Below are 288,358 nucleotides of genomic sequence, written 5' to 3'. Positions count from 1 at the left end.
ATTTGTATGCCTTAATTTCCCAATTTATTAAATGAAAATAATTAAGTTACCTACTTGATATATTTTATAGGCTTCATTCCTTCAATGTTCAAAGGGCTCTAAGATCTTAGGAGAGTAGACTGATATAGAAGTACAAAACATATTCTTTTTGATTACCATCTTATTGATCAAAATTTCTCACATATTTAGAAATTCTCCCTGAATTGAAGTGACTTTTCAAAACTACATAGCAGTGTTTGACTACATGTGAAAAATAACCTGATGACCTTTTTTCCAATTAAGCTGAAGAGGTGGGAAATTTATTCAGAATGCCGGATTACTATTCTTACTTTAAAAAAATTTGTAAGGCTCTGTAAGATAATAAAAAATGCAAAAACCCAGAGTATAAATTCTTCTCATCTCAAATCTCTTTGGGCTTCTGATCTGGCTACCACCGGAGACAGAAAAATGTAAAATTTCAGTTCTTGGAGAAATAACCTATTAAAAAAAAAATCTGTGTGAGGTACATAAAAAGGCATTTACCAAGGAATGTATGCAATCAACCTTCCAATAAAGAAAGATATGTTTTCAAAACCTAACTGCATCAATGGCATTAGCAAAACCTTCCAACAATTTGTACATGACAATATCATGACGTGGACACTTTTAATTTAATTTCATTCTATAATGCAAGACCTTCTGATACTGGCATAATGAGTGACTGATACTTGTAAAGTAAAAATGCAGTCCATTTAATAAAAGAATATACCTTTCATCTTGTCCACTGGCTAGTCCATAGAAGATAAGAATCTACTACTGCTCCTGATGGTGTTTTTGGTACTGAGAAACCCAGTCCTTGTGAGCTTAATCAGATTAAATGCAACAGGCTTGATATTGATCTGATATACAGTCACACTAATGTGACATACAGCAGTTTTATTCATTATTCAAAAATTTGGTTTTACCCAATACGTTAAAAGAATTTTGTTAACAGTACAGGTCTTTATTAATCTTTAAATGATTTAATTGTTATGATTTAACTAAACTGGACATGGATCAGAAAAAAGACATTTTGAACTGTTGTGTTAATTTTGCCTTTGTTGAATCAGAGTTCACATATGATAATCCATTTTACTTAAACCAGAAGAGGGGAAAATTTAATCTTAAATTTGCCTAATTCTATAATCATTACACCTGTTTCATACAGCTGTAACTACTACTTATTTCAATATGTTTATGTCTATTTTATATCAGTGTAACAGAGAATGAAACAAGGCTCAAGTATTTTCATTTGACTCTTCTTAAACTTCCTTATTCACACAGCTAAACTGTATGTAATCAGTATGTACAAAACAAGTAAAAGTTTATGCTCCAGCAGTGCCCTTAAAAATTCAAGCATTCAAGCACTAAGTGCCAGGCAGAGCTGCACGAACCTAACTGTAGAAGATTAAAGCACTTCAGTTGTGCTGCTTCTATGTTAACTGCTAGGTGTTGCTCAGAAAATGTTAAGTGAAGACCAAGTTTTCCCTAGGCATTTATAATGAAGAGTACTAAATCTATGCAGGAATTCACTATGATTTTCTAGATAACCCAGCTGAAGATCAGAAATTTCACAGAAGATAAAATATAACATAGTCTTTTATACATTAATAAATCACAGTAGCATTCACAGAAGTATTCACAGGAGTATTGGAAGTTCTTGGCTCCTTATGACGAATTTACAGACTTTAAAATATTTCTCAAAAAGTATACGGAAATCTCTATACGGAGAAAGATTTTAGTATGTGTTGCTTATACAGACTCATCCCACCATCGTGAGCTCACCTCCTGAACCAGAACTGTTCTGAATTACTCTCACCTGAAGTCAACAACCAGAAGAAACACTGACTACAGCAATTGCTCAAAGGTATTTACATTGATTGTAGTGTCTTTCAAGGGGGACACCTGAAGTTGCAATCTACATTCCCTACTCTGGTGGGTCTTTCAATAGGCTCACTGGAAGAAGAGAGTCAGTCATCAAGAAGAGTCAGCTATCTTCATGAAGAGGTTACTGTCTGTGCACAGTAAAAGGGGAACAGCTGATTCACGTACCATGCTAGCCACTTTCCTTCACTGTTGGTATAACATTCAGGGTCTTCCATAATCTCTGTCTGTGATGACAAGGATCACCATTTCCTGGGATCCTAACAGCCTGCATTATCTGAGCAACCAGTTGGGGAATTTTCTGACTTAACAAGTAACAAAGACTGAGTAGCTAGAACTAACACATCTCATTAAAACTTATAGGCTTTAAACAGTTTTTTATTAAAAAGAGAAGTTCAAATAAAACCTTATCTTGTTTGTTTCCAACACTTTTATTAGGCTAGAGCATGCTCAGGCTTCCAGGAAACCCCGAAGGTATGGACGACCCAGTTTTATTTAGTGCTCTGACAGAGAGGGAGGAGCTCAGAAACCCTGCAACCATTGGTTCCAAAGCTTCCAGATTTATTCACTCTTCCTAGGGCTTCCAGCCTCCCAGTTCCCTTCATCCTGCTTGGACTCCAAGCAGAGCATCCAAGTTGTGCACTGCAGCTGAGGCAGGTGTCTTGAAGCTGAGCTCTCTGCCTCAATTTCAACTTTTTGAAGACTGTTTTTAACAAAATATTTGTATTTATCTTAAAACAATTAGGAATAGACCCTTCTACTTTTTAACCTTTGTTTCTGACATAAAGAATTTTCATTGCACACACAAGTTTCCCACAAGGCAGGTATTTCTCTTTTCAACCAGCTCTGCTCCCAGTTATTTCATGTATTTAGCATTATGATACGCTGGTAAGACAGAAAAGCACAACTATCCTCATGTTACAGGGAAGGAACAGGCACCAGGCTTGTTAACTGGTAAAGAGGACTTCAAACAAGATACACCATCACAAGATGGTGATAATACCTTGCAGTTAAGTAAGGCAGGGCCAGGTGGTAAGTAGGTGAGACAAGGTGACAGGAGAAAGAGAGCCCTTGGGAAGGATAAAAGAGATGTAAAGGGGCCACCTCAAACGCCCATACACAAACACATGCAGCCAGAGAAACATGAGCAGCTAGAGCTCTGCATCTGGATACAGAGCTATGGCATCACTGGAGTCACTGAGACATGAGACCAGTCATACCAGCAGAGTTCTGGGATGGATGGATGGATGGATGGATGGATGGATGGATGGATGGATGGATGGATGGATGGATGGATGGATGGAAGGATGGATGGACAGATGGGACAGACAAAGGCTCTCAAAGGGAATATTAAATCATTGCCCAGGCACTCAGGGAAGATGCCAGGAAAGCCAAAGCTCAGCTAGAGTTGAAACTTGCAAAGGACATGGGGGACAACAAGAGCTTCTACTGGTACATTAGCATTAAAAGAATAAACAAATGTGGGCCTGCTGCTGCATGGGGTGGGTGATTTAGTGACAGTGGGAACACATAAGGCTGAGGTACTCAATGCTTTCTTCACCTCAGTCTTCACCAGTAAGGTCTCCAGGGCTGTTGTGCCTAGAGAGGGGAGAAAAGGAGAACTATCTTCTCCTTGGAAGAGGACTGAGGCAAGTATCCCTTGAGAAATCTTTACTCCTTCAATGTTATCAGATCACACATGCCCTATGAAGTGAGGCTGAGCTTCTTTAGCCTGGAGAAGAGTTTGGGGAACACCTAATAGCAGCCTTCCAGTGCCTACAAGGAAGGTTCCAGCTGAATATAAGCAGGGGGAAAAAATCACTAGGAGGACAATTAAATATTGGAACAAATGGTCCAGAGACACTGGAGAACTTCTGTCCTTGGAAATTTTCAAGACCTGACACAACAAAGCCCTGAACAATATGGGCTGGATTCCTTATTGACCTGCTTTGAGCAGCAGGCCAGACTAGAGGTCTTCCAAGGTCTCTTCCAACCTGGACAGCTCTATGAATTATCACAGACAGTTTGAGTTGCCTGAGATCCAACAGGAATGGTGGGAAAAGAAATGGGCTCAGAATTTGCCAAGACATCTGCTCACCTTTTTCCCTTCCTGATGCATCTCCTCTCTCACCAGCTCAAAATAACATAATGTTTTTAGAGACAACATGTATATCATTGCATCCAGGAATATCCTTTAATTCCCAGGTCTGAATCTGGAACCATATCACCTCCTGACTGCACGTGGAGCTCTCATATCACCTTTATGAGTCTGGAACTTCATAGCCATCCTCCTTGCCCTAGCCTTGCACACTCTACTAAATAATCTCAAGTACATCTCTTGGAAAGCTGGTATGCTAGAAGAGATGCTAAACTGGACAACCAGCAGCCAGAGCACCACTGTACCACAGTGTGACTCACGACATAAATTAGGATACAACTCCCCTGTTGATTTCCTGATCTAGTGGAACTCCTGAGAACCTCCCCATAGCCGTGACTCATAGGAGGGGTGGGGAAGATTACTCCAGCACTGTTTGCATAAACAAGGATGACTGACCATTTCTTCTACATATATATTATCATTGTTGTCTTCTGGATCATCTATTTTCAATCTTTAATTTCACTCCCACCCTTTTCCATTGCTCCATGCTAGTTAGTTGACCCTCACTGTCCTCTGAATATTTCCCTTTAGGAGGAAAAGTTTTGACTCTTTAGTATTTCAGCATCAAATAGAACATTGTTTCCTGAGCTACACACTCAGACATTCCCTCCTCAAATTTCCAGTGTTGCATTTTCATTCTCTCTGTAAAAGAGACCTTTGGGAATAACAAATATTGCACAATGTTTATCAGTTAATTGTTATTTAAACCTTAAAAGACTTCTAAATTTAAATATTTTAATTGGAATCAAGTTATTATGAAATGGCAGATATTCGTGACAGTATAAGTTAGGTGAATGGATAATACATAAACACTAATAAATAAAAAGTGACGTAGAAATAAATCCTCTTAACAGGAATATGGATTAATTTCCACTACTATGATCAGTTTATGAAAGAGAGAAAACATTTCTATGTAAACCATAGAAGGAGGTATCTGCAGAGAAAAATTACATCAGATACCTTCTGCCTCCCCAGCAAGAAGAAAGAAACTCCTGCCAGAAGCAGCAAAGTGGGTGCTTTAGATAGAAAGACAAAATGAATGACAAAATGAAAACGTAAGGAAGGGTCTGGTTAAATATAGTAAAATTTTCAGAGACTGTGGAAAGGCTCACATTTCATTTGACACCAAGGATCATTCACCTCACTGGGTTCACTGGACCACAGATTTCCCCAGATATCTGTGGAATGATTACTACTTGCTACCCGATAAGCTAAATGCTGGATTTTTTAATTTTTTGCTAAAGTTTATCTCATTTTCATGTTTAAAAAGTAACACTGCCAGAGATCTCATTGTTGTTTCATCCCAACTTCAGTGTTGTTTTGACCCAAAAATCATACTTCTAAATTTTAGCAATCTAAAATCTCACTCCTGTTTCCACTAACTTTGAGATCTCAGGATCAAATTTACAGAGAGAGAAATACCAAAGACACCTTGCTAATGATTCCAGAGGAAAGACTAGCTATAAACAAGTGTGGATTTCAGAGATGTGTTTTAATTATTTGGTTTATTTCTTGAGAGCATTGAGGAAGATATGAGACTATAGGCAGGAACTGAATTCAGGGAGCTTGGCAAACCAGGAGGAGAAGAGAAGCTGGCAAGAAAACACTGAGTGCAGGGGGCCATGCTGTAATTCAATTCAGTGCAATTTATCAGATTGACAAACTTTCCAAATGTCACCAAAGTGAAAGGGTAAAGCCAGATCCTACAGGTATCTGTTGGGTAGGTGCAATCCAAATCAAATAGCTCAAACTGGGATCCCACATTGATTCCTGATGCAGCACAAGCTGTTACGTAGTATGCCTGCCATCTCTCTTCTTACCAGGCTCAGGCAGCTTTTCCTTCCCTTCTCAGCACCTCTTGTAGTGCCTCATAATTTGAGATAATATGGTTTTTCAATTTATGCATCAGTCTGATCTGTATTGAAATTGATGCATAAAGTTCATCCCTGTCTCCTCTTCTCCTGCCACAGTAGGCTCCAATCTTCAGTTTTCATTTCATGCTTAATATCAAAGCACTAAATTAAAATCAGGACAAAGGTAAGTAAAGTAGAATTCAATAGAAAAAAAATACCTAAACCCAAATGTACCACTCATAGAAAACTCTGTATGATTAGTAGGCGCCTATTTGTTTAGCCCAAAGACCTTCTTGGTTCCTATCAGTTTGCTTCTGTACATGACTACAGCCTGACTGCTTTGGTGCCTACCTCTCTTCAGCCCAGCAGCATCCACAGACAATATCCCTCTGCTTACATCCAGAGAGCGTTTCTAGGCCATGCTTCATGCACACTAATGGGATTAGGCTCTTCGCAAAATGTAGCTGCAATCTTTTTCCATGTGAAGAGTGAGAGCAGAAAACTGCCCACGCATTTAAACAGCAGCACCGCAGAGAGGGGCCATGCGGACGCTCCCAGCCTGTGCCCTCCACCACAGCTCCCTGACCAGCTGGCAACGTGAGCCTAGGCTGAGTGCCAGCCTACTGAGGGTTGTGTACTCTGGAGAGAATTGGAGATGGATTGGGTCTGAAAGAGAGCAGAAGAGACCTACATCTCATCTACACTGTAAGGATTGTGGAGCACTGCTCTAGGAGGGTGTCTGCTGCTCCAGTGACTCTGCATTTCCCATCAATCATTCCACAGAGATCTTGGGAAGCACAGCGCCCTGCACATATGGTGCAAGACCACTTAAAAAAACCACACAACACTTCTTTTTAAGAGATCTTTTCTGTTTGAGACATCAAAAAGAAAGATCTCCAGCTCTACAAATGAGTGTACACACATGCTATTTCATCACTTCTGCAATTATTCACCAAACGTGCCAATTTTAATCCTGCTCAAGTCAATAAACTGCTAAAATCCTAAATTTAAGCACCTGAGGTAGTTTTTGCTGGTTATGTGCTTGGGTTAATATTCTAAATTCAACTCTTTTCCCTTCATCATTGCCTTAAGAAGCCACAAAGTACAAACATAAATATAGATTTCCATGAGGATTTCCCTGGTTTCAAAGGTGTTCTCCTAGACAATTCTATTTCCACCTCTGCACAGGAGAAGCACAAGCCACAGCACAGTCAAGCAGCAGTTTGCATGCACCAGCACTGAGTGAGCAGAAATGATCCTGCATCTATGTGCTGGATTTTTTCACCTACAGCTAGGATGACTTAGCAGAACAACAGTCCTGCATCCTATGCAGCATCACAGCTCCAGACACAGTTACAAATACCCTTGCTGACTGACTGAAAAGACCTTAATTTGTGTCCTAGTCAAACTCTGATCTGTGATGAACTGTTATGAAAATGGGCAATGCTTGGTGCTCTGTCCTGATCCCTTTATAATCTAAATATTCACACTCCTCCGGAACAGCAGGAGCAAGGTCTTTGCCTGATAAACCTCCCAGTTCCCTTTTAGAAAGGGTGCAAAGTTAAAAATCACACGTTTCTATAAACTTATAGTGCGACAAATTTTGTAACCTTGTGATATTTTTTGCCAGAAAACTGTCTGTTCAGTACAGCTTGCCCTCCATACCATTCTTTCAAAGAGCATAAATAAATTATTCCTTTTTTTCTCTCTTTAAAGAAACAGTATACAAGATCCTGAGGGTACTAAAGTCAGCGGCAGCTCAGAGTGCTCACTGGAGAAGCACTGCATATTACAGGATCAAGCCTAAGTAGCAAGTGTCCGAGCGTGTTAACACAACCCCAGAGAAAAGACAGTTCAAGGCTGAAGTTCATGTGAGGACACTGGTTGATGTCATAAACTGTGAAACTGTAACTGATGAGTTGTAACAAAATGCTGAGTGTCTGCCTCTCTACTGCTTTTTACAAATGTGTTGATTTACCTTGTTTTGCTTCAGGTATTCTCCTGCAAAACCAGCATGAATATTACAGAAACTGGGCAGTCACTAAATATGTATAATCTTTCATGTTGTCTACACAGTGAAAGCAGAAATTCTGAGCAGTCAGTGTTTCTAGGGGTTTCCAGGTTTTTTCTTTTCTTCCCGGGGAGGTAGAAATCAAAAAGAAGAGAAATATAACCTTCAGCTTGCTAGAGTGAACATAGAGACCTGGATCATTAGAAAGTCATTTCTCTCTTTCCAAACTGGACGACTATCATTTGGTTCTCAGACATAACTGTGGCGGCATGGTTGAACTTTGCATGTTCTGCTCACTCAGTGGTATAGAGGTGTTGTCGACCTTGTATTTTTACCTAGACACACAACTCACATCTGTCTCTCATATCTGAATACATACTGTGTATTCTGAAATACACAACGAAGATCAATCAGTTTAGCTTCAGATCTCTCATACCTTCACCGTACAAAGCTCAATCATGCCCCGCAGACACTGCAGTTGCTGTTGTTACTGTGTTAGTGCAGAGGCTCTGGTTTGAATCAGTCCTCACCACGTCAGGTGAGAAACACAGAACTAGAAATGCTCTCAGCTCCAGAGGACTCACTATTTATTGTTTTGCTTTGGAGCCGTAAAAACTGATCAAATTACAAATGTTATTCTAGACAAACAGCAGTAAAATCTTCACACTACATCATAACGTTGCAAATTCTCCACTGGCCAAACACTGCTGAAGAAACTATTTAGAAGTACTTATGAATCCTGAAATATATTTATTGAAAATATTTCACTCTTCTTCCTGTAAAAGCCAGATGCATTCATTATGATGAGCTCTATTTGCCCAAGCTGAACCTCAGGGCACTGTAATGAAGTAGAGGCAATTTGGTTTCAGAGGCAAAGAAAATAATTTGTGCTTACTTGATTTAAAAGAAAAAAAACCCCAGCTGTTTAGATGTTTGAGAACCTTGACATGTGGGCAAAGCACAGGTGATCCAGTCTAATATTCATGTCAGCTCCTTTCTTGCACTGTGTCCCATACTCCACAGCCATCATTTAACTGGCTGTAGAGGGTTATTTCGGTTGCACATTAATTGTGCCATGGACACACTCTGTATAGCTCAGAGGTTATTAATACAAAGTTTATTGGCTCAGGTGCAGCGCTGCACAAACAAGATTAAACCGCTTTCGGTGTCAGTTCAGATCTGGAAGCAGTTCAACCATTTTTATATGATCTAGAGCACGAAACATAAGCTCTACTGACCCAAGCCAGCTCCATTCACTGTAAATCTGGACCACAGTACAAAACCAGGAAAACTCAGAAGTGCAACACCAGCACCTTTAACTTCATGGACCTATGTTAGATTCAGCAAGCTCCCACTCAGGAAGGTCTTTCTTGATCCAAGCTGGTGCTAGACAGATGCACTCAAATATCCATGCACAACACTTGCCATCCAGCTCATGAGGAATCTTAAGCATTGAGAAAATTCAGAGCAGATCCACCTGAGTGGCTCTTTGTGGAGGGAGCCTCAGGACGCTGCCAAAGCTGGTAAATTGTGCTGGATCCACAGTGACTATGCAGAACCAGTCAGGCATCTCTGTAACACAGGAAACTTCAGGGTGTCCTGTGGCATCCAACCACCTGTGTGACAGCATTTTCAAGTTATCCTAACATCACATTACTCTGAACAATGAAGCGATTGAACTTTTATCTAAAACCTCAGTATTGGTTATGCAATACGTGCCAAGAAATAAAAATTTACGTGTTGTGATACAAAGCCATAACCATAATCTGAAATTCACCTCTTCCAAAAATCAAGGCAAGAAGTTTCACAGCATGTCTGAAAGGTAGTAATCCAACTCCCAGCAGAAATACATGCATTGACTTCCAAAGGTAAGACCTAATGGTGAGATACAGTTCTTAAGAAGGTATAAAGAAAAACTGACTTGCTGTGACTCACACTCAGAAGCACAAAACCTGACAAACATTTGAAAATTAGCTGTGCTGAGTTGAGAATCTTGCTGACCCAAGTCCTGCAGTCATATAAACACCTCTTAGTAGCTGGATTTCAAAAAAGAGATGCTATGCCATGGACTGAACAGGAACTTCAGTAGACAGACCATCAAGCAGTATTTCAACAGAATATATATATATACACACACATGCACAGACAAAAGATCTAAATATAAGATTACATATAATCTAGTATGACTGCTCGCCAGAAGAATCTGCCACCTCCTGTAAACAGAATCTTGCACTGGATTTAACCTTGTCCTATATAATGCATAGATAAAGCAATTCCTCTTATTTTTCATACATACTAGAGTCAGTTATTTACACAGCACATAAGTTTTATGGAGAGACTTCTATACAAGCCTTTGGATAAACTACAAGGCAGAAATACTAGGCTTGCTTCATTCACTGAATATGATTTAAAACAATGTGTCAGGATTTTTTTGTTCACTTCTATGCAAAACAATCTACCTTGTGATTGGGATACTATTTAACAGGACTATTGATGGATACTGTTTAGCAATGAGAATTAAATTCTTGAGCCCACTAAAATCTACTTAGCTGATCTTAACCAATTACGCACTGATTAACTCTGGAGGTCTGGTCAGGTATCCAAGGTGAAAGAATGCTACAACAACACAGAGGGAACATTGATGTGCTGCAGAATGGTGTAGGATGGGAAGCTTTAGGAAGGCTAAAAGGAGATTTAGGAGACTTAGCCTTGAAAAAAGTCTACAGGCTCCACTCTGTTTTCCTCATAGCTCCACAGAGAAGAATTGTATGCACTGAGGTGGAGAGTGACAGATGTCCAATAAACTCCAGCAATACCAGCCTGACTGTCAGGCACTGAGGGACTTGTTGCCAATCATTATAAGCTTAAACAGCGCCATAAGTACTAGCTGCACCAAACCTAGAGCACAAAGGAGTAGAGCTAAAATTCTGTTCTTTTGCCAGCATATTTGAACAGAAAAACAACAGTATTAAGAGATAATGTTGATATTTAATCTATCAGTATGCCTTGGAATTATCACCAAGATAAAGGGAGCACAAGGGATTGGTTTGGACTCAGAATTATTGACCAAAAGAACCAGAAACTCTTTAGGGGGAAAAATTCACGCTCTGTGCATAACCATGCTGTGTGCAGAAATTTTAGTCACATAGATCTTCTATGTATCTGTGATGGGACTCTCACAGCTAGATGAAATAAATATCAAGTTTTGCAACAGTGATTGAATGAACAGATGTAATGCAATATCCATCTCAATTTGGCTGTCCTTGTATACCTCCTAGGACATCAGCCTGAGAACATATTTGCAGGATAGCTTTCCTCCAAATACAGCAGCAGACTACATTACAGACTTTATATACATAAAATGCTGACTGGACATTTCTGCTATGCAGAGTATCATTTATTATCCGAAATCCCTGGGGAAGGAAACATGGCCCTGGATTAATATGAAATTATTAAACCTCCCATTAGAGCTTTGTTTATCAAAAATATCTAAAATAAGTACCTCTAAAAATCTGTCATATGCCAAAAGAAAATGTTAGAAGAAAATTACTGAAGAACCCTGACTCTTATCAGTAGGCTAAATGGTGTCAGAAACAATTTAGCTGAATGCGTGTCCTAGTTTCAGCTGGGATAGAGTTAATTTTCTTTCTGGTAGCTGGTATAGTGCTGTGTTTTGGATTTAGTGTGGGAATAATGCTGATAACACACTGATGTTTTAGTTGTTGCTAAGTAGCGCTTACCCTAAGTTAAGAATTTTTCAGTTTCCCATGGTCTGCCTGTGAGCAGGTGCACAAGAAGCTGGGAGGGACCACGGCCAGGACAGCAATTGCTGCTCGGGAACTGTCTGTGTATGGACCAGAAGGTGGTGAGCAATTGCATTGTGTTTGTTTTTTTCTTCTGTTTTCTTTCTCTTTTTGTTATATCTCTTTTCATTACAATTATTATTATTTATTATTATTATTGCTATTATATTCTGTTATTAAAGTGTTCTTATCTCAACCCATGAGTCTTACTTTTTTTCCCCAATTCTCCTCCCCATCCCACTGCAGCAGCAGTGAGGAGTGAGCGAGCGGCTGCGTGGTGCTTAGTCGCTGGCTGGGCCTAAACCACAACAACACGCATTTAAGTTGAAGAACATAATTTCTTGGTATGGTGTCATCTGAAGAGAGAAGTTAAGCCCCACATACATTACAAATGCTGGTTTCAATAAGTGAGATGAACAGTCCAAAGACGGTTTTGCAGAGAACAGATGACAAATACAGAACAGGAATCGAGTGTTTGAGGTTCCTTGGATTATTTCTCTTTTGCTGTTGTAACTACACTCCCATCATCTACTGCTGCAAGAGTTGTATTTAATTTTTTCCAAACTTAAAATCCTTTCTCTTCACCAGCAAACTGTGATTTAATATAGTTCTGTTTAACATAATACCATTTTCTATTAATACTCTGAAGTGTCCTAACTTTACAATATTTCATTGTAGATACAGCTTTAGATATGTTCACATGAGCTAAATTAAACCATTATTCAAGTTCTGGCATGTCACAAGATACAAGAAAGAGCCAGGAGAAGGAGGAAGATGCTGACCAAAATTCTGACTGAGCAAATGATCATTAATTATTCTATTGAAGGCTTGAAGATATATCAGCAGAATTCTGTAGTGAGAAACATAATTTTTAAAAAAAGTCTTCAGTATTTCTCCAACTTTTCTAATTTCTTGCAACAGTTAAAAGACTGATCTGATCAAATTAATTATCTGCCTTATGTCAAAATAGACTTTCCAAACAAAAATTAAGATTTGCCCTTTGCGGCAGAGAAATTTCACCATGAAAAATACACAGATAATGGATGTGACACAGATAAAGAATGTGGTAAGGGGCAAAAATCTGATGTAAACGACATCACAGAAGGAAGTTTTGGGAGAAGACAAGGGAGATTTGGATATGAAGATTACTTCAAATCATCCCATAATCATGTTGTCACATTGATGGAACACTCCACAAAAGGAATCCTCAGAAGGAGTTAAGGAGGAGTCAAGTCTGGACAACTTCAAAAAAATCATTTTCTATTTAAGGAGGATGTGGAAAAAGAACAGTTTTCTAGATTGGCATGTAAATAGGACTTTAAGAAGTTTTGCCAATGAAAGAGAGCAGACCAAGTTGGCTATGCAGCAACAAACAAGACAAAGAGGTAAGAAGAGGGAAAACTACAGAGAGCCCTGAGAAAGAAAATGGAAATGTCAACTTTTTTTTGCTATGAAGGGGAAGAAGTAGTAAGAAGATAACTTTGTGTCTGTGTGATGGAAGCGGAAAATCTAAGACAGGTTAGTTGCAAGTCCATGGTGGATAATAGCAATAACAGCAATTACCATTGCTACTCCCAGATTTTGTTGGAAAAGAGCACATAGACAAGCTGGCAGAGGGAAGTGTACAGCAAACTCCTGATATACATGTTCTCTTCATGTTTCCAACTGCTTCACTGACTTTTTCCTGCTCCCTGGGAATCCTTTCCCTCCTGAGAAAACTAATGAAAGTAGTTTCATATAGCTTGATTATTGTTAGTAGATGTCAGTATTTACTTTTTTTTTTTTTTAAACAGTAAGTAAATAGTTTAATAGTAAGCACTCACAATTAAAAAAAAAAAAAGACCTGGTGCTTCTCTCACATGAAATGGCATAAAGCAAGAGCATGCTGAAGTCAGCAGGGGCACACAAGCGTAATCAAAAGGAGAATGTAGCTCACAGTGCAATTACGGATCAACCAGAACATATGTGGAATCAGGTCCAAAATATCTGGATCCCATTTCTGATCTTATTGTTTGCAATTTTCTTGGATATTTACATTTCTATGAAAATCTGTCTGGTGAAAACCATCTTTTCTGAATCATAATCATCTTAAAGTTATACAATTTTGGGGTTGGATTTGTAGATCATCAAATGTCAACCTAAGTGTTAATTCACCGATGGTTTTACAGAAAAGGCTAATTAAGCAGCTTTTTTAATGCTGTACTGATCAGTAGTATGGTCAATATTTAATGTTATTATTTATCCATACACCTAACTAGCAGAGAGCAAGAAGACCATCTTCTCATCATGAAAGAGCCATGATTGTGCCAGAAACCATATTTGCTACCTTGCTCGCAGCACAACTCAAATTATAGCTAAATATGATTCAAAAACATCAAGTATTGACACAGAAGTCCAATTACAATTATAATGAGTATAAAAGCTTTTGAAAAGCATATATATCTTTACATGTCATTTCAGATCAACACCCACTTAAAAGAGGGCTAGGAAGTATTGTGCTATAGAAAAGTATCTTATTCTTCCACTGGAGCAACTGGTTCTGAACAGTAGAGGTAGAGACAGAGATTTAGATGCCAGGGAGTCCCTTCCCACACAGCAATTCCAGCACCTTGAGAACAGGAGGCCTGACTGGAGCGGCAGGTCCTACACTTCGCCGTTGGGTCATCATTCTCCTTATGGCTACTGCAGCTTTTTCAAGTACCCACATGTGTCTTCTACTTCCCCCAAGGTCTCCACCTTGTTACTCCATCTCCTTCCCCCAGCATACGTGCTCCTCTCCTTTCTCCTCCTCACCATGCACACCCAAGGGCCCTGACTCAAGCTTAGATACTGTGTAATCAATAGCTGCTGCACTTGTGCTCTCCCGGCACGAGTGTGGTGGCAGGCAGGCCGTTAGCCGTGTCTGTGTCGCTCCTGAGGGGCTTGTCCTCCGAACCACCTCGTCCTCACGGGCTCGCTCCTCCTCAGAGGAGCTCCCCCTTCACCCCAGGGGCGGGCGAGACTAGGCTGCCCACCCGCCGAGCAGCCGCCCCGCACAGCCAGCCCTGCCCTCACTTCAGCAGTTGCTCGCCATCAGTGCGCCTGCCGGCACCTTCCCCCGAGGCAGCTCCCACAGCCCCGCCGGCGGCGGACATGGCCCGCTGCGGCACAGGGCCCCGGGCTCCTCACGGCCTGGGGAGGCGGGCGGAGGGCGGGAAGCCGGCCCTCCCTCACGGCCGCCGTGCTCCCGGCAGAGGAGCTGACCCTGGGCACTGCACCTCGGGGTTCGTCTGGCCAGGGCCGCCCCCCCGCCCGGCGGGGGCCGAGGCCACCACCCGCCTCTTCCCGTAACCGCCGCCCGGAGGCGGTGGCCACAGAGAATCGAAACCGGGTGGCCCCCCGCGCATGCGCACAGCGCTCCCGCCCCTCCAGCGGCCGCCGGAGGCCTCGCCCGCTCTGCCTGGCCTGCCGCCGCGCTGTTGGCCAATAGCAGCAGAGCGCGCACCGGCCGCGCGGTGACGTCCCGCGGGCGGCCCCGCCTCTCCCGCCCTCCCCCCGGAATCCAATGAAAGAGAACGTGCAGCACGGGGCTATGCCCCGCCTCCCGTGATGCCACGGCCCGCTCCTCCCTTCCCCTGCACCGGCCGGCCGGCGGGACCAATCAGAGCCTGCCTGGCGCCCTGGCCCCGCCCCGCCCGCGCAGTGACCTCACGGCACCTCTTTCGGCGGCGGAGACGAGCAGCCAATCAGCGGCGCAGGAAGCCGCGCGAGGTCCCCGCCCCCCGGCCGTAATCCCCTTGTCCCCGCCCCGGCCCCGTTCCCCCTTTCTCCTCTCTCCCCCCGCACCGAGCGCCTGGCGGCGGCGGCGCATCCCAGTCCTGTCCGTGCGGGCGGCGACGCCTCCTCGGGCTCGGCGACATGGAGTGCGCTGCGGCGGGGGCCGAGTTCAACATCCTCCTCGCCACCGACTCCTACAAGGTGGGCGCGAGCACGGCGGGCGGGAGGGGGGGGTCACCTCTGCGAGCGCCCTAGCGCCGCCGCACCGGACCCGCCGGGCCTGGCGCCGGGGCGCTCCACGCCGCGGGGCGCCGGCACAGACCGTCCCCGCCGGCTCCCTTCCCCTGCCCTCCTGGCCGGGGCTCGGAGGCCCCCCCCCCCCCCCCCCCCCACACACACACCCCGTCACGCCGCGGCGTGAGAGGGTGCCCGGCCTCGGGGCGGCGCGAGGGGGGCGCCGCGGAGGCCCGGCCGGGGGCTGCCTCCCGCCGCCCCGCGCCGCGGAGGGGGCGGCCGAGCCCGCTCCCCCGCGGGGTGCCCGGGGCCGCGCTGCCGGGGACGCGCCGCTGGCGGCTAGGCGAGAAAAGAAAGTGAAAGCGGGTGGGGTGTGCGCCGCCGTCCAGCCGCCCGGCAGGCGCGGAGCGGGGCGGGCAGGGCGCGAGGGGCGGCCATGGCGGGGGCCCCCTGCCGCCGCCGAGCATCCTCTGGCCTTGCCGGCGACGGGAGCGGGCGCACATGTTGCCTCGGTAGGAGGGTGGAAAGAGAGCAGCGCAGTTACTCTTTTTTTCCGTGTCTCCTTTCTCCCACTTCGCTCAACTCGGGCGGTGAAACTGTGCCGGTTGCTGTCTGCCCACAGTTTCGGACCTGGTTGTGATGCAGAGCGCTCTAAGGAACCGGCTGACTCAAAATACGCATTTTGTAGTCCCTTGCTTCGTTTCTGGTCCTTGCGGTGTCAAATTTGCTAGGCAAGGTGTTTGTCCCGAGTAGGGAATCACACCTCCCAATCCTCCCTTCGTTCCCTGAAATTACTTGACAATAGTGTTGCTTGATAGCAATGGCCAAGTACAGGCGCGCTGTCCGCACTCCGATCTGGTGATTTCTGACCCAGAAGCTCTTGACATGCTTCACAATGTGAGTATGTCCAGGCCCAAGTCCTACTTCTGCGCAGCGTTGCATTAACATAAGCATACGGCTTCTAGACACTGGGCAGAGCCAGAGTGTGACTCCCCGAGTCTGCTCGTACAGCTGTGTCCTGTGTCTCCTAGACTGAAAAACTTTTTTCCTTCAGAAGCTGCGTTGCAATGTCGAAGAGATTGTTGGTGCCCTAAACAAAGCTACAGGAATAGTCCTGTTTGTCATTATAAAGCATTTATTATGTTATAGCTCTTTAAAGATTTGACCTCTGGGACAGGTTTCTGGGGGGAGGGCACTTCCAGATAGAACAGTTGAAAAAAAGCAAATATGATGTTGTGGCCAGGTCTTGTTACTGGCTAACTACCAAAGTACAAGCCTCAGTACGTGCTCCGATTGCTGACTTGTGCTGTTATACCTTTCCTAGCTCTTCTGTGATGATATTATTATATGATATTACATAAAGATGCTCTTTTTATAAAGAAATTCTTAACATTTATTGTTGCTGTTTGTGGGAAAGTGTGTTGGCAGACTGGAATACGCTGATAATCTTAGAGCAGCTCAGTCAGAGCATCCTAACGCTGCTATTGAGGGCTCGCAAAACTGCTTTCATTAAGGGCTTAATCTAGATACAGCGCTCTTTAAGAACTATGTTTAAGTGTTCGTTATCAAACTTACTCAAATATGGAAGATCTGCTTTTCCTCCATGTCTGAGACTAATCACATCAAATACTGTAGGCCTGGGTTTAAACGGTATCTATTTTAAATCTAATTTGCACATTACTTTTTCTAAATTCATCGGATCTGCTCTAGGATTAGTGGTAGTGAGGAGTGCTGGAGTGACAGGTGACCAGTTTGCTTCTGTTCTGTTTGCTGTTTCATAGGAAAGATGATTTAGTAACATTCCAGAAGTGGTAGAAATCTTAGAGGTCAAATAAAGACCTGTGTTGTGGTTTTTTTTTCTCCAGTTTAAAACTGAATTTAGATGAGATTTTTTTTTTTTTTTTTTTGTGGCAGCCAGGAGCATTTGGTATTATATTAAAACCAGTTGAAATGTCTGCTTTGCTTTTTTAGGACTATTCAATTTGTCTCTCTTCCTGTATGCTTTTTTTCTGAATCTTAGGAACTCCAACATCTTTGAGCAATACTTAAACAAGTAGTTTCTTTTATCTTGTTAGGTAATATGAGCAAACATCACTTATCTTCTCCCTGGATGATACTGTCATTTCCTAATCAGTGAAACGCACTCAGTGAGAGCGCTTTCAGTAACAATTGCACTAAAATATCTGGTAGTTTGCAACATTTAAGCTTTCTACAGGAGTTACCAAACACTCTTACTAGCAATTAAACATGAGAATTGATTTTGTGTGGTTTTCTTTTTTTTGATATTTCTGCTGTATCCACAACTGTAGCATCTGTTTGTGTGCAGTACCACATGTAACATGCAGACTCTGAGGAAAAACATATATCAGTTCAGAAGCTTACTTGGTGATCCTATTGCAGTAGATGCCAATCCATACAAACTAATGTCGGTGATGAAAGTCATGTGGAAATAAACAGCTCGGGGGGGGAAAAAGAAAAAAAGTGGAGACCATCCTAAACAGTACAACTCTAGCTTAGGCAGCTGTCCATGAGTAAAAAGTTCTGGTGTCTCAGGGTCATATCTGTCACAACTCATTAGTTTGAGTGTTAGCTCCAGTGTTCCAGTTCTCTGTTGCTACAGTTCAAAATTTGGGGTGGAGAGGAAGTTGGTTAATGGTTTAGGGCCTATAAAAATGCAGAAACAAAGTAATTTGGTAGGCAAAGAGTTGTCTGTTGACAGTTAATCTACCCTCCCCTCTCTCTAAACTATTTTCCTGTCTGTGTGTTCATCATAAAACGTTTCCTCTTACGTCATAGAAGGTTATCAAATATTGAGTTTCAAAAATCTTAAAAGCTGTTTTTGAAAAACAGCTGAGCATCATGCTAATTTCTAGTATACTTGATTATTTCTAGATAGAAATAGTTCCGAGTGGGTGAATTTCAGAGACTTGCTACACACTGAAGCCAGGACTGAGCTTCCATTATGAGCTGGGGCTTACTGGATTGTACAAGTGCTCCAGGATTTTGAGGCCGGGCTTCAAATTGTCCACTTTATCTCTAACCCCCATACCAAGATACATGTTTTTACATCAGTTAGGCTTTTTTCTTCCTGTATACTTTGTTGCATATTCTTAAGCTTCGCCAAATCCCCCAACAGTATAATTCCTCCTGTGTGTTGGGTATTATATGCCATCCCCTCAGAGTCTGGGCATGGGCATATGGTGTGGTGTGCATGCATTTTGCTGATAAATAACAGCTGGGTTTTAATTCTTTGGATAATAAGACTTTCAAGAGATTCATCAATGCAGTGTTACGTGGGGAACATCTTTGTGTGAATGCCCAGTATAGCAATGCTTTTAATAATAAAGTTTTCCGCTAATGACACAGTATTACTGAAAAAGGGAAGCGTTTGAAGTCAAAGTCTTTGTTGCTAGAAAGCTGCGAGGGAATGTCAGCAGGCTCCATGAAGCTCGGTGTTCATACTGCATGATGTCTTACTCTTGTGTCTGTACCAAGAAGTCACAGCAGTCTTGCCCCTCTGCGATAGTGAGGGCTCTGTTCACTCATTGCGCTTCCCAAGCGAAAGGGTCCATGCCCTTCAGTTTCTCGTTCATCTGATGTTGACACACCACTCCATTTTCTTTTTCTTTGATTCCCAATGCTCTGTTTATCCCATGTTTGTTTAGCACAGGCAAGAAATGTTCGAGGGTACGTGTAGTCTGAAACTGTATTGAGAGGATCAGCTTAGCAGAGCTGTGTTGTTCAGTCAGGAGATACCAGTGACTGGCGTATACCAGGCTTGGGTTGGATGGACCATGAGCTACAAGTGGGGAAAGGCCATCAAAACGAGGACTGAACCTTGTTTGCTAAAGTAATAATAGCTTATTTTGCTTTTACCAATGAAATGTATTATTGCTGCTTGGAATGTTTCGTAATTAAGCTGATAGCTGTAATAAGCTGCCATGAAATTACCCCATAGGAGAAGCTGACTTGCTATCTGGACTGTTTCAGAATTCAGTTCTTTCTGGACGTTTCAAGGAAGCCTAAAAGATATGTTCTAACTCTGTATGTCTTACATGTTGAATTTTAAGTATTTGTCACTTTGAATGACTTTCACTCTGCATGGATGTAGGAGAACGCTTACTTCTGAAGCACTTCACATGAGTGTGTGTTTATTCCAGGCTCTGACAGCCTGTATATCCTTTATTTAGAAGGCTAGAGGTATGCAAGGAAGAGTCATGAGTACTCTTTAGCTTATTGGTTTTGACTAGTACTTAATGACTGCACAATATTGTTTTCAGCAGCCCATATATGGTTTTTTTTTTAATGAAAATTTTGTGGGGGGAATGTGAATGTGTTCTCTTTCTTCCTGTAATTCTGTCAGTGGAAAAGCATTGGAAACTTCTGGCTTGACACTCCTCATAAGAAGCAATCTTTGCTCTACCTAGGGTTGTTATCTTCCAAGTTTTGATTTGCAGTCACACAGCTCTGTTACAAACCCCAAGTCATCACTGCTCTGAAGGAATATTGCAACTGTACAAAATTCAGTCAATTTTTAAATTAATGGAAAGTAACCCCTTCCAGAATCATTGCAACTTTCATTGTTGAAAAGGTAAATGTTTTTCTCTTTCCATTAAGGAACAGGAAATTTGTAGCAGTATGTGAAGTAGTACAGCTGACTATTCACAAATGTGTAAACAGTAAACATAAGGCGTTTTGTCATCTTTTTATGATAATCTTGGATGCAAAACACATGGAAATTTTTAGTGGTAAAGGAATCTGCTGTAAAGCGTTATCTTTTTTTTAAGCATTGTATTTTTCTGAGGAATTTAGAATATGTTCAGTTCTAGTGTTTATACCTGACCTTGTTTTTTAAATGAATGTGGACATGGTCACTCACAGCATCTCTGCTGATAATGTGCAGCTTCCATGGGAATTCAGTTGCTTGCATGTGCTCTCCTTGGTTTTCTTAGTACTGACTGATCTCTTAATTATTTTTTTTTTTTTGCTCACCTCTGGTCCTCTTATTTTTCAACACACGTATAAGAGATGATGGATGAACTAGAATACAGAGACATTAAAAGTGGTACAAGATCAGTCATAACCTGCATTAGCTTATCCCTCTCCTCTCGTAAGAGCATATATCTCCCAATATTCTCACTTTAGTTCTGAAATGTTATCTTAATCTGTATTTGCTTCACTTACACATTTTTAGTAAGGGGTCTGGAGTCTCTCTAAGGCTACTTTCCTGTGGTAATTTAAAACTTCTGTATAACCAAAATAATAAGATTGCACTTAACCCTTATATTTTTATTACTTGCTTCAAGTGTCTTGTGCTTTACCTGCTATTGCTGGATGCCCTTTTTGTTGAGTTAAAGATTGTTTCTTCTGATGTTCTGTCTTTTGTTCAAATATGCTTATTTAGCCACACCGACTTCTGGGTTGGTTTTCATTTCCACTTTTGTTTGTAGTGTACATTCCTTTTGTGATTGCTTTAGAAGCTACAAAAGCATCCTTGTTGAATATAACTGTTAGTTACAGTTGTGGTGTTTTGGGGGTTTTTTTGGTCACTGAAGGGGGGGCAGCACTACCTTATGACTGCTCTTAGTTATGTCACATCCCAGTGAGGTATATCTGATAAAGCATTCCCTTTGTTCCCAGGTACTGGTTCGTCTCCTTAGTGTTGTTAACAATGTTGTTTTCCATACACGTTTTTGGCAAGCTTTGCTTTTAACTGCTCCATTGGCTAAACCTCATAAAGGTTTAGGTAAAGCAGTCTTTCAAATCACAGCCTCTTTCCACAATGCTTTCAAATAATACTTAATAGCATAACTAATGGGTATCTTATAGGTGCTTTGCAGAAGTCTCCCCAGTGTAAATGCCAGAAGCACCACTGCAGTAAAACTATCTAACTCAGTAAGTTGTATATGGGGGTGAGGATCCCTCAAATACATTTCTTCTAGCATCAACAAGCCATTCTGACACTGCACCCCTCAACCATAGCTCTCATCTTTACTTGTAACATAAACCAGGCTACAGTCAATTTTCACCAACACTGGAAAGGATGTGGCTCACTTCAGTGTACGAGCAAGGCTTGCAGTACGGGGACCAACCCATACCTTGGGCCCTCGTTACCTGCTGCAGACCTGAGGTGCCCTAGCCGAGTGGCCCAGCTACTAGCTTCCAGGACCACCCTGCTTCTGGCTTATCTTCCACCTATCCCTCTGATTCTTCATGTTTGTGGCTGTACACTGCCATGGGTTCAGTAGCTGGGTTGCTCTGTACCCATTTTGCACTAATTTTTCCGAATAACTGTCTTAGTTGAACTGGTATCATCTTATCACTTGTGGAGTTACAGTACAGGCAAGATCCTGCTGGCTAGACATTTGGCGTTTTGTTTTCTTCACAGTAGGCAGGGCTTAGAAGCATCTTCCTGAGGGCTCATGTTAGCACCCATCTGACCTAGGTGAGCACCAAGAATAAATCACCGATGGAGAATTTGGTCACGCCCTCTCTACACATCAAACCTGGTTTTCTCATGTTTGCAAATGGTTGAGTTATATAGACTTAAATAACCTTTTGAAGTAATTTCATTGTAATCTCTTGCCCAGAAAAGCTTGTAGATTATAAGTTTATTTGGCTTTTATGCCAAAGGTTTTCTTATCTAGCCTATTAAAATGCAGCCTTTACCTCAGTCATCCTCGTTTTGTGATGAATACCTGTTAATTACTTTTTCTTAAAATTTAACTCTTAATGTTTGGGGTGATTTTTTTGGATGGCTGATTTAAATGCAATTTGGGCTTCGTGGTTTTTCTCAAATGGCTGACTTGATTTAGTTAAGTAGATGTAGTCCTTGTGGAGGTATTCTTTGTTCAGAATACGCCTCTATTTGGATTAAATTTAATAAGGAGCTATCACAACTGGAATAAAAGCGCTATATTTCAGTCATAGTACATAACCTTGTTGTAGGTGCTTGTTCCAAGGCTGTTTGTCATACTTTTTGTAGACAAAACCTAAAAAACCACAGCCTTTGAACTAAATATCAAAAGGCCTTTGAAGATATTTTGGGGTTTTGTTTTCTTGTAAGGGTGTCTTAATCCCAGTAGGGGCTTTTGTTTGGTTTTTGGTTTGTTTTCCTTTTCTGTAGTGACTTTATAGTCATTCCTACTTATCAAGAGCTCATCTGTACAAGTCCTGCTTCTGTCATTCCCTAACTGAAAGCATACATTTATCAATACTGTCTTGATCTGTAAGTCACATAAAATACATTTCATATGTTGTACATTGTCACTGGTTGTTCTTTCTGCTCTTCTTTTGAATACAGGAAGATGCAAAACTTATCTGACAACAAGGAAAGTTCAAGCATTTTTTTGAAGCATAGTTTTCATTGTCCAAGTGCCTTTTGGTGTTGTGTTGGGTTTTTTTTGGTTGGTTGGTTTTTCAGTGGCATTCTTTGTGTCTTCTGTGAACTGTTCCCATTCCCTAGAGCTTGATCCTTTTTCAGACTGTTTTTTACCACCAAGCATTTCACTAAACACCAAACCTCCTGACCATCACTATGGTGGATGGGTATAATTTCCCTATATCCTGGTAGTCCAGAAATGCCAGCTAATGGTCAGAGCTGCCATGATGTTTTGTGGGCAGATGCTCCTGCTACATATGGTGCTCTGCCTGAGGGCTTGGAAGCAAAACAGGTGACCACGTAAGAGAACAGGGGATGTAGGTCTTGTGCTAAACTTCTCACATACTTGTACAGCATGTCTGGAGTAAGTAGTGCTTGGAAAGTGGGATATTTTAAGATTGTGATTGTGTCTTTAAATACTGAGTAGTCTGTGAGAATCCTTGTGGACACCCAAAGGTTGTTTCAGCTTTATAGATTAATAGTGTTGTGGAATTTCAAAAGAAGCACAATTTATTTAAAATTAGGTGTAAATTTTGCGTAGACGTAAATATCTTGTCAGGGTTCTGTATTTTTCACTGTTTAAATAGATTGTAATGTGTGAAGAATATAATTGAATCTTACACATACAACTTGTAAAATTAGTTCATTATCTCTTTCAAGTACTTGAAAAAATTTAATTGATAAAATGACATTTCTATCATATACAAAATTTCTATTTAGATTTGAATCCCTAGAACTATTTTCTGGACATTAGCTGGTATATATCTTCAGGTTAAGATCTATCCTAATGTCAGAAAAATTAGCTAAACCTGTGATTTAATGTTTGAGGAACTTGAGCGGGGTTTTTTAGGTTGAAACTACCAGCAAGGTAGTCTGGAGGAGCTGTTTCCCCAGGTATGCTACATAAAGGATAAATCAGCCTGATTTCAGCCCTCAGGTTCTGATTTGCAGCCAGAGCACCATGTGTTTGTGATCATGCTTCAAAGCAGAGCTAGAATGGGAAGTCCCTGAAAACCCCTGTATTTAAACACAACAGGAAAAAGTGGCACCAACTCAATGTGTGCACTGTATACCTTAAGCTATTCTGGGCCTGTAACCCATTTGATAGAAAGAAGCATTTTAGCTGGAGGCAATGTCTTTGAACTGTAAAAGTCAAATTTTTTTAAGTGATGGTAGCCGAAGATCATGCAAATTTTCATTATAAATATAGGTGTTGACTTTAGCAACCTGCCCATAGTTAGTAAGTTGGATAATTAAGGAAACCTGAGTAGGCAGTCTCATGCACATATAGTTTTCTTTGTTTTGCTTGAACTGTTATGGTGAGAACAAGAGTGTTACATTGGTCTGCTCTAGAGCTTGTCACAAGGAATTCAGATACTGCTTCGGGGAATTGTTCTTGGGACGTCTGTGATGTGCACTTGAAGCTGGTGGGCTCTGTGTTGAGCATTTACTCTGAAATCATGAAGCTGTAGTATGCCAATAGGATGAAGAATGGAAATAAAGTTAAACAGAGTTCCCAGGTGATACAATCAAATCATGAAGAAGCACCAACTTAAAGTCCAGTCATTAAAAAAAGAGCAAAATTTTGTATACAGTTGCTGGAACTTAAGTAGTGATAGTGCAAAGCAAAGAGTTTCTACTCTGTGCCTTGCAGTGAAGGGAGTTGTGTGTGTGTTCATATTCCCATTAGTTAGAAAAGACATGTCAAACAGAGCGTGTTTTTGACTACTTCACAGTAAGGGAGGGGAGATTAGGGCTTGTGTGTGTTTTGGTTTCTTGGGGTTCTTTTTCCTTTAAACATGATGATATCCTGAAGAGAGTTTGCTGTGAGCTGACAGTATGATTTACTTTTTTTGGAAGTTCTGCATAGAACTAGGAAAGGACATGTTATAATTTGTGGTGAGACATTTCTTAATAGCTAGAACTAAATCTAAAAGCCAGGTTTTGTCTTTGGGTCTAACATTGCTACTCTTAAGCATTCTGCTTTTGAGTGGCTGTGGAATTGGAACAGAATACGTTTGTGCTCCATTAAATGCCTGTGTTGCAGAACTTTGATGAAGTAAAGGCAGAAAATTTGCAACGACAAGCTTGGGTTTTATTTGATTGGCCTTGAAAACTTCATACAAGTAAAGGTAATGGAAAGATCTGAAAACTGACCTTTTCGTTATTTGAATGTTTCCTTGCAGCATTGGAAACACAACCTTAACAGTGTTTTGCTGGTACAGGAGAACCAAAAAATTCAGTTGGGCGGTCTAGTTCATTGTCCAAACCGAGTGAAATGCTGAATATAAATGGCATTTGAGAGGAAAAAGAAACCTGTATTTTTAAAATCCTTTAATATACAGTTTTAGCAATGCAGGTAAGGGATTAAATTTTTTATTTTAAATGTGTCAGAGGTACATTTAAAAAAACAGGACAATAAGGAAGAAGTGGTAAAACAATCCCTTTTCCAGTTCCTTGTGATAACAGAAACAAAAATATTTAAGGTGATTTGGAGTAAGAAATAACAGCAAGAAACTTACAATGAACTCGTGCTTTAACCTATAAATTGTGTTTTTGAGAAAAATTCAGACATCACTTTCACACCTTTTTGAGTTTTGTTCTGATGCGTAATGGTGCTTTACTTGGTTGTAGGAACAGTTTTTTGTTATGTAATGTATAGATTTTTTTCACAGACTTTTTGTCATAATTTAAGAAAACTTTTGATAGCTTCATCTCTGGGAATGCCTTAAAGCTGATTTATGTATCCTGTAATTTAAACATTGATAGTATGAAATTTATGTCATTGTGTATTCTTTTTGTTTAATTCGGAATTAAGGATTTTGCATGGAGTTTGCTTTTTAGACAGTAGGAGATAAAATTTTGCAGGTTTAAGTTATTTAGAGTGCACTTATTTCAAATGAAACATTACTCAAAGTAAATTTCTGGGTAGATTTAATATCAATAGCTAAGAAAAGCTGTTATGGTTGAATCCAGCATAACATTGTATGTTCACATGACCAGTTTCCATGTAATACACACTTACAGGCTGCAACTTTTCATGCTTCCTTTATATGCTGAATGCGAACTTTTTCAAAGATTGGAAAAAACTCCATCAAGCATTGTGGGGAGGTACAAACCTCAGGTAGATTTTTAACAGCATTACTGACAGTAACAGGTTTGTAAGCTGGCTTTTGTGTAACCAGGGCTTGAGAAACCCACTCATGGTGAATGAAATGCTTGGGTAAATGCCATTGTCAATGCCTTCTTGAGTCTGCATGACTTTGAACTATGTGATTATAGCCTTAAAAACTTCAATCAGATACAAGCAGGTACCTCCACTTTGATAGCAGCAGACAACTTTGTGCTTCCTGTAGCTATTAGGCTTGGCCAAAGTGCGGGAGAGCTACAACTGACCCGGCATGTTGGTGCACAGTGCTGCTAAAAATCCTAGCCATGTATTTCCCGGTTAATAAAAGCAAAGTCATGAGGGGAATGGAAGAGCTGACCATGAAGATTACTCTAGGGAGAAAGGCTTGACACAGAAGCAAATAATAAGATAGGGAAGACAGTCTTTTCAACTGAAAATTGAAGGCAACTCAAAAAGGGGAAATCCCCTAAATACCTTGTAGAATGTGAATGGATAAATAATAATAGTCCAGAAGGGTTGGGAGTTACTCTAAGCTTTAATGTACAAATATGATTTCTCTTGTGCTTTGTAGTGATGTTTTGAGCTCTTACTGAAGTTTTTCTTAATGTAGGTTACACACTACAAGCAATATCCACCTAATACAAGCAAAGTATATTCCTACTTCGAATGTCGTGAAAAGAAGACTGAAAATTCCAAATTAAGGAAAGTGAAATACGAGGAAACTGTTTTTTATGGTTTGCAGTACATTCTGAATAAATACTTAAAAGGTAACTGTCTCAAATTCCAGTAAAACTTTACCTGTAAATAAATACCTTAGTTTTTGTCAAGACTGGAGTCTTAGAGTTGAAACAATTACAGGTTATCTTGGTACTGTGTAGGTAGTGACATGCATAAGATCTTATTTGTGTGATTCTGAAAATGAGATGTCCAACCTCATAAAATGGTATTGACTTCTTAATTCAGACACCTCTCTGCTATGTTTATGCCAGTGCTTTTTTAAAAATGAAGAGGTGTTCATATCCCAACTTCAGTGGGCTAAATTAAAATTAATGGAAACAGAGCAAGGCTGTGCATAGAATCACAAGAAGCTAGAAGATTCAAGGAAGAATACATTTCACATTTTGAACATAAACTTTAGTGTGTATTTGCTGGTTTATTTACTGTGTAAAACCAATAGTGGTTTTAATTTCCCTTAAATTTTGATTGTCACTCAGCTTAGATCGTTGAATATGGCAGCTACATGTGAAAATTTTTTCAATATCAACAATTTTAAGAGTAACAGCTGAAAATTCCTTGGTGCTGTTTAATATTTTGTTTACTTTTTGCATTATATGTAAATATCACCTGTTCTGACCTGAATATAAGTTGCTTGCTTGTTGCTTTGGAAGGAAGACTTTAGTCATATGGCTGATGTATCTTTGTCATGATCCCTAATCTATAAATATCTCTGCCAATTCCATCAAAGATTGGAATTCCATTATAATCAAAACACTTGATAATCTTGTTTCTTTTCTCTTTAGCAGTCTGAGGATTGTTCTCTAATGTTTCCAGTAGGTGATTGGTCCTACAGCAGTAGCAATGCTTATTCAAATAATGTGGTTAGTCTGTCAGTTCCTATCACAAGGTGGTCAATCAAAGACTGGTTGTAAGGCATCTCCATGGGGATTCTCCCTGGAGCAGTGTAGTTTAACCCTTGTGCAGTCTGGTTATGTCTTGTTGCATGTGCTAACTTGCACAATCATCGTCTTGATCATCCTTATCTATATAATAAATGAAAGTAAAATTTGGTTTTAACATAGCTAGTATACTGCATTTGACATGTTCTCCATGTCTTTGTTGAAGGCAAAGTGACTTTTCAGTGTCTGAACCTTTTTGTTATTTATTTTATAACTGATGAATATCTTCAAGTTTCTAAGCTTTCATCTGTTTCTGAAACCACAGGTAAAGTGGTGACCAAAGAGAAAATCAAGGAAGCCAAAGAAGTATATAGGGAGCATTTTCAAGATGATGTCTTCAACGAAAAGGGATGGAACTACATTCTGGAGGTAAAAAATGATGAAAATAGTGTGAGATCATCATGAAGAATTCATAAATCAACTGTAGGAATAAATACAGCAGTCTCTCCTTTTAACCGTGATAGTAAAGACTGGATAAATTTAGCTTTTTATGTTTAGTGTACAGGGAGTAGCAGCTGTCAAAGAATAATCATATAATTGTAATTCCTTAGAGAAAAGTAATTTTCATCCTTTCAGATGCCAAATACAGCTTTGCAGGTAATAAGGATTTATGGCTGCCGTCAGCCAGCTAGTATAAGTGGGGGCTTGTTGGCAAGTCTCCATATGTAATATATTGCTTAGTGGTTGCTTGCATCATTTACATTGCTTTCTGCAACTAATCACAACCATTTTTATTCTAATGCAGAAAGCATTACAACTTCTTGCATGTGTAAATTGTTCCAGAAAATACATGGTTTGTTCAATTGTTTTCTAAATTTTTCAGAGATACTTAAGTTGAACTTTACTATGAAATACAAAGCTTGAGCACTTCTGACACAAATCCTTCCAAATTCCTTCTATAATTATCCTCCTTCCCTTTTTTGAAAAGGTGTCAGTCTTCAAATAATTGCAAACATCTCTTCTCTGTAAAAACAGCAGGTTCGAACTAATAGCATTCATCAGAGCTGCTCTAATCTCTGCAGATTAATTAAATGCTAAGTTCCGTTCTGGGTTCTAGTGAATGGATATTTTTGGTATGTGAAAACACAATTTTTTAGTTCTTTGCATTTATTTTTCCCTGGATATCCCAACTGTATATATTTTATGGTGGCATCTGTTTGTGAATATATTTGGATGTCATCTTGCAACCAGGGTGGACCATAAGATGTGCAAGAGGAAAGTGAATTTCAACTAAATGTTGCAAATGGCAGCAAGGTTAATAAAACCACTGTTTTCTAAGGGGGAGTTAGAGAGGTTTGTCGAGGACTTGTACCCATTCCAAATAACTACAGATTGGAATTCAATCCATAGTTGTTGTGAACTGCTCTCATCTGTATTTAAAGTAATCTTGATCCCTCTTTGGCTAAATGGAATTGATACACTTTTAATGCTGCATGTCTGTCCACACTGAGTTTTAACACGGTTTAACTAATTCTGTTCAACTTTTAGTCAAAAGAAGCCTTTCTGCATACCCCTGTATACATTGTTTATTCCTTTGTTAGATTTTCTTGTTAAAATTGTGCACATATATAAACAAGTATGATTTCCACTTCTTGATCTTAAATGCTGATGGCTCTCAAACTGTAAGTGTATGTACCCTTTGGGTCTTTGTATGCCCTTATATGCACGCAGACATCCCGCTTCTGCTCGTTGAATTCCTGTATATATTCACATACCTACTGATGTTTGCTCTCTGCCTCTGTTACCTAAAGTCTAGGGTTAGGTAAAGTGGAGGAAACAATGGCTGTACGAGTGAAGCGCCACAATGATTTTGAAACATACACGCATGAATTTGTACTGAGAATAAATACTGATAGGGTGAATGGGTGGAAGAAAGGAATGGACTGCCTGGCTAATGAGAGGGTGGTGTAAAGGCTGGAAGTTGACAGGAATTGATGATGAATGAAAGAGATGTAAGCCCTGAACAGTACAAGTTGATTCTACCTGAAAATTTTGAAAAGGACTATAATATAGTGCTATGGCATGACCATATGGCTTTTTTCTGTGGACAAAATCAACACATATAGCAACTTTGAAATCTGGTTTTTTTTTTTCACTTAACTGTACTTCTGTCTTTTGAATCATTAATAAATTATTTTGAGCCTTTTTGAAGGCTTTGTCCTTTGTTAATCCAAACCAGACATCTCCAAGTCTGACAATTAAACCCTGTGTGGTATAAACACAATTTGCTTCAGCATATTACAGTTTTGAAGAAACTTAAAATGTAATGTTGAAGAGACTTCTGATTCATTTTGAGCACTGGAGAATATGTTTGGATGCTACTTATGAATCTGTGTAATTTCTCTGAATTGATGCAATTTTTGTTGCCTTTAAAGAATATCTCATGAAGCTTTCTGTTAAAAAATATTAATATGCAAAACATTTTAAGTATTACCGGTTTAGCTTGCAGAGCTCTTTGAGAAAGTTACAATTACTCTTTTTAGAGTTGCTATTTGCAACTTACTCTTTCAAAAGGCGTATTTCACACAATGTTTAGTCTTTCAGGGCTGAAAGACTGAATTTGACAAAAGCATGACACTTAAAGATTAGATTTCATGTTTAGTGAATAATTGAGATGATAAAATATTCTTTAAAATAGATATTAAATTGATCCTGCTCTAATAAATTAACAAAGCACACGTCTATACTAAGCACTGAAGAAAACTAAGTAGCAAATATTTCTTGTTCTGTGGGTACAACTTACATATTTTTATAGAATATTTAACCCTTCCTGACTCAATTTGCACAAGGAATACTGGCAACTGATAACCATCATTTGGTTTCATAATGAGACTGTTTTCTAGGTTACAGGATTTTCCTTCTGTTTTGATAAAATGTGGACTTTATTTATTTGGGCTGGTGGGTATGCAAACAAACCAAATTATTTTTAGGTTTGAAAGAAATTAAGAAGAAAGCTTTATCAATAAACTCATAGCCTGACTTTATATCCATTGCAGTCAAATAAGAGGTAGGTCTTAATCTTTCCTGTTGTCTAACAATACTACTGTTTCTTACACAGAAATACGATGGCCATCTTCCTATAGAAATAAAGGCTGTTCCTGAGGGCTCTGTAATTCCCAGAGGAAATGTTCTTTTCACAGTAGAAAACACGGATCCAGAGTGCTACTGGCTCACAAATTGGATTGAGGTCAGTTTTGGAAAGTTAACATGTTTTTTTCTAAGCAAATACTAATGCACTTAAATTAAAGGCTGAATTCTGTATTGTTTAAGGGGAATCTCTGTCAGCTTTCATTTTCTACTTTAAGTAAGCCTGGATTCTTTTTTTTTTTTAGTGCTTTTTACACAGACCTTTTCCCCCTACCTGGCAAGAGATTGTAATAATTCTACAGGAAATTCACAACAGTGCTTTTATCTACAAGGAAAGGAGGATGGGGGAATCGTGTGTCTGTAGCTTGGGAGTAATAACTCCTGAGATGGTCAATACCTGCCTACCTTATAAAGGTATTATAAAGGCTAATTACTATAGCCCTAAAGCAAACTGTTGGAGGCATCAGTACTTTCTGAATGGGTGATAAAAATAAATAGACCTTTTTGTGCCTGATTAAATGCCAAGTAGGGACTTTTAAGTTCTAAGCAAACATACACCTAATAATGTGATGGGTTTTGTTTTAGACTATTCTTGTGCAGTCATGGTATCCAATCACAGTGGCTACAAACTCTAGAGAGCAGAAAAAGATCTTGGCCAAATATTTGCTAGAGACTTCTGGCAGCTTAGAAGGACTGGAGTATAAACTGCATGACTTTGGCTACAGAGGAGTTTCTTCACAAGAGGTACTACTTGTCTAATAATTTGAGAAGTCTAATTGTTCTTAACTACTAAGGATTATAGCATGTATCTGTTAACAATTGTGTCCCTGTTCAGCAGTGAAATTGTGAATGCACAGAGCACAGTGTTTGGACTTGTGGAGGGGAAGATCTAGGGTTGAGGGCTGGGTATGTGTCTGAACTGTGAGCACTAGACTGGGAGAACTTTTTTCTATATGGAAGCTGTCTTTTTGTGTAAATGCATGAGGAGGGTATTGGTAAAATGGGAACTGAGTCAGAGTTTTGCTGTTACAAACTAGTGCTAGGCGGTGACTGGATTTAGGCTTCTATATTTGGCGTGACAACTGAAAGCTGCATCTTTTTCAGACTGCAGGAATAGGAGCTTCAGCTCATTTGGTGAACTTCAAAGGAACAGACACTGTAGCGGGAATTGCATTAATTAAAAAGTACTATGGTACAAAAGATCCAGTTCCAGGATACTCTGTTCCAGCTGCAGAACACAGGTAAGATACTGGGCTACTAAAGCCTTTTGAAAAATAGCTTAACAAAATATAATTTTTTTTCTTATCCATCTTCATATCCAGAAATATTAAGTTGTTTCACTTACACAGTATTAGCTGTGACTGAGCCATCTGTTGAGACTGAAGTTGAATACTGATGCCTCTGAATGTTCCAGGGGTACAACAGTAGCATGGTTGTTCATAACTATAAATATGTTTTAAACTATAACCTTCTTATCAGTGTCTAAGTAAATTTGGATGATTCTTTTTAAAAAGAACTTGAAGGCTTACAGGTTGAAGTAGATCTTTAGTAGAACTTGAAATTTTGTTTTAAACATAAAATCATAAAATTAAAACCATGTAAGTTGCAATTCTGGACTCTCCCAGATCATGTTCTGCCTCCAGAAGAGGCAGTTGCTCTAAAGCTTCTCATCACCATACCTAATTCAGTCAATGGTAAGTTCTTGATCTCTCACTAAGAATTGTGAATGAATTTTTGAGAGTAAGGAACTGACCTCAAACAGACATTTGAGATGAAGAGCTCTGATTTTTTTTTTTTTTATCCAAATCCTGTACAAGGTCAGGAGTGAATGCAAATCCTTGGATTTCGTTTGCATGTCTGCATACTGAAATGAGCAGAATATAAAGGAATGAATGGTTGTTTTGAGTACAAAATCTAGTGCTGTTAAATAGTGAATATTTTCACTTAGGGTTGCAAGACAGATAATGGAAAGGCTTACCTGAATAGCCATCATAGGGTAGTGATTGTCTTTAAAGGAACACTACTTCATACAACTTTCTGGACCATTGCTGTAGTGCAGTTCTAGAATTCCTGCTTGATCAGTAGAAATGACAAATTTTGTCCGAAACATCTTCTTAGCTTAGCTTAATACTACAGTTAAATCCAAAAATGATGGCCCAAGCAACTATAAAATTCTTTGTGATGAAAGCAAACACATGAAGTCAGAGAATAAGCATCTGTTGCACAGCATATTGAAGTGGTGATATGAGAGAAGACAGCTTAAACTGTCCTAGTTAAAGTTTGCATTGCCAAATGCAGACTGCAGTCACGCTTTCCAAGTTAATAGACAAAAAGGGTCTCTTGCAAGAGACCCAAATTTGTCTGGAATTGTTCTGCTGTTCCACAATCTTCAGTGTGAGTTGTGTTGTGAGTGTGGTGCTTGCCTCTGACATGCCACTGGGGTTGTTCCTCAGACTGCCCCAATCTCTTTGAAACAAATTTTGTTTTGTCTCGTCACTACTGTGATCTGGGGCTTGTCCACACAGTAGTTAATGCTAGCATTTTTTTGGTAAAAATTCAATGCCGACTAGCTCTTACTGAGCATCTGTACTTTGCATGAGAGCATTTTTAGGTTTTCACACACAAGTTACTAAAGTCAGTTATGTCAGCTGGTCTGGGAGAGCCACATACAGAGCAGCTACTGCAGATCAGCTGGCATTCAGTAACTTATTACCTCTCTTAGCAACTGTTTTATGTGCTTGCCTGTACCCTTGTACCAAGGGTAATGCCCTGAGGTTCCTCTAGAAGAATGTTTGTATGAGTGAGCAAATGGTTTTATATCACTATTAAAAAAGAAAATAATGGTGTTTTCTTCTAAGATTTTTCTAACATATGCTGCTAGTTCTCAGCTTCCCATTTTGTAGTCTGAAGTTGCCAGAGTAGATGTTCTGTTCTTGCATCTGTAGTTCCCTGTCTGAATTTCAGATTTAAAAGAGAAACTTTCACAACCATTTAAAAAAAATAAATCACATTTACATGTGGAAGAAGTATGTGTCAAGTGTTGGTCTGACTTGCCAAAGATAAATCCAGGGTGCTGTTTGTTTAGTATAGAGTATATTTACTATTCATGCAACACAGAGCTGATAAGCACATAGTTTATGCTGTCTTGTAATCATATTGCCTATTGTTACCTTGAACTGTTGCTGATAGGAAATACAGAATGTGTGATTTAACATATAAATGCTGCTCTAATATGGATTTTTCAATTGACTTTACAGTACCATAACAGCTTGGGGGAAAGATCATGAAAAAGATGCTTTTGAACACATAGTGACACAGTTTTCTTCAGTGCCTGTATCTGTGGTTAGTGACAGCTATGACATTTACAACGCTTGTGAAAAAATATGGGGTGATGACTTAAGGCATATAATTGAAGCACGAAGTCCAGAGGCACCACTTATTATTAGACCAGATTCTGGGAATCCCCTTGACACTGTTTTAAAGGTAATCCTTTCTTGAAGTCATTTGTATATAAGACTGGGAAGGGCAATTGTTTGTTTTGTAATGACCAGCTAACAAACGTAGGAAACGTAATGCTCTGACTTGGTATGCATAGTATATAGTTGATGCTAGATAATTTGGACCTATGAAAAACATAAATGCTTACCTCCTTTCAGTATAGATAGGGAAACTCTTTTGCAGTCTGAAGAGTTTAATCTTTTTCATCAAACCCATTCTTGCATACCATTCTTGAAGCTTTTACAACAGTTACCAGTTTTGCTGGTCTAGTGATGCTGGAATGATTCTATGAAGAGAAACTTTAATCACTTAACAAATAAAGTGGGAAACAACTTGAGTATTAATAAATGCCAGGCCAGTAAGACTTGTTACCACCAGGTTCAGGTATCTTGGCATCCTGTATTAAGGTAACTCACTATTTTATGCTACAAATGCAAGTTTAGCACTCTTCTCCCTTTTGTAAGACATGCATTTAAGTCAGTAGCACACAACCTCCAAGTTGAAAAATGATTCTTGCCTCGTAGCTCTTTAGAGAGCATAATGATTGTTGCAGTTCTATAATAAAAGCTGTTGATACCTCTGAATTTGAGTAGCTGTCAGCACTGTTTTAATAAGAAAGCAGGGGAGATTTTAGTTATGTTGGTACTCTATCAAATTAATCCATACAGCTTTAACACTTTTTTTTTCCTTTGGGACGAGTGACATATCACAGATAGGAACTTTGAATAATCTTTATCAGAGCTGATAAGAAAAACTCCTAACTGAAGTGTTTCATTTTAATTATTGGTGGCTAACGAAATTGCAGAAAACTGAAAGCCTCATCCACCATGTTTTAAGTGAGCTCAAAAGAAGAGCAGAATCTTCAGTTGACACATTTAATAGTAAAAACTTGCAGCAACCAAAGAGAAAGGAGAGAAGCATGGTTCTGATTAGCTCTTGGGTACAAGTTTATGAAGGCCATATGGTCTGTGACTGCTTTAATTTAATGGCTTCCACCACAATGGCTGGCATGCTTTTTGTTTGTGTGCCTATGTGGATAGATTTAGAGCAAGATATGTGGGTATATTTATGGATTTTTCTTTTTTCGAGAGAAAGAGATCATAAATATGGAAATTGTGTTTCTTTATTGGAATGGCGGGTTATTTTTATTTTGAACTGTCTCCCTTCTCTTCGATAGGTCTTGGAGATCTTAGGGAAGAAGTTTCCCATTACAGAGAACTCAAAAGGCTACAAGTTGCTGCCACCGTATCTCAGAGTTATTCAAGGGGATGGTGTGGATATCAACACATTGCAAGAGGTAGGAGATCCTGTTCATGTGTCAGGGTGACACTGGCAATGTTGATATTTAATCTGGACTCTGTTATGACTAGTCAGATGTTGCAGCAGAGGCTGCTGACCCCGCCCTGCCCTTCATTCCAGACACTGGCAGCAATATCCTAATGTGTAAAACAAATTCATTAAAACTCCACAGGGAATTAAGATGCATTAAAAAAAAAACAAACCCAAAAAAACCTAAAAGGCATTTCCTAATCCCCCTGTTGTAACCCTTCTCCTCCCACTGTCTCTCCTTTTGTTTGCTTTCATCCTGCTTGTCAAGTCAATTCAGATCAAAATGTGGCAGTGTTTGGTCCTTTCATTGATATCGAAGGCACACTGCATGACTGCTGTGCTATAGCAATAGCGGTAATTAACTGGTTTGGCTCATAGCTATGTACCATCTGACGTGTGCTTGCGCTCAAATATTGAAGGTGTAGTTTTGAAGGAGACTTTTTAAAAACAAGGGTAAGGGAGGCGAGTTCATTGGTTGGGCAACTAGTGGAATAAGGATTGTTGAAAGTCAGAAGATATGTATAACAGATTAGACTGTAGTCTGAGTCAAAAGTGCAATTTCATCAAGACAAAAAATGGTTATTTAGTAGATGCTTCATGCTTGAAACTAGTTCTAAATTCACCACTATTGATGGAGGTACTAGGTAATATAATGTGGTTACAAAGATACAGGCTGCAGTAGCTACAGGTGATGAGGGGCATGTAAAAGGAGGAGGACTTGGCTTCATCAGGTTTGTCCTGAATCGATTCATCTTCAGCTGTATTAGAGTTCAAAAACAGAAATAAGTTGGATAAATTTAAGATTAATTTTACTTGGTTTTATTGATGCTTATCTTAGCTTTCTAGACTGACATATCCTTAGATTCTTAAGCGTTGACTTTTGCTGCTTCTCAAAATTAAGAGTGAGACAGACATCAGGCTTGTTTTTTAGTTAGTCTGAAACTATCTGCATATCTAATGTGGGCACATAATGTGAACCTGAACGACAGAACTCAAATTTGTTACTCTGATCCTTAGAGAGCAGTTAATATTGAGATAGTTCCCTGATACGGCAGTTGTGGTGCAGTCATGCACTACAGTTTTGTGCCTCCTCCAATAGCCTTTAAAGCAAACTTTATTTTCCTTTATTTTTTTGTCCCATGTGTCTTTTTGAGAATATACAACTGTGCTAATGTGCTAAATAGAAGACAAGCTTGAGAGGTTAATAGCTGGAAAGAAAGTCTTACAATTAGTACTAGGCAAAGAGACTCTCTCTGTTTTTGTTTGGTTTTAAATAAACTTCTGCTTGTTCTCAACAACCATTTAACAGGACAGATGACTGTTAGGCAAAGTGTGTTGTGGTTGAGATTTTCATGAGTCATGACAGAAAAAAATGGGACTTAATTCTTTCTTGTAAGGAACTCAGAGGTTGCTTTTCTGTAAGTTATACTGGACAAAATTCAAGGATGCTTGGATAGCATCAATTGTAATCAAAATATTAAAACTACTATTTAAAATGTTTACATTAGAGGAAAAAAATGCACTGCTCTCTAAGTTCTAAAGAGAGCAGGAAAATAATTCCAGCAGCTAATAGGAGAGGATAAGACTCAGAAGGAGCAATTCTTTGTTCAAATGATCTGCCTGTTTACATGTTTTCCTCATCAAACTGTAACTGATTGAGAGGTCTATCTGTAATATGTAGTAGAATAGAGTTGAAGATGCAGTTCCACAAGACATACAGAGCAGACATAACTCACTGCTGCCTTCTCATCTCTTCCTGACTCTGTAACATGTTGCACACCTCATGTCAGCTTTGGTCATTGAACTGCTGGTCATTAAACTAATTTAGCCCTCGTATGTAGGAGCAAAATAACTCAAGCAAAAGTGATAAATTTTGTGGTTTAGTGAATTAAATTGGCCTAAAAAAGGGGCTAGTACTCACCAGCACAATACAAGAGAGAAAATAAACTCTTGTTTTAATCTGGGAGAAGCAGGCAAGAAGGAAAGAGAGTTCTCATTTGAAAGCAGCAAGTTATGTTGGAGCAAAAAGACCGTGATCTTGCAGCCTAATTTTAGTCATTTAAATTTCATGGATCTCTTTATCCTCTTATGTCAGCAAAACCAAGGTTACCATGCTGACTTCTGGAAGACTGGGTAATAGTTTGCCATTTAAAAAAACAAAACAAAACAGAAAAAAACCCACCTCAAAACCAACCCAACTCTGAAGTATAACATCCTTTTCAAGAAGTTTACATGAACAGATATGAACATATTGTTGTGGCCATCTTCCCCCCCCCCCCCCCCCCCCCCCCCCCTTACAGCCTATGCAAGTCATTATTCTAACTACTCCTTATCAGGCTTAGATTCTAAGCATGATTTATTGTTACAGATCAGATGAAAGGTAATGGGTACAATAGGAAAATCTAGAATGAGTAATGACCAATCAGTCTCACTTAACTATCCAAACTAGCTGAAACAACAATATAGAAAACAACTCAAGAGTATAAACTGGATTTTAAAATTCTTTGTTTTAATAGGGGATGCTGGTAGAACAGGTAAGGAAACTTTTCTGACTTTCTTCTAGCATTTTCACTTTTTAAAATCATTCCAATCTGCTAACTCCACAATATATTACACTTTCAAAGGATTTTCTTTGAACATTCAATTTCCAGATGTCTTTAAATTTTATACAAAGAAAATCCTCTAATCTGGAGTCACAGTTGGCATTAATCATGCTCATAATGGTCAGAAGAAGCTGGTCAGAACCTTGATACCTGAACTGTTCTCCCTGTATAGGTTTGAAAGTGTGAGACAAGAAATTCTTCTGTATCATTTTCCTTTGGGGGAGGCTTCAGTTGTTTCAGGTCTCCTACTTTTCTTCCCTATTACTGCTGTTGTTTGCCATCTCTTCCCCATACCTAAGGAAGCTGTTATCTGGGCCTCTGCTGCCTGTCACTGGTAGAGTCAGAGCTGTCTTTCAACTTAGTCTTGATTTCCCTTCCGCTCCACACCAGCCAAAGATCAGTCTGAGTAAGGAAATCCCTTGGGAGAGAGTAGAAAGGTGGAAGCCAGTTCTTTACCCAAGGTAAGTGAGTTGTGCCTGTGGCACAGGATGAACAAACCATCAGTAAATGAGAGCAGGAACACTAGCTGGAATGGGGTTCACATTTCTCCTCACCCAGGAAAGAAGGTTAAGCAGCCTTGGCCCAGCTATGCTATACTTGTACTAGCATGTGTTAACCTACAAGTGTCAGTGAACATGAAGTCTGTGCATTATGTGCCGTGGTAGGATGTTGTGTATACCAGGTAGTTTGCGTTACACCTTGCGGGCATGTTCAGGTGAGTTCAATGTCAGACCTGATCTATAAAACTGGATAAGGAAAGGAGTAGAATACATTGGCTCAGGCTTAGCCAACAGTTCACATGGCTTCAGGCTTGGTCAGCATCTGAACAGAACTTGATCAGAGTCCAAGTGGAGTTTATCTATATTTACCTTTTCAAAAGACAGTGTAGATAAGCAGAGTCCATATGCAGGCCCAGTTAAGTCTGTTTTTTTACAGTACTATTTGGCCTTATGCTTAAGGAAAGGGTATACAAAATCTGTTTTCTTACCCCTCTTTTGTCATCTTTCAGTTATTTCTGAGATGCTTAAGGGATAATTTAATTAATTTCAATTGTTTATCCTCCCTGAGTATCCCTTTTAACTGCTTCCAGGAGAACCTAATCACCTGAAAATATGGATTCCTTTTGTGCATGGTCACTGTCTGAAAGAGTTTGGTGACTACTGCTAAAATAGACTGGATTGTCACATATCAAGGGTCTATTTGTTTAGGATACAAAGCTTCTGAAGGGTTCCTTTAAGTGAAAGTCATGGTGGTAGGGCCTGAGATTAATTTTGCTTGGCTTCTTGGATGAGTAAGCTGGTACCATTAAAATGATGGGAACTCAGTGATGAGCGCTCTACTGGGGAAATCTCCGCTAAAAACGTAGCGGGAAGGTGTTCAGAGCATATCCTCAAAAGGTTACAGCTCTGCAGTCCACCTCTCCTGTTGGCTGACCTCTGGCAGGCATTTAGACTGAGTATCTGTGAGAAGACGGTCTGCATGTGACTAAATGGATAAACAAAATACTAGTATGCTCTTTTGTTTACACTAGCTACCTGTTTGCCACTGTCTGAAGTTGGAATTGTCTCTTTTCCTTTTTATTTCCTTATGAATGAACTAATTTTGCCTTAACTATCCCTTAAAAAAAAAAGTTGCTTGACATCAGTAGCTTCTGAAACAGTCCTGTTCAGTGTTACTCTGACATTTCTTTTTGATTAGGAAGCTGAGACTGCACAAAAGATGACCAGATTTCTGATGATGTTGATTTTTGAAACAGCACTGTTCCCCATAGATTTTTGTCCTTCCATTCTGCTTCTCACATTCCTTTTTTACTGGTTGGATGGGATTTTGCTATTTCACCCATCCTGAAGTTTTCTCACCCTCTTTTGTTAGTAAAATGGTTAGGAGAGAAGTGTTCAAACACTCTTATTGGGGCTATAACTGTAATTTCAGGCTGTCATAAGCGTAACAGGTCAGGGGAACAAATCTTGGCTGTTTATGAGCATGACTAAACTAGCACCCATTACTCCAGGCTAGAGGATGTCATGTTTGTCTGGATAGAATGAGGCTTGGGGGAAATGATATAGTAAGTTTTAACTTGACTGTTGATAGCAGTGCAGTTAACATTGATCTGTACCTGCTTGAGAAGGTGGCAAAGCAAACTTTTTGAGCAGCTTTATGTATTTCCATTTCCCATCTTCAAAATTGCTAATCTAATTCTAGTCAATGTGATTTTTCAGGATAACTGCTCTGTTGAAGTTGCTGGTCAAAGTGGGTAATAACTTCTTGGAGTTGATGAGCAAGATGACTGCTTTGTTTCAGGATACACGCTATGCTTTGAGATCTTCCCATAATTCTGAGAAATCAGAAGGCTCTAAAATGCTCTCATGAAGTCTTTTAGTTTCTTTAGAGCTCTGATTGTCTGGGCATTGCATTACTGTGCTACCCTAGTTTGGAAAATATATATGCTGGCATGATAGTAGTTTTACAGCAAAACCTTTCTATAATTATGCCATGCTGAAATTACAAATAAAAATACAAACAGCGTGCCAAGTATTGACAGAATTGTTATGTATATCTCCTGGAAACTGAATGTTAGTTGGTTTAATTGTCTGTAAAAGCATCTTGTTTAAGTAGTATAATATTTTTATGGAAAAAATGGCATGGCCGAAACGTATGCTCCATCATAATTTTCTTTTTCTTACTAGATTGTGGAGGGAATGAAGAAGAATAAATGGAGTATTGAGAATATTGCCTTTGGATCTGGTGGAGCTCTGTTGCAGAAACTAACCAGAGATCTCTTAAACTGTTCCTTCAAATGTAGTTACGTGGTGACCAACGGTCTCGGGGTATGTCTTTGTACAAATTCTACCATTATGGTTTCAATAGAAGCCCACTTGAAAACCTGTTTGCCATTTCCTATTACATTACCACCATCTGCATTAGGTACACAAGCCGCACAGAGCCCATTCCTTATAAAAGAATACTCTTTTCATTTTAGGTAAATGTCTTCAAGGACCCAGTTGCTGATCCAAACAAAAGATCAAAGAAAGGACGACTGTCATTGCATAGGACACCTGCTGGAGACTATGTGACACTTGAAGAAGGCAAGGGAGATCTTGAAGAATATGGACAGGTATGAATTTCCAAAATGTATTACATCATTCTTCATGCAAAACTAGACTGAGGGAAAAAGCAGGTTATAACAACTTCAGAATTTATTTTTGATTGTCTTTTTGTTCAGTTCCCATCTTACTACCTCAGAAGTGTCCCCAGTGCCAAATTCAGTAACAACAGACTGTTAGAATGCCAGTAGAATGTTCAGGCTTTACAATTGGAAATCTTTCTCTTTTGTTTGTCTTCAGAAACAAAAGAACATTGCCACTCTTTCCCAAAGCTGATGTCTTAATGTTGTGGAATATATGCTAGCCAAGTAGTATGGGCTATATTGCACAATTTGAGTAGTGACCTGAGTTGGAGGTGGGAGAGGGACAGACATAACTAAAATTTGTTTCTGCTTCCCTCTTGAGACTTTTTTTTTTAAGTAGTTCCTTCAGGTGTTAATGCTCTGTACATGGAGTAGTTGATCAGTTTTCAAAGGTGTAAATTTAAACAAGGAATTCAGTTTCCCTGTTAATTCTTTACAATTGCAAAATTAAACGCTGTTTCAGTAAAATAAGCACAAGCTTTATGCCAATCTCAGGCTTTCAGTTTGGTATCTCTTACATTTTCAGTGTGCAAGCAATGAAATATTTAACTGTGTGTTGAGTCTCTTGCTGAATTAAGAGGACTGAATATAAGTTAGCAAACTGCACTTCAGCCTTTAGAAGCTGGAAGTTTCTTGAGTTTTCTGGTATACAGAAGCACGTTTCTGTGCTACTAGGCAGGAGGGGTGCCTCTAGGCATGCTGTTTTATGCAACAGTAAGCATACAACTGAGATCTCTCTGAGAAATTTCAAGACAGAAAACAGTTATATACACTGTAAATGATGTGCTCTGAATGCAAAGATCTAAGAAAAAAAAAGCTTTCAAAGTTATATATACACATATTCATGTGTATAGGTTTGTGATGAACATTAATTCATATGTATATATCTATATGTAGAGAAGGAGAGACCTAATGGTGAGAAATCTCTTCAGAACAAACCACAGGATTTTGGCTCTGAAATTAGGCAACATATAGTTCCTTCATTTTTGACAGGTGAAATAATTCATTAAAAAAATTTCTGTCCTGGGATATTAGAGAGGATTATTTGTGCAGTATAGGTTCCGGAGCTCCTTGGGAAATGACCTGGAAATGTAGTGTTTTGTGGGCCCATTTCCGTGAAGCTACAGGTAATAGGTCATCAAGGATAGTGACTGCCCAACGTTGCTTTTGTGCTGACTTTTCTGTACAAAGCTGTGCTTGCTGCTCTTTCAGTGTGCTCTTTGCAAGCACTTCTTGATACACTGTTTTAGAAAATATATGTGCAAAGGGGACTGTGAAGAAAGATTTTTTTTTTTTTCATAGTTGCTCTAGAAGAAGTAAAGATTTTATTTAAACCTCTAATTGAGTTGTATTAAATCGGTTGAGCGTCGCCTTTCTTACTAGCTGCTCTAGCAGGGTATATTTAGCATGTGTGTATTTGGCTTTGACCAGATGTGGACAGGTCGCTTTAGGGACTACTCAGCACAAAGCTTCTGTCTGTGCACAGGATGGCCTAAATACTTTCTTCTGTCTAACCATTCGTGAAGGCACCAGTAGAAGCTGTAAAGATTTAGTATCTTGACAGTCTAAAGCTCTAGCCCTACCAGGCTTGTCTTGGGTGCTTGCTATTGAGTTTGTGTAACCTATGTTTGTTCATTTGCCAAATCAATCTTGCTAAAACAGTGGTGTTTCTTGCAGGATCTCCTTCATACAGTATTTAAGAATGGAAAGGTAACAAAGTCATATTCATTTGATGAAGTAAGACAAAATGCCAGGCTGAAGAACAGTGAACTAGAAATGACGTCTCACTAAATTTCATTCCATGTCTGTGTATGTGTGTGTGTAACAAGTACGTACTGCATAGCTACTGGGTTTATTGTACAGATTTGTGTGTTTGTGTTTTATGACATTGTAGCCAAATTATTTGTTGGTTTATGGACATACTGCCCTATCTTTTGCCAGTCTTTAGAAAAGATGAAATCAGGAAATGGTACTTACATTGTAAAACATATTTAATGCTAAAGTGTGCTTTTTAGGGCCCTTTGCCAGTAGTGATTCAATCTGGTATTGATCTTTTCACAAATGAGACAGAGCTGAGAAACTTTTTTATATATAACAGAATATCACAAAATGGATTTACATAAAATTATCATAATTGCTTTATGTTTATATTTAACTTGTATTTTTGTACAAACAAGATTGTGTAAAATATATTTAAAGTTTCAATAATTAAGTCTTTCCAACTTTTCATGATTTTTATGAGCACAGACTTTCAAGAAAATATTTGTGGGGGGGAAATCCATTGCCTTTTGTCCATTAATCAGCAAATAAAACATGGCCTTAAAGTTTGTTGTGACATTGTACCATTTGATGACTAAATCAGGACTCGTATCTCCTTAAGATCCCATAAAATTGCTGACCTCACCATTTCTTGTAGTTGTCTGTATTAGCAAATCTGCATTAAAGAAAATTACTGTTCTTACTAGAAGGTTTAGGTACTACAGACCTTGCTGGCACAGTAAGGTATGTAAATGAAATGCCAAATTTGAAAGGATTCTCTACTGCAACTTAACTTGCCAAGTCTATCCCACTTGGCATAAGCACCTCAATATTTTAAGAGTAAAGTTTTTAAGAGATCTCCTCTTCCAATATAGAATATATGTGTAAAATACTGAGATATGGAAGCGGTGTATTTTAAAGTAATTACACTTCTGGGTTTATTTTTCATATACTGTAAGTGACATGACTTTAAAGCAAAATACTGGATTGGGTAGTGCACTTTTTTACTTTTTTGTATTTTTTTCATTGATTTGCCTTTTGTCAGACTGGATGTTAAATTGTAAAAATGTTTAACTATTTTTGTTAACAACTTTAATAAAACTTTATGCTAGCCAAACTCCTACATGAATGGCAGACCTGTTTCCCCTTCTCGCCCTGTCTCATAGGGGTGAGGAGGGGCTTTTATTTTGCAGAGGGTAACTGTAAAACAATATGTTTGAGAGATACTTTGGAACTGTCTGCACTTGATTGTATTTGCTCTCTGCATATGCTTGATTTGAGTATCTGCTGGAAAACAAAACTGTTGAGGATTTTATTTGAGAAGCTATGTAGTAACCTCTGAAATGTTTTAGTACTGTAGGATGGCTCTCACTAGAAAAGTACCTCCCTTAAAAAACAACAGCAAAAGCAAGTGACTCCTATGTTATGCTGGTGATAAACTATCAGCCAATGACTTAATGTACTAATGTAATTAATGCTTCTAATTAGTAAATGATGTTACAGAAAAATGTTTGGGGTCCTCTAAAATAATTTAAGCTTACAAAATTTTATAAAAAATGCTTTTAAAGGAAGATTGAAAAGCCATACTACATTGTTCTTATTCTCTCGCCAAAAAGGGCCACATTAAAGCACCCGTGATATTTCCGGGGTTTGTGGTTAAGACGTTTATGCCCAGTCTCAATAGTTCTTGTTAATAAAAACTTGTTTTCCACTTGTAGTGTATGTAATTATACATTTAAGTGATGTATTGTTTCTGAAATAGTGCTTTAGTAAGACTCTAAATGCTGACCTTTCACACTGAGGAACTGCCTTCCCTTTGCTATACTGATATTGTTTGTATTTGGCCAGGAAAGATTTTAAATCTGGACCTAGGATCAGTAGCAGGTAAATAGTACAGAGCCTTTTTCACTCCTCCACATGTGTACTAGGGAATTTTATGGTGTATGGTTTAAAAAACAATAAAGTAAATGCTGCTTTCATTCTGTACCAATAAAAATTTTGATAACTATTGACTACCCATAACTGATATTTTTGTACTTGAGAACTGAGGATATACTGTGGAAGCACTGTTTTCTTGTGTACCATGAAATACATCAGTAATTGTTCAGTATTGTCTAAAACTTTTAGCTTATTAGTTGGACACTTGAAGCAAATTGTCTACTCGTGCATGTCACTTTCAGAAAGTTGTCATGTTGCTCATTTTATTAAATGTTAATATATTTACAAGGAGGAAAAAAAAAAAAGAAAAACACCTGGTGCTATTCAGACCTGAATACATGTGTGTCTGTGTTTAGCGGTTTGATGTTCTGGGCATCAAGGAGTTGACAGAAATTACTGCAGTGCTTGAACCATACAATATCCTAATTCTTCCACATGGAAGCAAACAGCATGTTTAAGTTTGCTTTAAATTACTAGACTTGTAGTCATTGATATATTTTAACCCCATTTCATAATATAATACAGTATTTGTATGTAAAAATAGGAATTGGGAGTTTTGTGTTTAATACTCTTATTTGTAACCATATTTAGCATAAGAAATGGATTTTTATAAGACTATTTTTTTTCTTCAGCTGCATGGTTATGAAAAGATGATTTTTTTGGTACTTTGAAAGGTCTGAGGAGAGAACAGAAGAGTACTTAGCTGTTTGGTTTGCCAAAATCAAAACAAAGCTTAAAACAGTTTTTTCTTATAGGTTTTTACATTCCTTCTTAACCTGTTTAGTGAAGAATAAATATTCCTCACTTAAATCCTCTGTTAAAGTAATTTTAATGTACTTAGCATCAAATACCAGTATGTAATACACACGGAAATAAAGTTTAGTTCTGGCAGTGAAAATAATAGCCATTTGACTGTGTCTTAAAGTTGTGATGTTGGGCATCAGATTTCATTCCTGTGCTCTTTGTTGCCAAACACGGACCTGCACATAGCTGTGCTGTCATTGCAGTCCTCTGTAGGAGAGCTGCTTGGTTGGCTTGCATACAGTTTGTGGTTAAGTGATTGAATTTAGTCAGCTCAGTTCTAAAGAAAAGGAAAACTGGGTTCTATTTTTTGCTTTATTTCCCTCTTTTGGGGGTGGGGGTGGGATGGGTGAGCATACCTGTTTGTGCTTAAAAATTGAAGCACTTGTAATAAAATTTGGTATAATGAATTATCCCCTTTTTATATTTTGAATAATCCTTTCTCAAATAACGATTAATTATTTAAATTTTACCTCTGAAGCCACTAAAAATGCTTGTTTAAAAGCAAATTAACCAAAGATGTTGCAGCCTTCAGTTCACCTCAGTATCTGTCAAAAAATAATGTCAGCTCTTCAACACAGAGAATGTCTCATGTCCCTTTGGACAGGATTTTCATAATTAAAAGAAATTACACTTTTGACTTGTACATAACTTTAAATTACAAAGGATACCTTACAAACACAGATGCTGTTAGTATGGGTGTATAAAGCACCTAGTGTAAAGATAATTTATCATCATTTGTTGCTGGTCCCTTCAAGTCATACTGTAATGTAAAAAGGGGCTTCTGTAGCCTATAATAATGGCCTTTTAGCATTTAGAATTTAAAGTCTCTGTTACATTATCTTTACAGAGAACATGCACAGCCTAAGTGGTAGGCAGGCTTTTACATGCTGGTAAAAACCTCCAGTTACACCACTCCAGCTTTTCTTACTCTAATCAGACTTTGTGCAAGTTAAGTGATTACCAACAGCAAGTGTGCAGTGGTAGCCTCCCAGGTCATCATGCAAAGGAGTCTGCAGAGAAATTCCAGGCCTCTGACTGTGCAGGAGAAGGCAAAGGACTCAAAAATGTGTCTCTTCCTATGTCCTCCAATTCTGTTGTAATAAATAAAATAGTATCTGTGCTGAGCTGCTCAACGCAGTTGTTATCCATGGATGTTACATTAATTTTTTCCCCTCTGTTTTACTGGTAGCACAGCTGACCTTGTTAATGATTTTAAAACACCCTTCGCAGTTACCTGGAGATGTTTGGCTTTAATTTATGGTAAAGGATGAAAAGCACTTAGCAATAGAGCATTTCCAAAAAGTATTTTCCTGTGGCACAGTATTTTGTTGAAAGTTACCCTGATTTCTGCTGTAACATAATTCAGAGGATATGGGAGTGAAGTCCGCAGGATTCTTCTCAAGTAACATATTTCATTATGTATAATTTCCTTACTAATCTTTATCTGAGCTTTTCTAACTGCTTTTTGAATAGAATTTCTAGAATTCTCAATTTATGGCTGAGGTTTCCTGGAATCAGAATTACAGTCCAATCTCCTGGCTGGAGCAGAGAGGTCTCTTAAGGATGGATAGGGAGCCATCAGGCCTCCAGCATGTTTTTACTTCCATCTTATACAACTCTTCTGAGTAGAAGGGCAAGTTTATTGTTTGTTTATCTTTGAGCCAAAAAAATCAGAAAGTTTGGGTTGTATGACTCCTTTTTTTCTAGCAATCTATATTGTATCTAAATCAATTCAAGCTGTTTCTCAATCACTAGATATATTTACATAAGCATACACTAATTTATCAATATATGTCACTATTTACATTTTCTTATGCTTCATTGATTAATATTGGCCTATGAGAACTGAGGATCTGATTCTTGGTAGTTGTTCCAATGCTTGTGTCAAGTAAACATATTGTACGTAGCCAGGCAATTATAAATTTTTGAAAATGGCTTCAGAATTTTCTATAATTACAGTACTTAAGAAATTCAAGTGGGTAGATAAAGAATGCATGGAGGGATCTGAGGGCTGGACATTTTTATTTCTTTGTCACTAGGTTATTAGTGTAGCTATTTAAAGGTTTCACTTCAGCTCTTTTAAACAAAAGGAGATGAGGAAACTTATTTTATTATGGCCGAGTATTCATATCACCAAAATATTAATAAAAGTAATACACAGGGCAGATGAGTTGTATGGGTTCTAAACCTTATAACTTCTGAAGTAAAGTGAAGACCATCAGTCTCAAACTTCATTCCCTTTCCCACAAAAAGGAGAAGAAAAAAGCTGTTTTCTCAAGGGTGTTTGGGATGCAGTTTCCTCAGCTTTCTGACTGTAAAGAACAAGGCTGGCATGCTCTTCCCTTTCAAGGAAGTTTTTCCTGTTCCAAAAGATGCCACCATATTTTAAACGTAAGGAGTTGTGTCTGGTTGTTGGATATGTCAGAAAGATGACATAGCCCAGCAATTTTAAGAAGATAATCTCTGGGCAAAATGGCTTTGGGTAGAGATATGTCTGTAAGTCACAGAAAGGTCAGAACATGACAACTAATCTCTGTTGAGGGTGCCTCCCTGTGATTTCTGTCTCAGCTGAGCAGGTTCAAGTCTGTCCTATAATCTGCTGTGAAAACATTGAGACCATTCAACCAAAACAGTGTTGCCGTGTCCCTATGATAACAAAGCAGTGTTCTGTTAATGTGCCCCAGTCCAACCTTAATCCATTTTTCAAGGCTTGTAGATACTTGTTAAGCCAAATGCCAGTGACAAACTTCATTAAAGCTACTGTTCTTCCCACAGACTGCTTTTTGCAGCCTCACCTCCAGCACTGTTGCTTGAAGACCATTATTTGCTTTTATTGCAACTATAAATCTCCAGAAGATAAAAAGGGAGGTTTCACCTCGGTACAAGGTTTTGCAATCTTAAAGCCTTCATACAAAAGCAGATAGATTCACACACTAAAACCAAAACGGAAAGCTGTCCCTTTGCTGCCTTTCATGTCCTCAGTTGCGACCATGAAAATGTAAATAGATATGTGAGAATCTGACAAAACTAAGAATTTGTTCTCCTAAAAGACTAGTTTCCTTATGAAAGCCATACACTGAAACATACACTTAATAATCTTTATCGTAATTAATAAAACATAGCTGAATATTCAAACACTTTAACATGGTTTCTGCAAGTGCTTCTTGACTCACCAGTCTCAGCCAGATTCCACACGGTTTACACACAGTTAATCCCATCAGAGAGGCTGCACTGGCACACAGAATAGCAAGACAAAGTACTCAAGTATATAGAGACCACAATGCTGGGTCTTGTGTCTGCTGGGAAAGTCCAGCGCTATATGAAATAGCCCATGTTTTTGGTGGGTTTGGTAAGCCTAATTCAGCTCCAGCTCTGCTTATAGCTGTGGAGACTACTCCCATGGCTGTATTTTTGTAAGAAAGCATGTAGATGTTTAATCCCTGGTCTGTCTTTCACAGCCCATACTGGATTAGGCAAGACCTGGAAAGAGTTTCATTAGTTTCTTCCCTGTTACAATAGGATCCTGCCCAAAGGCATTTTGAGACAAGAACCCATATGGTTATTGAATATGCAGTATGCTGTAAACCAGCCGGAGAAGAGGGAGTGACTTTGCAGGTTGTGATATGACTGTAAATAATAATTCCTTCCCAAATCAATTGATTAGACATAAATGCTGTCACTGAGATGGTTGTTACAACACTGCAGTAAAGGCAAGGGTATCGAGATGCATGTTGGCTAAGGCTGCTTCTGGTACTTTTCCAACTCTCATTATCCACTACTCTTTAAACACATGGAATTTGGAACATACCACTCTCACCAAGCAGCCATGTGTAATTTTCCTACAATGGGGTAAAGCTCTGTGTTACAGTCTCTGTTCTTGCCTAACATTTGAGTTGCCTGGGTTTCTGTTTGTTTGTTTGTTTTTAGTGCTACTGAGATTTGTACTGACATTTTTATGAAGCTAATTTTTATAATGTCAGGATTTTGTATTTAAGTGATAGTAGAAGAATCATAACACATCACTTTATGCATGAAGTTAAGATTATTTTTTCCTGTACACCTCAGTTTATGTTTATGCTGAATTTCATCTCCCATTTTAATTAGCAGTCACTGTGTTTCATAAGGTCCTTTTGCAATTCTTCACAATCAGCTCCCATCTTTGTTACCCTGAGTAACTCATCACCTCCAGCAAACTGTCACCTACTCACTCATCCTTCTCTAGATTGTTTAATAACGTGGAGCTGCATGAGTTCCAGCACAGATCACTAAGTGGAGTTTCACACTCTCTGAGAAAGCTGAGTATTTTTCCTCCTCTGTTTAATATCCTTTGATCAATGTTGTATCCATGTAAGAACCTCCCCTCATGTCTCAAAATTTCTTAGCTTCCTTCAAGACTTGATTAGAAACTTTGTTGAATGCCTTTTTGAAATTGAAGCAGGCTATATTAAAAGGGTCTCCCTTATCCACACACCCATTGACTCCTTCAAAGGGCTTCAAAGAAAGTGACTTTCTCTTGCACATGTCATGTGGAGTCTTCCCCAGGAGCTTAAATTCATTCCTTCCACTGTAATTTCAAAGTTAAGTTTGTCCACCTTCAGCATCCAACCCCTTGGTCTTTCTGTGCCTTTGTCTGCAAGATCAAAAGTCTTTTGAAAATTTGGAAAATCTGACTCCAGACAACTCAGGGAATTTGTGAAACTTTCTTGTTCTCTTGCTGTCTTTCCCATGTTGCAATACAGTTCTCAGTGGCAAACGGCACAATGCTGACAAGATTCTACAGTCTTATTCCTGTGTTGACAGTCACAAAAAAACCCCAAATTACCAGCTAGACATTAGGACGAATCTGTTCTTCAGGTTTGAATTAAAGAGGGACAGTTACCAAGTAACAGAGCAACTTGTGGGAGACTTGTCACCTGGTGATGCTTCTCAGGGACTTGCATGAACAGGGAAGATGGACATTATAAAAGAGACAGCCTCACCAGCCACTGCAGAAGAAATTTGATGTGGACTAGAAGCAGAGAGAACCTAGTTTTCACAGTGCTCATCCTTGGACTCCAAAAAAGTTCTTGTATCCAACAAGGGACTCTCGACTAAACCAGACTCCAGAGTAGTTCTGAGTAGAGACATTTGTTTTAGAACTGCATGCAAGGCTCTGTGGACATGTCTCATGTCCTGAAAAAATACATAACCTGGTCATCTCTATACTGGAGATAAGGGTGTATTGAAACTACTGAGGTGCCTCTGGCATATTTGCTGGGCATGAAGTGAGCACTGGCAGTTGATATTTTACATATACTGACTGTACAGGGATCACATGCATCTAAGTATATGTACATCTATATATTACACAAAGATGCAAATCTATCTATATATGAATAGACAGATGTATATAAATGGGTATATATTCTATCTGTAGAAGGAAATGTCCATAAAGTCTGAAGACGTTCTTTCATGGGCTGTGATCTTTCACAAACTGTATACAAGGATCCTTGCCCTATTTCTTCCTGACAGCTTAATTTTATATGTGAAAGGGTTGTGTAAGCAGCATTTTCAGCCACCACCTGACTGGCAGCTTACGATGAAATGATCATCTATGATTACTCCTAAATCTGTCTCTGAACTAATTCTTGCCAAGACAGTCTGTGTGTCTGTCTCTGGTGTTGTGTAAGTTGGTATTTAGCTACCTGTCAGTGGGTGTCATGGGACTGTGACCAGGCCAGTCAGGTTAACGTAACAGTAACCTGCCTTTGTCCCTCTTTATTACACTTCAATTTACATGTCTTCCACAGACTTTATTAGCAGAAGTTTTATGTTATTGTTTAGTTCACCGATGAACAAACTGAATTGTGTCAAGAAGACCTCAGCTCTTTGGCATTGCTGCTAAACATGCTTACTGGTGACCACCAATGATCAATATTTTGAGATCCGCAAAAGAACCAGTTTTTAACCATGTAGTTAATTACCTGGCAATTACATATTGCACAAGTTTTTAAAACCAAACACAATGCTGTACTAATGCCTTGGAGGAATTAACATTGCATTATGATGGTTTTCTTTATTCAACAGACCTGCAATCGTATCAATAAAAAGACACCAGCCCTATTTAACTCCCTTTGTTACTACTAGCCAGTAAAGTGCTCTGAACTGAAAGGTTAAGGATGATCTTCTCCTCCACTTGGGATCTCCTTCTCCCTTTAGCTTTGAGCAGGAAGCTCTGCCAGCCAAATCCTGGTTTCCACTGCAATTCCTGACAAAAGGAAATACCTTTAGGTAAGGCATGTGCTGGGAATATTTGGCTGGAGAAAACACAGCCCCAGAGGAGAAGTGGGACCTGTGTGTTAGCTAGGTAAAGTCATAGGAGAAATGGGGACCATCACCCTGGGGACCGTCCTGCCCAGCACAGCCCAGACCTGGCAGTTCATCTGTCCCTGGGTAAATGTCTGTGTTGGATCAAACTTGCTGAGCCCCAGGACCAGGGCTCCAGCTGAGCTGCAAAGGGGCTCCTGGGCCCTGGGCTGGGGGCGAGGCGGGGGTCCCAGGTTAGGCAGGTCAGCATGGTTGGAGGCACTCGGTGCCTGGACAGAACCAGCAGATTATCATGCAGCTTGCAGCTGTGTTTCTGTGAAATTAAAACACACGTACTTTGGTGATAAAGAAGGCAGAAGATATCTGTGGTGGACCTAAATCTAGTTGATGATATGTCCCCAACACGCTGCTCCAGCAACATTTAAAAGCTTCTGAAATGAACATAAATGTAGTATTCACTCATGTTTATGTGCCAAAAGTCACCACAAAGCAGTGAGCGATGCTGGTGAGGTAGGAAAAGACAGTAAAGCAACATTTTTAAGGGAGAGCACAACTTCTTGAGATACTCATGGTCCAGGGCAAGCCAATGACACCCGCTTTCCAGTGGGAAGGGCAGCCAGGCCCCAGCCCCTGTTATGCCAGTGGTAGTCATACACACAAGAGGGCCCAGGCAGTTTTCTGTCAGCAGTGATTTCCTGAAGATAATGCACACATGGCCATAGAAAAATGAGTCTGGGGGTCTGCTTGCCTTTCAAGGAAAGGTGGCAATGCCATCATCCAAGCTTAGGAATTCTGTTTGAAGGGGATGCAAGGCTCTGGGGTGTTGGGATGCTGTGGGCACAGAGGTGGGATAGCCACTGTCAGTAATGGGACCACCTAGAAGGCAAGGTGGTATGATGCGTCTGACCAACACTGGGCTTTCCTGCAGAACAGGTCTCCACAAGGGTCTGGAGAGGAAAGTCCCAGTCTTTCTCAAGCTTGCAGGTGCCAGGTAATTGCATCAAGAGCAGGTCTTCTGTGAAGGGAGGAGCTCAAAGACTGAACAGCTTCAGCCAGGATTTGACAACCCACAGTGGCTCAATAGACCTCTCTGGGAGATGAACCTATGCATTTTTAGAGCAGTTCAGACGTAAATATGTGCTGTATTTTGGGATTATCTATAGTGCAACAGAGATAATGCATGATAATACACCTCCCAGAGCCTGCCCTGGTTGCCTCCCTGGGTTCCTCCCGCCCTGCTTGCTTGATGGGAGCCAGGAGTTTTCATCTTCCAGAAGTACTTACACACCCACTGCAGCTTCAACATGCAGTTCCCTGGGGGCTGTGAGATCCCCCATGGGGTAGCAGGGTGGTCTGTCTGGTGTGGTTTCCATCTGTGCAGGACAGTCACTGACATGGGGCAACCTCATGGTCTCCTTTCTCCTCCTCTACCCTCTGGTGGAGCTGCCACACTGTTCTCCCAGCCTCCTGGTGCAGTGGCCCTGGGCAGCAGCATCCAAATCTAGGGCCAGAGAGGCCACTGTGGCGTTAATGTTTCCAGAGTGAACGTATGGCTGATGGCAGGATGAAATCTAAACTGCTGAGTTAGATACAACCCAGGTTTACATCAGAGAAGTGTAATGTCAAGAAGAAGGTAGGGAGTAACCAGCCAGCAAACCAACTGAGGATGAAGAGGAAACTCCCCTCAAATGCCCAGCATACCCCAGGGGAAAAAAAAAAGGATTTTGTACAAAGCGCATTTTTCTTGTACACATTGCTCCTGCTCAGTTAGGTGTGAGCAGGGATGGACAATCATCCTTTAGCTTGCAAGGTGCTTCCTGCCAGGCTAAGCTGTCCATGTGATGTGTATTTGTGTTTCAAAACTGAGTTCCAGGTCAGCCTAGCTGCAAGCTAGGGGAGAGCAAAGTTGTACAGACCAAGGGAGTCTGTAGGGAAACGGCTGCGCTGAGGATGCCAGATCCCACTGTCTGCATCTAAGAAAAGCCAGAGGGACAGACACTGCTGTGGGCATCCTGTTAAGCACAGGCGAGGACTGTATAGCTTTCACTTGTGACCTTTCAGCTTCCAAAATCTTGGCTGTAACTTGCTAAAATACACTTTGCCTTTACTGTCACACTTAACCAAGCAGAGTTGGGGGGGTAAGGAGCTGTCCTGGAGCCTGCTGAGCACGTTTTGAGCATTCTGCTTCCCTGGAGATGCCAAGCTGAAGCCAAGCGGCATGACCACGCCATCCTGGGCCCTGCAGCGAGTCCTCTCCATCAGAAGTTGCTGCACAGATGCTGCTCTCAGGAGGGACTTCTCAGTCCCCACAGCCCAGCAGCCCCTGGAACAACTGCCCTCCCAGCTCCAGTTAAGTCCTGAAGGTGAGTGAGCAAGCCTCAGGTCAAAACTATGTCAGGTCTTCAGGCAGCATCAGGCTTCTGGACAAAACCACTGCACCCACCTTGTGCCTGTATAGGGATTGTTTCCCCTGGGGAGACATCAGCCATCTCAGGATGGGATGTGATGTTTTCCTCTCCTGTTGGTGCAGACTCAGGACAGAGCACCTCTGGGTGATGGGCAGGTGTTGGCAGAGCCAATGGCCCACCAGTGATGCATTGTACTCCTGCGTCATTCATTGGCACTTCCTTCTGAATAAGCTCCTCTCTAATGGGCTTGGTGTCAGCTCAGTGCTGGTCAGGAAAGGGCAGCAGGCAACACCAGAAAGGAAAAATGATTTTGAAAGTGGAAGAATCCAGGATTCTCTGATGCCTTCCTCTGCCGGGTGAATAACAAACCACCCGGCCACAGCGTTTGTAACTAGACTCTTCTCCATATTTTTAGCAACTGATCTATGAGATCATTTTGCTATTTTCAGTTGTTTGTGACTTGGGACTTTTCTGCTGGGAACATGCTGAGTGGGAAGGAGCACATACTCTGAGTTTCCAGTGAGGGGCTGAACAGACCCTACATACCCAGTAAATGATACTCATTTTCTGAGCAGTTTACCTCCCCGGAGCATCAGCAACCCAGGGAATCAACAACTGTTTTGGAAATGCCCTCCAGGTTCCTCTAAGATGCAGGAGAATAAGCATGTACCCAGGAAAAGTCCAGACACTCTGCAGTAAACTGACCTGATCACTTCTGTCAGCAGGCAGAGTCCATCTGTAAACCTGAATGTCACCTCCTGTGCCCCCTTTGCAAGCAAGAAATATAATTCCCACACATGCCTTTTGGTGACTCAGTAGTTTCAGAGTGAAGTGTCTCACAGCAGATCATATATTCTGTGTACCCTACACCATTCCCAGCGCTAACACAGTGCTGGCTGCACACAATTACATCTGACAGCTGGGCACCATTAGCAGGCCCTGCCCTCCGAAAGGGGCAGCTCTGGCCTGCTTCTCTCCTGCTTGCCCTGCTGTGTTACACACAATCTGCTTTACATCATCTCTTATCTCAAAGAGACCCTGACCCTGAGTGCTGCTGTTCATTCATAAATGAATAAGGGTGCAATAATTAATTGACTAAGCCATAAGCCACAGATATAACTTTACATCAAGCCTGAAAAACTACCTGAAGGATTCTCCTAATGCCACCCATGCTGTGCTAAAACTGTGGCTTCCTTCATCTACATCAGAACTTTAACAACCATTAAACAGAGACAACCTTTTGCAACCAGGGCAAGGCTCAGAAGAAACGAGTGACTTGGGCTTTCTGTAAGTGGCATGGTCCCAGCAGCATAGGGGCTGGGGTGCAGGGCTGCCAGCCGCAGCACAGCACACTCCTGCCTGGTGTGTTAGGCACAGCCTTAGCCACTTGCTCCTGTGGTTAACAACTCCCCCTCCAAATTTGTTTCACATTGTAGATGTGATTTCTTGGTAGCAGCATCCTCCTGGCATCACATCACCAGCCCAAGTCCTCTGTGATGTCACTTTTTCTCTATGTATGGCTATGTATGAACATGCGTCAGCCACTTCCCATCCTCTTTTTGACAGGATAAATAACCTCACACTGCAAAGGGCTTTATAACAAGGGGCTTATCGTCATTCCCCAGCAAACCTGCACCACATCAACAACCCTCCAAAAGCCCCTGCAGCAACTGCCACCTGGATGCCAGCAGTGCCACCCTCCCCTCGGCTCAGTGTCCCCCCACAGCCAGGCTGGTGTCTCATGGCAGGACACTAGGACTTGGCTCACACCCCAGTACTCCTGCACCCACGTGCTGGGTGGGCAAGTGCTGCTGACCTTTAAGACCTTGGCAGAACAGCAGGATTTCCAACCAGGATGAAATTCAGGCTCTGGAAACCCAAGGGTAAATCTGGGGACAGGAGAGCTTGATTTCTTCTGATCAGACCCTCAAGTTAAAGGTAAGCTTTGGGCTTTTTGCACATTGAGAGCCTTGGCAGGGCTCCACCGAGCGAAGCACAGCCAGTGACTGAAGCACAGCCACCCATCTGGCAACCCTGCATGGAGCCGTGGGACACTGGAGCTCCTTGCAGCCTGACAGACGACGACAACCTCTGCAAGCCAACAGGCACGAGATGTCTCAGCCTTGGGACTTCAGCATTTCCACAGCTTCAGGTTCACCAGCTCAGCTGCAGAAGTTTTAAGCTACTGAATTACTTTTTCTATGGTGCTTCAAATGTATAAAGTGCTTATAGAAGTGCAAAATGGTACTTTTATTACTAAAAGAGGACTGTTTATTTATTCTTATTTCCTTTCAAGTTAGAGGAGGAGAGTGGAAGAAAATATGAACTTGCTTTCTCCAAGAAAACAAACTGACCTTTGAGTGTTATGAAAGCCTTTATACAATAATTTGGGCAAAGAGAACTGGAATTTCTCCTGTGAAGCATATTTTTCCTTTAAAAATGCCAGTTTGCTAAAACAAGAACAGTTTGCAGAAAGGCTTCGTTTCAATCTGCCCATTTGATAGCTGGTTTGAAAAGTTTTGAAACTGCTGAAATGATGAGTTTGTTAGCATAACTCTTCAAATATGAAGTTTATCTATAGTTGGAGTTAAAAAATAGAATTAGAATTCTAAAAATAGAAAAAAAATAATAATAAAAAATAGAATTGAAGTAAAAATTAACTATTTTTGCATTTTTTAAAACCAAAAGGTTTAAACTGACCTGATCCAAAACACATTGTGATCATCAGTTCACAACAGCTTTGAAATTTGGATTTCTGGGGATTGGAAAATTCATCCCATCCCAGGAGGAGACTGGTAAGCAACCCTGTCAGGAAAGCTGCAGGTGGGGACCAGGGACGTGAGGCTTCATGCCTGTACTCTAGAATAAACTGCCAACCTTGTACAGTGTCATCACTTTCTTTACAGGTATCTCTTCCGAAATGGGCTCAAATAACTCCGTGACCTGTGGCTGTGACCATGGTGCAAAACATGAACTCCGCGTTTGGACAGGCTAACATGAAGCCATTACCTGGTCTGAAGACCTCCACACAAAATAAATATATCTAGTACCCTGGTGCAAAAATAATGTCAGTTAGAAATCAGGAAGCCCCTTCTGCCTCATGACTATTTTCTCCCAGCAGCTCAGAGGTGGGACACAGCCACCGTATGGTTTGCCTGAGCCTGTATTCAGCATGGGGAGGGCTGGGGCAATGTTGGGTTGCCCTGATTTGTACTTGTTTTACTGATCTGCTCCTATTTGATGGGTTTGTTTTCAGTTTTCAGAATAGCACATGTTCAAAGCAACAGGCGAAGCATTTCTGGCGCTCTCGCTCTTCACCAAAGGCAGTGTTAAGACATCTAATGAAAAAAGAACAAACATTAAGCTAAAGACACGTCTGTCTTACTAACCAATACTAACTAACCTTAGAAGGCTTATTACTTTTTGCTGCTGCTTTTCAACCAAAAATGAAGTAGTCTGGGCTAGAACTACTGTTTAGAGCAAGATAAAAGTCCAGTCAAGATCCTGCCCTCTGTTAAAGGTACTTTTGTCCGGGAAATATACTGGGAATAACTGGTGGGTGGGGGAAACCAAAGGAAATAAGTAAAAAGAGGTGAGTAAACTTTCTCTTTTTTTCCTTTTTTTTTTTTTCTCCCCTGCTTTCCGCACCAGAGAAAGCACACAAAACCAGTTACATTCATTCTAATTTTGGAAAAAGTGGGGTTTCTAAGGCCAAAACAAAAAAGAAAGACTTCATCCTGGAATAACACTCTCCAGAGTCTGCACTAGCAAGGTACTAATGCACTTCGTGGCGGGGTGAAATGATGCTGCCTTTGGCCTTTAGCCCCGTGGCACACCAAAGGCATGAAACTATGGCTCATCACAGATATCTTTTATTGTGGCTTAGGGCCAAAAAGGCAACAATAATGGCTTATATTTGCACAGCATGTTTCATAATCCACTGGGGTCACAACCAAGCAGGTTGTGTGCAGCTGTGCCCTTCTCATTCAAATTCCTAAGTACAAAATTAATGTGCTGGTTTGTGGTTGTTAGAGAAGACACTAAGTGGCCTGTCTTTCCTCCTTGTTGCTTGATAATGCATCCTGCTGCAAGTCCTTCTAAAAGCTGCTGCTGTTAATTTTTATCCTCCTAGAACTGAAATATTTTAATCCCAGGCAGTGTATAATCAGTGCAAACCTGCCCTTGCTCATGTCCCCAGCTGGAGCAAGAGATGTATCCGCTTGAAACCCAGAAAGACAAAACCATTCCCTCTCTCATTTGATCATCTCCAAACTGCTCTCTCTGGCAGCTGGGCATGAGGCTCCTTCATCTGGAATTAATGTCTGCTCTTCAAAAAAATCACCCATCACTTTTCTTTTTTCCATCCTTGCTGCTTAGCCTAACACTTTCCTGAATAGCCAGGAATAAAGTGGCATTGTGGGGTTTTTGAAGTTCACAGAGCTATGTGTGATTAACAATAGCCAAGAATCAAAAGCATTATGCTTAAACACATCTAATAAATATAATGGAGAGAGAGAGAAGTCTGAAGGCTTTTCTACATCTGAAACAGATAATTCAAGGGTCACAAAAAATTCACTGCCATAAAAAATGTAAGTCCCTGGAGTTTTTGGAGTAAATCCAGCCCAAATCCAAAGAGCGTCAACCAAGGATACCTTTAATAAATGTTTAATTATTCAACCATTGGATCATGCGGTTCCTAATTCTCTTCCAACAGGCATTTTGCCTGGTAATTAGTTTATCTATGCACTGAGCTGACACCAAAGCCCAGTGTCCTCCTGCTGGGTGATACCACTGGTGGATGTTTGTCGACGGTCTCCATAGCCCCTGCTACAGCCACTCTGGCTTGGCGCCCAGAGATTAGGTCAGAGAGTCACCCAAAACCACGGTGCCCAAACAGCCAGATCAGGCGGGTAGCTGTACCTGTGTCCAGGGCTTGAGGGGTGTCTGGGGATCCAACATCCCCCACAGCGGGAGAAGAGGGATGTGTCCTCCCACCAAGACCTGGGGTGATGCAGCGGCTTCCCTCATCACATGGGATTTCGTTGGTGATGGGGAGTGTGTCTCCCAGCTCCTGCTGGCACTGTCCTTGGGAGTCGCAGGGGCAGGATTCAGCTGGGCTGTTGGAGGCTTATCCTCACCATCCAGAAGCCACAAAGCTCCCAAGGCAGCCAGTGGGGTGGTGGGAGGGGTGAAACGCAGACCGTGGGCACCCCAGCTTGGGCCTGGGGGTCTCCCAGCCATCTGCAGCATGCTGGCAGGAGCCTAGAGGAGCAGAGCAGCCTGAATAATGTCATTTTGCAGCCCAAAATAATGTCATTGAAGCCAAGTCAATGTCACCTTGCATTCTACATGTTTATGTGTTGTCCTGCCCACATCTGCTGTGAAAGAAATAATAACAGTTGTACACACGGCTGATGTGGTGCCTTCAGGCTTAGGTTTCACTGTGCTAGGTGGAAGCCCAGCCCAGCTCCTGCCCAGCAGCCACCACAGCACTCAGCCTGGGAGATGAGCCTGAGCTCAGCTCTGCAGAGCATCACCTGACTCCTGAGATGTCTAGAGCAGTCCTACATCAAGCCTGCACTATAGCCCCATTACAAATAACAATAGTATGAAATTGTATTTTATTTAACTCGGTTTTGTTTTCTATAAAAACAAAGATGATAAGAAAGTTTATTTCAGCAATCAAACTGGGGGAATCCATTAAATAACTATCTGGATCCAGCTTTCTGAAATCCTCTGTTGTTAGATGAACTGGTTTCTTTTGAGGACTACCTTTATTTTGACTATTTATTTAGAATATTTATTTTGACAACCAAACTAGTATAAAAAATTCTGCCTTGACTCCAGACCCAACCTATCAGCTTTGAGGCTGATCTGCTTTAGGTTTCTGAGACTGGAAACCGGTGCTGGGCTTGCAGAAGGCACTCAGCTGCAGCCCCGTGGCACAGACACTGTGTATCACACCTAGCTTTGCCTCTTGACTGTAATCCTGCCTGAGCAGGGGCTGTGCCCCTTCCCTGCCTGTTTGATTTTTTGGAGCATTTACTCTTGGTAGGTCTATGAGGCCTTCTACAGAGAAATATTTCAAAACCTCCACTAATCATAAAAGAAATCAGGTAGAAACCCACATAGGAACCCTCTAGGTAGGATCTAGAAATGCATCTTGCCAAGAGTCAGAGCTGACATCTCCTGGGGTAAAAGACTGGGTTTGTCCTCCTCAAAGGACAACAAAATATGAGGATGTCCCCCCCAGTGCAATCCTGAGTCTCTGCTGCACCCCTGCCTTCATGCTCAGAGGTGTGTTTGCTCTCAATGTCTGGCATTGATACCTGGAGGCTGGGACCTGCTGGAGTAATCCCATGTGCACAACACATGTAATGTCTTTTGACATAAGGGCGACAACTAAATGCCTTCACTGCTGGGTTGAGCAGTGTGCTGAGCTAGGTTGCTTGTCTGACTTGGCACAATGGGATAGGATTGTGCACTGTGGGAGAAGCCGTTATTGATCAGTCTCAGCAGTTTTAGCTCCAGCTTTGGTTATGTGAAGGGCCATCTCATTCTGTGAGCACTTTCCTCACATCCCATTATGGTCCAAGCAGGTTTCTTACCTGCCTCCTCACTCCTGCGCTGGGGCACTTGTGGGCAGAAGGGTAGTGGATGCTATCTCCCTCCCTCTGTGTTCCCAGGCTGGGTAACCAGTCCCCAGGTGACAACCTGCTGGCAGGGACAGTGCTATCACCATCCCACCATGGGGTTCTCCCGGAGAGCATGCAGCAGCATGTGCTGCAAGTGCTCTTGACTGCAAGTGCTCAAGACAGTCCCTGCATTGTGCATGTCACCACGTCATTCATCACCATTGCTTCAGTGTGACCGCTGGTCTCTCACTGACCACGGGTTTTTTTAATGGAAGTAGATGGACTTTAAAGCCCCAGAGGAGTGATTACAGGCAGGGGAAGGTCAATGTGTGGCTCAGTTGTGCTGGGCAACTTCATACTCCTGAGTCTAAGCTGAATTTGATAGCAGGTAGTTAGAAATGTGTGGATGTGCCTCTGCTCCAGGAGACACATGTCCACCAACCCAGGTAGTCGCTGGCTATGACCTACCCTCTCTGCAAGGGGATGCAAGCAAATTCTCCATAGCTGGACTGAGCAGTGGGATGCACACTTGTGGAGGGCACAGTCACAGGGAAGGATTTCATGATGCCCTCAGGAAACCACCAGGACAAGTCCAGGGGTTGTGACAGCCTCCTGGAAAACTAGCCAGCACAGGTTGCTGACTGGGAGGGATTCAAGGAAAGAAGGAGATACCTTACAGACAAACAGGAAAAAATAGGATTTTTTTTCAATGAAAGACCTACTTTTTAAACAAGAATAGGAAACCCTGGAGGAGGTGGGGATGCTGCTGCTGCTTCACACTTTGCTTCCATGAGCAAGGCAGGGAACTGCAAAGCAGTTGCCAATCAAACTCTGGGGAGTGTGAGTCCAAGGTATGTGGCAGCTACGGAGGCACCATCTCAGCCCCAAGGCTTTGCCTCCTGGGCCTGAAAACACACAGGGTGGCTGTGCCTGACTGTAGTCTGATATAAATCACTATAAATCAAACATAGGTCCTGTCGAGTCAGTAGATGCACATTACTGCTCTCCGTACCTCATTGCTCAGTCTCTCATATATCATTTCACAAGGAATCCCCAACTCTTTGGTGCAGATCTCCTTTTCCACACATTTTCAAGGTTAATAACCTGAGTCTGTTAATATGTCAACAAAGTTGAAACATTTGCAGTTAAAACATACAGCTCTGGTTGATAATGACAACTGAAAATGTTACTAGAGCAAAATGTAACATCTGGAAACAAAACAGCTGGGGATGCACACAAGGCTATTGAGCTGGTTTGATGTGAGCATTGATTTTCCTCTACAGTCAGTTGCTGCCACACAGCTTCATAAATACTCCCTGCTCCCACTTTGTTCAAAAGTTAAAAATGGCCTGCAGGGCTGGAGAAAGGGTTGATGAACAAATAGCTCTTTTTGTCTTTTATTTTACCGGCAACACAGGGAGAACAAATTACGAGGGAAAAAAGAAACAAACAAACACGTATCTGCCAAGATGAGGTTCATCCTTTTTGCCAGTGGGCTGAGCAGAGAGTGCAGCGTCTTTCTCAGAGGAATCACAACTGCAGTGAAAATTACAACTGACCCAACCCTGGTGCCACGAAATCCTAAGTTTTCCCATGTGAAATGACCAGAGAGGATTTTTTAGTCACTGAAGACTATTAGCCTCTTCCCCAAAGGCAGCACAGGAGTTAAGAGTGCAAGCAGCTGTCCTCAAGTGACAGGACTATAAAACTCTGTCTCAAGGGCAGTGGAAATAAAAGTGCTTTGAGTGCTATTGGAAAATCCCTCCTTGTTTCTTACTGGGTTCAGCCAAACAGAATTAAATCACTGTTTTTTCCTTACTCAGGGCTGTGCATCTTGTAGATAAAGAAAGATAAATGTACAGCTATCCACCTCTGACAGCTTGCGTGGTTGATGCTCTGTGCACTGGGGCTGTAGAAAACCACCTTCTAGAGTGAGGCAACGACTCATCCATACAGGAATCAGGCCCTATTTTTGTTGAACTTACTTACTTTTTTTCTTTCAACTAGGGAAGATCCAACATCAACATTGCTGTCATAGCAGCTGCACAAGGAAATAAGTGATTTCCTGTCTGAGCGTGTTCCATCATTCAGCATTTTATTTCTGTGCTAAACCACAACGAGGCATGTCACCCCACCCTGTGCTGGGGCACTCTACCCCATCCCCTGCCACCAGAAAGGCACTGGGAAAACATCATGGAGGCAAAATGTGCCAAAAAATACCCACTTAGTACTTGTGCCAAACGCCTTCCACCAGAAACGTGCTGCCAAGGCAGCATTTTCTGGACTTTTGGAGTAGCTGAGTGCTCTTGCAGCATATGCTTCTTCCTCACAGAGCTGTCAATCTAAATAGGGACAAGAAATCCAATCCTTGGCACAACCTTCAGTCCGAACTTGCTCCAGAACCCAGAAGATAATGAAACCCTCTATCTGGCTGTGCAAATAATGGAGAAAAAAATCCAAACATTGGCAAGCCTCTTACTGCCTTTCATTTCCTTAGTAATAATTCTTACAGAGCACATAACAGCATCCTAAAAGAAGTAGGTTCTGCTTGGGTGTGGTGCTGCTGATGTCCATGAGAGGGCTATCGGCAAGGCCATTTGGGTGTTTTACCCTAACACGGAAATACAGAACACACACTGCCAGATGACTGCGAAGTTCATAGGCACCCCCTGTTCCCTGCACAAGCTCTGGCTCAAACCAGTGTGCCCTTGCACTGGCTGGAGCAGGAGGCAGCGGCTGGGTGCAATGTGCCCTCCTCTGCCCAAAACAGCTCTTGCAGCAACAAAGTCATTAATGACTTTGCAGCAGTATCGGACAGTTCTGGGGGCTCTGCTGCCTCCAGCCCTGGCTCCCCACAGGCTCCTGGACAATCTTCTGCATTGCCAGCATGTCTGAGATGAGTCCCATGTGGAGAACTGATTTTCTTAATAGGGCATTTGAAATAAACCACATTTTATTCACACAGAGCTGAAAGATTTTGTTGGATCCAAAATGTCATGTTCTGTGTCTGATCAGGTTTGAATCTATTCTTGTTATTAAATAAGGCAAATTTCAGTATAAAACATGGTTTCAAAATGAAAAAACTACAGCATTTTAACTGAAAACATGTAAAAATTAAATCATTTCTATACATATATATTTTATATATAACATATTGATAAAAATATTTATTTGTTTTTCTTCTCTGTATATAGCATACCATTACCTTCATCTAAAAGATACTTTCTGAATTAGATACAATTTTTGGTCAACACAAGAGAGGTTTGGGGGAATACACCATCTATCAGAAAGGGAAAAGAAAAAAAAAGACGACTCAAACCACAAACATTTTTCTAGTTCTGAGATTTTGCTTCCATTCACTTTTGCAGTTACCAGTAGAGCTGTTGGCTCTTCTGAATGCACCTTGAGTGAAATCCAATCCAGTCTTGAGGTCAACATGAATGTCAGCATTGCCTAGATGGAGAGGTCCTACTTGAGAGGTACATGATCTATAGACTTGTGCTGGTTGATTGCTCAGGGCTGAATGTGACCTTTAGATTGCTCCTTCAGCTCATCTGAGACTTTGTACATTATCTTTGGGACATTAAGCACGGCAGGATGAGCTCTCCAGGGAAATTCTGCAGTGTTGCCAGCACTCTGGTGGCTGGTCCCGTGGGACACAATGTACTTCTTCTATCTCCAGCTTCTGGAGTCATATGATTATGTGAGTAGCTCAGCTTTCACGACAATGAAGAGTAGGTTTCTAGCCATTGAGACTGCATAGAAAAGCTGGCAAATGTCACCTCCTAAAGGCAAAAGATCAGAAGACAAATGAAAAGGAATCTCAGCTGTATCAAGAGCCTGATTTTTAAGCTAACTGCATGGTTTTTGAGGACCAATTATTAACTTTTGAATACTCAGAATAAGAAATAATATCATTAAATTTTTGAAGAGAGAAAAAATTGCTTCTTGCTTTTTCCTTCTTCCCTCCTTGCCCTTCTCCCTTCTTTTCTAAGGCCTATTGCTTACGCTCCTTGATGCTTCTCAATCCAGAGGTGCCATTGGAGGAGGATGCTGTTAGCCAGTCAGATGGAGTGTGAGTACTGGGAATTTTCCAGGGTTACAAAATGTTTTCCTTGCATCTGCCAAAGCTAACGGCAGCAGTCACTGAACACGTGCCACTGGAAAATCACAAGAGGGCTGGCTGCCAAGTATGCAGAGCTCTTTGGACAGAGGCATGTCGGGGTCTTGTGAGTGTGAAAGGACATTGCCGTGTCTGAGCCGGTAAGGCAGCGCTCCAGGCTGGCCTTGGGCATGTGACAGCCCACAACTGCATTCCCAGCCAGGAGGGCTGGGGCTGAGCCAAGCGCTGCCTGCAGATCTGTACTGCGAGCTGTTGGGCTTCACGGCGAAGCAAGCCTTGTGCGAGGACTGTCCGCTTGCCGTCAGAAGAGCACATTTATTTTTAATGGAACAGTTTAAGTGGAAGTAAAGTGGTCAGCATGGAATAAACAATCTCAGCTAATGGCTTGCTGACATTCAATCACAGTTCAGCAGGGACATCTCCAGCACCCCTTGAATCTTGTGCCAAGCCATTAAACCCCTCTCACTTGGCAATGGGCATTTGCCAAAAAGAGAATAAAAAGAAAGCTACAGAGGAATTGGTCTACTGTGAGCACGTGAAGAGGAGTGTCACCAGTGTGGTGTGGGGAATTTTAAATTTATACTGCCCACATATGTCCATACTAGATCAGACCTGGAGTCTGTCTGACACTAGAGTCTGCTCTCTGACAATGCCCAAAACCAGGGGAAAGATACCTAAAACTATGGAAGTGTTTCTCCCAGCCTCAGATGAGTTGTGACACATGGGATTTGGTGAGAGAGTCCATTCACCAGCGGCATTGTATCAAAAAAGGAGACTTTTGTACAACTTGGTGAATCCCATGGCTGTCATAATGTCACATCCAGAGAAAAGCTGGTGGGAAAGGATGAATCCATGTAACTTAGAGAGACCATAATTTTTCATAGAATCATAGAATGGTTTGGGTTTGAGGGGACCTTTAAAGGTCATCTAGTCCAACTACCCTGCCATGGGCAGAGACATCTTTCACTAGATCAGGTTGCTCAAAACCCTATTCAACCTGCCCTTGAACACTGGGTAACCTGTTCCAGTGTTTCACCACTCTCATCATAAAAATTTCTTCCTTATATCTAATTTTGGTAGTATCTGTCCAGGTGAGAACCTCATCTTATGTGTACAGAGAGGATTGGAGTATTCCCACAGCAACACACTCCTCCATATATGACTGCTCTCATTTGGGTTGATTTCTACCTTCATGCTTTTGCACTGAAGCCAAATTCTTCAATTAAAGCTATCTGTTTCCATGGGAGATGCTCAATAGCATCCGTTTTTCAGGATATGACTTCCAGGGAGTTATTCTTGATTTATATCAACTTAATGAAAAAATCGAATGAAGCTCCATCTTACAGAAGGTTTCGTCAAAACACTTTGGCCCTAAATTCTGCCTTCCATTAACAATACGCATTTTAATCAGATGCTTGAAATTTATAGCTTAATGTAGATTATGTATGCATATATTATGTGCCAAGCCTATATATACCTGTTTGAGGGAGCTTCAAAAAAAACCCCAAACCCTCTCTCTTGGATGTTAACAGGAAAGCATGGAAAAGGTAGAATTTTTAGACACTATGTACTGCCCAGAATTTGGTGCATGCTCAGTGCAGAAGGGATGAAGGGAGGAAATAACAGTGGATTTATGCCTTTACAGAACCAGCCAAGCTGGTACAGTCTCGCAGTTTGCTGCCCATGGCCCTCAGAGGTTGTTCCAGCTTTATGTTTCACTAAATACGCACCACCGAAATGCTGCCTGGGGCTGACAGAATACCAGCAAGACTGATTAAACCAACTACTGGAAAAATCCCCAGGAAGCTAGTCAAAACATAGCATTTCCAGCGCTGAAACACGAGCTGTATTAGTTCCCAGAACCAACTCCTGGGTTTGGTTGTTTTAAATTATACGTTCATACACACACGCGCGCACAGCAGCCCATGACCGTGAGATGACAGCACAACAGTTATCTCTTACAACATGGCAGAGCCGGAGGCTTTAAAGTGCTGTACACAGGTAAGGCTTACTGGCTGTGCTCTACTGACATGCACGTATTTGCTGAAAGACACATTGCAATGTCAGTAGCATCAGTATGTATAAATGACCCCAGAGTGGCCACATAATTAGGTCACCTAGACTTTCTTTCTAAGCTTTCTGTTCTTCAAAATTTTCTCCAAGTAATGTGCTCATTTGTGAATATGATGAATGGCTCATGAAATGGCTTGTACAGCAGGATGCTTACAATAAAATGGGTTTGGAGCAGGCAAGGCAGCATTATTATTCCCCTGCCTGTCTGGCTTCTTGCCAGCCTCCTGCTGCCTTCTATCTCCCATCACAGGAGGCTGCAAAAATTCCCCCGGGATGGATTAACATGAGAGAGATCCTGTGAAAAACGGAGGCGGTATGAAGGAGGAAGGTGACGGCTGAAGGGAGAAATCAGACTTGCAAGGACTGACACAAGCAGTTAAGCGCCTGGAGAGGTGGGAGAGCAATGAGAGTCACTGCAACAGGGAACGAGAAGGAAATCCCAGGCAACTTCTCTCTCTACGGGTGCTCCAAGGCCTCCCACAAAAATGCTGCCTCTATATAAGAAAATTCAAGAGTGACAAGGACAGCCACCTGCCCTGGAGCGCTGTCAGTAAGCAAACTGGTGAAGCACTCTGGGGCAGGAATGGACACATGGACATGCTCCCAAATAATTCCCAGGCACGGTTCAGGAGTGAGGATGGTCCAGAGATGGTTCCCAACAGGTCATACAGCCACCATGGTTTGGAGGCTGAGGCTTTATGAGCGGAGAGTCAGATAACAAACACCATGTCCGCTGGCCTCCATGTCCAGGAAGGTCCCCAGACACATTTCATTTACTGCAGCTGAAGCATCTTGGGAAACTAAGGTTTTCTTCTGTGTTTTATGGTTCATTTTATACTGCATTTATACTATCACTCACCACATTGATAGGGCTCTGGAAAGATAAGATGACTTTTTAAAAATTAAACTGGATAAATACTTAAAGCAAATCTTAAACCTGATTTTTAAAAAACTTTCTGTGAGGGCCAGTTTTTTACAGCCCAAGTATTTGAAGGTCTGGACTTGTCAGGTAGCCTATAGATCCTTTTCTTCTGGTTGCTCTGTGATATTGCTTTCCTAGGATAATTTGGCAACATTGCAACATCTTCTTTCTCAACTGGTATCCTCATTTGCTCCATTTTCTGCCAAAAATTGTGCTGCTGTTGAAGCCTGCAGTGTGACTGGCAGGCATTGGCAGTGGCCAGATTTATTCCCTAACTCTGGATGCAGCAAGAAAAGGCCAGGGGTCACTGCACCTACTCGGTTTATTTCTGCTAAATGTCAAGTGCTGAAGTGGTCTTGGAGGAAAGATGTTAAACATGTAGCTACCAAATTACAGTGTCAAGAGTATAGTTTGCTTTTTCTATGTGAAGTTGGACATGGGCAAACTCTTAGCTTGCGCCAAAAAGAGAGCCCACCCTTGCATTTGGAAGGCTATGAACTCCTGGACTAAGGATTTATGAACTATTTTCTTTCACTCAGTAGCATTTGCATTTAATGAAATTAAGAAAGGCTCTTTTATTTACATAGTCTGCTTGAGTCTTGTTTGGTTTGTGCTTTGTTTTCTAGAAAATTTAATCTGGCCAGATAATAACTGAATTAACTACATAGCAACACTTTAATTTTATTATGCCCTCTATTTCAGTTTTTGCTTTACTTCCTATTGCTGTTTGCATTTTATTTAATCCATATGTATTTTTGTAATTTGTGATCTAAAAGATAACAATCTACTCAGTGCATTTTATTGCTTCCAAATTCTTAACAGATTCTTTAAGAATGTCTATTGTGTCTCATTTGGCAGACAAATGATACCTGCTTGACCATCTGTATTTGTGTACAGTTATTCCACCCAAGTACACAAGACTTCCTTTCTCACCATTTAGAATGAGAAATATTTGTACTGTTGAATAGATTAATTTTTATTTTGTGGCCTGATGTCCATGACCTGGATTTAAGTTATAAACCAGTCATGTGTCAGGGCTCATTATCCACTGATTGCATAAGCTATTGTTACCAGGATAAATTTAGAATTCATCTGAAAATCACAATTAATCATTTGACCAGCTCTACAAATAAGGTCAGCCAACATTTACTGTCTCTAAGTTCACGTATATTTAAGTTTGCTGCCAGAATATCTTCTGAGTTTTAGCTGCCTTGATTTGTGTTATAATCAGAAATACCTCATTTCAGATTCGAATTACTTCGTATAGTTAGCTCACTAACTCAACGGTGTTGGCATGTCTTTTAAAGACTAGCACATTCTAAATATGTGCATAGACAATAAAGTAGCGAGATCTGAAATACTTACTATTTATATCCTTCCGTTGTTTTCTCAAAAACCAGTATTTTATATTTAGATATTGTTTTCAAGGTGATTAAGCTGACTCCTAAAATATTTTTCCTAAAATGCTTTTGTTTTTTCAAGTCCAATAATACTTCAGGACTATTTCCATCTGGTAGTAATAGTCCTGTTTATTCTGGAACATCTTGGTTTATATTATGCCTCTGTGTCACAAAATCTATTGAAATCATGCAAAACACCGATCTCTCTGCCAAAGTCAATAAAATTACTAACTGTTGAAGAAAACAAACAACAGAACTTCATAATGATGTCATTAACACATCCTTTGTCAACAGTTGGGAAATCTGGAACCTTCAAGAAAATAAAGATGAAAAAAAAAGTAATGTATTCAGCTTAGTTGTATAATTAATTATACATAAACTTCTAATGAGACTTGGTTAGAAATGCAAACAATTTTTATAGCAGCATTAGCTGCACAGCAGCATAGCAGCAGTAGTTCAGCATGCAGAGTGGATGCTGCATTTTATCCGTCCATCAGATAAATGGACACATTTTAAAGCTTCTTTAGTTCTGAGAGTCGGTATGCTACAACAGGCCCTTTGCAACTGGCATATAGATCTGGACTGATCTTGAATCCACTTCAGGTGTCTGATTCAGTATATCTGGGAGCTCCCAAGGGATTTTGTCCTGCCCTGCATTTTCTTCTTGAGCCAAATTCTCCTGCTCTTTGTGTTCAGAACACTTCTGGGATGTTGCCCTGAACTACCTCTTGCTTTGTGCCAGCACAAGCTTTTGTGCATCCATTTGCTACCAAAAAAAAAGAACCTATTCATGGGTTTATTTTTTGTCCTGATCAGTTCAAATGTATGACAGTACAAACTTCTGCAGAGAACAGTGAAGCCATGGATAGAGTATGTTTGTCTAACTGTCAGTGCCAACCAAGCAGCACATACAGCACTAGAAAACACAGCAGTAGGCTGAAGTGCAATGGACTGATATTGCCTGAAAGTGGAATGATATGGTCAAAACTGAACTTACTATGTTAGTTCTCAGAGATTGCTGTCAGAAAATGAAGGGAGGAGCAAGGGAAGGGATTTTCTGATTTCTAGATTCATCAAAAAGTAAATCAATAATAGCACTGAAAAGGTGTGCTTTGCCATAAGGTGCAGATCACATCTAGCAGTAAATGCTAGGCTTTAGTGATACTAATGTATATTCAGGGATGCTACTGATAACCCACATCAAGCTTAAGTGGTCTGGCTGCAGCAGAGAATATGTTCTACCACCTTTTCTCCATGTTTTCCACTTTAAATCAGCATCTATGGCATTTCTAATGTCTTCCCTACACCCAAGAAATTATGTTGGGTTTCACAGATAACAAAAATGAATAATAATTTATTAATTTAATAATAATCCCCTATCCTGAAAATGGGTGGTTTCCACAGTGTGCACTACCACAGCACACCACTAGATGGCACAACAGGATTCTGTCTGCACAGCTCTGCAGCCACTCATCAATACCAGCTAAAATCCTTCCAGTAAGGAACTAAATTAATTCTGGCTGAAGATTCATAAGTCTACAGTGTAATTTAGAAATTTTATTCCAAATGCATACATCATATTCTTTGTCCTTTACAGTTAATTGTTATGTTCCAGAACTCTGTCTTCAGTGATGACTTTCCAAGGTGTATTTACAGAACAAGACACATACCAGCATACTGTACAGGGTAGGTCCCACAGCTACCTAGTTAACACCTACAAAGTGATGAGCTATGAAAATTAAGCCACGGGATTCTTTTGTAGATTGTGATCCCCCGTGGAAATCACACTGCCTGGGATGCAAGAGCAGCTATGAGAAACTTCTGCTCTGAAGCATCCTCCAGAGGAGCAACTGCCTCTCTGGGAAGGGCTGCCTTCCCTCTTGCCCTGTGGAAATGTACACAGAAAGGTGGGGAGTAGGGGACACATCTGCCTGCCCTTCAGTGGTTTCCACAGGGATCAAGGAGAATAACAAGAATTTTTACACATGCAGCAGTAGAAAATGAAACTTCAAGGCAGCAAGGCTACAAATAAGCAACATAATAGTTCAGTAGTAACTAAGCTGCCATGAGTAAATTAAATAAAGGCAGTGTAAAACGTCTATAATTTATTTTAAAAATTTTGAAACAGTGTCTCAGAAAATCTGACTTGTATCAACCACAGACCTTAAAACCTGCTTGGATGTGGTAGATGAATGGCACATGCAGTGATATGTCTCAAGGATTTTTAGCAAAGGACAACGTTAAACAGTGATTCTCAAAGTCTTGGAAACAAGGCAAAGGGGTGCCACGGAATTCACGCAGAAGGAACAATGTGACTTAATGTTGTTATTAGAATCAAAAGAGAAATAAACGGAATAATAAATATCCTAACAGGACTAGAGAGGAAAGATTTAAAACATCGGAGTGCACAACCAAATGATGCAAAGATACTAGAAAACAGACAGCTAACAGAATGAAGAGAAAACTGCAGCCTATTACATCACGAGAAACTACCTGTAGACAACTATTAGGCAGGTGAGATTTATTTAATATTGGAGGAAGAAAACACTTTCCCCACCTGGAATTTCCAAAGTTACAGCAGACCTGCTGAATATACAGTATTGTAGACAGAGCAGTCCCGTGCAATGGTGTTTCCCCTGCCAGATAAGCATTAACTTAATCATCGACTCTTGCTTTATCTATAAACACAGAGCTCAAGACTTCCCTGAATTAATACTTGTTTGGACTGCATAAAGGATTAGGATGGAAAAAGAACATCATGACTCATCAAGTTTTTTTCCACTGCTATCACAAGCAACAATATTGCGAATATTCTGAACTCCCTCTTAAAACAATTTCCAGCATTTGCCTTCTGTTGGAAGACATTTCCAGAATCTCATACTTACACTTTATATTCATCATAAATTATATCCTTTGATTATATGCAGTAATTCCTGTGATAAAACTGTCTTTTAGTATAAAACTCTGCCTTCCCTGTGTCTATTCCCTCGTGTACTTCCCGCCAGCAGTAACACCTTCAGTTACCCTTCATTTTGCTAAGCTAAACCACCCAAGTTCTTTCAGTCTAAGAAAATGAGCTCTCCATGACCCTTAATCATCCAGGTAGTTTGAGTTAATCTTCCACAAGCATTAGTAAATGAGACGGCTACATAACGCTCCTGAGGAAGCTCACTCACTCCTCGCACAGAGGCACCAGCGCTTTGCTGTCTCTGTTGGAGACATCTCCCTGGGGCAGCCAGGAATCCCTCTGGTCTCTCCCACAGCCTCATCAGACACCATGAGACCAGATATATAAACTCCTCAGTTTTGTCCTCCTTTTTATTTTTCAAAGAATGGGACTCAGTATACTGAGAAATTATTTTTATTTTTTCACTAATAATATTGATTTTCAGTTTAAGAGCTATCAGTTACCTAGTTTCTAATTAAATCAGTATTCCACACTAGTTTTATATCCTTCTAGAGCCATCAAGTACCATGCAAAATACCTTGCAGAACTTGAAAGTACATTACAGCGACAACTGTTATTGGCCCAGTCTTTTGATCATCACTGATTAAGCATCAGCTAATCAGTAAAAATTAACTCCCGAATGACCATGTAACTTGACATAAACTATATTGTTCTAATTTAATTCTCTGTCAAGAGGGTTCTGCATCAATTACCCCATCATTTTTCCTTAAATGGATAGGCCTATATTGCCACAACATCAGATATCTGGATCTCGACCAGTGCTTCAAAGATGACCAGCAATCACTATCATATTAAGAGAGTTCCTTTATCAGCCCTGTCCAAACTGGGGTTGCTGGGTGTTGACAACTGATATAAAAGCTTTAGCAGATGTGACTCAACACTCCCCTGAGCCCTGCTGGAGTGGAAAGGATTTATTACACAATTAGCATATTAATACTTTGCTGCTTTTTCCCAAATACAGAACATGATATTGGCCATTCCTGCCTTTTTTTTTTCTTTTTTAGTTGATTTCCATCATTCCTGTCTACTCACTTTTGTATAATCTCTTTTCTTCCTCCTGTGTTTAAAAAAATGCATTGCTGTTTTCTGCAAGGCTGTAGACCATATACTGGTCCCTTGGTCCATTTGTCTTCTTATCACTTTTCTTCAATAGACTGCCTTCTAATTTATATTCATTATTACCAATTTCTCCTTTCTCCCATTTGTTATATAATTTTTATACTTCTGTCACTTACTCTCTAAGCCAAACTAATTTTCCAAGCAAAATAACTCTCTTTTTCTGTAGTGGGCTTTTTCAATGCTCCTAAACAGTATACAGTCTACCTGCCTAAATTCTTCCTTGCAGAGATTTGATTCAGAATTGGTTTCAGCTTATGAAATTAGCTCTGTGGAAGTACTATCTATATTTAAAGTGTTTGATATCACTTTGGAATGCAATCCACTAGCAAAAGTGTTCCAAAATACTTTTAACTCCAGTGGAGAGATAAGTTATATGGAGTGAAAAATTAAGAGCCTTTTCCAATTTTGAATTAATGAGCCCACAGCTAGAACACTGAATGTAGTTCAGAGTACATCCATACCAGACATCTGACACCTGAAAAGACTTGGGGGAGAAAAAAAATATCAATCAGGGCTGAGAGCATTTTTAAAGAATGCTTTAAATAAGGAAATGCTTTTAACTAACTGACAAGTGGAAAAGGAGATAAATCAAACAAGTGCCTATATGTATTTTTAGGGAGATACATTGCTTATAGGGTTTAAGTAGAAGATGGGGAAGAAGGAAGACAGAAAAAAAAATAAAATTGAGATATATTGAATGGGGGGCAGGGAGTCACTTTGTTCATTTAGACTGAACCAAAACTTTATATGCCACAGTTTTTTCTTGGGCATGGAGGATATGGAGATCACACACAGAATCACACACAGAATCATTCAGGTTAGAAAAGACCCTTGGGACCATCGAGTCCAACCATCAGCAACCAAGTTCTCCCCTACACCATATCCCCCAACATCTCATCTAAACGGCCCTTGAAGACATTCAGGGATGGTGACTCCACCACCTTCCTGGGCAGCCTATTCCACTGTCTGACCACTCTTTCTGTGAAAAATTTTTTCCTGATGTCCAGTCTGAACCTCCCCTGTTGCAGTTTAAAGCCATTCCCTCTTGTTCTATCTCTAATTACCTGTGAGAAGAGACCAGCACCAACCTCTCTACAATGTCCTTTCAGGTAGTTGTAGAGAGTGATGAGGTCTCCCCTCAGCCTTCTCCTCCTCAAACTGAACAGTCCCAGCTCCTTCAATCGCTCCTCATAGGATTTATTCTCCAATCCCTTCACTGGCTTTGTTGCCTTCCTCTGCGCTCGCTCCAGCACCTCAATATCTCTCTCCTATTGAGGTGCCCAAAACTGGACACAATACTCAAGGTGTGGCCTCACCAGTGCAGAGTACAGGGGGACTATCACCTCCCTACTTCTGCTGGTCACACTATTTCTAATACAAGCCAGGATGCTGTTGGCTTTCTTGGCCACCCCGGCACACTGCTGGCTCATGTTCAGCTGTTTGTCAATTAGAATCCCCAGATCCTTCTCTTCCACACAGCTCTCCAGCCACACCTCCCCAAGCCTGTAGCGATGCATGGGGTTGTTGTGGCCCAAGTGCAGGACCTGGCACTTGGCCTTGTTGAAGCTCATCCCATTAACGTTGGCCACCGATCCAATCTATCCAAGTCTCTCTGTAGAGCCTCCCTATCCTCATGCAGATCGACACTCCTGCTTAACTTGGTGTCATATGTGAATTTACTGATGATACACTCTATGTCCTTATCAAGATCATCAATAAAGATGTTGAACAGAAATGGTCCCAACACCGAGCCCTGATCATCCAATAGTTGGGTCATCTTGTCATAGAAGGAGATCAGGTTTGTCAGGCAGGACCTGCCTTTCATAAACCCATGCTGACTAGGCCTGATCCCCTGGTTGTCCATTATATGACTTGTAATGGTACTCAAGATGACCTGCTCCATGACCTTCCCTGGTACCGAGGTCAGACTGGCAGGTCTATAGTTTCCCAGATCCTCCTTTCTGCCTCTCTTGTAGATGGGTGTTATATTTGCTACCCTCCAGTCCAATGGGACCTCCCCAGTTAGCCATGACTTCAGGTAAATCATGGAAAGCGCCTTGGCGAGCACATCTGCCAACTCTTTCAGCACCCTTGGGTGTAACCCATCCGGTCCCACAGACTTGTGTGCATCCAAGTGGTGTAGCAGGCCTCTGACCACTTCCTCTTTAATTGTGCTGACCTCATTCTGCTTCCCCTCTCCATCTCCTAGCTGATGAGGCTGGGGGTTCCAGGGAACAGCCAGTTCCACTGCTAAAGACTGAGGCAAAGCAGGTGTTGAGCACCTCAGCCTTTTCCTCATCCTTTGTTACTGTGTTTCCCTCTGCATCCGAAAAAGGAGGGAGATTTTCACTAATCCTCCTTTTGTTGTTAATGAATTTATAGAAACATTTTTTATTATCTTTAACAGCTATAGCCAGGTTGAGCTCTAGCTGTGCTTTAGCTCTCCTAATGTTCTCCCTGCATAGCTTCACTACATCTTTATAGTCTCATGAGAGACCTGCCTCCTCTTTCAAAGGTCATAGATTCTCCTTTTGTTCTTGAGATCCAGCCAAAGGTCCCTGTTTAGGGATGGTGATGAGCAAATAAATATTCCATCTTTTATCTTGCTCTGTCCCTTTTTTATATTCCTATTTTACTCCTTAAAGGCACTAGCTATTCAGACAGCTAAACTAATCAAGGTGGCTTGAACCCTCAGCACTGCTTTTCTGGATCATGGGGGGGTTTTGCCAGATTCATGTACTATATGGAGAGTAGGGAGCATAGATAGTCTCCCATAAGGTACGTTTTCCTGGACTGGACACTGCTCGTTTAATTCTGACAGACCCTTACAAGATCAGAGGGCATTTTACCAGCTGCTTTAGAAACACCACCATGAAATACAGAAAAATCAGTCAGTTCCACACTGGACTTATCTTACAAGCCCTGCACAGCCCAAACTAAAGCACATTTTAGTTGTACCATTGCAATATTCCCATAAAAAAGACCCTAGGAGACTTACAAAGCTCTGCTCTGGTCTTCTTCCCTAGTTTGCACCCACTGTTCAATTCCATTACATTTAAGAGGGATTAGTTTCAGCACCAAAATCACATCTTACTGTTCTCACCTTGTAGCATCAGTCAATGACAGCTTACAAAGTCAAATTATAAATTCATTATAACTAATTTTATTGTCTTAAACCTTACCTTGGAGGTACTCAGACAGCCTTTGTTCAGCATATCTAAAGCACCCCCAAAGCCATAGGATGAAGACTTCAGCAGACTGCTCTGCCCCTGCCATACTAAAGGGCTGATGGCTTGCAGAGCAATGCATTTGCAGGAGATGGAGGATTCTCAAGGCTGTGTCCAAGACCATGTCAGAGCACACACAGGAGGTCCAGACCCACACAAATCTTGTCACCTTCATGTGGAAATGCAAGGTGCCCTTCTGCAGACCGGTGATTTAGGCCCCTCTTACCACGTTGGGGGTTCCCATTCCTGTGATACCCTGTTGTGCTTTCTAACCGTACTAAGAGTGTTTTAATAGCCTGCTCCAAGGAGTGGCTGATCATTTTTGTGATTCAAAACCCTGCACACATCTGGGAGTGCTCTGCTCCCATGACAGAATTAAGACAACACGTTTTAAAAAATAAATTTAGCATATGCTTGATGACACCTGTGCACTCTGCTAGAGTCCTGGGAGGCTTGGCACTCTGTGCCCAGCTCTCTGAGCACTTGCAGAATGGCCTCACTCTGTCATGGAAATCTCCACAGCCATGCAGGTGCTCTTCTGCACCACATGTGCTTTGTACCCACAAACACATATTCTTGGAGATTTCCAATAGACAGGCCAACTAGTCATCTTTTCTAATTAATTAGTTACTAATCATAAGTTGATCTTAACAGCAAACTTATACATTAACAATTATCTTAGTAGTGATGCTAGCAAGCTTACAGTTACATCAGATTTAAAAGACATTTACAGATACTTGAATTAACAGAATCAGTAATAATAAATCATTGTATTTTGAAGTATCAATGATGTCATTTTCATGTTATCAAGAAGACTATTCTATTCATTTTAAGAGTTTATAAACTCTCAGCTGGGTCATCATCCATCCTAAGGTACAGCTTCATGCCTTCCTTCTGCTCTCTCACATAAAGGGCACCTCACCATCTCGGTTTGTCCTTCTTAAGGACCCTGTATCTAACCATGGCAACACTCCAGTCTCATGAGCTATCCCACGCTGTCTCCATGATCCAAATGAGATCATAGCTCTGTAACTACACACAGACCTCCAATTCCTCAGACCTCCAATGCCTCCTGTTTGTTCCCATGCTGTGTGTGTTACTATACAGGCACTTTAGACATGCATTCTCTCATGCTGACTTCCCAGAAGAGGTATAAGAGCTTCCCCCATAATGCTGTTCTGCAGACACATCCTTATATGCATACATACACTTGAGGGGGGAGCTTCTGCCCTGTTTTCTTGTTTTCAAAGTCTCTCCTTGAAATCATGTCATCCTGTGCCCTTTGCTTACTAAACCAGTCCACCACTTCCTCACTTAACGTGGGTCATCATCATCATCTCTTACCCTGATGCCCAATCACTCACTCCTTGTTTAAAGCTCTCCTCAGTATGGCCAGCCTGTTGGAAAAGATGCTTTTGCCCTACTTGCTGAGGTGCGTCTCATCTTTTCTTAATAGTCCTGAGTCTTCAGAGAAGGTTCCATGGTCATAACATGTCAACACCAGCTGAGCAAACAATTGTTGACCTGCAGGATCTTTTCACTCCTCCTCAAGTCCTTCTTCCTCACTGGGAAAATTGAGGAGAAAACCACCTGGGCCCCCAAGATGTTGACCACCACCCCAGAACAATGTAGTAGTTATGCTTGAAATGCTCCAGGTATCCCTTGGCAGTATTGTTGGTGCCCATGTGGAAGAGCAGCAGTGATTAATAGTTTGAAGCTTGCCTCTCCACAGCATCCTGGATCCAAGTCCCTGGTGATCAACAAACCTCCCTAGACAGCAGGTCAGGTGAGCAAGTAGGGGCCTCCATCCCATGCAGGAGGAAGTTTCCCTCTACTGTCAGTCACCTTTTCCCCTTGGTGTTCCTGTGTAGCTCAGGCTCACCTGGCACGGAGGCTTCATTGGAGAAAGCTCTCAACCCCCTGTCTGCTACTAGGGTAGTAACTGTTCTGTAGCTGCAGATCTGCAGCTACAGCCATCCTGGTGCCAGGAGTCACAATCTTCCAGCCTTCACCATCATGGGAGTCTCCATCTCCTAACCCAATGAGCACAGACTCTGCCTGCCCCTCCTATAGGAATGAAGCTTCAGGGTCTCAGAGAAGATTAACTGGTATGATCCCTTTCTCATTATCTCTGATGCTGTGTAGGCTGCTGACCTCCTTCCACAGCTCCTGGTGGCACATACCTTCCACCTATGCATACCTCCTACAGGCAAGGAGTCTGGATTTCCCAGCCCCAGCAAGAGGCCCCAGGCACCCTTCCCAGCCCCAGGACTGGAGAGCTGCACCATCCCTCAGCAGCCCAGTCTGAGCCAAGGCCTCTGATGCACCAGGGACAGCTGATCCAGATGGTGCTGGGGACTGTGACCCACAGCACACCACCACCACAGCTGAGCATGCATATGTTGTTCTGTAAAGGCTGCTGGCCCCCTTCTGCACAAACAGCTGCACCTACTCACTATACCCAGGAGCTGCACTCCAAGCCAGCACCTCCACTGGCATCTCCTCAGCACCTGGCAGCCATAACAGGGCTCAGCTGGGACAAAACCTCCCTTTGGCCAGGAGCAGCTCATAGAGCTTGCTAGAAGCTGCTAGATCAGTTAGCTCTTGCTTAGAAGCAGCCACAGCCTCCCTCACTATCCCTTCCCAAGAGCAGCACCAGACACCCTGATGTTTTTCAGAGGGTTCCCAGGAGCTCCCCAGCAATCCCAGAAGACGTTTCTAGAAGATCTTGAAGGAGAGCCAGGAAACTGCTGCAGTGACTGCTGTGTCCATTGGCCGCCTCAGGTAGCTATGCTCTCCAGTCAGGGAGGAGAGCAGAGGGCAGCCTCTCTCACAGGCCTCAAATCTTCTTCAACATGAGATTTAGCTCTTCATTTTCACTGAAGATCAACATATCAACAATCAAACACAATCACAAAAAATATTTAAAGCTTAAAAAATCAAACGTAGTTGATGAGATTTCAGCAAGCTTCCATTGCACATGAATTGTCAAGACCCCTCTGCCTTTTTTGCCAATAAAATCACTAAGCCCAAAATCAAGGTAGGCACAGATGATCCTCTGAAGCGTGCCGTCCTCTGCCTGCTACCTGCCATCCCTCCTGCGAGGCTTGGCCACAAGGACACACAGCCCTGACACCGCAGCACTCATGGCCTTTGCTGTGGCATCACCTTCTCGCTTCAGCCCATCGCAGCCCTTTCAGCCTCCCAGGAAGGAAGGAAGGACATCACTGCTGCCTCACTCCCACAAAATGGCTGAAGCCATTCCTTCCTGTGGCAGTTACTGTGCTGTTTCCCCAGCCCACAGACAAGGTCCTCGGTGTCAGTAGCACCCACCCCACACAGCTGGGCTCACCCCGAGCCCGGCCTCCCCTCGCCTCTGACTTTGGGCTAAAGAGCCCCAGCGTGAGGCAACTGTGGGTGGGGCCAGCCCCAGTGAGGGGTAAGTGGGTGTGGCAGGGAGGAGCTCTGTGGCCGGCCATGTAAGGAGGTGCCTGGCCAGTGCTGCAGCTATGGACAGATTGTGGTGTGGGCTCTTGCTGGCTGCTCTGGTGTTGCCTGGGATGGCTGGCTTAAGGATAGATTTTGGTTTGCTCCTGGAGCCTTTGGGCTTCATTAAGGTCCTTGAGTGGGTGAGTGGGGCTCGGGAGGAATGGGAGAAGCCTCATTCTCCTCGTGGGGCTGTTTCTTCTACTTTTCTAGGCTTGGCTTTACTCCTGTGCCTTAGTTGGCTGGGCCCGGAGAGGTGTGTGCTAATGAGCTGCCTGCTCCCTGCCTCATGCCACTGGTGATGGATGTTCAGCACAAAGGCTGCCCTTCAGTCAAGTCTTCTGACTGGGAGGGAAGAAAACAGTTCTGTAGATAGATAAAATATATGTGTTAATTACAAGTTTGTCATAGTAACTTGTGCTGCTGTGTGTTCTGATCATTGGGGGTTTAGGGGTTTGCTAGTGTACAAAGGGAAAATGAGCTACTTAGTGAAGCTGATGTGCAATACTCTGAGCATGTATCTTCTAGCTACCCTAAACTACAGTTGTGGATGTCAGACTCCCAAAAAAACTTCCCTTACTGACTGCAAGAGGTACTGTGCTGTCTTTTAGCATTAAAAACAAAAAAACACCCCACAAAAACTAAAAAACTTTTGCTGTAGAGCTAGGAAAAATATAAACAAAAAGAACTTTCAAATGGGCTTTCATTAGTGGTGTTGCTCATGGTTTTGGATTGTAGAAACTCAGCATTTTCATTACCTCTTGACAACATGTCATACTTTACCACTGCTAACTTTTGTCCCTATTTCTTGCCTTCATTAGCTGTTTCAGCTAAATGTTGAGTTTATTTCCTTTGAGCTCTAGAGGTCTGTACTAATATGTCTATGTATCAATTCCTGTAGATTTTTTCCATCTTTGCTTTTGCTACATGTGGAGGCTTTCAAGGTGAAACTACCCTTCTAGTTTCCTGCAAAGATGTGGTAAACAGAACGGTTACAGCTGCTTTTGCTTATCCATTCAGGTGAGTATTAGCTCTTTGGTGGTCCCTCATACACTAATTATTTATTATTTCCTTTTTTTTCCCCATCTGTCTCCCTGTGAATATGTACTTACTATGTACATCTGAATGAACAGACTCTGGCTTGCTCCATAGTAGGAATAAATAAATAAATATTTAGTTGTAATAGTGCAAAGCATTGTGGCTGTCAGTGCCCTATCAAAGAAGTAGATAGAAATGGTAATAGGCTGTATTACTGCTTTGTAGCTCTCTACCTTAAGCTCTGTTTTACCAGTGCATGAATTCTACAGAAGGTAATTAATAAGCAAAACACTACAATTTCTTTTAACAGCTTATTTCTTCATCAATTTGTAGTTGCTTTGGAGGACCAGATAAGATTATTTTGGATGTGCCATTATATTTTTGTTTAAAGACTGAATGGAAAATACTTACTTTTCAGTTTATTCCACTATGATCTTGGTGAGTGTGTTGGGTATATAAAAAAACTAAATAGTCCACTGTTGTTGCAGTCCTCTTGTGGAGACAAGCTCCTTTCCTGGAGCTCAAGGAGGAAGACTTCCTCCTTGTTCTTACAGCTACATAGTTACAAGTGCGGAGTTGGTGTGCCATATGTATTCAATAAGCATAGCTGTAAGTACAGAGGCCAGCTAGTAAAAACTGCTGCAGAAGTATAGAATTTGGTCACAAAACCCAGCATTTTAATAGCACTTGGAGGGGAGAGTGAGAATCTGAAATGATTCTGTGCTGGTAACTGAGTTGGTGCTACTAGCCACACAGGTTTTATTGAACTTCCTGTGCTTGCATTTTCTTGCAGCTGAATGCAACTAGGTGCCTTTTAAGTCCTGGTTCCCTTGTTTAACTGTCAGTCTCTAAAATAATGTTGTTAAGTCTGCTTGCAAATCAGGGTTTCTTTCTTCAATCGCTCTAATGATAAGATTAAGATTCTTCTCCTGAAGTTGCTGTTGCATATCTCAATCTAGGATGGAGAACAATGTTCAGATATCTTGACAAATCTTTGTCTCATATAATTGATAAATTATACAAATATAAATTGTCTTTTAGAGTAGACTTAAGCAACTAGAATGCTGAAGCACTGTTGTGAAGCATGACTGTATGAAGTTTCCACTGTATAGCAAACTAACTACATGAAGGATACAATCTTTACAGGCTGAATACTGCTGTATTTAGTGCACCGGATCCAAAACACTGTGGTGGTACTTGGACTGACATCTATCTCGTGGGCAATTTCTCCTCTTCTGCACAGTTCTTTGTTACGCTTGCAGTGTTGGTATTCCTCTACTGCATTGCTGCCCTCGTGGTATATATTGGATATAAGCATGTGTACCGGCAAAATAACAAGTTTCCACTAACTGTAAGTAATACTAAGATATTTTAATGTTTTGCCTTTTGAGACCACAAAGAGATGAGAAATACTACTAATACAAGAATATCTGAATAACTTATGAATATTCAGTAGTTCCAAAAATTAGATGGAGCGTAAACACAAGTATCTCAGACTAGTCACTACAGCACTCAAGCAGAAAAGGGGACCCAAAGCCCTTGAACATCCATGGCATCATATCTGATGCAGTTATTGAAGCAGAATGGAATGAAGTTCCACCTTCTCAAGTGCACAGTGTCTCCACCACAACTTTTCTTTTGTATCATGTATTTGAATATACAGTTGTTCCAGAGTTAGAACCTCCTCTGTTAGTCCCTGGGAATTTTCCCTGTGTAGAGCACCGGCTGTGCAGATGCAATTGGCAGAGGGGAAATAGTTATCTTGTGAATTTTAGTCACCTTGAATACCAAAGCCCTGATCCTCAGAATCCCCACTGTACTGTAAATTTTTATAACATAGGTGCTAGGCATTTGATTTTTAGAAACTGATTTCTTACAAAGGATAAAACTGCTTGTGCTTGATAGATGCAGAAGGCATACAGTTTTGTAGCTGATTATCAACATGGAATATAACTTGTGTTGTAATTAAAGCACTGTTAATGGCTAAATTTGTCTGTGATCATTAGCACTGGTGCCGTTCTTTTGGTGATATAATTGATACTGTCTCTGCCTTGCTCTTATGTACATTCATGTAATTTTTTTTTAACCTAGTAACAACTACTTCTCTTGTGTAGGATTTGGCTATCACTGTCATAACAGCCTTTCTATGGCTGGTCAGTACTTTTGCTTGGGCAAAAGCACTTGCTGACATCAAAATGTCCACAGGGGCCAGCATTATTCCAGGAATTGAATCTTGCAAAGCACCAGGAACAACTTGTCGTTTTGCTTCTGTAACCAGCATGGGAACTCTGAATGTGTCTGTGGTATGTATGCCTTCTGCCATACGGGTACAATAAATGTGTTAGAAAATAGCCAATGGCACCTGAGAGGCCTGTTCTACTGATTGCACGTGTTGCTTTATGCATTAAGATTGCTTTATGGGTTATTAGTTGCTCAAGCATATTAATACTGTGGTAAAACACTAACCATTTTTTTTCTTCAAAAGTAAACTTGTTTCTTCAAAGAAATGAAGAGAAATAACTTGTAGGATTTGTCTCTAGAGCTGCTAGGTGTAGTATTTCCAGACACGTTTGAGTCTCTGTATTATTTCTGTCTGTAACTGAGAGCACCTTAAAACATGTTACCGAGCCACCCAAGTGGTTCATTGGCTGATATAAGTAAGGAGGAAACACTATGCTTCCTGCTTCATGTTTTGGTGCTGAACCTAGCTTTTTAATCAATTGTGATTAAACAATTTCTACGTATCAAATAGAGGTCCCTTGTAATACAATGGTATAAAGCTCATGTTCATAGAAAGAACACTTCACAGCAGGGCAAATGAGCCTTATTGTATGATCTTCCTAGTGAATTCTGCTTTTCAAAATTCTGACAGTTATTCATTGGCCCAGTAGTAATTAACCATGTGCTCTAGATGTGCATATGCAGAGGTGCTGAGTGATGGAAAAGAATTTATCTAATTCCCATGCAAAGGACAGAATAAATTGACTATCTGATTTCCAAAAAGTCAGTAGAAATAGCTTGTAATATTCTAAAGCATGTGGAAATGTCTTGTCCAAATCAAAGGGGTGCCAAAAATAGCAGTTGTTTCTGGCTTGCCTTGGAGTTGTATTCTGGGTTTTGGTGGTTTTGGGGTTTTTTTAAACACCCTTAATGTCACCTTTTTTTGTCTTAACCTACAGGTGTTTGGCTTGCTTAATATGATTTTATGGGGAGGAAATGTTTGGTTTGTATACAAGGACGCCAACCTGCACAACAAATCAAATGGAATTTCTCAAAATCCAGGAACATATTCAACTCAAAGAGGAATATAAAAACAAGATGATACTTTGAAGTGCTTCAGCTTTTATATCGTACTGCCAAGAGCACAGAGCCATTAGGATTTATTTTAGTAATAACTGGTAATACTTTGTACAAACTTCTGTTCTGTACTATGGTTTGACATAAGGTCTTGGATACTCTAATTGAAGTGTTTATTATCTTGAAATACATTATGCCTTTCAAAATCATGCAGTGCTTTACAGTTTTTTGAAGAGCAAAATGTTGAGGTTATCTGGATGCTGACCCCTTCAGGTTCTTAAATAGCCTCATAGGAGGGATAGGTGAGAAGCAACTGCATCTGGGTAATTACTGCAACTTCTTTAGTCTAACAAGCCTTGACTGAACAATTAAATAAAAATGCAGCTAGGGAATGTGAAAATGCAGTTCAGCTTCTTCCTATCACTGATACCTTGCAAAAGCCATCTGAGTAAATCTCATAGCTCTGTCAGAGTTGCAGCCATCACATGTTAGTTTCCAGATACTCCATTCGGATTAGTGCATCAAATCTGTGGACAGGCCTGTCTCGAAGGACATTACTTCTGTGTTTAACGTGTTGTTACTATTTAATGGCTCAGGACAATCTCTGAACAAGAAGATAGCTTGTAATTTCACTATAAAGTCATTTAACAAGGATGAGAGAGTGTGTACATGTGCAATAGATGATTTAAACACTTAAAAAAAAAAAAGTATGGCCCAAAACTCTTACAAATACTGTAGAAATCAAAGCTGATATATTCTAACTACTAGTGTCTGGGCTTCTATGAAATCTTTGAGGTGCATGAACAATGCTTCTGTATGAAAGGACATAACTGGAGATGTCTGAATATGACTAAGTCTTCATTGATGCTGTTCAGCTTATTCATTGGGAGCAGTGTTTGGTTCTTCTCATGTGGACTTCTTAATAAATATGTTTGGCTATGAATTGCTCAAAAATGTTTGTTTTGACAAATCCAGTAAGTGGTTGTTCGGGAGTTTTTTATTTAAACTGTTTAGGATGAAAATGAACATAATAGTGTGCATATAACACAAATCCTAATTGTTCAGTGTCCCAGAGCTACTGACTTATAGTAAACTTCCAGTCCAAAAAGCATAATGAAGTGTGACTGTGCTGAAAGAATATGCCTTGTGTCCTTATTGCTGTAACAGTGATGCAAATGTATTGACTTTGTAGCTAATGGACATGACTCTAGCTATTGCTGACCTTGCTAGCTGAATGAGTTATCTGTGCTACAGCAGGGTTTTTACAGTGATGTGTTGATTTATTTTTTTTTTTTTGCAGAGAGGACTGTCTATCACTCCTGCAGACTAAAGCTGGTTGGTGCTGCCCAGTACTTCTTTCTGTCAGCTGGGGGGGGGGGGGGGGGGAGGGGAGGGGGGAAGGTTTATTACTTATAACTGTTCAAAATTTATTCTGAAGTTCCTTTTGGAAGAGGTAAGGAGTGCAATGTTCAGCTGCCCTTTTCTAAAAGCATGCTTTTCTGTTTCTTCCCTGTTCCAGGATAAGGGGTTTGATAGTAATGAATCTTCTATGGTTTCCTGCTTAACAATACTAGCTGTGTTACTGCAACAAGAAAAACAGGCTTGCCTTTCCTCAGTGGTCACTCAAGTACCAAGTATTATCCCACCTTACAAAGGCCTTTGTCTTGAAGGAAGCTGAGAGAAAAGCAGTACTTGGTTCTAATTCTTGCAGCAAAAGTATGGCTCTCAAAATCATAATGTAGCCTTCCCAGAACCTTCCCTCTGTATCTTGGACCTTCTGCAACCCAAGAGGCAATTATGTAGGAGAAGATTGGGGCAGAGGGTTTAGGAAGGATGATATCATTCTTGTATTCAGAAGTTGGATATGAAACCAGTTACTTCTATTATGGGTTTGTTGGGGGTTTTTTTGATAGCAACACTGGGCTATGATCTAAAGGGCTGATGAAACTGCCAAATGGTTTTGATAATTAAGTGGTTTTTAGCTTCACACTCAGAGGTCTTTAAGCAAATTGGTGTTAATGCAGTGACTGATCCAGCTCTCTCCACATCCTTGCTTGGGTATATTTTATATGACAGGGCATGTGCATTCTGCTAGTAGTTCCATGCTCTTTGCACTTCCTTTACCATCAGAAAATTAATTATGGCTGGGTAGTCTTCTGTCACTTCAGCGGTCTGAACTGGGTCTTGAAGCTTCACTGGAAGTATTGATAATAAAAAGATAAGTGTCATCTCTTCTTTTTTCTCTACTGTTAAGCCTGATCCAGCAGAGTTGCACTGAGCTATATAGTACGACTCTTGTGGAAAGGCTGTGCATATAGCAATTACAATGCTTTGGTGTTAGCTAACACAGAATACAAACCTTTTATTGAGATTAAAGTACTGAGTCAGATAGTTGATTATAAATATAAGGAGGTGTTATTTTGAAGTGCTCTTGCATTAGATGTTCCCCTGCCTCTCAAGAACCCCTGCTGATGATGACTTTGTGGTATCCTTTCTGACCTCTTCATTTGCATCAGTTCCGTGTTCCAAATACTAACTTTAAACCTTAAATCCTCGTTTCTCCTTGAAGTGAGTTCATTTATTACCTAACACTGCTCTGAACTGACAGTTGTCACAGATGGCTTGTTTTGTAATGTTATATCTATATCGCTATGAATAGTTGAGAAGAGAGGGATAGAGAAGAGTTGGGGAAAGAAAATTACTTTGTTGCTGCACATGGGACTTTTTTTTTTTTTTCTTTTGGCAAGTCAAACCTATTGGACCTTCTCTGTGGCTCTCTTCCTAACAGAATTATAGACACCTGAGATAAAAAGCTCTGTGCAATTTCATAACGGTGAGCTATGATAGGATCACGGGTACAAGGTTACCACAAAGATCAATATTTAGATGTTTTGGTAATTCCATTACTATAATTTAAATTTCAAAGCTAGACCTGAAGCAAATTAGTATTTGTTACCTGATCAAAGTTAGCACTGCTTTGAGCAAGAGGTTGAACCAAGTTGGGGTTTTTTGGAGGCCTCTTCTTTGTAATGTTCTTTTTTCTAACACCTGATGGGCCACTGTTTGCTCCTTCTTTTTTTGTCTTTTAGCCAGAGGCTTCCTATTTGCAACATTGTGCATGCTTATTTAAAATATGTATTTCATCCTAAAATCTAAAACTTCTAAAAATTTTCATATTGCCTAAGGAAAAAGCCCTGCTAATTATAGATTAATTAAGGTTTTCAATCTCATAATTCTTTGGGATTTAAGGTTACACATCATATGGGTAAAACTTTTTTTTTATTAACCTTTATTATTCTTTTTAACAAAACTATGTTCCTGTCTATTTAGTATGTGCTTATCTACCAACTGAAGCTCCAGTTCTACAACAAACTGACTTTGTCACAAATTGTTATAAAATGGTAATTGTGTGCATTTTTGCACACATGGGAGCAGGAACAGATTAGATCAGTATATGCCTTGCTGATGGCTAAGGTCTAGCCAACAACTGAAACAAAGCTGGAAGGCTTAGTACACTATGCTTGATTGTTTCAAAAAAAACTTAAATTTAATATGCATTCAATAAAGAGACATTCCTGTTTTCCATAGGGCTGAAACCTTCTCTTACATTTTTTGTAGATAAAACAAGTGCCTCCAGTCCCCAGAGTGCTTTCCTTAGAAGACAGGGAGACCAAAATGGCAGGCAGGACTATAGCTGGTAAAATATAGATCAAGAGATACGTGGTTATGTTTTGTAGAAATTCAAGCAGCGTGTGTGTGTGTTAACATTTAGCTGTGTAGAAGCATCCTGGCCCTGCAGGCAAAGGTGAATGTGATGTGTAGTCCACAGCAAGCAAGATTTTTAAAAAGGAAGAATAACCACATGTCCCCTTCTGGCTCATTAGGATAAGACTTGATTTCCTTCACAAGGGGGAGGGACTGAAGCAGAATTCTGCTGGCTTTGATGTCTGCTAGAGTCCTGTAGCTGAGATGAAATGGAAAGCATCATGCAGCAGGAGCAAGCAGCTGCTCTCATCTACCCTGGACACCCACAAAGGGCTGAGCAGCCTTTGCCTTTGAGTTGACATCACATCCATGCTGGCAGCACCAAAATACTCAGTGTCTTATTTACTCATGAGAGTGGAGAAAAAAAAAAAGACCAAAAAAGAAGACTCTGACTGATTTACCAGCTTTATCTTGACTGCACAAGAATCACCATTGCTATCAGGAGATACAGCCTGCTTGATCCCTCTGTACTGAGGGAACAAAGGACCTGGAAATCTGCCAGATCTCTACAGGTAAGGTATCCTCAGCTGGCAGCAATCTCTCTTGCAGCCATCAGTGGAGCAAGCTCATAAAAATCCTTTCACACGGCATGAATCCTTCTGGTAGCAGGCTATAGTTACGCAGCTCTAGCAAGTAAAATGAAGTATGATACCTGGTGCAATGCTATAGAGGGACTGTGATCATAAACCCATGACAGGAAGAAATGCTGGATGGTGGCAGTGAAGGAAAAGGAAGCTGAGGGGTCAATATGCGATGGCAATAGGGAACTCCATGGCAGAGAATAAAAGCCATTAGCACTTAAGGAACCGAGTATTTTGTGGTTTAGGGTGCTGTGACCAGTGATCTGAGGGTTAGGCCTCTGTGACGATGCTGAGAATGGTACATACTGTGTATGCTAACTCCCAGGAGAAGTCCCTGCCACGGGAGCTGGCATGGTGTTGGTGGTGGCTGAAAGCTTTGCCAGCGACCTGGAGGAAAAGCCATAGGAACTCAAGCCTCAGAAAGATCTGACAATGTCAAATCCCCCGTAGCCGGTGCACATGGTGCTGAATGGAGTCACTCAGGGATCTGTATCGCTATGGCCACTATCACCCCAGCAAGCAAACCCATCTCAAACACAGGCTCGACTTAAGACACTGAAATGCCAGCTGACTGACCAGCAGTATTAGTAGCTTTTATTGTACTAGAGCTAGACACTATTGTGGTGTGCAGTGAATTCATCAGGGCTCTGACTCTGCTTGCACGCCACCTATTGCTAGCAGTGGAAGCTGTAGGTGTGTAGCTCTCGCTGAGGGCAAGAAAGATGATGGGTGCTGCCTTGATGTGAAGAGCTGTAAGACTGTGGGTTCATCACCTGATCAAGGACACAGGGTAGCTGCAGTCATTTCATTTTTCCCTATCCCCTAGAACTGAGCAGCCTGTAAAGCTGGGGAACTTGGCCATGCTGTGCTGCACCATGCTGGTTTGGCTGCCTGCCCTGCTGCAAATTCCTGGGGAGCTGGTAGGGTATCTCTCTCTTGGAAGCTGTCTTAAGATAGTCCCTGATGCTTCCACAAATGCCTGACTCTCGAACAAGTCATGACTGCACATCAGACATCCTGGATAATCAACTTTTATTCTTGTGGCAGTATTTAGAATATGTTCATTCCTAGCAGATTTGCTGTATAGCCTAAAGCAAAGTTGTGGTCACAAAGTCAGAAGCCAGTTTTCGCTGCTTAGTCACCTTTAAATAATAACCTGAATAATGAATATATTCAAAAGAATGCTACAGGGCAGGAGTGCATCCTCCCCACTTAAATACTAGCAAATGAGGCAGTTTCTTTCAAGGTTAAGATCAAGTCCATGTATGCTAGCAACAGCTGTTCAGAGTTGTATCTTAGAGCCTGACTCAAATATGGAATTCCCTTTCCTTCTGGCATGTCAAGTGAATCCAGGTGTGCCCTCAATGACACTGCCCTTCTACAGACACTCAGTACTTAGAGCAGGGGTAAATGAAATGAAAATTTCAGACTTGTGTTTTTAGAAGTTTCCTTATACTTTTTAGTGGAAACTTCCAAAAACTTGCCTGTGCTCTGTAGCACTTGTCTGGATGTTTCATTCTTCATCCTGAGTCAGGAAGGCAGTAATACAGAGCTGGATTGTGCCATCCTTAAAATTTGTGCCCATATGGACACAGTCAAAGGTTTTGCCCTTCGCTTCAGGGCAAGCATTCTAGGGGCTAAAGAAATCTGTGCTAACCCTGACTGTGTTTTTCTTGCATTCTTTCCTTAAGAAAATCTGCCTCAGCCAGATTCTATTCTCTGCTATCCATGTATTCAGTTAATGTTTCACTATGATCCTGCATGATCAACACTGGTACTCTCCCCCTTTTTTTCCCTCCTGGACCAAACCCATAATACTCAGTAAGACTTCAAAGTATTTTTCTAGGTATCTAAGTAGGTTCCCTCTCGTTCTGCTACATCAGCACTTGTGAATAGTGTGGGTGTATTTGGGTAGCTGGTTCTCATAGTCCATCCCCTGTTCAAGAAACCAGATTGATTGCTGTTGCTGCCAGGAGAGCTGCAGGTACCTGTGCCCCATCCGCAATGGGTGGTTTGTACTTGCTATTACATCCTGCCAATATTTGAGCAATTCCTCATTTATTCATAAAACACACTCTGTCTTTTCTTGGCTTGTGGTTTAATTCTAGTGCTGCCAGCTGTACTTTCTCCTTACCTGTCTGTACAGCAATTTGACTCAATGCTGTCATCAGGGAGGCTGTATACTGATCCTTTACTCACAGTTTGAGTAAAACCTGGTCTTAGCACAAGGTCTAATCAATTTACCTATTTCATTTCAACTTAATTCAAAATCCAAAGTAGTTTCTAAAAGGACCACGCTCTAGTCCACAGTTGTACTTGTTTTCTGTGGCCCAAAATCAGCAGCTATCTGTCCCAAATCCCCTGGGTTATTTCTTGTCTTGTAAAGCAGAAGTAGTTTTACCTGCTGCATTCCCCTGCCTTGGGATCATAATCTACCTGTTGTTATACATGCTGCTATTCCCAGCTCCCTTTTCTTTTTCCCATTTATATATATCACCTAAATCATCTTTCTCTGGTGACTTCAAATGTAATTCTCCACCACTTTCTGCAGATACAGCAGCTATTTTTAATTTTTGCATCCTGATCTGCTTTTGCAAGCATCTAATTTTAGCTTCATGTTTAATATGATCAGGTTCCCTTGGAGCTCTCCTTTGCTCTAGGGTGAATGGCTGCACTGTGCATGTTAATCCTTCTGCTGGATTCTGCCACTTTCTGCTTCTGTGGCTTTTCTTTCCCTTTTTCTGAATTGAAAATACTGTATTTGACTATTACCTTTTTGAGCCACTAGACCATACTTATCTTAAAGTTTCTTAGTATTTTCTTTTAAAACAGCTTTCAGATCAAAGCAGTTATTTTCTGCTTTTACTTTGGCTCTGTCAGCACAAAATGTTTTAGCTGCTCCCACAACAGTCACAGTAATACAGGAATTGTATCCTCAAGTTTCACTTCATAAGCTCTACAATAACCAGAGGACATTTATTCTGTATTGCCCCTGGTCCTATGAGCTGAAATGACACACACCTTCTTCCATAGAGAGGTATCTGCAGCCTGGAAGATCTTGGGGTTTTTTTGTTGATCCTCTTATATTGCTCAGATCTTCAGCTGGATCAGTTGGTATCTTTTGGGTAGCATTAGCGGCTTGTCAAGGTCACTGCCTGCAGTGACACAAAGCTTGTTGTCCAGCAAAGAAACAAAAGACTGGGCAAACTATAAAGGACAGACACGGGCTATCTAACAAAAAAACATTTTTTTCTGGTACCATGGAACATCCTAGTCTGAACACAACAACAGGAGGCTGTGATGCCTCCAGACTGAAATTGAACTATTCTTACACAAGGTCTTCATGGAGTATTGCATCTCAGGAGCCTTCCTTGTCTTCAAAGGGGTCAGCATGGTCTTTGGGCTCTTTACTGACATGGTGTGCTTCTAGAGCTCCTGGAACAAGTCACATTTACACCATGGAAACAGTCTGCAGTTCAGCTGAACATTTCACTTTGTTGAGCTGGCCAGCAAAAAAAAGATCCCTGATCAGAAACAGAAGAGGAGAGAAAAAGACACAATCTGCTAATGACGGGTCCGAAGCAGAAAAAGAGAGATACAGTCCTTCAAGCTGAGAAAGCTCGGGGGGCTATCAGAGATTTGCAGTAGTGACTGGCATGCAAGGCATCTTCATGACAGCATAGAAGTAATGACCCCAGGCACAGCACCAGCAGTACCCCTGGAGAGGACTCCTGCAGAAATGGGCATGGTACTGGTTGGGTCTCTTCCCAGAAGATCACGAATGCAGGTAGATCAAGCAGTTACGGTTAGAGAAGAAAACAGTATGTACCAGTAGAGGAGATAAGGGTGATTATTTTTAGCTTTAGTTTCCACAGAGACTGTGCATCAAAAGTAATGAGAAAGGACTGGCAGGCACAGGAGTCTGTGAGGTTTGCACGCAGCTCCATGAAGAGCATCCTGAGGATGAAGCTAGACCAAGAAATGAATTTGAGAAATGCGTTGCTAAAGCAAAAAAGCCAAAGGGCCCGTATTCCCGTCTTGTCCTGAGGCCCTGAAAGCTCTTAATCAAGGAAGTAATTTAAGTTTGAACTTTACTGATTGTCTGGTTTTACATGTGACCAATGTGGGCACTTCAGAGCTTTCAGCCTTGCTGGAAAAGGAACAGGACTGCTGGAAACTTGGAAGATCTCTGCTTTCTTCAAGAGACCATGAACCTATTCTCCCATGTGCTGGGCAGTTACTTGTATGGATCTACAGCAAGTACAATAGGCCTTCAGTCTGGAGTGACAGAGTTTTACCTGACATGCATCAGCGCTAGTGCCCCAAAATGAGCAGGACTCTGAAGGATCAGTCCCTTCAGGATTAATCCCTTGAGGTATCATTCAGTTGCAACCATGTGTCGTGACCTACAGATAGCAAAGGCAAGAGGATGACAACTCTTCCACGCAAGAAGAGCCAGCAGAGTGATTACAGCCAAGTTCTGGCTGGAGGCACCCTGGGGCTAGCTGCTGCTTTGTTTTGCTAAGTGGGTAAGTTCATGCTCTTTTAACTCAGGGGGGAAAAAGCTTCCCGGCTCAGTGATGGGGCAGGATCTCTTCAAGAGCATGTAAGAACGTGGTATTGATTCAGACCTGGCTGTGCATGAGGAAATCCCTGGGAGCATCCACCTTTGTCCTGATTCACCTGTCAGAACAGCACTGAAATATTGACCCGAAATGTCTGTTAATTTAGTTCTTTGTTGATCATCTGAGCTGGCTCCTTCATGCCAAGCACAATAGTGATGGGAAGAGGGGACAAAATGGTGTAAGGTACTAGCTGCATCTTTTCTGGTCCTGGTACACTAAAGCGGTTTAGCTGTCAGCTGTCCTTAGGGAGACTATCCAGCCAGTGCAGACAGCCAGGGAGAGTTACACCAATGCTCTGCTCACTTCCCTCTTGTCCCCTCCAGAGCCAGTGGCATAGGTAGGACCTCAAAACACATCCTGGCATCAGGTGAAGTAGTTGGAGAAATTCCTCACTGAATTCGATATATCACTGATCTTGACATGTCACCGTTGGATGTTGTCAGGGCTTTGGTCTCTCTGAGCAGGCTCAGAAGTGTGTGCTCAGGCACCTGGGGAGGCTTTTGGGATGGTGATTGACAGACCAAAATGTCCAACTTCTTCAGACACTTTCAGAGCTGGGCAGCAGCTGAACAAGTGAGCTTGCATATCTGGATTTTAGTCCTTGCCTTTTAATCTTTGATAGCAAGTAAATACTGCTGTTTCTCGGTGTAGGGGATAGGAAATACCTTCTGCCAGGTCACTGGCAGAAACTGGTGTCCATTTTGAGCTCTTTGAAAGCTATCACTTTTCTGAGCTTCTGAACTGCTCTTTTTTCCCTGGAATTTTGGGGGTGTCTGATCTCATAGATGCTTCTGTCACAGGCTGCATGCTCTCACGTCTGTAAGGCCGTTCCAGAGCAAGTACATCAGACAGTTAGCCCTGGTTGCTGGTTAATGGGGAAAGTTCAGCCTCTTCTGTAGATGTCAGTGTGGTTATGCTGCTTGCATGAAGTGAGAAGATGTGGTCAGGGAGAAACGTTCAAGAAATTCAGTGTGAAAATGGATTGGATCCGATTCCTTATCGCTTTTCTGTCCATGGCCATGCAGAGAAATGCCAGAGCATCCTTCCCTGCCTGCTAGTTGCACCCAGTCTGCACAGATATACCAGAGTAGTTGATGAAGTACAGGAGCATCCATCCTGCGTCTTACATAAACCATAAGGCCATAAACCATATGGGTTCAATTTGGTGTGGCGAAGGGAAAAGCTCAAAGAAAACAGAAAATAGGGCGCTTCGTTCCAGAAGTGACCCAGTGAGCTCCGCAAGAAAATTAATCCTCTAGCGGGATCATCTCTTTCTGGCTATGTTTGCCCCGTTAGGGCGCCTTATGACCCGGCCTTTTCTCCTCGTTTTTCTCAAATAGTTCTTTCTGCTTTTACCCTCTCCCCGGGCCGCAGCACACGCCGCCTCCTCCCCTCCTCCCGCCCCTGGGCCGGCGACCACAGCCGCTCTGCACCCGGGAGGAAAAGTAGCCCCTCGGCTCCGCCGCGCCGCTGGGCGTCAGTGTTGCTCCGCTAAAGCGGCGGCGGCTCGGACCGCTCCGCGGGACCGCCCGGGGGCGGTGGCGGCGGGAGCCCGGAGGCGGGGAGGGCCGGGGGCGGTGGGAGCCTGTGCCAGCGGGACTCTGGTGGCAGCAGTGCGAGCTGGCAGGAGCAAGAATGAGCCGGGGACGTTCAGATGCGGCGCGGTCGTGCTTCCGTAGAGGAACCCCGTGCCTCAGTTTCCCTGTCTAAAATGCGGTGCATCGCCTGCCTCCCTCTTCCTTCTCAGCAGGCCCACAGGCCCTGGTGAGAGTCTTCGGCGGACTAGTTGCTGACCAGATGGCACAGACTCTTTGCCATTGCTTTTAGTAATTACAGGAGAGGAGAAATGGCTAGAGCAAGCTGGGATCAGGCCAGCAAAGGGGTTGATGATGCTTCTCCTTTCCCTGGGGCCTGTGTGGCCAGACGTGCACGTGTTGTGCAGGCAGCCTGCCTGGCCCTTGTCGGAGGCTGTGCCCAGAGCTCTGCCAAGTGTGTGGATCTGGCAGCTTGCGGCCCACCAGCTCTGCTGCCTACATGGACATAAACCCTCCCTGAGGTTCATTTGCTCGGGGATATGCGCAGCCCCTCTGGACACAGCCGGCTGTCACGGCTTGGCAGCAGGTAGGGTGCCGTGGGGTGAACCCGGTGCAGGCACCCGGGCAGGTCAGGCTGTGCTGGGCCCGGTGGGGCTAATCCAGGCAGGGCCTGTGCAAACATGGCGCTGCTGCTCCTGCCCGCATGGCCCCAGCGAGTATCCACGGGAAGGAAATGAAAATCAGACACGACTGCGTGGCTGGATCAAGCCTTGCCTTGCCCTGTCATTCACCAACTGCTTTTTCCAAGTCCTGGAAGTTAAACAAGGACCTTGCCTCAAAATCAAATCCCAGGGTCTACTGACCTGTGGCAGCTGAAGTTTGGTACCAGAGAACTGCAGAGTGGTGGCATCCTTGAATAACATTCAGAGTAATAACTATTCATCTATTTTGTTTTCAAGTGTGCCTTTCACTCAGTAATGTGGAGCTTGCTGCAGAAACTCGCTGAAGCTTGTATTTGTCTTCTCCAATCTCCTGGCCAAGCCCATGCTTTTCTACTTGTCTGCTTTGAAGTACATCTCATAACATGCTTCCAGATACAGAATGACCCCAAAGGCAGATTCCCAGAAAGCAGCCTCCAGACCTCAGAGCACTAACAAAGCATGGGTGGTGCCCCATCCCCTCCTGGGATCTGAGCAGGCAGCCGCAGAGCAGGGCTGACCTCTGTGCTCAGCTTCCTGCTGAGTTTCAGCTTCCTCAGGCTCTGTGCAGCAGCACAGATCTGAAAAACCTGGGCTGAGACTCAGCTGATCTACCTTTGCATGTGTGGTGTGCAGGCATGATATCTGATCTAGTCAGCCAGAAAGAGCTGCTTTTAGGGCACAGTTCATCAGATATATTCTAGACAGATGTCTGCTTTGCAATAAATCACCCCAAAGTGTCTCTTTCTCCCCAGTGACTACACAAGGACCTTGCAGCGACTAGCTCAGACAAGGCATGTGAGGGTGAAGCCTAGCAGGCACCAAGCCTGTGTTCAGCCTTTCAGCCCAAGCCTTGCAAAGAGCGTGTTGTGGTTGGGGATCTCAGGCAACTGATCAGCTGGGACATGTGCAATATGCAGTTTGTGGCTGTTTGCTGTTAAAATGTTATTTCCATTATGATGTTGCAATCTGGGTCTCATAAAATAACCTGGCAGCTGGATTCTTTGCTCAGGAGGAGGCTTGTTCCCCTTGTCTGATCCCCCTTCTCTGAGGGTGTCCAAGCCCTGTCTCCTGCTTCTAGTGAGCAGTCATGAAGTGGCAGCCTCCTGGGTGGACATTTTCCATCTCTGCAGCTGAAACTGTTCTGTGTAGGTCTCTTGGAGACCATGAACAAATACAGTATCAGCACTTTTACATTCCTTGATATGAAGTTACATGGCCAGAAGCTAAGACTTCTGATGTTTATTGCAAGTGCTATTTATAATACCAACATGAAAGCAGAGCATTGATGCATTAGAAGTACATTTACTTTGGAGAAAAGCACCAAAAAAACAGCAATATGATTACACATAAACTACTGGGGGAACTGAAGCTGGTCAGGAGAAGTGATCTGTGCTCTTTCGTAATCGCTCTTGAAACTTTCAGAGCAGTGTTAATCCAAAGGTCTCAAAGCACTTCAGAGATGTGTAATAGGTAGAGAGACAGCAATCAAAAGCTGTGGCAGAACTCACACTGATTTTTGTAGACTTTGGGTAAAATTAACACGTAATGTGTAACAGGCAGCTGGAAGTCAGGAACTGTTGCCCCCAGCCACTCTGCTTGAACCACCAAGCGCCTTTCTTCCTCTTCTAGTCTCAGCTTATTGGTGTCATCACTCTAAAATAAATGGCACCAAAGTTCACACCTTGTAACTATATGCACAGAGACTTATAGAGCTGTTGAAGACTAGAGAAGCTGTTTCCATCATCTAGTCTGACCCTCTGCAGCACACAGCAGCCATTCTTGACTTCTGAAGTCTTCAAATGATGGAAAGGCCTCACAGTCTTAGCTAATTGTTCCAATCATTAAATGCTTTTATTGTCTAGAGCCTACACTTAATCCTTGCTCTCAGTCCATCTAGTGGCAGTTTTCAACACTGAATCTGTGTTCTCATAGACACTTCTGAGTGAAAAAAGCACAAAAGCTGGTTTAGCAATTAGATGAGGTTTCTAACATTTAAAGCTGTACTGCACAGTGTTAAGAAATATAATCTGTATTTTATGAAACAATGTATGTTTCTTTTACATATATTCAAAGTATCTTTTCATATATTGTTCCATACAATATGCAATAAGTGTACATCTAGGTCAGTCAGTTCTGCCTTCTCCGCTTTTGCTCTACCAAAGACAGGGCAAAGAAATGAATGGCTGTGCTTCAGATCAGTGAGACCTGAATTTATTCTTGATTCCTTCACAGGGAGGAAAGTCAATAGTAGTAGGGCAGCTGATAGGAAAATTGTGCTGCTTTTGCATAAAGCTGATGCTCCAATAAAGCCATGTTGTTCCTTGATTTTGTAGGTCCCGAGCAAGGAAAGTAGTTTTGTGCATGGCCAAAGTAAGATCTTACAGTGAAGATCAGGATGAAGAATTAGTTGAAGCTGGAGATCAGCATTGCACATATTGAAGCAACAGTGTGAGTAAGGAAGGACGTAGCTGTTCTTTATGGTCAGCACACTTGTTTCCCCATGCAGCATGTTGCATGGGACTCACAAGATGCCTTATCTTGTCTGAATCTGCCCCCCAAAAGGCTGAGTACACCAGTTAAACTCACCTCAATTGGATGGAAGCATCCTGGGCAGTGTTAACTCTTAGATCTGGCAGCTCTTAGATCCATGGTGCCTCTTTGTAGAGCTGTCAGTTGTTCTGAGTTTAGAGTATGTGAGCATCACGATGAGGATAGTTGCTTTTCACCCAGCTGTTGGCCAGCTGTGGGAGACTACGGCACCAGCCATGTTGGCCGTGGCAATGTGTTTGCATACATGGATGTTCAGAGCGTGCTGTGATACTGTGTTATGCTGCTGTTGGGGTTTTTTTTCCCGAGAAGGAAGGAAAGAAGTTTATGCAGTTCAGCAGCAGGAACAGTAGTAAAGAAAGATGAGTCTTCATTCATCTCTTCCCAGGCTTCCTGACTGAAACCACAGCCTGTTTTTGCCTCCCCTTAAAAAAAGGTAATTATCTCTTAATCACAAAAGTAGGAGAGGAATTGAGGAAACAGAGCAGCTGCCCTAGAGAAATGCCCAGGAAAATAAATACAAAAGCCTGTGTGTCTTCTTGTCGTGAACACAATGCAGTTAACTTCTTCAGGTAACAAAGATTTAATGTTTGTAGGTGCCAGGCATGCCTGTGGGTAGCTCGGTGTCAGAGTGATAGAAAGATCAAAGTTACAGCAGTACTACCAGTCACCACAGAATTTCTCTGTGTCACTGGAAAACCATCTGCATAGAAATTGAATATATTGTATTTATAGCAAACGAATGCAAACAATAGTGGGTTGGAGCTCTGAACATGTGGCTAGCCCTGTTGGTGCTAGAGGGTCAAACAACACTATGACAACCACGGCAGACACAGTAAACTGATAACATGCTCAGAGAGTATAAATCACTCTTTCCTATCTCTGTCATTGTGGTGTTCATGACATGCTGGGTTTCTGATTGCGCAATGAAATGGCATTTGACTGAAGATGTTTGGTGTTTGCAAGGGAAGTTGTTCCTGATCCAAGCCGCTCCTTTACAGCACAGCAAAGAGTCGCAGCACCGTGATGGGTGGTTTTGTAAAGCATAGGATCCTTGATGAAACCACCCTAGGCCTCCCCATCCAGGTCCTCTGTTGTATGACAAAACACAATGTATGTGACAGATTGGATAAAATCTTCATTGACTGTCCCTGCTCAACTTAAACCGAGTATTTTCTTTTGCCACATGATATCAGTCCCTTGCTGCCAAAAAAAATTTTTGTAATCAGGAAAGAAGAGAAGCCAAGACATGGAGTATTAAGTCATCATTTATAATTCATTTTCTCCAGATTAAAATAATTTTCAGAAACTTGTAGGATTTGCTTGTTTTATATCAGGTTCTTAGTCAGCACTTACATTATACATGCCCACACTTGGAAAAGATTATTTCACCCCATGTCATTATTCTTTTGAGTGTATTCCACTTGATTCTGTAAAACATGAAATATGCCAGAGGAAATACCAAAGGTGAAGATATTGAATGTTGCTAGTGTTACAAAAGATAAATAAGCTGAAAGTGTTGACATGACAGCCTGAGATACCATAACAAGCTGTGGGTTTTCTCCACTCCAAAACTGCTTTCAAGCCTTGGTCTTTTCTACAGCAGGATGGGAGGGTGAGGAAGGGCTGAAATAAAACACTGAATGAAAATAAAGTATTTTTAGCTTTTACCAGCAAACTTTTCAACCCTGATGTGCTTTTCACCTATTCTGCTGCTCAGCAGGGACAGGAGACCCCATGCACCAGTAAGAAAGCATGTCTGCATGTACACTGCCCTCCCCAAAGGCACTCAGAGGATGTGGCTGTGTCAGTCTGGGGGTGCAGAACTCTTCCAGGAGGAAACTGCCAGTGGCTGTAGCCCGGAGGGCAGTGGCCAGCGGATGCTTCTGTCCATGACTCTGCTTTCATTTCCTCTTCTCCCCTTTCATGTCCTCCCCTTCTCTCCCACTCTTACCTGCACCTACTAAAGGTAAATTGAGCTTCATCCTGCCTTTGGGTCCAGTTTATGCAGAAATGGCCACCTCATGTTTTGCAGCTGAGATACATAGAGAGAAAATCACATCTGATTCTTTGGCTGTTCAGAGCGTGCGTCATTTGGGGGGAGCCTTGGAGTCTCGTGCACTCTGCTTTAAGCCTGGCTTAATGGCAAGTCAGTGTTCATTTTGGGAGAGGAGGTCAGTATCTGCCTTGGGGGGGCTGATGAAGTTAACCCCCTGTCCTCAGACTCCTCTTTCTGCTTTCATAATCTCAGCCCACCTTGTCCCTGGCCGAGCGCTTGGCAGCTGGTTTTGTCTCTGCAGTCGGTTCTTTCCTCTTCTCTGAAGGCTCATTTTTGCTTGGTGCTTCTGCTCTGTCTGTCCCTTGGTCACTATCATCTGTGGCACTGGACATCACCTGCATGGCGGGCACTGACTGAAGGGGCTCGTTGCTCTTCTTCCACCTCCGGGCCCCCGACCATGTATTGAATTCATACATTTTGCCAGTAACTTGCAAGGGAGAAAAGACAACCAATTAAATTCATTCCTGCTTTAGCAGATTAAGAAATGACAATTCTCCTCGGGTTGGGGTTGAAACAAGAAACATGAAGCATATGAAAAATCAGCTGAGTTGGGGAGGTAGCCCCGAGAGAGAAAGCCTCATTTCCACACGCGAGTGTGGGGACCTGGGCATCGTGGTGCCCTGGGCTCTGCAGTTCAGGGAATAGGAATATTCAAAACATTCCTATTTGAAAAAAAAAAAAAAAAAAAGGATTTTTTTATCATCCTATACCTCTACCCAAGTTAAGCTACCATAGGTTAACAGGAACAGTGCAACAAACACATCCATAGTCCTTGGTTGTTAGGACTAACTCTCCCAAAACTTTTGCCTTTGGCCATGCTGAGCAAGGCCATTGTATATGTCTGTGCTTATTTTTTCTGCTACCTGAGGTAGCAGAACCTGCTAGGAGCACAATATGCTATATACGTCTTCCATACCATGTCAGGTCATCTTGGTCGACCCAGGATTTGGAGATCTGGAATCCCTGAGTTTTGACTATATGCAATGCTTCTCCATTTGCACAGCATGCTTTCCTCCAGGCTTGCTGTACGCATTGTCATTCATACAGTGAAATACTATGTATTTTCTGTTTGTGCAAGTACATACTTCCTTCATATATATAAAATATTTTTATTTTGGGTTGTTTAGCACACCTTTCCTTGTTTATGTTTAGCATACCTTTCCTTGTTAGAAAGATTTCTGGCCCTCTTCAGATTTTATGGGTAATTTCTACTTGTACATACTGAAGCAAGTATCCTCTCCTTCAGTTCATTTACTATCTATAGATAGGTGGAAAAATTGCCATGTGTCCAGTGTGTTTGCCTCACAGTCTAACTCATTGTCTCTTGCTAAACAGACAGGAGCTATAGTGGCACTTCTTGTAATTAAACATCATTAATATGAGACAAAAAAAAAAGACCATTACAGGCTGGAAAGAAACTGTGGTTACATGTTACTACATGTTACGGTTTGTATCAGAATTAATGGTTTCTGACACATTAACACAATTTGAGCAATTAAAGATGAAACTGGATCTCTTTACATGTTATTTTTTCTGACTACTTACAAGGCGGGCATGTTAAAACAGCCCAGATCAGGAAGCAGCTCCTGACTATCCCTCCTAATCATATTCAACAGATGATGTCCTGGGAATTATTAAATCTCATTTCCAAACCACCAACACTTGATCCTCTAGGGTTTGGGATGAGCTGGGGAGGGGAGGGGGGAGGTATGGGGAGCACACATTTCTCTGCTGATACCACAAAGCTGTGTTATAGTTTAATGTTTGTGTCAGGCATGACACAAACACTACAGCTCTGGAGGGCAGTTTGGATGGGCTCAGATATACTTAAGTCTGGTGTGGTCAAGTTTGCTGAGGAAGGGAGCCATCAGCTGTCCTGCAAAAACACTGGGAAGCAGCTCTTGTAGCAGCCTAGAGAACATCCATATATTACAAATGCAGTTACACAGGGAAAAAGCAGGGACTTGGAGCCCATCCCTCCAGATCTCTTTATAAATAGCAGGTGGGCTTGGACCTGGACCAAACCGGCTTTGAACAGCCTTGTGGATGGGCTTAATTGCACAGTAGGGTCCCATTTGTTTGCCCAAATTCTACTGAAGTCCCCATGCCTAGTGTTTCCCATTAGCTCACAGCATCCGACAGCTCCGAGCCAGCTAATAAGAAACACAAGGTACAGGCACTTGGGTGGAAATTTGGCTAGATGAATCCAAGCTTGCCTTCTTCTGGATAATTTTTAGACCTATTGTTTCGGACCTATTTTCAGATCTATTTGTTAAAGACCTATTTTGACTCACTGCCACATTTTACCAGCCCCCCCCCTCTCCATACTGGGGCCCTCAGCCATTAGATGCAGGGCTGGGCACCCTAATGCCAGGCCAAGCATCACGGTGTGAGGCTCAGACAGGGGCTGTGGTTCAGGGGAATGAAGTAAGGCAGATCAACTCTTAGAAAAAAGTCATGTTTCTGTAATGAACTCTGCTGCAGAGAACAGTGGCCATCACTTGGGGAAGGGGATAAACGCTACACTTCATGGGTCATACTAGTTTTCCTAGCTTTCACCTTAATTTCACTTTTCACAGCTGTTTAATCAGATATGCTCAGTTAGCATAGCTACAGCCTGGTGACACACTTGGTAGCTGATGTCACCACAACCGTATCTAAAAGCAAATGGTCTTCCATTTCCTCCCCAACAAGCCATGCTCAAGCCTTAGATAACCAGTAGCAGTGCACTGTTGCTGCAAGGGAAGAGGTCTGTGCAGGGACAAGTAACTCACCCACCTGCCCTGCATCTAGGGAGAGGTTTAAGAGATGAAGTCAGTACATCTGCTGCTACATTAATCTGCTGGCCATTTCCCAGACTTGGGAAGGGTGAAACCATGACAGCTCCAGAGCAGGAAGGTTGCAGCAAATTCCTCCTCCCCTCCCACCTTCCTATATCAGATCCATACATTCAGGTTTAGCAGAGGAGTGTGGCCATCGGATGTGTGATTTCAAGGGCCATAAGTATATTCTACCATTAGAAATGTTACTAGGGCACTGTCTTGATTTTCACTATCTGTGTAATATATATTCCATTCTCCTTGGAAACAGCAAACCTGAAATATGAAAAGCAAATGTCAAACCATATTTAAATCAACTAATCCAGTTTGTTTCCAGCCAAATATTCATATCCTCTGCTAATTGCTTTTTATTACCTGGGTCTCTGGCTTCTCCATCAAAGACAGTGTTTAGCTTTGTCATTGTCTGTGAAGAGAGACAAAATGTAAAATTAATCCTGTGAATTAGAAGGAGGAGCAGTGACTTGGAAACGATGACCTACATGGATGGAGGCAGATTTGTATGACCTGCATATTGCATTCCTGTAGGCTGAGTTTAATGAAAATTGGCAACAAAAGCCATTTGTGGTTTAGGGTGTGGTCACTAGATGTTCAAAGGAGAATTAATAAGGTCTGAGTCCACGTGTGTAACCACAAGAGGGTCACCTGCACTCACAGGAGGCTTGGGAATCCCCTCTCTGAAGAGCTTGGGGAGGGAGAGTACACTAATGAAAGTACCCTGCAGCCTTTATGCTATCATGGCTATGAAAAGGAAGGAGCCCCAGAATCTAGGAGCAAAGAAACATCTATTACAGTGGAAATAAATATGGCATTTTGCTGCAAACAGCTTATCAAGACCACACCCTTTACAGCTTGGGTACACTCGTGTACCTTACCGGTTGCACTCAGGCGGGTCAGGGTTAGCTGCACAGGTCAGTGGTGTCTGAGCAGCGCAACATTGTCATCAGTGAATCTGGGGCACTTGTCATCCTGCTCCTGCGACTGCAGCAAGTCTCCTTGTCACTGCTCTGGGCACAGCTTCTCTGGCCTCCCATGCACCAGGGCTGCCAGAGAGGCGAGAGAATTTGGCGCTTGGAAGCAAAGGGGACACAGTGCGAGTGAGCACCCCCCACACCCCGTGTTGCCTGCAAATACAGAGGCCAGTTGGGGCACTGAAGTGTTTTGCATTTGGGGGCAATCCTTTTTTCCTTGCCTATCATTTTTATGTTCTCTTTGGAAAACAAACACCTTTCATAGAAAGGGTCCTATGATCATATTGCATGATGGGGCTGGGCAAAACCGGGTTGTGTTTTGAGGCTGGCAGTACTTACTACAACCACTTCTTTCTTCAGTTTCTTCTTTTCTACAGAAAGGAAAATGTGCATTGTAAAGAAACAGATTTTTCTGACAGTGACTGTAGTTGCTAAAGCCAAGATTTCCTCAAACAAATAGACATTCTTGGTGCTCAACTTCTGAGACATCTCAAATGAACCTTATTTCTTTTTAAAGGCTGATCCCTTATACTATTTGAAAAGCGTACTCCTTCATAGTGTTTTGGAGTGAGAATCCACAGTTGTCAATGACTAATCAAAAGTTTAGCCTTGAAAAGTCTTATTTCTTCAGTAATGACTAAATAACAATGGTTTCTTTAACAAATTTCCCTTTCTAAATAAGATGAACAGATATAGAAATTCACCTTTGGGGATATTTGCACTACAAATGTAGATTTTTTTTCCATGCATGTTTGTAGTTGCAAAGCTTGTGCACTTAAGCATGCGCCTGGAGACAAAACAGGGAAGTGCTGCAGATCCAGTCAAGTAGAATTCAGATTGAAGAACAGTTTGGTTATGTGTGAATTTACCACACTATTAACTCATCCCACATGCAAACAAATACAGCAGCAGTGCCACGGGCATCTCGACAGCATGGATTTGTGGATGATACCCAACTAGTTGCTATGATTTCTTCTTGCTTGCTCCTTGCCGATTTGTTTAATGGCCTTTGTTTGGAGAACTGTATGCCTGGCCACCAAAGGGCTTTACATCCAGGCGTGCAATACTCAGAAGTGTTGCAGATGGGTCTCAATGTGAACACTGATGCAAAACCTGTTCTGTCTGGCCTTTGCTGCCCAGCATTTGGGAACCAGTATTTCAGAAAGCACCAAGCATCCACTTTTTGTAAACCAGCCAATGCTGAAATGTCTCAAATTGGGCAACCAAGAGAACAGCTAATTTTGTTGGGTTTTGTTAGTCATGTGTTTTTTGCAAGATGGAGATACTGGTTGAGGAGGGGGAGTTATAAAAGCAGGGTCTTACTGAGCCTGTATGAGCCATGCTTGCTAGCAGAAAGCTAATGGGACTAAAAGGAACAAGACTGCTTAAAAAAACACTTTTTTTTAATGTGCAATTTATACCCCTGCTAAGTTATACAAACCCCTTTAAAAGCACCAATACTTTAAAATAAATCTTCGGGTACATGAAGTAATGGTGTCAAGGGAGCAAATGAAGGGACTGGAGAACAGGGAATTAAAGTGGAGAGGACTCTTGAAGATGCGGTAGAGGGATGGGATTATTTTTTAACAGACAGCATATGAATTGCATGTGAAAAATACAGTAACTCTTTAACATCCATGCCAGAATACCAAGCTAATCTGAATTTGGTTTTTACCTAGTAGTTAGTAGGTTTGAAGACCAAGAGGACCGTGAAATCACTTAGGCAGGCCTCCCATAATCAGCCAGGGTTATTTAATCTCAGTATTCTTGTACTGGGTCAAATTTATTTGTCTAGAAATGGATTTACAAATTTTACATGGAATCGTAAACAAGGTCTTGTTATGAAGTATTAAATATAGAAAAGAGGTACATACCTGGAGCATTTATCCTGTAATGAAAAAAAGATTAAGAGTGTAGTTAACAAATGTCATACTTTTGCCTACATAAAAATATCATGCTTTGTTCTCTTTCATTTGGCAAGAAGGATGTGCTTCCTTGAGTTCTGAGATTTGCTTGATTTGTTTGGTTTCTGGTTTTGCTTTCACTGAAGGCGTGCATCATTTAATGCTGGTCTCAAATAGGAAAACAGCCCTGAGCATTGCTCTAACACCTCTCCAAGAAGGGATGGTATTAAAAAAATAAAGTTTTATTGATGATAGCATGATGTTTTTATATATTCTGGAAAAATGTATTTTCAAATATTGTCATCTCGTTCCATCCTTGGAGGAAGGTCAATTTTTTGGATCTGATGTGCTCAGATAATACCTTTTAAAATATTTGAAAGGTTGTAAATGTTTTTGAAAACATAGAAATTGCTTTTTAATGGGAGAGCCTGGCTCCCAATGAATCACTTGCCCTATTAATAAATAATAATAACAATAGCCAAGCTCTATGCTGCTAGATTCATTTGTCATTTTTATCATAAATTGCTAAATTCCTTGCACACACCATTTGAATTATAATCACAGTCATATATTACCTCTTTACATTTACTACAATTTATAAATTTAGGTCCAAATCCTGAGAATACTTACAGAAATCCTTTTTTTTAAATCCCAGTACACTTAAAGAGCTGCTTATCTTTGTTTTGTGAAGCAAAAAGTCAATTTAGAGGCAGTCTGGCTCCAGCGCGCTGAGCAGGCAGCCAGCAGGGATCTCTGCCTCTTCCCACAATGAACCAGAGCCGGTCCCAGGTGCTTCCGTGGCTTTTGCCAAGCACAAGCACTTAGAGGTACCGCGAAGCTTTATGGGACAGAGCCTTGCAACACGCTTGGGTAAAACTCCAGGAAATATGCAGAAGTTTTGCCAGAACAAAGAATTTGGCATGACCACCAAGGTTTGGAAAGGACTCTGGGATCTGTAGCTGAGAGGGAGGAAAATGCATCCAGTAACTACCTAGATGGGAGCTCCCTTGGAGTGGGAGCCAAATGCAAACCAAAATCGTTTGTATTTTTGGTCAGCACGGTCAGGCACAGACTCTGACTGCGCCTCACGAGCATAGCTGCCTTTAGAGGTCATAACTGTTAATTCTACTATTAACTTCAGCTAATGCTAATGTTAGTAAATCCATGAAAAAAAAAATGCCATGCATATTTTTCCTTGATTTCATATTGTTAATACCAAATATCACTGTAGCTGGTAATAGCATTTACTACAGCAAAGGGCATACCGCTATAAAATATTCACAGTGTAAATTTCATTACGGTTGAAAGGCCTGAGTTATCTCTGTCACTGCCGGGTGCTGCTGGGTATTTCCTAAGCATGGTGTTTGGGAGGACTCACAGAGACACGCTGTCTGCTTTGCCTGGCGGAGGGCAGCGAGTGCGGACCCACGTCGCCAACAGGAACCCCAGGTAGCCCAGCAGTCCGAGGAGCAGCAAACTGCCGAGGGTGATGACAAACGGCACGTACCATGCTGATTCAGAGTAGAGGTTTTCCCTTTTTGTCACAACAGTGAAGCCAGGCTTTTAAAACAAGATAGGAAAAGTTCCTCAAGGCTGCATACTTATAAGGTTACTGACACCAAACAGAACCTTTCATCTGGCTGAATTTCTGCACTTGAAGCACCTGGCCCAAGCTTGCCCTGGGGCTCTGCAGATGATGGGCAGAAGGAGATAGTGTCTGCTGGAGACAGTGATTCATTCCAGGTACCTACCTGCTGACTGCCAAGGCAGCTCAGATGACTGAGATTGACCACCAAGCTCCTGGGGCAACCAAAGGCAGGTGAAATGAAGCCCACCCACAATGCAAAAAGAATGTTCCAGATCATGTTTCAATGTCTTATATTAAAACAAGCATGCCATGGTGGGGTGTAAAAGCCTCTGGTTGCCTGAGAAGCTGCAAGCGCACTGTTGGAGGGTGAGCAAGTTCAGGGAATACTGCCATTACTGAGATAATGGTTTCTTGTTACCTAAGGCAAAACTGGAAGTAGGTCATCTTCACTGCAGTGATCATTCAGCCCACTTCGTAAGAGGAGTTGAACCCCGAGGAATTGGGTTATTGTATAAAAATAAATGAAACTCCTTTTTTTCCCTGTGACTTGTTCCAAGAAGGGAAAACCACACTTCCTGAGCAGTTGCGATCTCCCACATCTTCCCAAGTGCCAGGAGACATGTCTCTGAGTTGGCACATCACTTGGTGCTACCAACTCATTCATTAAGGTCCCGTCATGAAACTATCCTCACACAGATCAGAAATTACTCATTTGCTCTACCTGGGTCATTGCTTAGTGTGGTACTATTAGTTTTGATTGTCTACTGAAGTTTTTATTTAATTTTCTGTAAGACATTTGTAATAACATTGTGTATGAAATTTAGTAGAGTATCTATTTCTTTCCTGTTTAAGGATATCTTTAAAATAACCTATTTAGCTTTGCAAAAAAAGGTACATCCAATCCTTAGAGAAACGATCAGATAATCTCAGGATCACCACCACCACTCCATCCTCACTGGGACTGAAGCCACAAGTGAGTTTTTATGACAGAGTTTCTTTTCTACACTACCAGCCTTCCAACATCTGATTCATCAAGTTGCTGCACTGAACACATATAAGGAGCAGTGATGGAAGAAGTTGCTGTAATGGAAGTGCTCTTCTGGAAAATAGACTGAAAGTGGAAGGCTGCTATCTCTGGGGAGGCAGATTTAACACTGTGGTATGTGGTCTAGACTGTTTGTATTTGTGGTAAAGCACAGGAAAGAAATACAGAATAAGTTTTGTTATTCAGTTTAACTTTTCATTTCCACATCAAGTAGGGGGAGAAGAAGGCTGTGAAAAAACCATTTATTCCTTCCCAACAGAGCATTAGATAATAACAGGGTTATTAATCAGTCTGCAAGTTTGGATTTAAGCATAGCAAAGCATCCAGACTTGCATGTGCTGTTTGCAGGATCCTCTGGTTCTGGCTCAGCTACCAGTAGCCCCTAGAAGATCCAGACCATTTTACAGTGAATAGCTCTTTTACCCCTTCACGGGCATACCCATATTTTCATTCCTGAATGCAAGAGAGAAAAGGGTAATGCCATCTGCAGGCAGGCAGAAAATGGATGGACTCTGGATGACGAAGAGATGGTGCAGCAAGGGATGAAGGCTGTGACCGCCACAAGGATGGGGAGAGAGTGATCTGTACCCTCAGACTGTGCCACTTCCGCAGGCAGGACAAAAGCAAGCTCTCCTCACGTCCTGCACCATCCTGACGGAAATCAGCTCCAAAATGAAACTGGTGAGCCGGAGCTTGTCTGGGATGGCTGCGTGGAGTAGACTGTGTTGCTGGGACACAGGCCCACAGCTCCACAGGCTGTGCAAGGCCAGATCCCACCCTGGCTGCCAAGAGCTGTGCAGGCTTCCCCAGCTCATCTATGGACTACCATGTGGTCAGGGAGCTCAGGAAAGACCCCACCGCTCTGGATCTGCTGTCTGAAACCTGCTGAAGCCTCAGCGACACAGTGAGGGCTGTGCACAGCTGCTTCAGCTCCTGACAGGCAGCTCGAAGTTTTACATGGTGGTGACCTCAAGGGTGGAAAAAAGCCCCTTCCAAGTGATAAAGATTTCGTCTTGTTGTTTTTGCCTATTTCAACTTTGGTAGCCACAGATTAATGTGGTCCACTCCTAAAGAAGCACATAGAAGTGCAAGGCAGCTGGGGGAGTGAATAGCTATGAATAAAAAAAGAGGTAGTGCAAAATGCATGAGGTAATTTTAAGGTTCCAGGCAAAGGTTAACCCCTGCTCTTTCCTTATTAATAAAGCTTCCAAATCTTTAACTTTCCAGTTGCATGGTAATGGCAGCATGCCGAGTCCTTTGGCTACTTGCCCTTTTTGTTTTAGAAACTAAGATAGAAAACATATGTTATGACTCTGTACCTGGGACTAATCCTTTATGACACTAAGCATATCAACCACCTTTGGCTTCAATGTAAGAGCATGGGGCTCAGTACTTCCCAGGACTGGACCCACTGCAGGTTTGTGTTTTCCCTTTGCATACATATACCCTCTTTTCTTCACTCCTATGGAGATTAGTCCATAAAAGAAATGCAGAACTGGACATAAATTTCGGTGAACTTACCATGGTGGTAATGACAGTAGTTGGGTTTGGGATAACTCTGATGCTTAAAGTCACCGTTCCAGTTTTAATTAGGTGTGTAATTTTGTCCCTGGCAGGTAATAAATTGTCATCTGTTATATAGACGCGCAGTCTGTAAATCCAGTTTTTATCAAGTCCGCTCTCATAGTCAAACCTTGATGCAAGAATCAGCCGAGATGTGTTGGAGCCAGCACTTGGTGAAAAGGTGAAATGATTGTTCATGTTGCCTGCAGAAAACCAACACCAAAACGCCAAAAAAAATTTACTTTAATCCCACATTAAAGTCAATGCATGGAACAAGCAAAAAGATCAGTTTCTGCTGATGACTTGTTATGGATCACTATACACCTGTGCAGTGAAATATCATTAACAAGAATGGTTCCTGGATCTTCCTGATACCATATAAAATAATTTAAACCAATACAGTTATAAAAGCATTAAAATATAGAATAAGACCATCTAAGGGGACACAGCTGAGAGGAGGCTGTGGAAACACTTTGGAGTCATAGGGCACACAAGAGTTCACCTGAATGACTTGTCCTTACAGCCTGGAGAGCACCCAGAAGCAGCAGCACCCAGCCGGGGTGAGGACCCTGTGCTGTTGCAGGGCTCATTCCGCTAATGGGGAGTCCCTGGAGTGGCCCCTAGACCACATGGACACCAGCAGTGTCTTCAGAGGCCCCTTCAGCCCCCCACTATGGCTTCTGCCTCTGCCCAGAGGCAGAGGCCTTTGAACAGGTCCCCCAGAAGACAGCTGATGACTCAGGGACATTAATTGCCTCCAGAGCTTTGTCTTCACTGTGGGGGCAGAGAGGGGTGTTCAGTGATGCTAGCTCTACAGCCCTCATTTTCTCTTTGTATAGCTGGAGATCTGCTAGCAGCCTGGGCTGCAGGTAGACCAGCCCCAGCTGTTAGGTTCTTGACAGACCACACATACAAGAGATCAGAGCCATGAAAAGGCACCAAATGTGCTTTGGTTTTGCTCTTGTTGCTCCATAGAGCTCCAGAGTTGAAGTGACCCTGAAGGCCATGTCTATTGTACAACACAAAACAGGCCATGGGCTGCTCTGTGGCTCAGAGGCCAACTGCATGACACAGCTCACGTCTGTACAGCCAAAACTGGACCTGTGGTCAGACCCTGATTTACTAATACAAACACAGACTTTATATGTGTTTGTGTGTAAATACCACTGCTGCAGAGCTTCTCTGTGGCATTAAGGGGCTGCAATAGGATGGAGGTTCTCTCTTTTTACACTCACAGCTTTTTACTGGCACCTGGACAATCCTCTCCCTCCTTCTCAGCAGTCATCTCAGCAATGAAAAAAGGAGTTTCCCCAAGAGAGTGAGTTCCCTTTTGTCCTGGTTTAACCAGGATAGGGTTAAGTTTCCCCAGCAGTGGGGGGGAGCTCTAGCCGGGTTATTCAGATACCATGCGGATGTCACATCCTGGCAGGTCACATTTTCCTGGCGCGGAGCGCGGTGCACTCGTGGTTTTGTACATCGTGCTTCAAACTGCTGTATTTGGTAGCTATTTTGCTCTGTTAATTGCCATCACTATTACTGTTATTGTTATTGTTGCTGTTTGTTGTGTTGCTGTTGCATTGTTGTATTAAACCTTTCCTTATTTCAGTCTTGGGGCTTTGTATTTCACTCCCTTTGTGGGGGAGGGGCAGCGGCCGCCTGGTCTGAGACCCCGGCAGGGGCTAAACCACCACAACTTTTCTGTGAAGCCACGTGTCATCCCATACCTCTGCAGTTCTCCAAGTGGATGCAGCTGATTACTGGGTTCAAACACACACTCTTAAGATGGGGTTTTAATGCATACAGCATGGACCTAGCACATGCAGCTTTGCTCAGTTGTTTTGAACTGTGTACCAGCATCTAAATGTGAGGTATGCAGAGTAACAGAACCTACCATCATTTCTCAAGATTTACTCAGCTGTAACTGGAAGGAAGATTTGACCCTACATACGATTCCAGCTCATTCTTCTGAAGTCCTTGTCAACTGTGTAATGAATTGCCAATTAATTAACATGGTAGGCAATCCAGGGTTGCAAGGGAATTGTTCTAGGCAGTAGCACCAGTAGCCAACTTGTGGAGACACATCTCTTTTGTTAAGCAACAAAGTAATGATGTACAGAATTTGTGTATCACAGCTAGCTCACCATGAGAACTAGCACACAAACTGTGCTAGATTTTTATTTACAAATCACCAAGTGAACCATCAGCATTCACTAATTTCTGCACTGCTCCCAGCTCACACACCATGACACAGTACCTTCATTAATGAAGTAACGGAAAGACCTGGGATCAGAATCACGATCTTGACATTCAATCCTGAAGCCATTAATATTGGTTCCAACAGCTAAGCTGACTGGGATTTGAAATGAATAGAAATTGGGTGAACAAACTGGTTCTTCATCGTTTACTTCCAAAACATTGACAGTTACCTGAAAGAAAAGAGCAATAGCAAGCTGAAACACCTCCACTGTGCTGAGCCAGAATTTTATTAACTTCAAAAACTGTATGACTTTGCTAATTTTGCTCTTTTGATCAACAGCAGTTGAAGAGCAGTGAATCTCCCTTCCAATCTAGTTTCTACCAGAAAATATCTGTGATCATTTCACCTTCAATTCTTGTGATCAGCACTCTTCTGGGAACAGGTTCCTTAACCTGAACCATCTTCCAAAACTGCAGGGTTTTCAAGCTGATGCATCTGGCTATTTGAATCACCTGAGTTGTGTCATAGTTAGAATGAGAAATAATAATAGTACCTCATATTCATTAAACTTTCTTTCAAACCTCTCAAATTGTTTTACAGTCATTAGTTAGGCTTCTTAGCATATTTAATAATAATTCAGAGCATGATCCATGGAAGGAAGGAATACTCCTCATAGACTGTTCCCAGAGAGAGAGAAATACTGGTAATGGCTTTCTGCATGACTGGGAGCACCCCAGGTAGCACCAGATGTGCTTAATGTCAGCTGGGATTAGCTGGCTGAGATTAAAGGGTTACCCTTCTCAAAGCTCTTTTCTCTAATGTCTGTTGGTCTTTAACAGGCAACAGATAAACTTGTCATTGTTAAAAGCTCCTGATGCTGAATTTTCCTTAATCATTGCCTTGAAATATTAGAGGTGATAAAGAGATTAAGTATCTCCCACTTAGAATCTCTATGGGTGGTGCTTGACTGGAGTAGAAAGCAGGCCTAGTACCTGTATCCTCCCAACAGATGTGCAAAAATCAAATGTAAGGCAGTCATGAGGGAGAAAACATGAAAAGGAGTAAAAAGGAGTCTGTCTGAGAAGGACACTGGGATTCTTTGGAAGAACTGACTATAAAATACCTTTGTGGATATACCATCTATATTTTTTCTTCTGAATAAAGTAAGTCTGGGCAGCAAACTTGAGCACAACCCTACTGTTTAATGTTATCATGGTCCCTGGCATGCTCTTGGCTCCTGCCAGATAGCACCATTGGGGACAAAACTAGATCATGGTCAGGGGAAGGCACATGTAAGGATTCATCTCCAGTTGGCCCCATGGACACAGCTGTACTGGGCTGGGCCCTCTGACATTATCCCAAGAGGCTGCCCAAGCCCTCATCAAGGTATGCATCACATCCCCTCTGTTCCATCACATGAAAACACAACTCTGATGGACTGCAACATGATTCTTGCATTACTTTGGGCACTTTGCAGTGAAAAAAAAGTTGCATACAAAATCAAAAGTATGTTTGAGGGCCAAGGAGCACTACACGGGTTCCAAAAAGGACCTGGCACTAAGCATGGCTACAACCAGGTTGTGCTACCTGGCCTCAAGACCCTGTTCTTTTTCTATTTTCTGGTACATACATAGCCATAAAGAATATCTTAAATTGTCTAGGGCACAGAAAACAATTTCATTGCCCAGGTAAAATAAGAAAAAAAGACAGAAACAAAAAATACAGAATTAAAAATATAAAAATATTACTTTAATCCTTTTTGTAAGAAATAAACCAAGACTGATTGAACACCACCTCTTTCATCTGACTAATATATGACTTTGTGCAGGGGTGGACTTGCCTTTCACAGACCAAAGTGCTTTGCCCAATGTCTTACCATTCTTGCCAGAAAGTAGAGAAAAAATGTAGATGAAGGGAGAGAATTAGAATGGATTTACTCACAGATGCTGTTGTGGTCTTTTCTTGGTCTGAGGCCTGTACTGTCAGAATGTGTTTCTGAGTTGTTTCATAGTCTAATCTAGCTAAAATCTTCACATCTCCTTTGGTTGGGCTGATCCAGAATATATTTATGTAATCCCTAGTGCCTCCTCCAGCCACAATGGAATAAGTGATGACACTGGGTGGCCAGTCCTTGTCTCTGGCATTCACTCTTCCAATGCTGGATCCAACTGAGAGACAGAAAATAAATATTTCATTAACATTTTAAGGAAAAGGAGGTACAGAGTACTTCTTCCAACCCGAACTTGATGAAACTGAACTAAAGATTTGTTTTAGAGTTTTTCACCCCAAAAATGTAAAGCAAAGATGTGCTATGACTCCCCCATGTATGAGCTTGCCTGTTAGTAATAAATACCAAAACACAAGGAGTCTGTAGAGAACCACAACAGAAGCGCTCTGGTGGTGAGGGCCACCCCGAGCCCTGCACTGACATGCATGAACTCCTGCCTTGTGGCAGCCCAAGTGCTGACTTGGTTGGAGAAACAAGGCTCTTTGTCTGCCTTGAAAAGCAATTGCTGCTATTCCTTCCAAGGTGTTTGAAAAGCAGATTGAATTACCTTCGTGCCGAGCATTTATGAAGCAAATGACAAATGGCAGTGCTGTAAACTGTGAGAACGAAGATGGGGCTGTGCCCACCCATCTCTGCAGACATTGATTCAACACTATGTGGATCCACATGACCCAAGGATATACAGGATGAATAGTTCACATGCACAGAGTAAGACAGAAGGACGATGTAAATGAAGGGTTGGCATTTTTTTTTTTTTTTATTTCCTGACCCTGTGAACTCCAGCCCTACTGCAAACTGTTGGCTCCTGTTTGGTATGACAATAGCAAGCACTCTGTTAATGTCAACTCAGCCCAAAACAAAAGGCAGTCTGAGGCAGAAAAAACATAGTATTTCTCTTGATAGTCTCAGTATCCAGCAAAATTCTGTGGCTGACACAGAGAGCTTTACAGACATATCCATGTCACAGAAGGGTTTCAAGTGTTATATTGCTAAGATACATGTCAGTGGTATGAGGAGACACACACAGATAGGAAATGCTACAAAATTCACCATATCATGCCTACCGGGAAACAGCATAGAAAGCCAAGCTCCATCCATGCACCGTAGAAACAAAAGAAACAAAAGAGGCAAGAAGAACAGGCAGATGAGTAATGCAAGACGCTGGTATGAACACCTGAAGGTCAGGGTCCTCTGATGGCTGAGTGGCTGCCCTGTGCCTTCTCGTCCCCCCTTAGCCTCCTCTGCTTTCCTGGCAGTTTGGCTCCTGCAGGAGCCAGGGCTGCCAGAGTTTCTCTGCCAGGCAGACCCCCCCTGGGAGCCAGCTCCCCCTGCCCCAGCCTTCCCAGTCTCTCCAGCTCCCTCCCAGGCCACACATCCCCACAGCAGTGGCCAATGATGGCTTCTCCACAGGGCAGGCAGGAGTGATTTTTGCAGACCTGTGGACCTTGGCAGGATCCTCCTGACCAGAGAAGGGAGAAAACTGAGAGCTGAGGGTGAGGGCTGGAAATCTGGGCTTGCTCCTTTGCCCATGGCAAGGGAGAGGAGATTGTGGGCAGGATGGCAGGGCTGCTTGAAGCATGTCCTTTCCTCCCTACTACCTCCTGCCTTAGGCAAATGGACACAGAAGTACCATAGGGCCCACAGGTCTGCTGACTATAGCCACAGCTGCCTTCACCTGTGCTTTAAGCCTGCCCTGGCCATAATCATTTGATGAATTCAAGCAGGTACTAGATTATCTGGCTGCTAAATCTCCTGGAGTTTCATGGGCAGCTTCACCATGTCCCACGCTGATGCAGTGATTTGGATGTCCTCCTTGGAGATGTGGCCACTGGGGCAGGTTTGTGAGTAACAGCACCCTGGGGCAGTGCTGGACGTGCTGGTGAACAGGGCTGCTATTCAGTGGGGCCCGGCAGGCTGGAGCTACTGGCCAATAGGACTTGTGGAGCTCAGCACAGACAAATGAAAGGTCCTGCATCTGGGCCAGAACAAGTCCATGCATGCAGGCTGAGACAGACTGAGCAGACTGAGCAGGCAGCAGCTCTACAGGAATGGACCCCAGGTCCTGGTGCACAAGGTGCCCCCCAGGGCACCCTTGGAGGAACAGAGACTGCAAGCCTGTTACTAGCACATGGTAGGAAGTGGTTAATCCACTCTGCTCAGCACTCATAAAGATACCTGTGATCAGTTTGGGGACCCAGGTACAAGAGAGCTGCTAAAAAACTGGAGAAAGGCTGGGGAGGGTTGAGCAGAGGACACAGGAAGAGAGGCTGGTGGAGCTGGGTTTGTTCAGGCTGAATAAGGAAAGGCGAAGGAGGGATTTAATTGTTGTGCTCCACTACCTAAAGGGCAATAATACAGAAGACCAAGATACAGTCTTCTCAGAAGGGGTCAGCAAAAGGACAATAGAGAACAGACACAAGCTGCAACATAGAAAATTCCAGCTGGGTACAAGGTAAAATTATCTGGAAAGAAGAATTCTCAGCTGGAACAGGGTCTCAGAGAGGCTGTGGAGTCTCCATCCTTGGAAATTTTCAAAATGCAACTGGATGAGGCCCTGAGCAACCTGATCTACGTTTGAAACGAGCCTCACTTCGAGCACAAATTGGACTTGAGACCTCCAGAGGTCCCTTACACCTTCAACTTTTCTGTGACCCTAGGAAGTTCAGAATGAGGGCCAAGATTTATCCAGCATATATCTAAAGTAGCTTTCAAATTTTTCTCAGTCAAGAGAATAAAGCCAGTAAGTGAGGTCCTGGGGCAGGCCTGTGTTTGGAACGTCAGGTCATATGAGGGAGAGGCTGAAGCTAGAGAAGACGTCATTCCCGTGCTGACTCCTCTGCGCACAGAGCCGCACGGCACAGCTGGCTGGCGGTCACACCTGGCACACAAGGATTACCAAGGAGGCAAGATGCCATGGCACTGCTCTGCAAGCACATGAGATGCAGGACTTACAAGGGGACATGAAGGGTGCTGAGATGGGAGTCAAGCGTGTGAACAGTTTCAAAAAATTTAGTTTTAAGGCCACATTTGCAGCTGCTGGTCCTGGGCTGTTGCAGGAATGTGAAGGACCCTGGCTCCAGGCACGAGGAGCTGTTCTGGCTGCCATCTGGCTGAGTGCAGCCTCCCCACCTGAGCACTCCCATCCCACCCCATCTTCAGGGCACCCACTGCACCCAAGGTGAGCTGGGTCTAAGGGGACAGTGGGGTGGTCATCCTGCACCATACCTGGGCCAAGGGAGTCCTCACTCTGTGTCAGTCTATAATGGTTTCTTTGCACTGTCGCAGTTCCTCCAAAAGGCTAATTTAGCAAGAGTAGAAAGACGGTCTAAAACAAGACATCTGAGTTCAGTTCCTGGCTCTGTCACAGATTTCTTGTGCAATTGCTGAATTTGTCTATGTCTCAGCTTCCATCTGTACAACTGGAGTTGTTGCCAGTTTTGTCTATTTAAGGGTAGTAGGTGGTTGTATGTTGAGACCCCGGTTGAACTGGAACTTTGAGCCATTCTCCTCATTCAAATATATGAAAATCCATTTAGAGCAAAAGGGTGCTTATCAACATGACAACATTATTTCTGTCATGTAGGTGCTACTTACTGTACCTTTAATAATTTCTGGAACATTAAATTCATATGATAAATTACTGAAGACTGGAAAAAATTCATTCACTGGCTTTATCCTGATGTAAATGTAGATCATATCTGGAAATATAACAGAAGATTAAATCATAGTTAAGTATGGCTGTGAAATTTTCTCATGCATATATTCAAAATACATATGGTATTCCTCTCTCCATGCTGTTACAGCACAGGAAAATATCAAAAGAAGTGTAAAAGGGATACTTGCTTGAGTAGTTAGGACAGGCAATATCTTGCACCCTGACAGTCAAAGAATAAACTTCAACTCCTAGATTAGCTGGGTTTTCTAAATCAATACTTTCAGTCATCTAAATTAAAAAGAAACACAATTGTATTTATACTTCCTTACATAAAGTCATAATACACATGATGACAATTACTTTTTTCAGTGTTCTGTAAGTGTGGTCTCCCCCTTGGATATATAGAATTGCTCTGTAGGAGTAATCTAGGCTATTAATCAATTACAGGATTGAACTCCAAGCTTTTTCTACATGTTCACGCTCTGGTGTCTCTTGGAAATTCAAAACTCATTCCTTCTGCCAACAAAATTTCTTCCACTTAAGTGCAGAAAGTTTTATCATCTGGATCATAGGGTCTTGGCCTTTTACCTAGTTAATTCAAAGCTCATGTAATGAGCTGGCTATTTACTCTGCCCTTTATTGGCTCAACAAGAATCTGTTATTGCTAAATAGTAATAGTTACTCCTTGAGCTCATGGCTGCAAACATGTATTAAAGGTATCAGGTTCAGCCACAAGTGTTTATCCAGGAACCAAGTTGTTACTAAATTGTGGCTCACGCAGATTTAAATTCTAATCTCCTGAACTCTCTGTCTTTCTGTAGGAGCCTCAAAAACTTTGGGGCAGCAGGACTAAAGCACAAGCATCAACTGTTGATCATCTACTGGGAAATTCCTGGAGGGACATGGTACTTCAGATAGCCTGTTACATTATACATACATGGTGATCAAAGGGCTGACAACAATCATATCCCATGCAGCAATGAAAATGCTTCTTATGTTGGCAGATGAAGCAGCTAAGGGCAGTGCTCATTGACATGTATATCTCAGATCAAAAATTAAAGTAAGCAAGCCTTACAAAATCATTTTACCACTTCTGTATCACTCTTGTCTTTTAGACAGAGTGCATGTTTTTTGTTATGGTTCCCTTTTTCTGTAGTTGCCCACGGTTCTTTTTAAAGCAGTGAAACAACCACCATTGCACATGTCCAGCAGCTAGTGGGGGTTCTGGCCAATGCAAATATGCCAGCAGCTATCAGCATAAGGAACCCATATTTTGACATGCAAAATCACACAAGTGCAAATCCCACCACGCTTTTGTGAAAATTTACCACTCAAAGTGGTTTTACAATTCTGACCAATGAAGCTGGGAAGTAGTTACTGAGTGTGGGATTTCTCAAGTATTTCAATTCTTCATGCTGAATAGCAAGGATCTTCCAGTCTGTCATGAATAAATGGGTATGAAATGGCATCAAATTTCTCTGTTTATCCATATCAAAGTTGGTGCTTCACACTGCCTAAAAAAGGATTTTTTTTTTCAATCATATCTAGCACATTTATTTAAAACTGGAGAAAACAGTTCTCTGTTCACCAAATTCTGCAGAATCCATAGAAAGCATCCTATCAAAGGGTATGTAGTTCACATCCAGTCAAAACAGTCATTCTCCACATCATACCCACTGTGACATGAATTACAGTAATTCTTTTTCTTTATACAGACAATGAATTCAAAGAACTTATAATGACTTCTGAAATGGGACAATCTAATATAAAGCCACAAACAACTGACCACAAGTCTTCCAGACACAGTGGACTCCAGAGCGAAGTTATTGCTTCCAAAACCAGATAATCCAGTGAAATTAAATTGGTTGTTTGATGAATCAACATCAATATCTTTACAGTAATTTCTAAGATCAAGAAGAAGCATCCCAGCAGTTGTATTTTCATTTGCCTCTTTCCTGTTTAAAACAAACGCGTTTCCCATCAGAGCAATTTATATTTCTCCTTTTGAACCCTTCATATATTACATACCAAAACATTGACTTCCATTTATTTTCTAAGTGAAATCCTAGATCTAAATAGGCAACAGCTGATGAAGCAACCCAGAATCTGATCCATACTCTGTGGTGGACAACGGCCCTGTACAATGGGCGGGACATAAACATTTAGCCAGATCCAAACCATAAACCTGGAACTCAGCTAAACTCCAGAAGCTACCACAAGTTCTTAATGTTCAAGATTAGTTCAGTTAGTAATTAGCATTTTAAAACACCTTTACAACACTCATTTCAGTATTTTATAATGTTCTCCTGATGAGAAGCTCATTCTTTTCTCCTTAACTAATAGCTGGACCATTCTCCTGTTTTGTGAAACTAGCATTTCTGGCCCTACTCTTGATAGTGAGGGTCCCTGTGTTGCACATGATAGAACTGGGGGCAGAGAGTATCAATTTTTTTTTTTAATCACGAGAATTAAACACAAAACTGAAGAACCAACTGAAATACCATTAAACCCTGATTTTGTTCCCTTGTGCAGTCCCTATAAGACTAGTTCTTTATTCACTCACATTTTTTCTCTGAAGATTTTTGCCTCCTTCAGATCAAAATTTAAGCTCACTAGATAACAAAGAGACTGTTGTGTTATTGTCATGGATGTTGTAACTAAGCAGCACTCTGAAGAACTGGATTCTCTTTCTTCCAGTACATAGAAGTATGTGATTGAAATGCAAGACATTTCTTTGAGATAGTGAGCAAGAAATTTAAACAGATACCCACTAACTGGGAATTCCTCATAGCAAAGGTTCTTGGCCTGAGATGCTGGATTTTTATCTGCAGGACCACCAAACTAACATAAGTGCACCTGAAGAACTGCACTATGCAATGCAGTGTACCCTGAAAGGTCAGAGCCCAGGCACATCAAACACTTCAGATGGACAATTTTGACTTCAGTCTTTCTATGACACACTTCATCTGTAAAACAGAGTTAATGTTATGTCCTCATCTGCAAATATAAACTACCTGATCATCAGAAAGGTCTCAGAGCATTCATAGCCATAGCAAAGTCTGTGACTAAGTTACTATGCACAGAGAACACCTGTAACAAGAGGTGATGTGGGCTCTGAAGACCTTACAGATTGCACTAGACAAAAACTATGCAGGTCACCAGGGAGATATTTAGAAAAGATCAGGAATTTTAAAATAAAACTCCAGAACTGACTAGCAAGTTTTCCCTGGTGAATGATTCCCCACAGTTTAGCATCAAGTAAGAAATGAGGAGCCTGGATAGATACAGGTCAGAAAAGTAACTCTATAATACATGGCTCTGATATCCTAAGGGTTTAGGTATCTGAAAGAAAGATAAATAAATTATCTGACTATATGCAGATATTTTTAGTCGAAATTTCCAGTTTGAACATGTCAGGAAATTGAGTTTCATGCCCTAAGACACTTAGAGTAAAAACTAACCTCTAAAGCTAATGATAAATGTACATTTGAACCTCTAGCTGTAGGTCTGGGGACCCTAACTGATGTGCCCTAGACTGCACACTGCTCTGGGGCAACAAGGCAGCACTAAGGCAATGAAGAGCCTCAATACCTGAAGGTAGAAGGATTGCATTCTGGTGGGTTGTCATTGATATCATCAATAACGATCGTGATCTCCATTTCACTGGCGTGACCACTGCTGGGACTGTCCTCCACTCGGACTATCAGTGAGATGTTAGGATGGAGCCGCAGTGGAAGGGCATCTCGGTCGATTCTCCCAGTCACCTGCAGCACTCCAGTTGCTGGGCAGAAAGCAGCCAGAAGTTAGATGTTCACCAAGGGGGGAAGTAGCAAACACTCATGGTGTACATGCAAGAGGACAGGGTAGCTCAGCAGACAGGCAGCAGAATAAAAAGTCTTCTATTCTGTGCAAATCATGGCTGGTTTTGTTATTTTTTAAAATGATCTAAAATGGCTCTGAAAGCTCTGCATAAGACTTTAATGGATAGATACCCATTGCTCAAAAATACGCCATAGGTGGCCTCAGCAGAGGGCGGGGAAAGCAGTTAGATTTCCCTTAGGCTCTCAAAGAGTTGGTGCAAGTCCGAGTTGAGTGCACTCACAGAGCATCAAGGACAATGAGCTGCTAATGCTTGTGCTGTCCTTGCTCTCTAGCTGGTAAGACCGCTTCACTTTCTACTGTTATCATTCAAGCATCCTTCAGCACCTCTAAATCTACTCACACATCAACAGAGCTGCTCTTAGCTGTGACAGATTGCACCAAGTGCTCTGGGCAGCCATTCACTTAATATTTTTTTTCACTTCTCTTAGACTCTGTTCAAAAAGAGATGGTTTTTATGGCACAGCACAATACTATTCCCAGAGCACAAAGGAGGTAAAAGAACAGAGTATATATCCGCTGTCTTTTGGAGTGTAATTGAGGGGGAGGGTGGCAATATATGGCCAAAGGGCATAGGAAATCCAAAGCATTTAAGGATCGTCCTGATCCCCCACAGCACTGTATTGTGAGGCACCTCTTACAGCTGTGATAAGCAGTTCCAAAGCAATAGCATATGAGCAAAGCAGTCACTGAATGCCAGCTCTGGAGCAAAAACCTCAGAGCCCTGGTGTATGCACCCCAGAGAGCACAAGGAGATGAAACCAGCATGAGAGGGAAGACTCTTTTGGATGGCCTTGCCTGAGGAGGGCCATGAATTGAGCAATGAAGCTGAGGTGCAGACTTGCTGTGCACCTCAAATGCTAGAGCAGATTTCAGGTAGGAAAGAGAGCACTATGGTCTAACTATGTGCTGCTGTTTCAAGAGCCCCAGAATGGTAACTGCAGTTCTCAGAGATTAAAAAGAAGACAGCTAATCTTACTTCCTCCCAAGGGACCATCACCCACCATCCATAAGTCAATATTTGTCAAGAAGTCAACTTTGGTCTACTTTTCAAGATATCTTACTGAATCTTGGTGAGCTGACCAAAGAATTTGACCCTAATAACATACTGAGCATTTCTTATTTCTAGGGGTAGCCACAGAATAAAAAGTCAGTTTAAGACAAAAACATTATCTCCAAAGCAGCCACTCTCTTTTTTGGGGTGTCAGAAGCACATTTTTGTTTGTCTTACATGGATTTATGGAGAAGTATCTGTCAGAAGACTGGATGCTGTAGAAAAGTCTGCTGGGAGAGTCTTCATCATCAGGATCTTTAGCTGTTATATTGGCAACAACTGTGCCTGGGCTTTGCTCCTCTGGAATCCTGTAGAATCTTTGTTTCCTACAAGATAAAACAAAATTCAGCAAAGCACACATCTGTGTTTGCAAGGGCAGCTGATTACAGACTTGGCTAAGCAGCCAATTGTAGCATTAGAGCCATGGCTATGCTGGGCTCAGAGATGGCTATTTGCATGTCAGGGTAAATATCCCGGTCACTGGTTCTGCCAGCTGGACATGTAGCAATAGCTGAACTGGTACACGGTCATAAAGCATGACATAGCCACACAAATAACGGTCCTTCCCCTACAAGTTTTTCACAGTAAGAACAATTTGACTTTCACAGAATCATGGAAGCTGAAGATGAAAGGGGCTGTTAAATCATGCAGTCCCTCTCCCTGCAGAGCCACCAGCTTGTAAAGCCACTTGCTTTGATTTCTTCATTTTGCAGGAGAAAAACAAAAATAGAAGCAGTAATGTAATTAATCATCTTTTGGAATGAATGTTGGAGGCTTTCTGGGGACAACAGTGTTACTGAAAAGCTGAGTTGCCCCTGCAGTAGGTGGAGGCAGGAAGGAGCACTCCTGTGGGTGCCCAACAGATGAACATGTGCCAAACTCCCAGCAACATCTGTCTGTGATTCATTTTACATAGAGAAAATAGTTCTTTACTGCTGCTGTTTGGTATGCCAGTGCTCCCAAATTTCCCATGAATTAAGTGAGTTTTATAGCTCAGATATCGTCTGGCAGGCAATTGTGCAGGATTGCTCATAATGGTTGCAGTTGCATGTTCACGTGGGTACTCAGGTATGCAATTACAGTACTTGAACCACATGCAAAAGCAGGCATGGCAACCACACAAAAATTGTGCAAGGAATTAATGAAGGCTGATTTATAGTACTGAAACACACACAAACACACAAACATCTGCTTCTAGATATCAAAGGGAGTTGAAGGTGCTCAAGAGTTCAGAAAAGCCTTAGGAGTATGTTTCAAGACTGAATCCTTTTTGCACATTTTAAACTTCCTATGCCACCACTTAGCTAATTGACTAGTCTGTAGTTCCCCATATAGAAAAGCATGAGCCCTTCATTGTCCTCTGAAAACCAACATCATGGGACACTTAGCAATTGGAGCAGAGAATTGTGGAGACAGAACAGAAGATCCTATGCCTCCAGGTCTCCACTTCCGATTTTTAAAATGGTTAAGAAGACACAGCATCTTCAACTGTTTTGTCAGCTCATATAAAAAGAGAAAAGCATACAGGAGAGAAATCACATAGGGTTTTCCCAGTAAAAAAAGTAAACAAGGAATTTGTGAAGTCTGCAGAATCACTGTAGTTATTAAGTTTCTATCTCATTCCTGGCATTGGATCTCTTCCTTCCTTGTTCTTCTTTTGCTTCGAGCCCCTCAGAAAAAAAAGCAACAGATATCCTTCACTGCTACCAGAAATGCCACCCCAAAATGCCTCTCCAATCACTGGGGAATACGGGAGGGACAGCTCTAACTGGTTTTGGCTCAAAGTAGGAAACTCCCTATGCCCACAGGGAGCAAAACTCCAACCTCTCTGTGGACAGGAATCTCACCACAGCTCCACCTTCACAGCCCTACCACCCCTCCTGCACCCTGCACGGGCTGTTGTCCTGCCCCCACCAGATCTCTCAGGAAGAAGCAGGATGTTATTGAGCATATCCCCACAGCACCGAGTGCCATACAGCTGGGGAGGAGATGGGGGCCACTTCCCACACAGCTATGTCTGGGCTGTGTCCTGTTGTCCATCTGTCTGCCACCTGCCAGTGGCTTTTTACAGGATGGTTCAAGCAGAGCCTTTAGACACTGCAATGTAATTGCGAAGGAAGCATATGTTTGTTTTCTTGTCTTCTCCTTTGTTTTCCTGACTCCACAAGTTTTCCATTGATTTTAACAGCCAGAATTTCAAAAGGCTGAATGCCAATGTAGTGTTGTGAACACCAAAACCAGATGTGCCTGCATATACAGTGGGAACAATTAAAAAGACCCTTTGAAACTCTGTTCTTGACAGCTTTGATCGGGAGAAAATAAAGGTTTGCTAACTCATCAAGTTTCCCCAGCTCCCATCCTAGCCATTATAGTGTCAGAAAGTACATAGGCCCACCATGCAGCTCACATTTTAGTAGGGGAGAGGCCATACATGTGCATACTGAGGACAGATCATGAAGTGTAATTTAAAGTTCTTTACAAACTGGGCTGCTCTTTTTTGGTCTGTGGTGTCATTCTAAAAGGGAGAAGATTCAAACAAATACCAGGCCTTATTTTTGCCATATGAGAACTGAGTCTTAGGCCTTAGGTGTTATGGATGCTCAAGTCACTGCAGCTTTCACTAATTTTAATAATAGATAAATATTTAAAAGAGCTCCATTAGCATTCCAGACAAACAGATAAATAAACAGAAATGGCAACATTTGGAGGAAATAATCAGTCTAGAACACAATGTGCAAATGTTGGCACTGGGAAGAGGATTCCTCCTGCTTGTAGCAGAACAGTAACGTGGAGCAAGCTGTTAACCTTATTGATTATTGCAGACATGAGGTTCAAGTATTAAGTAGCAACAAAAAACCATCCATGTCTGTTTCTAACATTTCATTCTTCTGTCTCTTCAGATTCTCCACCCCTTTACCCAGCAAAGTCCAGATCTTTGGCTTCAGCCCAAGAGCTGTGCATTGCTCTGGCTTCACAAAACACCCAGAAGATTGCTCCAAACAAGTGGCTGGAAACCTCTTGGCATGGCTCAAGTGCTATCCATATCATAAATCGTAATAAAATATCGTAAATATTCTCAGCAGGGACCTTGTGGAGCCTCAGGATCAGGAGACATAAAGAGAGTGTCTTGAATCCAACCAGTGTCTCATGCAAGTAACAAAGATAAATCAACAACACAATCAGATCAACTGTAACAATTGTCAAGCTCCTGCTTCAGAAACAAAACAGACTGCTGGTGGCACATGTATAGTCTTTCACATTTTTCCAAATTTTCAACAATATTCCTGATTGCAACTAAAACTCCATTAGTCTTCAAAAGCTATTTCTGACTTGTGTGTTATGACACAGTTTCCTGCTTATGACAGAGTAAGAGACGACAATGTTTCAGAGATCACCAGGATTGTTTACAAGTGTGTCTGGAAAGAAGAGGAAGACAGATCCAAAGTGAGACCTTTTTATGTCTAGACATTTCTGCATGAATAAACATTATGGTGAAATGCACATCTGCATGAGGGGTAAATTCTGTATGATTGTATTCACACGGGGTGAAATTCATCTCCTTGCCTGAACTTGTCCAAAGGTCTTTGCGTAGCTTTAACCTCTCTAAACGCTAACAAGTACAACAAGCTTGTTTGGCTGTCCTTGGCATGAAGGCAGAGTCTGGAAAACTTTAAACTGTTAAGAATATAATTAAGAATAAAAGAGGGAAATGAGTGCAAAGCTTTACAGTACAAGAATAGGAATCATAACAAAATTAAAATACTGTTTTCAGTAGTATTTTGTTGTTATATATACTTGCCCTTATGTTACACCCTCCCATTGGTGACAAAGCAGTAAAGCTGGGAAAACATCTACATTTTGAGTACAACGGAAGTTTTTCACTTACGTGGTAAAGTAAGGTCTTTCATCATTGATGTTAATTATATTTACATTCACTGTTCTAGTCGAGTTGAGTCCGTCTGGGTCTGTCACTGTTGTATTTAAAAAGTAACTGTTAAATAAGAAAACAAAACAAGAATCATTCTCTGGCTGTGTAGGAAAACATTTTTCTGCCTGCTGTAAGCTAATAGACCATGTGAATAAAATACATTCTCACCAGTGTGGATCTTTCTCATAATCAAATTCTTTTGTGGAAAAAATGGCTCCGCTTTCCAAGACCAAGAATGGCACTGGTGCAGGGAGCAGTGAATACTGAAATGAAGAGAGCAAGGAATTAGTGTTTGTATCTTTAAACATCCCTCCATTCATTCCTTGCCTTGTAGCACAGGCAAAGTTAAAGTACAGCATTTGCCTCAAATTTTGCATAATGAAACATGCTGACATACAGATGCCAACACAACCTCTGATCATCTGAGCTGAAGCAGCTCAAACTTGGTCGTATGTGCTTTGCTGACCAGCCAGTGGAGAGTCACAGACACTGAACTACATTAAAGCCCACACTATTCTCTACCTCTGTGAACTCCAGGTCTGCAATGAGAATTTAACACAGAGGCCAGCCAGCAGAGCCGCAGTGCTGTAGGCAGAAATCAGCTTTGTGGTGGCAGCAGAGTACGTGCACAAGGGAGAAGAGAGAGAAGAAGGGGTGAGGCTGGATTTGGGGGACATAAGAGCTGTGGAGGAGGCAATGACGTTTGGGGGTCCAGATGATAGGAGAGGGCAAGGAGGGGAGTGTGGACTTTCACAAAGTGCATGGGGGTGTGAGGCTGAAGGGTGTTCACAGCGGCCCATGTTAACACGGCTGCTCAGTGGTGGCATGTAGCAGCAGCCGCTTTGTGCACTGCACAACACAAATGGGTACTACACCAGGGCACGGGTGTGGGAGGGAGCTGAGCACCCCAACACCATACACAGTAGGAAGAAAGGCAGCACCCTGCTCCCTGTGGCCACGAGGTAGCTACTACATACCCACCACGTCCTCACCACTATCTTCCACATGCCAAGCTATCACCCTCAATGGTATTTCATTTGCTAGTGCAGATACTAGTAATACCCATAAAGTCTGAAATATGCGACATCAGAGGGTCATGCACCATACAAGTAACCTGCAAAATCCACTGAGCAGATCTGTCCAGCGGATGCAATTGCTCTCGTGTTACCTTTTGGAAAAAAAACAGGAGGTACAGAGAGCTGAGTGAAACAACTTGCCTCCTGCAATGATATATTTAATTGAAATAGCTTTTAAAAAGGCAGCTAGGGGATGAGAATTCTTTTAACATTTTTTTGCCAGTTGACTTTTCTAAATTCCCTTTCTGGATTATTATTTTACTTGTTGTCCAGCATCTCTATATTTGCAGCTTCTTATTATGCCTGAGATTCGTCAGGGGTTGGAAGGCATGTGGAATTTGCTGCCATTGCTTTCAGAAACAAAGCAGAGCTAAACCCCAAGGCCTCTGCTTCCCTCCTCACCGGCTCAGGTTTGATGGTTTCACTGGGCAAAGCCTGAGGACAGACTTCAAGCTAATTGCTCTCTTGAATAATGCTACATATTGAAGTAGAATCTTCAGGTTCAGTTCTTGAATGTGCTGTCTTTTATAAAGCCACAGCCAATAAAACAAAGCTACCACGCAGTTCTTAGGTAAGTGCAGTTACTTTTCCCCTGTCTGCAAACAAACTTATCACTTTCCAGAGATTTTTGCTGATACCAAGACTATTTTCAGATCAGTTAACACATTTTCTTAACCAAAGGTCACAGTTTGCCCTGGGATTGTCAAAAAGCCGAGATTCAGTTGCCTTGTGATTTCTTCACTGTCTCATTTTAAATCATCTACATTGTCATACAGAAGGTTAAAAATTTTATTTAATTTTAGTCGCTCTCATCCACAAGAAATGTTTTGCAATACTTTTTTTTAAAAGAAAAAGACACAATTTCTACTGTATCTCTGATTAACTATATCAAACTATGCCTTCAATATCCCTTAATTTTGGATGGCTGAGAACTCAAAATAATACAATTTGTATCCAAACACTGAGGCTGGGTTTTCTTAGTTTATTATCAAAAATGCTTCTTTTTCCTGACTAAACCTTTTCCTGTGTTCCTGATAAGGAAGTTGTTGAAAGATGCTGGTAATTAGCATTTCAGATACAGTGGATTATATAATCTCTGGGTTTTTTCCTTTAATATAACTTACTTTGAGTTCAGCATTTTCAGGATCAGCTGCATCAACTTGGTAAATGTGTTCTGGAGGTGTTCCTTCCAAGACATGGATCATTACAGCTGCATGGATATAAGTGTACTTATTGTCAGTTGGGTAAAAATAAAGGCTACAGTAGCAAAGATACTAATACACTGAAGCTGTCCAGGCATATTACTGCCTGCTGCATCTTCTCACTTCACAGGTGTAATTAAAAAATCATCAAAAAAAGCACAAATACTCAAAAGATAAAAAGAAGCCAATTGCATAACTGTAAACAGGCAACCATCACTGTGAGTTGCAATAGGAATTGTGCCTTCAGGAGAAAGACTGATCTTTACATATGGCCAATCTTGAGCTGCTCACAGGATATGGAGTAAAATGATGTATTTGGGCTACACCTGTGTCTGTCTTTACTATGCAGATGGGGAGAACATAGCCCAGTGCTAGGTCCTCTTTGCTATCCTCTCCCTGTGCACCTTCTGTCCCCTGTCAGGATAGCTCAGAGACTTTCCTCTTCATTTCTGCTTTTCCTTTATACCTGCGAGGTAAATAAATAGTGAATGATTTGCGCTGACAAATTTATGCCTTATTAAGGGTGCTAATTCAGCACAAGGTGTATTTCTTTCCATGCCAGGAATTCTCACAGCTGGGCTGTCCCATACTGGGCCACTGGCAACAGGCTTATCTCTCCTTGGGTAGAGCGATTAACAGAACAACAGTTCTTTAGATCACATTATTTGCTTTATGCCCTTTTGTGTCTGCTGGACTTGCTGTTTCTGGACTATTAGTTTCCACTGTGACCCCTGCTGACTGCTGCTTCTCATCAGAGCAGTGGGAATCCCAGAGCAGTGTAATGAGTTGTTCCCGGGGGACACAATATGAATATAAAGTTTAATGAGAGGGAGATGCTTTTTCATAACCAGTGAATGTGCAATTAGTGTCTAATTGTAGCTGGTACTGTTAACTAAAGCCACACAGTTAGACAGATCAGACATCTGTGCTCACCAATTTATGGCAGCTCTAGCTGAGAGTTAAGCTGATGCGCTTATTTGTAACAAGCTCCCACGTAGAGTGTGTTTCATGCTGTGCCAATCCCCTGAAGTGTCACATTTAATTATTATTAGATTCCAGCAGCACCCATGATATGCAAGACACCAGCTATACTGAGAAGATGACACAGCCTCTTCCCTAGGGGAAGCTAATTTGCTTTACAAACTAAGTATTGTACGGAAGCAGGAAAGTCAAATGTGCTTAGGAGGCTTTAGTGAAGCGGGCTGAATTTGAGCAGGCCTAGTCTGCACCTGTCCGGGCAGAGAAGCCCTGCCCTCTGCAGTAGGCAGAAGTCAAGGCTGCACCCACTCTGCTCTGCTGACCACTCCAAGGGCTGCGAGTCACAGCCTTCATAACACGGCTGCTAGTCCAGATTGGGGGGGGTTCAGCAGCCAGCTCCAAGTACTTATGAATGGATCACAGTTTCATACTTTCAGATTTTAAAAAAATTGCATATTGAATTATTGAATGCTCTTCCATACAGTGTTGTTAGAATATCAAGACTTCAAAAAGGCTCTCAGTAGCTCATGAAATAATAAAAACATATTTTTACTCACTACCTGAACTGTTCTGTCTGTGTATGAACACACAATAAATACATCATTATACTCTGTCAGCTCATGGTACAATTTTTCCAGGTCCCTCTCATTAGTAAATGAACAAGATAAAATTGCTCAGAGAGTAAGACAACTATTTCCTATTCTTTTTATTGGTGAGGTTGTCACTTGCATTAGGTACCTCATGGCATGCAAAGCCTGCCCTGACGACAGCTGGGGTCCAGACACTCCAGCCTCATTCCTAAGGCCACTGCACACTCCTCCCTGTTGCACCTTTGCCCGTGGTCTGAAAATAAACTTGGTTAATACCATCTGCCCCACCCAGGAGACAGAACTCTTTGCCTCTTTCCATTTGCACCACCATAGATCACAATTTCCAAGATCTCACTCTTCAAACTGATTTTCCACTTACTTTCTCATGTGCAGATGCAAATGTAATATACAGGTGTAAAACATTGACAGAGTAACGTTTCTATCATTTTCCCTCTGAAATCTTTGCACATACATAGTATACACTTACATAAATTTATCTTGCTTCTTCAAATCAGTCTGGTTTTCAAGAAACTACTGAAAATGCACCCATACTCAATGGTTATATCCCCACCAAACTTGAAGTTTCTAATACATACCTCTAGGTAGGTATTAATCTCATCAAAAAAAGAACATATATATTTATTGGTATATTTTTTTTTTAAAAAATTCTTCAGGTGCTTCAAAATGGTTAAATCATTTTTGGTTAAAGTTTCAAGAAAATTAAAAGGGCATTTCCAGAGATGAAGCATACCAAATATTTGTGTAAAATAAAGCTTTGATAAAAACAGTGTCCTGTTCCTCCTTTGTTTTCCTAAAGGAAAATGCTTAGACCACTTTAGCTACAGGCACTGTATGCAGCTATAGTTTTTTTTAACCTGATGTCATCTTTTCAAGCATTGATTTTTTCAAATACCACCATTATCTTACTTTGAATTGCCATATTTCCTCGAAATACAGGATGTTCGTTTTTATCTGTTACTTGGATGGTCAGTATGTTAAGGTCAGTTCTCCCAGTTATATCTTCAACAAAAATCAGTAAATCAAAGCTCTTTGGCATTGTTTCATAATCTAGAACAGGGTTTCCAGTGGTAACAACCTGAAAAGAAAAAACTATTATTAGCACATGATATAAGTTATAGTCTATATGAGTGAATAGAAGTAAAGGGACACTTTCCATGAGTAAGAAGTGAGTATTTTAGATCATCTTCTACTTGCTGGCCCATTTCTTGTCGGTGGCAGAAATGTGAGAAAAACAGAGTTGAAAACCCAAAATGTAGTGTCTTCATGGACCAACTCAAGGAACTCTTGTGTAAGGGACAATCTGAAGAGGAGAAAGCCTGAAAGGAGCTGTCCTGCCTCACAGGCAATGCTTTGCCTTCGTGGTCAGGACTACATCTTGCAGGTGCCAAGTCTTCACCTTTCCACACCAAGCTCCAGGAGCAGTTGAGGTGTGACGAGACTGAAAACTGGGAGGAAGCCCTGCAGGACACAAGGTCAGCTTCACTATTTCTGTGAGTCAGGAGCACAAGGGGAAAGACCTTTTACTTGCAATAAGGAATGTGGGGGCAGGAGACCAAATAGTCTAGCAGATACCAGTCCCCTCCTTGTATAAGCTATGTCTGGGAGATGACTTTCAGGAAACAAGAGGAAGGAGGGAGCTGCATGAGCACACTGTATGAGAGAGGGACAAGAACTGTTTGGTGAAAATGTTGTGCTAATTAAAGAAATAACATAGGCCTTAAGTTTTGAAAGATTGATAAGGCAAACATTTGCTTTGAGGGTTTTTTTTTTGGAAAGGCTGCCAGCTCTGCATATTGCCTCTTAACACAGAATACGTACAAGCACAAGACTGACATTCTGTGAAAAAACATTAAATACATTCATTTTGGACTTAGGATGAGTCCAGAGCAACAGCAGGATGCTAAAAGTTGTATACTTCAATCTTCATTGCTGAAGCTAATTAAGAAACAAGAACTGTCCTTTCTTGGACAAGAAAGGAAAAGGTGACTTAAATTTGCTGCATAGCTAAAAAACTGTGAAGCTTGAACATGGTAGCAGCGTGCTGTGGAACTGGAGAAGGAGAAGAGTTGGGGCTCACAAGTGTGTGTGACAAGGAGTGTGTCAGTGTATTCACAATACTGCAGAATGGATGAGCCTGAAGAGGATGCAGGAGGAGAACAATGAAAGAAATCCTTGATTTTAGATGAGATGCCATGGCCGGAAGACAAATACAAAGGTGATGTCAGCACAATTAGAAGACGGAAGCCAAACTAGAGCCAATTAACAAAGACGGAGGAGAGTGGTCAGAAGCACAAACGTTTTATGCCTTCTGGTACGTAAAACAGCTGCTCTCTGGAACCTTGTGGATCTTTTTGTTACAATACTGCAGGAGAAAACAACTATGTCCTGGATGGTCCTATATTGTACAAATAGAAGCTTCTCATAAAAGTGAAAGCTTGTAACACCAGTGGGAAGGTTGCTCTCCAAAATGAATGTTTGCTGGAGATCTAAGTACAGTAAACACATGCAACTAATTCCAAATGAAAAACTGTCCAATTCTAAGCAGAAATTATGTGCTCTGGGGATTACCCCTCCAGTTCACAGCCAGATATTTTCATTGGTGTTGTAACTACAGCCAGACTGCCTAAACACACATCTTCCACCCTCCTTTATAGAGACCCCGCAAGTGAAGATGTGAATCTAGATGGTCTCTTTCTAGGTTGCTTTTGAGAACAGCTTGTCACTGGTATAGGCTGTGAGCCACAGTTCACCTCTCCTCCAGGTAGGAGCAATGCTTACTGGTAGAGGCAGCGCTGTATACACTTGAAGCAGCTGCAGACTTTGTGAAAGGGGGTCTAGAGTCACCCCATGACTGTCTGCTCCTTGTTCCACCTGACAATTTCACTGCTCCCTGCTCCCCCCTTCACACCTGGGATGCAGAGGGACCATGACTAACAGCATCAAGGTAGTTTCAGGCAGCAGTATGTTTTCATGCATTCAACACATCTTCTGCCCATGGGATTCTTCAAACAAGAGTAAGGTGAGGAGGAATGAGCAGGGCTCAGATCTCAGAAACTGTGATTTTCTCAGAAATCTCAAAACGTACCAAGAAATGTGATATTGCCTTGGCTTGCTGCAACAGGACTAAATGTGCTTCATAAATACGGAAAAGCCTGTGCTAACGGATACTTAACTAATCTTCAAACCCCATAATTCATACATGAAATACTGCCTTTTTCTATATCTTAGCAAAGATGTAATGGCAGTAGGTAGAGCTGATCATTTTGGATCACATCACTTTTGCAAAATATTGCACAGAATACAATATTTCTCCAAATTTTCTCCCAGAAACATCAGCAAAGAGAATGAGAAAAAAGCCTTTGTATCAATTCTGTGAAAACTTGATCTTCCTTGGAAACACCCAGAAAAATGTATTCAAATTAACTTTTGAAGACTACTCAGTGTCTATCCATATCTTTTAGAGACACTCTTCAGTGTCACTGTTTAGGCTCAGACATGTAAGCGAGTTACAGTGGGATGACAAGTTATCATGTGTCTGAACACTCACTGCCAGTGACAAATGTGAGCTAATACTTGCTAATTTATCCAGCAATGAAATTAGCCTGAAGTAATAGAAATTGCTTTGCATTTGCCATAGGACAAGAGCACGCAATAGATAGAAATAGATCACAGATGTGTGGAAGTGTGATAACTTCTTACCTCAAGATAAATTCCTTGTGTGTCACAGCCTTTGTTCAGAATTAAATATGACTTTGATCTGACTCAGCTTACTTTAGTTTGGAAGTGAGTCAAATTCATTTTCATTCTAGGTGAGAGTGGTCAAACAGAAGATGCATGCGGTTTAACAAAGCCACTTTAAATTCACAGTGACTTCATATAAATTAAGTTGAAAAACTATGGACAAATCCTCAAATCAGAAGCAGGTCCTATATGTCCTTCTTCACCTCTTATTTTCCAAAAATCATGGGGTTTTTTCTATCACAGAATAAATGGAATTATTGTGATAGGTGGTTTTTGCTAGATGCATTTAAAAATTATAATCAGTATTGCTATTCATCTGTCATATCTATTATAGCATGTCCAAATACTATCACAGTCTGCATTTGCAACTCTTCCGTGATTAAAAGATGAGACACTGTGCACTGTCAGTGCTCCGTAATCCAGGAAACATCAGCCTACATGACTGAACATTGCTCAAGCTAAATGTAAAACTCACCCTGTATTCAAGATCTCCTTTTGATTCAATATCAAAAGCCTCTGTAAGTGGATTTGAATTTACTATGGTAGGAAGTATTGCAACACCTTCAGAAGACAATGGAGAAACAGTTACATTAAAGGTATAAACTGAAACACCAGCTGCTGCATTTTCTTCAACAGTGCTTGTTGCAGGTAAGCCCTTAAGCAACTGGGTTCTTCTTCCTGCAAGATGAAAATGAATGTAAAATTACTTCTGGGAATCTTAGGCTAGCAGGAGCACACAGCTTGTGCCAAGAGCGGCCGATAATGAGCACAAAATGGCCTGATTCTCTTTTTGCTTATGAATGGTGGCATTGCACGGTAGTAAAACCAGTGCTAATGTCAAAAGAATCAATCTTTTCTCTAATTCAGTACTATACTGTTGTCATCTTGAGTGGCTGTTGTTCAAGTAGTATTGTTACTGTGTTTGCCTTCATATATGCCTTTATATAGAAGCAAAGAAACCAAACATGTTGCTATTATTTCATCTCAAACCCTGTGCTAATTGCTGCCTCTGTGCACTAATCACATCAAAAGGCACCTTGAATCACACAGGCCTGGGTGTTAAAGAAGCAATCTTTTTTGCGAATTACACCGTCTGTAGTGCCCCTTTCCTCCATGTTCCCTCTTCTGAATCTTTCTAGGATAGCTATGTGCACTCCTGGCTTGTGAGAGTGTGAGTTAGCAACAACTTTGGGGGTTGTGCTGTTGTGTCTTCTGCTTTGAGCATGGAAGAGCAACCTCCAGTCCTTGGAGGAGGTGTGGGCCCACAAAAGCACCCTATGGTTGAAAACTGCCTGGAAGCAGCAGTCTGCTGTGGCATCCAACAGCTTTGCATGAGTTCCTTGCTTCTCAGTCAGACCTCTGGACTCCCCAAACCAAAATCTTTGTTTGCTCTGTCATTTAGCTTCTGGTTTTTGTTATTTTAACAAAGGCCTGTTGTGCTTTATCTCATTAAGAGTGTCTAGAAAACATAAACCAGGACAGCTTTTAGGGCATGTCCTGAAACAACATCTTAGTAACCTCATATGCCTAAACTGGCAATGTACCTCAACATGAGACTGTGACCGTGCTGACTGTTGCTTGTGGGGGCTTCACTGGCTTGTCCAAAACACTTGCCAAGAAAGCTGGCTGTGTTCAGTCAAACTTCCTACACACTGTGTGCCGAGAGGGAGGCAGATACTGCTCACTCAAGGGCCTGGCCAGGCTGTTCATACACCACAAATACTGTAGCAAAAGCTCCGTGAAGCCTTTATTTTTGCTGGGCAACTGCAAGGTAAAAAGCTGCTACAGGAACTAGTCTGAGGCCATTAGGGCTGCAGCATGTTTCTGCTTGGATGCTCAGGCTCAGCCTGGAGCTTGGGAACATAATGCCAAGGGGAAATCTGCTGCTTTGCAACAGCTCTGCGGTGTGGGACAGAACCATCTCCCTTTGCCCCCTTCTCATGCGGCTGGGGAAGGATGGCCCACATCAGCTACCAAAAAAGCATTCTAATTGCTGTTCCTCCAACAGCAGCAGGCTTTTTAATCTGGAGGATGAAAGTTCAGCTCCAATGTTATACAATGGCATTAGAAGAAGACTTAGTGACTTTTTCCCCAAACTATCAAAAAATCTTGTTTCCCTATATCCCGAGAAAAATTTGGGAGCAATTTAGGGATAGCCCACATATGGCCTTTGTGTGATAGACATTGCTCCTGTTACAGGCCTCTCAAATAACTGTTCCCCATAGGATCAGAGAAGACTTAGGATCCCAGTGCTTTTGCTACACGAGAAGCAAAACTAATAGCAGTAGATGAGTCCACATGACAAAGCATGGAGTCACATCGTCTCCCTTCTTCCTGCATCCCAGCCCAGGAGGCACTTGTCCTTGCAGTGTTTCCTGAAGCACTTCTTAGAGCAACATGACTGCATTAGACACCTCCAGTTCTTCCTCTTGCAGCCTGCAAGACTCACTGCATTGTGGGGAAGAGAAGGAGGGCGCACGGGGGATGTTGTTCATGTATCCAGCCATACTAGGCTGTGGTGGGAGAGTTTGCCTCTGGGAAGACCTCTTCTGAGCACAGGGCCTCACTGGTAAGAGGCAGAGCTGAGGCACTTCCCCAGAGCCTCTCCATATCTGCATGGAGGTTCCCCTGCTCCCACACTCCAGATACAGCAGGTCCATGGATCACTGATCTGGCTGGGATTACTCTGGCATTTATGGAAAAAAAGGCAGGTGAGTGAGGTCCAGGCTGGGATGTGGGAGACTGAGATGGGAACTACCTGTAAGAGTTAATCTGAACAGGTCACACTGACACTCCAGTAGGACTGAGTTCAGGCGAGCTGTTCCTGACTTATGTCAGTGGAAGCAGGACCCAGTGAAGGACTGAGTTTTTAATCAACATTCTTACAGATTCTGGAAAACATCATCAACAAAATCACCCATGCAAATGAGACTGGGCTGAGAGAGGCTTCTAGGGATACATTTCCATAAGTGGAGCTGAACTTTGTATATAATCTCCTGTGGACAGTACCTGATGAATCCAGTTCCCTCAGCAAGATACAGCTCATTAATGGAAACCATTCATAAAATCAGTAAAATAATTTATAACATTTAGAAATGTAGAAAGAAAAGAGTTGCTATTTTTATATTATCTCTAAAGATTTCATTGGCTGTTTATTCAGGATTTGTCTTTCTAAATCACAAGTTCTTACTTCTTGCTCTTTATTTTTAACTGAAATTTTTGGTACTGCATTTAAATGGATTCTTCTTCCAATTGATTTTACAAAAGCCCTCCTTCCATATTCACAAGTCCTTGCTTACCTCCTTACTTCAGAGAACAAAACATGCCTGAAGCAATTTAATACATTATTTATCAGAATTACCAGCCCCAAACATTGACAAATGCTGAGTCCAAGACAAAGCAATCATGAGACTGGCTTTGAGAAGTATATGCATATTTAAGTCTTATTTATCTGTGATTTGCCAGTCTTTACAGTGTGCTTGAGTCACAACTTCAAGCTTTTCTCTGTTCACAATCACGCAGGTTAGAAAAACGCTAATTTTTTCAAGGAAAGCTGAGATTCACATGCAGTGTCCAGATCAGAGTTTTGGGGACATCAGGAAAACCACCAAATACTGTCAGGTTCCTGAGGGTTGGCAGAACTCTTTCAGTTCCTTGAGAGCAAAGTCACCCTGCCTGAGCAGCTAGCTTACTACAAGCAACACCAAGTGCTCCAGGAGCCACACAGACTGCAGTTTGAAGATCTACTTTAAGTTGCTAATGTGCACATATTCATATTGGCAAATCTCCCATATTTTTACACTGGGCAAAGATAGTAATATTACCCTACTAATACTCTCCATGAGTGTTTTCTTGTTTGGTCTTGTTTGGTTGCTTGTTTTACTTCATCAAAGAGAAATGTATCAATATTTGAAAGAATACTGGAGTATTAATACTAGATATTGTTTCTTGGACAGCTGACCTCCTTTCCCACTCCAGCACCGTCACACTGAGCAGTGGCTATTGCACATGAAGTGCCTCATCCAGCAAAGTGTCTTAGCAAGGAGTCATATTCTCTTCTTCATTATACTGCTGTAACCACAGAGCTCAATCTATTTCAGTAGGAAAATAATTGTTACTTGATTTTTTCCATCCATGTCTGATCCCTAAATATGTATTATAAAGCTCCCAAGAGAAAGTATAACAGCCAACAGTGTTCTAATTTTAGCAGCGTAATGAAATCATGTTCTTACCAGATACTACTCCCAGCAAAATGAGGAGAAGGAGCATGCTCTTCATCATCTTTACAGCCCTGTCCTTCATGTTCCCAGGATGCAAACTGAAGGAAGATCATGGTATGTTTTCCCTAGTTTACATCAGCTCCACCTAAATTCTTCCTCTTTGTCATGTTGTGGAGTGAGAAACAAAACAAAGGACCTGTGTCTCTAAGGGAGTTTCTAAACACCGTCAGCTTGTTTGCTTGTCAGAGAACTGCTCTTTGCTGACACTCCATCCACAGACCTAGGCCACACTTGAGAAAGCAAACATTAACAGTCTTTTCACTGCAATCATCTTATTTATTGAAGCATTATGAAAAGAATATAGTATGTTCTAAATCTGGAAATACCATGCTGCTTTCATCACTCTGGCAAATGAGGTGCTCTCTTCACACACCAGAATCAAATACTCACTCTTTTTTACTTAAAGCAAGAACCTGAAGTTTTCTTATTTATCTGGCTATCAGAAAATTACTCAGACCATACACACTGCATACCTGGAGGTCAGACTGCAGCATATGTATATGATGAAGTTAGCTTTGCTGTAGCTGTCTCAGGAACAGCATGGACCACTATGCAAAGGGCACTGGCTCCTTCAGATTAGGCATTTAGCTAGCCAGCCCACAATACACCCATGCAACCTTTTTTTTTTTTTTTAATCTAAGGGCAGTCCTAGGGTTTTTTCATGGAGCATAGTATAGAGGTGACACTAATACGGGAATTAGATGCAATATAGGTGCATCAGCATCAGCTCCTAGAATAATTTAGGTTGGAAGGTATCTCTGGAGGTCATCTAGTCAAACACCCTGCTCAAAGCAGGCTTAATTAGATCAGGTTGCTCAGGGATTTATCAAGTTGATTCTCAAACACCTCCACACAAACTTAACAGCTCTGCTAAGAGGCAGAATTTAGAGATGCAGGTTTAACACAGCTCTGGAGAAACCACACAGATTTGTGAGCTAAGCTAGCATCTCTAGATGGTTCTGCATGACACTCTGTGGCCATCCCAGTGAAAGCTGACTGTAGTTGAGAAAGCTCTGTCCCATGCTCCTGTGTTTTGTGCAGTATGAGCATGTTAATTGAACATGCTGAACATGAACAGCTAGTTTAATGCTGGGGTGGGCATTGACTATGCTTGATGCATGTGCACCTTAAACTATCGTACATATGTGCCCTGGAGCATTCTGCTGATATAATGAAACTGGAAAAGATGCATCAGTAAAACTTACTGACTGGAACTGAGCCATACCTACATATCTGATACTGGTTTGGGGAATCATAAGAAACATTCATTTGATGGTTGATCTGCATCTATTTTGAAGTTCTTCTAAGGCCTTGCCAAGTACAGATGCAGCCTGGGTTTAAAGTGAATGTGGTCACACCATATCATCTGGGAACACTGCATCAACCTGTAGTACTGAAGAAGCTAATCTTCCATGGCCCCAGGAAATGTGTGCCTAGACTTTATGATAGTAAAAAAATGTATGGAAAACCTCACACCCAAATGTCCTATTTATGCTGATAAGATATTAATGTAAATGTATTTATACTGGCAATAAAGTCTAGTTTGTCCCTTTCCTTACCAGATCATTGCCCATCCCTTCATATGCATTTCCTGGGCCCACAAAGAAGCTTTTGATCTGACTGGACACCTCACAAATATGAGGTCTCCATGCACAGGCATGAACCACAGGCTTGTACAATAAGCTTGTGATTTGTTACAAATTATCATAACACTGTAAAACTGCTGCTAGCTTTATTCCCTCCTTTTAGTTGCAATGTATAATCTATCCCATTGTACTGCTGTTTCTTTTAATCTTGAAAGAACTACAGAAACATCTGGTCTAAGTTTTAAAGCAGCAAGTCTTTCAGACACATGTTTAAATTTGTTTAGTACCTAGCTTGAGTGATAGGACTGTTCCCACCCTGTGCTCTGAATAGCCAAGTCTTCTTCAGAACTCAGAGGTCACAATTTTTGTCCTTTATTTTCTTTGTCCTACTTCTTAGGCTGGGGTTTTCGTGGGTTTGGTTTTGGTGTGGGTGGTTGAGGTTTTTTTCCTATAAACACATTTTCCAAATTCTTTGTTTTGTCCTTCCTTCACCTGAGAACCTACACAGATCTACTTTCAGCAAGAGTTCAGTGTCCATATACATAAATCAGACTTTCCTCTGCACATCTCGTGATAGAGACATCACAGAGGGGTATGGGAGACATGGATGGCAAAGGCATCTGGAATACACATGTGCTTGAAATGCCAGTCTTTCCCCAGCTTCACCTGGAAGTGCAATAGGTAATTGCTTCAGGTGCTATGTGAATACCCATGGGGTAGTTAATTTCTGTTTTCTCTCTAAGTAGGTCTCCAGGGCTTTCAAATAGTCCCTGTTAAGTATCATGATTCAAGCATGTTGCGAGAAGAGACCTGAGAGGTGACCAGGGAGATGGGGAAGAGCCAAGCGTAGCACAGAGAGCAGGAGGAGAGTGTATAGGGCAGCTCATACAGGCGAGGCAAGTATGTGTGGAATGGGCTATGGCTCCTTTTTCCTCCAGTTGCTGCCAGTATCTCAGTTTCTCCCTTAAATATTTTCTTATATTACTCTGCTGAGTGGATTTCTGTGATTCTCTGATTCATCCTGCCAGGTTGTGAGGCATAAAGTGAAAAAGCAGCCATAGTTAAAAGGGAGTCCTGAACAGGTTGAAAATCAAGTAGAAATAAGTATATGTGTATCATCAAATATAGAGCTGGTTAGGAACAGATGAGTTAGGAAAAGGCGAGCAAGGCAGAAGTTCCCTGGTGAGGCTGGCAACAGTAGCTCTGCCACTGCAGGAAGGTCAGCAATGAGATTCCTGGGAATATAAAGCAGCTAGATGAATAGAGGTCAAGGCAGTGCAAGCAACAGTAGAACCAGGGAGTTTGCCGGCAAAATAGAGGGAAGAAAAATTAATTGGAGCAAATGAAAAGGTCAAGGAACAAACTGAGCTTTTAATCATTCCTTGGTTTTCAAGATGATTTGAAATCTTGGCATTTTAGAGCAGTGCAGAAAAAAGGCAATTCTGGAGAAACATCTTCTGGATTATCAGGTAAGGTGGAGAATGTGAGGAAGATGCTGCATCTTTCAAGAGATTAAAGAATCTTGGTTCCATGGGAAAGACCAACAGATCGGAGGGTGAGAGACTGCACAGGTCTTAGGTTGGGATTCAGAGAGAAAGAACATGGGAAGTGAGGGGTATTGGGTGGGACAGAGCAGAACTTCATGTGCAAGCTTTCAATTGCCTGTCCTCAGGGAAGTGAGGAATTTTAACAGAGGCCAGCTTCAGAGAAGTAATCTACTTGCATAACAAAATGTGCATGTTCAGGACATTAATCTTTTTTCTATGCATTTAATTTTCAATTGACGTCCAGTCTGTCAACAGTAAAGAAATGTTCTCTCACTTTTCAAATGCATCAGAGGTTCAAGACATAATTTTCCCATTAATGGCTATTTCAGCCAGAGTAGTGGCTCTCTTCTGCTTAGCCAACTCACAGGAAAGGAGACATTTGGCTCTTGCTGTGGTAATTACTCACCAAAAATTGAGCAGTCTAAGAATAATTTTCACACACCTGATCCAACCTCAGTTCAAGAGTATTTATTATTATTATTTCATGAATTAAATTACCTAGACTGTCAGGTTTTATTTTCATCTCCTTTCTCTTTAAACATTACAGCTTCTCCATCCACTGCCTTGATAACCTTTCCTAAAATATTAAACCAGTACCTTAGCATCTTACACCAAAAACTTATGCACCATTTCATTTGATTTCTCAACTAAAAGCTTCCTCTGTACCATTTGTGAGTGACAAGAGCAAACTAAAAGTCATGAGTATTACCCAGGCTACTTTAATCTCACTAAAGCAATCGCACCTTAGCAAGGTTAGTAACCCATGCAATTATGCAAAAAAGTCCCAGACAGATATCTGGTCCATCTCTTTTCTAGCATTGACTTGTATATACATAAACCCACTAGTCACCTCCTTGATAATTAACTTGAGGTGTCCGTTAATAAGAAGTCATTCCATCACACCAAGAGCTTTTTTCTGGGATCCAGGTTTAAGTAAAGAACAGCCTAAAATCTGTGTGAGTACACACAGAAGCCCCAAAAACATGTCAATGATGAAAACAAGTTCTCTCATTGCTCCAGCAGTTATACATCCAAGGGATGAAAGCATCTGCCAGAGAAGAAGGAATCGCAGGAGTCTGTCTTTTGCCACAGAGAATTTGAGCACTCGTTTTAGGAGGACCGGGAGTATTGTAAGGCATTAAGATAGGGGAGATTGTTCTGATCCTTCCCATTCCCTTCACTCCATCCTGACAAATGTGGACTGAGGCAGACAAATGATTACAAGGACATAAGTTCAAGAACACTCCAAATGTACTTGAATCCTCCCTACAAAGAGGTCAAGTGACTTCTCTACAAAGGCCACACAGAAAGTGCAGAAAAGCCGAAGTTCTTGGTCCTACTCCCAATCTCAATCATGATGACTGTAAGACACCATGACTGTAAAAAGAACATTGCTGCTAAATGTTTTTCTCTTTGAGATGTTCTTGTGCTGCTTAAAAATGTTACATTTTCTTCTGTGTTAACACAACATGGAAGTCAGTAGAACACAAGCTTCAACATTCATCCACCTGAGCAAAAGTAGATGTTATCAGCAACTACTTTGTGTTTTGTCGTTCAAGATCAAAAACGTGTGGTGGTGTATAACACTTAATACCTGTGAGAAATTATGTCACTTGTCCACACCAGTCACATATGTCACTTGAATTTTAATCATGTGATTTGTCTTCCAAAAAAAGTTCTAGTGCAAGTAAAGATTCAGTGGAAAATGCGTCGAGGCCAATGAAGTCTTCTTTCTGGGTTTACTGGATATTGGATAAGGGCCTGAACCCATGTGGCAATACTTTGTACCTCATGATACAGTATTGACACATATTACAAGTTTGTCTGTTACTGTAATTGCTTGGCCACCTGAGCTGACTGGTAAATATATAAACAAGGATGTGAAGTAGCAAATGATGCAAATGCAACAAGAAAGAATGCTCTGGGCAAATATGGGTGCAGAAACTCTGAGGTTTCTATGTACACAGCATGATGCACTTCAGTTAGTCAAGTATTTTAACATAGCACCACGAATTACTTAAATAGGTCTTTGCATCATGAAACATACTATATCTTACCTATTTTATCAGAAAAAGGGATTTGATTATATTTTGCAAAAGCAGCCTTGCATTTTAGCACAAATAAAATATTTTCTGTTGGCTTTGGAAAACAAAAACAAAACAAAAGAGCAGTTAACAGAAAAGAGCATGACTGGGCACAGGGTGAAGGCTCAGGTGGTGGAGTTTCACTTGGAGGTGGACAGTTTTTCACACCTAAATTCCTCCATCCTTTGAACAGGAGGAGTGAGAATAATTGAGTACTTTCTAACAGTGTGAAATTTTGTTTGTTTATGGTTTCAAGAACTTTGAGATCTTCAACTGGGCTCTGTAGCTCTCCAGAGGAGCAGAGGAGGAGTGTGTGATGAGAGAAGAGCATATAGCCCTGGGTACGGGGTTTTGCTTGGGCTGTCAAGGCTGTGGTGGGGACTGACCTGTGCCGGGGCCCTGAGGTGCCACGGTGTCTTATAGTCATCTTCGTTCCTTCCAGACCCTCTCAATGGCTGCTTCCCCAGAGACATGGTCAGAAATAGCTCTGCATTCTCCTATGGGCTTGTTTAATTTTTTAATCAGATGTAGCACAAGACAATAGTAAATCTCTACCTCAGCTGCTTGCTTTATACTTGATTCTGCTTTTCCCCGATCCTCATCCTTTTCCATCTCATTGCTCCAGGGCTCCAATGGGCTTTGCCTCAAGCCCCAGAGGGTGCTGAATTGACTCATTTCTCCTTGGCAGATTGTAGCCCAAGAGCAGCCCATAGCTGAGAAAGGACATTCTCCTCCAGGTATTGGCATGGCAAAGCCAATGACGAAAAGGTAAGTACTGCATATACCTCCTAGCATAGGCTTCCCCTGGGGAAAATGTGGCTTCTGCCCTCCTCTGCATCTGTACCTGGCACCTAGAAGACATGTGTAAGGGAGTAAGGAGGGACATTTCACTCTCTTCCCCATTTGTTTCACAGTATAAGCTGCAGTCTGACTGTTGAACTGAAGCATCTGAAAGAGGACAATACCCTTTTATGCAGGACCTTAAATAACTGCAAGGTGACTGCTCAGGGCTCTCTGCTTCTTATCCCCATCAAATGTCTACCCATCAGCTGACTGATGGTAACCGCAGCGTGCACAGAGTCTCAGTCCTCCCATTACCGTGGATCAGATGGCATGCAGCAGCCAGATACCACCTAAGGATTTGGTGTATTGTTTTTGTTTCTGCTCCATTCTCACGCTTAGCAATGCCCAATGCAGTAGTACCGTGTTTTAGTCAGCTACATGAGGACATGAGGACTGAGACTTGTGAGGCAGAGGATTGAAGCTGGGGCTGTGAAGTATGAGACAGTGAAGGGTCATGGTGGAGAAAGAGTTGGATCTTTGCTGAGAAAGTTGAGGAGTGGAAGAAAGAAAAAGTTGAGGCATGTGAAGCTGGGGTCCTGATCTGACAACATGGAGATGTGCAATAAGAGGATGAGGGAGGCAGTGGATGTGGGTTTGGGATCTTTGCTCTAAGAAGCATGTGGCAGAACAGCTATGGCAGCACAGACATAGGTTTATAAGTTGGAAAAATGTTGTGTGGCGGGGCGAATGGGAAGTGGCAGGCATCAGCTTGAAGAGAAGGCTTGGGCGGTCCTATGACAGCAAGGGAAGAGAAGAAAACAACTTTTCCACAATAATTTCAGTTTCTACCTCAATATCTTGCCTGGGACATACATTGTCTAAAGCCATCCTTGGAATCTTTCTACATTTGGGCAGGCCTACTATTTCATCTAGGCTATTGGAAAATAATTATAATAATCGTGGTCTCACAAAGATCAGTGACAAGCCTGATTTTGAAGGGAGCAGTTTCAATAGACCTGGGCCTGAACAAAGTGGTCCAAAGGCAATCAAAATCTTAATCACATGAAGGAGACAGGTGTTCATCGCTATCTCTGTTCTTGCTGCCTGTAAGTTCTGTGACTAGAGAAAGCCTTTAGAAATATCACACAGCGATAGGGCCAAATTCATATGGGTACAGAACAGAATCACTTTTTTACACTTGCTGAGTTTAGATTATGCTTATTTCATCTGAGAGCAAACACGAGTGAAAAAAATAAGCCACTCACAAGTGACATGAGGCAACATTTTATCTGAGTAATGACTGAGTCTGCCACCACATTACTATGCAAAAGGCAGCAGGAAAGCAGTGCAATACTCCAGACGTAGACACTTCTTGCCTGTGGATTTGAGCATCAACATCATGGAACAGCCTGAGACCACAAGAGCTTTCTTAATGAAACAGAAGACCCCACACAGTAAGTGAGCGTACTGTCCAACAAATGTTTTGACAAGAGAACTGTGAAGCTGTAAAGGTAGGTGGGTGAATGCACAGAAAGAAAAAAAAAAAAAACCTCTGCAGCCCAGATTGACCTCAGTCACATAAAACCTAGCTGTTATGATATGAGCTACATAGGTGATAACAAGGAAACAAGGTCAGAATATGTCCGTTCGCTGTGTATGGCTCCCCTGACCATTGCTGGAGCTGAGGGAATATTGCCATCTAGTGCCACACAGAAATCCAGCTGTCTAAACAGAAAAGAGCCATTTAATTTATGTAGGCAATGGTTGCAAAGCATACTGAAAACCAGGGACATTATGTGCCAGAGACATCATTTTGCCAAGCTTGTTATTGAAAATGGTACATTTTCTCCTTTAAAAAAATGACAGTGTGTTGTGGGAACTGAGTCATAAGGCTCTGGAGGAGAGACCCCATTCACAGTCATTCAGAGGTTGTGAAAAAAGTGCAAAAGTACTGACAAGGTGCTTTAGCAAGTAGTAGTCAGAATGATGGGATGCTGTTGAGGATGGGATTTATCTTACCTACCTTGAAATAACTGAAACATAGACCTGCATATGTTAATGTTATATGTCACCCTAGGCCTCTTTTGGAAACAAAGAAGCACAACTAGGTCACAACTCGTGTGACCAACTTTAGCCGTTGCCTTTACGACGGGAAGCACTGTACTTTTGAAACATCTGTTTCTCTGCAGTGACAATAAAGGAGGTTTAGAATGGCTAGGTCTGATGTTCAGACTCCTCCATCCCTAGTGCCTGCTCTCTGTAACATATTTTTACCAGGTAAGCAATAATTTTTATGACCTGTTGGTGGAAAAATAAATACCACTTTCAGATTCCTAAAACCCATTATTTCAGATTCTTATTCAGATGGGGGAACACATGTACTCACGCAAGAGTTCCCACTGACCACAGTGGAAACAAGCGCTGGCCTATGCCATATTGCAGTCGCTGATAGGCAGGCATGCTGGACAATAATGTATTTTATATTCACCTCTGTGCAACAGCATTATGAACTTCCTCCCACTGTCATGCCAGAAAGAGCCCTTAGGGGTGACAGAGCAGTTCGGTTCCCCTCAACCAAGACCCTGCTGAGCCAGAGATGATGGTTTTTTTAATCAGTGCATATGTTTGAGATACTTTTAATGAGGCCATCAACTCACTTATCTATGCTACCAAATACGTGCCAGATTATAACAATTTTCAGTTATTGCCCATCTGGATCAGATTCAAACCAGTGGTTGATTTTCAAAAGCAATTTGAAAATCAAAATCAATTAAGCAATCAAATCTTCCAGCTGTAAACAATGTCCAGATTTTCAAGCCAGCAATGTAATGTTTATATATGTTGACTTAAAATTACTTAAATGTCCCACCAGTACCTCTGAGTCAATTGCCATGTTATTGCTTGTGGTTGTGACTTTCCCACTATTTCTGCCCACTAACCATGTAAAGAAAAGGATTCAATCACAGAGGAAATCAGAGTCAATAATCTAAAAGGATATTATTTTTCAGCCTGAGAAGGGTTAGTATATTTGAGACACCCACCACTCCATTTTATTTTAAACAGCACAAATCCAATTTAAACAAGAGGGTGCTAAATTAATTTGCTTATATTTTAAATTCATTATTTCACATCATCAAATATAAATCCTTACAGGGGATTTTTCTTTTTTCTATGCTGATTTTAAATATGCTGCAAAATATGTGTATCACAAGTTCACCCAAATGAGGAATTATTTAGGTAGTAAAATGTCTCACAATAATAGTAGTGTATAAAGTTACCGATGTCAAACTCTGCCAGGATTTTTTAGGAGTATTTTCTTTGCTTTAGAGGGAGGTTCGCTTAGCAAAGCCCTTATATGTGGTATTAGAAAAGAAGTAGAACATGTGCACTGTCCTGAGTGTCCAGAAATAATGTTGAATTAAAATTCCATCTAAAAAGGAACCTGAAAAGCAAGGATGGTAGATTTATAAACACATTTTAAAGCACCTATAAATGTGACTTTCTAAAACTCTCACTCTTATATCAGTTCCCCATAACTAAGATTAGCTAATAAAACCTAAGCTAACAGCTTCCAGAAATAAATACCAAGAAGCTGGCAGCAAATTCTGGAATTCCCCCATACCTCTTTAGTCCATGGGGACACAGACTGACCTTTCAGATACAACATAAACCTAGCTGATTTCCTCAGGCTTTTGCCTGAGATGAAGGCTAGCTCAGACAGTTTGGGTGTTCTAGGCAGGCAGGAAAGGATTACTAACATTAGCTCAATATCTTAATTGCTGTACTTAAGAGGCTGCATACTTGCCTAGAGCTGGATCCAGCACAGAGAGAAAGCTCTCACTGACTTCACTGGGATTTGGATCAGCCGTTTAGGTTTGAAGGAGCTAGGGAAGCGGCAGGAAGGATGAACATTTTCCCTGCTGGTACAAACTGTCATGGCTCTACTGACATTTGCACCAGCCAAGCATTTACCCCAGGACATGCACAGCTTTATGAAGCTATGACATAAAATACATTCACAAATTGGTTTCCTATTCTAAGGGGAAGCAGTGAGATGACATGCCAAATCTCTTTAAGAATCAAGAGATGGACACCCCAGAATGTTCACACACCCAGCAGTCCGGCTGGATGTCTAGTCTTAATGCAAAGAAAGGTAATGTCCATGCATATTTAACAATAGCACCTATGTATCTTTTGTTTCAATTCACACTAATGGCAGACAGTAGGGTTCAGCCATTTTGCTTTACTGATACTTGCAAACCTCTGAGACTGTCTCCTTGCATAAACCAATTTCTGGACATGGGCATTTTTCTTGACAAAACCAACCTAAGCTGTACAGTTCACTTAGTTGTCTCATCTCAGCCTTGGCTATTCCAGGCTGGTGTTGCTGCACAGGGAACTGGATCCATGGATTGATGCTGGATAAGAACTGAGTGAGTGGATGACACAGCCAGGAACAAATGGCCAGGAAATAGGGGGTGTGGGCAAGAAAGTGCCTGTGGAACCACAGCCTAAATCATTTGTGTCCAGAGGATGTGGAGTAATGCTGGTCCAGGTTGCGGGATACACCATAAATGGGTTTTACAGACCCTGAAACTTCTAATGTTGTTGCTGTTTTGTGAATACAGAAATTTAGCCTTTGCTTCTGTTTAAAAAAATAAATGCGCTAAACATTATACCATTAGCTTTTTTCTGTTGAATTAAATGCTCTGTGAAGTATCAGAGGGGTAGTCACCATGTCCCAGCTAAATGGTTTGTTTGTAGCAAATTACTTTCTGTTCTTAAGGAAAAAGAATTTAATCAAGTGTCAAAAACAAACTACATCTTGACAGATTAGCAGGGTTGCTGCTGTTAAAATAAATTTGTTGCCAGATTTGTTTACAAAACTTCTTTTTCAGGGATGGGTGAACTTCCTGGAATTTGCCAATCTTTAGAATAAATATTGTGGAGGATTTGTAAAATGAGAATTAATTAAACTTTTCATCTGAGTGTAAACCAGGCATTTTGCTCAGTGTAAAAAATTGCTTGCAAGCAAAAGGAAGTCTTTTGGGGGGGGGGGGGGGGGGGTGTGTGAAGAGGTAAGGAAATCTGAGCACTCCCTTTCCTTTTCCAAACAAAATTTGGGATATAATAACTGTAACTAATACAGGAACTGTAATTTATACATTAGATTTGATATATCCCTTTTTAACTTTCTTCACAGTTCTGAACTAAGCTCAATACATTTGACTTCAGCTTTCAAATCCCTCAGAGGTTTGTTCATTTTTCTACAAGTTTTTTGGTTTGGCTGCTTCTGTACAATACGTGGCAGATGTGCTCATTTCTGGATATGGGGCTTTTTGATACTGACTCCTATATATTACTTGTGTTGCTCTAACGAAGGCCTTTGAGCGTTAGTTTGGATGGGTGGTATCACCATCTCAGACAAAGAGATAAGCTTACTGTCATCATCCATTCATCCTGCTGGGATATCTGAAAAGACCAGATGATTAAATGCTCATCCTAGCCAGGGAGAAAACAAGGATAAGTATTTTCATTCCACCTTTTCCCTCACTGCAAGCTGGGTTTTTTGTGGGATTTGGGGGGTTTTGTTATTTTTTTAAGTGATCATGAGGAAAATATTCTTCATTTATGAAACAGCAAACCTTCTGCTCTTTCATGAATAAAGTCAAGAAACAGTCATTAAATATCCCTCTATTAGAATGACTTTGCTGTGGCTCCATTGGAGAGGAAATCCAAAGATGGTAACTCTTTTCTAACAAAGAGACAAAAAGTCATCTCATTTAGACTAAGATTTTTTTGGGGGGTCAAATGCCACTAACCAGAGAAATTAGTCCTTGCCAAAAGCCTTCACTGCTACTGCTTGGAAGATACTGTTTCTGACAAAGCCAGTGGCAGATGTCAGTCTGGCAACAAACAGTCTGCCAATGGCAGCAACAACTTGAGGGACACCAACATCACTGTCCAGGTGAATTAAGCACACGGGCCGTCAGTAAATCCTACAAATAAGTTACAAAATGGTTCATGGACTTCACAGAAGACACAGGATTTTAAAAGCATGAAGCATTCAGGCAAATAGTCTTTGTGTGATTCTTTAGATGTCAAATCAGGAGGATTGATTCTTCCCAGTTACCTTTCCCTAAAAAATTTCCAGCTTTTGAAATTATCATGACTGGTCTTAAAGGTTTGATCAGTCACAGCTACCACATACTGCTGCTGTCCTAATTAAACTAAACTCCACTGGGTCCATCCTTCCAAAGCCTTGCTGGGTGCATTTGAGCAGTGTTTCCCACGGTCCTATGTATGAAGCTGCATGTTGGCAGGATGGATAAGCATCTCCGTTTTAAAGACAGCCTCAAGCTTTTGCTTAAAGAGGCTAACACTGCCACTAACAACTAGGAAATCCTGGCAGATAGTCCACATGAATATTTCTTTCTATATTTGCACAATGTCAAGCACACTATCAGCGCTGAATAAATAATAATCATAGAAACCTGGAGTCAGCCAGGAAATAGCTGTGAATGAGACATTCATATTTTAAAAATTGAAACTGCAAAATTATCTTGTTGTGATTCTGGGAAAACTATTCTTTTCCTTTTTCCCTGTTGCTTTCTTTTCCTAAAGAAGAAGAAATGCTAATACAATAAAAAAAGTTTACTTGGTCCTGTATTACAGAACTACACATCTAAAGTGTCCTGCCTGCTTAATACATAAAATTCCTTCAAGGAATAAAATGAAGAACAGTCCTGATTTTAAATCCAAAGAATCTATTTCTAATTGGAAAAAAAAACAACAAAAAACCAACAACAACAAATGGAATACAAATGTATTATATGGGAGAAAGAGGGAGAGAGCTGAAAATAATTTCAACAGATAATCTTGCTCTTGATAATGTCTGGACAAAGTCAATTTTTTTCTAAACATGATTGAAACTCCATGTTGAAAGGGATTTATATGAGTCATAAATCTTTAAAACAATCAGCAGAATTCATGGGGAATTCAGTCTCCAGCTCTATAGAAATAATAAAGGGCAACTCCTTTTTTGCTAACTCTTATTTAATTCAGACTCTTGACAAACATTCAGGGTTGCTCTTTCTTCACAAAAGAATCAATTATGTCTCCTTCTCTGTTGAGGTGTAGGGCTCCTATAATATACTAAGGGTATTTCAAGACTGTATTTTTATGGTTACAGATGAGAAGAAACAGATTCTTATGGTACTTTAAAATCTGCTTTTATAATTGCTGCCAGGGATACACATACAAACGTTTTTTTCATGTATTGGTCTTCTTTAACAGAAATACAAAAAGATCCAAGGAATGCCTTGGTATTACCAAATTGCAATTAAGTTAGTCCAGAAGCATTTGTCAAAAGATATAATGGCAAGGATTATAAAGGAGAAGAATAAACTGAAAACACAGAATGCCAAAAATCACCATCTGCTGAGATGATGGAGTATCATGCTCAAAGCTGTTAAGGTGTTACTAGAGCTGTTGTATGTTACAACATTAAACAGTTAATTGCAGTTCATGGGTTTTAAGTAAAAGAACTGGGGACTGCTTTTTACCATAGCAACCACAAAAAAGAAATCTCTTAAAGCATGTATGCTAAGTGCGCCAACACAAAATCAAAGAAAATAAATATATTTGGAATTCAGCATTTAAGCTATAATTATTTGGATAAATTCCTCTTCCCAAATTTACATTCAGAGTATCCTGAAGAGAATAAGACATTCATTCCAAAATTACCAAAAGTCTTTTCTGAGGGACAAGAAGATGTATTAGATTCTGTATCTTATCTCACTAACAACTGTTAAGATGACTCCTGCTGCTTATCTAAACAGAGTAGGGAAGTGAATGGATAGAAAATAAAGGGAAAACTTCTATCATCTCCTTGATGTGTGGTCACTTGTGCTGCAGGCAGGGTATGGGCATAAGTTAATCGGTCAAGATCACATGTATACTACTGTTTACCTTTTGCCACTCCAAGCATTTCTGTTGCGTGCTGAGGTCAGCCTATTTGTGCTCTTTTAGCATGAGAAGCAAGTTACAGTGACAACATTTCTGACTGTTTAATCCAGGTCAGGTCAAGTTTGAAAGAAGGACAGGAGAAGAGGAAAGTAAAATGACAATGACATCATCATCATTCCTTAAATATTAACACATGACATTTTGATACCACTTCTTATCCATGTTCCTTTTTGAAATAAAACGCTGATGAGTTCAACCATGTTTCCAGATGTGGTTCTGTTTTGATGGAATAGATATTTTGACATATGATTCTTCTGAAGCCTTTGCAAAGGCTGGATAGCTGTAGGGGCAGCAGATTAGAAAGGCAGCCCAGCAAACTACCTGGAGCAGTGATCTAAAAGGTGAGATAGGCAGGTGAAGAGCAAGAAGGAGCGAGAAAGAGGGAGGTCCTGCTGGTTGCTGTACCCAGAGGATACACTGAGGGCAGGAGACAACAGGGTTGTATTTCACCAGCCCTGAAGTAACTAAAGGTTTGAATAAGGAAATGTTTTTAAAACATCTATTGTAACTGCTGAAAACAATTATGTCTGGTATCTGCCAACTCTCATAATTATCTGCTGTTGTTTTAAAAGTGTGTATGGGAAATTTTGCAAAATCTAGGACCAATAATCCCATGGCTGACACAGCATGCTCTTAGACTCTTACACCACAACTGTAGTGTGAGAACTGAACAGTTGGCTACATTAAGATTCAGATCGACAAAGACAGACTGAGGGGGTTTTGTCAGATGATGTAAAAATTTCCACAGGCAAAACTATTAAACCCTGAATAAATGGAGGAATTCACCCACATATGAGCACTTTCAGGACCTAGAGATGTCCTTCAAGGTTTCCCTCTACAAATCCAGAAGACATGTTTATGGCTCTGTGCACCTGTAGGTTCTCCAGACAAGACTATTTCTAACCCCTCCAGTGCAGACTCATCTCTCTATTTCAAGGAATTCATATTGTACTACTATGAAATGTTGTGTTTATCAAGGGACTGTTGTTAGGTCTTTTCACCACTGTAACTCACTCTGTTTACATACAATCTCTAACTTCATATTTGTATTTGTTTATAACAGCATGACATAAGTTTTGCTCCATCAGTTAATAACAACTTTAGAAATTTTTAAAAGTGCCCAACTCTACTGTGACATGAACACATAATTCAATAAAATGCCACTGCTTATGCTAGTAATAGATTTGACTGAGTTGTATCAATTGTGCCAATTATGATAATGCATGAGGGCACAGAAAAAAAGTTCTTGTAAACAGAAGAGCAGACACCTCTTGCCGTAGACTACTGACAGTCAAAATATGCTTAGACAGATAATCTTTCATGTGATTTTTCAGCCTGCTATACACAAAGCATTCTGATTTTGTTAGCTTTCCTATATCACAGGCTACAATTGTAATAGTATTTTGAAGTCACTAGTAGCTGCAATGCCAAGAGAAAAATAATGTTCTTAGCACAGAAGGGAAACCAGGCATTGTATTATCAGATTATTATAGAGTCCTTAAAAGTAAATATGAATGCAAGTAAAAATGTAAGAGCTCAGATTCAGAATAAAACTCCAATTCCACACAAGGAGGAAGAGGAGTCTGTGTTTAGTAACTGGTTTGAATTTGAATTTGAATGCTGTTGTTGTTGTTATTATTATTATTATGCAGCAGATTTAAACACAGACAGAGGGAATCTACAGATGCCACTGTCTCTTAAAGGATTTTTTTTTTTTAATCTGTGAAATAAAAGATTTGGAAAACAACACCCAGTTCTGGCTATAATCTTGCATCAAACGGGTACCTGAAGTTGAACTACAAAATAATCAAATTTTGTAACGATTTTTAGTTAATTATTTTTCCTAAACCAGTATTGTTCACTTTTCATCAGTCTTGTAACTTTTGCGTATACCAGATGTCACATGCTGAGTATCTACAAAACAATACTTGATTCAATGCACAGAGCTGCATCACTGGAGGTTATTAGCCAGTTAAAATGTTTGATGTCCATAGATGTACAAAGATTTTTTTAATCAGAATCTGCGAAGTTGCAATCTTAGCTCCCAGGCATTTTAGAAGTGTGCACCCTTCATAGGCAACATGGGATATTTTTAATACTGTCTCAACTTTTGTCTTCTTGACTAGCTATGTTCTTCCATTTAATCCCAGACTACTGTGTGCTTATACTTTGCTTGAAAGAAATAGTGCCTTAGGAACAATCGTCAAACCACAGGTTTTCAATAAAGAGACTATCAAAGGACAACATATTTGTATCATTAAGAGAAGGATTTGATTCAAAAATTCATTAGATCTGTGAGACCATAACTGAGGTCCATCTACATCTGGTCTCTGCAACCATACCACCTTTGTAAAATGTCTGGTGAAAAGTTTGATGACAGAAGTGTAGGGTGGCTTGTGAGACATTTTGAAGCATGATGGTATCAAAACATTTGTGAAACAACCTCTCATTGCATGTAAGCCAACGCTTAAATATCAAACTATTTTTTAATTCAGTTGCCTTTATTTGTTAGGCACATCACTCGCTATATTCAAATTCCTGCTAAGGCCTTTGAGATCCATTTGGACTGAGTACTGAATTTGCAGTGCTTATCAGAATATACCATCTTTGACTCCTCCAGGTTGGGATGGGAATCTTACTAGGACAAAGCTCCTTGCAAAGTTAGCACATCGATGCGAAGAGCTACAAGAGAGTTTCCTGTACAATAGATGAGACACAATTGATTTCTGGCACTCCACTTCCAGCCTCAGCCAGAAATACAAGATGAACAGGCTTGCTCTCTTCTGTGATTTCACCATGTCTGCTTCCTGTATGGGCTGGAAGTAGGACATACCATAACAACTGTCAAAACATTTCAGAACCTCAAGCAAGGTGTGACTGGAGCTGGCTTCTGGTAGCAGCAAGGGCTTGGGGAGCCACGCGAGCAGGCTGAGCCCTCTCTGCTAACGACTGATTTAGGGCTGAAAGATGACCTCCACCAAAGGCATTGCAGTCTGAGCCTCACTCAAACCTCTTGTCTGGGCAGCCCCAAACTTTCAGAGCTGGGCTGAAGTAAACTTAAGTGACTTCCAAACACCAAGGGACAGCCTACCCAGACTGAAATCTTTATTTTGCTGTTCTGGCAGCCCTTGGGGTGCCTCCCCTCAGCCCACTCACACACGCTGCCCAGGCCTGCCAGGGATGAGTCCCCATTTACAGTGGGGATCAGCAAGCTGCGGGGAGAGGGGGACAGCCTGTGTGCCAGCAGGTGGAAAATGGCAGGAGGGGAGGCAGGCCCCTGCGCTGAGGGAAAGGGGCCTCCAGCCAAGTGCAGGGCAAGGCTGGAAAGGACTGCTGGCTTCCCAGGGAGAGGCAGAGGAGAGCTGGCTGCTGAAAGGAGGGGAGAAGGAAAGGGGGCTTCCCCCAAGCAGGTGAGGAAGTGTTTAGAGAGGAGAAGAGGGCAACTCCAGACAGCTTGTGAGGAGAGAGGCAGCTCACTTGTGGGAGGTGGAGAGATGACTCAGGACTGGGAGAGATGTATGGCAGAGAACTGTCCTCCACTGAGGGAGGCAGGGGAGAGGAGAGGCTCCTAACTGCAAAACAGGGGATAAAAAGCAAGGCAGGGCATATTAAAAGACATGGTAGTGCTTGGTGAGGCAGCTGGGCCCAAGTGGGAGGGTGGTGAGAGAGCAACTGGGAGCAAAAAGGCCCCAAGATGGTGCTTCAGCAGAGTGACCTGGTGGGAGATGAAAACCCACCCTGCAAGGTTAGAATAAAAGTGATAGAAAAGAGGAAACAAAATTCAGAAAAGGGAACTGTTTGGGGGAAAGAGGGATACAAACAGGAGAAATATGGCATCAATGTTGAAGAGGAACAGAAGAAAATTGATTATGATGCAGTAAGGGAGACAGAGTAAGTTGCTGTTGTGTGCTGCCAACACATGCAAACATGGCTGGTGAATGGAAAGTTATAATATACATTATTCAGCAAGGCAAACTTAATTTTTAATGAAAGTATATTTCTATGCCTACCTCATGAGAAATGTGTGAAGATCTTTGGGGACCCATGTTTTGTGGTTTTCGTTATTCACACGGGCATTGTGAGAGAGCAAAGCTTAGGAACATAGCATGATGTTTGGATGCAGACTTAATACTGACACAAGGTAACTTTCTCCATCCTGAAGTGGTTTTATATCTCAAAATCTAAAGAACTTTGTCGTGTCTTTCAAAAATGCAGGGAACTCCTACAAGTTTCTTCTTTTCTGTCCCAACTGAATGGCTAAGAGCCTTCCTCTAGAGTCTGGATATGGCCATCAGAAATATTATTATTGCTGTTATTTACCCACAAACTGTTTCAAATAAAACAAAACAGATAAATATTTAATAAGTAAAGTACAAGTAATTCGCTGCACCAGTGCTAGATACTCTTAGTAATTTTAAGAAGCAGTACGAAACATGTACTGACAGTGTTTTAAAATAATTCCCCTTTGATCTTTCCTGAGTACCTGTCAATACAGGGAAATTGAATTTTAGCCTGTCAAGTACTCTTTGACCTGTCATTTGTGTCTCCCATCTTCCCAAATAGCCACACTGTTAAGAATCTACCCCTCAGTCTTCTGTAGTGAATGAAGTCCCCTGATCTGGTCCAATCCTCAGTTTCTTGCTGTAGGTCCACCTGATGAAGTGTTAGACCAGGGACCTTGGGAAGGGGTTTTAAGAAGTGAGTTTGAGATCCATGTTTCATACAGGTTGTACCATATTGCTGAGACTGGATGTTCAGGTGTTTGGTGGAGGCCAGGACATGGGGAATGTTCTTGAGGGAGAGAAAATATTGGAAAGGAAGATAGGTCTGAACTGAACTCTCAGAGACTCCTGGCTGAAACTTGAAACTGCTGCAGAAAAAAATGAAACCGCTTTGCTTCTTACAAGCAATTGGTAGGTCCCTGTGTCCAGTGAAGATGCATGTCTGCACTGTACAAAGCAGTCCTATGATACACTGATAGTTACCATTACTAGCTTTGGTATCCAAAACACTCCAGCTATGGTAATACAGTAGATAAGATACATTATCCTCTTGAAAAGCATGATAAATTAGCTGTAGTACAGTGCTATGTTAATGCATTTAGACTATAACCAATACCTAAGCAAAATTGTTTAGAACAAGCATTTAGACACTGGAACTGAAGGACGAGCAATTTATTTTTTCACAGTGCTTGTATAACTCTTGGGTTTGGAAAGTGTAGTAACTGTTAATTTCCACCTCTAGTTCATGGCCTTTTTTTGCTAGCATTTTTTCTCTAAATTTTCCAGAGTTCACTGTAATAAGTTATCTTATTGTGCATTTTCTCTTCATAGATCTGTGCAGTATACCTCTCTTTAGATTTTCTGTTTCATCTGATTAGTGCTGCTGTAGTGTTTCAAGCATTGTTTTGTTTTGGGTGAAGCAATTTGCAACACTTGTTTGAGAAATATGTTTTTGTTGGGATACACGAGTATCTCACTTAGAATTTCTTTTTCAGTTCTCCATTTTTCTGACTGTTTCTTTTTTAAGTGCTGGCTTCTTTGGCTAAGATGGAACCAAAAGCTTAATTTAGATTTTTTTTTTCTTATGTTACTTCAGAGGACATTAAAATAGATTTCTCTGCTATAACTGTCTATTTAATACAGTTTTCTAGCTCAAGTCTTCTATGATGGCACTCACATGGTGTTTGAGACACCTTCTGAAATTACGAAGAGATCAGAAATAGTACAGGGACTGAACTTCTGGCCAGAGTGGCTCTAGTGAGACTGGCTCATAGTGGCTTTTATTTGACTTGCTAAATGCTGATTTCTTTTAATGGCCATCCTGTATGCATCTTTTTGCAGAAACCTAGATATAGGACTTCTAAAGTATCTGTTTTGTTTAATGAATTTAGCTACTCTCATTATCACATAGCAGACTAGGATGCTACACTGTATTAAAAAAAAAAAGTTTCAGAATCAGTTTTGCCAGAGAAAGGCAGGACTACCCAGTGGGTTTTGCACCTTGTCAATACAAACTTGTCTGGTATCTTTTCCCCTGAGGTGCAGCTGTAGCATTAAATAGAAACTTCACTCATCCACTGTGGAAAGAGAGACTACAGATAGATAATCTACAGGTTAAAATTAGTAAGGGTGTAAAAATCCACTATAAAAATCATTTGCACACTAGTCAACATATAAATTAGTTTAACACTTCTCAAAATCCTGGAGGAGGATTGAAGTTTCTGTACTTCTGTGACTGAGAGCCAGCTAGTTTGCTGGTGCTTTTCTTATGCAAACTCCATCACTGACTCTCTTTAAGAAAATCTTGTGATTCATTTACTGTTCCATTCCCACCAAAGTAGATACCTGGGTTCATAAAAGTGTCTGCTACGTAATAATTTCTGTTGTATAAGATAAAACCACTATTGTGGTAAATCCATTGCAAAGTAGGATCCTGAGAAGTACTAATGAATCTCTTGCCAAACTGCTTAAATCATAATGACTTTGTCGCAAGAACATCATATGTTTATAATCTTGTTATGATACTGAAGCCTTATACAGCTGTTTTTTTGTAATACTTTTGTAGGCAGTTTAAAGCCATCTGGTGCATGTATTTCAGGTATACATGATTTAAAGCAGAGGGTCACAAATTGTTGTGACTAACAGACACCTTCATCAAACTCATGTTTTCTCAGTGTATGACAGTGGAGTTGAAATGGAATCACATCATTATTTATTTGTACATGATGACGACATATGATGTTCCCAATAGCCACATGAGAAGTGCTGTTTAAGTTTGTTATCTCTTAACATTTAGATCCTGAAACTTATATAAATGTTGGATTGATCTCCACATAAGCCAAAGATTGATACAGAGCTTTGGATCTCTTCTAAATGTAACTTCCCCTCTGCTTTTATAAAGCCCAAGTCTTTAACTATAATTCTAGTAAGTAGATATAGGAACATGCGATTTTTATCTCCTGGTTACTTAGTGGAAAGCTTGCATTTGGAGATCATCTTATTAAAAGACCAATGATATATGGATTAAAAAGATTAGAGTTAAGGTTTCATCCGTATTTTGCTGCTTATTAATTAAAGGCCTTAATTTGCTTATAGTTTACTTTTTTAATTCCATGTTATGATTGGATCACTGTAGTATTTAGAAGCTGCAACCAAGATCAACGCTGCATTATATTAAATTCTGAAAACCACATAGTAAAATGAAGCCTCTACTTGGCAGTTGAACTAAAACAAGATCCACAGGGACGGGGGAGGGAAAGAAGTACCTTTCCTGACTGACTTAATTATTTTTCTATGGCAGAGTGACTTGTTCAAGGTCATAGAAGAATTAAATTTCTGTATTGGTGAGCAGGTGGAAAAGAAAGAGGATGTTAAATCCGCACTTTCATGTGCAGTTTTTTCACTTATTTCCTGTGGAAATAAGTCTTCTGTGACCATGTTTGGGCCTTTCCCTCCCTTTTTCCCTCTCCACTCATAACTTTTGGATCCATTGATTAATAAAAACAGATTTGAAAGAGGAGTTAAAGCCTTAAATAGAATTGTCTTTCTACAAATGTTGCAAAAGCAGATGCCAGGAAATGGGAAGAAGAAACCATCTGAATACCCTTGCTATGGTAAAGCTGCAGCCCGAGTTCACATTCACGAGAGAGGAACTACATATATTCACAACCATGGAAAAACTATGTCAGACTGGCTCTCTTCCTATTTCTCTATAGGGCTCTAGAGCATAACGCACAGTTGTCCATGCTACATACACTACTTTCATTTGGCTCCAATCTGCAGTGAAATCAGCAGTGTTCTTGAGGAGGAATCCTGGTGCAGAACAGAGGCTACTTTTCTGCAGCGTCAGGACTTGCACCCTACAAGCCAATGGAGATAAACTGATCTACAGCTTGCTCGGGGATGGGGTTCATTCCTTGGTGCAGATCATAGAGGTAGCATAGATGTAATCACAGCAGAACTTGCATTTTTCAAACAAAAGATGCTGATCATTGGAAAGTCGGGCATATCTGTTCTGATGATTGTGGAACCATTTGTTTAATGATAATGTTGTTCTAGAATACATATGGTAGGGAGGAGGAAGAATTCCTTTGGGAGGTCTTTGGAAACCTTTCTCTCAAACTGTAAGTCACTGGATTGTTTCTTTTTAGGAAGGAATTGGTACATCTTGCATCTTTGATTTTATGCTAATTTTCCTTCATATGGTCTGTTTCTGTTAAGAGCCTAGACTGTAGTTCTGCAGTGTGTCATGGTAAGCAGCATGTAGATTAGTGCCATGTGTTGAAGTTGGAAAGTTTCTTCACTTTTTTTTTGCTTGGTTTGTGGCAGCTTGTATTAAATAGTTTCCCCCTCCCCTTTTTTCTCAGTTGTGTGGTTAGGAATTGCTTTATTGCTTGTGTATCCTGTGGCAGTGTTTAATATTAGTTAGATGTTTGGCCATACGTACTTCCCTGAAATCTTATGCCGGTTTTCATTGCTGGGGATTTCCTGGGTGCTCACATGCCTTTCTTTTCTATCTTCTCCCCAGATACATGTCTTGGATAATCACAGAAGTGTTATGGTATAAACTGTGCAGTGTAACTTTAATTATGAGACTATTTGGCCACTGTCAAAGACTTTTGCTCAACTACCTTGCAGTGAATTTGAGCACAAGTGCCAAACACGGTAGACTATTAACTTCATGTCATTTATCATTCCTCCTAAGGAATTCCATCTTGCTATTCCTGACCAGAGAGTTTTATGTGTAGTGAGCAGGGTTTTCAACCTCAACATAAGCAGTTTATGTCTATTCTTTATTTTTTCTTCTTCATTGATGATTATGTCTCCTTATAATTAAAAACATCAATCATATCCATTCCCAGCCAAATTTTCCTAGACTAAATCAAGCTCTTCTCATATGATGACTCTTAATTCCTCTGATCATTCTGTTAACTCTTTCCACACTTTTTTGTAGGAAGATCAATTTAAACTGGTGCCTGGAACTGTACTCAATATTCCAGAATAGGTCTTGTCAGGGCTTTGTATTATACGACTACCCTTCCTGCTTCTGGAAATTCCGTCTATGATATATCTAAGGCCATGGATCCTATGGCTGCTTCATGTTGGTTGCTAATAAGCGTGCTGCAATTGACTGGGTCTCTTTTGAGGCATACTTTGGTGAGCTTCCTTTGATTTTTTTAACTGTGTTCCTGTAGTTTCTTGTAGCTAGCGTTACATGACTGGAGGCACTCTGTCCAGGCCATACAGTGTGAAAGACTTGCCTCCAGGTATTAAGGATGGAACTTCTGTGTTCCAGTTACTTTTTGGAAGAGGTGGAGTGTGAATGCTGTCTGTATGTAATACTGCATCTATTGACAGTGTATATAACGCAAAGGGTGTTTGTCCTGTTTGGGACTGTTTAGTTTGAAGAAGAGAAGGCTAAGGGGAGACCTCATCACTCTCTACAACTACCTGAAAGGACATTGCAGAGAGGTTGGTGCTGGTCTCTTCTCACAGGTAATTAGCGATAGAACAAGAGGGAATGGCTTTAAACTGCAACAGGAGAGGTTCAGACTGGACATTAGGAAAAAAAATTTCACAGAAAGAGTGGTCAGACAGTGGAATAAGCTGTCCAGGGAGGTGGTGGAGTCACCATCCCTGAATGTGTTTAAGGGTCGTTTAGATGAGATGCTGGGGGACATGGTGTAGGGGAGAACTTTGTAGAGTAGGGCTGATGGTTGGACTTGATGATCCCAAGGGTCTTTTCCAACCTGAATGATTCTGTGATCCTCTGGCCCAAACGTTTATCCATTTTAGCACTGTAAAGAGCCTAGTCTTAATGAAACTGTAAGAAATTTGCTTCAATCCATGGTAGACTAGTACCCTGTACCTTTCTGCAGGCGGCAGTGCTGACTTCAGCAACTCCCATCCTGCCCCTCTGGCCACTGCTCCAACCCTTGAGCGGGCCCTAAACACTATTCTTTTTTCTTGAGTCTAGATTAACTTCATGCTCTGCTTCAGCGCTGTCCCACAACGATTTGAGCCAGCAAAAAGTGAATGGTGATGAAGGGTCTTAAATGAGTGGCTGGAAAGAGGCAGGACAGGGAAGGGACCACACCACCACTTCAAGAAGTGTCTGTTGAGCCCTAAACTTCCATGGTCAGTACTCCTGCTGGGGCTGTACAGCTGCATGGAAGATGCTGCATGGGGAGCCAGTGAGGCTCCTTAAATGAAACCAAGTCCTTCACCAGTGGTGTTCATGTTTGGCTTAATAGGTGTGAGCTGAAGCAATAGGTTTATGTAGTTAATTCCTTACCCAAATTGGGTATATTGAGGACAAAAAATTTCACGGTAGTGTTATTTTCTACTCTTACCTCAATGGAGCAATAAACCAAAAATGACACAATCCTAAAATTAAATGGAAAGCATGTACATCCCATCGGTTATGTATAGTGAGATGAAAACCTCGGTATTATTTTTGAGGAGCGGGACCTGTGACTTCAGAGAGCTCCTGTACCGTAGCCTAAAACACCAATACAAGAAAAAACCCATTTGCAAACAGATGAAGCCTGTACTCAAACACAGATTAGGTAGTATTTGGACAACAAAATGGCTGTGGTTGTGGTTATAGGTGATCCACAGGAGCGCAGCTGGAAGAAGTCGGGGGGAGGGGGAGCCCCGACACCGCACTCCGGGGCCGTCTCCGGGCCGCGCCGGGGCGGGGGGCCGTGCCGCAATTACCGAAAGCGCGTCCCAGGGACTTACTGCGGGGCGCTGCGAGACGCGGGGCGCGCAACCCCGGGGCGCGCAGCGAAGGCGGCTGCCTTCCCGGAGAGGCTCTTCGGCCGCCCGCCCCGTTCCGTTCCGCTCCGCCGGGCCGGGCCGCGAGGCTACGCGGCGGCGCGGAGGGCAGCGCGCGGTGCGGTGCGGCACGGGGGCGGCGCGGGTCCGGCGCCCCCCTCGGGGCGGGCGGCAGGCCCGGCGGCCGGCGGCGTCGCGGGGCGCGGCGCGCAGGCGCGGGGGGCGCGGGCATGCGCGCTGGGCGGCGGGGAGCCCGATCTGATAGGGAGCAGGGGCTGACACTACCCCCGTGTGGGCGGCGGAACGTCCCGAGGATGACGTGCGGCGTTCTCGAATCCCGTGTCTCGCTCGCTCGCTCGCCGCCGCCGCCGCCGAAGGAAACGGGAAAAGCAACAAGGAGGCAGGAGCAGGCGCGGCGCCATGGCGGCCCTGGAGCGGCCCGTGCCCAGTCCCGAGGCGTTCCTGGGCCAGCCCTGGGCCGCCTGGGTGCGGGAGGCCGCCCCCCCGCACGCGCACGGCGCCGCCCCCCCGCACAGTAAGGGCAGGGACCGGCCCGCGGCTCGGCACGCCGCTCCCCTCCCCCGGAGCGCACGCACGGCGGCGGGGCCAGGGGCCGGGGGCCCGGCCGGGCCGCCCCCCCACCCCCCCTCCGGGGCCGCGCCGCGCGGCGGGAGGTGCCGCCCCCCCGGGCGCTCAGCTGACGCGCCGAGCCCCCGGTGCCATGTGTGCGGGAGGCGCTGGCGCACGCCGTGCCGTGCCGTGCCGTGCCGTGCCGCGCCGCGCCGCGCCGTGCCGTGCCGTGCCGTGCCGCTGCCCCGCGGCGCTGGCTCCGCCGCTGGGCCGGCGCCGCGGTGGGGGAAGGGGGCGAGGGGGAGGATGCGCGGCGCGGAGAGGCCGGAGGATGCTGCGGGGGGGGGCCGGAGGGTGCTGCCGCGGGGGGGTCCGGCGGTTCCGCTCCCTGGCAGATGCTCCGACCATTGTGCTTTTGCTGTTGCAAATAGAAACACTGCTCACCTCCTCACCTCTCCTCCTCCCCCCCCACCCCCCCACCCCCCGCCAAACAATAAATGCACACCTCTGGGCCCTCGGCGCTTCCTGACTCTGCTTCTCTTCTGCAGGTGTAGATCTAGAAGAGACTGGAAAGGAGGGTGGAAAAAGCAGGGAGGTTATGAGGCTTAATAAAGAAGGTAAGTGGATAGCGCTGGCACACCTCTCTACCTGTCTGTCTCTTGGTGGCTGTGAATGACTGTGGTTTGGCCTTGACAGGGTAGTCTAATAGCATATGGACCTCTCTGCTGTGAAGAGTGTTTCAGGGTTGGATACACGCAGATGACTGTCACTGTGTCAACTTCTTTTGAAGTATGAGTATAACAGGTGTATGCGTGCGACTGACAGACGTGGTAAAAGATAAGGCAATTTTAAGTCAGAAGACAACTACACATCAGTGGCCATATTGGATTTTTTTCAAGGACCCCGTCCCTTGGTGCAACGTTTCACTTGCTTCTGTGTGAAGATAAGCATATAAACCCATGCATCAACTTTAAATGTTATATTATCATTAGTGACTGTAGTGAAAAACATTTTCACTCGCGGAGAGAAATGGTCTGTTACGATCTTTGAGTTCATGCACTTCAGCTCAAGTCGCATTTTATTCTTTCATTCTCACTGCTGAGTGTGACTTACAGTCAGCTGAGTGGCCGACATCTATGTTAGGCTAAGCCATGCATATTATGCAAAACCAAATATAATGAGTCGTTTGGGACGTAAGGTTTTCTGGTACCATAAGTATGAACAGGCAAATTTCAGGCTAATGGTATTTGCTAATGTGCCATGCCTGACACAGTTCTGTCATTTGCAAGAGGAGAAACTTCAGTGGTGAGGGTAGGCAAATCAAATTTACACGTTTTGTTTGTGAGGCGGGTTGCTAACATCATGCTGGGGTAACACCTAATGCAACTAGTGAAACGATTTGGGACATATTTTCATGTAACTTTCTGTTTGTTTCTGTTCTGTTAAGAAAGCAGTATGCATATACAACCTTTCTGTCATGAGAAGTAATTCTTGTGAAGTCAGTTCAGAATGAATGATCCCATCATAGTGAAACTTCAGTGTGACTTACTAATGCTGAGACAAATCCCGCTATTACCTGTAATGTCATAATAGATATTCTGAAATGATGTTAAGTTTCTCGTTATATTACAGTTGACATTACACGTGCATTTAATTTTGAGCATCTTGGCAGCTTAAAGGAATCTTACTTTTTCTGAAGAAGCTCTTGAAAAAAGAGTGAATTAATCAGTAACGTAGATTTGTGTGGTAAACTATAAAATTGCATGGAGTACACGTTAAATAATATTATTTTAAATACCGTAAAACCTCCCTTTTGAAAGGCCTTTATAGGAATGCTAAGCTTGATTATGTTCCTGTCTTGATTCTTCCGTGCCTGATCCTCTCTATTTTGCCAGCCCCAAAATAAGTTAGAGGCACAACTGGGATTTTCATTTAGTATGTTTATAGGTAAAAGGTTCAAGGCTCAAACTATTTGTATGTCTGTCAGTAATGTTGAGTGTATGTTTGGTTCAAAAGTAATGGAATAAAAATCTTGCTACTGGAGCTTGGCCTTCATAAGGAGCTTAATTTGTTGAGATAAAATGTTTTGCGCCTAGAAGTCCTTGAACACAAATTCTTAAAAGCTTACTTGAAACATAAAGATTGAAGCGCATCCCTACTCCTTAGTCATACATAATATGCAAATTGTTTCCTAGAACAATTCAGTTTAGATTATCAGCTCTAGTTTCTCCTTGTTTCTTTTTGGGGGGTTTAGAGACTCTGTCAGAGGAGCTCTATGTAATCTTGCTATCCAGAAAAATTATTTGCAAACGAAGTGTAGTGTGATTGCTAACATTACATTATGATAGTGACAGGTGTGAAGCAGTTATAAGCTTTTATAGTACTTACATTGGAATACAGTTTAAAAAAACAAACCTGATCATTATATTTAGAAAATAAAAAGCTTTAAGAATTTTATTGCTTCCAAGTATTAATTTGCTTTCGATCACTTAGAACTTTCACGAAGTTTGAATAAATTAGTATTTGTTGAAATATTTCTACTGTATTCACTTAAACAGTCTGTCAATATTGGTGTTTTCACCACACCCATCTGCGTGGCTGAATACCCGCTATAAATCTTCCTTGAGCCTCTTATTAATCCCCACTTATTAATAAAAGTGGCGAAAAATTTTAAGAGTTAGATTGGTCTGCAGAAAACATTGCTCATGTACTTGCAGAAACACTTGTGCTCTTATTCTGATCTTGCACACATCTGTTGTGTGACATTGACTTTTTTGTCTGCTTTGTTCATAGACAAGGGTTGTGGTCATGGAAGGTCTTAATACCAAACCCAACTCATTTTTCTTTGCAATCTTATCTATTTGAGTAGGGCTTCTTCACAGCCTTTGTGGTGCCAGGAGATGGTAAGCAGTGTCTTGGAAAAATCAGATTTTACTTGTATGAGATAACCAGGGGATGATGGACAGACAGGACTTCAAGTATCAAAAATTACTGTCCTGCTTGATAAAGATAGTGTTAAATCTGATCTCACTGCATTTACTTCTTGTAATATTTGTCTGCGTTTTGTCAACTTTAGTCAATATGACCAGATTTAGGTGGCCGTTCCCTTGTAAGCAGTTAAGCAAGGAGCCTTTTTAGACTAGTGAAACTGTGTGTGGAGAACATGTTGGGTGGAAGGGGTGGGAAGACAGTGGTCTCCTCCAGACTATGACACGGTGTTTTACTTTGGTTTTGCAGAAAAAAATTAATGTCAGATGTCAAAAAGTGCTTCCAGCTAGCTTCATCCCTGTATTGCTGCCTCCTTTCTGGTTGTGTACTATATGTGTTCAGGGTGATGGGCTGCTCTTCCTCCTCCTGTTGACCCAGGCGGGAACCTGTGAGGCAGCGTTCCCCAGTGGTGATGGGGAGAAATACTGCCAAATCTCCACCTACCAAAGTGCTTGATACTTCTCAGCACATCCCTGGGCAAAGGGGTCACAGTCTGGCTATGCTGTTCATTTCTGTAATGCAAGAGATGCACCAAGGCCACGTGCCCCCTGTGCCCCTCTTTAGGGCAGAAGTAAAGCCGTAGAAATATTGCTCAGTGCTTTCCTTTATTCTACAGTGTCTTTGTAGGCAGCACAGAGGGAGAGAAGTTTCCTGAACGTTTGTTCAGTTTTGTAGATGGAATTGCTTTTTGCATGCTAATACTTACTTTATGTTTTCCTTTAGCAAATGCAGTATGTCCGTGGTTGACTTTTACTGGCATGTAGATTTGTGGAGAGGGGATTATGAAGTTGCAAGTGTTCACAGAAAATGAAAAATTTTATGCATAAATGTGCCAGAAAAAAAAACCAACTTATCTGCTTATCTAATCAAGAAACAGAAACATTATTGTGTAACTTATCTGAGAAATCGCTATCAACCAACCAGCTTAGCTAAAAGAGGGGTTATCAGAATTGGAGCAGTGTTTTGAATTTTTATTGAATTTTAGAAAGTTGAATGGCTTATTTGAAGAATTGAAGATTTTCTTATAGATAGCATGCATAGTAAAAGGAGTCTATATTTATTTGACAATTTGTGTCCTATAAAAAGTCACAGGAACTGTAACTGATTTTAGATTAATTTTGGAGGCATATGTTTTGCTTTATACAATATTTAAGAAAATAATAGAAGAATGTGATTTGATTTTTTTTTTTGGTGTTACATACAGAACTCTTATTAATAATCAGTTTAGTAAATGTGCAAGCAGTAAGTGCTGTGTTTCTAGGTAGGCACAGGCTGTAAAGGAGCAAAAGATATCCTGTGTATCTTCGTGTACTACAGTAGGGTTAAATATGACCTATGGGATTTAGATCTATATCTGGGTACTTGGTGTCATAGTCAACTTCAGTTTCTCAGTTCAGTGGATTTGTATTATTGAGGTTTCAATCTGATGATGTGTGTGTTTTGTCTTAGATATTCTTTTTGCTAACCATACTGACTCATAATTGTTTAACATTAAGTATGTTACGTAAAAAATTCTATTCTGTTTTTCTGATGTGTGAAAAGTAGAGATATTCTATCATTATTGCACAGCCCCATACTTGACCCTTTTACTTGACAATTACACATGCAAACTGGAGTTTTAAATATATTGAATAGCTGTTTACAATATGTTTTTCCTATTTTGACTTCCCACATAAATATCTGATGGTGAGCTTTTTGATTAGTCTTTTGGCAACATCAGAAAAAATTAAAGGGATACTGATTAGTTTTGCTTTCAGTATTTTTTTATTCTTAAGAAAAATATCTTGATGATTTTATCATTCTTCATGGAAAAATAAGAAGTTAAGGAGGCTGGGCAATGGTAGGAAACACTTTTGTAGGAAAAAAGACGTAGCATACAACATTGTACTTTATGAAAAGCAAGAGGAAGGGAACTAAAATTGGAGGAGATTGTGAAAGAACACAAGACAAAACCAGCTGGTTAATGTAAGCGTAGGGATTGGAGTTGATCTTTTTTTAAATTATTTTTTTTTTTTTTACTAGTGTTTTGCCAGTGGTGCTGTTTATGTCCTTTAAAAACATCAAACAAAAAACTAAGAATAAAACATTCTTGTTTTTCCTTAGCTGCTTTCATCTTTCACCTTTTTGTGGTGGTAGGGAATGTTGGAAAGGGCTGAGAGAGAAGGAAAATTATAACAGTTTTAAACACATACCCCAAAAGAAAGAGGTGAGGTTGTTGAATTTGGACCACCATAGCTGGTGATTTGGGGTTGGGGTGGGTTTTGGTTTTGGTTTTGCAGTGGGCGAAAGAGAGGGGTGAGTGTTGTATGATTTCCTTTTGCTTCCCTCTAAACTAATAAGGTCTTCCAGAGATACTGGTTCTTAAACAGATGTAATATTCAGGTGGAGCTTGATGAGTGAAAGAACTGAGAATTAGCAGGTTACCACACTGTGGCTGTTGACAGGAGAAACTTTTTCTTACCAATTTTACCTTTATGCTGGGAATAAGAATAGTAAGCAAAGGTCCCCATGGGGGTTTTCTTTAGAATGAGAAATGTCAGTGGGATTGAATTCTGGTGTGCATTCTGGTGTTTAAATGCATGATCAGTTTGGTATATATCTGACTCTTGATTTTTTTTTTTTTTTTTTTTTTTTCCCATGGACAGCTTCTGCAGGGGGGTGGCGTGGCTCCTGGTTGTGGCTGTCACCTCATTTAATGTATCTCAAGGAATGGTGACAGAGGAAGAATGAAACATTATGTATGATAGTGCCCAGAAATTTAGTCAGAATTGTAGTTTATCCTCATAGTTACATAGTTATTTTCTGAAACCTGTCCTTTAGTTCATCAACCCACACACTGGATAAAAAGAGTGGAGTAATGGTAAGGCGCTCTGATCAGACATTCTGTGTCTTGAATCAGGATTTTGATGTTTTTGAATATTTATCTAAAACTGTTGTTCTATAAATGACTTCTTTAAAAATTCTGGTTTTGTTAGGTGGCACATATCTTGATGGAGTTCAGGTAGTATTTCTCCCAGTATTTGTGCAACAGTTATTCTGAAGAGGTTAGATCTCCTGTAATTTAAGGTACCTCTTTTGATCACTGAGGGGGAAACCATGTGTGATTTTTCTGTCAACCGACAGCCCTGTCAATAAAGATCTGTGCCTGATGTTCCTTCTACTTGTTGTAATTTATAACTGGACTTGAGAAAGAGGGAAATTACATGTTTACTAGAGTGTATCCCAAGCCTTGTTGTCACCACAGAAAGTGAAATGAGTTTTTGTATCTAATTTTGATTCAGATATAAAAACATGTGTGTGTTTTCTTGTTGATCTGTCTCTGCATGTGGTTAATAGTTTATAGATGAAATACAGGTTTTCATGTACAAAAAAAGACTACACAAGAGCTGAACCATTTCCACTGTGAAATGGAGTAATTTCCCTGAAATGGGCTTTTTGTTCCTAGTTAATTAAAAATTAGGACATGATCAGGTTCTGGTTTACCTTTGGGACAAAAAATGTTAGCCGTTTAACTGAGGCTGAGGTGCATGAGATGGAAGTAGTGGAAAATCCTATATAAAACATGTTTCACATCACATTTTGTTAAGTTGTGGATCACAGGAGTCCTGTAGGCAGAACGCATAAGTTTCTGTTAGGCCAGTGAAAGTTTAGATTTATAACACTACATGCATTACTAAGAAAGATCACCTTCAGTAAAAATAGTATGTCAATATGAGTATTTCTTAGAGTTAACTTCACCATAAGGATATATGAGTGCCGTGACAACTTGTTGTTAAGAGTAATTCTTGACTAACTAGCAAGAAAGCTTTTCAGTTTATGTGGGCATGGATTAAATTACTGGATCCTTCTGTCTTCCAAGTTCAACTTGGTGCAGAAGTTCTTCAGCTTGTCCTTGAAAAAGCTGATTCAAGTTAATGGTGCAGGATGCCAGGTGAAGCTGGTGTCTTTAGGTAATTTATATGCCAAAAAGCCTGTGGTGAATGGTATCATGATGTAGTAAGGGTGTTTGACAGAGGTCTTGCAGCAAGTCTATAACAAGAAGTCTTTGATGGTTCTCTTGCTGGATGAGAACAGTAGATGCTGGGTGGGTAAAATGATCCAATTTTTTATCGTAGTACTGTGCAGCTAAGCCAACTTAAATTGGAGATGGAATCCAGTTACTTAAGACCAATGTGGGGCAGGGGAAAACCAACTATCGCATGCATCATTTCTTTCTTCGTCTTTTTTGTGTCCCTTCCTAAGGTTGAATGTTGACGATTTTAAGGGAGTGGTTTTGTCTTAACTTCTTGTATGGCTTATTAAAAGTTATGCTTGAAAGCCACTGGTGTTGCTGGAGGAGTGGGCTTCCTGATTGCTCTTGGTCTTGTACTCAATAGAAATAGAAATGTCTTCCTTACTTCTGAAATGTTCTGTTTATTATTTGGCAATTTCCTTTCATATTTTATATATTAATAATACAGCCCTTAAGCCCAACACATCTTTCTATTTATCTGCGTTCTTGACAGCAATTAGAATTTAGAATTATTTGGTCTTCCTGCTTGTTGGTTTCTGTGTGCATGTGTTTATAAAATGTGCGGTGTTTGGCAAAAAAGCAGAGTTTTCCCAGATCAGAAAGAGCATCAGCCAGAAGTAGCAAAGAACTTGAAGACAAAAGTTCTAGGTTCTGCACAACTGCTGGTACCAATGTATGTCTAGTGTAGTTTCACTTAATCCCCAGGCCCCTTCTGAATCATCTGTAAAACGGAAGCAGTTGTATTGTGACAGAGCTGTGCGCAGTACACAAGGGGTTTAGGCTTGCTTCCCTTTCCGTTCCCTTGGAGCAGGTGTTCAGCAGAAGAGACAGAAGGGTGGCTGGTGAAGTAACATGAAGATGTAAGAATGACTCACAAAGGGCAAGAGTTCATGGGGTTTGATTCTGTGTGGTGATCTTCACTGTGCTCTTTTCTTTGTTTGTTTTGTTTGTAATTTTTTTCTAGTATACAGTGTTTGATATTTTCTGTCCAGTCATGCTTTCCCTTCTTTTTCCTGCTGCAGAGGGCTAGACATAGGGGGTGGGCAGAAACCAGAAATTTGAAGTTGTATTTGGATTGAACACTGCTAACATCATATAAGTAACAGTTGTTGACAAGCTTTTGGATCAAAAGCGTCTTCACTAGCAAAACAAAACAGGATGGGACTGGACCTCTCCAGTGTCAGAATAAGGTGATTTCAGCTTGTTGTTCTTCTGAGCTCAAATGGTCGGAATGGAAGCAGAGATGTACAGAAGTGTAAATCATCATGTGTGTACACCTTTGAATCTCTAATAGATATTCTGTCCTCAGGTGGCATTTACACTGGCCACTTGTGATTGTCCAGATGGGATAGACTATCAGGTGGTAGTTCACGTATCCAGTTATTTTTTTAAGCTGCTCTTAGTTATGTCTCATAGAGACAGGATGCTGCTGATGATTTAAATCTGAAAAGTTTGTTGGACCCACGCCACCACAACAAGCACTGACAGAGCCAAAACCTTGTTTGTTTGGGGCTGATAATGGAGACAGCCAGAGGACAATGATCTGGATGAATATAAGTAATTCATCTGTTACTGCCATGATTAGGGAGGCAGTATTGTTATTTGCATGATCCTAATGCCTAGAAGCCCCATCAGAGACTAGATGCTGCTGTGCAGGGTACCAGCTCAGGGAGGAAGGGTGTGTGCATGTGTGTGTTGTGCAATTGTTGTGCTACAGACAACTAATTTTTTAATATATGACAAAGCAGGAGTTTTAATATTGACGAACCAAAGCACTTAACTGCTCAACATGATACATGTTAGACTTTAGCCTAAACTAAAGTGGCTTGCTTAAGAACTGTGGCAAGGAAAGCTTTAAGGTGATGTTCGGAGGGCAGTGAAGTAGTTTTGCAGGAGCTTGGAAAGTATCCTTACTCAGGTGTGGAAGCTGGCTTGAATGAAAATACAGACTGGTTGTTAAAAGCTTAGTAAGTGGATACTGACATCATGAGCCAACTAGAAATGTGAGTAAATGGTGTGACATCAAGTAGGACGTGAACACTACAGTGTAGGTAAGACAGGAGCCTGGAAAGCAAAGATGAGTTGTTCCCAGTGTTTAAAGTTGGAATGGAGGATTGTGCATAGAAGGATGCAGAGAGAATAATGATAGATCAGTATAACCATATAGAAGAAAGAACTTTTGGAACAGTGTGAACAAGCAGGATAATGTTTGTCAAGACAAAAAAGAAGAAAATTTTAGTAACTGAGGTGAAGACCCAGAGAAACCTTTAGCTCTGAAGATGTTTAGAGAAGGCTTTGTCCTATGGATGCAAGACGGGAAGAATAATTTAGATACAGACACAGCCTGAATGAACAGATCAAGAGAGAAGTCATTGTCAAAGATGACATAGTATTTCAGATCTGAATGATGGGCAAGATGATAATGCTGTCCACAGTAATCAAGAGAGGAGGTGGAAGAAAGAGGGTGGGAAAGGTGAGATCTAAGTTCTGTTCTAGCTGCATTGAGCTGAAGCTGACAGCTACTCAGTGACAAGAGGTGTCAGAAAGATAGACTGAGATTTTTTTGTTTAGACATAAATCTGCTGTGTTTGAGACCTGTCTCCTTAGGAGCTGAGTTTGTGGGTGAAATTCCCAGACATAAGGAAAGGGGCAAAAGATGTAGCTCGGTGGAGCCCTACTAGAAGACAAAAGAGGAATAAGGAGCCTCCCAGTGACCTGTGAAGGGGTTGGTAAAGGGAGGAAAGGAAGCAGGAGAGGCTTGAGTCATGGAAGTCAGAAAAGGAGAATGAATGCTTCAAAAGGAGAAGTGCCTTTAATTTTTATGAAGAACACACAAGAGTTACGGATGATGAAAATTATTAACTTTGATGTTGCAATAGTAAAAGGTTTTTAGACATTCTAGTGAAAATAGTTTCAGGATAGCGCAAAGCACCGCTGAAGGGAGTTCAGGCTGAAGTTAGAGACAAAAGTGTAATTTGTTATCAATCAGTTCATTATGAGCTTAGTGGTAAAAGAGGGATAGAAAGAGAAGTCGTGTAGTTACAGAAGCAAGGGGTCAGAAGTAGATTTCCAAACATAAAAGACTGATTGGCTGTCCTGGTATCCTGTTAGAGCAAGAGGAGAAAGGAGATGTGAGGCATGGGGTGATATGAGGCAAGCGGAGAGTGGGACAGATGTGTTTCATATCTATGGTACGAGGAAGAAGGGAGAGCTGTAAGAAAGAGAAAGAGTGGGAAGGGAGAACATGAAATGATTATTATGTTTTCTGGCTTTCTCTTGGGATAAATATTTGCATTCTATTGTGGAGAAAGAAATGGATACAAGAGAAAAGGTTTGAGGAGTGAGTCAAAAGTAGGAGGAAAAAAGGCTGAAATTGCAGGTGTGGGTTCAGCTCAACTGGAGGAATGGCACAGCTTAGTAAGCAGCAGGAGAGAGAGAGAGAGAAAATGTGCAATAACCTCATTTCCAGACTGGTTTCATTTTCTACTGCAAATTCTAGGACAGGCAAGAATAAAGCAAAGGAAATGGATATCTAAGATGAGCATGGGTTCAGGACTGGTGGAGTTGGACCTAATTGTGGGAAGGAGAAGCAAACCAAAAACCATTAAGGGTGGAAACAAAAAAATATTGTGTCAGTGTGAAAGAGGGTGGAGTCCTGGATATCAGAAATAATGGGATGGGAATAATGAGCAGTGCTGAGAGAGTAAATGGATGCCATTCAGTATGGATGCCAGGTCAGCCTTTGAGTCACGTTCTCGGATGAAAGATTCTTTTGGAGATGACTGGAGAGAAGACTGCTGGCAGTTTGTGCTCTGTGACAACCCCATGCTTGAATCCGTAATGTGCCTTTGAGAAAGTTCAAAGCCTTGAAGAAGAGCAGCATTTTGGAGAAATCCAAAGAATATTGCCTTTTTTCCGAGGAGAGAGAAGAGTGTGTAGACCATGGGTGTGACAGCAGAAGGCTTCTATGCTTTGGTGACTGATCATATCTATTGCTTCGTGTGATGGGCATGAAAGTAGTTTGCTTGCTGGTTTCTAGCTTAGTAGTTATGTTCTTCGCAGTGCATCATAAGTAGATAATATGTCTACATGATCTATCCCATACTGATACTGACTAGTGCTTCCTGCTTCCAGAGCTGAGATAAGGCCGTAGGATTACTTTGTCATGGACTGGGCCTGCCTGATGTCCTACTGCGCAGTGTGTATCATCAGAGCTTGGGCGCAGTGCTGCACTTGGTTGTATGGCTTTTGCTTGTCTTGCAGGGAAAAGAAAGCTTGTTGCTGTCTACATGCTACAGGCAGGCATGTTTTATGATATAGCACCTTTTCTTTTTTTTTCCTGAGAAAGCAGGACTTAATGATTTTTGAGGTGTTATATGGAATGGCTGTCATTCATGATGCAGGATCCTCAGTGTTAATCTCACGTTTTCACATATTTTTAGTAGATCTAAACATCTGTGCAAGGGAAGAGACGGGAAGAGGAGAATGCTGTGGGAAAGAGTTGTTCGCTTGCGCACAGAGGATTGAGCTGACCCTTTGACTTGGATGGTTTTATCCATTAGCTTGCCTGCCTTTCCCAAGCAACTTTCTACCTGTCCCTGTATGTTATCAATGTTCAGTCATCCCAGCAGCTTATATACGTGTTCTCTTGCAGAGTTACTGAGAAAAAAAGAGAAGAAACAAAGTCTTCAGATTTTCTCTTCAGGGTCTCTCAGGGTTTTTTGTGCACTGTCATCAAGTTTTGTGATTCTAATCTGTATTCTTGCTTTTGTTTCATTTTTGGCCTTTTAGAAGACTTGGAGAACCTTGGGCAAATATACTAAGAAACTCAATGCATGGCAATGGAAAAATGTAAGGAGAAACGGGAGAAAAAAATGTTTCAGCTCTTGAAATTATGGTGCGCTGTGTTTATAGCGCTTTTAATAGAGTCTTTGTATATTCTGTGCTTGGTGTAAGTTTTCTTCAGCTACTCTCATAACTCAAAACACACTGGGTGTGAACATTACCAAGCCTTGTAGGTATTTAGATTTTGAAAGAGGTAATGCAGCTTTACGTATTTTTGGGGTTTCTTGTTCATTGGAAAAAATTATTCTTGACTGCATTGCTGAAGGAGGGAGTGCTACAAGTTTTATTTTGCAACATTTATTATTGTTTCTAGCTTTTCAAGATACCTGCCACTATTCTCCCTGTTTGTTTTCCTTTATTTTTTTCCTGGAAGGTAAGAGTTTATCCTGAGTGCGAGTTTCTGTGGCTTAGTTTGAGTTTTTTTAATTCCTTATTAAGTATTTGTTTGGAAACGTTCTAAAGAGATGTGTAACATATGTGTTCAAATGGTGTAACATGTATAAAAGTGGTAGCTTTAAAAAACAGCAAGATATGGTCTATATTTCAGAGAGCTTACAATGCACTTCAGACAAAGCCATAAGCAGTGTATGTTGTGAAGACGAAAATCAGTCTATGAATGTTGAAAAATTTCATGCAGGCAGCTATTTTAAGGAGGAATTTGAAGGACGTTGAGAATAATTTGTTGATGTGGAGGAAGGAGGCATCAAATCTGATAGTACAGTGTACAGGAAAGTAGCATACAGAACAGATTTCTAGTGAAAACAGTTTATTTGTAAAAATAAACTCACCCTGTTTTGTTAATGTTGTCTTACTGTCTTGGAGCTGGAAAGCAAAACTAATTCTAATTGCCAAACTGCAAAAATACCGTAGATATTGAAAGATAAATCTTAATCTTCCTTAACTCTGTTCCCTAAACAGGCCCTCTGTTCTCCAAATGCTTAAACATTCCCTTTTTTATTAGGCTTCAATCTCATCTGTTTTCTTGAATGGTGCCCTAGTTTTGATACCAGGCAAAAAGTGAAGAGAAACTAACACATTGTGTATGCAACATTTGTCATTCTTTCATACTCCTCCTTCTGTATTAGTTCTTTTATGCCCATTTGTTTGTATATTACAGGATCAGAGGATAAACGACATACAAAATTCTAAGCAGCTTTGACTCTTGTTGTAGACTTTCAACCTTAGAGTGAGTCTGTTGTGTCCAGATTCCTCTGAAGTTTGGATTTATTTCAGGAGAACCCCTTGAATGTGGGCTTTTCATGACAGATTTCTGACGTACCATGTGCAAGCATACAGTCCTATGAAAACAATACACAGAACAAGTGCTTTTAAAGCTTGTTCATTTTAGTACTATGGGGTTGTGAGAGAGACTTTCCCAGTGTTCAGAATCATATATTAAAGCTGCTTTGAGTAATAATCAGGACAGTGTGTGTATATCCAGAGGAAGGGTATGAAGTGTGATTCATGCCTACAGCCCACCTATCAGTGTGAGGAGAGGCAGAGGGAGCAAGTGAATGGGAAGAAATCATGAGAACAAACAAGTTGACTACTGATAATGTTTATAGATCACCTTTCATTGGAAAAAGGCCCAAAGTATTCTACCAGCTATGTGCAGAAATTGATCCATTTGTCACTGAAAGGGGGCAGGGGCATCTCTGAACGCAAATATGGCTGCTGCTGAAAGCCTAATCCTACCTGTACTGGAATTAAGTGAAAGAACGCTGAAAGCCTACTGTGTGCTGATAGGGTGTAATCCAGTCCTCACTGAAATATGTTATTGCATAATGATTTGGAAAGGAAAGGAACAATGCCTTATTTATAGATTACAAAGAAAATACAGGGACATAGAATGTATTTATTTACAAAAAAAAAAGGCAAAATGACCAAAGCATGTTACCTTTCCCTGTGAGAGGGACTTTACTGACTAGCACTCTGTTTACTGGTTTCCAAAAGATGATGCTCCCATTGGCACCAAATTTTGCTCATTAAAATTAAGCAGTGATCAAAGAGTGCCATCTTTTGAAATACATTGTTGGAGTTAATCTTACTATCAAAGAACAGTTAGCCAAACCAAGCTTATGAGAATAGGCCAGTTTCTTATCATAGCAAAAAAATGTGCTACTTCACTATATTTTAGCAGATCACCACAAATACTAGTATGGTGCTTTTCTATCATTTTAAAATTACTTAAAAGTAGGATTTGATATTACTGCTTCAAAAGCTAGATTGCTTGCTCTCTTCCTGTGCAAACCTGACTAGCATCATCTTATTTTCTGCATCTGCTCTGCCAATGAGGACCATGTATATGTTACCAGATAGGATAGGATATGATCTTACAATCTCTATTTTGCTGGGGATTTGGCAGTTTGCTTTTTGTTTCTGTTTGTGGAAATCCTAGATACTTCATGATTTTACTTGGCTTCTTTTTTCATCCAAGATAGGAAAGAAAGCTAGCTGATGATACAGTAATAATTGAAGATTATAACTGGCAATTAATTTTCACTACATGGATAAATTTATAACATTAGCAAATCCTCCATGACTAGCCTGTAGCTCTGCCTTTTGTCTGGTAGAACACTGCCTCTAGCCTGAAGCAATCTTTCGTTGTGCCCACTGGATTTTGCTGAAAATAAAATCTGCTGTGGCCACCCAGCACCTCAAGAGGTGAAATACAAGTGAGCATCAGAATGCCATAGTGCAAAATAGGCTGGGAGTGGTGAGCTTATTGAATGAAATAGTAGTTTAAAGAGGTAGCTTTAAATTGGGTAACTATTACAAGATTGCAACGTAATCTTTTTCTCTTGTAAAATACGGGCACTGAATTCACCCATTCCATCATACATAGAGCTTATGCAATTGGGGTTAAAAAAATACATGTTTTTATTTATAACAAATGGAGGTAAATTTGTTCACGGTCCATTCTGAATTTGTTGTGTTAGGAAGAACTTCTATCTAGAATATAAGTAGGGATGGAAGAATTACCTTAGAAGGTTGATTAATTTAGGTATTACTCCCTGTGCAAAGCAGCCTTGAAGAAGGCTGAAAGTGCATGACTGGGAGAGAAGAAGGGAGGTGAATACTACTACTTTTTATACAGCTTTACTGAAATAATATATCCCAGTTCCGATGTGCACATCAGGTGTTGGAAAAAATGGAAGGAGTTCAGAAAAATAGATATTAATTTGAAATCTGGATAATCACCTTTAGAATGAAAGATTTAAGAAGCTCAATCTATTTAGTTTATCAGCAGATGGTAGAGGCTACCTAATAAGTCTCTAAGTACTTAGATAGGGTGAAGGTATCTGACAGTTAGATGGTTCTTTGTCAGATAGATTAAGGGGATTCTCATGGCTGAAAGCTGAAGCTAGATCAGTTCAGACTAGAAGTAAGGTGCAGTTTTCTAATGATACAATTAAACAGGAACAGCTTATCAGGGATGTAGTAGACTCTCCGTTGCACAAAATCCTCGCATAAGGCCCTGGTGCTTTCCCAGGAAGCACCTAGTGCTTTAGCCAGACGGAAAGCAGCTTGGGTTTGAAGCTAGAATAATGTTATGAAATTCTATGGCCTGTTTCAACATAGAAATTCAGTACAGATCATAAGGAAGATTTTTGTTCTTAATGCCTCTCCTTGCTAAAATTTCACACATTTTAAATGCTTCTTTTGTTAAAAAAGAGGCTCATATGAAAGATGAGGTGATCAAAGCAAAAAGGCAGCTTTCTAGCGGGATGGTTGAGAAGGTCAAAGAGGAAGTAACACTTTCCATTCTCCCTTTATATTTTTCTGGTAATCAAAACCACAAATATCCCTCCAGTCATTAATTCTAAACATAACTTAATCATTTACAGTATAGATGTTAGCCTTCTCAGAAGCGTTGCAGATAATTTGTGTCCCCTCACTGTAAGTCCATGTAACTCACAGCTGGGCCCGAACGCCTTCTTTGGCTTTACTTCATTTGCAGAGCAAAGCAATCTTTGTTAACATGTTTTCCCTGGTGCTGCCTTCTTGTCCATAAATTTATGAGGACATAGCAAGTCAGTCTTTGTGGTAAGGTAAGAGGCTCTGTAATTTCTAATGAATTGTGTGAGAACTTTTTTTGTGATTTTGCAGAAGAGTAGGAGTCTTTTCAAGGATATTAGCACTTGCATCATTTAGTTTATCTCTGTTGTAAAATCATCACCAGTCTGAGTGAAAGTGTTACCTTTTCTCTTGGTTATGCCCACAGCAAGGCCAATCAATGCTGATTTAAGGTACTGTTCAGCTTAGATGAGAGATGTTGTGTATGTGGGGTTAAAGGAAGCACCTAACCTACTTTCAGTGAAGACACACTTTCAGAGGTTTCCCCAGCGTTGGTGGTCCTGTAACTCTTGTAAGCACTGTATACAAAATAAGTGGAAAGTGAATATGCTGCATCTCAAGTTGATAAATTCTCCTCCCTCATTCCCTTACCAGTATTGCTGCCTCCAAAAACTTGTAAAAGAAAGCAGCATGAACTGAGGTTCTAAAAAAGAAAATAAGCAATATTGGATTTCTTTTTATGAAATGTTAGTTTTTGGGTTTACACACCCAACAAAAACTAAAGAATTTCAGGACTGCAGAATAGATGGGGGCTTTTTTCTTTGTTGTTGGGATTTTTTTCCTGCAGTTGGAAAGGCAAAAACAAACTGTGAATTGGAATATGAGGTTTGCTCCAAACATGTCAGTGTGTGCTCTGTTCTAGAGCCATGTGAATTCTCTGTGCGTGAGCTCAGGCTGTGTCTGGTTGGGAATCTACAGGGTCACACATGTCCTATGCTACCTTGCAGTAGTACCATGGGGGGTTCTGAAGGTCCAGAGAATCTGAATCTTCCTCAGTTCCTTGTTGCTGCCTGTGACAACGTGGCAGAGCTTCACAGGTGTCTGATCCATCAGTTCTTAGCTGAGTAGTTACAACATATTTAGAAATTTACAGTTGGAGTTGCCTTTAGTGTGTTACTTGTGTAGTGAGCTGGATGAATGTTTGGACTGAGTGTCCTTGTCACGGTCCTCTCACTCTGTAGATCCCTCTATTCACAATTTCACAAATGTTGGATTAGGCCAAGATCTGCATTTGGCCAGTATTCTCTACAGAGTACTAACCACCATGCTAAGATCATAGAATGGTTTGGGTTGGAAGGGACCTTAAAGATCACCTAGTTGCAACCCCCCTGCCATGGGTAGGGACACCTTCCACTAGACCAGGTTGCTCAAAGTCCCGTCCAACCTGGCCTTGACACTGCCAGGGAGGGGCAGCCACAGCTTCTCTGGGCAACATGTTTCAGTGTCTCACCACCCTCACAGGAAAGAATTTCTTCTTTATCCAATTTAAATCTACCCTCTTTCAGTTTAAAACCATCCCCCCTCATCCTATCTCTACACTCCCTGATAAAAAGCCCCTCCCCATCTTTCCGTAGCCCCCTTTATGTACTGGAAAGCTGCTTTAAGGTGTCCTCAGAGCCTTCTCTTCTCCAGGCTGAACAACCCCAACTCTCTCAGCCTGTCCTCATAGGGGAGGTGCTCCGGCCCCCTGATCATCTTTGTGTCCCTCCTCTGGACCCGCTCAAGCAGGTCCATGTCCTTCTTATGCTGGGGGCTCCAGAGCTGGACACAGCACTGCAGGTGGGATCTCACGAGAGTGGAGTAGAGGGAGAGAATCACCTCCCTTGACCTGCTGGCCACACTTCTGTTGATGCAGCCCAGGGTACGGTTGGCTGTCTGGGCTGTGAGCGCACTTTGCTGGCTCATGGTCAGTTTTCCATCCACTAATACCCCCAAGTCCTTCTCTGCGAGCTGCTCTCAATCCACTCATTGCCCAGACTGTATCTGTGCTTGGGATTGCCCTGACCCATGTGCAGGACCTTGCATTTGGCCTTGTTGAACTTCATGAGGTTTGCATGGTCCCACCTCTCCAGCCTGTCCAGGTCCCTCTGGATGGCACATCCCTTCCCTTCAGCGTGTTGACCACACCACACAGCTTGGTGTCATCGGCAAACTTGCTGAGGATGCACTCAATCCCACTGTCCATGTTGCCAGCAAAGATGTTAAACAGTGCTGGTCCCAACATCGACCTTTGAGGAATGTCACTTCATCACTGCCCGCCACACAGACATCAAGCTGGTGACTGCAACTCTTTGAGTGTGACCATCTGCCCAATTCCTTATCCACCGAGTAGTCCATCCATCAAATCCATGTGTCTCCAGTTTAGAGATGAGGACGTCATGCAGGACTGTCAAAAGCTTTGGACAAGTCGAGGTAGATGACGTCAGTTGCTCAAGATGAAGCAGATGATCGGTCTACTTAACCTTCCTATCATCATTTAATCCATACCTGCATTCAGGTAAATTGTATTTGAGACCGTGGCAAATACAGCAGCAAAAGATGATACTCACTTTGACATAAAGCACTACAAAGGGTAATTTCTAATCTGAAAGCAGGAGTTCAATACCCTGCAGTAGGGGCAGATCCATTAAAAATTGGAGGAAGCGGTCAGATAGTTGTGACCAGCCAAGGCAGTGGTTTGATGAGCTGTGTATTAGGCATAGCTATCTCACTATTGCTGTCAGATAAATATAATGTATAGAAATTCCATTGTACTGTAAAAAGCTCAAGGCTTCACCTTCCTGTGAGGTGGTGTTCCTCATGGCTGTTATTCACACTGTAAGCTAACAGCACAAAATTCTTATTTCTTATTTGCCTTCTACAGGAACAAGGTACATGTTGAAAAAAATCATGCTCTAGATTGTCATGCCACAGTCTCAAAGTCTAAATGGATCAGGACTGTCATCTTCCAAAAGTTGTGCTTGCTTCAGGAGAAACAAGCTGCAGAGCTTCGGAACCTCATATAGCACATGATGGCACCAAACCATTCTGGCTGTTTCCTTGGCTTTTTGTGTCAGTGTCCTACCTATCAAAAGGCAGGGCATCTTGAACCATGTGTTTCCATCTGATTACAAAGAAGCCTTTCCCCTCTTCCCCATTCCCCTTACCAAAATGTCAAGGTGTGCTTCTGCAGGAGACAAATGATATCAGTCACTCACGCCAGAAGAGTTCCTGTCCTGAATGGCAGCGATGTGAAGAAGCTCATTAGCTCTTGCTAAACAGTATGTACTTGATATGGCACATTGGTCAGATGCCAGCTTCAGGAGAGGAGTACTTCTATCTCTGTGTGTCTGATTGAGCTGAAACTACTTTCTTACTGCCAGTCACCTGCTGAGAGTGAGCCACACTGACCGGTCAGGAGGAAAAATTGTTGCTTTTACTATAGTGACTCTTAAGGATGCTATAGGCAGGGTAGGTTCTGCAGTGTGGACTTGCAAGTGTGGGACTGAAATACTTTGTGCCGATCTGGGAGCTTAAGGATGCAGAGAGCTAGTGCGCTGTCCTGACAGTTGCATCAGGCCATCTTTTAAATTGTGTGCTGGATAAACTAGCAGCAAAGTGTAGTACAAATATACTTCTGCAGTCTGAAAAAGATATAAAGCACACAAAAAGGTTAGCAAGAACAAGATGAAGGATGGCACTGCAGCGTTGCCATATTTATATGCTGAAAATCTACAGGCAGATATCCTAAAAATATATGTGTATGTGTATACATATATTAATATATTTAGAAAATTCTCTGTAATCATGTTTGCTTTTGGATCTCAAGATTTTTCTTAAGTATCTGGTGATTCAAAATGACTCTTTTTCAAGGCATCAGTTATGTTTCCTCATCTGATGTTACAACTTTTATACAGTGTGCTGGGGGTCTTTTGCCTAAATGAAAGCTGTTTTAAATCTGTGATACATTGGAGAATATTTGTCTTATTTGGCTTTTCATGTTTTAATAATTTGAAAATTATAAGAAATCTGTACTGTTATTTATTGGTCTCTCTTTTGAGTTTCTTGTTTTGTTTCAGCTGTCTCTTTTATAGCAACTGGTTTTAGTTATGAAAAGTATATATTATATACTCTCAAGTGGAACTAGTGTTTGGGAGTTGGTCAATATATGTTTGTATTATGTAGCTGGTATTTTTGGACAATCCTTGTCCATTGTCAGTATTTTAGGTGGACAGTTTCTCTTGCCAGGAATGGATTCGTGAGAATTCTCTCGCTGATATTGCAGCAAAAGCAACATTTACAAAAGAGCAAAAGCCTGAACCATGGGTTTGTATTGATACAAAACGTCCACATAGATACTGCTTTGAAAGAAGTCCAGTGCTTAAATAGTGTTCACTGTCAGTATCTAATATATTGTCTTTTGTAGGTGTTGGGAACAGTTTGCCTTTGTCTGTATTGGCATCCAGACTGTTTTCTGCCCTGATCACGCAACCTGTAGTTGACATCTGCTGTCAGTTAAAGATTGCTGACAGCCTTTGGTGTGTAGAGGTCTTTCCCTGTGGCCTGGGGACAGTGAGTCTGGCTGGGCACATTACACTCATTTGGTGTTACTGGTTTGTTTCTCTCTGCTTATCACCTCCTTCAGGAGTGTAACATTAAATGGAGGGGAAGGAGGTTCAGAAGAAAGTCAGATCTCTGATGTCCTACTGTAATAAAATACCCAAAGTCTGGAGGTGGTTTTTTCTGTAAAGGCAAATAAGATAAACACGATAGTTCTGCACTTAAAAAGTGTAGCCTTCTTTTAAGGATATTGTTGGGTTTATTTTGGTTTGACTAATGGTTTACCCTTTCAGAACCAATGAACACAGTTTTAATGCTTTAGTAACACACTTATCTAAAGCACTTGGCAGGCTGCTAATAAATTAAGCCTCTCAAGCTTTCTGTGAAGCGTCACAGATGGAGAAACAGAAACATGGAGGGGCCAAATGACTTGCTCCAAACATGCAAGATAAATCTCTAGTTGTGTTGCTGGAGTGCTTTGGTTAGGTGCACCTTCATTTGGAGATTGTATGAATCCGAGGTGAGTAAAAGAGAAATTGCTGCATGTAATTGCAGCACATGGCACGTTTTCAACAACATTCCCCAAAGACCTATATCTTGTTATTTACATGGTGTAGCTAGTTGCATCTGTACCCTCACTTTGAGTAACCATTGATATTTTGATGAAGAGTAGGTTAATGGAGGACCAGGTACATATATCGGAACTTGGAGACTGAGACCAGCCACAGCTTTACACTGCTGCTGGCAAGTTAAGTTTTAATTCTTCCTTTGTTTAAGGAGAGAAAAACCTGCTTTTCCATATCTCTTCAGAGTGTGCCAGTCTTAATTGGCTTATCTTATGGAAGAGGTTTTGTCATCAGAATAGTTTTGCTTTTTTTGTTGTTTTTTCTGTTGTTGTGTTTAAAATTTTGCTGTACTTGCATGCAAACAGAGTTAGGTAGTTAGCAAAATCCAGGTCTCTGTCCAGACAGCACTGGCAAACCTTGCCTGTTTATACAGGAGTATCTGTGGACTGCACTCTACTAACCTGTGTATTGAAGCCTCAGATAGCTTTGAATTGTGGGGGTTTTTCCTCAGAATTTGCTCTTAGATCCAAGCAGCTGGCAGAATATCAGCTTGATGCTACTGTATATGTTCCATAGCTTGAAGGAGGCTCTCCTTCATTTTAGCAGGTATTGATTCATTATTTTCTTTTCATGAGAGCAAACTGACTCAGAGCGCTCCTGTGGAGTTGGTTCATTCAGAGAGACATTTTGCAGCAAGGCACTTGCTGTTGTATGTGATACCTTCTTTTACTTGGTTTTGAGTTGCTCCCATCATTTTCTGCCATAGGTTTGTTTTTAATTAGAGGGGTTTGGGCAGGTGAAAGGGCACAGAGGACTAGAGGTGAGAGGTGATTACCCTGGAGAAGAAGGATAGGGAAGAGGAGCGGTGGGGTGGGGGATTTCGCACTGTGGTAGAGTGCTGGGAGTGTATCTTCTGAAGTTTCAGGGGATGTGTCCTGGCTAGTAGCGTGCCCTCTTGCCTAATTTGCTTTATGTGTAAGTGCTTCAGATATGCCTAATGGAGTACTATGGGAGCTTGCAAATTGCCAGAATCTGTTTGAAGGAATCAAGAAGTGTGGTAAATGATTAAGTTCTTGTTTGTTTAGAGTGTCCCGAGTTTTGGTGGTGTCTGGGCTACTGATGGCTTATAGTTCCTTTGGTATGTGTGTTCAGCACACTGCACAGCAAAATAGAGGGCAAAGTTTTCATTAACAGCGGGATAGCTCCTATTATGAATGATCTTGCTCACCTTATGTGTCCTAAAACCTTTTGTAAAAGTTCAGAATATCAACTATTTTGAAAAATGAGAACGTTTCTGTTTCATTTATGTTTGGAGGCTGTAAAATCTAGAAGTCTTCTGAATGTAATTGAAATCCATGCAGTCAAATCAGCGCATGTCACTTAAAGGATCCTTATATCCTTGTATACAGATGTCATGATGATAATGTAGTAATCCAGTCATTAAAATGTAAGTTTAAGCCTTAGTACATTTGTTCTGTAACTTTATTAAAGTGAAATACAATTCCAGTGTATGAAATAACAGTTGATGGTAGGACTGGAAAAAATAGTCCTGTATTATTTACATAGATTTTAAAATATTTTTTTGCAAAGAAGAGCTATTCACATGAGCTGAATGCTTTTATTCTTTTTTTGTATAGCTATGTTTTTCGTAGAATTTTAGCAGAGATGATTTTATTCACAATTTCATCAGCGGTTTTGCAACAAGTTTGACATTTTGTAATGCTCTGTTTCCACAGAGGAATAAAAGTCCTTGTAAGGTTATTGAAACATGCAGTTGTAAAGCACTTGTAAATTATCTTGGAATGTAAACAGTGATTGTGAGCTATCTATGAGTATGGTATTTTAATAAGAATTGGGGCATGTTTTGATAATTAACTGGGCATGAATGATTACTAGTGATTTTAATTGTATTAGAATTACTTTTTCATGATTGCCCCCTTTTTCTTTTTTTTTTTTTTTTTTTTTTCTTTCTTTGGCAAGGGGAGTTGTCATCTGTTAATTTCTGGTAGCTACCCTGTTGATGCTGAACCGAAATAAATTAATTGTGATTGGCCAGCTTCTGAACTGCAAGTGGTAGATACTTGCAACATTCTCCTTGCTGTAAAATATAACTCTTAGAAGATAATCTTCCCACTTCATGTATGTGCAGTTATAGACTAAGACTTTGAATCCAGGGTTGGATCTTTGTTATGCCTATGTTTTCCATAAAATTGTTAGTGTATTGATGACTTTGATAGTGTTAGCCATAAAATCCATCTGGTGCATGAAATGGAAACTGCTTCCACATAAGTGATAAAGAAATAGAATTGTAATTAGCAAGTTCTGATTTGTGTTTATGAGAGTTTAGGATGATACAGTCAGGAAGAAAAAAAAAATCTCTTTTCTGTTATTCACTAACATAAAACTATGTTGAGAAAATGTGGTAATATTACAAGTTTTTTAATAGTTGAAGTGATATTGCAAGTATCCTTCAAGTATTGCAAATATAGGTAATGAGTGATAAAGTTATAAAGTAATATTTCAGACATTAAAGAAACTCATTAAATTAGTAATTTATAGGTAAGGTATTCAGACTGCCTTAACTCTATTGCATAGTAATTATGCATCCTAGTAACTTACTCAGAGTATGCACTTCCACATAGTTAGTGATTTATTTTTTTTACAACTCTTGGAGCCTTTTTACGTTGCAGAAACATGCTCTAATCAAAATAAAGAGAGTTCAGTTTTGTGAACTACAATGATTCTTGACTCTTTAATGCTTGCAATTGAGTCACAAGTTTTAAAGTGCAGCCATTTGACTCTGTTTAGGTATCAAATGAGGTACTGCACTTGAACTTGGAGACTTAAAAGAACAAATGTATTTTGAGGTATGAAACTGGTTTAGGAATCCTCTACCTATGACAGAAGCTTTAAGATGCTTTGTATTTTAACATTGTGGAAGAAAACGTATTCTGGGCTGAAGAATTTTCCTTAGGCAGAGACTTTCTACCATGAATGCTTGGAAAAAAAAAAAATTGGACCGTTCAACCTTTCTGCTCTGATAACTAGAATATCCTTTCTGTTGGAAAGTTGTTGGAAAAACTGTTTGTGATAATCTCAGAAAAAGGACAGTATTTAATTGCAGAGTAGTTGGATAGATCATTTACAGAAGCTTCCTTAACAGGGAGTTTACATTAGGAAGTGGTGTCTCACGCCATTCAGATACGGAGTTCAACAAAACTTAAATGTCTCTCATACAGGAGACTCAGAAGGGAAGGTGCACATCACTAACTTTGTAGGTTTTGTGGGCGATACTCCAGATACACACTTTACAGATGTATATGGTCATTCCTTGTACTGTGCTGAATGGGGCTATAGTGCATACTGCATTCTTTTCAGGTGTTTAGCCTCCTTAAAGAATTTCGCAGCCTCTTTTACTTACAATAGTTATTCTGTCTGACATTATATTAATTTACCCTGCATTAAATCCATACACCACATTAATCTCTCACCCAGCTGCTGCCAGGATCCCTGTGGCAGGTACCTTGCACAGGTCCAGTGCTGCAACAGCATACACAGTGCAGTCCTGGGTTGAGACATGTTGCATCCCTCAAGATATGTCTGTATCTCTTTAGTACTGAAGCAGCTTCAGCTCACACAAGCAGCTCCAGAGTTTGCTTCTGATCCTTCATGTAGTTCCACTTGGAGAACATGCAAACAGTTCTCAGTGCACAGATGTTCACTCGCATGGCTGCTGTACTGTATTTTCTGGTTTGTTTTTTTTCAGAAGCTGAATTTTGTTGAACTCAGACTTTTGGAAAAGTAGTAATACCAGTGGGTTTTTTTCTAGATGAAATATTGTGATAGGAATTAGCTGTCACTTATGCCATTGTAATTATCACATAAACTTGCAGATGAGGTGTCAACATATATTAAGATATGCATAATGATGGATATACTTATTTTCTTGTGTAATGCTTTTCATCAGTAAATTTGAAAGTGTTTAATTAGAAGTTACAATGTACATAATTCTTCCTGATGTACAGGGAACGACACTAAGAATTCAAGAAATTTGGCTAAGTTTTCCCAGTAAGTGAAGGAAAGCAGGGTTTGACTCCTCTGTCCACTGTCCTGTCTGTTGGATCACATGGCAATTAGTAACAGCCCTCCAAGGACCCGTAGTGTTACAGTAAATGGGGGTAAGGTTTGTTGCTTGTAACAGCGTGGAGGATATTTTTGTTTAATGGGGTTGGTGAAAAGGTCTCTTGAGTAGTCTCTGTCCATGAATTTTGATGACTTTTTATTGCTTTATGATGCTGGTGTGTACCTTAAATGCACGAGACAAGGCAGTGCATTTTTTGCTTCTCTCTCTATCTCCTTTTTCTTCTGTCTATTCAAGGTGCTATCACTGCTGAAGCCAGGTGTGTGCCAGAGAATTGAGAGTGTCTCTGAAAAGCTGTCTCTTGGACTCTTATCTAGGAAACCTCTTGTTCCAATGACCCTGCAATTAGGTAAATCATGGAGTACTAGGAGGCACAGCAGACTTGAAGAAAAGCTGAAAAACATGGATTCTAAACACGAGAAGAATCAGTCTTTAAATAGAACTGTTTTGTTGATTTTTTTTTTTTTTAACTGTTACAGAGCTAGCAAAACTACTGTAATACTGGATGAAATAAATTAATAACTGCTTTGCTACACCCAAATCCTCAGAAATAAATGAACAATTGCTTTGCTACACTCAAATCCTCAGAATATTATAATGCTGGAAGTGAGATTCCTTCTAAGCAAAGTTGACAGGCATCAGGCTGCAGCATAAGAAGCGTTAAGTGGTCTGCTCATGTCAGTGAGCTGTTAGGTGGATGAGATTAATCTGGGAAGCTGGGTGCTGGTGAAAGCATCACTTCTGAGACCAGGTCCTGTCAGCAAATGTTGCTGACCTTTCGCATGTTTGTGCCAAGAACCTGAGACAGTCACTGAGCAGACCCATTTTCAGCAGCTTGCTTTAAACTCAGTGCAGTTTTCTTTGTGCATGTTCCTAGGGTGTTCTTACTTCCCCAGTAAAAATGGCTGAGCCCTTCATATCCTAGTCTCAGTCAGGTGTTAGCAGTGAAGCAGCGGCATACCCACTGCAAGGAAACTGGACTCAAGGAGCCGCACTGAGAAGCGGGCTCGCTACCTCCGTGGTCAAATGGCTCTAAAACATTCTTACTTTTTTGGTCAGTGTAGCACATTTCAAGATCTGAATCAGCCTGCTGATTCTTGATTACATGCAGTAGTCTTGCTTTAAAAAGAAAGATTTCTCTAAGCCTCAGAAGTGCTACCTTGTGGTATTTGAATTATCCCCTGAAGTACTAACCAAGTACTAGTAAGCCATTGCTGCTGACAAATAGTGGAAAGTGAGGTAATGTTCTGAAGAAGAGTGATCTGGAAAGATCCTTGTAGCAGTCATATACTTAAGACTAAAATTAGGAAAAACATGTTTTGTGTAGTTCACTTCCCAAAAGCCACCTTTTTCTCCTGTCCAGGAAACAAACAAACAAAAGAGCTCCAAAGACAACTGAAGCTTTTCCAAGTCTCTGTTTGAGAATGTGAAAATGAAATTGTTGCATAAATTTTTGTTTGTTAAATTGTGTGAATTACATAGGTGCAGGTCACAATATGACTTGTGCAGTATTCAGTGTGGCAGAAATTGAAATAGAACAATAACGTGATTGAACTAATAAACTGCTTCTTTCTTTCATTAAAAGGAAAGAGCCCCATTAATAGCTTTTATTATATTAGCGTGTATGCCTTTGAGTGACAATATTAAGCTGATGATTTGTATTGTGAGTAGATACTGTGCAGCATAACAAGTGCAGAAGATTTTTTTTTTTGACAGATACAAGTAACACGTCTTCCATTGCTTTTTCATTTCTTGATTTTGCTGTTTCAGTACTACTGCAGGTTTCCTTAAGACTCGCTCTGTAAATTTTTTGAAAGTCTTCAGAACTGAAATATCCTGATATTTCAGAGGGGAAACACAGTTTCTTTTGCTCATTCTTTAGTAAAAGCTCCTCAAGTTTCTTAAGGCTTTTTTTGCCTGGTGTAGCAACAACAAAAAATTTTTCATTTTTCTGTCATCTAATGGCAACAAATCTCATGAGCGTGTCTTGATAGTGTAGTTTACTCCTTTACAGGATGATCACTTTAACTGCAGAGCTTTATTTTGGGGCTTTAAATTGTGGTTGACCCTGTACCTGTGACAAACAGCAACTTTGTTAGTAGCACCCCTGGAAGAAGGAGGGAGCAGGAAAAAAGGGAGTATTTCTGAATGTGACATGTACGTATGCTTTAGGCTGTTCATATTGAATGTTTGATGGACACCGTAGTGGCATGCAGACTTGTACTGACCAGAGCCCTTCATGACCATGTTCTTCTCTAAGGGTTGGGTCTCTCAGAGGTAAGAATGCTCCCTGAGGTGTCCAGCAGGCTCTTGGCACAGACTTGGTTAGTCAGCAAAACTGCTTTTATTTCCTGGACTAGGGAAGAAGCTACTGCAGCAGTATGAAGTGCTGCATTGCCAGACTAGTTTGTCTATACTTAACGTGTTCAACCAGTAGAAGCATATTCCTGTCCTGGAAAATGTTTGTGGTGTGCATGTAACTGTACTTTATAAATCTCAGTACAAGAGCTGATGATGTATGTATGCTTTTTCAGACAGTAAAAATATTTGACTGATTGTACTTGCAGCGATAATTATTCCCTTGAGAGCAGAATTCTTAAGAAAGCTATTTTCTAGAGTTGTATGTTAGTGGAACAAAAGACTGCTCTTCAATCTGCGGCAAATATTATTGCCTATTTTAACTGTTTTGTCTAAGTAACCCTGGGGTAGCGTTTTTGTATGTTCGGACTTTGATTAAAAAGTTTCTCATTCATATTTCCATATCCTGTTACCCATTAATGACCTTTTTCTCATATATTTTTCTTTAGCATAAAGTTCTCTAACTGAAAAAAATGCAGTTGAGCACTTTAAGCAGTACCTCAATCTGCACGCCAATAAGAAAGAAAATTAAATCCATTTTATTTGGAATTGTGTGAAGGAAAAAGATTATCTTCCTGAAAGTCTATCTGAAAGTAACTTCTTGGAGAGATGAGTAACATGAGAGGCAATATTTCTGAAGAGAGGTGTAGGAGGCAATACAGAAAAAGCACAGAGAATTGGCATAAGAATTATTTGTGTCCTTTTAGCCAATACATTTTCATTTAATATCCAGCTGTTGATTAAGAACAAGTAAACACCTTCTATCTTGGGTGAGAAGAGAGTTCTTAAAAGATGTTCTTGCCCTTGACTTTTGTTGAAGGGAGAAGGGAAGTAACAAAACAGCAGTACCTTTGGTGATGAACTTAGGAATTGGAAATAGTCAGGCAGTTATTGGGGAAAAAAAATAGAAATTTATGTACGTGGCTGCATAGAAAGTGCCCTCTTTAATTTGTTCAGTCAGCTTTTGAATGCTGCAGATTGTTTCACTTGTAAAGTGCATATGTGTTGTAAATGTCATGACTAATTAGTTTCAAAGCGTGCTTCTGATTGCTTTGAGATGCAAAGTATTTAGATATTTAGTTATGTTTGACTTTCTTTTAGCTATGCTTTTGAAGAACTGACAGACCCAGAAACTGAAATTGGCTATAGAGCAGGTAAACAGCAAATTCTCTCATAGTATCTTATGATGTGATTTGCTAGAGATTAGCTCCATTTCTATATTTCTATAGTGTACCAGTGATGTCCTGGATCTAGCTGTGATTATGTCTGTTGGCAAACTTATTCTTAACAAATTCAGGTATACAACGGTCACCAAATATTTAATGGACAGTACAAATCATTAGCAAATTGCTTTAAAGTTAGCAACATAGTAGTGAAAGATGATATACGCCAAACTTGCACTTCAGTGAACATAGCATCTTTTTCTTAAGCCTACTGAAACAACAGGGGTTTTCCTTATTTGTCATAAAGAAATAGTAACTTGATTGTAAAACTGTATTGTAAAACTCCCAGTTTGGGAAAGGAGAAACTAAATTTGAGTTTTCTGTGGGTTTTCTGATGACTGAGTATTGGAGTATGAAGAAATACTGACTTTACTTAGAATTAATGGATACTCCAACAGCAGTAAAGGCACCCATAACAACACTTGATGGAATGGGAACAGCATATGGGTCCACTCTTCTTGTACGTGGACAAGCAATGAGATACTTAACATTTTGTAAAATGACATAGGTGAGATCAAGGTTTTTATTTTTCTCAATATTTTTTACTCATTTACCCATCATACTTATCCTGCACATTGGTCGAGTCAATCCGAAGCACATATACAGGCTGGGTGATGAGAGGATTGAGAACAGCCCTGCAGAGAAGGATTTGGGTGTCCTTCTGTGGATCGAAAACTTGGGGGATCTTCTGTGGTCCTTAGTGGATGAAAAACTGACTGTGAGTCAGCAAAGTGTGCTCACAGCCCAGAAAGCCAACGGTATCCTGGGCTGCATCAAGAGGAGCGTGGCCAGCAGGTCGAGGGAGGTGTTTCTCCCCCTCTACTCCGCTCTCGTGAGACCTCACCTGCAGTGTTGTGTCCAGCTCTGGAGCCCCCAACCTTCTTGAGCGGGTCCAGAGGAGGCCACGAAGACGATCAGGGGGCTGGAGCACCTCCCCTATGAGGACAGGCTGAGAGAGTTGGGGTTGTTCAGCCCGGAGAAGAGAAGACTCAGGATGCCTTAGAGTGGCCTTCCAGTACTTAAAGGGGGCTACAGGAAGGATGGGGAGGGACTCTTTATCAGGGAGTGTAGTGGTAGGGTGAGGGGGGACGGTTTTAAACTGAAAGAGGGTAGATTTAGATTGGATATAAGGAAGAAATTCTTTACTGTGAGGGTGGTGAGACACTGGCACAGGTTGCCCAGAGAAGCTGTGGCTGCCCCCTCCCTGGCAGTGTTCAAGGCCAGGTTGGACGGGGCTTTGAGCAACCTGGTCTAGTGGAAGGTGTCCCTACCCATGGCAGGGGGGTTGGAACTAGGTGATCCTTAAGGTCCCTTCCAACCCAAACCATTCTATGATTTTTGCCTGCTAGAAAAATTAGAAGAGTATACTAATTAGTCATTGTCTCAGAAATATTTTTCTGATCATGCTATCTTTATTATTAAGCTTTTATTATAATAACAATAATAATCTTGTTATTAAAGAGCTGGGCTAGAAAACTGTGAAAATTTAATTTTTATAGGATTTTTTTAAACCCTTAATAACTGATGTTGTTACTCAAAAAAGTGGAATTTTGGTAAAGAATGCGTAAGAAAAGTTTTATTTGAAAATGTCAACATAGAAGAATATTTGCTGCAATTATATATGCCACTTGGATATGAAAATGCTCCTTTAAACATTATTAAGAATTGTTTAATAAGTCTTTGCGATAGCATCCCAATTGTCACATACCGCTTCTAAAACATACTGAAAGTTATCTTATTCATTGCTTGTTCTATAGTCATAGTGAGGTCCCAGCCAAAATGAAGGGCCCCATTGTGGCCGCAGTGTATGGACAAATAGTAAGAGAATACTGAAAGGCTGCAATCTAAACAGGCAGGGCAGACAAAGAGCATATTATCCTGATTTTAGAGATGGGATACTGAGGCACAGAAAAATCTAATCAGGGTCATGCAAGAATGTTGTTTGAGAGCCAGGAATTAAGCCCACTCTCTCCTTCAGGCCAGTTGTACTGCCTTAAATCAGTCACTCTTCTGCAGAAGATAATACAGCTTCGCAGGCTAGCGTGTGAGTGCCAGTTGTATCTTGCTGAGTGTTTATGAAGAAAACACCAGTTGGAGGATTAAAGTCTGTTTCATGGCAGTCTGCACAGAAGAAATAGGAGTGAAGGGTTTTTCAGTCGTGGGATTTTTCTCCTGAGGACTGTTTTGCTGCATAGATAACATATTTTTGTTAGTGTGCATTGACAAGAAAATAGAAGAAGAAAACCTGCAGTCCTTGTAGTATTTCATTACTAGCACTGCAAGTGATGGACTTACTAAAATAAAGTGTTACAAATTAATTTTATTTAAAAGGTTTCTGGTTTTTGCTCCACATTCAGTAGTCCTTAATATGACTGTATTCAACATTTCCTTAAAAAAAAGTCAGTAAAGAGCAGAGAAGTTATTTTCCTTTCAAACTTTATTTTTCAGATCCCTTAATATTTGGTCACTTAATATAAGATCATTGAAGCTATGGTTTTAGCAAATGGGGAAAAATAAGGGAAGAATACTTTTGTAGTTAGCCTGACCCACTGTAAAGATGATCTGTAGTACAGATGTACGGTTGTGTAGTTTACAGATTAATTTATTTTGGTTTCAAGTATTTATTTTGACTTGCACAAGGAAAGCTTCAAGTCTTTGCACTAAGTCCATGTAGAAACCCCACTGGTTTGAAATCAAGTAATAGCATACCTACATCATTAGTAAGTACTTGATGATTGTAGTGTATCCTTAGGATTATTATGCTGTGATATAGAAGACAAATTGACAGTAATTTAGGCTATCTTCTCACCTCTTCAGCCAGCCACAATCAGAAGCAACATTTATGGTGAACAAAGACATAAATAAATTTCTCTGGTCATTCTGGCTGTTCCTCAGCTATTCTAATAATCTCAGAGGAGCTTGTTTTCTTCTCTGAGGTAGTCTGCTACCAACTGTTGACTGAATTTGAACATTAAAAGATATTGGCAAAATTTGCTTTGGACTAGAGAAAGACCTGCATTTTCTCCAGAATGAAAATTCTTGCATTTTTATTTCTTTAAAAAATCTTAATTGGTTGTCCTGTAAGAAGGAAATATATGTGGAACTGGTTCTTGGAATAGATGTTGCTGCTGGTCCCACTGTAGTAGTGCATGCCACTGTCATATGTGAGCCCAAGTATTTTTAGTTGTGTCAGGTTCTTGCAGCAGGCTTGGAAAGCTAAAGTCTTCCATCTACAAAGTCAAGAGGGGGTGGTAACAGTTGCAAGCTCTGCCCTGGTTTGTGTCATGACAGCAAGATTGTGCTTGGTGAATATCTTACGTTACTGCTAAGCTGAAGTTAAACGTGCCTGTTCTCAACCTTTCTTCTTTATCTTTTGTTTCAAATGCACTAAGCTTTGCTGCTGATGTAAGTGTAGCACCAAATGGGATCAAACCAAGTGCTGACCAAGAAGCTCAGAAAGAAAGATCAGTCTTGTAACAAAAGGGACGGGGAAGCTTTGTAATGTCCCAGATGTGAAGAGAAGCAGCAGACTATGCATGGTGCAAGTGTTAGCAGTGCTCTTCCATCTAAATCTGCCTTCAGAGAGCAAGATTTAGACAGATTCAGGTCTGCTGGTACCAGTCAATAAACCTACATTAATACAGGCTTTGTAATAAACCACAATACCATGTATATAGACAACTTCCTGAAAGAGTAGTTGTTCTCTGTTACCATAAAGTAGGTGTGTTTTCCCATCTGTCAAGCAAAGCTGTCTCCTTCAAATTCTGCAGGTTTTGCTTTGAAGGACCTGAAAAGCCTTTTTTCCACTCCCCCAAACATCATTTGCCTTGTTGGCTGGATTGATGCCAGTCTTGGCAGTCTTGGAAATCACAGAATCGTCTAGGTTGGAAAGGACCTTGAAGATCATCTAGTCCAACTGTTAACCTAAATCACCTGTGTTTGAATGAATACCAGTACAGCTGTAGAGGTGTAAAGAAGACTGTCTCCATCACAGATAAAAGGGAAGAAGTCTTCTTCCCCATTAGCATTCTTAGCCAAACTCCTGGTGCCAGACTATCAGAAAGCTAGATTCTAGATCCATGGTAGGAGTAGCTGAATGTCCCACCTTTCCAGCAGAAGATTCCCTAATTGTCACTGATACTGTGTTTTCACCTTTGGCTCTAGACTAATCGCATTAATATCTCAGGCTCCAACAAGGGTTTCTCACTCCACTAATGAAGGACAGCAGTACCGAGCTATTGCCCTGTGGCAATCATCAGCTGTTGTAATGCCTAAAGTGAAAGCTAAGAAGGGGTTCCAGGTACCCTCCTGCATAGCCTGAGTACATCTGTAGCTTAGAAATATATGAAATACTGAGGGGGAAAAAAACTAAAACGACCCCATATATTTCAACCAGCATTTGATATCTCTAGATCTTCACTTTACTGCTTCTGCAGGACCAGTATGTTCATGTTTCCTTGCCTCTTCTCTTTGCTTTTTTTTATTTGCCTAGGCATCGGAAAGCTTAACCATCTTATGGCAGAAAATCAAAAGCTGAAGCACTGTGTATTTCTGTGAGTTACTGTAGTTAACTAGCAGACCTGACGTCTCTTCCTGTGTCAAGGTGTGCTCTTCCAGCAGAGAAGCTGGTAGAGTCCACCTGCTGTATAGAAGAGTCTGGGAAAGTATGTATGTGGTGCAACCCTCTAACTGTTGCTAAAGGTCAAACATCTAATTCAGGAGAGCCATACATCAATCTGAGCTGAAATTTAGTCTCATCATCCATGAAGGATACTGTTTGTGCTGACAGGTCTCATTTGCAGTGAGACTTCTCTTGATACATGTTCAAGGAAGAAAGAATTGTTCTGTTGCTATATAGTGGTTTATGGAGACTCTCTAGTCAAGGTGCATGATGCTCACTTTGAATTATGAGGGAAATGAAGATGATTTCCAGCCATTCCTCCCCTTATGCCTGCCTGTGGGAAGTTGAGAAATCAGAAGTCTAATGCAGAGACTGATAATGCTCCTGCACATTCTCTGTCTTTTGTATGCACACCTGTGTGCAGCCACGCTCATTCTCCAAGGATTTTGATAGTGATACATGTGAACATCTAAGGGAAATCCACTGTTTCTGCAGGGTAAAAAAAGTCACCTGATCAGGACTTCTTTGCCATGCTCTCCATACTCAGGAGTCTGGGGGTGGTTATGCTGTATGTTCTACAAATGGGATGTCACCTCTGCTTCTGGATATGGAGTGCATAGTCTGGATCCTTATAAATAATGTATCTTTTAATGTTTCCTTGCCCTCCGTAATTTAATTTTTTTTGTCATTTAATAATATTGTTGCTGCCCTGAAGATTTCCAGACATAAGCAAGATGAAATTTGTAGCTGGAGGTGATATCTTTAATTAGACTAACAGTAGCTGGTAGGGAAAATAGAGACATTTTGGGGCATGCATCTCCTTCAAGCCAGATCTAACTGTTTACCTGTTGGTCTAATTGAAGATACTGTCTACATTTACATGACTCTTCTAGCTTGCTTTTAAACACATGAAAGCTTATTTCTTCCTTGTATTTTACTCACCTTGAATTCTGAGGCAAGCTATTTAACTGATGTGTGGAAAGTTTGGGTTTTTTTTCTTTTGTTTCTGTCTTTGGACCTTAATATGCTTAACTCTGGTATCTATTTTACTGCATAACATTTTTTCTTTCCAGTTATTGACTTTATACAATTTTATAATAGTAGACTTTGTAAGCAGTTGCTCTAGTTCCTGGAATATGTTGTTATATGTAAAATGGGAGGCAGCTCAAAATCCATGTTCATGAGGAAGATGCTCCTTGAGATAATTTCCCTGAAGTGTAATCTAATAATTAGAGAAAAATGTAAAAACAGTTACAGTTTTGTAGGCAATAGTTTAATGTTACCAGAGTAGTTACAGTTGCCTCCTGTTCATGTGTTACGATTACACTTACCTAGTTAAAACTAAAGATTGTGTAATTGAATGATGTCCATTTCAATTACAAGCATGGATTTTATTGCCTGTCACCCTGCTAAACTGTATTTTGCCTTTTAGCCTTGTTCCACTCTCCAAATTCTTCCATTTGGACTTGCAAGAGAAGGGCCAGTGCAGACCATGGCCAAGGCACTGAATGGTCTGTCTTTGCTCTAGCTGGTCCTTTCCAGGACCATCCCCTGTCATTCCTACCCTTGACTGCAGCAGCCAAATGCAAATGTTCACTAAACTTACATTAATATATTTTAGCAGCTTTAATGCTTGTATTTGTCCTGCAGTTTAAACTCTAATGATAAAAAATTAAAAAGAAAGCTTTAACGAAAATTCTCATAACCATCCAAACAGATCTCAGTGGTATATGGCCATCTGTTAATGTGTGCTGGTTTCTTAGTCGTATTATCTATAACACCTTTACATCAGAAATGATGTTTAAGTGAAGGACAGGCAGGAAAGCCAGCATGTTCAGGAGCTGAAAAGGTAAAAGTTAACCTGTCTGGTTACATTGCACAAAATAACCAAAAAGTTAAATGGTGAAGTGGGTCCTGGTTTTAAGGATTAGTTCAGTAATCTGAAGTGTTAGAAACATAAAGAGTTATGTAAAGAGAGATGATATACTTCTGGATGTTTTTATATAGTACAAATTAATAAATTTTACTGCTATCTTTAACTGAGATAAAAATAGCTTTATTTTTACAAAGCTTCTTTTGGAACCAAGTGTCTTCCTTTAATATTGCAGATACATGTGTGACAGATTTCAGCAACAGCTAGAGAGGCACTGCTGCTCCACAGTGGTTTTAACTGGTCTTGGTCCTGTTGGTCCTCCTGCTCTCCAGTTCTGGACTCTGCATTTCCTTCCCCTCACTTAGCTAGCAGCAGCGTTCATCAGATTCTGCAGTGGAGCAGCTCATGGAATTAAACTGTCAGAAAACCTTTTCCTGTTTTGTTTTGTCCTTCCTCTTGTTACTTTGCTCCTGGTTCAGTTGTCTTGAATTTGACTCCTTGTGTAATCAGTTAATTGATGGTACAAGCACAAGGGAGGGGCAGTAATATGAAGCTTGAAGGCAAAAAGGGCCATACCAGTGCCTAACTTTGATCAGTTTAAATTCTTATATAACTGCAGCCTGACTTACTATTGAAACAGAAAATTGCAAAACAACATTTATTTTGAGTGTCGTACAGTGTTACAGAAAGATTGTTACAGAAGAAATTAAATGCCTTTGCAAACACAAAAGAGTAGCTGAGCACTTTACTAGTTATTTGGTGTGGGAGCCTGTACTTCATCTGAGTTATGTACAGAGACTGAAATAAAGACTGTAAGCAGATGAGCTGTCTTGCCTATTCCAGGAGGTAAGGGGCCATGTGCCTCCATATAAACAAGTTTCAAGAAGTAGGTTTTTCAGGGAGGAAAGACTTACATTAGCTAATGTCTTGCCCCCTAGATATCTTAAGATGTGAAAAGCTGAGATTTCTTGGTGTCATAGGTATGCAGCATACTTTCAAGACCTCTGAATTTTGGGTTTTCTCTTCCAATATTCTTGTGATGCATTAATCTGGTAGCCCAGGCAATTCAGGTTCTGTGTTGCCAAATTATTTTAGACTGGGATGGCAAATAGCCCACGTAAATTTCATAAAAGTCTTCAGAATTGTGAAAGAAAAGCTTTGTCACATTTTCCCATGTTGGTTCTTTTGTAGTTTGGTTTTTTTTTTTTTTGATATCTAGTGTCTTATGCGAAATAGTAGCGTCAGTGACATGTAGTTTACTTTATAATCCCTTCCAAGCAGACTGTTGTTACAAAGGTATGCAGATACTATTAATCCACAATATTTGTTTAGATTGCTAATTCCAAATGATGAACTTTTTGTTTTTTCTTTTGTTATGGGTCTTTGGGAATGGAAGGCACCACTTCCATCTTCAATACAGTTTCAAAATGTCTAGATAAGGCATTGTAGTACAAAATCTTTCAAAGTCATTGGGGGTAGTATTTCCTGTATAAGATATAATTAATGAAAAATTCCCAACATTCTTTAGGATTGCCAGCATCCTCGTGATTACTGTAACCTGGGAGGCAGCATACCATTCAAAGTTACTGGTCTGGTTTAAAGGTGTCATCACCTTGACTCTTTACCACACTGACTCTTGTTAAGTCTGTTGGTTGTTACTTCCCTGCATTTTTTTCCTTTGTCACTGTTGTGTTTTATTCATTATTGCTGTTATTGAAAAGTCCAGTATTTCTGTTTTCTTCGCATTAATCACTTGATTATTTTAGTGTGGACAATCTTTGATTCCTTGTATTAACACCCAGAGGAAATCAATCAGGACTTATGACAATTGTGTTTGGCCCTATGTTAGTTCTGTCCTGAATATTTTAGTTTTACTTTTTCCTCAATTTTGTGGTTACTTCAGCCATGACCTGCATTTTTGCATCAGAAAAGAAATGAGCTTTGAACATTACTTTGTGGTTCTGACCCTGAAGTTAGCCATGATTTGAGTAGGGGCTTGGAGTAAATGACATTCAGCAATCTCTTTCCATTTAAGTTATTCTGTGATTAATTGCAACTGCGACTCTGGCATTTTCAGAGGTAAAATTCAATTTATGCTGGCTAACTAATACTGAAGCACCTTACTGTTTTTTGTGTAAAAACCGAAAAACCATACTTGGGGGCGAATAAAGCTGATGTTAAATGGAAAGAGTGTGACATTTATTTCTAAGACTATCCTGTCTGTGCAAGCACGTTTAACTGCTGTCTGAGTAATACCCTGAAGATGTCTTTTTATTGTTTCAGTTTCAAGTTTCCATTCACTGTTCAAATTACTTAGTTTTTTAAGTAATCTAATGTACTGAAAGATTTTGTGCTTTCCTCCATTTTTGAATGATGGATGGATTTGTCACTTCTGTGGAACAAGAGGGAAATATTGAGCAGGTTTCTAAACACAGAGTTTAAAAATCAGCATCTCCAGGAGCTGGAGAAACCACATGGGTTTGGTTTTGTCCATTGCCATTTTTGCTATTGCCTTTTTTTAGCTTTTCTTTGTTAATTTTAGAACAGTGGTCTTGAATAGTCTCTCTCTCTCCCCTACTCACTCCCCTTTGCTCTCTTTACACATAAACATCACTAATGTTTTTCAAATCGGACTTTGTGTGCGTATTTAGTGGAACAACAGATATATAAGAGAATGTTTAAAGTGTGTATAATTTATAGCAAAAGATCATAATTAAAAATTTAATTTCCCACAGAATGTTCTGAGGTTTTAGTGTTTGACAACCTTAATTCTGCAGTGGAAGAATGTTTTAGATTATTTCTAGCTTGTGTTTTATTATACAGTTGGATGTAAATGATTATGAATTGTATAATAATAGAGAAGGTACTTCATATAAATCATCTGGCTTTGCTTGTTACTAAAATAATTCCTTTGAGTGTATTATTGGAGAAGATAAAAAGTTTTATCTGACACCTGCGTTTCTGTGTTTGTGCCACAATTTGCAGAAGCAACATTTTCTTTTGTTTCTATGGTATTTGTGTTTTTAATGCACATTTTACCAAGCTGATGTTTTATAAAAGTGTGTCATATGGCTACAGCTGTCTTTTTATTTGCAAATGTTAGTAATATAAAAACTATAAGCAGAAGTTATATTTATTTTTCAAGTGCCATAGCAGAGTATGCACAAAGTAATATTTGGTTTAGGATTTTAATCTTAGGAAAGTCGTATTTCCTACAGTCAGCATTCACTGTCTCTGATTTCCACCTATCTTGCATGTTTTTCATGTGATATGGGACACTTTCACATCCTGTTAGTCAAATAGCTCATTTTCAAGCAAGGCTTTTGTCAACGTGCAGTATCAACAGACATGGCTGGCCAAAAAATTTCATTTTGAGGGGATGATTCAGTACTGCAAGGGCTAGGGTATGTATAGATATCACTTCCGCAAAGTGTCTGGGTGCTGGAAAATAAGTTATCTGCGCTTTCTTGCCATGAAGAGTCTACTTAGAATCTACTGAAAGCATCTTCCAATAAAATGAGGTAACTGTGATGGGGGCTGTGGGCTGCTTTTAGTTACCAGAAGGGCTGGGCAGCACTTTCTGTCTCAGACTTGTAGCTATCTATATTTTTATATAGAGAACAAGCAGATCACAGGCTCTGGCAGAGATCACCATGCTGGTCTGGGGTGAGTCATGCAAGCCTTGGTCACCTTGTTTCCCTTTTAGGGAGGACCAAGTTGTGGTAGAAAATAAATACTCTTCACAGTCCCTCTTCTGTCCCTCCCTATTCTTTTTGTACTTTGATAATTATTTCAGTACTGTTTGATAGTTGCTCACTTTATTCACCAATTACTGGCCGTCTCCTTCAGTGGTCTTACCTTTTTCCATGAAGAAGTCTTTCCTGAGCTATCTTTGGACAGAGCTGTTTTCTTCTCCAGTTAACGTTTCCTGAAGAACTTATCACCATTGCTTCCAACTAAGCAGGCAGGGAGGTGTGATTGTTGCCTTTAGAAGATAAATTTTTGTTTTAGAGAGGCCATTGTCTGTCTTTGCTGCATGTACAAGTCTGGATTGTCAAATGTCTGTAATCTGATCCAAGAATAATACCTGTGTCCAGAATAACCTACCAGTCTTGGTCGCTTTGAGTAGCACATGGTAGCATTGAACGATTGTCATTAAAAATAAGAAAATGTGTATAAAAAGATAGATAGTTGTATATATTTTCTACTTTAATTTCAATTTCCTTCAATTTTAATTTCCTTGCTTTCTTCATTCTAAATTCTCTGATCTGTATTGCATTTTTAATATTATTATGCCTAGTAAAGTGTGTCCCCGTTTAGAATTTCTAGTGAGACAGTATTAATGCTGCATACAGTTTTAATTAAAAAGTAATTTATATATACTCTGTGTGTGCTTACAAATCATGAGTTTAATCATGAAAACTGATTTGTGCCAATCTTGTTAACATCGATGAACTAACGGAGTTAGTCAAACCTGTTTGGACTTGATGAATTTTCCTCTCATAAAATCCTGCATAGTGAGGTTTTTAAGGAATCCAGTCTGAAAGATAGTGTTTAAGTTTTTTAGCTATTCTGATTCAGTAATAACAATTTATTTGTGTAGTGCGATTCTTATTTCTGATTTCCAACCTATGGTCTTGTGGCCTTGAGATTCTTGGATTAATCTAAGTGGACTTTTGACAGGTAGGTAGTAACTTCAATTCCTATCAGAGGACTCACATTTACAATAGATGCTTGCACCTTCACTGGGCTATTTCTGCAAAATGAAAAAACTTTCAAAGCACTGCTTCAGGATATCACTTACTCTCCATCTGTGCATCATTTTGATGCTTGTGTTTCTCACAGCAGCATTTTGGTGCATTCTCCTACAGGTCTGTGCAGTTTCTTTGAATATCAACTTCTGCCACCTCAGTATCATAAAAACTCAAATGTGATATTTACTCTTTAGGTGCAGTGCTGCTTGCCAGGGTTGTGCAGTTTGCTCACAGGTACCAGGACTTTTCCTTCATTGCTCTGTCTCCTTGACAGTGCCTGGTGAAAACATAGATGCTTTTGAGATCCTGTGAATTAACCTGATTTCTTATTCCATCTATGTCCTTGGATAGATTTCTCCAGTATTAATAACTTATGTGTTTTTATAAGTTACTCCCTGCAGCCAAACTTCGTAAAAACTCAGACTCGGACCCAGTCAGACTTCATATGCCTCAGAGCTAGGCATATTTTAAAGGCTAGTATACAGGCTATGAGGGTTAAATGGACTTAAGGAATTTAAAATGGAAAAAAGTTGTAACTTTTCTGTTTGTAAAGGGCAAAGCCTATATGTTTTGGTAAGAAGATTGTCACTGGACCATTCAAACAACAGAAAAAAATATTTTAAGTTGTTGAGATGTTTTAACCATTTTTGAAATATTTCATAACTGTCATGAAATGCCTGTTTTTGAGATGAGACTTTGTGTCAAATTATATGTGGAAGAAATACTCCTTTCTGTGGAGTTTACAGTGCTGTTAGTGGAAATCTGTAGGTTCTGATCAAAATATCCTTGGCTAAGAATTGCCAATGTGAAGTGATTTTTAAGATCACTGACTTACCACATTAAAACAAGAAATAAAATGAACAGGCCAGATGTAGTGCCTGCTTAGGGTTTTGTTTGTTTGTTTTACCAGTAGGGAGGATTTGATTTAATCTAACTGTGCAGTTTTGGCTTCGTCAGTACTAACACTAACTACAGCAAGAAATTACCAAAAGAGTTTATACCTCATGACTGCTGTTTTTTAAATTTAAGTTGAATGTACTGATTTCATTCATCTGACTGTAGTGCACTTAAAGGCTTGGTTAGTCCAAGACTAGCACTGTGAAGGGGTTATGATTGGTTCACCTTTCCACTGCATTTTGTAGCCTGGTATGAGCAGTAACATAGAAGCTTTTGGTTTTCAGGGGATAAAGGAACAATTCACATCATATCAGACTATGGAATACCTGCAGGTCGGTGGTGCTGGTTTGTGCCCAAGGATGCTTGAATGAGCCTTTTTGGATCTACTTATGATACTGCCTGAATTACCATGAGAGGGGTGCCCCGTTCCTCTGGGGGCTTTTTGGGGACTGAAGGCACTTTGCACTTCATCATGCCAAGTACTGCCATTGTAAGCAGTGATGTTACTTACACAGTGGTACAGGCGGGGCAAAATTACTTATAAAAATAGTTCTAGAGCCAAAATGTTTCCTTTGATTAAGAACTAATGAAATAAGGTACGTACTTGAGCCATTTTTTGAAAGAAATCACTATTTTTAAAGAAAATATGACATAGTTATTGGAGAAGCAGGATTTAGTTGATGATGTTTATCAGTCACAGCTGCTGTTGTGCATGTTTGTCTTCACTGAGGGTCTTCTCATTTTTCCTCCTGTTTAAAAGGCACCAGGCTGATATTTCAGTCTGAGTCAGAAGTCACATTTACAAGTTCTGTAGTAGATTTTGGATGCTGCTGAATAACACTGGAATGTAATTTTATGACATCTTTAAATAAAGATGTCACTGCCCTGTTCTGAGAGGTAGCACGATCTGTGTGGCCGGTGCTCGTCAATGGGTTACTAATGCAGCAACACCTTCGTTGCACTGGGCGTGGTGACATGATCACACCGAAGTGCATGAAAGTGACTGGAGTTTCTGCCCTCTAAGCTGAGCTGCGGTGGATGAGTATGTGTGCTTGTTCTTAAGGTATAGCAATGCAGAGTGAAACAAGTTACCTCACTTGTAATGTTAGAGCTCTGAGGCCTTCAGTAGTAATTTAAGCCTATTTTACTCTGTGTTTGTAATGGCTTAAGAATGCATGTATTGCATTATGTGTTTCAGCTGAGAGAGACAAGTGCCTGTCATCATCTGACTGTACCCATCTTTTGATTTCATGAAATTCCTCATGCTGTCACTGAGAAATACCTCATTAACCAACTTTGTCTCTTCCCAGAGTTTTTGTTGGGGAAACAAAACAGCAAGGCATTTCAACTAGGAGGGACATTTGCACAGAATCCGAAATTTCATGTCATGACATCTGGTTCAAAACAGGGATGACATTCCTGGCTGTATTTTAAGCTGTAGGATCCTTGATTTTGTTTACTGTAACTAACTTTTAAGCTGGAGACTTTCTCTAGCAGTCTGTAGTCAAGCTTGGAATATTATAACATGGAGCATAACCCATGCACCATGTTTTCTAAAAGGATCTTTAGGCAGAGATTTTAAAAGACGTATTCTTTTACTGTTTCAACAGTTGACCAGTACAGAAATTCTTATTCCACTTCTTGGCAGTGAGTGTTAAGACAAAGGTGTTGCTGCCTGTGTTCTGACTGAGACTGAGGGATGAGACTGCAGCATTAGTATAGGACCTTGAAACCCAGAAGAAGAAAAAAAAATCTCTTTAACATAGTAAGAAGCTCTTATGGAGCAGTGTATAAATTTGCTTTGTATAAATTAATATAACAGTAGTGGCCCTACAGTATTTTCATTTTTTTTCTTAATATATATTTAAAGCATAATTTCTAATTCTTGTATATATTTTTAACTTTCCCACAGATATGCACTTATTTGGCCATTATCCAGCTCATGATGATTTCTATCTTGTAGTGTGCAATATCTGCAATCAGGTAGTCAAGCCACAGGTTTTCCAGTCACACTGCGGTAAGTGAATGTTTTTTTTCCTGAATTACAGTGCCAAACTGGCGTATGGTTCTCTTAAGAATCATTGCATACGATCATGACAGAGGCATTGCAGATATACTTTCTGGTTATCTTGCGTTCTTTCCACAGAAAATACCAGTGATGCCTTCAAATAAGCATATTTCCTGTAGAGGAAGTTAAATTAGTTGCTCTAGAAGCTGGGCTTTTCAAGTTGAACTTGTTATACTAAATTAACCTATTACAGCAAATAAATCTTGTTAGTTAGATACTAGCTAGGCTAAAACTATTATGACGTAACATTGGATTGTCTTGTATCAAAGCTGCAAAGTGAGGCCTGTGATACGGATCTGCATTAACTAAAAGCTGGATGTTATGGACTGTTTTCTGATGGGATTTATGCATAGGTGTATATAGGATTTTTTTTTTATCACAGGGTTTAATTTTTTTACATAATTGGCATGTTGAGTCACAGTTCTTAAGATTTCCTTGAAAAATGTTCATTTGAGAAGCAGAAGATATTTATTTCTCAATTAGTATGACAACAGCAAGATGACAATTTTTATGTTGATTATTTGTAAGCAGAACTACTTGAGTTAGAAATTTTTGCTATTGATTAACAAAATACTTTCAAATATTCCTGAAAAACTTCATCCCAAGGTCTGATTTATTTATTACTTATCCAGTGATTTATTTGTTATTTGTCCAGTGGTTTGTTTCTGTGGTGGTTTGTTTTGTTGGTTTTGGTTGGTTTTTTTTAAAGGATTGCAAAATGTGACTGGAATGGCTAGCTTTACATGAGGCTTAATCAACTTCAGTATAATCAAATTAATTTGAAGGTGATTGCATAATAATGAAAGGCAGCTAGTACTGAGGATGGAATCAATTAAATACATTAAGGAAAACAAAAAGACCCAGCAGGACTTTCCGTGCCTACATACAACAAATAAACTTCATAAATCCTGTGCCCCTTTCAGTCCGCTTGACAGCGAAGCAACTCAGTAAAGGGAAAATGTAAGTGATGAACAGAAAATATAAAAGTTTATTTACTTTTGAAGAGATATTACCAAAATATTACTTTGCGTTTTTATGGATGGACTGATAATGACCAACTGGGAGCAACTGCATTCGTGTTGACAGACAGTTGTGCTACCACTACCTTTGGCCTAGATTGAAATAATTGTGAAAAAGTGATAACAGTGGAATTCATATCCAGCTTCAGTTATCTTATGATTCTTTCAGTGACAGAAAAGCTTCTCTGCTGCGTATGGTCATAGGTACAGTGGGTACTATAAAGATTGGACTGCTGCATTAATAAAAGATCTGCTACAGAACAGAAGAACCTATATAGCACCTTGCTGTAGCCTTCTGTAGTTGTGCTCTTTCCTGGACATGACCTTCTGGTTTGGGAAGCAGTAGGAAAGTGGGTGTGTTTTCATGTAGGAGACATATGGAATGATGTTTCTTCTAGATGAAAGTAAAATAATCCATGTTAGAAAGAACTTTTTGAGATCTTTTGAAGTAACAAGTTACCATCAGTGTTAGTGTGTTGCCTATAAACTGCAAATATCCTGTGAGTCACTGCCCTTTTTTCTTTTTCTCTTTTCTCCATTACTTATACAATTCCTTTTACTTCATCTTCATTATAGCAATCCTGTTACACTGAACAAGAAGTTCAGTTTAGCGTTAAATTCTGAATTGCTTGGTTTAAGAGCCTAAGGTCAATAAAGACTTTAAAAAAAAGAAAGTAGACTGTATTAAAAGAAATGGAGAATACTGAAAATTACTGACCAAAGGCATTACTTCTTGAAGACTGTACTTAATCTAGTCAGACTTGTTTCAGGAAAGGTGTACTGGAATACTGCTGAAAGGCCTGTGGAAGAGCTTTAAATGTATAGATAAAATATTTTGGTTGAAAGAAGAAATAGTAAAGGTGATGTACTAAAACCATATAAAAGAAGTTTTAGAAGAGAGAAGGTTTCTTGGAGGTCTTCAGAATTATTGTAAAATAACTAATAATTTATTTTCAAAAAATTAATCTGCTAAAGTACTACGTGTTGTGTAAGTGACATGCATCTACTACTGTATAGTTGTTTTCCTAAGAAACTAGTAAGGTCTAAAGAAGAGTTACACATGGATCTTATTAATTGATCTGTAGTTGCATTGTCTGGTGAGAAAATGGTAAAAATCTTGCATTAGAAAACAGATCAACTATGAGCTGCTTGTGCATAACTCAATGGATATGTTATGATATCAGTAGTCCATTGAGAAAGGTCTGGAGAAGGCTTTGTTTGAGACATTGTTTCAGGCTGCACTGGGCTCTTCTGTGAAGCAGGAATATTTAATTTTTAGGTTTATTTAGAGTTCTATCACCTGTTGGACACAATCAATTTGGTGGATCAGATTTTGTTTAATTAGTTAGGCCGTGAAGCAGCATCAACATGATGTTGAACACGCCTGTTGGTAGACTTTGAGGTATTTCAGACTATCGTATTTAGCATAAAATGCATTATTTTACATCTTGAATTGCAGTTTTAAAGTTGTAACAAAGGAAGTGGAATGAGAAAGCATTAGAAGCCACTACTGGGTTTTTGGCTCTTGAAGGCTGCGTTGTGGGGAGGCTTTATTGCTACTGACAAGGACTTGTAGAGATCTATCCCAGAATCTCGCACAAAGTGTAGTTTGTTACTAATATCCCTGAAAAGATCCAGTCCATATTCTCTCAATAAGGATTTAAGTCTGTGCCAGACACGTGCTTTATGTTTCTAGGTTCCCTGCATTGTAACTTGAAGATCTTGGCTTTGGAGCAGCACTGAAATGCTTAGTTTAGCAAACGTTTTTGTAACACTTCTCTTGAGCCCTTGCTGGCATTTGCCTTTCTCCAGAGCATAAGAAGACCCACTGTTTCATTTGTCTCTGATTTCAGACATGTGGCAGCCATCCTTTATGGCTCTGGGAAGCTGTGAAGATTATAGAGGCAGATGTTGTTATTTAACTTTTAAGGGTTTGATTCCTGGAGTATCAAGCAGAAAAAGAGAAAAATCTGGTTGTGGTTCAGGCTTTTTTAATGGGAAGCAATGTGTCATACAACCTTAGACCAATAGAAATCAGGAAGGTAAAAGAAGAGATCTGGCTAATTAGAGGACTAGCTTGCAGACTTAAGATTCTAATAAACACAGTGTAAAGCTCAGTATTGCAAAGTAGTAGATCTGTTTTAGCCTCTAAGAGAAATACTGAATTATTTTTAAGAGCGGTTTCATGTCCTTGTATCTGTGGGATAAACATTTATATCCATTTGTAAGGATTAAACCATTCATGTACATATGGTGTAAGCCCAACTGAAAGAGAGACTTGCTGTTATAGGCTGCTGGATAAACCATATAAATCAAATAATTTCTTGAGGCCATTCAGTATTACTGTGCACTTAGACAATAGTATATCATAATGTCATCAACAATAGGGTTGAAATAGTGTTGTTTTCTTCTGAAGCCAGTTCTTTTGAGTAACTTGTTGCAGTGGTACAATATCTTAAATTTTTTTTTTAATGTGTGGACATGTAGTTGTACTTATTTCTCCTTAAAGTAGTTTGAAGTGAGAAGTCAGTCTAGTTATGCAGCTTGTAGCATTCTAAGTGTACTTGGCGTGTAGGGAATTTAGTTTTGAGACTTTGTTCTCAAATGCCAACCTCAATGAAGATACAGAGCACTTCTTGGGACACCAAAAATGTAGTGGTTTAGTATCTCTGAAATACCATAATGTTCTTGCTGTTTGTTTGTGGTTTTTTTCTCCAATATATCTGTTTTCTAGGAGATTTGTAGTGTGGCAGCCTGTGCTGAGCTCTATCCGTAAGACTTTGGTTAACTCCAGTTCTGTGACAGTCTGTCTCTTACTTGTTAAGATGGGACCCATACCATTTTCCAGGAGATGTTTCTATTTTCCTTTGGCCCCAGAGAGAGTAAAGCATCATATTCTTACACTGCATTGTCCTCTACTAGACTAAAGAGCATCAGACACAGTTCTGGTTGTTATTTTTTTTTTTAAATGATCTATACAATAATAGGCTCGTTAACTTTGGTCTGTTCCCATTGAAAGGAAAATCTCTCACAAAAGATAGCTCTGGCACAGTGAAGAACAAGCAGTGTACATACAGAGAGCTTGTCAAAACATCTTTACTTTTTCTTTTAATATGAGGAAATAAATTAATGACGGGAAAGTGTTAAAACTAAGGTTGGGGGGAAGGGGTGAATTTGCCAAGCTAAATAATGCAGCTTGGTTAAACAATAACTGCAGTATAACCATCAAAGAAAGTTTCCAAACATACTCTGGAACAGTTTCCAAAACTGTGGAAGGTATCTTAATGAACTGAATAGCTAAGATCCCGATTTGATGAAGTCGTAGCGCACAGAGAACAATTTTGCTTCATCAAGGAGAAATGATGATGATATCTCTTCTCTTGCTCATTTCTTTATTGGAGGCTTGTTACTATCTATCCTGCCTCTCTCTAACAAGCTTCTGATTGAGAAGTAGAAATTCTTATTCCTTAAAAAAGAAAAAAACTACCCTTGATTTTTCATTTCTTCCGAGTTATAAATCCTTGGGTTGACATCCTCATGTCCTCATGAAAGTTGGAAAAGGATATTTCCTTTTTTTCCTTCTGTTTGGCTGTATAAGCATCATTTAAAAGAAAAACAAACTAGAAAGTAATGGAGCACTGAAGAATATAAATAAATTCTTTTCCCTTCCATATCATAATTATTTTCCTAAGAGAGGTTATATATTTTGAATTACTCAGACTAGCTATTTTACATTGTACTAGTTGTGCATTACAATTTAATGAACCATGATTAAAGACAAGAAGGCTGAGCTTACGGTATGAATAAGAATGATTTGCGTTCTTTACACTAGCTGGAACATTACTAGCTGGCATCTTTTTTGCATAAGGATATTGATACGGGTATCACTGTCACATTTGATGGATTATTCTCAGTTTTTATATTGTTTTCAATTATGCAATGCCTTGTTTTTTATTGAATACAGCTGTTTCGTGTTTTGTAATTGTTAATATTTTATCCATTGCATTTGACCTTTTATCAGGGGGAGTGTTCTTGTGCCCTTCAAGGACAATGACATTTTGAGTGATTCTCATTCTGTTATTGCAATTTTCTTTTTTCACAGCCTTGTCAAAACTTGTTATATGATATCATTATTGATTGAATAACTTTCTGGTTAGGTTTCACTGCGTAAAAGAATTAAAATAACAAAAATTACTCTCATGCCTCCTGCTTTTTGTTAAATATGGAAAGAGTAGCAGCTAGACTAAGAATCCCGGTTTTCTTTTTCTTTTGGTGGGGGTCCAAGGAATCGAATGTTTTGTGTGTACCTTATTTGAACATTTTTAGTTGTGCAATTGCCTAGGATACACTTGATTTTGTCTGTAACTTTCATTTCCATTACTTTAAATTGGAAACCCCTAGTAGCTGAAAGTATACAAAGAATTCCCCTTAGCTTTACAGTCTTTCTATCAGAAATCTTGTTCTCAAGACCAAAGTACAGCCAGTGGCAGAAACCTCTGTCTCCTGTCCACGATGAAAATCTAAGCTGTAGTTCTTGCAATGGTACATGCAGGTTATGTAGGTCTGTCATGTCCGTGTCGTTGCAAATTCTCTAAGGCCAGTGTAATGGCAGTCGCTGTGAAACTGCAGTCACAAGCCATCTTTTGTGCCATTCCCATAGAACTTAAATAGTATATCGCTGCATGAACAATGAAGTAGAGCAATTATTACCCTTGAAGAGGCAAAACTAAAACAGAACTCCTTTGAATTCATCTTTTACCCTACATATTCTTGGAGTGCCATATTTTTAGACTGTCAGCAGTTCTTGAGACTGAATAGGTAGAGAAATGTAAAATCTGTCTTTGTTTACTCCTTGGAGAGACCAGCTCTCTCTCCTAACTGCTGATAGACTCTGGCCAGATTCAGAAAACTACTTAGATGCATAAAATATAATCAACTGATATTTTAATACTTGATTCAAATGAAGCAATAAATAAAAATCCTTCTTAGCCGCTCGTATGCGTGAGAGTGGTGGTCACGCCAGTATTGGCTACGATGTTCATCCAGGGCTGCAAACAGCTTGTTTTTTCATATCTGCCCTGGAGAGACTCAATGAAAGACATATTTACAAGGCTGTGTTCATTCAAGAGGAAAAAAAAAAAAAAAAAAAAAAAATCTCCTGTAATTACTTGTCCAGGAAGTAAGAGGTTTGAATTTAGTGTTGGATTTAGCCTTACCACCTAGGAGCTATTCTCTCATCTTCTACCTCCTAGGAAAAGAAAATGTCCTAACTGCCAGGCACACCTTAGCCAGGCTAAAACAAGACTAGCGCATGCTTTTTGCATTAGAGATGCATCAGACAAAGTAAACCTGAATGTAGAGTAACACCCAGATCCAAGGGACGAACTGTGATAGGGACTGGAAAATGTGCAGCTGATGCTCAGAGCAACAGCAAACATAATGTGTCTTCACCTTGCAGGTTGCTGAGATCTGCTCAAGCCTGGAAGGAGTTTGTTGTGTTTTCTTTTCTTAGTCTAGTGTGTGAATTAAAAGTGGAGCTGTGTTCAGACCTGCTGACCGGCTTGCTTAGAAACAAGTAGCACATTTGATAGGGTTGGCTTTTTTTATATTTTCTACTATCATCCCACTGCTTAATCTGCTTTCTTCTTTTTTGTTACTAATTCATCATCAGTGACAGAGCCTGAAACAGAGAAGTTCAGATATAGAAATAGATATGATATGTAGAGAGTTACAAGGTCAATGAGTAGTGTAAGTAGGAAGCTGACAACTTCCCATAGATACTTTGCACACTTCAGAAATTCACCCTTGGTTGATATATCCATAATTGAAAATTTTTTCATTCAAAAGATTCTTTGAATGAGAAAGCAGGAACATTTTGGCAGCATTGAATCTCAAAGGACTGTGCATCAGGGAGCAGTAAGTACTCAACAGAAGAAAACATTCAGCGGTGAACAGAATGCTACATATGTGTGCAGTTGCTATTAAGCGTAGTAACCTCCTCCCCCCCCCCGCCCCATACCTATTTCTGGACCTGCGTATGAAATTGAAAACTCTGGAAGTAAAACATTGATTAATTGTCTTTTCCCTAATTTTTCCCATTAAGTTGTGCCTTTACAGTGCCTTGACTGTGCTGTAATTTTACAATGCTGATCTTAAATAAACTGACATAGGAAGTGGATTGAAAGAGTGGTAATGACACTGGGCTTTTCAGTGCACTGGAAGCATATTGTTCTAGTTTACACAGAATTCCTATCATTATAAATTAACATTTCTTTTGCATAGTATGTTCATTGATAGTATTTGATTACTGAACCCTTTTGTATTTTTTTTCCTTCATATAAATTGCAGTAGACGATGCAGTACATACTTGAACTGGGTGGTGTTGTCATGGCATTGATGGGAGGTACATATCACTTGTAATTTCCTTCAGTCAAGATTTTAATAGACACGTAGTTTTAAATAGTAACCAATAAGGATTTCTTTTAAGGCGTGTCCATTAATAGAACTCAGCTGTTGAAGGTTGAATGTAGCATTAGGCTTAAGTTTAATCTCCTACATACTATAGTTTACAGGGCTGTGTTTAGTGCATCATTCTTTCAGCTGCTTCACTGATGGAGGGATGGGGGTTTTGATAGTGGGGGACAGGGGCAAGGTATAGTGAAAATTTTCTATCATAACCTGTAAAAATCTGGCAAAATTAAAAATAGGCGTATTTGGCTTGAAGTTTTCCATAGCATGACTGTCTTGCTCTGAATAAGGTGGATGTCCTCCAGCTTAGAGAAAGAATGTTTTTAAAAATAATTTTAAAAAAAGGCTTCATGGTCCTATTCCTAGATAAAGTCCAAAACAGAATTAAGAGTTTGTTGAATTCACTGTTTGGAAGTGTTTTGGTGAGTAAAAGATAAGCAAGAAAAAGTCCTTTTTTTGTGTCAAATTGTGATGCACTGTAAAGAAAGGAAATTTGAAGTGAAATCTGAATTTGCCAAGGGCCCAAATAAGAAGTCATTGTTTCTTCACTGTATTCAAAAGTATAGAAATGTTAAGAGCAAGTCTATTCTCCCTGTTATCTCTTTGTTTATCCTGCATGTGATCAGACAAGGAAGATGTAGTGGGGTTTTTGAGGGTGGGGTGTGGGGTTTTTTTGGTAGTACAGTGTTTCACGCTGCATGTGTTACAGAAAGTAATTAACATTTGGAAGTCACTACCAGATATTAGAAGTTCCATTTCAAGTCTGTAGAAGTCTTGTCTGCATATAGCCCTGCCCGTTGACCGTGACTTTTAGCAGTTGTCTAAGCATTTCATCTTTAGCTAAATTTCTGACTGTTGCAATTTCTATGTTATCATTTAGCAATTTATTGCAAAGCATATTACAAGTTTAGGAACTTCTTACTCTCCTTGTACTAGAATTTTTACTGTAAGCTGGCTCATAAAATTGATTCTTGTCCATTGACTATTGGCTTTTCCCAAAGGAAACAGCAGCAATTTTTGAGTACTGTTCAGCTGTAGAAAAGACATCTCCTGTGCCATGAGCTGTGGCTGCTGAGTCTGCATGTGAGGTGGCAGGTGGGGCTGGAGGCACAACTCACCTTGTGCGTTCAGGGCTCCCTTCAGAGCTGGAGAACCGGACCTGGGAGGAGGTTGGATGACCCCAATGTATAGCTCTGGCCCGCACAGCTGCCAGGATTAGACTACCTTGTTATGTACAATGGTGAGTGGAAAGAAAACTGGAATAGCAGTTTGTTACTTTCCAGAAATAGTGCTTCTGATAGTCTGAAATACTGCTTTCCAACAATGTTTCCATTGCCTTTTCTAACATCTACAGGCCACTTGGGGTGCAGTGGGGAAGACAGAAGTCCCTTGACATGTAGGAGGATGATAGGATAGTCATATGTCCTTTTTCACAGAGGTGCAGTGGAGAGCAATTGAAATAAATACCAAGCTGTAGTTCAAGAACTTTATGGTTTTTTTCAAGTTGGAAGTAGTTAAATTAAATGCCTTTCATGAAGAAATAATTTTTTATTTGGTGTTTAAAAAACTCTTATTTTTTAGTATGGGGAAATCTCAGCTGTGATAAACTAGCTAGTACAAAGCTTGCAAATTTATGTTAGATAATTTTTCCACAATTTTCAGTAGTAATATTTATTCCAGATTTTGTATACCTTCTTAATTTTTAAAATATTTCTTCTTGTTTATTTTAATATTATTTTTTTCCTCTAGTATGCAGGCATGTTTGTCACAGCTCCATGTTTAAAATCTAGTGAGTTCTGTTTATTTCATTGTAATAGTAGTAGAGAACCTCTTGGTACCTGGCTTGTGCCAAATCTGTTCAAAACATTTTATTTGCATGCATAAAATACTGTACTTAAAATTCTCATCATTTCAAATACAGCTGGAGCTCTGTGTGTTTCCCATTTCACAATCCTGTAGTGATTCATATAATTATCTTAATAGCTTATTGCTATTCTATTTAACTGGTGATATTAATGTAATAATTGTCATATTAAAATCTAAAAAATTGAATTAGGCCTCATTCTAAACTATTTTTTATTATTACAGATAGGTTAGATGCACTGTAGGCTTCTGTTTTCAAAATAAAATTTTTTGCATTCATCTAGACAGATTAATGAAATTATATTCTACAAGACATAATGAAAGAACGATTTAAGTATTTTACACAAATGATGATGGGCAACTTGTTCACCTCACTACAGGTATATTTTTATTTTCATTCAACTTCAAATACTTGGTTTAGCTTCCTGCACCAAAACCTACCTAATGTTAAGATGCCTAAATAAAATTTAAGAAACTTGCCTCATAAACTGTTTGCATTTGTGAGACTGGTGATGCTGTTAACCAGGAACATTTTCTTGATTAGTTTTCTGGGAAATAAGAGTTGTGGTTTTTTTCTCCCCTTTTTTTGAACAGGCTTCTTGTTTCTGCGAAATAATCTTTTATCATTCCTAGTATCTGCTCTGCAACTAGTGAAGTATAACTAATACCATACTTACATAAAATATCAAGCACTGCATATGAGAAATGTGTTTAAGGCAAGCATTAATGTATCATTATTTGATATGCCTGCTTTCAGTTTATTCTCTGTGCCATATAAGGTATTCTTTTTATGAGTATATCATCAATGTTGTGCTTTACTAATTGTGTAACTAGAGAATTTTTAAATTTTTTTAAATATAGTTTTAGGTTTGAGATTGGCGATTGAAAAATTGTTTCATTTTTTAATTCACTTTGTTAGGAGAAGGGTTGGCAGGGAGGAGTCTCTTTTTTGGTGATGCTTTTACCTCAAAATAGTGAAGCAAGAACACATCTGTGCAAGCTGAAACACGGACCAGTAATTGGCCAATGATACTGGAAAGGTCTACATAGATTATACATGTTTCAGATTGCTTTATTGCGTGTTTGATGGTGATTGGATTGCATGAACTGCACAGACCTGTGCATCCTTGTGTGTGTACGTTAAGCTTTCTCAAACTTGCAGTAGTGTTGTGGATGTCCAAATGAGTCTGAAGACAAGTTTTTTCTCATTCTGTGAGTCTAGGTAGATGAGAACTGTAAGATATGAGTAAAATTCATTCTTTTGAATTTGGCTAGGACAACAAAGGATTAGCTTGCTGTTTAGATAGGTCTTTTTGTCACTGTCTAATGCCAGATGCATTTAGTGGGAATGCTGAAATGAGTAGTAAAGCTTTTCAGCATTTTTGCATGGGCAGGAAAGGCATAGTCAGGACCAGACAGTTAAGGCTGTGGAGAAGAGCACAGTGCAGAACTGCATGTTTAGTAAGATGAGAATAGAAATGGTGCAGCAAAAAATTGATCCTTGAAAATAAGTCTGGTGTTTGCCATTGTGCTGCTAAACGATTTTGTTGACCCAGTGTTATTTCAAACTTAATGAAAACTTGAGAGCTATGGGGACCCGTGGAAAGGATTCTCAAAACTTAGCTACACGTGGTGTGAAGAAATACCTCCTTTTTTTGTTTGTTTTTGAACCAGCAATGAACAATCATTTCCTGTCCACCTTCATAATAAACGTGCATCATAACCCTCTTCTGTTGTCACTCGTCCAGTTTGACAAGTCCAAATCTGTTTAATTGTCACTTTTGTAAAGACTCTCTGTGTCTTTGCTATGTGTTTTTGTATCTTGCCCAACTCTTCTAAACCATTTTTGAAAGGAGGGAAGCGGTGGTATGATGTGCTATATTCCTTGTGGTGTATTCCTTGCCTAACATTTGGTTTGCCTTTTTGACCACTACAGATCATTGAGATGATAATTTCATAGAACTGTTACAAGAGCAGTGTCTCATTACTGTGTAATAATAATTCAGAGACCATAATTTCGTATCTAAAGTTAAGATTGGTTTCTTCTTTCATGTCTGTCACTTTACATTTCTCTACATTGAATTTCATTTATTATTTTATTATACCATTCAGTAACGTTAGGCCTTTCTGCAATCTGCTCATTTCCGTCTTTAGTACTCTTGAGTAATTATATACCAAAGATCTTGTTCCCTCACTAACCACCTTCTTTTTTTTATTATTTCTGAATACGTTGAACAGTTCAGGCCCTAATTCAGACCCTTGCTGCATGACCCTCTTGAAATTCTCTCTTTGAGGACCGTTTTTACCTTCTTTTTCTTGCCCTGTGAGTAGTTTCTTAGCCTTTGGGTAGGGGGTTGGAATCCTTCCTGTCTCACAGCAGTTATCTTTTCTTTGAGAAACGTGAATACATGGCCTTGTTTCACTTGGAAATTTAAGTAGACTGAGTCAATTGGATTTCCCTTGTCCACATGTCCCTTTATGCCTTCCAGGACATTTGTGACTCATAACAGTCTTTCACAAAACTGCACTGACTTTTCCCCAATACATCATACTTATCCATATGTACACTAACTTGGTTGCTTCTTACAGTTTCTAACCCTCTAGCTTGGATACATTTCAGACTTGCTACTCTCTATTTCTTTGGGCTCCCCCAGATGTTGATGTTGCCTTCTGGTCTTCAGGTACAAGGTGAGAGGCTTTGCTTGCTCAGTAATAACTCAATAACTGCATCTGTGGGTTCCAGGGAGCTCCTGGATCAATATGGATGGTCTGTCTCTGTCAAGCCACTTTGTAGCCTCCTCTGCCACTGCTTCAGTTGGAGACAGGATCTCCAAATCTTTTGGAGCTTCTGGACTATGGAGGTCATTTGTAGCAAAGTTTTATTTATGTATATGTGTCTATGTGTACATGTGCATTTCTGTCTGTATACAGATATATTGGCTGATCCATCCATTGCACCCTGAAGGCAGTTGTAGCCTTAATTCTAGAATAACTACTAGGGAGTGGTTTATTGCTACTTCCTGGGTAGATGCGTCTGGAAAAAATGGAGTATTTTTTTCTATAGCTTGCTGAAGAAAAAACCACGAGTTTTTCACATTAAAGAAATGGCTTGAGTATAACTAATTTTTCCCTCATTTTCTTACCAAAATAAATTTCATACCCGTAGAGGTGAAGTGCTGCCCTTGGTCTGGGGTACAAATCTTTCTTTTAAGAGACTGAAGAAAGAACAGAGGAAATGAAAGTCAGGGTCTGCAAAATGATTTCTGGTCCTTTAGCCATTAGTGTGGGGATTAGAACAGTTAATGTGCAATGTGAGACATCCTATTTTACTCTTTTCTTCCCTAATCTGGGAAGTTGAGTCAAGAGCACTTTAAGCAGGCTACCCAGTCTTGGTGGGTGTTTGTATTCACTCATGTAGACTGTGTTTTCCTTTCTATAAGGAAATGCTGATGGGGAGCTGTGGTATCTTGTCTGCCAGGGAGTGGTGGAACAACTCTGCTTGCAAGGCTTTGCCCGCTTCTCCAGTTGCATGTTTTATATGGAGAAAGAATGGAAAGGATTGAGGGAGGCTCAGAATTACCTGCAGGCTGAGGGACTGGGTGCTTCTGCTACTTGAAGACACAAGTTCAAGTTCACACTGATTTCTTCTCTCCTATTAATGTTTTTATTTTGCATAAAATAATTAAATAGCTGTTGAACAGAGTAAGTGAGAGAGTTAATCGCTAAATTTGACAAGTAAGGTACTCACTTGGGATCCAATCTGTGGTTCAGGAAACGTGTTTCTAAAAGGTTGAAATAATTTCAGCAGGAGGGAGGGAGAGCAAACCCCCTCAACACCCTTCACAGTACTTTGTCATAGTCAGAGCCCTTTTCTGCAGAGGGGAAGATTTGGGTTCAGATTGATTACAGAAAGGTGAGTGCTTTAATCAGGGAAGTAGTCATATAACTGGGGTTCACCCACCTTTCTCTTGTTTAGACTTAGCACTTAAATGGCTTTTTAATAAAAAAATATTTAGAAATATTTGTTATTTTATCAGTCAGAATTTTAAAAACAAATCGACTCTCTGAACCAAGCCAAAGTAGCTGGTCATGAAAGAGAACTAAAGCCAGTCACAGAATTGTCAGAGAATCATAAATTGGTATTTGGGGGAAGGGAAAAAAAAGCCATAATAATATCAGCTCCTGTGTTTTTTGGATCAGTGCTAACTACTGATGTGTCCTGAATATAAAATAGTTTTGAGGACAGTCAGGATGCTCAGAGAGAAGTTACCAGCAGTGGGTTGGTTCACAAAGCCTCAGCGTTTCCTTATGATTCATCTGTCTCATCGCTGCACAGCTCATGTCCGGTCAGTCCAGTGGCTGTGGAGAGCTATGGGCTATATGTGTACCCAGTTAAATATTCCCTAACACATGGTGTGATGATACCCTAGGTGCCCTGTAACGTTTGCCCTATTGAGGTCAGGGGTTTTTCTTGTGTGTGTCGTTCCCCACCCACCCCTTACCTCTTCACGATGGGATGGACGGACGACGACATGGGACACACAGACAACAACACACCAACCCCTTTCATTTCCCCCCAAGAGCATGCACGAGGATGGTACACACAACCCCAGTGCCACAGTTCACATTTCCTAGCTTGGAGATCTGGGAGTCATGAAAACTTCCTCTAGTGTCTGTTTGTCAGACTTGGGAAGAACTGGAATATTTTGGGGTTTCTTCTCTTCTATGGCCCAGATCCCTACTGCTCCATGAGCCTTATCTGTCAGACTGGAAATAAATCAGATCAAAATTAGCTTGTCTTTGCATTTAAAAAGGGGCAGGAATGAAAGGTCAATAGCAGTACTGTAGTGAGGAAGACACTTAGCAGGGTTTTGGGGGTTTTTAAGGGAACTAGGAAGAGAGGCAGGTCAGACTATTTTCATATCCAGTCCACGTTATGTTCACAGCTTTCGCTCTGGTTTATTTTTATAAATTAGAGAAACAAAACCACAAATACTAGACTACCATATCTCACAGACATTAGTAGTTTTGAGATCACTACGATACCTATTCAGTCATTCCCTAGTTTTTGGAGTTCTTGGAAACAGATAGTTGAAAAGACTTTATCTTACAGTTGGCACAGGTCAAGTGAAGATCCGGCCTGTGTATGCTCTGAGATCCTTCCTTTTCAATGCTTTGTGCCAGTTTTATCCATGTGCTTTCCTGCCTTTCCATCATGATTCTCTTAGCACTCACAGTGAACGGTTGTAGAGAGACATAAGGTAACAAAGCTGAATCGTTGCTTCTGCCCTGATTTGAGAGGATGCCCAGTCATCTTGAACCTATGAGTGGCCTGTTCACTCTTCGTGTGATGAAAAGGCAAAATATAAAGGCAGATTTTAGAAATGCGGTCAAGAAAATGTGAAGTTCTTCCTCCCTTGCATTTCTGAGATCTGTGTCAGTGAATCCTGGCAAAGTTGGCATCAGTCTCTTCTGCTTTGCTTTCATCCGCAGAGATGGATTCAAGTTACTCAGTCGCCCCTGTGCTAGGACAGTTTTATTTCCAGTTGCTTATCATGTGATGCAGTTATATGAAGGAATTAAAAAGTTACTGCAGCATTTGCACCAGAAGCACTGTTTAAGCAGACAACTTGGGTTTGGTTTTGTTTAACTCACGGGTATGAATGTGACAATTCTGGCTAGATAATATCACTGAGATGAAACAATGTTCAAATAAATGATACATAGAGCTTCAAGTATCATGGTTTCAAAAGAGGGCTATAGAAACAAGTATATTCCACTGAACACTTCAGAATTCAGCTAGCTAATGGAAGACTGTTTTAACAATTCATTGAGTTTTTGCTCCATAGTTCCATTTTATAAAACAGAAAGATTTTCAGTTTTTAAACTATCTTGATGGCATTTTAGTAGAATTACCTTGTGTCTTGGCTTTGCTTTTTTAAAGTTTGTCATTTAATGAAGCGTTGGATTGATTGATTTTTTTTTTTTTTTTTTTCAAAAGATACATACAACACAAAAAGGAAAACACTATGTAATTATTTTCCTTAATGCTTAAGGAAAGTTAGAGTATCTATTGGAAAGTTCTGATTAATGGCAGGAGAATATACATACGCCAGCTGACTCTCTGCAGTCAGAGTTGCATAATATCAAGTGTTAAGCAAGTAAAACAGGTGATGCATTTATGTGTTTATGATCTAACAAAACTGTCATCTCTGCTGCTGCTTCATATCACACCTTTACTTTGCAGCCTTCCCTTCTTTAGCTTTGACAAATACAAAAGGGATTTTGAGGGGTCCACTACTACTTTCAATTTTGAAACATCTTTTATGAGAAAATCTTCTGAAAAAGTATTGCAGCCTTCTTAGTTTCAATTAAGATAATAATCTGAAACGTGTGTGTGTGTCTGTGTAAGAGTCAGCTAATTGAAGACCCAAACTGGATATTTTATGTCAGTGAAGGAAATCAATGCATAAAGCATGGCTTAACTCAGCTTTGTAAAGTATACCTTTAGAGTTACATTAGATGCCAAGGTAGCATTTTCTTTATGGTCTTCTTGTGTTTTTCTTGTAAATTTTAGAGCAGTCATTTTGTGTTGTTATGTGGGTGTACAGCATCTGCTTAAAAAACTTAAATTAATGTTAAGTTATAAAGTATAAATTATAAGCTATTTCATCACAAGTAATCTTAGTGGACAGTCCAGACAGCAAAGATCTGAAGGTGCTCATTCAAATGTGTCTTCTATCTCCTCTAAAACTCAGTGTAATATCAATATGGTGTCTTTTTTTGATCCACACGCATCTGTGAAGCTGATAGAATTGATGTTTGTTTTACTGTCAGAAGAAAACATATTAAGTAAGTGCAGAGAGTTGTGACACAGGAAGGGGTTAGACCCTTGCTTCATTCAAAGAGGAAGCTGCTGCTCCTCAGTGTTTGTGTTACAAATCGTGCTGGGCCTTTAAAGGCTCTATTTCACCCTGCCTGGCCCTGCTGGTTTTTTTTTTTTTTTCCCTTTAAACTTCAATTTTTTTTCTTAGTGCAATTCACATAAGATGTTTACACTGGATAAGACAGCATCAGTATTGACCTAATCTGGTTTTACTGGTTAAACTTTGCCGTTCTCATTTTTCTGATATGCTTCGCTTTAAATCTTGGCTTTAGCTGAAACACAAGGATCAGTCCCAATTGTTTTTTAAAATGTTCCATTTAATGGTTAGTTTGGAGGAGGTTGGTTTGTTCTTAAATAATTCAGCCCTCCAAGTTGAAGGAGGATCACAGATATAGCACGGGCATGTTACATTACGCAGGTATAGCTGGCTTCTTTGAGATCCCCTCAGATAGCAAGATGTGTACTGGTTGTGTTTTGGAGAAATGGTTTTGGGGCTCTGAGTCTGCAAAATTTCTGCTAAGAACTTCCATGTAAGTTTTCTAAGATTTGAAAAAGCTGAGTGGCAACAGTGCTGAATTAGTGCCATTCCTCGCACCCTCAGAGGATACAGTAATGTCAATGTAATGTTAGCTTATGCTACTTTTTACACCCTTACAGACTGCAGTGGATGTATTAAGTAACTGATTCCGATCACCTAAAGATACTTCTGGAAGTTTTGAAACTTTGTCTATTTTTGTTGTTTAAAAAATAAAGTATACCTATTTGCAAAAACTAAATTCTGCTTTTTTTACTAAGAAGAAGTTTAGTTAGATCATCTAGAAATATGCATAAGAAGTGTTTCTGGGTGAAGCTGTAGTAATTAATAACTTGTTTAAATTGAAGAATGACAGCTATGCTGAGTATTGTATAGGAAGCTGTGCTGTGGCTTAAAATACCTTTGTCTTGATTTATCTGTAAAATGGAAGAATGTTGAAATTTCGAGAATCAGTATTATTACAGAAAGTAGATTTTATCATGTGGGCTTTGCACATACTATCGTGTAGTACAGACATGGAGACCTAGGCTTACCTGTTAGGTGGAGACAGTATAGACATCTGTGTGTGAGGTAGTCATTCAGTATTAGCTTTACCTAAGTGATAGCAAAGGGAATTTCTCTATAATTACACTGACATTTAGCAGCTTATTTTAATTATTAAAAGAAATACTGCTGGTGGAAAGGCTGAGCAGGTTATTTATTTTATTGCCTTATATTTTCACCACAGTATAAGAGTATCTATCTGCTTTACCTTCCCTCAAGTGTTCCTTGGTATGCAGTGCCTCCCCCACGCTGTGGGACTCAGCTGGCCGAGTAGTGCCTCTCCCCATTAGTCATCACTGCCTTCCCTAGCGCTGTGTGCATGAAAGTAATTCTTTAAAGCAGCTGCTCATAGTTCATTTTTTAAAGATTATTTCATAATACATCACTGCAATAGTACCTTCTTGTAAGCATGGACCAAATCTTGGTCACTAAGCACAAGCAGTTTGATGTGGAATAAAAAGATACGTTGCAAATAAATCACTACTGATTTCCTTTAATCTAGTTTCAAAACTGTTTGACTTTTGCCATTCAAACACAGCTTCCATTCACGTGTTTGGGAAGCTTTTGAAAGCATATGAATGGTAATTTTCCCAGTTTTTCTGGAACTTAACGTAGTTAACTTCCAGCACTGTCTGCAGCTGGCTGCCTAATAAAAATAACTTGCATTCCTAGAAACATTAGGTTGTACTGATGGCAAAAATGACTAAACAATTTTAAAATGTAACCCATACTGTTACATTAAAATATATTTTGTCTTAGTTGATATTAATTAAAGCTAAAAATTAACCGCAGTGATGTTTGGTAGTGTTTTTATTAATGTGGATTAGCCATTTACAGAAAAGTTCTCATTGCAGCAGTTTGCTTTTTTAACTTAGATTGCAATCCATCTAGTCTCACATTATTGAAAGGCTTCCTGATGTCTGTTGCTTTAGTGATCTCTCCTTAATGTGTGGAATATTCATATAGTGTTGCAAGAAATGCAATAACTACTTTGCTTGTGGTCTTTATGCCTAACAGTATTACACTGTCTTTCATACTGTTTTTTTCTTTTGACAGACAACCTATGTTTTATTTATTGCATGTTGGCTTACTGGTTTTAGTATAGTGAAACTTTGTTTTAATGTAGAACTTAGTTTTAATGTAGTGAGATTTTTTTTTTTAATTTAACTGAAATAGTGCTTTTTAATTAACTAAGAGAGAAGATAAACAGTGCAACTGTTGTATTTACAGTTCATCTTTTGTTTGAAAACTGTGGGACAAATTAAAAAATGCAAAATGCTTTTATTTTAAAGTTTTGGTTCTAGAGGATTTTCAGTGGCAGGATTAGGTTTTTTTGTTACAAAATGTATTAGTCTCACAAGTAAGGTACTAATGTTATGATAGTGTTGAGTCCCAAGTCTAGCAAGGTGCCCTCAGTATAGAAGCATTGTAACAAATTCCCTGTGCCTCTGCATTACTTGTCTGATAGTCTTTTCTTAGATATGTAAAAGTCACCACTGATGAAGTAGGTCTGCAGAGTCCAGTAGGCTCAGCAGCTCTAAGTTATTCTAGTGCGTTGTTCTTGAAGCAAGCTGTTTCTTGATAATGTACAGAGATAATGAATGAAGAGTTTTATTCCTTTTGTATCCTGTTCTTTACGGACTCCTGACTGTGTTTCTCGAAATATTACTGTATGAAGTCTTAGTTACTCATTCTTACCACATTTGTCATGTTGTCTCTACTGTATGAAGGCCATTAACTGAAGGCAGCTAGGTTAGCTGAGACCAGCCAGTGTGGTACAAATGTAACGTAATGCTTGCCATTGTTTCCCAAAATAACATGGTTATAAACGGGACAGCGGTCAGTGATGTTTTGTGGGAATAAACTGTTGAACCTTGTGGTAAATGTTGATAGATTGGAATAAGACAATACAGGTTGAAGGCACAGCTGTGAGAGCAGCCCCAGGTCATGAGGTGCAGCAGTGCTATTTTCCAGCAAGGATTGATCACCAAGTGACAGTTGCAGACCTTGTAAAATAAGCAAGAACCTGTTTCAACAGCAGCAAGACCTTCAGCAGCTTTACCATGTTATCATTTCTCTAAGATGTTTTCTCTGTTGGTGACATTGGTGCCCTTTCTATCACTGTGCCAGGTTGTTGCTCGTTGGGCATCTAATGGGTACCTGGATGGATCTAATGGCACACTGCTGCCGAGAGGGCACAGCCTCTTCCTCTTACCCCTCTCTTCCTATCCAGTCCTGGGATCCTCTTCCTTATCTGCAGTGCTTCTGCTGCTCATCTTGCCCTGTAGTGTCACTATTCAACTTGCTATGGAATAACAGGAGAAAGCTATTCACTTTGATTTATTTGTGGTTTTGCACCTTTTCCCCCTTTCTTTCGTTAGTTTTCTGCTGGTTTAGCAAGCTAAGCTGGCCCATCAGGGCGGCAGGTGAATGCCAGAGACAGTGCAAGGAGAATGGATACCTCCCTACAGAGGGAACAGCAGCAGCAATTAATTATTAAATCAGCTCTGCCTGTCTTATCTAAACTACAATCTTAAAAGCATATCTTTTGAAAAGGACACCTGACCTTGAAGATGAAAGATTTACTGTTTGAATTAATCCTAAAAGTGCTATTTTTCTGGGCTGTGCCTGTTCAGATTTGAGTATTTTTTTTGGTAGTTGGTATCCACAGACTTTTGATATATCTAAGAATTGGTGGCAGCGTGCTAATTTTTTTTTTCCCCCAAAAGGCATGCTCAGGAATTCACAGCTGTAAAGGGGGATGTGGTAAGGAGTAAATTTTTAATGTGTGGGGTAAGCCTGTTAATATTATCAAAAGACATAGAAAGTCTAGAAGCACAACTCTAAAATTCCACATATTCTGACTGAATAGGATTAAAGTAAAAGTTGTAAACTATAGAAAATGAAAATTAAATGGGGAAAAAATGGTGAAGACTGCTGGATTGCATATCCAGAATATTGCCTTCTGCAACACTGAATTCAGGAGGGAAGAGATAACAGATTGAATACAAGTTTCTGCAAAAACTTTATGTAAATTTTACTTAGGGATTGCTTTTATTGTACATTATCTACGCAAACGTATTGAATGAGACTGCACAGATGTTACAGTTTTTCAAATGCTGGGCATCAGAATGAAAGAAGTATGGAAATTTTTATGTTTAAAACTTTTTAAATATTTTTTGATCTTAAAAGTAGAATTTTACAATATCCATTATGTAGAAGAAAATTTCTGGAAGTCTGAGGTGGTACATGTAGTCGCAGAGCAAATAATGGAAAAAAAGCTGTGATATGTGATTCAGGAATTAAAAATGTCATAATAAAACCTGTATTCCTTCTGTGCATGCAGGTGACTTCAAAATGTGTTTTCTGAGTGTACTTTTGTATGTTCAGATAAATCCACTCTGGACTATTTTTCATAAGTCAGTGTTGAGGTACATGTGAGCAAGCAATTAAATACTGTTTTGATGGTTTCAGTCAACTTCTATACAACCTGCAGTACATTTTTGCAGTACTGTCAACACGCATACCCACAGGACGTGAAAATTACGTGAATTTAATTTAAATCTAAATCACTGATTCTAATGCAAGACTAAAGTAAACCCCGTACTGTTAGTTGAATTAAGTCAGTAAGAGATACTAACGAGAACCTGGGATTGTGGAATCTCACAGGAACGTAACATTGGGGTGCTTGTGAAGATGTATGCAGCATTGCACACGTCAAGCAACAGCTTTGCTCTTGTTTGCCCTAAGTGGTTAAAGGATACAGTTGAGGCCTTTTCTATGTAACGCCTTAAGGAAGTAATTTGTGTATGAGGACACAAGTAATAAACTTAGGAAACCACTACAGTGTACAGCAGCATTGCTCCTATAAGACATACTATTTTTGCATATTTACTTGTGTACAATTTAACATGTAAATATTCTTTTAAAATACACAAAAGCTTTCAGAGCTGTAGAGCAGTGGAAAAAGTTGTATGAGAGAAGTACCAAAGGATCTGTTGTCTCCATGAGCTTGCTTGAAGAATTGCAGGTTTAAGTGTTGGAGAAGGAATTGTTCCTTGTTGGGTTAATTTCATCAGTTATCCTAGAAGCATGCAAGCATGATGCTGCACTTATAGTGGTACTGCTGAACTCCATGGCACCGGTGAGGTGCCCAGCTGTTTGATATCATCGTTTGTAAGCAGTTGAGAACAAGGACTGGGTTTTATGACTGTACAATATTAACCCTAGCTCCTTTTTGGAAAGACAGTGTAATCGCTTCTTGGTACTTCATCTTGCTTAGACAATTTAGTTTAGAAGTTTTACAGCAAGAAAACTGTGTTCAACTCAAAATGGAAACAAAATTTTCTTAATTTTGTTGTTACAATACTTTGTTTTTACTAAGAGAAACTTGTATCTAAGGAACCCCTAGGGAATCATGACCAAGAAAGGGAAACCCTGTACTAGAAATTAAAGAAGTGCTTTCTGAAAAGATGACATTTTTCCGAAGAAAGCAGATGGTAGGTTGACTTTTCTTATGCTGCTACGGTATTTGAAGATGTTTTTAAAATGTCACTTGTATGCATATTGACATTTAAATGGACAACACCTTCTTGGCCTGGATGAAGAATGAAAAGGGAGAGAACTGTGTTTGTCATACAGAGATGTATGGGAAGGATGGGGCAAATCTCATGCAAGGACTGGCTGCAATCAAATGAAAGGGGCTGGGGTGGCTGTTCCTTGCCTGAAATATGGACAAATCTCAGATACGTGGATAGGACAAGCAGAAAAAAAAGGCAGTATCTCAAGGTATGGATATATCTCAGGCCTTCTAGGATTTCAAAAAAATAATGGTCTAACTCATGGATTTAGGAGTGAACTGTGCAAGACTAAGGCACTCCTCAGTTAAACCTGTGTTCATCACTTCATTTCCAAGAGGTTAAACAAGAAGCCAGAATGCCATGGCCTTTCTGGAGGAGCTGCTGTGAAAATTTGGGACTGCTGAGGCATTAGTCTGATCTGTAGGGTAGTGTAAGCATAACTGAGTGTCTGTCAAGCACCATTTGTTAGTCGGGGCTCTGTACTTTTCCTCAGTACAACAACAGTTGTTTGTTTATGAAAGTCTGATGCTTTAAGAGTAGCAGGAGTGTTTTATAGGCCACAAACAAAGCTTCATAGAGGGTGTTTCTGAAAATGGATCAGATGCTTGATCTGTTGGAGTTGCTGAGTCAGGATACTCATAGAAATCTGGGTCCCCTCTCCTGTTTTCTGCTAAATATGGTTTAGATAAGATACTGGTTGGTAGTTTTTACCAGCCATCTGCAGAAATTATCTGCTAGAGTTTGAGATTCTTCTGCAATAATTTCTGCAGGCAAAATCAGTACAATTTTGGCTTTCCCAAGTGCTCTGACTTGCACTTCTCTAACACCCCTCTTCTGTCCTTTGGTGCTGAAATATCCATGGCACTGAAACATAAGAAACCTGATTTGGGGCTCAGAGTGAGATTAATATACAATTACAGAAAAACCCAAACCACTTCATACAGCTGCCACTCAAATATATGTGCTGGTGTTTTGTTTCTCTGTTGGGTTAACTTTTTTGCCTGAAGTCTGTTCTGCTGTTTTTGCTGGTGCTGAGTTGCTGAAGCTGGAGCCTTGTTTCTAGGTGGGAAAAAAAACCCTGCATGTTGACCTACCTAGCAGTATGAGGAAACAAAATTAATTTTCGCACTATTTTCGGCCCATACAGCTTTAGCAAGAAACATGTATACTCCCAACAGATTGGACTCTTGTTTCTGCATTTTGAAGTTTTAGTCCCAGAACACATTCCAGACTAGGCAGTCTCCATGTACTAGGTACTAAGAAATGTTCCCAGATTCAAGTAGCTTAAATGTGCAAGCTGTCTGATAGTGCCAGTGTCCATCAGGACAGCCCTTAATATTTAAATTTGGGGCCTCCTATTGAAAATTCTGTGACAATAGTCTTCTGATGCACAAGACAAGTTCCTATAAGGTGCTGCTGGCATATCGTTTTTCTTTTTTCAACAGGGACAAACCGAACTCTATCAGTCCAAAACTAACTACAGAGATTAGATGTTTTCTTTTGAAGATAGTCTTTAAAACACCCTGATATCCTAACTTCATGCTGATATCAGGCAAGTTAATGTCTATATTCAGGCATTGGTAAACAGGTAGTCTTCTTAATGTTTTTATGTACTACTATTACCAGAGCCACATTTATAGCCTGAAAAAAAGCAGGTTACAAAGGAATCTCTCTTAGCTGCTCCTTATTTCTTAGCCACTTAATTAAAGCCTGTGAGATGAGCAAAGAAAGTGATCCTTTACCAAAAAAAACCCTTTTTCTTTTTTTCCCCCATATTACCTACAATGCTAACTATTGGCTTGTTTTGTTCTCAACCTTTTTAGACATTGTGGGTTCTGTAGCTAAAACTTATGTATTAAGATTCTAGAGTTAGATAATAACTATTTACTGTGCAATATTTTCTCTGTATGATTGAGTGCAGAATTTGTCTGTCTCTGTTGGTATCACATTGTATGAAGAAAACCATGTACGAGAAGTTAATCTATAAGATAAATGTCTGTGGTCATCTCAACTGTAGAAGTTCTTTTACATTTAAATAAGTCTTGATGTTGTTAATAAATTCCCCTTTTTAGATTGAAAACAAAAGCATTGGTTATCACTTCCTGAAACATTTGGTTCAGGCAATCTATTGATGGATCACTTGAGATGCCTAATATTAAGATACAGAAAACTATCAACATCCTGATTGTATCTTAAACAAAAGCTTTGCTTTTCAGAAGATGGATTTTTATTTTTAGGTAGAGAAAGCATAATTTTGAATTTACTTCTGCCACTTTGTTTGCATGGTTGCTGTGGATTGGCCCCCTCCCCCCCCCCCCAAATTCTGGTGCTTTGTTTTGTTTCTGTGTGGAAGTTAACCCTTCCTTAACATTACCTTGAGCTATATTTTAAGCATTCAGAACCATGCAATGACTTACTGGCCATTCAAGACCTGTGATAGGACCTTTATCATATGCTCACATGAGGCAGCAATCACCGCTCACTTTGCAGCAGCCTTGCAGTCCTGAGGATCCCCAGGATTGTGTGTTAGAGCATGCTTTGACAGCTGCTCCACAGGCATGAACCCAAGACGTACAAATAGGTATTAGCAGTGTCTAACATCCTAGCCATAAAATAATGGAGGTATGCAACACAACCTGTAGTTTCTCTCAGCCTTCCATTTCTCAGCTTTGCTGGAGCTTTTTATGAGCATATATTTTGCTGGATTTTTCTCCAGTCAGTTTTAAACTTTTTACTTAACTATTTGTCTTATTATCTATTTACATGTTGATATCACTTACCTATTATTTCTATACCTATTACTTGTTTCGCCTTCCATATTTTATTTTGTTTCATTATTCCTTGGCTCCAGTGATTGCCTCTTCTATGAAGCATGTATACCTGCAGTGAATGCTTCCCTACACAGAAATCCCAGAAGCATTCAGGATTATTTTGTTTAGGTAGGCCCATGCCCCAAACATATAATCTGTTTTATTTTTGACTTCAAGCCTCATGTTCAAATTAAATTTTAAAACCCCATAAACCAACAGGTTACGTACCTTCAAAGATCCATTGCCTAAATTTCTGCGCTCCATTTTGGGTCCAGTGGGTCAGGATGTCTTGAATCCAGTTCTGTCTTCTACCCTATTGAAACTTGCAGTGCCCACTGAAGAGCTTACTTACTGTAACTAATCTTTGAGAGTGCTGGTTCTGTGTTTTCATGCTCCCTGTATGCTTTCTCACTTCTTCCAAGACCTCAGGCAGAGGATTCAGTGATTAAGAAAGAAACTTGAATAAATTGGGGCCATCCCCACTCCTGCCCGACTAGGATCCCCGCAGAGTCGGGGAGGGTGTGCAGCAAGGGAACACAGCACTCCAGAGAACATCTTCCAGCTTAAATCTCCTGGGGAACACTGCTCCACGCACGTGTGCAAATATATAGAATTTAATCCTAAAACATTTGTAAGTACCTTATGATGTGAGCTTGCATTTGTCAGTTGGATGCAACTGTGAGAATAAATTTGCCTTTAAACTGAGGTCCCATGTTGGTCTGCTGCAAACTGATGATTTTGGCTGGTTTTAGTGGACAAGCCAACAACTACTCGGCTGCAGGAGTTGTGTGTATGTGGGGAGAGCGGAGGGGCTGCCCTTTTAGATATAGTTGAAACAAATTACTTGTAATGGCATCAGGTAAGTATTAAACATACTTCCATTCCAAATGAGAGTTACACCGAAGGAAGTCTGTCAGGGTAACGGGGAACCTGCCCATTTCCAGCAGCAGTCAGCTGGCTGAGGGTTTGGCTGAAGGATGCTTTAACACACAGCTGTGCTGCAGTAAGGCCTAGCTTGTTGATGTAGCTTTTTATTTCAGGTTGTGACACCATAGCTCTGATATGGACTACTTGTAAGAAGAAAAATAGGTGATAAAGAACTTAGTGTTTATCCAGCAGCTGACTGTAACAGGATCTTAATTTTGGGTCCACTTAGATACCACTGTGTAAAAATCAAAGATAATCAGATCCTCAGAAGCTTAATTTTTAATTACCGGTTACCATGCATTATTCCGTGGAGTTTAGCAAGTGCTAGAGTCTGAAAGTGGTGGATGGAGCATGTAACCTTACTGGAGGTGGCTGAAGCTGTGGTGCTGCTGGCTCATTGTCTGCCTGAAGGACTTGTTTTTCATAAGCCTTCCTGAACTAAATTAGGAGTTCGACAACTCTTCAGGAGAAGAATCAAATGAGAAATGAAATGGGCTTTTCACGATGAAAATTTTTGCGTTTACTGTGCCGGTCCTGAGCTTTTCGCTGTTTGGGCTTTTCCTGCTCGTCGCGTTGAATAGCGAGGGTAAAAAAAAGAGTAATGCTCCCGCCCCGGGAGCATGCGTCAGTAAATATGTCTCTTGTTTACGGAGCGCTGCTCGGCGCTGCCGGCGGGCGGCGGGCCCAGGAGGGGGAGCCGCCGGCCTTCCCGGCCCTCCCCGCTGCCGGCCCTCTCGCTGCCGGGCCTCCCGGCCACCGGCTCTCCCGGCCCTCCAGCTGCCGGCCCTCCCGGCCGCCGGCCCTTCTGGCCCTCCCGCTGCCGGCTCTCCCGGCCGCCGGCCCTCCCGGCCCTCCCGCTGCCGGCCCTCCCGGGCGCCTCCCCGCCTCCGAGCGCGCCGGGCGGCCCGGCGGCCTCCGCCGAAGGTGGGCTCCGGAGTCTCCGTAGGTGAAGGTGTCAGCACACCGGGGGAAGGTGCTGCTTGATGGGTCGGAACGCGAGCCTGGGTCGCTGAAGGGCCGGGGTTGGTTTGTTGCCGCTGAGGACGAGCGGCGTGAGAAACCTGTTGGAGCAGCCGCACGGGGTTACAGGACACAACTGTTGCTGGAGAGAAACATCCACAGTCTTAGATACCTGTGTAATGTGGAGGGAGGTGGCATGTATCTCAGGGTTGTCAGCAACTCTTACAGTCTCCAAACTAACCGAGGCATTAAAGGGTGCGAGGGTACCTTTACAACTCGCGCCCTACTCCGGGAGGTTTCTCCTGGACAGAGCTTTCATGCAGGAAGACTAAGCGCAGCTCTGGCCTGCGTGACTACTTGTGGCAATGCCTCCTGTGGACTGAAGACCTTTTAAAACTGGCCTAATGGTTTATAATAATGTAAGTGAGCAAATCAGAAGCAGATATATGAAAGGGGGTCAGGGGGAGAATAGTAGTTCATTACTTTAGCATAGAAGGATGGACAAAATAGATTTAATTAAGAGCATTGTAGACTCGGAACAGGAACTGCCAATACTGAAACCAAGCATAACCAGAACTTTGACCCTTGCTTATCTGTACTGTGATTTTTCCCCAACTATATCAGCATGCTGTGCAAATACGATAGCTCATGTTGCTTACAGTCTTGGAATCTAATATAGTCTGTGATTTTTATTTTTATCTGCACAAATCTACATACATTACTGCTAAGATTTTTAACTTGTGAGCAGACACTAAGCTCCATTTGCAGCTGCTTCGGAAAGGTTAAAGAAAAACAGAGGCAGGTAACTAGCAACTTAGCTAGACCCGTGTATGCAAAGAATGTACTGTGATTTCTCCCTTATGCATAGTATGTATTTGTATGTTCTATGTTTTGCTCTGCCACATATATTTCACATGTGACAATGTGGTAAAAAAAAAAAAGTGTGAACTGTATCTGATTACATTGGTAATAGTGGTTTAGAAATATGTAATTCATAGGGGTTTTTTTAATTTGATTAATAACATGACAGTGGTACCAAAGCAGTTAAACACAATGTGCCACTATAATGGGAAACTGCTGACTCTTGAATTAGCAGCTGTCAACTGTTTTATGGACTCTTTTTTATATATTCCATAGAGCTTTTTAAATAAAGAACAAGGCAATTGCTGAGTGTTTGCTTTTGGAAGCTTTGATATGATTCTAGATGTGTAAGTTTAAATTAAAAGGAAGTGAGTACTTTCACAATACTGAATTATTCTTTAAATATATCTGATTTCTCTCACTGTGGAGTTCTTGGAAAGAGAGGGATTACCTGTAAGCTTTAAGGGCTATATAGTATCAGGTTTAATGTTGGCATTACCGCTTTACCTCTGCTACACTGAAGTATGAATTACGGCTGAATTACTTGCTGTGTGCATGAATTACAGCCTCCCTTTATTTGTACTAATGAACTTAGGAAGGAGAAAAGCTTGAAGTTCTGTATCTCCATTATGTTATTTTTTAAATGGCTATAACTGTGTGACACTAGAAAACTTTATTAGAGTTTTTAGGGGAAAAAAGAAAACCTACTTGTTTACCTGAAACCAGTGTTATCTGATGGAGGTGGTATCTGTCTAAATCTGTGAAATACTATGGCTGTTAAATGAGCTCTGATTTTTGTAAAGCTAGAAATGTCCTGATGTATCTGACCAGTATTGCTTTATATTTAGTTAAAATACAACACCAGCATAGAATAATTTGTTTTAAACTCACTATGCAGCAGATTTTGACAGGTAATTATGAAGAAAAGGATAGAAATCATACAAAAGTAGCCCATATCACTACAGTATTTAATAATTTTACAGTTAACCCAGGAGAGGGGCTGAGGAGCATGTAAGATTTGTGACTGGTAAATTGGCATAAAATTATTAAGGAGAGGTCCCTGATAAAGGATGAATCAAGACTGCTTGTGAAAGCAAGTTCAGCAAGCCTATTTCAATATACTGAATCTACGAGGCTACATCTGGGGACAGTAACACGCGCGGTACTTGTAGGACAAGGGTAGCCTATTCTAGGAAGCAGTTGCTGAAAGACTCAAGGTTATGTTATACTCTGTGCCTGGTCTCTATTCCTACACTGTAATGCAGCCGTGTATTAATACCAGGTTGAAGCCAAAGGTGAGCCAGGAATGTTGTGAAAGGGAGGAAGAGCAGAAATAGAAATTGCATCTCTGTTTGATCCGTGGTACAACTGCAGCTGTAACACGCAAGGCCCAATGCCAGCTGCCGTGCTTCGCTCTGGAACCTCCAGGCCATAAAATTTCACTGTCCTTTTCAAAGTGCCACCTCTGAAGTTCTCTGAAAGTGTTTCACAGTCTGTTGCTAATCAAGTTCCTGGCTAGAATTGATATCTTGAGGTGGGGGGAGCAGTACTGGAGCGGAAAGTTTATGTAAGTGCGTTTCGCGTGTATGTGCTTGACAGATATGCAGCCAATTTACCTGGAAGTTACTGGCTGAAATTTGCTGTGGCAGTAGCCCCCAGGAAGGGGAAATACCTTGGGTGTCTTTCCTCAAACCTTACAGCAATTGAGACTTTCAGCAGGGCAGTGAGGTAGCACAGTGGTTTTGTATTTATGGTCTTTCCTAGTTTGATGGGCCTTAGCGGGGGAGGAGGGGAGTGTTGACCTAATCTTGTTACAGTAAATAAGAGGTGAAAACTTTTAAACCTTCCCTTGATGTGAGTTGTTGAATGTTTAACAGTCTTTTGCTCCCAGTTATTTACAGTAATTGAGTCCTTTTCCTTCCAGTGCTTGTGCTGCTGTCCTCATTAGTATGTATTCCAAGATAAATACCATACACGAGACCTGCAAATACTGTACAGCAGAAAATATATTTTCCATTTTTGTTTGCTGAATGTTACACATTCCAAAATATGTTAGTCCTTAATACCTTAGGACATGAAGTTTATTCTTGGTAAAACAGCAAAGACAGACAATAAACCTTCTGTGACTTCCACTGCTATCACCTTTTAGGCAGTAGGCATCTAAGGATCTTAAATGTAGGGAGAAATAATAACAACTGAAACTGCTAGAGTTCTCTGATAAGTAGTATCTATCATAGTGAATTTTGGTTTTGAACTATTGTTTTTCTTGAATTACTTGTTTTTCAGACCTTAAGCCAGCTAGAAAGTCAAGGCATTTGGGACTAGGGACAAGGAAAGGAGTGGTAATAAGGTTGTAGATTTAGGACCTGCAGATTTCCTTGAGTGTTACAGTGATGTTCTGGTGGGATAGGTAACCCTCTTCCTCTACCTTGTTCTACGCTCTGTGACCCTCTGTTTTTTGCTATCATTTGAAACTACTTGAGCAGTTCTCTGCTACACATTGTACTCTTCAGTGTAAATAAACCTTTTTCTCTTAGTATTTAGATACAGTAGGCAAATCCCAGGGGTGGTAGCTCAGGCATGGTTAGTTTTGGTTCATTTGTTAGCCATTGCTGGTTAAATCTGCTGTACTGTCTAGCTACCAATTGGCAGACTCAGCAAAAAGCTTTAGAAGAGACTCACTCTGTGATACATTTGCCAAATACAGAGTTTAGTTCCTCCTCTGTAATCAAGCTGGAGTCAGCTGATTATAGCTGAGATTTTTCATGCCAGTATCCTGCTTGTTGTCCTTTCCCTGCCTCTTTGGTCAAGTGACTCCCATTGCTAGAAAAAAATAAACCGAATCTCAAACTCCTCCAATTTAGAAGTATCTCTTATTATCTCTAAACAGTAGGATTTCTTTCAACTATAGTAGCATCAGTTTGATGAGGAGGGACAACTTCCAGAAGAGTCTGAAGAGCATAAAATCTCTTCTGGAGTTTGCTATCTCCTGACAGATCGAGAAAGGTTTCAGCCCTTCAACATGAATGCAGATAGTCTGATTCAGAGGAAGCAATTGGCAGGTAGGAAATACAATGTTGGGATTTTTCCATTTCCTTCCCTGTCTACCTTTTTATTTCACTGTCAATTACACTTTTGGCATTGGGGCCAGGAAAACAGCTTCAAGCTGGATTGGTATTGTCTATTGCTGTGTTTTTCTTACAGTTTTCTTACAGTTAGGAGAGCACTTGTGTTTTAAGTTTTCCCTTATTTAGAATATCTTGTTTAAATGACTTAACTGTAAATCATATATATAAATCCTATATATAAATCATAATCTCAAGTGATCTCACAGCTCAGTCCCTCTGCACAGAGGCTACCCCAGCTGTACTTGGGTTTATTAGTGTTTGCCATGCTGGCTGGTGCATGGTTCCTGCGTTGTCACAAGTATACAGGCAGAGGACACAGCCCTGACGCAGCATGGCAGGAATGCACACAGCCAGCTCGGGCTTGACGCTGTGCCTGAGTTAATAAAACTTCTTGGGACCCAGAGCACAGGGGTAACACTGCAAAGTGGTGGCTTCATCTGGAGTCTTTGCTGTTTTCCCCAATGCTCTTGCCTTTGGAAATGCCAGACAGAAACAATCAAAGTGCCTCACTTCAGATAAAACAAGGACTTCAGTCTTATGCTGAAGACAAGTTGTTGCATAATTTCTGGACCTGCACCATCCGTAGAAGTATAGGAACATTTGCACGGAGCTGCACCTAGGCTAATGAGCCCAGATGGAGCTGATTTGTTTCTGCATCTCTGGTACAGATAATCTGACCATGGATAATTGAGTGTTGACTCTATAAATAACCCACTTTGAAATCCTTGTCTTAAAATTGTTTTCTCTTCTTCCTGTTAGCTTCCAAGCTTACTCCCCCTGTAATCATTTCTTGGCTGACCAAAGGCTACTCTCATCTCTTGACGAACGTGTACTATTCGTTCTTCCCACCTGAAGTGACATGTTACACCAAGCATGGATGAAGCCAGGTTCTAGCACTATAAAAAAACAGCTAAGCCCTGGTAGGAAATAATCATCCCAATATATTTTACCTATGCTCCAACTGACTGGGGTGTTTTAAATCAAAAACAACTGATACATGTCAAACATTTCATACCTTGAAAAGATGTTTATTGCATGCTCGTCGTCAGAGACTTCCTGCTGCATATCTCATAGTTAAATGTCTTCAGGTAAAACTGATTCCTTCGTATGGACTTGCTTGCAAGTCGGACTTCTGATGATCTTGGTTTGTTTGCTTACTGTCTATGTTAAAACTCACAAGAATTGTTCTGAGTTGAGCTATGCATTGTTTTAATAAGAAGTGGATTTTTTTTTCCCCAGTAAGCTTATATAAGTAATTATAGAAAGTAATTAGAGTGCATCACAGGAAAAATATCCCATGTCTTCAGCTGGTGAGCATTTACCCATTTCTTTTTTCCTAAATGTTTTTCTAAAAAATAGTATGTTTGTGCTTGTGAGGAGATGCATAGAAAGTTGGAACCACGTGCACTGGATGACAGGTTGTTCAAGGCATTGGAAGTGGTAGGAGAGAAAGCTGAATTGCCCAGATGTGCTGTCACAGCTGTGCCACGTTGTGGAGTTCAGGTACCTTGGTAGGTACTTGTAATGGAAATCATCTGTCTGTTTCCCCTGGGCCATTCCTGCCACATTAATACATGACAGAGGCAACATGAGTGGATGAATAAACCTGGAATGCCTTAAATTCAGATGCGCGCTCTAATCACTGTGTGGCCTTTGAAGATATCTTTCTTCACGCAGCATCTGAAACACTGACCATGCTTCGACAAATTTTGGAAGTCTCAATTTGTTAGTGATTGTATAGTAGCTTGACGAAACTGAGTAAAGGCCCATTTGAAAGAAATTTAAAATTGTAGGCATACTCTTTTCTATTCAGGGCAACGTTGGGAAAGGTGTTAGTGTTATGAAGAGGTAAATAGTTGATCCACAACAAGTAATTTGTAATACATGTTCATTGCAGTGAAGAATGGTTAGGAGACGCATTCAGAAGCAGAATGTGAAGTAGTTGTCACTTGGACTCTCAGGGGTTGATTTGCATCTATTTCATTCATGAACAGTTAGGTCTGAGTTTCTTTAGCTTGCACAGTTAGAAGTCATAAATGATGCAAGTTAAAGTAGGAATCATCTTTTTCAATCTTAAGTTGCGTGTAAATATAGAACTGAAGAGATTTTTAAGGGAGAGGAACAGATAAATGCCCTACAAACCCACTTTTGTATTTGGGTATGTCTTTCAGTGTTGTCTGTTGAGACAGAAGGTTGAGAGTTTGGTTTCTTGTTTGTAAGAGCTATTGTATGTAGTGAGGGAAACATGAACAAGTGACCTCTTCAGGAATTATTTTGCACATTCACTTTGGAGGCTGTGTATTAGGGGATTATCACTTGTGGGTATTCCTCGAGCATTATAAATAATAGATTTTGTTATCTATGGCAAATAATGTGCCTGAAAGGTGAGTGAGACGATTTATCTAAAATATCTGGAATGAGGAAATATTCTGCACTGACAGTTATGCTGCTTTTGTAGCAGGGTTTGATAAAGCAAATTCAAACTTAAATATAAACTCATTCAGTTTTCAGAACAAAACAGTGTCCTTAGCTGGGGAGATCAGTTTGGTTATCTGGATTTTCAAAAGATGTCAGGATATTCCAAGGGGATTAATTTCAAGCCTGAGAATGTCCATGAAGAGTGCCAAACACAGAAAACAAGTAAAAAAACCTTGAGTTTCCAAAAAATGTGATGATAATTATTATAATAATGATAGTAGTAATAATAGTAATAGCAACAAAGCTTATGTGATTATACCAATTTTGTCTAAGCATTTTTAACTCTTTGCCAGTTTGGCTTAAAAAAAAGATGTTTCAGCTGTCTTGTGAAAATCAGCAACTGTGAAGAGGCACCTTAATTAATGTGCCCCCAGAGAACAGTATTTCATGTGGCAGTAACACGCTTGTACTGACAGTTGTCACACGTGTACCTACAGACCAGACAGAGCTTATCCTGTCTCTTTTGCAGGGGGGCAAAGGACTGTGAATATGAGATGAAACGGTGAGGGTGCTGGGGAGCAGAGAAGCTCAGGGTAACAGAAATGGAGCAAATCTAGGGATTAAACCCACAGATTTTTAGAAAAACGTTTCTCACTATTTCTCTGCTTATAAAACAGCTTGTTAAGAAATATATTGTTTTGCCAGATGCTGGTTTTGGATCCCACATAACAGTTAGTGCTGAAAAAGCCACAAGGTTTAAACAATAGATTACATAAAAGTCCTCCAAAGCTATTATTCTGGGCTAATTTCAGTAAAGTTACCATTTTTTCACGAGTTTCTTCTAAGGAACAATAAAATGAGCTGGTGATGTGTTATCTTGATATTGAATAAAATCTGACATGATGCTATGCACAAAAACATATCAAGAACATAAGTCTCCTAAAAATGATAGCTTGTTTTCTCGGAGTCATAGTATAGCATTGTTTTTTGCCAAACCACCTCAATAGTCCCATCTCACTCTTCTGTGGCTTATTTTTTCTTATCTGTGAAAAGAAATGCTGTTATATCTGTTTGGATTAAGTAAAGCATTAAAGAAGTGTGAGTTTTCTGTAATAGTTTTATGACAGATGAGGGGAAACATCCAAGGATTTCCTAAAACAATAATGTACATAAATTACTTTTTTTGTTACTGTTTTGTAAATATCATTAAAAACAGAGATAGAGATACAGTGAGATATTTTACCTGATAAGTATAAGTAAATAAGTAAAAATATGGACCGTCAGATGACCTGGAATGTGAAAGATCTGCCTGAGGCCTGAGGAAAAGGATCTGTGACACGATACAAAGCGTGAGAGGATGGCAATACTAAACTAAACTTTCCTCTATTTGCAACAGTGTGTCTGGAGTAAAATTATTTAAGTTGGGTGTTTGAAGGAATGCATAGGTGAGTTGCTTTAAAATTTGTATATTTAGTAAAACTAGAGTGCTGTTCCTCTTGATGTATTTCAGTGTTAAATGTAAAGATACTTTTCTCTTACATCCAACAAATAGACAAATAAAAGATTTCTCTGCACATATAAAATCACCCACAAAATTCTGGTTTGCCAGCAGTGCTTACCTTTGCTTGAAGGAAAGAACCGTTGCTTGATTCCTAGAAATATTTTAGCATTTCACCTGATGTACCTGCCCTAAGTTCAGGTTACATACATTTCCTTGCTCTGAGAACAAAAGTAGTGGAAATACCACTACCACTGGTCAGCAGGTAGTAAGATACCAGTGCAAAAGGATGGTGAGGGCTGTTCTTGTGGTATAAGCACGGGACACGAGGTGTGAGATGGTATTTACCTCTAACACTCCCAGACCCATCCGGATATCTCACTAGTCTCGTGTTAGACTACCAGAGCATCTCCTCCAGCAGAACAGGAAATTTCCACGCATAAGCTCTCCTTGTTTTTGTTTGGTAGACTGTCACTCAAAAAAGTGTGTACCCAGGATTCTGTTATTTCTTTTTTGCCCCAGGATTTTGGTCTTGCTGAGCTGAGAAACGTGTATGACTTACAGTAGAAAATCGTCATTTTTTCTGCAGTAGCAGTCTGTCAGGTGGCAAATGCTGATTACACGTGTGGAATTGTGTCATTACATCACTTGTGCCAAGTGATGAATTCCTACTTAAATCTCCAACTTCTTTTAATCAAGTTAATACCCTAAATTATTAATATCCCATGTTATAGCTGAAGAAACAGGCCTTGACACCAGACTTAAATCTATGTCTTCCAGCTCAGTGATGTGAAGACTGACATTGGCACCAGGGCAAGGTGTTCACTCTTCCATCGTCTTCCTGTCTCTCTGATACATCAGTGATACCTTGGAGCTTTGCCTTTAGATCTCAAAATCCTTGCAAAAGAAGCAGACAAGTACCCAGCAGCTTCATTTTACATTTAGTGTAATTAATCGCACTATTTGAAGCATTTTTTTGCCATGCTGGAGTTCTGTTTGACCCCCACCCTCCCCCCTTTTTTTTTTAATGCTTTCTACTGAAGAGGAATGGAAGTGTTCTGGGAAATGCTGACTGTGTGGATTTTTATGGAATTTGGCCATTTTTAAGAGATTTGGCCGCTTAAGAGTAATTTAGTGATATTCTAGAGATTATTCCTCCTGCCTCTTATCATTACCCTGGCAAATGTGAAGTTATCCCATAAATAAAAGCTTTTTCAGGAAAACAGCAGGTTTATCCTACTGTGTTAAATACAAACACCCTCCTCCTTTTCTGAATCAAGGAAGAAAAAATGCAGCGTCTTCCTCTAAATATACACTTGTGTATTTTGCTGCTTTTAATTTTGCACTTTGGTTCATTTCTGCAGTTACTTGAGTTGTATCAACAATTATGGAAAAAAAAAAAAGGAAAAAAAAAAAAAAAACACGCAGCCGTTTTCAGCGCTTGTTGTTCTTGGCACAGGATCAGTTCTGGTGTCCAACTGGTAGGACCTGAAACTTGGTGCTTAACAAGTGCCTGTAGTCAAAACAGTTGGTGTGTGCGAGCGCTGATCTGGTATTTGCTGCAGCAGGTCATCTGCCTGATTTTTTACTGTGTGCAGAATACCTAATCACGTTGCTGTGTTTCTCTGACGGCATCTGTGGCAATGTGAATCGTTTCACGTTCCAAAAGTACATGTTTACAGTCGTCGTAGAATCAGATTAAGTTGGCAGCCTGCTCCTCTCTGTAAGTGGCTCAGTTTACATTTCTTCTTCTAGCAGGATGTTTAGCATAATTTTGCTGATCCTACTCACTTGTAGACTTTGTGAAATGGAGAATCGTTTTAGTGGGTTTATTTCAGAAAGTGAAGCTTGTGTTTATTGTAAATAAACACCAGCAGAATGGTGGTTATTTTAGCACTTGATAATTTCCCAATTATGTCATTTGACCTGGAATGAAGCTTGCGATTGCTGAGCTGCATTTTATGCAGCGGATCAGTCCGGGGGTTTGAGCTGGCAGTTTATTTCCTTTGTCAGTTTACAAGAAGTATCAAAATGAAACCGACCGTGCTGTTTCCTTTCCAGTGCGCAGTGCAAGAAGGGTGGAACGGTTTGCGGATATTATTTCCAAACTTTTTCAGCTGGACTTGGAATAGTGTTTTGTCAAAAAAGCTGGTAAAGTTATCGTTCGGTCCTGCAACGTTATGCTGTAGTTTGCTAGCCTCAAATCCAAGTTTATTTTTGCTTAACCTCACGTACTGGGTTTTGTTAGGTTTTTTCAGACTGTAGCTGCAAAATGAAAGTGCTTACAAGGTGTTTATGAACTCTTGTTATGAACCAGCTGCCAGTTACGGCAGGATGACACATTTCTGCAAGCAGTCTAGTTGTTCAGTTTTCTGGTCTCTGGCTGTCGCTTTTCGGGCATGTGTGGCATTTTTCTCTTTTGGTTTTATTAGAATTGATGCCAAGTACATTTGCAGACTTTGAAATGGGATCAGTACAAGGTGGCAGGTTTCACTTATTATTTACTGAAATTGTAAGTATACTTACTCAACTTTGCATAGTGAGGGACTGTGCAACAAAACTCTTCATGATATACTGTAAATAGAAGAACTGTAATTTGTGCATAGGTGCTGTATGGAGTTACCATAAGTAACATCTTGATCAACAAGACTGTGATATGTTACTGGAACAGAATCATGTTGTGGATGAGATACTAAATTTCATTTACCATCTGCTTAAATATTATAAATGGGGAATAACGAACAGTATTCATATTGTGTTAAGGGCAGTTGGATCAGTTACTTTATGCTATTTTAAGTGAAAGGACTGTGAGCTCAAGGGTTATGATAAATACAGGCTTAAAAGGAGTTTTATTATTCTGTAAATGTTTGCTAACAGCAAATAACTTTCTTACCTTTCTGGGTTTTAGCAATTATATTTTGTTTGTTTTTACCAAGTGTAATACCAAGTTATAATCCATAGCACTGGGTCTCGTGAGTTATTCATGGGTCAACCTAAAATTGATTTTTGCTTTAGGCCTCCTGTATGCAGGAAGTCGGATTGTGCGAAATGAGAGTCATGTTTCAAAATGACTGGTGCTGACAAAGTTCTAGTGTCTCTCTTCTGACAATGTTAGAGGGATTTTTTTTTCTTTTGTTTCAACTACCTGAAAAAAAAATACTGAAAGACCAAAGGCATGTCTTTCTCTACACTCACGCTCTATCATGACTTTTATCCTTTGCAATCTTCTGTGTCTCGCCGATGAAGAAGACACTAACTGGGGGCAAGAACTGTTCATTTGACTTGATCAATTTTGAGTAGCGCATGTGGGGTAAGAATGGATGTATGTGGGATATACTAAGAAATTTTTTTTGTTTGTAGTCCAAGTTAGAGATATCTGCAGTTTCAGGATCATACAAAGACGTTTTTGGGTACAAAACTAATGCAGTCCACCTGGAAACACATAGTTGGCTTATTTTACTGGCAACATACTTAACTGTTGTGTCCTTGTCTGTAAGGTTTGCTGTGAGCTACGTGAGTGCTTGATCTAATGTGAGAGAGTCAAGGCAAAAATTCAAGAAGAGTCTTTTTATTCAGAATGTGGTTTTGCCTCTTTTTCCCACACGCTGTGCTTGTGGCTCTGGAGCTCGTGTTGCCTCTCAGTTGCTTTGCTTTTTTGCTTATGATTAGAAGGAGATGTGGCGTTTCCTGCAAAACAGCTGCTAGTATTCCCTGGTGACCCGTCAGAGAGGATCCAGTGGAATTACAGATTCAAAGGCAGACCTAGAGGACTTTGGCAGCTGCAGCAGAGGTTTTGGGGAAAGGTAGGGGATTGCATTGTGTAGGATGCAGGAAGGAGGATTAGAAATGGAGTACAAGGGCATGGGAGAGAAGCTCTGGAGATTCAGGGACTGTTAAGTCTCCAACAACATAAGGACTTCACATCTACAAACAATTCAGCTTTGGCTGGGAAAGTTGGACTATATCCATGTTTCCATAGGATGTGGAGAATCTCCTGGAATAGTTTATGGTTCGTAATGCTACTGATGCAGAGTTTGCAGTGTGCATTATGACGATGTGTAGTGTTGGGCTTTTAAATCCTTGCCACTAACTAGAAAAAATAACAAATATTGATCTGAAATTGATTCTTTAGAAAGTGCAGTTAATTCAGTGAGAAAGTGTTAAACTTTCCTCTGAGATGAATGTCATTAATACATTAACTGTTTGACAGCAGAAGTCACATGTTGCTTGTCACTTGCTGCAGTGGCTACACTGAGACAGCTGAGAGGTTGCAGAAGGATTAATGTGGTAAAGAGGATTGTAACTTTGCTTGTGTTCTCTCTGCTCTTGGATTTGACAGCAACTGCTATTTAGAAACAAAACAGAATATGTGTTGTTATTTATGTGGAGTGTAAACATCCATTTGGAAGTATTTAAGTGAATCGGAAAAGTTCTCTTTCATATTTTAAACTTGAGCACACATTCATAGCATTGCAAGCTTCTGCAGCAACTGAAATGCATGTAGAATTTAGGTTAGTATCTTATGAGCGATAACTGGTTTTCTAGTTGCCTTGCAGGATTTTTTCATTTTTTAGGGGCAAAAATTTTCATTCTACTTGATGTTCATTTATGTCCAGTGACTATGCCGCTTCTGTATGTAAAGAGGGACAGCCATGTCCACAGCTGTGTGTGTGCAAGTTCACCTGTCCTGCTAGATTGAATCTGTCTTCACATGAACTGCAAATGAGCGTAGAAATTATTACACAGATGGCTGGTTGTCTCCTGAATGTGTTAGTGTGTGACTATTTAATTTTATAACAACTATTTGATGTGCAAATGTCTTTTATTCACATATTAATTTATTACATAGGCTGTACAATAGCAGATTTTTATATTGTGTGTAATTCCTTGTATATATATATAAAAAATATGAATAGACAAATTGGTAGGAATTTTTAAAAAACAGATGTGACCAGGAAACTCAGTTTGATAGAGGAGCACTGCCACTGTGGTTTAAGCCGTTGATTTTGACAGCTGACGGCCTTCTTGCTTTGTCACGTATTCCCATTATTTCTCTTTGAAACTTATTACCAATGTCTAAGGCTGGTTCACTACCTCATACATAGTAAGGAAGGAGGAAGTGAGAGGCAACCTTAATAGTTCTTGGGAAGAAATAGATCAATATTTAGTTATGATTTATGCCCCCCCCATCGATATTTGTCTATGAGGTTTCACGCCTTCAGCAAGTACAGCCTTCTGCAGCTCTGCTTGCCCAGCTCAAACAGTGGTTTTCTGCCCCCTTGGAGGGAGTTACTCTTCCAGCTCTCCACTGTGGCCCTACCTGCAAGGTGTTGCTGCCATCTTCTCCTGCTGACACTAAAGTGACTTTCACTTATGTGAGTAAACATGCAGATTTTACCCATCTGAGCAGTGTCTGAGAACAACTGATGGTTGTATGGCACTGGCCATTTATGTTCTTCCTCCTGTATGACTTTACAGTGGTCATAATTTCCATTTTGTTCTAGGAAATTTCAAGAGAAGCTGGGTAATGCTGATGATTCTCAAATGTGTATCAGAGTCTATCTAAAACGTGGAAGACTTTCTGTAGCATGTTGTGGGGGAAGAGCGGAGTTTGAGGAGGTAAAAGGGAATGCCAAATATAACAGTTGGTTCTAATCACAAGAATGACCACCAATCTGACGCTCAGATAAAATAAGTAATCTTGTAATCTTTTCCTTCCCTATCTTTTAAGTAAATATTTATTTAAAATAGTGGGATGCACTATATTATATTGTCATATCACAACAGTGCCTCTTCCACCATTTTCTGTTATAGTTAAAAAATCAAAAGTTAATGTACTGGTTTGCTCTTGAGAATTAATAAATTGAGAAAGTTGTCTAGGGAAAGCGTCAAACATTTAGCTTGACTAAAAATCCAATGTAAAGAGACTGTTAAAAAATAACTTGCTATGGCATATGATACTTAGATGACTTTAAAATATAATTTTAGATGGTCAGTATCTTGAATGTCCGTCTTTCCGGAAGATTAATTTTAATAACAGAGTAGTGTATTTCACTTCCAAATATATCCATAGGGATGATATCAAAGACACAGTATACTAGAAGGCAGTTGGTCTTGGGGAAACCAGTAGCTGTGGTGAAGATTAGAGTAATCAATCCTGAATTTATATAATTTGTGTATGGTAATCATGTTTTTTCCCAAGTTTCACTTTATATACAGCTTGGTTTTGTTGGTTATGTAGTGGTTCTTTTTCATCAGTCCTCAAGTAAATAATAGGAAAGTTGCAAATTTTTATTAAGCTAATTTAAATTAATTAAGTAGTTGCTGAGAAGGTTGGTGAATCTTGAAACAGTAACTATTATTTAAGGAAATAAATGCTCTGTGGATGGAACTCTGCAGTTCAGAGGCAGATGCGTAGCTTACATGCTTGTTACCACAAATGTGAGGTGAAATGAATGTAAATTAACTGCATCCTGTGAAGGACTTTTAAAGGCAGAGGCTGCACACTGAGGTGTGTGGTGGGGTGAAAACTGGCAAATGACAGTTGAAATTTGGGGGTTGAGGGGAGATACTTCTTGTATTTGAAAAAAATCAAGACTGTTTTATTCTTCAGTTGCAGGAGAATCTGGAGGGAGTTTCAGCATTTGTAATTAAAGCTGTGAATATAAAGATACAGAAGTTCTTGATCTCTAATAGAAAATGCATTTATTTAGTCATCAGAGATATAATAGAAACAGTTTGGAATATTCTTTTAATTTTTTTTAAGCATTTATCTTTGTTCTTGAGGTATTCGCCTATTGCAAATTAATCATGGATGAATCCTTCTGCTACTGGCAAGTTTTTACTTGTGAGGATGCCAGACAAATTGTCATGTTTTGATTCTCTGTGGGAAAATTTTTCTTAGTTATCCTTGAAATATCAAACTAGCAAGCACAGGGTTGATGATGTAAATACAAAACCTTCCCTTGCAGCAGCAGGTTGCTGTTGCTTCCTTAACCTGCTCTTGGCTGACAGGGCGATGCTGCACAAACTCTGAGTAGCATCCACATGGATTCTTCAAGTTAAATGCTGAAGGCTTTAGATGAGGGAAAATCGCTGTGTGTTGAAGGAGAAACTCCAGCTTGTCCAAAGTCTGTAATTACACCACGCTTGCTGCGTTTGATTATTGTGTCAGTAACAGGGGTACCTGGCTGATCCCTGCCTTGGAGGCTTTCAGTGCCTGGGTGCCAGCAAGCCAGACTTGGCTGCTGCCGACTGGAAAATTTCTCTTCCCCAGCCCGCCCTTGCCACCTGCTGCCTCTGGTTGGGGAGCACCGGGGCTGGCTTCCTGCAGGGTAAAGGAGTTGGGGAAAGGGTGCTCCTGCAAGTGGGAGGACGGGACTGTTAAGGATTTATAGCGCATCTCAGCAAAAAACAATTCCTGTCTCCTGTAATATTTTGTAGTTGTGCTTAATTTCACAGCACCAAGCCCGTCATTGCAGCACACTGTGATCCAGTCAGCTAGTCAAGCATTAGCACTTCTCCCCTGGAGAAGTATATAATTTGTAAAGAATGGCCAAATACCTTCTTAAAACAATCTTTTTATTTATCAAGGGTAGGACATCTGGATTTTAAAAAACAATAATAATAATAACCAAACCCAAACAATTTTACTGAAGTCTGTCTGTCCTGAATGCTGTTCTCCTGTTGTGGGGTCAGCAGGGCCTTGCTTTTTGCAGTACTTAAGAGGTCTCTTGTGTGAGCATGAACAGTGCTTACACAAGGGCCTGACCTCTAGATGCGATGTTTGTAACAAATACATAAACTTCCTGCTTTTTTGCACTTGCCATTTGCTCTGTGTGGAAAAAAAATAAGCTTTTACCTTGATTGGTGCTTGCAGATAACCTTCAAGCTATGAACCAGGCAGAGCCTGCCTCTCTGGAACAGCTGGGAGCAGTAGACCTTGCGCTACTTTTCAGTCTTCCGGTTGTTTTCCTTATAACTTTCCATTAAACTTGAAACAAGATAGTCACTAAGTAAATTGGGTCACGTGAATTCTTCATAAACCATTATAGAAGCAATCTCATGTCTGTCACAGAGTATTTCACCGAGTCATCTGAGCTGCTGTTACATACTTTACGTGAAAGAGCTGGGACACCTAATGTACCTCACACAGATGCTGGTGGTTGCTTATTGCTTAAAAAATAGTTTGAGATTTCTTGGTGAAATTTTCTGATAGATTATTAGTATTTATTTTACTCATTTTTACATTTTTCAGAGCACTTCATGGAGTTGATTTAGTTTAATTATCATTTGGCTTGATTACATTCACAAAAGTAATGAACTGGTGTTCTTCAAAGTGATGAAATCATTGTAACTAGCATAGAGAGGAACGATTTCCTCTTCCCTGACTTCTTTTTTTTTCTTTTAGCCTATGAAATGGTGTAAAGTTTATTATTTTTCCATTACAGAACGAAGACACGGTTCAATGTGTAAACCTTCCCCTTCTCCAGCTTCTCCAGCCTGCAATTCCAGGACATCCCTAGTACAGATGAAACCGAAATCCTGTATCAGCGGCCATAACCCTGTCAGCAGCAACTCAAAGCCATTCAAAACGCCCAAAGACAATCTACTTACCTCCAGTAGCAAACAGCACACAGTCTTTCCTTCAAAAGTATCACGGGATAAACCATGGTAAGTACCAAAATAATAGTTACTGAAGAGGTTGGTGTTCAAAAAAACAATTATCTCTATGTATATTTCACAATAATTAAAAAAAGTACATATTCTCATCATCTAATTTTACAGTTGAAGCCTCTAAATTTCCTAAGGGAGAAAACAGGGATGTTTTTAAGTTAAAAAATATATAGGAAGAGGAAGAAAGGACTGGATTTTCTGATGTTCTATCAAATGTCTGCTTTTCTAAGATACATATAGCAAGTGAGATATTGACCCAGTTTGCTGTCTTTCAGGTGCATCTTCCATTACAGTATCAGCCCTTAAAATTGATACTTTTAAATAGTAGGATAATTTTTGCAGAGTTCTTAATATTGGCTTATCTGATGTTCATGAAAACTTACTGGTTATAGTCATTTATCTTCAATAGCAGCTGCTGTTCATTCTGTATTTTGATAATGTTTGATGCCTTATAAGAAGACAGAAGAAAATTCTGGTTGCAAAAATCACTATTTTGGGGGCATCTTACATCATGTACTGTGATATATATACACATATAGGCTTTGAGACTGCCAGGCCCATCCTCCCGTGACTGTGATGATAGCAGCAGAGTTGCAAAAATGTAAATGAGAGCAGAACTGGGTCACTATTTTATCCCATAAGAAACCGTTTTGTCTTCAGTAATCTACAGAAAAGATGCTTTGTGATTAGGTCACTAGGTTGGTGGCTCGAGATCTGGATTCAGTTCCTGGTTCTGCGTGGGCTACTGTTACGCCTTAGTCTCCTCGGCCTCAGTTCTGTGTCTGTAAACTTGAGATAGTAAGACTTCCTTTTTCATAAGTTTTATCTACTTACTGTGTGAAGATCCTTCCCTTTTATATGTAATATCTAGCATAAGAAGGTCATGATTTTGGGTAGGGTTTCTGTACACGGCTGTCAAAGCAGTAAATATCTAATGCAAACCATTCACTCATGAGACAAACAACTCAAATTATGTTAAAGTAATAGCTCATGTCTTCTGCCTTGAAACAGGCACTAGTTGGTATGATTTCAAAGAGAACAGCTTCTGCCTAGCTGTAGAAGTTACCCTGCACTGGAACAAACTTGATCAAAGTCTAATCTTCCTATAAATCTGAACCCACCATCTCTGTAAGTGCGATGAGCACTGGGGACAATTATGGTATATAATTCTGAAAATAGAAGATCTGGGTGTTTAGATTACACACGCACATACACACAGATGACATAGAGGCTGTTCTAGTTAAGGTGTGAGTGCCTCATTTACTATTAAAAAAAAGTAGTATTGACTGAATAGTGACCTTTTCTTCTGAATGTTGGAGAGGAATTTTATACAGGAGGTGATCTTTGGTTTTTTAAGTCTAATTAAAAGAAAATCAGAAAGGACTTTAGAGTATTAACACCACTGACTGTAAACCTGTTTCTCATCCTAGCGTTACAGACAGCAAGTTACATATCCACATTTCAGAATACTAACTGAATCTATAAACAATATCTTCCGTTCTGGCAACAGATGGCATTCTGTCAGTCAGTAAAAGCTGGAAGGGAACAAAATAACCGAGCATTTCCACCAATCTCTTTTCCCTTCATTGGGAACATCCCAAACATTTGCTGATGAACAAGGTAGATGTAGCTGTTTAAAACTGTTGTACTGCTCTGTTAATACTTTGGCGATGAATATGTCAGTAGTTGTACCTGTGAATTATCCAATTCTTGCAGCTCTTCTGGGAGATAATACTGTGGGTTTGTTTACCAGTGGGGAAAAATGAGGCATATAGTAGTTAAAGATATTGTAATCATCACATAACAAACCACAGTCTGAAGTGGAGATCAGTGAAATTGCCTTTCAAAATTTAGTGTTAAGTGCCTTAGATTACATGACTTTTTAAAGAATAAAACCAGTGTGATAATCATCACAGGTTATAGAGAGCTGACAGTTGTTATGGAAGAAAGTGTTTGTTCCCATTCCATTAGTGGAGTATAATTTTTATTTAGAATTTTAAAAATATTCAGCAGGTCTGATTTTTCGTAAAGGAGAAATTATTCATAAAATTTACTGTATTTTAAGAGTGTATCTTCCATTCAGCTGTCTGTACAAGCCATAGACTTTCACCCACTTATCTTTTAGAAAGAAATACTCAATTGACACAAATACATTTGTCTCAGCAATGCAAATAGGATTCATCATGTTTCCAAGTGTGTTGTGGTTTATCATCCTCAGAAGCTTCCAGTTATTCAGTGCTTTTGTCTGTTACATTATAGTCTCATACCACAAATATTTACTTGACATAGGTTCTTCCAGACAGTTATCAAATTAGCTTAGTTCAGGAGTGGTATCACTTGTGATGGTTGCTTTCCAGACCTGTAATAACCTTTGTTGTGCTTGCCTGATTCTTTCATACAGCATCTCTTTTAAATTTTAGGTGTTACAATTGGTAGTAGTATTTCAGCAATGGCCTCTGCAGCAGCATGGCCCAGTAGATCTGTCTGTTATCATGCCTGCCTGCATGTAAACCCAACTGTTCTGTTGTTTAATTCATTGTAGTTTTGGTTGAATCATCATCTTAAACATTGACCAAGTAGCTCTTTCTCTTCTTCACATCCTGTATTGCTCTAAGATGTGCTGCAGAGGTTCAGGTTGCACCTCAGAGAATGCTTTAAAAAGCAAAAAGCATGATCAGAATGATCAGATGAAAGAGATCTGGAACTGTTTCATTTTTGTAGCCGCTGTTTTAATACTTCCCTTCCTGTAGTTGGAATATGAAGGATTATTGTGAATACATCATCCAGAAATATCTGTCAGCTCTGATTTTTTTTCCCCTGGATCTCTCTAACATCGTTGCTATTAATATAGCAGTGCTTAGAGACTGGAGCAGTGCTGGAGCACCACTGCGCTGTGCACAAGATAAATGTAAACCATCGTTTGCTGAAGCTTGCAGTTGAGGTGGTAAAAGGGATAGCAAAAGGGTAGAAAATAGAGAGAAAAAGGCAAAGAATAATATGATTAGTAGTAACAATAATAGTGAACAAGTGATCATAATTGATAAGAATAGCCCAGATAATTACCCTTTATAAAAGGCATTCCTGCAGAGCCAGGAATTCTCCCCTCCCTGCTGACCTGCCCAAAGGATGCTGTTCATTTGCCGTGCCCCAGCACAGCTGCTGAGCACTGCCATGGAGGATTTTGGTGCTGTGATGCTCCCGGGTGTTCATTTCCACCCACCCCTGATCCTGAGGCAGTATAAAATTGGGGTGAAGTGTTAAGCGAGCCCTGAGATACCAGCTGAAGCAAGTCTCTATGACCTCCCTCCATGAGGATTAGCCATTCATTGCCTGCCAGAAGTTCTGAAAATGAAGAAAATGAAATGGAAATTATGTGGGTTTCATGAACATGTAGAAAGCTGACACTCCTGTAAACAGAAATAGGATCAAAAAGGTATACCTGTGGGTAATCATTTAAAATTTATAATGTCACTTTTCAAAGAATTTTTTTAATCATCTCTTAGTCTTTATTTCTTTGTGTTAGGAAATACCATTATTCATACTGAGATTGAGAAAGTGAAGGCTAGTCAAGATTTAAGAATATTCCTAATGCAGCATGGAACTGGAAACAAAATTCATCAGTTAACTTGGACCACATTTTCTAACACTAAATCATAAATACTTTATTACATTGTAGAGGCGATCCCAGCAATGCAGAATAGAGCAATGTTTTGCTTTTCAATGTTTGTGAATTTCTTTTCTTGCAAATTTGAAAAAAGTTGAATGAGTGGCTGAGATTTTAGAATAAATATAGTTATGACCAAAAAAAAAAAAAATCCAACAGCAAAATTACCTAACAGCAAGGAAGAATAATTTTTAAAAGCCTGAAGAAAGGAAAATGGAGGTAATAAGGAGCTCCAGGTATGAGGAGTGTTGTGACATACTACAAGTATTTTTCTTGCTTGGGAATGACAGCGACAAGCAATGGCTTGGAACTAAAAAAAATTGTCACAAGATACTTAGGAGGGAAAGTCACTCTTGTTTTGGGAGTTTGTCGCAGGTTCTGCTGAAGGAGTAGTTAGAATAGGGTAAGATAGAATAGAATAGAGTAATTTCAGTTGGAAGGGATGTACAGTGATCATCTAGTCCAACTGCCTGATCAAGAACATGAGAAAACAGAAGGAAATTAATTATCTGAAAAAGAGAATGGGCTTTTGAAGCCTGTCATGAGCAACCGTTTTGTATAGCCCTCAGATATTCTGCTACTCTTTTTCTGGTTCCCTTCTAATTCATCAACATTGCTATTGAACCGCTGGTCAGCAACACTGGAAGCCACGTTCCAGTATCAGTATAACCAAGGATGCATGAAAACTAAATTTGCTCCTTAATCTTATTTACTGTATCCCTTTTTTAATATAAGCACAACAATACAATAAAAGCTCATATTGCTTATCCATTGTGACCACTACATATTTTTGTCACTATTTTCCAGTATGTCGTTTCCCTGTATTTCACTGCAGACTGAAGAGCTTGTTATTTCTGTGTAACTTTACATTTGCTTGTATTAAAATATTTTTTTGAATTAATGAACATTACCAAACACTCCATGCTACTTTTTATAATTGCCTTTGTCTCTTCATTATTTAGTTTCCCTCGATCCTGATTCCATCAGCAAATGTTATCACCAGTAATCTTGTATTTATTTATTTCTAAAGACCAGTGAAGCTTTCAGTCATGCCAGACTTGGTAATAATGGCTAAAAAGTCCCCCTAGCAAGCACTCTTATTGGATCATAAACCTCTAAAAAACTAGGGTTTAATTTTATGTTGTTTAACATTTGCTTTTAAACTGTTCTTATTTGTGTTTTATAATGCCTTTCAAAAGTCAGAACATTTTCACAGTTACCTTTGTCAGCTTAACTGGTGTAACCTCATCAAAAAGTGAAACCAGATTTCTTTGCCAAGGTCTGATTTTCAACAAAACTGTGAACTAATTGTTTATCAGTTTATTTTTATTAGCTTTTCCATTATTTCTTCCAAGACACTGTGGATTGGGTTTTCAGTGTAGATGCAACAACAGCACTCATCTAGCTTCTCTAAGTTGCCAAATATTCCAAGATTCAATTAGAAATTAATATGCTGACACCCAATATCTCTCCAACTCTTTTAGAACTCATGGCCACATTGTCCAAATTTGCTTATGTAAAAAAAAAAAAAAAAAAAAAAAGTGTGATTTTTTTCAGCTGGCACTTACTCTTACTGAGGGAATCAAAAAACATTTTTATCTGATTAGAGAGTATTATCGTGCTTCCTTCTTAGTATAGAAGAAATACTGAACATTTCTGTCATTTTTGCATTGCTAATAACTAGTTTACTGTCCTTTAGGTAGATACTGCTCTTATTATTAGAACTTCTTTTGTAAAAAAAAAGTGAACTTGTCTTTACTGAATACAGATTTTTCTCACCTATCTTTGGCAATCGTCTGCACTCCCATTTTTCTCATTTTTACTGATTGTCCTGTGCCCTTCCTTGGTTTTTATGTTTGTTGCATGTTGTTTTTCTAACTGTCCCTTTCAGCAGTTGTCTTTAATAAATCTAAAAAGGCTCTTCATTCAAAAATTCTTTTTATAATATAGTAAATAAGATTTAAAACCTTATTTTTTATTTTTCTAACAAACTTTTTAAACAAATCCTCAATTTTCACTCAAAAAAACTCAGTTTGGGGAAAGAACTCTCTTTAACCATCAAATATAAGTGTAAGCATTTATGATTTATTTACGTTTTTACTCCTTAGTAGTTGACCATGGTCACCAGTCCTGTGCAGCTTCCAGTTTGCCATTTGGTTATCGATTCATCTTTATGTGTTATGCTAAGATGAAACTAGAGTTCCTTAATGTTGAATGCAGTAGCCGCTTACATTTTTAAAACACAAAACAGAATGAAATTATCATCTGTAGCTTCTAAAATCTCAAATAATTTAGTGTAGACTGCCAGGAGTCCTATAGAACCTGTGTCTTCAGATACTGGAGTATTTTTCTTTTTCCTTCTACACTGCACTGAAATGCATAATGCAGGTTGACTTGATCTGTAACAAGGGAGGGACCCTGGGCTTTTTCCTTAGCACAGTGATCCATCTATATGTGTCCTAAGATTTGAGGTTCTGAGCACTGCAAAACAGAGGAAGTTTTTTCATATTTATTAACCATATTTTACTACTAGACCAGATAATACACTTGACCCTTTCACTGTGCATCAGTACTTTGAATTAATATAGATATTAGAAACTGGGCATGAAGATTTGTTCATATGTGTCTATATAGTAAAACTACTTGATCTACATTTTTTAAAATCTCCTATTTTCAGAAAATGTAATTGCTATCTGTTTAAAAGCAAAGCAATTAATTCCACCCTGAGATGTAATTTTTGTCTGTTATTTAACTTAATAAATTCAGAGCAGTTTAAAAGAGTAGAGGATCAAATCCTCTCTTTCATAGCTCCATGTTTGCATTCATTGAAATACTTAATGCAGTTCTGGTTTGTGAGTAAGTTATATTTTTTTTGCTTAGTTACCGGCCAGCACTTTACATTTTACTGTGGTCAGATCTGCATTCTGACTAGCTAACTGCTGTATTTATGGTACCACAGGGTATGGAAGCTTCATGTAATTTAATTCCAGATCCAGAATATGTCTTGGTGTCTAAATCTTCTTTTTAGTTTTATATACATATTGTTTAGATCAAGGTTCACTTTTCTATGTTAAAATACCCTTAGAACAAAGACTAACAACTTTTCAGTATGGGAGAGTCAGCTCCAGCCACACGCACCCCACTTCCTGATCATCATCTTCAGCAGCCCAGGAATGTCAAGACTTGAGTTATTTTGGACCCTGCTTCTGATGTTTCCTAAGGGTGTCCCATGGGGAATGCCATCTCAAAGTCATCTTTTTCTGATTGTAGAAACTCCACACCTGTTAATCATTCCATCCATAGGAAGAATGCAGCAAAGGTGCGATTTTTCAGACACAAAAGTCTGAAATTATGTGAGACTTGTGAATGGGGGGTGGAAGCCTCAAACCATTCTGTGATGTGCAGAATTGGGACACTGACAATAATGTGGTCTCTGGCAAGAAACTCTGCTTACCTGAACTGCAACATGCCAGCATACTTCAGAATATATACTGATTTAACAGCAGTGGTGTGTTTAACAAATGTCACGAGTAACGCACTTGTAGAATGCAAAATTACTACAGTGATGTGCGAGAAGCAGATTGTTCTTTGAGTACTGTTCACTAATGAGTTATTTCACACTTTTTATAAATACATTTCATTTTACCTTTAAGCATGTACATCAAGTTAAACCGTTAAGATAACAAGAGATTAAAGAATTCTTGAGTTTTAAGTTTTTCTGCATGGGACAGCCTCCTTGACTGTCACCTTTATGCTGGGGATTAAAATTACGGAGATTATTTTAGTTCTGTGCAATTCAGAAAGGAAAAGATAGGAATACTGTTAAGGAGACTCTCATGCTTCTAGATCAGGAATTTCTTTTACCTTTTAAACATCACCATTGCATTTGTATTTAAGAAAACTTGTGTTTCTTTTGTTTGCTCGGTGTGGAATGAATTGTCATTTTTGCATGATCCATGTGTGAATTTGCTTACAAGGCAGATAGTCAACTACTTGGTAAAAGCAACTCTTCAGGCAGTGTATGGGAAGAACTGAATAAGTGAGATGTTTTCATTTGCGGCCTCCAATGAAACCTGGGCTTAAAGATCTGAGAATTTAGTTTTTCAAATTAATATTTTTTCTGGATTTGTTTCAGTAAGGAGGGGTATATAATTTATATATTAATTGGTAGCCACAAGACATCCAATCTTGCAGTTGTTGGGTAGGTAAAAAGCAGCTGTCGTTGGTTATTTCCTCATGCAGATAGGAGCTAGAAATGTTAATGTTGGAATTGAAAATCACTTGTCTCAATCTTTTTTGCTGCTAAATTAAGAAGAAAACGTTTGTTAGTGGCACAAATATGCTATGGTGGTAGTTAAGTTAGGAGAATTTAATTATTGCAAACTTTACTCTGAAACAGCCAAATAAGCTAATTTTTTATTTTTCAGTTCATAATATTTTATTAAAAATACATTTTAGTAATGTTCAATTCATCAAAGATTTTAATTCTTCTAAAGGAACCACTGTTAAGATTTCTATACTTGAAAACTCTTTTCTCCTTGTTTCCAGAACTTGTATGTCATCTAGACACATCTGAGCAAATGAATTATTTTTGTGCTTGTTTAAAAATATTGTTAGCAAACTGCTTTGTTATCGTGGTGAGTTTAGTACAGCATACGCATAGCTGATATGTGCTTGTGTAAAGACATGAGACCATATATGTAAGGGGATATGTTTTGCTTAGTACCAAAGACTTATTTTGTTTATGAGTAGTAGGGGATTGGATCTTAAAAAAATGAAACAACAAAAATCCCCAAAAGGTTAATTTTCATAGTTTTCTACATTGCCAGGCTTTACAGATGCCTGGTTTTGTACACATTTAATTGAACAAAAATAGTCAACAATGGTACTAAGTATTCATTTTAGCCTGATCTGAAGATATTGTGTCACTTGCGTCGAAATTTTTGTATCTGTGGAAGGGGATTAAGTAACTGTAAATCTTTGGTACAGAAAATACAACTTGAAGATTTTTTTTTGGTTTTACAGCGTTCCTGTTCCAGTAGTCAGTCTAGAGAAAATTCCTAACTTAGTGAAGGCAGATGGTGCCAATGTTAAAATGAATTCTGCAACCACTACCACCATCACCTCCTCTTCAGCCTCTTCATCCACTATACCTGCTCCAACTTTGGTTAAATCTGGTTTGACATCCAAGTCAGTGCCACCGTCACCAGAAAAGATTCTGAACGGCAAAGGAATTGTAGCTCCATCAATAGACAAGAAACACCAAAATGGCACTAAAAGCAGTAACAAGCCTTACAAAAGACTTTCAGGTGAGTGATGTTGTAGTTCGTCTTTGAGGTAGTCCGTCTGTCTTCATTAGTATTTCTGTAACTCAGAAATAATGTACTAATAAAATGCTGTAGCCTGGTTTTGGTTTGATTTTTTTACTGTAAGATGCCAGTTTGCATATATGAAAAAGAAAGCTTTCATGCTCTTAGCACGTGTAAAATATTTTCAAAGTACACATTCCGTTTAGCTTGAAGTTAGACTGTTTAATGCGTTTCTCAACTGGTCAACAGGCCAAATATAAACTTTTAAGGAAGTAAATTCATTAAAACAGAAAGGCAGAAGGCTTCCTCACGCTATTATGTAATTTCAGTCTGTTTGCAACAAAAGAAAATGTGCCTTGGTTGGGTGACTTTGGTATAGCCATGTTGAAAGTTGAGGTTTAAGGCGTCAACTTGGTTATCCACCAAGTCATGACTTTTTAAAGAATCTTCTTTCTTGGTTATAGAAATAGAATATAATAGAAAATTCTAAGATGATAGGGGAAATGGTGGGGAAGTCTTAAAAGTCATAATTCCCCTTCATCCCGCTGCCCTTGCGATTCACATGAGTGAAGGTGTTTGTAGCGTGTGAAGAAGTTTGTAGTGGCTTGATCTTTCTCAGGAACACAGGACAGTGGGGTTGTGGGAGTGACATTTAATGTGGAAATGCCCTGGATGGCCTTAGGCGGGGCTGTATTGAGGATGCAGGTCCCTGTGCAAATCTGCCACCGAAGCACAGAACACCCCGTCATGGAAGGGCAGAGGCTCTGTTAGAAAAGTTGCCATCCATTGGGAGGAAGAATTCTTTTCCGTGGAGTTCCCCAGCAGTGACCCATGCCAGCTGTTGAGCAGCGAGTAAAGAATTTGCCCCCTAAAGCTGAAAACACATTTTTGTTCTGAATGAAAGGATACCAAGTGTTTTGAGGAAATTTTTTTTTTTTTTTTTTTAAAGCAAAAGTAACTGACTCAAGTTTATGGCTTCAGAAGCTGTGCAGGGTCTATTCATCAGCTGGCAGTACTTTGTGATTTGGACAGGAACTTCTTGTGTGTACTGAAAGGCTAATTTTGCTAATGGCAGCATGATCCGCGTTAGGTCGTCAGTTTGGCAGAAAGTTAGTTCACATGGTTTCTAAATGTGCACTAGTTATGAACCAAATATAAGTTGTACAAGATAAATGCTTTCATTTCCAGTTAATGAGTGTGACCTATTTTTTGACTGAATATCAGGTTTATTTTTTTCATTTTCTCAAATTTGGCACTTAGCCTATGGTACTGCCACCTTGGCTCGATTCCAGACCAGTGCGAGGTGTTTGCTAGGGCTGTGCGGGGTATGGAACAACGCCATTGCCTTAAAGGGCTCGGCACACTGATTGCTTTCTTAACTAGTTAAAGGTAGCATATGAAAAAACAGAACGACAAAACAAAAAATATTATGAGAAAGTAGCTGATTAGGCTTTTAAACCTTATTTCACTTGCGAATATCCAATTTGTTATCCTAATAAAAATTCTATATATTTTGCAGTTAATTTAAAATATTGGCTTCTTTTAACCTATTATTTCCTTTAATGGTTTAGATGCTGAATTTAGCTAATCAATTCTGAATTCCTGCTTGAGCAGTTGAAACTGATATTATTTGAAATACTTGTTTGCCTCGTGTCACCACATACCACTGCAGGGCTGTAGGTGATACTTGTACCTTCTTTGTACAGGTGCTTCCTGAAATGTGTTCGTAAAGGAGAATAATTTCTGTAGGGCTTTCCTTCAACTTGCTTGCTTTTTCTGTGGAGGTGACTCTATCGCTCTTCTGTCTTGAACCTGTCACTTACAGTGTCTTGTAGTCTAGGGAATGTTTCACTGGTGGAAATTTCTGCACAGGACTGTTTGAGCACTTCGATAGGCATTAGTTTACTTTTATATGGTTGACAAATCCACAGAATTGATACTTTTTTAAAGCTCCTCTGTCATTATCAGATTTAGAATCTGATCAGTCTTGCTTCTTCTGCCTCGTGTATTGATGCAGCAATGCAGTAATTTAGTGATGATGCAAATAGAAGTCCTGAGAGCACTGTAGATGAATTGCCTGTAGATTTTGTGTCACTGTGATGGATTCCTTTCCATTATTATACAGAACTGTGCAAAGGCTGAGAAGAAGATCTTGGAAGGTCAATGAGGTGATTATTTTAGATATCACATAAATTTCATTCATTTCACATTAAAAGAATGAGACAGTGGCTAGGGCATTTAGGTGTCCCTCAGTTTGCTGCTATGAAACTGTACAGCTGTTAATTTTTGAAGCTTCTTAATAGGTCTGGCCAGTTTATATCTGTTTTCTTTCCTTTTTAGCAACTTCCATGCTCTCTCACACCATTTCCCCGACTGTGGCTAGAGTTTTTTTCTTTGCTGAGAGCTGGTGGTTGTTTGGGTGATGAATGAACCTGCCCTCTTTTCAGGAGCACTGTCATTGGTGAGAGAGAGGAAACAGCTTGTGGAACCACAAAAGACAGTCTGTAGCTGCCCAGCATAAATGGATCAGTGTTCCCTAGTAGCAAAAAAAAAATTTTTCCTATATCTTCCTTAGTTCTTGTTCTCTTTGGGGTGAAGTTAAAGAATGCAGATGCCCAGTTTACACCAAGAATATCTGTTCTGTTGCAAACAGGAGTTTGAGACTATTCAGTTTTGGCCCTTCCTCTTCTTTCAGTGAGGTTATAATGAATGCTTTTAACTTTATCCACCGAACATGAAGAAGTGGAATCCGTTCTGGAGAAACAGCTTTCTGGAGTTGTGCCTGTGCACAAGAGTCTAGGGCTTCTCACAACATTTCCCAATACAGAGGTAGTGAGAAGCTGCATTTCGTTATTGGTAAGAAGGTGATAATCTTCATTTAATGTGTTGCCCAAACCAGGCACATCTGTAGCTGGCAATTAGATGTCCATGATTTCCCTGGAACAGCCACACATGCTTCAGCCGGGAGAAGTGGTTTTCTGTTTGTTTAGTATTTTCTGTTTCTCAGGGAAAGCATGTTATTTTGTTGTTCAGTAGATGCCGGAGGTTTCCACTTTTTCTGACTATAATTCCCTGTGTTGATTTTACCTCTGTATGTTTTCCTAGTAACTGCCTTTGCTCTAATCAGTCCTGCAAGTCATGCTTGGTTGGGACACTCTTATTGACAAGGAGCAATCTGGATACTCCCAAAGGGAGCACTTTGATTTTTGAAGTATGCTTTCCTGTTGGTCCAAAACCGTCCTCTCTTGGTGACTTTCAGAACACATTCCACAGCCTTGTGATTACCCTCAGGATTTTTGCATTTGAAGGCATTTTTATAAGTCCATATAGTCTATTTAGTTTGTTTTCTAATTTGTGTTGAAGGTTTTCAGGCGGGTGATTCAAGAAACTGTGATAGGAACATCATATACTCAAAAACCAGGAGCAATTAACTGCTTTAGTTCATGAACATGCATTTTCATCCATTAAGTATGGAAAAATGTTTATTATACTTAGCCATACACAGCAACTTTTTGGAGGTTTTTTTTTGTGCTGTAATGGCCACAGAAATCACAACTACTTGTGACAGATTTCAGTCCCTTTGTAGATTTCACCAAAAAAGCAGTGCCAACTGTTTTTTCCAAGCTCACTTTTTGGTATGTCTCTGCTAACAGGTTGATAACATAACCGTTTAATGTTTGTTTTATCACTTTTAAGCCCATATAGCAGAATACATAAAACTGCTAGTAATTGTGATATCTGGACAACAGTTGTTGTCTAACATAGGCTACTTGGTCTCACGTTTCTTCCAGCTGTTCTACTCGCTGGGATGCTGTCATAACATTGTAACATAGCTGTGAATTGCTGCCTTCGTCTTCGCTCTGATTTGTTTGTTTATAAAGAATTTTTAGATCCTCGGATTAAATGTCGTATTTGAGTACAGGATGTTTATTATATCTGAATGTAACACTACTGTATAGTGAAGATAGGCTTTGGCAAATAGTTTATATTCCTCTACCAAACAAAAGCAAACCAGTCTGCCAATTAAAACATATGATGTCAAGGTATATAAAGATAATGGTAGATTTTTGGTGGCATAAACTTAAAAGTGTATGTCCATAGTTTTGTTACAGCTCTGTAATGCAAGCCCTAAAATTATATTAACATAACCTAAAGGAGGTGATGCTATCTGTGGTATATAAATACTAAAATATTAATGAAAATGAAATATGCAGATACAGCATATTAAATATTAATGCACTTTTAATGTTAATCATGAGTAGAACTCATGTAAATGCCTTTTTTTCATAATCTCTGCAAACTTTAAACTCCATGCCTTGCTTCACTTAGGGAAATAATAACTAACATGCACATTTTTTTTACACAGATTTAGGGGACAGATTTAACAAATTTTGCTTTTAAAATGCCACTACGAATCTTGTATTAACTTCTGAGACACCATAGGTTGTTTTTTCAGATTTTCTGAGTATGTCAAAGAAATGGTGTTCAAAGCACTTGTGATATTTAGTCTATATGTGTCTTAGCCAAAGTCAGAAGCTAGATTTGTAAATGCTATATTTCACGGCCTCGGAGGCAGCCAGTGTTAGAGAGGGAATTGAACTCAACATATAAGGACAAAAAAACGCACAGCTGCATGTGTGATGCATGTGGCACTATTACAGGATGCTGAGGTTGGGATGAGTCGTTCAGGTTGAGCCTGGTTGAATTAAGCTCTGTCGGGCAAAAATTATAGCTACTCTGGTTAAAATTTCTGTACTAATCTATTTTTTTTCTCCTTTTTCTACCTACCCCCCCCCATCAAACAGAAAGAGAATTTGACCCAAATAAACACTGTGGAGTACTGGATCCTGAAACAAAGAAACCTTGCACAAGATCGCTCACCTGCAAGGTATTTTTCTTAGAAGATAAAATATCAGATGCTTTGTTATAGTTTAAATCCTACCACAGTAGTTTGAGAGGTCATACCTGCTCCTGTCTTACAGACAATGGGTATGGTATTCAGACGCTATCTTCAGGTAATTCTTTTGAGTAATTCTGTTTCTTTGAATCAGAGCATCTGCATTATTCCACTGATATTTCTAAAAAGATTTTTTTTTCTTGTCATTTTGTTATGCAAAAAGCATTAACGTTTCATGTAGAAGCACAACTGTTATTTTAAATGCTCCTTTTTTGGTTCACATGTGCAACAATGTTGAAGTATAGTCAATTTTTACTAAAAATTAACATGATTTTTGTATAATAAATTACTTGGAGGCTGCCCTTATGATAGTAATGTCTCATGTCAAAAAGTAGCGGCAACGTAAGACATTTATAATGAACATGTGTATGTGCTGCCTGTCAGTAGAGATGATCAGTTAAATTTGCTTTAAAATATATTCACATTTTTCAATCCAATGAAATCAATTTTTCATTGTAAGTTAAGAGCTACAATGATGTTACTTCTTAATATTTTAAAATTATTGGAATTATATTTTCTGTCTTGGAAGAGGTAAGTCAATAGACTCTATTATATGAACATTGTTGCAAAAAGTAATTTTAGCCTTGATGTTGGCATTCCTTAAGAATTACTTCATAAATTATCAAAGATAATGTGGAATAACAGCTTTATTTCCATAACTGTGGCTAAAGTTGTTTGAAGTAGATTTTATCTTTTAGAGTTGTGGTGTATCGGAAGTATAGAGGACTCATAAACAATGTCATGCACACACAAATGCTTTTTAACCACCCTATTTTTAGACTCATTCACTTAATCATCGACGAGCAGTTCCAGGCCGTAAAAAACAGTTTGACATCCTTCTAGCTGAACACAAAGCTCGATCCAGGGAAAAAGAAGTTGCAAAAGACAAAGAGCATCCACCATCTGCAAGGGAAAGCTATCAGAGCCAGCCCACACCAGCACAAGACTCTCTGTCAGGATCCTCAGTGAACTCTGGGCAAGAATCTAAAGTAACATCTCCTGCAAAATCTAGACCACCAAATTCTGTACTTCCAAGGTAAGCAGTTCTCCAGCGTGGAATGTTGCATTCTGAGGGTGCTGTAAGAAATGTCTTAGTCTTTAATACAGCTTATTTTATAAGCATTTGATACTTCTTTAATGTATTGCATGATAAAACATATTAATATAAGAATTTCTGCTAGCAGTAGAATAGACTATGCTTATATTAACCTAAGTCTGTCCCATGGTAGCCTGTGGTCTGATCGGAAATGAGGCGTGGAGTGGTGTCCACCCTTGGCTCGGAATCTCAGAGTAACTGCATTTTTTGACTAAAATGGTCAGTAATAATTAGGAAAGCTTACATTCAAGTCATTCTGGCACATTTGGGAATAAAAGTCTATTTACATGAATCAGGGTAGGTATCAGTGGTGAAATTCTGCACCTTCGTGTAGAATTCTTCTCTGCAAATACTTCACCAATTACATCAATGAAATACCTTGTAAAAGAAGGTGTAATTTAGTGTAAATGACAGTCTAAGCAGCTAGTTCTTAAAACTAATGATTTGAAACTGTCCATAGCATGTCTTTCCTCATTTTGAAGATTTTTCTTAGAAAGGACTAAGACAGTCTTCAGAAAGACAATGCAGACTTCTAAAGACATCCCTTTAGAAAAACTAGCATGAAGTGTTGGATCTACTGAATTCTAATTATCCTCTAGTAAATTTCCCATATGTTTTGTTTGTTTGGGGGTACTAGTTTTGGCTGGAGTAGATAAAGCTAAACTAGATGGTTTTGTTCATACTTATTTTGTTTCATATTTCTTTTCTTTGCAGAAGCCTTGGTCAGGATTGGGTGCCCATTTTGGGGCTTTTGTAGTAAGATAGTCTCTATTTCAAAGAGATATTTGTTATATTTGCTATCTCAAGTCTTCCAGAGACAGCCATTTCAAATGTTTTCTGTGTGTTCATCAAGCCATAATGAAATTTTATTCATACAAGGCAGAGCTGGGCCTTAACAGGGTTTGAGTGAAAAGACAACGAGAGAATACCCATAGATAAATTGGTGAGAACTCTGCATAATTCTTGTAAAAGGAGTGACCTTACACAGTTCTTACGTAGAGAGGAGCACAGAGGGATGGGCAGACATTGTTTGTAGTAGGTGTTATAGTCAAAGAAGCAAAACTGGAATGCGATTCAGTGAGAGTCAGCTGAAGAACTAGCAAACGTAGTGGTACATGAGGAGGAGGATTTTAGCAGTCATACATTGTGTTTGTACAATCTGCATTTCTGTTTCTGCTGCAGTGCCTCTGTTCTGTCGTCCTGTCTGTTTTTCAAGCAGCCGTGCCAGAGGAAAGCCTTGCTATCTCTCTGCTGGGAGCCAGCAAGCCTGCAGCGCTGCTGCTGGAAGAGGTTGTGTGAGTGCTCCCTGCTCTGCTGAGGCAAAGATTGCTGGTTTCACTGATGGTGACCTGGCTGACTCTTCCTGAAGGCTAAGGAGCATTCACACAATCTGTCCCTCGCATCAGCAACTGCAGCAATTATTTCTGGCTGATGGACATTGGTGAGCAATCCCTGCTCAGTTCAGAAGAGGGCACCTGTCCACAGTCTTAGTGACTGCTGTGTCCTGACAGCATAAATTCGTGAGATTGAAGATCTTTGGATTTTGCTCAACGCAGATATCTCCTCCAGCCTCAGAGGTCCACATAAAAACTTGGTTGTACAGACTGTAATTGAGAATCCTTTTCCACCCTGATTTCTAATCTGTTTCCAAGCTACCTTTGAAAGGCATGGCACCATCGCGCCCTGTAGTGCAAAGGCATTCCCACTTTGTTTTACTGAATTTTAGACAAAGGTAAAGAAAACCTACGTACTGCAAGAGGTCCTCCCAGTTACTTCACTTACTAATCTAGCTGTAGAGGGTGTCAGCTAAACACTCTGGTTATATTTCACTCATTTCAGTAGGATTTTGGTATGAAATAGAATTTCATGACTGGACCCTTGGGATTAATCAAGTAGCAAAGTAATGGTGCAATGTAAGATTTTGCACATCTGATTTTTGTTTGTATTTTTAGCATTCTTTGTCTCTTAAGATCTGAAACTCAACATCTTGGCAAATTTAAAATCTTAGGCAATACAAAGGTGTTTCTGCTAACATTAACTTGATGACCCATGGTATGTTTCTGACAAGACCAAATGTCAGCTATTCTGTATCTTTTACCGTCCTTCTTTATCTGATCATTTCTGGTATAGTTTACTTTGATGCTTGACTCCATCAGGTAGGTTTGCAGAGACTTTGAACACTGATGATTTAAATGTATATTCTCCTTCTAGACCGTCATCTGCAAATAGCATAAACAGCAACAGTTCTTCAAACCACAGTGGGTACGTACCAGAACTGCCACTGCCTTCCATGGGAGGAGATTTAACGAGCAGATTGTCCAGTGATGAAGGAGAAGCGGATGGAGCTGAAGAATCTGAGAAATTAGACTGTCATTTTTCTGGACACCATCCCAGACCTCTTGGGGTATGTGTCTGTCTCTGGCATGCCTTGCCATTATTCTCATGTAATTAGAGAGGGGAGAAAAAAGAAGTTAGTGAAAATGTAAGGAATGGGGACCTTACATTCTGAAAACTGTATTCTAAAGACAACAAATACATTTAACAGAAAGTAGTATGGATGGGATGATGTTGGAGGAGAAGACTGGTCAGTTCATAGGTTGCAGGACAAGATGAGCAGCAGAAAATCAGAAGCTCTAGTTTTAGATTTTCGTCTCAGTAGACTGCAACTCGATGTAATTCTGCTAAACTGAGGAAAGTCGCATTGTTTTAAATGTGACATGAACAGATAATCTCTTTGTTGTCATAGTTCTTATGAAACGGGATCTTGCAGTTGGTTGTAGCTCTGAAAATCACACAGCAGCAAAGGGCTATTACAGTGTTTTGTTGATTTTTGAGGTCTGGTTTGAAGCAGTAATTAAATATCATTTATGTGAGTGTATGTGGACTTAGAAGCTATTGCTTCATTCATCTAAAAATGGAAAGTCTAGAGCACAGCATAGCCCATCTGCTCTGGTGGTGGCTTAAGTATGTGCTTCTCTGGCAGCTGTTTTTGTCTTTCTCCTGTGTTAGAAAGTTCATTGTAAGTAGTAAGAGCTGCATTGTGCCATTGTCTCTGCAATGTGAATTTGTTTACACTGTACAAAGCGAGAAGCAACTCTCAAACTTCTAAGCAGTTGGTTCTCATCAAAATTGAGCCAAGGAATAAAATTAATGAAGATGTCACTTATGTGTTTTCCATATGATATGCAGAATAAAACAAACACTGTGATAACTGTAGCATTGTCTATATTCCCTAGAGCAAAGGAGAACTTGTTACTGTCAGACACCAGGAAAAAGTATGAGCCAAACATAAAATGACCGTCAGGTGAAATTCTGTTTTTGATTCTTACACAGAAAATAAGAATTATTATAGTCCATATAATATTCTGATATGCAGGAACGTCCTGCTTCTTTGATTCTCTTGTGTTCTACTTTGTTTTTGCGGACTGCTTTATGAATTAAAAACTTAAAACTCACTGCATGTGTGTCCACACAATTTAAAAATAATCTAAGTGCAGCCAGTTCTTCTACAGGCACTGTCAGTGAGGCATGGCTGTCCATAGCCATTTTGTTTTAGGATCCCAGTTCTGTTTCAAGGCAAATCCCACTGAGTCATCTGTTCTTTGAAATCTTAGCATCTCTCTGTTGAAGCAGTTCCTGATAGTGCAACTGTTCTTAGTCCATATCAACATGAAGTCAGAAAAGGTGGTGTAAATTGCCTTCAGCACAGTTCATGCTGACTTGCTAAATTTCATATTGAAGTGGACTTTCTTTACAAAGTCCTTCTCCCGGCTAGGTGGTTGTAATTGATGGGGAAAAGGTGGTAGCTTCTTAAACTACCTCTTAGTGGTAACTGATCTATGTCACTGGGAGGTGAGGCCAATTTATCAACTTACGTGGTGGTTTTCATTAACCAGGTTAACCTTGTCCTGAAACAGACTTAAGATAAACAGTTACAGTTGCCACTCACTGTCTGTTAAGCTGAAAAGTACTTTAAATGGATGTTTTTGTACTGCATCAGTAGCTTCTGTTCTCAGCCAGAATTTGTGTGACTTAGTCCCTGCATGATGGAGAGCTGTCTTGTTTTCTGAAGATGATTTATAACAGGTTTCTCTCCCACAAATAGGTGTTGCGGCAGTTCTCTACGTAATGTGAGATCAGTAAGACTGAACTGAAGAAAGAGTAGATTCCTGATCATACCATTTCAGTGTAGTAGGACTTTTCAGGAAGTTCTTCAGAGGAAGCAGTGCAAATACTCCTGAGCTCTGCAGAATTCTCAAAATATTTACTACTCCTCTAGATGATTTTCATACACTGTGAAGAGTGTATCCGGTGTTCTGTTGTAGCGCAGGTGCCATGGATGATAATTTTTTTTTTTCTGAAATGTCACTGGTTTGTTTGTTTATTAAATAGATACTAAAGATGCTCCCATTGCACCTTTGTCCTATTTAGTTATATTTTTATTCCTGTTACACGATTACGAGATTTAATGTGCACAGAATGGTGTAACTTGTCTTTCTGAGGCAGTAAGAGTATTATTAGCCAGAATTGTTTCCTTAACAGTACCTTAGCATTTATATTCTTCCCCTGTCACGCATAGGTACCTAATAGTAAACTGACTTGTTAGTGAAATATAAAGTATACTTTACACTAAGCTGAAACATTATGTACATATTTCATATATCATGCAAAAAGTATTTATGCTGTAGATAGTGAAAAACACCTTTTTAAAGATGTTTTATATGCATGATACAAATTACAAAGGTGTTTCTTGACCTGTAAATGATGATCGTTTTATAACATAGAAATATTTTTTATAAACAATGTTGAAATATCTTTTCTTTCAGTTTTGTTCATATGGCAGTCGCTTAATGGGAAGAGGGTACTATGTCTTTGATAGAAGATGGGACCATTTTCGATTCGCACTAAACTCCATGGTAGAAAAACACTTGAACTCACAGATGTGGAAGTAAGTGGGATTTTTACACTTGGTGGGTGGTTTAACATTTTTAGTTCTGTAAAAGTTCTAAGTTAAACACTCCATAGGAAGCGTTCGTAAAATTACCTCTGTATTAAGGCACAGCAGTAATATGAGTACAAATTTTTTCTTCTCTGTTAAGGAATATGCAGCACAACAAAACAGTCTCCTGGCATAAATTTCTGCCAGATTTAGGACTTCTTTTTAGTCCCTCTGAATCTGGGGAGGAATAATTCAGTAGTTCTGTTAACATTTCTTAAAAGCATTAAAGCTCAGTGTTTTCTGGGTTTGGAGATATGTTTTGATATCATATCATTTTATAACACACAGGTTAGATTTTGCATAGATTTTTATACCTGTATCATGCACCCATATCACCCGTTCAGACTTTGCTCTGTAAGACTCGTGTTATAAGATAAGGAGCTCAGTACACATTTGCCTGTGCGTAAGATGGAATATGATATTTTTTTAGTCCATAGTGCCCTTTCTGGCTTTGGGGTCTTAAAATTCTGATTATTAGTCACTATCGAAGCACCTCTATATCACGTACACACGTTGCAAGCACTATAGGCTTTGGCTACACAGATACATTCAAATAGACTGCACTTCTGAAAAAAGGTGCTAATTCTTTTTAAAAAAATAGGTATTTGAAAAGCTCATGGCATCTGCAGATAGGATTGATTTTTTGGGGGGTATTCTGCTACAGAATATGCATTCTTCCAATGTAATGACACTAAAGTGCAGTGTTTCATATCACTGTTTATTATCAGGACTGTGTTATATTCATTGGATGCCAGCCATTAGATAAACAAGGTTTGATTTTTATTTAAATATATTTTTGAAACACTAAAGCTTGGCTTGTCTGACTAACCTGGTAACTTGATGATAACAGTGCTACTGTGCTGGGAGACATAGTTTAGAAGTGGTCGGGTTTGCCGTAAAAGGGCCAGTCTCATGTCTGTTTAGAGACAGATCACACTTGATCTGCAAGGGGTTCCTCTCTTCTTCTTGGTAAATTTGGCTGTTAACTAGTGTCTGTCGCCTTCCACAAATAAAACTGATTTGGTTTCCTTAAATAGGAAGATTAAAACTTGTTATCTATTGGCTTTGTTTGTCAGGAGAAAAGATACTCAGGCATCTGAGAAATTATGTCACTAGTACCACTACTATCACAAAAACCAAAAATAACCTCTATGGTAGTTATATGATACAAGAAATAAACAGGCCTCATCCTGCTCCCACTAAATCCAATTGTAAATGTTTTCCAGAATTCTAGCTGTTTATGTAATCTCTAATATTTTAATGAATTCCGTCCGTACTTACTTGTCTGTGTAACACAGGAAGCTCACAGTGCTTAACCCCTATTGTATTCTTCTATTGTCCTCAACACTGCTCTGGACTGATCTCTTCCTGTCTTCCCCGAGCAGGGGTATGCGTAAAGCTGTTAATTTATAATGGGAGCTAGCACAGCTCTGTAGCTGTGCCTCATCCAGCTGAGACAAAGAGTAAAAGGATGCAAGGCCATATTTTGAGAACAATAATAACATTTACAAATTACTTTTTATCCCTAGTTCTCAAAGTACTTTACAAAGGTGGGTAAGAGTTATTTGCCCTTCTTTAAATTAAACTGAGGAGCATATCTGATAAGCAGCTTTGTTTGCGTAGCAAGTCACAGGCAGTAGGACTTCCTCATTTCTGGCGGCATGGACTGTATGTAATCCCTTATGTAATTGTGCTATAAACAGTCTCCTGTCTGACAGTCTCCATAGGAAGAATACCAGGAGAGAACACTTGTAATTAGGATTTGATTTATGATAAAACAGCACACCCAGTGCTGCTCTTTTATCATACTTCTTTGAGGGCAAGAATAAGCCTTTAAAAACTGAAAAGGTGTCAGTAGTGAGGATAACAAGGACAGAGTTATGGTGATGTACAGCTTCTTAACAAAGAGAAATAGGATTAAACTGTGAATTAAATTTTAGTCTAAATAATGAGAAAAGCTCACATGATAATTTTCCAAGAGACATTATGGAAGTCTGGTTCGTTCTTAACACTGGACTACATAAAATAATAGAAGATAACGGCTGAACAGAAAGGAATTTGAATACATTATACTAATTTCATAGGTAATATTATTAGATTTTATTCTCAGAATAATATTCAACTAGTTATAAAGCTTATCAAGCATTATTTAATGTTTTGTCAATTTTTCAATATCAATTAAATTAATCAATAACTTACCTAGTTAACCCCATCTAACCAGCTCTCAAATGAGTTGTGGGGAATAGCACTGCATTTGGAAAAGAATGAGCTTTCCTCTTTAAGGTCAGCAATTAAATGCTTCACAGCCCCCCAAACTGGCTCATGTACTACCCTCATTAGATCTAACCTGTGAGTTCAAGTTGATACTGAATCTGTTCCACAACTTGAACTTTCAAGCAGAACATAAGCAATGAATGAAACATAGGGACTAGAATGTTTATAGATACCACCATCAGGCATTTTATTGGCATTTTTTATTTGTTTGGCAAAATAGGAGAGGAAAAAAGGAAATTAAAGTTGTAATACAGTAATTAAATTGTGACACTATGAACTTAATTGCTACATGGGGCACTTGTGCTGAAGTGGAGCTCAGTTCTGGTCTGAGTTACACAATTTAGGGCTCATGTGCCATGACAGAATTTTATAGGGAAAATTACGCTGCATAGTTCTTTACCTAATCATCTTCTGTTAGGTCTCTGCTGCCTTCACAGATTTAATGTGCCTCATTTCAAAATAAATTTTTAGGAAAATATACTTCATAATCCACATTTCCCTAATCTTTACAATATTAAAACACATGTGGTTTGAGTTTTGCTCTTTGTATTAAATCCCAAAGAACTTCATACTGGAATTGCAAGTTTAAAAAGAGGAAAATAAAAATCCCAAGTAAAAGCATTTTTAAGCTGTTGTAGAATGCAGAGCTGATTTTGAACTGTGAATATTAAAATATATGTGATTGGTGGAATAGGAGTCAAAATTAGAATGAACTAGTTTTGCCTTTTTTAATAAGTCAGTCCTTCCCAGAAATTATTTCCTTTCTGCATTGTTCGGATGGAATTTTTATGTATCTAAATCTCTCCTTCTTTTTTTCTTTTTTTTTTTTTTTTTTTTCTTCTCTATTTAGGAAAATTCCTCCTGCAGCGGATAGTCCCATGCCTTCTCCAGCAGCACATGTCTCCACTCCTTTTCCAGCATCAGTCTTACAGCCTTTCAGCAACCCCAGTGCGGTGTATATTCCTTCAACACCTATCAGTTCAAGAATCACTTCTTCTTCTTACATAATGACATCAGCCATGTTATCAAATGCAGCCTTTGTGACAACGTCAGATACAAATTCCATTATGTCACACACTACAGCTTTTCCTCATGTGGCTGCAAGCCTAAGTATCATGGACTCAACTTTTAAGGCGCCATCAGCTGTGTCACCAGTGCCAGCAGTCATCCCTTCCCCATCCCACAAACCATCCAAAACAAAAACCAGCAAATCCTCAAAAGTGAAAGACCTGTCATCTCGGAGTGATGAGTCTTCAAGTAACAAAAAGAAAAAGCCGCAGTCGTCGTCATCGTCGTCATCATCGTCCTCATTATCTTTGCAGACATCTTCCTCGTCTTCATTTTCAGGGTCCCACAAAAAGAACTGTGTCCTGAACCCCAGTTCAACTTTGAACTCCTATCAGGCTACATCTTCCTATAACAGTATGTCTGTGCACAATACAAATAACGGAACAAGCCCACTCAGTGCCAAATCGGAGCCCTCAGGACGGACTTCATTATCAAGTAGTTCAACAGACTCAGTGAAACATATGAGCATGGTAGTAAGCAGTATTGACTCTTCTAATCTGTCTGTATCTTCTCTTGTGCACCACTCAGGGGACCACTCCCTGGGAGCACATAATGCAGTGTCTTCTCTACCCCTTTCTTTTGACAAATCAGAAGGAAAAAAACGTAAAAACTCTAGTTCTAGTAGCAAAGCCTGTAAAATCACTAAAATGCCTGGTATGAATAGTGTTCATAGAAAGAGCACTGCCAACCTTATTTCTGCGGTGCCAGATCCTACAAGCAGCTCCATCTCTCGGCAGGTAAGGGACTCTTCCAGTTATTTTTTTGCAGGTCATGTCTGACTGACTTGAAATATTTCATGCATTCTGAAAAGAAAATACTATGTTTGCTTCAGATGGTTTTTCATCTCACAGCTTACTTTCTAGGTTAATACAGAAACATATTTGTATTTGTTTTGTACCAATCATAGAAAGATGTTTTGAGAGTTTAAAAAAAAAATATATATCTACTTTCTTAAAATAGTCTTATCAGATTTTTTTTATTCAATTAATAAAGTAGCCATTTGTATCTCTGAAAGTAAAATCGAATGTCCAGAATGGATAAATCACTTTCAGAAATTAATCTTTTATCTTAATTCTCATCTCTCTGAAATAAATTGTGTCATTAAAACAGGAAGATAAGAGTCAGCATTTCTGTTTGTTTCATTTCCCAAACTTGTTGCTGATTCATTTCATAATGTTATGCAAGCCTGCTCATTTCTCTTATGTAAAATGCCTACATCTGCCTTTCCCCTGGGGAGAGTCTGAGATGCCTCACCTCAGATGCTGTTTCCTGTTCGAAATGGGAAAAATTAAGAAATTACGATCTTAACCAGATGACCTTAATGGACATTTGGTTATCTTTTTTAGTGTGCATGTGTTCATAGTATTGAAGTCAGTGCAACAGATAAGGCTACACACTCTTACTTCATTGTCACTAGCACTAGACCTTTGGCTTCTCTTTCAGTGATGCTATATAAGGACAAAAGTTTGTGAAGTAAAATCTGGTGGGAAAACTGACAATACGATCTTTATAGTTATCAACTGTTTCATTCTGCTACCGTGTCCAGTGCTGTGCAGTGCACAGAAAACAAAGCTTGGCCCTGGCATCTGGAAGACAAAACCATAGAAAATAGAATACCTCAGAAAATCCAGAGAAGGTAGCCTAGGAATTTTTGTTTGTTTGTTTGTGAAACTCTCATTTCCTAAGGATGTTGCACGTAAAATGGAATTTGGAAATGAAGAGGGTAAGTTCTTGGACAAGGCAGGCCATAGGTAATAGCATACAGAAATGGGAGTGGAAGAAAGGAATAAATTAATTCTAAAACTGGTATAGCAGACAGAATGAAGGTCTCAAAGAATGGTTTAGCAGGTATATTTTCTCTTTCCTACTTCCAGCAGGGGTGCAACTAAGATTGCTTTTTTGGCTTTTAAAAATGGGTAGTGGCATTGTCTGTCTGTTTTAAGCGTTTTAAATGTGTCCTGCAATCAGAACTAATCTTTTAAGTCACCAAACTCAGTGGAGGATGCTGTAAATTCTTCATTCTGTCACACATCTGATTTTTGAAATATGTGTGTGCCCAAAAAGATGAAGTTGCCCTAAGGTATATGATCTCAAATGGGAAGAAAAAAATGGTACAAACATCAGTAGTAGAAAATGGATTGCATCATCTTCTCACAGTACATAGTCTGTGTCTGTAGCTAGTGCAGTCTGAGGAAGTCCTATAGATATACACAGAGGTTCTGAGTTTTAATTCTGACTCTCTTAGTGATTAAATCTGTTCCTGTGGGACGTTCCTGTTCCAGTCTGTGATGTATTTCAGCGTGTTGCACAGTAATAAACCACAAAGAATCAATCAGAGGTCTTTTCTGAATATTTTTAAGTATGTAATTCCCACTAATGTTTTTTTCCTTAAGTAAAAGGTTAAATATTGTAATGAGTGTAATGATATACAGATTTTTAAACATGTTTTTATACACATGTACAGGTACATACACATATATATGTATATGTGTGTGTGTATATATGTAAAAGTTGGTCACAATTTTCTCTTACACTGCCAGTCTTTGGAGCTACACAAGTAATCAGAAATAGGTGGTAAAGTGGAGTTGATTGTATTTCAGATGTCTGGCTGGCAGCTAATTGTCTATGTGACAAGGATACTGAATTGTATGCAATACCAAGTAGACATTTCCCACTGTTTATTTGTGCTATAAATAGATGAAATTTGTACCCACTTAAGCATATGGGTCAAATAATATTACGTACTCTACATGTGAATATTAAAGCTCTGGAGAATATAATACTTGAAATCACTTTTAAACGGTGCTGTTTTGACTTGCTGTGTTCTAGAAATGCAATCACGGTAAAAATTCTACCAAAAAAATTGCCATTACTTAAAATCTTGCTCCTGTTCCCTGATGTAATAGAGTGAATTAAATTAAGAGACCAAGAACACAGAAAAAAGATCAAGTGACTGGTGATAGGCTCAGGTTGTTTTTTTTTTTCTAATTCAATTCAAGTCTGGGCTGGATAGATAGTAACTGAAAGTGTCAACCGTTGGGTTTTGAAGTATGCTTTATTTTTAGAAGAGGAAAAAAAAAAAAGTATTTGAGACTTGCCCTCACCTTAATCCTTTTGAAATGGTGTTCCCATTATTAAAGACCCAACACAACTGGGAATCTTTCTTTCTTATTTTCACCGAGTGCTGTCACTGCCCAGTCTGTTGGAATTACCCTTCTGTCCTGGAGCGCTGCCCTTCGAGCTCTGAATGAAGACAGGATGGTAAAGCAGCTCGAAGCTGACCGCAGTGCTGCAAGCTGCGTTGCTCCTTGCTTTGTCTTGTGTAGCGAGTCAGTCTGTTAGTCGCAGGAGCACTGAATGAATGAAAGCTGAAAGAGGTATAATAATCCCTCTCATGATTCTAGGACCTCACCGAGACCATTTCCTAGTGACTATTTTTTCATTTAAAAGATGAATATGTATTTTATTATGGAAGGGTTTTATGAGTGTTATAATGGTGGGTGTAGAGAAGAAAGGTTTGCAGGTGTGTCATGGTTCTGAATGGTGAGGAAAGATTTTACGGGGTTGTGTATCTTTAGTCAAGATTTGTATATTGGAGAAAAGCACATTACTACCTACAGAGCAACTGTGGCATGCAAAACAACACACTAAAGGGAACAGGATAGGCAGAGGCTTACCCTTTTAATCTTTGTGCAGCACGGGACCTGCCTTCTGAATTGGCTGTAAATAAAAACTTTAAGCATTTCTTCTAGATAGAATGTGAACACTGTTTTAAAGTCACTGTGTGAGAAAGGGCAGATACGGAGAGGGAGACAAAGGCTACCTTTCACTATATATGTGAAAGGCTGAAATAACAATGTCACAGAAGGGAAGGAGAAAACTAACGTTGGTGGAAACCTTGCCAGCCAATGCCTCAGTCCCAACTATTCAGGAAGAAATTTGCAACTGCGCTTCTCACTGTTGAGAAGACAGGTCCCTGCTACCTCTCCATCAAATGATTAAAGTTGATGTTACTTGAAGTCCATTGACCTTGTGAATAACTTTTCAAACTCCAGTCATCTGCCATTTGTAGGCAGGTGTCCATGGTTAATTTTTATCAGCCTTGCAACCCCTGAAGAACTACTCCTTTGACTCAACAGCTGTCTCCCCTTTTGTATTGCAACAGAAATATCTACACTATGTTTATGGGTCATTGTATAAAACCTAAGACAGACTGCTCTTGCGGAGTGCTGTAATCTCTCAAACATTGAAATATGCAGATTGAATATTGCAATATTTTAACTAAGTACTTCTAAAATGTATGTATGTGTACTATCAATTTGTGCTCATTCCCGAAGAAATTCTCTGATGCAGTAAAATGATACAATTGCAAATTTACACTTCTGCAGTTTGATTCTTCTGGTTACTATTTGCTTTATTGAGCAATAACACATGAAGACCCTATATGGAAGAAAACTGAATGATTTAAGGCATAGTGTGGTGCTTGGCCACTTGCTTTACACTCCCCAGGAGCGGGGAAGGTCCCCTGGAGAGGAGTCTGTGACCTTGAGCACTCTGTGTGCTCTCAGTTGCTGACTAGCTGCACTGAGTGACTCCAGTAACTAGAGAAACTACTATTTCAGTCTAGGGAGGTGGGGGTTTACGGTCTCTATTTCCTCAGTAACTGTTTCTTATGTTGTTTTCTGACCTGTAATAGTATTAACGTGCCTTTTAAGAGTGTATTTAAAGTATGCAGGCTCTGAGAAATAATTATGATTCTATCTGAAGTGTATCTTTTGCAATAGCAAAATACCTGTGTTCCAAATGCAAGGCAATTAGTGCCACTTTACACAGGAAAGGGAAGGCCATTACCAGCATCTGCATTCAACTGACAAATACGCCTCTCAATACTGCTCAATTAATGTCTTTCAGATTGGAAAAAATAGCAGTGTAGCTTTGTCACAATCCAGTCCTTCGAGTACATCAAACCCAGTACACAACAGACAAGTAAGTTGCTTTAAAAACAAGTGTACTTAAGTAGTCTGTAAGTGGTTTCGAAATATTTTATACTGCAGAATCTTAAAATACAATTTCTTTATGAATACAGTTCTTTATAGCAGCTGTCTTTTGGTGAACTAATATTAGATTTCTCCTCGCACTTAATTTTTTTTCCAGTTATTTTCCCCTCTAAGATTTCTGAATAACAAGTTTTCTGCTTGTTTTTTACCACCTGTAATACGCCTCAGGTTGGCTTATGTGCTGCTCACTGGCTGTTGCTTTGGTGATACAAACTCAGCAGCAGCAACTGTCTGTGCAGGATCCAGCTAAGAATGTGGTTTTTCCATCCAACTTCCCCTGATGAGCGAGATGGCACAGCAGAGTCCCCAGAGTGGCATAGGAGGGACAGCATTTAAAAATAGGCCAGAAATGAAAGTAGCAAAGGGAGGACAGAGAAGACAGAGCACTTGACTATTCAGAGAAACTAATCTGGAAGCATAACTAAACCAAGCATAATCTGAGTTCTTAGACTGTGAGAAGTCCTTGTCACTCCCACCATACCTGTTCATCACACAGACTACTAGTTGGATAATGATAATAAATTCCATAACTCAGCTTTGTTAGGACAGGTGCTTGACCTGTGATCTAGCCCTCATCTGTCTGGATGACTGATAGACTAGTTTGGTTTTTTAATATGGCTCCTACTGTCTGACTCTCTTGAGTAGTTTATCAAGAATTAATTATCAAGATCCTTGATATGAAAAGGTTTCCCACCTCAGCAAGGTGTAGTCACAAGTAAACAAAAATTCCAGAGGATTTTTCTGTACAGCCAGTCAGTATTTTAGAATTCTGTTACGTATTCTGGCTAAATTATGCAGGAGTAGTTATTCCAAATGGCTGTGCTGCTTAGTTTCTGCTGTGTAGACACAGCAAAAGAATAGTAATGGTTGTATTCATGATAACTCACAACGGTGTCCCCATTAAAAATATTCTGAATCACTCACATCTTGAGATGAACCACCAAACAGTAAATTTATTTTTTTTTCTCTTGGTGCTGAATGCAAAGCAGTATTTGTATGGAAGAACTGCTCTGAAGGGAGAAAGTAGAAAGTTTCTTCATACTTCTAGGAACTGGCATTTTCCTGTGTGAGACACTGTCATCCAACTGCCAGTAACAAACATGGGATAAAACTGCTCTGAAGTGCAAAACTGTTTTTGCTTTAACCTCCTGCTCCTGTGTTAGTATAAAATACACACTATCGGAGGAGCGGAGCTTGTTGGGATCTGTTGCCTAGATCCGATGGGGAAAACCTAACAGTACAAAACATTAATTTTGTGGCAGCCTTATGTAAACAGAGACTATTGCTGAGCTTTTCAGCTGCCTGTTTCCGTAACTTTATCAAGAATAGAAGTGTTTGCTTCTTTGAAGCCTCACAAACTCTTTAATGTTAAAAATACGTTTCTGTCAGTTTGGTAGTTGAGTATGGAGCTCAGAATACAAATACAAAAGAAAATCAAGATGTGTTAAGTTTTATTAAACTTTTTTTTTAAACTCTAACACAGGATTTTAGTGTTTGGAACCATGAAGAGTGATTACCTATCTAATAAATGCTTGTCACTGTCAAAATAAGTCTGAGCTGCTTTGTTGACAGCTTTCATTTTCCATAGAGCAACTGAATAGTCTCTAAAAAAATTTTAGTCTGAAACCGTGCTATAATATTTCTTTATAAAGGTGTTATTAATTAGGTAACAATAAGTGGATCTGCAAGCACATGCTGTGTCAGTAATATTACTGGGGGAACCTGAGCACTCTTGTTTTTAATGTTAGCATTGTTATAACCATGACAATCAGGGAGCCCAAGTGAAGCAAGGTCTGCAGGCAGAGACAATCTCTGCTATACACTGGGGTTTATAGTTGGAAAAATCCAGCAAGTTTTCATGAATACAAGTCAGAACAACAGACTTCTAACAATGCAGTTTGAAGTAGAATTGCAGTGGTCAAGCTAAATGTGCGTGTAGAGCAGCTACTCTGGGCTGCCCCCACTGTGTCACCTGGTCAGGCAAGCTGTCGGGGTTGTCTGCTGGTGCGAAGGGGGAGCCAGAAGGGAGAAGGTTGTTGTTTCTCAAGAGAGGGGGGAGAGGGATCCTTAACAGGGGTTGAGTGACTGGGTGAGAATGAGGCATTCGGGAAGTTGCAGTAGGCTGTAAACCCAGCCTCGTTTGACCCTGTGATCATCACCTGCGCGCAGTCCTGCTCAGAAAGCTGGCTTCCCCACTCACCTTCCGAGGTGTCCAGTGGGAGCTGGGATCGTCACCTGCCACCGATAACTCGGTGTTCTCATCATTGAGTTGTGAGATAAAGGTGCCCTGTGGTTGTTTTGGTTTCACACAAGTAGTTTCTTTTGGCCATTCGCTACATTTGTTGAAGTGCACTGTACTCCCAGGTACTCCTGGGGGGACTGGTGGCTGTGAGGGTGACTGCTGGGGGTCTGTCTGCTCTCTCTCATTGCATTAATCTCAGTCAGGTTAAACTCAAGCGAATTGTTCTCAATTCCTGTTTAATTTGAATGTTGCTGCATCTGTTTGAGACCTGAACTGGGGCTTGTATACATAAAAGCGTGCTTGTTTTTCCAACTGTTGTTGCTTTAATTAAAAAAATATTACTTTTCCCTACAAAAACTGCTTGGTTTTTAACAAACATGAATGGAATGGTAGTTTTACAGTCAAGTTGTTTGTGCCTGTTAATACAAATCATGTATTTAAAAGCTTGTTTTCTCCAGATTTTATCCTTGTTCTAGGTTTATAACTAATCAAGTGTTTTTGTCTTCATAGTGCTTTTAGGTGCCTGAATGTGTTAACACTTCAAGACCTCAGTATGCGGTGGTTTTTAAATACTGAGTAACTAGATCATTTTATTAAGGGAAGGTGACGACGTGTATGCTGTGTGGGGATTCCATGGGCATGAAAACATGCTGTGTAGAGGAAAAGATTCTTCAGAGTTGTCGTCTAATTGCTGCTCTTTATTTGTAATGATACACCAAGTTAATGAACATGAGATTCACCAAAGCTTATTAAAATCAGACAGTGCCAAAAGGAAATCAGCTGTTTATTCAAAGCAGTTCATTTTCTTAAAGGTCTAACGTAATCAGTAAACAGGGAGGGAATTTAGTTCAGGGACTTGAAATAAATTCCTGCTTTGAGTTCTGTCAGGCGCAGATGTTATTAAAGTATTATATACTGAAAGACATTTTGTGATTTTGAACCTGGCTCTGGTTTCTCTTTTAGAAGACATCAAACCGGACTGGTAGAATAAGGACTCTTCCATAACAAGGAAAAGGAACCAGCCTATAATCTCTAGCTCTCAGCAGCCCTACTCCACAGGGTTTTTCTTTTCTATGTCCTGCAGATGGATTTAACCTTTTATGAATTTGTGGTTTTAAAGAAAATTAAATTTACAGAAAACTGTAATAGTGATTTGTTTAGTTTTTCACTTGTATTTGCCACTGATCTGTGCATTCTGCTTGGTTATGTTTCATGCCTTTTAAAGCTGTTAGCGTTGCAATGCTCCCTTTGTTTCCTTACCAGAACATAGCGGACATTCCAAAAAAAATCCAGATCATGATTTGAATTTATTTAAAAGATCTCCAAATTTTTTCATTAAAGAAAAATTACAGTAATTCTGTATTTAAGCTTGTCCTATGGATAAAAATTGAGTGCATTTCTTAGTAATTTGCAAACAGCTGGGGCACTGCAACTTTAGGGACTAATCCTGACTGGTGCTCTGTACCTACAGCATTTAATAATTTCAGTGGGAATTCTGAGTGTTCAGCCTCTTCCAGGATCAGGCTCTTAAGGAATCTATACTCCAGTCAATGCATAGCAGATTTTTGCACCAAACTGTAATTAATGTTATCAGGGGCTCAACATGTAAAATCCCCGTATCTTGGTGGATTTCTAGACCCTTAAGATCATAGCACTTGGTAACTTCAGTAAACAGTTTGGGTTTGCAAGGACAGGAGTTGAGCAGATTGGCTTGCATTAATAGAATTGCACTGACAGTGTTTCTTATAGGATTACTGAATAATTTTTTAATAAAGTATAGATTTTATAATCAGGAAGCCAATACTAGGTACTGGAACAATAGTACAGAGGAGTTAATTTTTATTTCTACAGTGTTAAAAGTGCACTTATATGCTGGTTTATTTACATCTTGGGGAAAGGCGAGAGACTGCAAATAGGGAGATTATTACTACTTTCTTTTTTAAAAAAAGAAGGCTTAAGGCAAATTTTAAGACTAAAAATGTTTAAGCAATTATAAACAAGGCTAGACCCTTTGAAAAAAGTTTAGAAATATTCTTAAAATAAATTTTTATAGTGTTAATTTTGTAATAATTTATGTTTTGCTATACTTCAGAGCTAACTGACCAGTATAGTTTCAGAAACAGTATGAAACTTAGGAAAGTTTAAGCAATGTTTATATTTTTAAAATGTTCTTTGAATTATGTTTTTATTGTACATTTCTTCAGACTGAAAAATGTGTACATATCTTTGTTATTTTTGCACAATTTTTGTCTTGTTCAGTTTTAGGAGCAGTACTATGTTGATTTTTTTTAATTTATTTTGAGTTATAAAACTGCAGGAGTTTAAAAATCTCAGTAACAAAGTCATCCTCTGTAATCAATGAACTGCTATTTCTAGTTGTTGAGGGAAAACAGTGGTTGTGAGATTCAGTGGTTGCTTCTGAGAAATAATGCTAATCTGTGTCTGAAGGAGCAATTTTGTAGTTTTAGGAAGCTTTAGCTCTTTCCATGCATCTTTAAATTGGAAAGCTGGAATATGGAGCCTGTCCTTTGAATGCTGCTTAAATTTTTTTTTCAACTGGCTTACACCTGACAGCATTTCAGGGAAGTTAAGCACGAAGTAAAATCCCACAGTGTTCTTCATCATCAAAGAATCATTATTTAATTATATGTATCAAAATTTCAGCCTGAAAAGTGAAATGGAAGTAAACATTTGAAAAACAAAAGGATACAAACTGGACCAGCCTATAATGCATTATTAGTGTAGCATTCACTCAGTAGTTCTTTTTCTTCCCCATTTGCCTGAAAATCTTGTGATTTGTTTCCAGCAATAGAGGCTCAGAAGCTTTGGTTGTTACACATACGCAATGCATAGGCCCGTCAGCCATAAAAAGCGACTTGGATAACTTGTATGCCTTCTTTTGTATTGATGTAACAATTGTAAATAGTGCTGATCGACCTTTGTAGAGAATAGTTTATACAGCATATTCTATTATTGCTGATTCTCAGTGAACTATTTGTTTTAAAAAAAAAGAAGAAAAAAAGAAATTTTTCTATTTACACCTTATATTTTGTTATGCTGTTGACCCATGGCACTTTAACAAAACTCTGTGGGTTTTGCATAGCTGGTCAGTCATGGGATATATTAAATAACTGTTGTTGCACAGAAATGAATTTGCACCTGCTATATTGTGCTTTCCTACTACAGATTTTAGAACCTTTTCCAGAAGACTTTTGAAGAAAGCATGTCCAATCATTCTAAGAAAAAAAAAAAAATGCCATACTTGTACAGCCAATTTCTTTTCTACAATCCATATTTTGTAACACTAAGTATTTTCATTCTTTGTCCTGCACCTTTATGTATTAGCAGTATCAAATAGAATTCATTCCATGCTTGTGATAATTGTAAGCAGAATAAATGTCTAAAGTAGGTGTAAATAGTAAATTCTATGGCTTACAGTTTAAAAAAGGAAAAACAGAACAAACATGTATCTGATTGATACTGCCATGGTTCAACACCGGGCCTGGAGATATTCTCTAGTGAGCGATTGTATTTTTTGTTTTTTGCTTTATTATTATTTTTTTTTTTTTGTAACATGGCTTTGTAAATAAAATAATTTATATGTTTGTAAGAAACACATGGGTTTTGTCATTATTTATCTTTGCAAAGCAAAAATGGTATGTATTGCAAGACTGCCCTTTTTCTTCCCAGAGGCTGAAATACACTGTGCAGATAGCCAGCGCTGAGAATTCGACCAGTGGTTCAGAAGATCTGTCCAGCTCTCAGTACAGGGCTGAATTGCTCTGGGATTATTTTTGGCATTCGTGTCTAAAATTTTTCTGTGCTTACATGTCAGGACACGAGTGACAACCAGCTACTGAGGTTTTTGCACTGATAAATCATTTTAAAATTCCTTTGCTTAGCTGAATGCATTTTCTCATTCCTTATCAGTGTAAGAATTAACTTTGCCACAGCTGCTAGATTTAGGAGTTCTCGCTTCAGAGGGCAGTACAAATTTATAACCAGTCTTTTTGTCATGGTTAATACTAAAAATGCAACTTTTATCTAGGCATTAAGATTCTTGTTCTGTGTAAAGCCTGTTCCAGTTACAGATCAAATGAGACTTAAATTGTTCATTGGCTTGTCAGCTCTGCAGAGAGGATTGCAGTTTTTTTCTCTCGCAGCAAACCTCTTCTGCAAATCTGGGGAAGATGTACAGTTTTGTGCTTCTTTTATGAAGTATCTGAAAACTCGGTCTCGGCGATACTGTACGGAAGATGCTCACAATTATGGCATGATCTTTTTTAAAAGCAAAAAATTTGGACGGCAAACTGCATTTTTGTATGCGTACACTCAGAACTGACAGAGGAGATAGCAAGCTGGCCTGTGTTACAGGAAGCAGTGATCGGAGGAGGAAAATTGTACCTTCTAGATAGACAGCTTTTTGTGTCACGTCTTGCATCTTCTGATACCTGTTGCAAAAGCTAATCCCAGACTTCCTCTTTATTGTCCCAATTTGTGCTTGGTCTGAGCTGCTTATATTTTGAAAACTCTTTTTTTTTAATCCTGAGTTTATCTTTTCCTGTATAGAAAAAACGCACATCATGAAGTAACAGTGGATAGTGAAGTTTCATCTGATAGAGTGGTCCCCATGTATGGCTGAAGAGTGACATTGTGTTTGTAAGATGCCTTGCTATTTCTGGCAGCCATTAGAAATTAAAGCTACAGCCAAGAAATGGAATGTTACAGCCGTGAGTTATTAGTTGCTTGCCATCATTGTCCATGGCCAGCAAAGGCCAAAGACCACTGAATTTATTTTCCAAATGTGAATCTGAGTAATTTTTTAGCACTTGCAGGTTCGTTAGACTGATTGTCTATTTGGAGTTGGTTCCCCCCACCCTTTTTTTGGTTATACAAGTATTTTTCTTGTAGCAGTACTCTTTTGCTTGTATTATCTAACATGCTCTAAATAACACCAGTTGCAGAGGGAAGCAGATCACACTGTAACTTTTTTATTCATTGCACTGTAATTTTTATGCTTCTGGTTCTACCACAGAACTATTTATTTTAGAAGAAAGTCATTGCTGTGTGCAACCAGTATCTGTTTTACTCTTCCAAATCTGTCAGGATTCACAATTGGAAGAAATGCCAGTTAGTGATTCCAGAAGTATTTGGAGGAGATTCATACAACAGATTCAGACTTCAGAACACAAGAATGTTTATTTCATGCAAATTTTTATGTTGTTTTGCTCCTTGAGTACCTCTTGAAAGCTACTACTCAAAACAAGTACAGACCTCTTTTAAAACGTAGTTTCCTAAGTAGAAGAAAGGTAAAGCTGATAATTCAGCAGCAGGTCCCTGTTTGCCCTTCAACTGGAGAATCCATGGTAGATGGTTTGCATACTCTTGTTCTCATTTTGTAATGCCTCACAGATGACATGGGCTGGATTCTTGTGTGTGTGGTTTTTTTGTTGTTTATGGCCGACCTGCAGAAATACTTAGAACTAGTGTGTGATCTGCTCTCCCTACAGAAAGGAGAAGGGGGAGGTTTAGAGGAAGGTTGCCAGAAATAACAATCGGGAATCAGGACAACTTGATTTTGAGGTTAGGGACACCAGTAGGGTCTCGAGATAGTGCCCAACATTCAGCTGCCCCTTTGTGCATTTCCCAAACCTGAAAGATTTAGCTCTGAAATTGAGTCTGGGTTTGATAAACTTGAAGCAGTTACTAATGTGGTTGATGTGACACCTCAAGAGACTAATTTTTCAGAAAAGTTGTCTAGCATGAACAAAGTCTATTTACAGAATGCTACAGGTATAAAGGCCTGTTGTCATAAATACAGTGCATGACCTGATGAATTCATGAGCGCAACCCTGTGAGTCCTGTGTCTGTCCCAATTTCCAGCCTGGCCCCTACTGAGGCAGAGGAGGAAATGGCAACAGAGTAAGCATAACTGCAAACAGAAACCATCATCCCTTCCCAGTGGCAAATTCACTCCGTGCTGATTTGGAGAGCTGCGTCACAGGTGAGCAGACAGGTCACTGGAAAAGGATTACTTGGGCTCAACCCCTTAGCCTTTCCCACCACAGATGCAGAATATATAGGCCTGTCACCTTAGTTCTGAAGATACTCTCAACACCCTATGCAAGAAACTTTCCCTTCTGCTCAGCTCCGCTCTTAAATTGCAATTATTTGCCTGCCTTTTTCTTTGGTTTTCTCTTATTTTGACCCACAATCAGTGGGGGGTTTGTGGTGTGGGTTTTTTTGGGGGTTGGGGTTGGTTCTTTTGTTTTTTGGGGGGAGGGCAGGTTGCTGTTGTTGTTTTGGGGTGGGTTTTTTTATTTTAATCTTGCCTTGAGTTACTCCTTGTTAATTTTCTTTAGGATTTATGTTTGGACTACATAGCCTGAACGTTAATACCAACACACTGGGCTTGCTGCTTCATTATCAAGGAGAGACCAAGAAGGTGCAGAAAACTGGTTTTACTTGCATTATTTTGCAGAGTGCTTCCAAGGCCTACAGCTTCACAACATGAGCACGGATGCTTCCAAAGAAAAGCAAACATTCCAAGGGAAATGCTCCGTTTGTGCACCCTAACCTAAAAGAAGCCAGGTGCATGTTTGCTCCTGGAGTACACAGCAGACCCTGTGTTGGGCCTTTCATCTCCAACAGACAATTCTCTAATGCATTTTCTACTTTGCCCTGGCATATTACTGGACTGCTCACTCCCATGACTTCCACTGCTGATCTTCCAGTCCTGAACTCCTTTCACCTGCAGTTAAATGCCAATGAAGCTTGAAAGATACTAGCTTCTCCATCTCGAGCTTCTGTCCAGGGCCTTTGGGCCCAGACTGGCCTTCAGAATCCCTTACGAGATTCCCAAGAAAGGAAAAGGGAAAAAGAAGTTGAAGCACAAAGCAAGTGGGTCAGCACTGTAATGAACCTCTGGCTCCAACTCACCATTTGTTCTGACTTAAGG

General features: G+C 40.3%; 4 protein-coding genes and 1 long non-coding RNA gene across 15 annotated transcripts; 4 read left to right on the top strand and 1 right to left on the bottom strand.

The window, feature by feature from the left end:
• The first annotated feature begins 15,520 nt into the window (after positions 1-15,520).
• Positions 15,521-46,207, top strand: NAMPT (nicotinamide phosphoribosyltransferase). 3 transcript variants are annotated; one of them, XM_074869965.1, is made up of 12 exons: positions 15,521-15,684; positions 26,839-26,995; positions 28,170-28,273; positions 30,963-31,091; positions 31,577-31,735; positions 32,096-32,232; positions 34,249-34,474; positions 35,667-35,786; positions 38,335-38,352; positions 41,109-41,249; positions 41,402-41,536; positions 43,286-46,207. In XM_074869965.1, exons 1-12 carry the CDS (start codon positions 15,625-15,627, stop codon positions 43,397-43,399), a joined length of 1,500 nt encoding a protein of 499 aa, XP_074726066.1. In that variant the 5' UTR covers positions 15,521-15,624; the 3' UTR covers positions 43,400-46,207. The 3 variants fall into 3 exon arrangements, with proteins under 3 accessions (XP_074726066.1, XP_074726067.1, XP_074726068.1); XM_074869967.1 differs by lacking the exon at positions 15,521-15,684 and adding an exon at positions 25,335-25,457; XM_074869966.1 differs by lacking the exon at positions 38,335-38,352.
• Positions 46,208-56,665: 10,458 nt separating this feature from the next.
• Positions 56,666-59,499, top strand: LOC141943673 (uncharacterized). The gene is made up of 3 exons (XR_012629030.1): positions 56,666-56,760; positions 57,511-57,617; positions 57,729-59,499. It is a non-coding gene; the product is annotated as an uncharacterized LOC141943673 (long non-coding RNA).
• Positions 59,500-80,849: 21,350 nt separating this feature from the next.
• SYPL1 (synaptophysin like 1) lies at positions 80,850-86,053 on the top strand. The gene is made up of 5 exons (XM_074869323.1): positions 80,850-80,918; positions 81,677-81,795; positions 82,960-83,164; positions 83,928-84,116; positions 84,993-86,053. The coding sequence occupies exons 1-5, from the start codon at positions 80,850-80,852 to the stop codon at positions 85,122-85,124; spliced, it is 714 nt and encodes a 237-aa protein (XP_074725424.1). The 3' UTR covers positions 85,125-86,053.
• A 14,068-nt stretch (positions 86,054-100,121) lies between these two features.
• CDHR3 (cadherin related family member 3) lies at positions 100,122-164,481 on the bottom strand. Its single transcript, XM_074869465.1, has 19 exons — positions 164,214-164,481; positions 135,636-135,838; positions 132,326-132,494; positions 129,753-129,838; positions 127,721-127,815; positions 127,511-127,615; positions 123,802-123,950; positions 122,283-122,472; positions 120,478-120,646; positions 118,880-118,979; positions 118,636-118,734; positions 114,970-115,196; positions 113,086-113,257; positions 110,790-111,034; positions 108,014-108,195; positions 106,606-106,619; positions 105,071-105,102; positions 104,118-104,166; positions 100,122-101,350 (listed from the first exon to the last, which is right to left on the bottom strand). Exons 1-19 carry the CDS (start codon positions 164,479-164,481, stop codon positions 101,112-101,114), a joined length of 2,793 nt encoding a protein of 930 aa, XP_074725566.1. The 3' UTR covers positions 100,122-101,111.
• Positions 164,482-164,524: 43 nt separating this feature from the next.
• On the top strand, positions 164,525-285,014 carry ATXN7L1 (ataxin 7 like 1). Of its 9 annotated transcripts, none has more exons than XM_074869955.1 (12): positions 164,526-164,784; positions 165,368-165,436; positions 207,407-207,511; positions 250,509-250,731; positions 259,424-259,707; positions 264,513-264,595; positions 265,444-265,700; positions 267,972-268,164; positions 270,587-270,708; positions 273,884-274,838; positions 279,013-279,087; positions 282,364-285,014. In XM_074869955.1, exons 1-12 carry the CDS (start codon positions 164,670-164,672, stop codon positions 282,403-282,405), a joined length of 2,523 nt encoding a protein of 840 aa, XP_074726056.1. In that variant the 5' UTR covers positions 164,526-164,669; the 3' UTR covers positions 282,406-285,014. The 9 variants fall into 9 exon arrangements, with proteins under 9 accessions (XP_074726058.1, XP_074726056.1, XP_074726057.1 ...); XM_074869956.1 differs by having other exon boundaries at positions 281,911-285,014; XM_074869957.1 differs by lacking the exon at positions 207,407-207,511 and having other exon boundaries at positions 164,525-164,784.
• The last annotated feature ends 3,344 nt before the right edge of the window (positions 285,015-288,358 follow it).

Source organism: Strix uralensis, chromosome 5, assembly GCF_047716275.1.
Source record: "Strix uralensis isolate ZFMK-TIS-50842 chromosome 5, bStrUra1, whole genome shotgun sequence".
NCBI classification, from domain to species: Eukaryota; Metazoa; Chordata; class Aves; order Strigiformes; family Strigidae; genus Strix; species Strix uralensis.
The sequence above is the reverse complement of the archived record's forward strand: the minus strand, read 5'-3'. Positions and strand labels throughout refer to the sequence as shown.

What these genes read in the sequence shown, in the direction of transcription:
- NAMPT (XM_074869965.1), top strand. Translation starts at nt 15,625, where the DNA reads ATGGAGTGCGCTGCGGCGGGGGCCGAGTTCAACATCCTCCTCGCCACC. An exon ending in GGCTCACAAATTGGATTGAG is followed by an intron (nt 31,092 to 31,576) that starts GTCAGTTTTGGA and finishes GTTTTGTTTTAG; the next exon opens with ACTATTCTTGTGCAGTCATG. An exon ending in GTTCCAGCTGCAGAACACAG is followed by an intron (nt 32,233 to 34,248) that starts GTAAGATACTGG and finishes TTGACTTTACAG; the next exon opens with TACCATAACAGCTTGGGGGA.
- SYPL1 (XM_074869323.1), top strand. Translation starts at nt 80,850, where the DNA reads ATGGCTGGCTTAAGGATAGATTTTGGTTTGCTCCTGGAGCCTTTGGGC. An exon ending in TCATTAAGGTCCTTGAGTGG is followed by an intron (nt 80,919 to 81,676) that starts GTGAGTGGGGCT and finishes CAATTCCTGTAG; the next exon opens with ATTTTTTCCATCTTTGCTTT. An exon ending in GAACTCTGAATGTGTCTGTG is followed by an intron (nt 84,117 to 84,992) that starts GTATGTATGCCT and finishes CTTAACCTACAG; the next exon opens with GTGTTTGGCTTGCTTAATAT.
- CDHR3 (XM_074869465.1), bottom strand. Translation starts at nt 164,481, where the DNA reads ATGCCCGCGCCCCCCGCGCCTGCGCGCCGCGCCCCGCGACGCCGCCGG. An exon ending in GCGTCTCGCAGCGCCCCGCA is followed by an intron (nt 135,839 to 164,213) that starts GTAAGTCCCTGG and finishes TTCATCTTGCAG; the next exon opens with GAAGAAGAACCCAGTTGCTT. An exon ending in GAAAGACCTTACTTTACCAC is followed by an intron (nt 123,951 to 127,510) that starts GTAAGTGAAAAA and finishes TTTATCTTGTAG; the next exon opens with GAAACAAAGATTCTACAGGA.
- ATXN7L1 (XM_074869955.1), top strand. Translation starts at nt 164,670, where the DNA reads ATGGCGGCCCTGGAGCGGCCCGTGCCCAGTCCCGAGGCGTTCCTGGGC. An exon ending in CAAGATCGCTCACCTGCAAG is followed by an intron (nt 264,596 to 265,443) that starts GTATTTTTCTTA and finishes CCCTATTTTTAG; the next exon opens with ACTCATTCACTTAATCATCG. An exon ending in TTGAACTCACAGATGTGGAA is followed by an intron (nt 270,709 to 273,883) that starts GTAAGTGGGATT and finishes TTCTCTATTTAG; the next exon opens with GAAAATTCCTCCTGCAGCGG.